This window comes from Ixodes scapularis, unplaced genomic scaffold, assembly GCF_016920785.2.
Source record: "Ixodes scapularis isolate PalLabHiFi unplaced genomic scaffold, ASM1692078v2 PGA_scaffold3__209_contigs__length_174095766, whole genome shotgun sequence".
NCBI classification, from domain to species: domain Eukaryota; kingdom Metazoa; phylum Arthropoda; class Arachnida; order Ixodida; family Ixodidae; genus Ixodes; species Ixodes scapularis.
The window spans coordinates 107,830,171-108,046,136 of NW_024609868.1; the positions used below are offsets into that span (position 1 = coordinate 107,830,171).

A 215,966-nucleotide genomic window follows, 5' to 3' on the forward strand; every position below is an offset into this window, starting at 1 on the left:
AGAGACGGAGAGACGGACGGACGGAGAGACGGACGGACGGAGAGACGGACGGACGGAGAGACGGACGGACGGAGAGACGGACGGACGGAGAGACGGAGAGACGGACGGACGGAGAGACGGACGGACGGAGAGACGGACGGACGGAGAGACGGACGGACGGAGAGACGGAGAGACGGACGGACGGAGAGACGGACGGACGGAGAGACGGACGGACGGAGAGACGGACGGACGGAGAGACGGACGGACGGAGAGACGGACGGACGGAGAGACGGACGGACGGAGAGACGGACGGACGGAGAGACGGACGGACGGAGAGACGGACGGACGGAGAGACGGACGGACGGAGAGACGGACGGACGGAGAGACGGACGGACGGACGGACGGAGAGACGGACGGACGGAGAGACGGAGAGACGGACGGACGGAGAGACGGACGGACGGAGAGACGGACGGACGGAGAGACGGAGAGACGGACGGACGGAGAGACGGACGGACGGAGAGACGGACGGACGGAGAGACGGACGGACGGAGAGACGGAGAGACGGAGAGACGGACGGACGGAGAGACGGACGGACGGAGAGACGGACGGACGGAGAGACGGACGGACGGAGAGACGGACGGACGGAGAGACGGAGAGACGGAGAGACGGACGGACGGAGAGACGGACGGACGGAGAGACGGACGGACGGAGAGACGGACGGACGGAGAGACGGAGAGACGGAGAGACGGACGGACGGAGAGACGGACGGACGGAGAGACGGACGGACGGAGAGACGGACGGACGGAGAGACGGAGAGACGGACGGACGGAGAGACGGAGAGACGGAGAGACGGACGGACGGAGAGACGGACGGACGGAGAGACGGAGAGACGGAGAGACGGACGGACGGAGAGACGGACGGACGGAGAGACGGACGGACGGAGAGACGGACGGACGGAGAGACGGAGAGACGGACGGACGGAGAGACGGACGGACGGAGAGACGGACGGACGGAGAGACGGACGGACGGAGAGACGGACGGACGGAGAGACGGAGAGACGGAGAGACGGACGGACGGAGAGACGGACGGACGGAGAGACGGACGGACGGAGAGACGGACGGACGGAGAGACGGAGAGACGGACGGACGGAGAGACGGACGGACGGAGAGACGGACGGACGGAGAGACGGACGGACGGAGAGACGGACGGACGGAGAGACGGACGGACGGAGAGACGGACGGACGGAGAGACGGACGGACGGAGAGACGGACGGACGGAGAGACGGACGGACGGAGAGACGGACGGACGGAGAGACGGACGGACGGAGAGACGGACGGACGGAGAGACGGAGAGACGGACGGACGGAGAGACGGACGGACGGAGAGACGGACGGACGGAGAGACGGACGGACGGAGAGACGGACGGACGGAGAGACGGACGGACGGAGAGACGGAGAGACGGACGGACGGAGAGACGGACGGACGGAGAGACGGACGGACGGAGAGACGGACGGACGGAGAGACGGACGGACGGAGAGACGGACGGACGGAGAGACGGACGGACGGAGAGACGGAGAGACGGACGGACGGAGAGACGGACGGACGGAGAGACGGACGGACGGACGGAGAGACGGACGGACGGAGAGACGGACGGACGGAGAGACGGACGGACGGAGAGACGGACGGACGGAGAGACGGACGGACGGAGAGACGGACGGACGGAGAGACGGACGGACGGAGAGACGGACGGACGGAGAGACGGAGAAACGGAGATACGGACGGACGGACGGACGGAGAGACGGACGGACGGAGAGACGGAGAGACGGACGGACGGAGAGACGGACGGACGGAGAGACGGACGGACGGAGAGACGGACGGACGGAGAGACGGAGAGACGGAGAGACGGACGGACGGAGAGACGGACGGACGGAGAGACGGACGGACGGAGAGACGGACGGACGGAGAGACGGAGAGACGGACGGACGGAGAGACGGACGGACGGAGAGACGGACGGACGGAGAGACGGACGGACGGAGAGACGGAGAGACGGAGAGACGGACGGACGGAGAGACGGACGGACGGAGAGACGGACGGACGGAGAGACGGACGGACGGAGAGACGGAGAGACGGACGGACGGAGAGACGGAGAGACGGAGAGACGGACGGACGGAGAGACGGACGGACGGAGAGACGGAGAGACGGAGAGACGGACGGACGGAGAGACGGACGGACGGAGAGACGGACGGACGGAGAGACGGACGGACGGAGAGACGGAGAGACGGAGAGACGGACGGACGGAGAGACGGACGGACGGAGAGACGGACGGACGGAGAGACGGACGGACGGAGAGACGGACGGACGGAGAGACGGAGAGACGGAGAGACGGACGGACGGAGAGACGGACGGACGGAGAGACGGACGGACGGAGAGACGGACGGACGGAGAGACGGAGAGACGGACGGACGGAGAGACGGACGGACGGAGAGACGGACGGACGGAGAGACGGACGGACGGAGAGACGGACGGACGGAGAGACGGACGGACGGAGAGACGGACGGACGGAGAGACGGACGGACGGAGAGACGGACGGACGGAGAGACGGACGGACGGAGAGACGGACGGACGGAGAGACGGACGGACGGAGAGACGGACGGACGGACGGACGGAGAGACGGACGGACGGAGAGACGGAGAGACGGACGGACGGAGAGACGGACGGACGGAGAGACGGACGGACGGAGAGACGGAGAGACGGACGGACGGAGAGACGGACGGACGGAGAGACGGACGGACGGAGAGACGGACGGACGGAGAGACGGACGGACGGAGAGACGGAGAGACGGAGAGACGGACGGACGGAGAGACGGACGGACGGAGAGACGGACGGACGGAGAGACGGACGGACGGAGAGACGGACGGACGGAGAGACGGAGAGACGGAGAGACGGACGGACGGAGAGACGGACGGACGGAGAGACGGACGGACGGAGAGACGGACGGACGGAGAGACGGAGAGACGGAGAGACGGACGGACGGAGAGACGGACGGACGGAGAGACGGACGGACGGAGAGACGGACGGACGGAGAGACGGAGAGACGGACGGACGGAGAGACGGAGAGACGGAGAGACGGACGGACGGAGAGACGGACGGACGGAGAGACGGAGAGACGGAGAGACGGACGGACGGAGAGACGGACGGACGGAGAGACGGACGGACGGAGAGACGGACGGACGGAGAGACGGAGAGACGGACGGACGGAGAGACGGACGGACGGAGAGACGGACGGACGGAGAGACGGACGGACGGAGAGACGGACGGACGGAGAGACGGAGAGACGGAGAGACGGACGGACGGAGAGACGGACGGACGGAGAGACGGACGGACGGAGAGACGGACGGACGGAGAGACGGAGAGACGGACGGACGGAGAGACGGACGGACGGAGAGACGGACGGACGGAGAGACGGACGGACGGAGAGACGGACGGACGGAGAGACGGACGGACGGAGAGACGGACGGACGGAGAGACGGACGGACGGAGAGACGGACGGACGGAGAGACGGACGGACGGAGAGACGGACGGACGGAGAGACGGACGGACGGAGAGACGGACGGACGGAGAGACGGAGAGACGGACGGACGGAGAGACGGACGGACGGAGAGACGGACGGACGGAGAGACGGACGGACGGAGAGACGGACGGACGGAGAGACGGACGGACGGAGAGACGGAGAGACGGACGGACGGAGAGACGGACGGACGGAGAGACGGACGGACGGAGAGACGGACGGACGGAGAGACGGACGGACGGAGAGACGGACGGACGGAGAGACGGACGGACGGAGAGACGGAGAGACGGACGGACGGAGAGACGGACGGACGGAGAGACGGACGGACGGACGGAGAGACGGACGGACGGAGAGACGGACGGACGGAGAGACGGACGGACGGAGAGACGGACGGACGGAGAGACGGACGGACGGAGAGACGGACGGACGGAGAGACGGACGGACGGAGAGACGGACGGACGGAGAGACGGAGAAACGGAGATACGGACGGACGGACGGACGGAGAGACGGACGGACGGAGAGACGGAGAGACGGACGGACGGAGAGACGGACGGACGGAGAGACGGACGGACGGAGAGACGGAGAGACGGAGAGACGGACGGACGGAGAGACGGACGGACGGAGAGACGGACGGACGGAGAGACGGACGGACGGAGAGACGGACGGACGGAGAGACGGAGAAACGGAGATACGGACGGACGGACGGACGGAGAGACGGACGGACGGAGAGACGGAGAGACGGACGGACGGAGAGACGGACGGACGGAGAGACGGACGGACGGAGAGACGGAGAGACGGAGAGACGGACGGACGGAGAGACGGACGGACGGAGAGACGGAGAGACGGACGGACGGAGAGACGGACGGACGGAGAGACGGACGGACGGAGAGACGGACGGACGGAGAGACGGAGAGACGGAGAGACGGACGGACGGAGAGACGGACGGACGGAGAGACGGACGGACGGAGAGACGGACGGACGGAGAGACGGACGGACGGAGAGACGGAGAGACGGACGGACGGAGAGACGGACGGACGGAGAGACGGACGGACGGAGAGACGGACGGACGGAGAGACGGACGGACGGAGAGACGGACGGACGGAGAGACGGACGGACGGAGAGACGGACGGACGGAGAGACGGACGGACGGAGAGACGGACGGACGGAGAGACGGAGAGACGGACGGACGGAGAGACGGACGGACGGAGAGAGGGACGGACGGAGAGACGGAGAGACGGAGAGACGGAGAGACGGACGGACGGAGAGACGGACGGACGGAGAGACGGACGGACGGAGAGACGGACGGACGGAGAGACGGAGAGACGGACGGACGGAGAGACGGACGGACGGAGAGACGGACGGACGGAGAGACGGACGGACGGAGAGACGGACGGACGGAGAGACGGACGGACGGAGAGACGGAGAAACGGAGATACGGACGGACGGACGGACGGAGAGACGGACGGACGGAGAGACGGACGGACGGAGAGACGGAGAGACGGACGGACGGAGAGACGGACGGACGGAGAGACGGACGGACGGAGAGACGGAGAGACGGAGAGACGGAGAGACGGACGGACGGAGAGACGGACGGACGGAGAGACGGACGGACGGAGAGACGGACGGACGGAGAGACGGAGAGACGGACGGACGGAGAGACGGACGGACGGAGAGACGGACGGACGGAGAGACGGACGGACGGAGAGACGGAGAGACGGAGAGACGGACGGACGGATAGACGGACGGACGGAGAGACGGACGGACGGAGAGACGGACGGACGGAGAGACGGAGAGACGGAGAGACGGACGGACGGAGAGACGGACGGACGGAGAGACGGACGGACGGAGAGACGGACGGACGGAGAGACGGACGGACGGAGAGACGGACGGACGGAGAGACGAACGGACGGAGAGACGGACGGACGGAGAGACGGACGGACAGAGAGACGGAGAGACGGACGGACGGAGAGACGGACGGACGGAGAGACGGACGGACGGATAGACGGAGAGACGGATAGACGGACGGACGGATAGACGGAGAGACTTAAGGCTAGCCCACATGGCGCGTTTTTCAGTGCGTCTAGACGCGCGTCTCGGCTTGGCGCGCGCGCTAAGCAGGACGCGTGCGCCAAGTCAAACCACACGCAGCGCTACCGTGCAGCGCTTCGCGTCTGCGTTTCCGAAGCGTCTGCCCAACGTAGCCAGACGCGCTAAAGAAACAAAAGCAAACATTAAATAGAAATCGCGCGGTAAATGATGGCTACATGCCGTAATATTTAATTTTAGTAATAGTAAGCACTCATTTTTATTACAGCAATCGCAATAAAGCTCAATTTCACTAATTTTCATCCTTTTTAGTGCGTACGCCTCATCCACGTTTCGCTACGCCATTGGCATCACCATCGCCCGCGCCAAAACTGCCAAAACATTTACAGGTGGCCGCTGGCCGCTACAGTGGTTACGTTGTTGCGGTTGTTGCCGGTAGTATTAATTTTGTACCTTTGTCTCTCGGTGTCCTTGTATTCTTTACATTTGGTCTGCCAGAGTGCAGGACGCTCTTGTACTTCGCTAGGTCCTCTCTGTTCCGCTGAAGCAGCGTCAGCCTCTCCCGCGGAGCAGAGAGGATTCCCTGGACTTGTGTAAAAGGTATGATTAACTAATATCCGCGGGGGGAAGGACGTAACTACCCATGTTCGCCCTGCTGCTAGCGTTGGCGGGGCCTAAAAGCCGTTTTTATTTAAGGCCGCGAGCGTGCAAATTTTGTAAACTCCGCGCGCGCGGGTGTGTGCGTGTGCGTGCGCGCGTGCGCTTTGCCTTGGAATGGCACAGAGCTGCTACCCGGTTTTGTGTGTATCTTTCTGTTTTGAGTGTTTTTATTTATTTTCCTTTCCCGTATCCCTTTCCCTACTTGGCGGCGGGCTAGCAGGCCCACTTGCGTAAGGTCTCGACCTTTTTGCCTAGCCTCGCACGCTGCCGAGTGGGTATCGCAATATGTGCAAATAAAAAGCATTATTATTATTATTATTATCGCCTATCTCGCGAGGTCTGTGGCGAAAACTACAGTCCTACAGTGGAGAAAATTCAAACGCTCCTTGCAACTAGTGAACACGGCGGTTCATTGGTTGTTGCCTTCTGGACGCAGCGCGAGACGCGACGCGTGGACGCAAAATATCTGGCTCCTCCAGATACGCCGGGATGCGCCAAAAAACGCTGCGTTTCGTCCCGGCGCCGGAAGTGACGTCAAAGCGCAGGCGCAGACGCGACGCAGACGCGGAGAAAAGCGCACCATGTGGGCTAGCCTTTAGAGACGGAGAGACGGATAGACGGAGAGACGGAGAGACGGAGAGACGGAGAGACGGAGAGACGGAGAGACGGATAGACGGAGAGACGGAGAGACGGAGAGACGGAGAGACGGATAGACGGATAGATAGATAGAGGGATAGATAGATAGACGGAGAGACGGAGAGACGGATAGACGGAGAGACGGAAGAGACGGAGAGACGGAAGAGACGGAGAGACGGATAGACGGATAGACGGAGAGACGGAGAGACGGATAGACGGATAGATAGATAGACGGATAGATAGATAGACGGAGAGACGGAGAGACGGAGAGACGGATAGACGGAGAGACGGAGAGACGGAAGAGACGGAGAGACGGAGAGACGGATAGACGGAGAGAGGGATAGACGGAGAGACGGAGAGACGGATAGACGGAGAGACGGATAGACGGAGAGACGGAGAGACGGATAGACGGATAGACGGAGAGACGGATAGACGGAGAGAGGGATAGACGGAGAGACGGAGAGACGGAGAGACGGATAGACGGAGAGACGGATAGACGGAGAGACGGAGAGACGGATAGACGGAGAGACGGATAGACGGATAGACGGAGAGACGGATAGACGGAGAGAGGGATAGACGGAGAGACGGAGAGACGGAGAGACGGATAGACGGAGAGACGGATAGACGGAGAGACGGATAGACGGATAGACGGAGAGACGGAGAGACGGATAGACGGAGAGAGGGATAGACGGAGAGACGGAGAGACGGAGAGACGGATAGACGGAGAGACGGAGAGACGGATAGACGGAGAGACGGATAGACGGATAGACGGATAGACGGATAGATAGATAGACGGATAGATAGATAGACGGATAGATAGATAGACGGAGAGACGGAGAGACGGATAGACGGATAGACGGAGAGACGGAGAGACGGATAGACGGAGAGACGGAGAGACGGAGAGACGGAGAGACGGATTGACGGATAGATAGATAGACGGATAGATAGATAGACGGAGAGACGGAGAGACGGAGAGACGGATAGACGGATAGACGGAGAGACGGAGAGACGGAGAGACGGATAGACGGATAGACGGAGAGACGGAGAGACGGATAGACGGAGAGACGGAGAGACGGAGAGACAGAGAGACGGATAGACGGAGAGACGGATAGATAGATAGATAGACGGATAGATAGATAGACGGAGAGACGGAGAGACGGAGAGACGGAGAGACGGAGACGGAGAGACGAAGAGACGGAGAGACGGGTAGACGGAGAGACGGATAGACGGATAGACGGAGAGACGGATAGACGGATAGACGGAGAGACGGAGAGACGGATAGACGGAGAGACGGACAGACGGAGAGACGGATAGACGGATAGACGGATAGACGGAGAAACGGATAGACGGAGAGACGGAGAGACGGATAGACGGAGAGACGGAGAGACGGATAGACGGATAGACGGACAGACGGAGAGACGGATAGACGGAGAGACGGAGAGACGGATAGACGGATAGACGGAGAGACGGAGAGACGGAGAGACGGTTAGACGGAGAGACGGAGAGACGGAGAGACGGATACACGGAGAGACGGAGAGACGGAGAGACGGAGAGACGGAGAGACGGATAGACGGAGAGACGGAGAGACGGAGAGACGGATAGACGGAGAGACGGATAGACGGAGAGACGGAGAGACGGAGAGACGGAGAGACGGAGAGACGGAGAGACGGAGAGACGGAGAGACGGAGAGACGGATAGACGGAGAGACGGAGAGACGGAGAGACGGAGAGACGGATAGACGGAGAGACGGAGAGACGGAGAGACGGATAGACGGATAGACGGAGAGACGGAGAGACGGAGACACGGAGAGACGGATAGACGGATAGACGGAGAGACGGAGAGACGGATAGACGGAGAGACGGAGAGACGGATAGACGGAGAGACGGAGAGACGGATAGACGGATAGACGGAGAGACGGAGAGACGGATAGACGGATAGACGGAGAGACGGAGAGACGGATAGACGGAGAGACGGATAGACGGAGAGACGGAGAGACGGATAGACGGATAGACGGAGAGACGAAGAGACGGAGAGACGGAGAGACGGATAGACGGATAGACGGAGAGACGGAGAGACGGAGAGACGGAGAGACGGAGACACGGAGAGACGGATAGACGGATAGACGGAGAGACGGAGAGACGGATAGACGGAGAGACGGAGAGACGGAGAGACGGATAGACGGAGAGACGGATAGACGGAGAGACGGAGAGACGGATAGACGGAGAGACGGATAGACGGAGAGACGGAGAGACGGATAGACGGAGAGACGGAGAGACGGATAGACGGAGAGACGGATAGACGGATAGACGGATAGACGGATAGACGGAGAGTCGGATAGACGGAGAGACGGAGAGACGGAGAGACGGAGAGACGGATAGACGGAGAGACGGAGAGACGGATAGACGGAGAGACGGATAGACGGAGAGACGGAGAGACGGAGAGACGGAGAGACGGATAGACGGAGAGACGGATAGACGGAGAGACGGAGAGACGGATAGACGGATAGACGGAGATACGGAGAGACGGAGAGACGGAGAGACGGAGAGACGGAGAGACGGAGACACGGAGAGACGGATAGACGGAGAGACGGAGAGACGGATAGACGGAGAGACGGAGAGACGGAGAGACGGAGAGACGGATAGACGGAGAGACGGAGAGACGGATAGACGGATAGACGGATAGACGGAGAGACGGAGAGACGGATAGACGGATAGACGGAGAGACGGAGAGACGGAGAGACGGATAGACGGAGAGACGGATAGACGGATAGACGGAGAGACGGAGAGACGGATAGACGGATAGACGGAGAGACGGAGAGACGGATAGACGGAGAGACGGAGAGACGGAGAGACGGACGGACGGATAGACGGAGAGACGGAGAGACGGAGAGACGGATAGACGGAGAGACGGAGAGACGGAGAGACGGATAGACGGAGAGACGGAGAGACGGAGAGACGGATAGACGGATAGACGGAGAGACGAAGAGACGGAGAGACGGATAGACGGATAGACGGAGAGACGGAGAGACGGAGAGACGGATAGACGGATATACGGAGAGACGGAGAGACGGACGGACAGATAGACGGAGAGACGGATAGACGGACGGACGGAGAGACGGAGAGACGGAGAGACGGAGAGACGGAGAGACGGATAGACGGATAGACGGAGAGACGAAGAGACGGAGAGACGGAGAGACGGATAGACGGATAGACGGATAGACGGAGAGACGGAGAGACGGAGAGACGGATAGACGGATAGACGGAGAGACGGAGAGACGGATAGACGGAGAGACGGAGAGACGGACGGACGGAGAGACGCAGAGACGGACGGACGGAGAGACGGACGGACGGAGAGGCGGACGGACGGAGAGACGGAGAGACGGAGAGACGGAGAGACGGACGGACGGAGAGACGGACGGACGGAGAGACAGACGGACGGAGAGACGGACGGACGGAGAGACGGACGGACGGAGAGACGGACGGACGGAGAGACGGACGGACGGAGAGGCGGACGGACGGAGAGGCGGACGGACGGAGAGACGGACGGACGGAGAGACGGACGGACGGAGAGACGGACGGACGGAGAGACGGACGGACGGAGAGACGCAGGGACGGAGAGACGGACGGACGGAGAGACGGACGGACGGAGAGACGGAGGGACGGAGAGACGGAGGGACGGAGAGACGGAGGGACGGAGAAACGGACGGACGGAGAGACGGAGAGACGGAGAGACGGACGGACGGAGAGACGGACGGACGGAGAGACGGACGGACGGAGAGACGGAGAGACGGACGGACGGAGAGACGGACGGACGGAGAGACGGACGGACGGAGAGACGGAGGGACGGAGAAACGGACGGACGGAGAGACGGAGAGACGGAGAGACGGACGGACGGAGAGACGGACGGACGGAGAGACAACGGACGGAGAGACGGACGGACGGAGAGACGGAGAGACGGACGGACGGAGAGACGGAGGGACGGAGAGACGGAGGGACGGAGAGACGGAGGGACGGACGGACGGAGAGACGGACGGACGGAGAGACGGAGAAACGGACGGACGGAGAGACGGAGAGACGGAGAGACGGACGGACGGAGAGACGGACGGACGGAGAGACGGAGAGACGGACGGACGGAGAGACGGACGGACGGAGAGACGGACGGACGGAGAGACGGACGGACGGAGAGACGGAGGGACGGAAAGACGGACGGACGGAGAGACGGACGGACGGAGAGACGGACGGACGGAGAGGCGGACGGACGGAGACGAACGGACGGAGAGATGGACGGACGGAGAGACGGAGAGACGGAGAGACGGAGAGACGGACGGACGGAGAGACGGAGGGACGGAGAGACGGACGGACGGAGAGACGGACGGACGGAGAGACGGACGGACGGAGAGACGGAGAGACGGACGGACGGAGAGACGGACGGACGGAGAGACGGACGGACGGAGAGACGGACGGACGGAGAGACGGACGGACGGAGAGACGGACGGACGGAGAGACGCAGGGACGGAGAGACGGACGGACGGAGAGACGGACGGACGGAGAGACGGACGGACGGAGAGACAACGGACGGAGAGACGGACGGACGGAGAGACGGACGGACGGAGAGACGGACGGACGGAGAGACGGAGAGACGGAGAGACGGAGAGACGGACGGACGGAGAGACGGACGGACGGAGAGACGGACGGACGGAGCGACGGACGGACGGAGAGACGGACGGACGGAGAGACGGAGGGACGGAGAGACGGACGGACGGAGAGACGGACGGACGGAGAGACGGACGGACGGAGAGACGGACGGACGGAGAGACGGAGGGACGGAGAGACGGACGGACGGAGAGACGGACGGACGGAGAGACGGAGGGACGGAGAGACGGACGGACGGAGAGACGGAGGGACGGAGAGACGGACGGACGGAGAGACGGACGGACGGAGAGACGGAGAGACGGACGGACGGAGAGACGGACGGACGGAGAGACGGACGGACGGAGAGACGGAGGGACGGAGAGACGGACGGACGGAGCGACGGACGGACGGAGAGACGGACGGACGGAGAGACGGACGGACGGAGAGACGGACGGACGGAGAGACGGAGGGACGTAGAGACGGAGAGACGGACGGACGGAGAGACGGACGGACGGAGAGACGGACGGACGGAGAGACGGACGGACGGAGAGACGGACGGACGGAGAGACGGACGGACGGAGAGACGGAGAGACGGACGGACGGAGAGACGGACGGACGGAGAGACGGAGGGACGGAGAGACGGACGGACGGAGAGACGGACGGACGGAGAGACGGAGGGACGGAGAGACGGAGGGACGGAGAGACGGAGGGACGGAGAGACGGAGAGACGGACGGACGGAGAGACGGAGGGACGGAGCGACGGACGGACGGAGAGACGGACGGACGGAGAGACGGACGGACGGAGAGACGGACGGACGGAGAGACGGACGGACGGAGCGACGGACGGACGGAGAGACGGACGGACGGAGAGACGGACGGACGGAGAGACGGACGGACGGAGAGACGGACGGACGGAGAGACGGACGGACGGAGAGACGGACGGACGGAGAGACGGACGGACGGAGAGACGGACGGACGGAGAGACGGACGGACGGAGAGACGGACGGACGGAGAGACGGACGGACGGAGAGACGGACGGACGGAGAGACGGACGGACGGACGGACGGAGAGACGGAGGGACGGAGAGACGGAGGGACGGAGAGACGGACGGACGGAGAGACGGAGGGACGGAGAGACGGACGGACGGAGAGACGGAGGGACGGAGAGACGGACGGACGGAGCGACGGACGGACGGAGAGACGGACGGACGGAGAGACGGACGGACGGAGAGACGGACGGACGGAGAGACGGAGGGACGGAGAGACGGACGGACGGAGAGACGGACGGACGGAGAGACGGACGGACGGAGAGACGGACGGACGGAGAGACGGACGGACGGAGAGACGGACGGACGGAGAGACGGAGAGACGGACGGACGGAGAGACGGACGGACGGAGAGACGGACGGACGGAGAGACGGAGGGACGGAGAGACGGACGGACGGAGAGACAGACGGACGGAGAGACGGACGGACGGAGAGACGGACGGACGGAGAGACGGACGGACGGAGAGACGGACGGACGGAGAGACGGAGAGACGGACGGACGGAGAGACGGACGGACGGAGAGACGGAGAGACGGACGGACGGAGAGACGGAGAGACGGACGGACGGAGAGACGGACGGACGGAGAGACGGACGGACGGAGAGACGGACGGACGGAGAGACGGAGGGACGGAGAGACGGAGGGACGGAAAGACGGACGGATGGAGAGACGGAGGGACGGAGGGACGGAGAGACGGAGAGACGGACGGACGGAGAGACGGAGAGACGGAGAGACGGACGGACGGAGAGACGGACGGACGGAGAGACGGAGAGACGGACGGACGGAGAGACGGAGAGACGGACGGACGGAGAGACGGACGGACGGAGAGACGGACGGACGGAGAGACGGACGGACGGAGAGACGGACGGACGGAGAGACGGACGGACGGAGAGACGGACGGACGGAGAGACGGAGGGACGGAGAGACGGAGGGACGGAAAGACGGACGGATGGAGAGACGGAGGGACGGAGGGACGGAGAGACGGAGAGACGGACGGACGGAGAGACGGAGAGACGGAGAGACGGACGGACGGAGAGACGGAGGGACGGAGAGACGGACGGACGGAGAGACGGAGGGACGGAGGGACGGAGAGACGGAGAGACGGAGGGACGGAGAGACGGACGGACGGAGAGACGGAGAGACGGAGAGACGGACGGACGGAGAGACGGACGGACGGAGAGACGAAGAGACGGAGAGACGGACGGACTGAGAGACGGACGGACGGAGAGACGGACGGACGGAGAGACGGACGGACGGAGAGACGGAGGGACGGAGAGACGGACGGACGGAGAGACGGACGGACGGAGAGACGGAGGGACGGAGAGACGGACGGACGGAGAGACGGACGGACGGAGAGACGGACGGACGGAGAGACGGACGGACGGAGAGACAGAGAGACAGATAGACAGACGGGCGTGCGGACTGACGGACAGATAGATAGATAGATAGATAGAGAAAGAGAGGGAGAGAAAGAGAGATAGAAAGATAGAGAAAGAGAGACAGAGAAAGAGAGATAGAAAGATAGAAAAAGAGTAACTTAGGGGTCGGTAAGAATAAGATATTCAGGACTAAGGTGATTTGTGCGGAGCACTATTATCTCACGAGTTGACTAATCCAGCCCCCCCCCCCCCCTTCCCCGCTCCTTTATTTTAATGACGAAACACCATGTGGCTCTCGCCGCCTCAGTTGTAGACGCGTGGACATGCTTACAAAGTATCGACTGAAAAAAAAAAAGAAAGACTTACAATTTTTTGTCATGCCGAATTACAGCGCCGCTCTGGGGGAAAAGGAGGGGAGGCTACGTAGGGGGAAGGAATTCTTCTCCTCCCCTCCCCTTTATAGAAAAATTCTCGCTTATTTTTCGGCTACATTTAGCAAACATTTCCCCACTAAATTTGGCGGGGAAATTTTTACGCTTAATTTCGCGTGGAGGAGAGGAAGAGGGAGGAGGGGCATACAGGCCCTTCCTCCTCCTCAAGAGCTACGCTAATTCGGCATCACAGAGAATTGTAAACGTCTTTCATTTTTTAACTCAGTGATGCGACGAATTCGGATGAGCGTAGTATTTCCCTATGGTTGGTCGCAATAATTATTCGGTCGCGATGTATAATATTTTTTTAAATAAAAATAAAAAAAAAACATAAGAGCGTGTGTTAATACAAACTTTCACATCTTTCAAGGGTGTACAAGGGAAGTTCCAGAGACTTACACGATTGACTACACCCTTTCAGCACCCTTGTTTCGAGTAATACAAACACCTTAATCGCAAATTAGGGTGTTATTGCATGATGCTTGTGGAAAGGGTGCGAAAAAAGGTACTGCTGCGTGCGCAGTGTGGCGAAGGGACTTTACGCTTGCCTCAAGCAGGTTTAGCGACTGTACATCGAATAATTATTGCCTATATTTTGCTCTAGATATGATTAGAAGTCATCTTAGTTTTCGATACCAGTCTGTTGAAATAAATAGAAAAAAACAATCGGATCTTAGGAAACAGACTGCCGGCGTACCGCAAGGGAGCATTCTGGTACCACTTCTTTTTAATCTATGCATCAATGACATCGTGAATATTGAGAAAAATGTAAGTTTCATTATTTACGCTGATGATACCAGTACATTCTTTTCAGGTGATGATACTGATCAGATTATAAGTGCTGCAAATAATTTTTTGGGGAAAAGTTAAATGCCTGGACAAATTCAAATTTATTAAAAATAAATGGCAGTAAGACAAAAGCCGTATTATTTAGATCACGAAATACAAACTGTTTTTACACGTCCATTATTTCTCTTGGAACACACTGTATAGATATAGTTGAAAGCGTAAAAGTTCTCGGAATTATATTTAATCAATACACGTCATGGGACGAGACTGTGCAACAGACATGTCAAAAATTATCAAGAGTTGTAGGTATTATGTACAGTTATCGCCACATCATCCCGATTTCGGTTATGCTTCTTATATATAATTCCCTCTTATACTCAAAATAGAATTATTGCTTCTTGGTATGGGGGAATACGACCGCTACCAACATAAAGCTGATACAAACTCTACAAAAAAAAGAAAGCTGTTCGTATTATATGTCATACTGAGTATAATATCCATACTAGTTCATTATTTATTAAATTGAATATTGTACAGATTCTTAATCAGTATTATTATAAACTTTTTCTTGCATTGAAAAGATCTTCTTGCCAAAAAGAAAATATATTCATGTCTATTTCCAACCTTAGAATGAGAGAGCTTGCCTATGAAACTAGGTCTGTAGACGCATGGTTAGTGCCACACTCCCGAACGAACTACGGAAATCAGACGTTGAAATATATAGTACCTCGTTTTTTTTTAAAAATCGCCTGAGTGAGTTGAATTTAGAAGTTTTGAATGAAACATTAAAAAAATTACATTCCATGTTTGTGAGAGAGTGCCCCTGGAATTTGTAAACCCCGCTAAATCTATTACTTTCCCCCCTTTCCCCCCTCTAATGTTGTTTATTTTTTGCTATAAATGTGATGGTGAAAAAGAAACATAATCTGCGTGTGCATGCTGTCCTCTTTCGATGCTGTGGGGAGGCAGAGGCTCGTCAAGCAACAACTGAGCTGCTTTTTTCTCTGACTCCCCTCTCCAAACGGAGAGAAATAAAGAGTTTGAGTTTGAGTACATAAGGCGGTGAAGCAGTTATTCAAGGTCGTGATTCTAATTTGCACGCGTGCTTTGTTGCGTCTGTACATCCGGTGCCTGTGACTAATGTATGTGGCAGGGATGGGCAGTACTTCAAATACAAGTACTTGAAATACGTATTTCAGATACTTTGTGTATTTTGCATTTGTATTTAATTACAAATTGGGTAATGTATTTGACGTGTGTATTTAAATACTAAAACGTGGGTATTTCAAATACAATTGTAATTAAATAAATTTTGTGGGCGAAAATACATTCCTCAAATTTATTGTCACTGTCCAGAACAGGAAGAAAACTACGTTCTTCACCGAATGCAGTGTCTCTAAATCAAGCGCAAGCGTTTAGTGACTTTGTGATTACGCTGGTAGTCCAGGGCAAGAATAGTGACGAAATCGACGTTCACAGGCAGACTGGCTAAATAAGTGCCTGTGACAACTTGTGATGCTTCCCAGCCTGATTTCCATCCATATTTTTGCCTGAAACATTCTAAACGTGCGGGTTGTCCAGATTTTCGTAACTGGTGCGAGTTGCAACAATAAAAAATTCTCTAGCTAGTGCTGCGCGTCTTGGTCGTCTCGGTTCTTTGTTGGTCTATACCAAAATGTAATCGCCAAAAAAAAGCTGCTTGAAGCTCTGTACTTTTTTCCCCTATTACGTCCAAGCTGATTACATTTTTTTTTTGTGATTATATTTCTATTACGTTACTAGAGCCTGGCACACTAACTCCCGAGTGTGTGATGCAAAATAGAAATGAGATACTCAGAAACCCGTTGCAGGTGCCCTGAAGTTGCTGACGCGAATTTTGAGAAATGTATTAGGAAAAGTATTTGGAGGAGACCAAATACATTTGGTTGTATTTGTATCTTGTACTTAAATGCTTTTTTGGAAATGTAATTAGATTTGTAATCCCATACATTTTTCACGAAGTATTTTGTATTTGTATTTCGATACATATTTGCATGTATTTTGCCCATCCCTGGTATGTGGTAAGTGTAGATTGTATACAGGGATGGGAAAAGTACATGCAAATATGTATTGAAATTCAAATACAAAATACTTTGTCAAAATTATTTAATTACAAATCTAATTAGATTTCCAGAAAAGAATTTAAGTACAAGATACAAATACAACCAAATGTATTTGGTCTCCTCCAAATACTTTTCCTAATACATTTCTCAAAATTTGCAACAGCGACTTCAGGGCACCTGCAACGGGTTTCTGGGTATCTCATCTTAATTTTGCATCGCACACTCGGGAGTTAGTGTGCGAGGGTCTAGTAACGTAATAGAAATATAATTACAAAAAATGTAATCAGCTTGGACGTAATAGGTGAAAAAAGTACAGAGCTTCAAGCAGCTTTTTTTGTCGATTACATTTTGGTATAGACCAACAAAGAACCTAGACGACCAAGGCGCGCAGCACTAGCTAGAGAATTTTTTATTGTTGCAACTCGCACCAGTTACGAAAATCTGGGCGACCCGCGCATTTAGAATGCTCCAGGAAAAAATATGGATGGAAATCAGGCTGGAAAGCAGCACAAAATTTCACAGGCACTTATTTAGTCAGTTTGCCTGTGAACGTCGATTTCGTCACTATTCTTGCCCTGGACTAGCACCGTAATCACAAAGCCGCTAAACGCTTGTGCTTGATTGAGAAAGACTGCATTCGGTGCAGAACGTATTTTTCTTCCTGCTCTGGACAGTGACAATAAATTTGAAGGATGTATTTTCGCCCACAAAATTGTATTTAATTAAAATTGTATTTGAAATACCCTCGTTTTAGTGTTTAAATACACACGTCAAATACATTACCCAATTTGTAATTAAATACAAATGCAAAATACACAAATTACTTAAAATGCGTATTTCAAATACTTGTATTTGAAATACTGCTTATCCCTGATTGTATACTTGTTGCCCGTAAAACATATCTCTTGATGCTGAAATGTTGCTAAGATTACAAGTACTCTGTAATTTATGATGTTGCCCCCCAAAATTAGGGTTGAAATAGGGTGTCAGTTCCGGGGCGAGCAGGTTATAGCCTCAAGGATGTAAATATTTTTTTATTGCGTTAGTTTAATAATATTGATGTGAGTTTTCGAACGCAGTCCTCATCTTTTGTTTCACATCAAATTGCTGGAAAGCGAAGCCTCGTCCCTAGCTGGGCTTTTAGACGGCAGCGATCGCTTCTCCGCGTGCCCTGCAGCGAAGCAAACTGCTCGAATAGCGCAATGGACATTACGTCTCGGAGGGGCTTATCCAAGAGTGTCAATCCGGGGAGGGGTAACGCATTTCTGGGGGGGGGGGGGGGGGGGGGGGGGGGGGGGGCTCCGGGGACGTGCCATAGGTTACGAGCCACCGGAGTCAAATACATAGCTCTGGGCGTGTCACGTGACCCGTACATCGCAAGGTGAAACCAAGTGGACGCTTTTCCAGCACTTATCATCATGGCGAAAAAATGCTACGTCACTGGGCTGTGGACGCAACGTCTGATATACTTCAGAAAGCTACTGCGCATGCTCACACCAGCGGCCGGTAAAATAAATAAATATGGCAGTTCGTGGAAACGGTCTGCGGAGAGTGTGCCACTGACGTTTCCCCTTTCGCGCGCGCAGGCGAGAAGCCCCACAAGTGCGTGGTGTGCGGCAAGGCGTTCAGCCAGTCCTCGAACCTCATCACGCACACGCGCAAGCACAGCGGCTTCAAGCCGTTCGCCTGCTACCTGTGCGGCCGCTCCTTCCAGCGGAAGGTGGACCTGCGCCGCCACGCGGACTCCCAGCACTGCCTGCTGGCCGGGGCCACCGACGAGGCCAACAGGGCCGCGGGGGTCGCAGCCGCTCGAGGCCGAACCGCTCACGCCGCCGCTGGTCTCGACGGCGCCGCTCTTCGGACTCGCCCAGCTGTCCCGCTGAGGGTGCGGCTGCTGGCTTGGTCCGGAGGCCACAACTCCAAACATACGGGACATTACAAGGGAAACTAGGATCGTTTCACCTTCAGTCCGAGCGCAGCGGATGCTAGGAACCATCCCAGCCAATCCAGCGTGGAGAGAGTGTCATGTGACCTTGAGGTCCCTGTGTCCCTCTGCCCAACCGGCAGGTCACGCGATTTTCTCCCGGCGCTGGATCGGCTGGGATAGCTTATGGAGTCCACTGCGCTCGGACTGAAGGTGGAACGGAGTATAGTGTACTGGTTTAGAGCTACAAGCTAGCGCAAATATGAAAAAAAAAAAAAAAAAAGACACTGCGACTTTTGTCGACTTTTGTGTTTGTTCTGTTTACGTGACGTGGACTTCTCCTTAGCAACACAGTAAACAGTATTTTGTTTGTTGCAGAGAAGTGTTTATTTTTTTTCCCCCACTGAAATAAAATGTTTGACACGTTATAGACCCTTCGACGTCGTCTCAGAAAGTTTCTATTTCTTGTCTTATCTTTTCATGCAAATAACGTCGTGCTGTCAAACTTTCGCATTTTATCATCGCCGATGGCTCATAGTGGCACTTAGTTTCAGTTTCGTGGGTGCGTAGTTTATTTATGCGGGCCGAAAAACAAACAATCATAACTTATGTAGCCCGAATGGCCGCATGATGCTTCGAAACTAAATGTGTCTGTGAGAGATTGATTATAAAAGTCATTAATATTGAGACACCATTTATTGCAGCGAAGTGGGCTAGTTGGTTCATAGTTTAAGACAAATATATAAAAGCGCCTTAAACAACAAGGACCGAGGCGAATTAAGACAACAAATAAATGCTGCGCCTTACGTTTTCTTACACCGTCTTGGTCCTTTTTGTTTTCGGCGCTTTTGTACTTTTGACTCCATTTATGAATATGGTGTAGTAGAGATGCTGAACAATCTACACTTCATTTACCGACTTTTTAAAAATTTGTTTAGTTTGCATTCGAAAATGCGACTTCCTCAGCGTCGGGTACGGTGTCCTGAGGCCCAAGCAATGCTCATACTGTTTCGTTCTGTCGTGGACTAATCTAAGATGCCTAAAGGAGGGAAAATCATTTCCTGTGATTTCAGTTAAGGCTCCAGATAACTGGCAACGATGATTTTAATTACGATGATGGTTGAAGTGTTATTTCTCAGAAGCGCGGCTTTATTTCAGTGGCTTTATGGCGTCGCATGATCAGCAGATCGGCCCACATAGAGAATCCCGGTCGCTAAAGCCCCGTGTCATCTGACTCCAAGGTCCAACGCTCAATGTGCCCGTTTTATAATGCATACAAATCTGCCCGCCCGCACTCTCCCCGTTCCAAACCCCTGCCGCACTTTGAGCCTACAGTAGACGGATGAAATGAGGGGGACAATAAGGTTGCCTGAACTAAGAACAAGTTTCGCAATGATCTTACAACCGGCCAACTGCAGAAGTCTAGGACAGGGCTGATGGTATTTAAAGCTTGTTCACCAGCAGAGAGACACAGAAGGGCAAACACGCGATCCATCTGACAGGTGTAATTATTTCTCCCAATGCCTAGGTTTTGTAAATAAACGGGTCTAGTGGAAGGCTGATAACCACTTTTGATTATTGGCAATGACCCTGCATGTTTAGCGCGAAAAAACAAAACAAGTCGGAACTTTTAAAACAACCCCCCCCCCCCCCCAAAAAAAAAAAAAAAGGCGGGGTTTTTGTCGCGGGGTACTTCGGTGTACTCCCGGATCCATTGGTGGAAATATTATGATGGTAACAACAATAGACAGTTTTAGTGGACCGTACGCTATAGCTTTGCGTACGCAAGGAAATTGCGGGTCGTTAGTGCGCATGCTTAGAACGCAATAGAGTGTTTTAGTAGATCGTTCAGCCACTCCCGCTGTGCTATCCGCTAGCCGCTACGACCTCCACTATATGTAGCGTAGCGGAACTACCATTTTAAGTTTTAGTAGAACGTTCGCAACCCGCTACGGATTACAACGTTACGAGAGCTAACGCAACGCCACTAGCGGCTCTTTCGGACACTAGGGCTCGCGTAAAACAGATTTGTAAAGCAATCCTTCGCAATTGTTTTTATTAACGTCGTTATCTTAATAAAATATTGTTTTCTTTATTGAATAACGTGCTAATCGTTGCTTCTTTTGTAAGTAGGTGACTATTATGTTTAACTGTCGGCCAAGCTGTCCAAGCCAATCCGATATGAGTCAAGTGCCAAAGCCACCGAGAAAAATCTTCAAAAATAAAGGACAACCACTGTAGCTCATCTGTTGCGTCGTTGTTCACCGAAAATGAAGCGCCACAGAAATCCCTCATATCCGCCTGCTCGCTCCGCTTCCTTAGTCGGTTTTGTCTTCACGACAAAGCGGCCGAGCAGGGGGCTGCACCTTTCGCTCACAGCACCAAAAACTGCGAAGCTTTTTCTTTTTTGTTTTTGTTTTTTTTGTTCTCCTTTCCGTGGCCGCGTTTAGTATATCCGCCATGAATCGCTACCTGTTGCAGTCGTGGAACGGCTTTGTCGCGGGTACTTCTCGCAGCAGCAAGGTATAATCCACCCCTTAGAACCACGATCGCGAAACGCACAGACCGAGTAGACGCGGCGTGGCGGCCATCTTGAACAGCGTCCCTCGCTGGGTCTCCCTCATCTCGCCAAGACTCGTTCTCGCGAGAGCTACGCTAGCACGCCGCGCTACGCCCCTCGCTATTTTCGCCCGCTAGCGCGCCTCCGCTAGCCTCCGCAGCTCCGCAATGTTTCCGCTAGCAGCGCGCATGCGCAGTAGCGTCGTCACTCTAGCGTATAGCGTAGCGGGAGAGCCAAAACGATCTACTAAAACTCTCTAAAAGGGATAGCGTATTGCGTACGCACGCAACGCTGGGGATTTTGCGTTGCTGGCTAGCGGGCCTTGCGGGTCGCTCTCGAGAGATCTCGGACCCAACGAGAGTTCCAGTTTTAAGATGGCGGTTGCCTCGACTGGCGCATCAAGGGCGACGTGGTGTTTTCGAAGTTCTGTGTTACGTATACTCTCCAGACTGAAGATACCTGCCGTCTCTCAGAAATGCATGCAGTGTGATCTCTTCTTCAGTTGCTGAAATACCAGGACAGTCCCTCACACAGCACCTTCTAGGCACTGAAGTTGATCACGTCAATTCACTGACTCCTTTTCTTTTACCTTTACAGCAACATTAAGCGATGAAAAGCAAATAAAAGAAACCTTGTCTGCTTGAACCGCTCGTGGAGGTGCGGAGAATAACAAAATATTTAAAAAAATATTACACGCGCTCGCGGTAAGCACGGGGAGGGATACAACACACGTGACTTCCGGCGATGCCTCCCTTCTGACCGCCCCGACACCTTGCGGTACAGTTACGCCACAGTGCACTGACGGGAACTTCGAATTGGGCCTCGTATTTCTATTTTTTTATAAAAAAAAACTACGCACCTCTATAGTGAAACTTTTTTTTTTTTTTTTGTAATGCCCTGACATGGCATTTCAATGCCTAGCATGAAAAAAAAATTTTTTTTTTTGGCGTGTCAGAGGTTTTTTAATATTTCATTTCCGTCCCCGAAGAAATAGTACTTATTTCAGACCCCTCCTTTTTCCGCCAGACCTTACACCTCTGCTAACCCTGTCCTACCAGATTGTCACTATATGGACTTTTTATTACTTTTTTTGTGTTTCAAATTATTGTACTACGTTCGCTCACATCCCCTTCATGTAATACCTCATCGGGCCCTGAAGGACAAATAAATGAAATAAATGATATGAGAACAGACGTATAGCTAACACCGAAACTCAAGTAGACAAAAAAGAAAAAAAAAATTTCATAAAGTCTCTTTTTTGCAGTACCTATTTGGATCCAAAATGGCGTCTTTCAATGTTTGCATCTTAGTGTAAAATAGGGCATATTATTAAGTAGTAGCATAGCCTCCTCTATACTGACAAAGCCTGGCAGATCGCCACGAGACGCGGCCGCGGAAAGTGAAAAGGTAGAGCGGCACACAACGGATGGAGAGGAGAGGCTAGAGTGCCTTCATACACACGCGCTTTTGCTTGAGTGGTGACATCTCAGCCATTTTTCCGCTCAATCGTTTTTTTTATGCATTTTGAAGTGCGCGCAATCCGGTGTCACTCAGCTCGAGCGCGTAGCTTTGGCTTATGCATAGACGCCATCTTACCGCCCAAGTCACGCACCGAGTGCGCGAGAGCGTCACGCGCTGGCACATTCCGGACAACAATGGTTGTCTTCACCCTGAGACAGACAGACATCTAGGCACCCTAGGAGAGGCATGTAACGGGCGCCCCGCTGCGGCGAGACACCGAAACACAGTGTATTTTTTTTACTCCTATTGACGAGGGTAAATGGAACGCCGCCCCTTCCCCGTTGCGTCTGTTTCGTTTGCACTCAATATTATGCGGCAAACTGCAGTGGCTGATTGATTCCAGATATTGATACACGGGAACAGCGTCGAAAGGTCATGTCCCCTGCTTGGAGTTTTCCGCGGTCCATGCGCCATAGGGCACACGACTGTATACTTTGATGACAAACGGGAGCAATTCGCGCTTGCACTGCTGAAGACAAAATATCGACGACGAGGCTGAGCACGCTGACGACCTGGGAGGGCGAATGGGGCCGCGAGGGCACAGCTACAAGCAACAGAGCCCTCACAAGGCCTGGTTCCTCCGCTCAGTCCTCGGAAGGTGCCTGAAGAGACTGCCGACTTTGACCTTTCCGAGGTCAAATGCGAAGAACGAGCAGCACGCAAGGCGCGCCTCACTACTCTCCTGCCGCCCAACCCTCACCGCATTCCGAGCATCTTTCCGCGATGGCAGCGGGTGGCGCTCAACCGACTCCAAACGAAGACGGTGCTGACGCCAGACTGGCTGGCAAGAATTCACCATCCGACGGATCCAGACGACGTCGGCCCCGATCTGAACTGCGAACACTGCGGCGTTCCTGCCACTTGCTCCCATCTCCTGTGGGACTGCGCAGAATCCGCGCCGGAGCGCGAGGCCGCAATCCGCAACCTCCCCTACCATATACGACCTTGCTCCTACACAGAATGGACCAAACCAACAACCGCCATTCGGAATGAACAAAAACTCATCTACACATCTCTCATCAACTTCCTCCGATCCTCCGGGATCGGTAGGTTCAGCTAATCATCATCATTTTCACTTCCGTTCACCCTTTCCCCCCCGCCTAATCTGAGGCCTTCAGGCCAGAAGGCGGCATCACCCAATAAACGTTTTTACTACTACTACTACTGGGTTCGAGCCCCACCCCTGCCCGTTTCGAACTGAATGAGCATCGTACCGGCGTGCGGTCGTGTATCACTGCTGCGTGGTGCACGTTAAAGACCCCAGGCTAGCGGTTGTACCGCACTGGCTAAATTTCTCGTCTACAGCTGGGAGACTCGTCGCCCCTGTGAGGCAGACCAAGTTCTAGGCTGTATAAACACACACACAACCCAATTCTATCGCCGTAGCCTCGACATCAGCAGTCAGTCGCATCGGTTTCTCCCGAGAGAGCAAGTGTGTTTCGGGTCTACGCCGCCCAAAAGCTGTGCGCTCACCACCAGATTTCCCGAGAAATGCTCTGTGCTACCAGATCCTGGCGCTCTAAATGTGCGACCGGGAACTCTATGGCTCCGTCGTCGAACTGCCAGGCTTTGTGAGTATAGAGGAGGCTGTGGTATTAGGCGCCCACCTAAGTTTGTGTGGTACGCTACCATTTCTTCACAATGTGTCCTTTAACGACAGGAGTTTTATGCAAATTAAAAAAAAAAAAAATAGAGAAGAGTATTAGCAAAAATAAAATTTATCTTTTTACAAAAAATATATTTTTCTTGAAGTTCAGAGGCTTCCATATCCAAATTAATTGTTTAGTACATATCCCAGACATAAAAAAATTGTCGCGCCTCCTTTGGCATTGAATGACCCAGCTGTAGGTGAGAAATCTAGCCAGCGCAGTAGAACCGCTAGTAGTCATACACGACCGCATGCCGGCACGATGCTCATACGGATCGGAGCGGGACAGGGAGTGGGGTGGGGAGCGAAAGCTCGCTACAGCGCGAGCTTTCGCTACACGTGCTCAGAGCTAAGGTGCGCTAACTTAAAGCCCCTTGATAAAAGCGTTTTTTACAAGTACCGCCAACCATTGTTGTGGAAGCGCGCGAGACACGTGCCATGAGCGGGTGCTCCGCCGCCATTCGCTTCCAAGGCCAGCTGATTTCAGTGCTGCGCCGCCATTTGCTTCCAAGGGCCGCTCGAGACATGGGCCTCGTGCACTCGCGCATTTGACGCTACTTGCAAGCCAAGCGCAAACACATTAAGGGGCTTTACGCTAACCCATTTGGCCACCAATCCACCTCTGCACTATCAGCCTGCATTAATTTGAATCAAAATAGAAATAGGAGGAAAATAGTGAGAACCTGAAGCAAGGCAACAGAAATGCTTCCAGGCAAACAAGCACACTTGTAGTAAGCAATCCAATCTGCTGATGACAAACTAGATACAACAGGAACATTTTGATCGAAGCCTATTACAAAGGTGCTGATTGCAATAAAAAAAAAATGAAATACAGGTTGACTTGGAGTACCACTGTTTCGTTGTATTTCCTCTTAGGCCGATACCAATCTACATAGCATGTTGGGTTCATCATAGGGAAAGTTAGTTCCAACTAGAGGATGAGCACAGAGAAGTAAGTGCAAGGTGGGTATACCTAAATGTAAGTAACATTAACGCATTTTACCAGTCCTTTGTACCGAAAGCATGTCTGGAATGAAACCACCATCTGCCATCCATAGCCACCATCGCGAAAAATCGTGTGTTCACAAATGCTGTCAAGGGGACACTGGAACCCCCTATAAAATATTATTTTTTACCAGGCGACTTATTGTGGTGTCAGAAGACTCCGCAATCAATATTTTGCTACAGTGTCAAGTAGATTTTTAATAAAGTAAAAGAACGCAACTGCTCGAAACCGAAGCTGGACTCGGAAGGAAGAAAAAATAGAGAAAGCTATTAAAAATCACATGCCTGTGCAACATCTTTTTTTTTTTTTTTTCGTCGTTAACGTATTTACAGTTTTTGCAAACCATAAAAAGGGGTACTATATTTTATTTTTTTAGCATTGAGTGTAAGCCTTCGACGGCGCATGACTTTGATTATCTTTGGTGGTTGTGTACAGACCATAAAAAAACGGCACGTGACGACAGAGAAGAGAGTGAGCGCGATTCAAACCGGCCACTTCTCGATCGGAGGTTTTCGGGCGGAAAGAAAACGAATTTCGAGCCGCAAATTGTGCTCTGGGTAGTTTGGCTGTCATATGTCATGTACAAAGAAACAACCTTGGCGAGCATAAATACCCTGTCAGTGTCACTTTAAAACACATTAGTGTTTTCAGATAGCCATGCACAAAATGTATTACTCCTGTGGGGGGCCGCAAGGTCCTACCACGTTATTTAAAGTGAGGACATTGAACGAGACATCCGAACGACGTGTCTGTTTGTGATGGCGGATTCAGAATATTCTCTTGCACGAGCTCTCCGAGGCGCGTGCGCGTGCTGCGCCTCGAGCCATCTCTTTTCTTTTCATGAGAAGAATGGATCGGTGGGTGCGTTGCACCCTACACTCCCTTTTGTTTTCTTGTTTTCTTTTGTTATGCTCTATAATGCTAAGGGCCTTGAGGGTATTTAAACATATTAATATAAATCTCTAACACTTTTAGAGCACCAGAAAGGCTGCACTCAGAACCTGTAACACCAGCGCAATAAATAATCCAGGGACGGGATATGAGAATAATTGTGTGTACGTTTAGACAGCGGGAAGTTGGTCAGCCCCAATGGACGTCTGCTGTCTCCGCTGTGGATGAGAAATTTAGCTAGCGCAGTACTACTGCGAGCCTGGAGTCTTTAACATGCACCACGCAGTAGTGATACACGACTGCACGCCGGTACGATGCTCGCCCTGATCGAAACGGGCAGGGGTGAATGCCTGGGTTCTGCAGTGCGAGCTTTCGGTCCACGTGCTTCGAGCTGCGACGTCCCACGGGGAGCGACACCAAAATGAAAACACCAACCAACTTTATTCATGTTGGAAAAGCTGCCTCTTTCGTTTAGACGAAATTCCTAGCTGCATGCACCCACTGCCCCCACAGAAGGTCCTTCTTTCTCAAGTTTGGGTAGCGCCCCGACTAGATCGCGGAGGGGGTTCGGGGCATCGGGAGTCCGGCCCTCGGGCACGAAGCCCACTCGGAAGTCCTCCCAGGCCGCCTGCGGCTCGGAGGATTCCAGAAGCAGGGAGGAGGCCTCACCGAGGACCTCCGTGTCCACTGGCTGGACGTCGACCAGGGGATCGTCTCTCCAGGAACGGACCACGGTGCTCTCAGTGTCCGTCAGCAGGAACAGGACCTGCAAGACATGATTGCCCAAGAGTGAGCCTTGCGTTGGTAAGAGCTACAAGTCCCGTGGTCGAAGACTCGCAGAGCAGGCAACGCTGCAACGAATCATCGAGCACCCTGCCATGGCACAATAAAAAAAAAAGGAAGTCGGTTGGGTACGAGACGCCAAAGCTCGGCGTTCCTCTTCTTTCTACTACCGGTACAATTTGTTTGTTCGTTCGAATCGTCGCACACTTTGCCATTTGTTTATTTGCTTGTTCAGCTCGGCACAGGTTGAGAAGAAAATAAATAATAAAAATGTGAACAAGAATAATAAAAACATAGTTGCAGGAGAAACCGAAACCAATAAAGAATAACCTCCGTAAAAATATGGGTAATTGCAATGTGTATGTAATTGCTGCGAGAAAGTCTAAGAGGGAAACCAGAAGAGTAAGGCCACACCCTTCCAGGGAATTTGTCAATTCTGGCTTGGGGAAGGGCGGGGGTAATAAATGTAGGAAGAGCAAGCAAGAGGATAGCTAAAGATGCAAAGTGAAAGATATATATAGTCCCTGCACTGGCAGGGTAATCCCATCTAGCTGGTTTACTGCTTAGTAGTAGTAGTATTAACATATTTACTGATCATTGCTAATCGTCTCCTGATCCTTATGGGTGGTAGGAGTGGCCTGGGAGAAATGCTGTTGTTACCTAGAGGGTAGCTTACACAGCTCCCTAGAAATCACTTATCACTCCCAATAACCTTTCACACTGCTGCTCTGTCGTATTTCATAAAGACGAAAGGAAAAAAAAATATGGGGATAAAATCTTTTTCTGCTCATTAAATTTTCAAGCCATACACAGAACGAAAGGAGAATCAGATACCTTCGAGATTGAAATGCACTGCATCTATAGTGTACATTTTTTAGTGCTAGCACTAGTTCTAACCAAGGCCCCTTGTAAAATGATGAATATTAGACTAAATTAAAACCCTTAATCCACTTTGTAATGCTCGAGTAAGTGCAATTCACAAGGTCGCACAACTAAATTTGCTTGTGGCATTAGTATTATCTAAGTGGTTACTGACGAAGCCGTTGGCTAAGCAGAGAAGCACAATGCTTCACTGTCTGTTTTGTTTGGATCCATACAAGTGTTTTCTCGGTTGCACTGTCATTGTCAGTTCATACCTGCCCTAACTACAAAGCCTGGCGCAGCTTTCCCAAACATACGACTGACAACCGCATTTTCTGACACGACTCAAAGCCTGTCATTAAAACGTACAGTGTGGAAGACTAAGCTCGTGTGTGACACCAACTTGTTTGACGCTGAACTCTGTAAGTAAACTGTGACTAAGCACTTGCGTCACATTCGGCCTCGCATGCTGCGCAGTGTACATCGACAATAGGAAACAAGGATGATAAGCTCGTGAACGATCATCGTCTTCGTTTAATTTAAAGAAAGTATCACCATGCTCTCTCGCAATTTGGTAATTCTCTCGTTAAATTATCATGTGCACACATCTATATGATTCCCCACTGGTGGTAATACCGTGCGAGAAATTTTAGACCACCTTTTGAAACAGCGAAAATTCCATTTTGGAGCAGCAAAAACACTTGGAGCACAAGCATACCCCTAGTTTTTATTCCTTCCTCTGTGAACACTATGCTAAGATTCATCTGTTAGCCTGTCAAACTAAGGTACAGCGCTCCTTTGCCTTTCCACTTCTTAGCATCCATTGCACAGCACAATTAAATTTCAAAGGCAATTTAATTCCGCACAACAATAACATCTTACCTATGGAGATTTATATTTATGAAAAATTAACAGGTGGCAAGTAAATATTATTTAAAAAATCCATCTAAACTCAATAATGCTATTTTCTATCCTTCGTTTCACTGTAAAAGTTAATTATAATTTAAACTTCATTGACTGCGTCCACTGCACGAACATTTGGGAGCCTAACTTACGGTGTTAATAGTACAGTTGCTAAATTACCCAAGCATCAAGGAGAACGCTCGGGATGCAGGTCTACATGCTGAACGCATGTAGACCTGCATCTTGCCTGCGCCCGTCCCCCGACAACCCCCGAGGCGACTGGTTTGCCGTCCTTCTTCCCCTTTTCCCCATTTTTGTCCGTGCCTCGTCAGTTGGCCTCCTCCGCTCCCTTGTCGTCACACTCCACAGCGAGCGTCTGGATTTGCGCGCATCCGCACAGGCATTTCCCCCTCCTCCTCCTTCTCCTCCTCCTTTCTTTCCCTTCCTTTCACTCCCCTCCCTCCCTCCCCCACTTACCGCAGACAACGTCACAATACCACGAAAGCTCTGGGTACCGAGTCATGTTCAATACGAAGACCAGATGCAATCACACGTTATACTAAGCGATTACCAAAAGCTACGAAAATTCACGCAAGCTTACCGTAACAATCCGGAACTCTAGCTAAGCCTGAACTATTAGTTTATGCTTAATTGATAAAGTGAAATGCTTTTTTTTGCCGCAAATTTCTTATATCTTGGTGAAATAGAGCAAAATGTAGCAGGGTAAATATATTGGCGCAGTATAACGCAAATGGCGCAGTGTGGCGCAATCGCATCACACCTCTATCCTGAAGTTAAAGCAATCCCTTCTTAATACAAAAAAAAAAAAAGTGAAATATTGGATAACGAACTTGTCACTGTCTTTGAGCTAGGGAAGATAGTAAGAACAGAGACCCAAGTTCAGGGCTTTGAGTAAACAAGAGCAGCGTTTCACCAGATGGGAAACACTAGCGCCTTGAAGCAATACCAATTGCCAAACATTACAGAATCTTTGACAGAAATATTCGCAGCACCCTTTTATCCCAAATAATCGTAGGTTGAAACTTAGAGAAACCCAAGCCGTCAAGAGTGCCAAGTACAACTTGCAAATAGCTGACCTTAGTTACTCTGGTGAACCGGACATGGTGAGGTCCGGACGCAAGGTTCGTCGCTCGGAACATTTCCAGTCCTGTTTCCATGAGCCAGAGAAGCAACGATGTCTCCTCCTGTAAGAAGAGAACAACAATTTATGGCTAACTGCTAGGCAATTGAGTTGCATACCCGAAACGTTTTAGCATACCGAACGTTTAGCGATACTCTGAGTGTCCAGACGCCTACGCTCACAGCGCTCTTCATCAGATAATGCGTACCATGTGTACAATTGATGCTTGTTCCTAGCACGAAGCGATACTACCGCTAATCGGGCTGATAAATCTGGCGATCTTCCAGAGCCTTCCACACTCGGGAGCTCGTCTCCCTCAGTGCGCACAGGTAGCCGAGCTTTACCTTGCCTACCTCGCTCCTCCTCGCCTACCCCTCTAGTCAAACGAACCCCCCCCCCCTCGTTAACCAATCAGCGTCGAGCGCCTCACTCCTCCTTTTCCACCTTTCAACCAATCAATGTCAAACCTCGCGGCCACGCTTTTATCTGGGCTTCACAAAATGCTGAACACCTAGCCAAAGAACGTTTCAAGTTAACATCAGCGTCTTGGAGACAACATCTAGGCTAGTAGCGCGTTCCATCATCATCACAATAACTTCACATGCTTTGGGGCTCTCAAACAATGCCCACATATTAAGGCGCACTTATAATAGCTCTAGGGTTGAGAAAAGAAAGGGCCAGCTCACAACTCAGCTATAATACATGCAGGACAATCCATACCTCATTCAAACTGGTTTATGCAGTTTTTGTCCAAGCTATCGGCGAACACAGAACTGTGGCATCAGTGCCGCTTTGTTTCCTTGTTTGAATGTGATGAGCGAATCGTAAGCAGTCGACCCTCAACATATTACTATCCATTATCATGTCATTCGCTTGTTTATTGTGCAGAGATGGAGTTAAACTTGCAAAGAAGCTATCTAATTTGAAAAAAAAAGAAAAGAAAAACATTGCTTATGCACTTCAAGGTCTATTCCATTATATATACCTGTTTAGTACATTCCTACCTTTGTTATAAACAACCACTGCCTGTGAATGTGTACGTGACGAGTGCACACTAGAATTTTGAAAACATACATACAGCATGTATAATTAAGCTTCCGTAGAGAAAAAAAAAAACAATGACTTCCCGGAAAAATAAAAACTACAAGATTGTGATGTGTAAATACACACAACCTTAAGTTTTATATGGTATTCAGATTCCTATTCTGCTTAGGGGTATAAGAAAGATACCCCCTAACACGAGGCATGGGGGGGAGGGGGGGCACATAATAGTGCCACTTTTCTGACCCAAGTTGCTTTATCAATCAAATTTGTGGGTTTCACGTGCCAAACCAACGAAGGGCATCTGACAAACCCCAGCGGAAAGCTGAGGCCTCATTTCGACCCCACTGGGTTCTTTTGATGTGCAATCGAAATCTTGGTTACAAACTTTCCGACCTGCAGTCGACCGGCTGTATTACTACGAACAAGGAGTTCCCCCCTCGACTGCCTGAACATTACACAATGTTAAAACTATCGTACTTCGAGCTCCACGAGAGGAAGCTGCCTAAGCCCAAGGACATACACAAGTTTATGTTGTCAGGAAAAACGGTTATTACGTGTTGTAGAGTAGCTCAGGCAATAAAGAAAAAAAAAAAAAGTAGAGTATCTGAGTGGAAAAGTGTCCGCTTCACACGCAGCAGACCCAGGTTCGATCCCGAATGTGGGCATACAATTTTGTTTTTGTCCAACATTTTGCGATATTTAGACATTTCTTTTTTTACAATTATCACTGAACACAAAAAATGTTGTGGACGAAACGTCGTTATACTAAATGGTATGGGATTTCCTTTTTGACACCTGCGAACTCAATGTAGTCACTTTCCACAAAATGCAAGGGGCATATAAATCGGGTATACGCCCGCTTTCCGAGGTGCCCGTAACTGTTCTGCCGGAATTGCAGCCAGCCATTGGTCCCGACTCCGTCGATCTTTCGGGAACTTGTACAGACTCTGCCGCACGATGCCATTTTTGGATGCAGAACCTGTGAGGCAGCTCCCCGCGCAACATCTTGGGGGCATTCTTTTCGGAGCCAATCACGGGCATTCATCTTGAAGTGCAGAACAGCGAGCGGAACAAACATAACTGCAAAGCAATCGCACGGCAAACAGTTCCAGCGTCATCTGTTGCGCCCGGCAAAAAAAGAAAAAAAAAAAAAAAAAAAGAAAGCGCGGTCGGGTGTAGCTACGCGACTTTCGGTACTCTCTCCTTTATATTTCTCCGACCTCCGTGCGCAGGTTTCGATTTTGGTTTCGAGCAGTTGCTTTTCTTAGCTTTATTAAAAATATACGTGACTCTGTAGCAAAATATTAATTGGTAGGTAGTCTTCTGGACACCATTAAATCGCCTAGCAAAAAAAGAAAAAGAAGATATATATTTTTTTAAGGGGTGTCCATTTCATTTCACACTTTCCGATCTTGTCCTGGATCAAAGCATATGCTGCTATTTTTTTTCCTGGAAGTCTTCCTCTATTTCCACTGCCGAAGCACCCCCCCCCCCCCCTTTTTTTTGCTCGTCTAATCTCCCTGGATGCATCTTGTTTATAATTTATGGATGTTTTGGCTTCCTTATCCCACCAGCTTTTAAGCCTGTGTTTGCATTTGTTATTAAATCTGACTTTGTTTCGTTCCAACTCCCTTTTGAATACTTCTACCAATTCATTGTACGACGTCTCTTTCTCTGCTTGTGTGGTTACTATGTCCTCGATTCGTTTTTATATTTCCTTCAGCTGTGTGTCACTAAAACCTACCTTGATTTTTTTTTTTTTTTTTTGTGCTTCCGGTTCCTTGCTGTGTCCTACCAAAATTAACCTTAATTCGTTTATGGTCACTCCAAGCTTTTCATTCCTTCTTCGTCTATTTCCATGCAACGTAATCTGTTGTACAATTTTGTGGGACGTTATACAGTAGTCTACTGTCAATTGACCGTTGTTCCTCTCCCATGTTACTTTTCCCTCACATTTGATTTGTGCATCTACCAGCACCGGATCTAAGGCCTCGCATAACACCTGTAACATTCTTCCCGTCGCGTCTGTGAAACCACCCGAATCCCTCCAAGTGAGCATTCATATCTCCTATGATTAGTATTTGTGGTATTTTCCAATGGTCCCAGATTGACGGTTTAGCTCACACGAGCAAACTTAGAAGCTCGTTCTCGTTAGCGCGTGCATTCTTTGCCGGGGCCATCCTCCTCGAATGGGTCGGCGGGATCCACGCGTCCGGCTTCCCGTCGCCCGTCCCGTTTTCTGATTCGTCCCGACAGACCCAGTACGTCATCATGACGTTCGCGCTAGCTGTGCTGTCATTGGCTGGACGCATCCGACAATCCGTCCGCCGTGCCTGGCGCGTTGGACGCACGTCGGATCGCCGATCCGACGCCTGACGCGACCAAATTTTTCGGATCAGGCAGTCGTATTGCCGGATCGGACGTCGGATCGGACGGATTTTTCGCGCATGTGTCTCGCGCTTGACCGAGAGACCAGACCAGATTTTGTTGTGTTCGTCCGTTTTTTTATCGTTCCCCATCTCAGGGTTTACAAGATGTCGATTAATTACCAGCTCGCCTGCACCCTCTCACTGCTTACGGTTTTTAAGCCTTTTGCGAATTCTTAGGACCGGATGCGCTACAGCGGAATGGTCATAAGAGATTGCAAAAGGCTTAAAAACCGGTGTGGTCTCTCTCGGTCTTACTCGGTCGCAAGAGTGTGAACGGGCCTTAAAGGGGCCCTGCAAGCACGTTTTCACTAATTTTTAATTTGTACCAAACCTGAGCGCACTGAACGTAGTTACTTAGTGTAACTTTTATTTTCTTGAAATTCGCTTTATTTTAAAAGTTATAGGCAAAACAAAATTACAAAAACAAGCAAAAAATAACCTCCCTCATGACGTCCTTGGTTGCTTGAGCGGCCGTGAACTAGAGGAGCTCATCGCGAGCGCTCACGGCTACCGCACTCCGTGTCGACGGCGCGAGAGGGCGCCACTAAAGCATGTTCTGGACAGGCTGTATGCAGCGGGCAGCCAGAGCGGCTCTCATTGCATTTGCTGCGTGATTAAACACGAATTCGGCATGACACTTCATTGGCCGCAAACGACAGCAAACATGGGGTAAAGATCAGTTCAGAGTGGGAGCCACTTCGCGCTGCCATACCGCGAAACGGCCAAACCGCAAGACAAGAATCTCGCCGACGGCCTTCGGAAGGCTCGGAGCCGGTCGGATCCTTTTGCCCATACGACCGCAGCGCTGCCGCGTACATCCGGGATTTTTCCGTGTCGGCGCCTGATCCCACTACTTCTTTCTAGTATGCGCCGCCTTTTCCACCGCTTGGTGGCGGGTATAGGAACCGTGCGCATCTAATTCAAGCCCCGACCAGGGCGCCCCTAGCGGCAAACGGGTCCATCGCATCGGGGAGCTTCTGCCAGTCGCTGCGTTGGTTGTGCGTTGTAGTGGGTTAGCCGGTTAGCGTTGTAATTTCTGAGATGGCTATTCCGCACCAAGAAAGCCGCAACAATTGCTGCGTGGTCGGCTGCAACAGTACGTCGAAGATCGCACACGGCAGGAAGTACCACATCGTCCCTTCGAAGCCGTACGGCCGTACGAGGCGGAGTACTGCGCGACCTGCAGGTGCGACTTGTGCGTCCATACAGGTTAGTGGCGTTTCTTACCTTTCTGTTCGCGCTTTGTTTAAGCTGCTGACGAATAATACAATAACTTTTTTCTATTCTAGCGACGATGGAACCGCATCGACACCGACGGCAAACTCTAAAGTATGCGGCAAATACTTCACCGGAATCGAGAAGCGGAGTGCGGTCGCCCACCTAAGCCTACACTTGGATGTTTCCATCAGCCTACAGGAAGATAGTAGTGGGAATCGCGGAACGGCGCGAAAAAAATCACCCAGTTATTGTCAAGCTGATTCAGAAATAAACGTACATAATTACCACGGTCCACTCAACGCCAACTACATTTTTTTGCGGGCACGCTTAATTTTGTTAGCGGAGTACGGCGCTCCGTGACATCCACTTGTCTGTCGAAACGGACCTCTTCACGTCGTACACGCGGCCAGATTCACGAAGGAGTTTTCCCTTCTTCATACTGGTACCACGGAAGAAGCTTTCTAAATGCGTAACCGCCTTAAACCCCGTCGTAATCACCCCGGGAACACTGTCCACTGTGCTGCTCATCGCTATTGCTTCCCCCCGATGATTCTGCACCGGCTACCGAAGAAGTTTTCCGGTTTCGTAATCGCCCTCTGTCCTCTGTGGTGTTCGTTGCTATTACTTCCCGATGATTCTGCGCCGACGGCACCGGCTACCGAAGGAACTTTCCGACTTCGTAACTGCCTTAAATTCCTTCGTAATCACGACGGGGACACTGTCTGACGTGCTGTTCGTCGCCATTGCCCCCCGATGCTCCTGCGGCGGCTACCGCTAGGTCGCGGCGAACAATAGGCGACCGCCGCGACACGGCCGGCATGCTCGCTTCCTTCTTGTTTCCGTACTTTATAAACTGCATTTGTTTCTTTTCTGTTCTAAATAGTGAACAAAAACTACTTTTATAAGTAATTGAAACGGTTCGCGCCACTTATATATTGTATTTCGACTAAAAAGAAGCTTTTAGCGGCTCTGACCAGTAGTAAGCCAAGGACCAAAGACGTCATATTTTGCGCGCTTTCGGTACCGCGGGTCGCCCTCGTCGGTGGAGGAGGTTTCCGCGTCGTCCGCTTAAAATATGACGCACTGATAGTTAGTTACTCTCTCCGTGCCCGCTGCCTTCCCCGAACCCCCAGAGACGTGGAAACCGCAAAAAAGGTAGACGCTTAAATATGATTGCAGGGCCCCTTTAAGAAGGAAGTGTAAATAGCGAGTTTGAAAAATTGCAACCAGCTGTTGTATTTAGCAAGGGGGGGGGGGGGGGGGGGGGGGGGGGGGGGGGGGGCATTTTGCCAACAGCTAACAGAATGGCCGGAAAAAAAAAAATGGCGGCAGTTTCGGACGGCGCGTGTATCGTTAAAAAGCGTTACCCCCCCCCCCCCCCCCCCCACCCCAATCACTAAAGAAGTTAATAACTTAATTTTTTGTTCTATATTAATTGAAATAACTAGAGTAACTGTTTAGGCTCTGAGCATAAAAATAACCAATCAGTGCTGCCCAACGTTCGTTGGTGCTGCCCTTAATTCATCCCTTAGCCATTGGGCGCGTTAAGTTAATTCGCTCGAGCGCGCTCCAGCGGTCAGAGTGCACTCGAGCTAAACTAAACGACATCGTCTCACTTCCGGTGCACGGTGACGGAGCGCGCTCCGCGAGCTCCGTCGTCGGAGATGGTGCGCGAGAGCTCGGACAGGTTGGTTTCCGGTGTAATGACGACGTTTCCGCTCTCGCGGCCAGTCTCGCGGTTACTCGAGGTGGTTTTCACGCGGTGGTCTCGCTCGAGACGGAAGAAACATCAAAACCCCAAGCGTTTTGGGCTCCGGGCCGGGCCGCCGGGACACTCTGGACCAGAGGCGTAGGGTGTGCGCAATCCTTGGCGAGCGAGTTCGCTTCCGAACGCTCCGAGGATGCCACCGCGCTCGCCTCGCCGAACCTCGCCGACCGCGACCGCACCAACTGAACCCCGCGGCCCAAAGGTTCCGGCCTAGCCAGGAACGGCACCGAGGTAGGCTCGGTCGTGGGCAGGAGCTGCTCGTTCTGCGCTGCCATGCAGTGCTCGGAGCTCTCGGCGTCGTTCGTGCTTGCGCCGAAGCCTTTAGGGACTCCCTCGGACGCGGAAGCCGCGCCTGCTTGGATGCGTGGATACTTCGACGGCGATCGCTTGGCAGCTCGTGCAATCGTTCCGTCATCGTGGAAAATAAAAAAAAAAAAAAGCATGGTGCTGGTGTAGAAAGGTATGCATACATCCTTCAAATGCTTGTCGAAGTTCTTCATGTACCTTACCGCAATTTCACGATCAGGCGAGCCAATGAATTCGGCCATTCAGCCGTCGTTCTTTAAGGCTTTTGGGAATTCAGGGGGCGTTCGGCGTACCTTTAATCGCCGCACCAACAGCGTGCAGCACAAATACAAGCTCTTGCTGTTGCCGCCGTCTCCGCGCACTTATTTCATCGAACTCGTCGTCGAAGAAACACTTTTTCGACGTTTCGATATACTGCAGTTTCGACAATACGGGAGCCATGTTTACGCGCGCCAGAAAGCCGGAACCGGAAACGTTAAAAAAATAGGCGTCAGATGGCGCCTCGGTACTAAAGTGCGCCGTTAAGCTACGCTCCGAACCCGCGCGCTCGAGCGCAGATGTCCGGAGTCTGGAGCTCACTAACTTAACGCGCCCATTATATCTAATCCGAAGCCAACTGGCCAGTCTATCGCGCATGCGCATAGCAGTCGAACCTGAGTCAAACTTTTCCCAAGACGTTCGAAAAGGTCGCACTCGAACCTCTACCGGTTCGCGACCCAAAAGTACGAGGGTTCGTCGAACCCCGAAAGTTCGACCTAAAAATGCGGTTCGACGAAACTTCGCGACACCCCTAGCAGGGTTGCCACTGGTGGCCACTTTTCGCCAAATTGGCTACTTTTGAGGGCGCTTGGCTACCAAAAATTACGCTTGGCGATCTGGCGAATTTTCGGCTACTTTTGGCGGCTCGTTGCGGCTCTCAGCACTATCGCACAGACACGTTTCCAGGCCAAAGCAAGCTCGTCCTGCAAATTTTAAACGCTGGAAACGGGCAGGCTGACGGAAGTAATAAAGAAACATGGAGCATTTACCTGTATTCTGCACAAGCTGACCTTGGGGAAGCATTTTCAGAATTGTTGCTACTAGCGGACTGCCTGCCCAAGAGTAACTTCGCATTCGGAAACGATGCTTTGGTTTTAAATAAAATGGCTAGTCCCTCCTCCTCCTCCTCCTCCTCCTCCTCCTCCTCCTCCCCTCCCCTCCCCTCCCCTCCCCTCCCCCCCCCCCCCCCCCCCCCAAACTGCAAACGCGCATCTGCACTCTGCAGGCTTCAAGCAATCAGTCCGGAGGTTGAAATGGGGCCCAATGCTTGCTGGGAAATTTTCAGTTTGCCTTCTCACCTTTTCAGCACCTTTAGGAATGAGCTGGAAGCGGTGATCCGACTGTGGTCTGCTTTTGCCACGAACGAGACGAGTCCTGTGTTAAGCTTTTGGTACCAAGCAGTGGTTTCCAGGGATGCTGCCGCTATATGCCCTTTCCCAGGAGTAACCGCAGGCGCCGTAAAGATTCTGACGCTTCCAGTCTCAAATGCCGAAGCAGAAAGAGTATTCTCCCACGTAGCGCCGACTAAAACAGAACTTCGCAATGAGATGAAGCTTTAACTTCTGGAGTCCATCCTAAGAATTAAGTGTGGCCACCGACTGCAGCAGAAAACATCATCTACATACATGATCCCAGATAAAATGCTCCAGAAAATGACTGCAAATCATTCTGGGGCCAGCAGCATCTACTAGCACTTTGCTGCAGTGTTTGATATGAGTTTGAAGTGCTTCACCCTCACGCTTACGGCACGTGTGTGTAGTAAACTCAAGATTCCTAGTTATTAACCTTTAATATAGTGTTCGCTACTTCTTTTTTTTAATACAGTTTTATTGTACATATTTGGTGTGGTGACTTTTTTGGCGAAATCTCGAATAGAATGGCTACTTTTGGCTACTTTCTGCACGTGATTTGGCTACTTTGACTCCAAACCCAGTGGCAACCCCGAGTCCCTGACCCCTAGTGGTGATTGAGGGGGGTACAGGTACTGCTCGTGCATGCAGCGTCTATGAGCAGTTCCGTTACTTAGCTAATATCATACCTCGGCAAACCTCACTCATGAGGGCCCTCACTCACCCTCACGCACCCTCATCTTCACAGGTGAGGTGAGGGTGAGTGAGTTTTTGAACCAGGAAAATTCATGAGTGTGAGGGTGAGTGAGGGCCGTGAGGGCCGTGAGGGCGGTGAGGGCTGTGAGGGCGGGGAGGGCCGTGAGGGCGGTGAGGGCGGCGAGGGCGGTGAGGGCCGTGAGGGCGGTGAGGGCCATGAGGGCCCTGAGGGCGGTGAGGGCGGTAAGGGGTATGAGGGCCATGAGTGCGTGAGGGGCGTGAGGGCGGTGAGTGGCGTGAGGGCCATGAGTGCGTGAGTGGTGTGAGGGCAGTGAGTGCGTGAAAGGTGTGAGGGCCATGAGTGCGTGAGGGCAGTGAGTGGCATGAGAGGCGTGAGGGCCGTGAGGGCGGTGAGTGCATGAGGTGGTGTGAGGGCCGTGAGGGCGGTGAGTGCGTGAGGCCCCCTTCAGATCGAGCATCTTTCTCAGCAATTTTGGTGTTAATGGCGGGTTGTTCTCTAGCTTTCCCTAGATCGACACGAATGGCTGAGATCGAGTCCGGCTCGAAATAAGCAAGCAACTCGGAGCAATTCGAATACGTTTGAAGCGGTTGCATCTAATCAGGGACGCAAAATTTTCACGTGATACCTCGTGCCGGTGATGATGACACCGAAAGACTTGGTTCTCGTTTGAAATCAATCGTTTTTTGGAAATAAACTGTTTCAGGAAGGTGCATTAGTATTCTTAACGAGATTTAAATGCATAAAAATATGTTTATAACGCGTAATTGTGTCTAAATAGTGCAAGAAAAATAAAATTTTATGATGACGATGGCAAATTGCAGCAATTGGTTGTTGCGTGTGATCGCGGGCAGCGCGTGTTGCTGGTGTTGCGACGTAAAGTTTCTGGGCGAAATTGCCCCATTAGAAGCTGGCCTGAGTGGCGTGAGGGCCATGAGTGCGTGAGGGCAATGAGTGGCGTGAGGGCGGTGAGTAGCGTGAGGGCGGTGAGTGGCGCGAGGGCCGTGAGGGCGGTGAGGGCGGTGAGGGCGGTGAGGGCGGTGAGGGCCGTGAGGGTGGTGAGGGCCGTGAGGGCGGTGATTGGCGTGAGGACTATGAGTGTGTGAGGGCCGCGAGGGCCGTGAGGACGATGAGGGCTATGAGTGCGTGAGGGCGGTGAGGGCGGTGAGTGGCGTGAGGGCAGTGAGTGGCGTGAGGGCCACGAGTGAGTGAGGGGCGTGAGCGGTGAGGGGCGGTGAGGGGCGTGAGGGCCGTGAGGGGCATGAGGGCCGCGAGGGCGGTGAGTGCCTGAGGGCCGTGAGGTTCAGTGAGGGTGAGTGAAGTGCTGAAGGTGAGTGTGACTGTGAGGGTGAGTGAGGGGCTGAAGGTGAGTGTAGCTGTGAGGGTGAGGGTGAGTGAGGGGCTTAGGTGAGTGTGGCTGTGAGGGTGAGGGTGAGTGAGGGGCTCAGGTGAGTGTGGCTGTGAGGGTGAGGGAGGGCGACCTAAAATGCCGACCTCTGAATATAATAACATTGCCCATTGCACCCCCGGAAGGGAGTCGCATACCATTTAGATCAGCAACGTCTTGTCCAAATCATTTGTCCTTTTTCAGTGATAATTGTAAAAAAGAAACCGACTCTGGATCGAACCTGGGTCTGCTGCATGTGAAACAGACAACTTTCCACAGAGCAACACTACAGCTTTAGATAGTATTTGTTTTATACGAGACCCAATAGGAAACAGCTGCCGGCATCTTTTTTTTTCCCCACATGATCCTGCTGGCCTGCCGGCGAAATATCCACACCCATTCAACAAAGCCCGACCGTTCCTTCATAAGCGATCTTTTCCGCCGAGAAACTCATCCTCGTTAGTATAGTGGTCAGTATCCCCGCCTGTCACGCGGGAGACCGGGGTTCGATTCCCCGACGGGGAGATTTTTTTTTAAAATTTTGTTTTATGTATTTAGTAAATAAAAAAATGTAAATTTCGTTGATGTTTTCGATTTATTATTTTTTTGTCGTCGTCGTTTTTTATGGTGTTATCTTATAATGCTCGAGTACGTTCTGCCAGTGTAGTGTCGTCCGATAATACTCGAGTTCCTTCTGCCAGTGCAGCACCTAAGAACGACATGCCAAGGGACTACCTCCCTTGGCTTGTTCCTTTGTTCTTCGTACGTTCCCTTTGGTTCATTGGATGCCAAAGCTCACCGTCTCGAGGAGTATCCTGCAGGACATACTCAGCGCCATCTGCTCCTTCATCAATCCACGCATCAACGAAGCCGCATCCGTTCTCAGCACGAGTTTGGGTTCGTCTTCTTTCCACGAGACAATGTCCACCCGCATCTGCAGAACAGCCACGACACCTTCCTCTTCGCGCTTCGCCACCACACTGTCACACTTGCCGCAACGAATCCAGTCGCCTGCGTCTCCCCCGTCCACGACACCGCCGACCAACGATCCGTGAAGATGCAGGTACGACACCGACGTGAACATTTCGTCTGGCTTGGGCGCCAACTTCGTCGGCAACTCTTTCTCGGACTCGTGCTTGTGGCAAAACCACTCGGCTGCCATCTCTTTCCAGTCGGCGGAAGGAAGCGGTAATACCCTCCGAAACACGGTATCCTTAGGGACCAACTCGTTCTTGCACTTTCTGCACAGGATAGCGTAAGGACAGCCCGCTACGGGCTTCGCAATGTCAGTCGTCCTAACTGGCCCATCAGACGATTCAAGCGGTTCGAGAGAACAACTTCCAGCTTCGTCTTCTTTCACGTGGATGCTGAAAGTCACTTCGCGATACTCGCTTGTTCCTTGCACCGGATTGTCGCTACGAGGGATCCGTGTGTTTTTCAGCGGTGAGCGAGTGTCCGGCTTGAACTTGAGGTGAGTGGGCAGTATCAGTTCGGTGCTCTCTTGAACTTCGCGGTTCGGCTTCTCGAGTGTTGCGGTCAGGGACGAAGCGGTGCATTCTACTTGCAGGCGGGGGGCCTCTTCATCCTTGTTGACTCGCACCGTCAGTTTGATTTTGCAAACTTTGAGCAGCGGTCTCACTTCAAGCGCGATGTTCATCTCGAGGATAGCAGGGGAACGGCCGTTAAATGTGAAAACTCTAAAAGAACAACTTATCACAACACTGACAACACCACGAGCCGCTGCTAGAGCAGCGACATCTGCAGTGAGATGGTAAAACTTTATCAAGGTGGTCGCCGTAGTTGAACTTAATGCCGAGGGAGGACGCCAACACTCTGGGTGTCGCATACGTCGCATACGAGGTTCGCATGGTTCGCATCAGTTCGCGCGCTTTTGCTACACGAAGCAAAAGCGCGCCTGTGTATCGTGTGTATGAAGGCATTGATGAAGGCACTCCAGGGCAGGGTGTAAGATAGACAGGTGGGGAAACGGCCCATAGAACCCTACCGCAGCGCCGTGACCGGATTGTGTACTCGTCTGCTTGCGGGTGCCACCTTTTTGCGACAGATGGCGCTGCGGCGAGAAGAAAAAAAATCAGAATCGGATTTGCATGGAACTTTATGGGAAAGTGCGGAAAATAGACCGAGAACACGACTTTCCTTCATTGAAAATCCACGAGAAATTATCTCCGTCAGTTTAGCCGGTCGCCACCGGTCGCCCACCCGGGCCACCCGGAGTGAGAGTTCGCGGTGCTCCACATAGATGGCGCCACAAAAAAAGAGAACACCGAGGGGGACACAATCCGGTCGCTCATTTGGCTCTCGTTTCCCCACCTGTCTATCTTACACCCTGCTCCAGGGTCGCATGTGTTGCATGGTGGGTGGCATGCAAGGATGTTAGAAGTAGGGGTGTCGCGAACCGGTCGTGGTTCGAGTTCGACCAGGTTCGACTTTTTCGACCTTTTAGTGGAAAGTTCGACGAACCTTGTATTGAGGTTCGACTCGTGTGCGCATGCGCGACAGGCTGGCCAGTTGGCTTCGGATTGGATGGTAATGGCTAACAGATGATTTAAGTGCAGCGCTGATTGGCTATTTCAGTCAATACAGTACTAAAAATTAAGTTATTAACTTCTTCAGTGATCAGAATTAGTTTCTTTTAATTGCAGCTGTTCACAAAATAAAATAACCCCATGCATAAAAAAAAAATTCTCCAAACCGTGACATGCTTGTATTAAGGTCTGGCCACACTGTCCATAAAGTCGAACCGGTCGAATCTGGTGAAAAGTTCGAAGGTTCGTCGAACCGGTTCGACTCAGTCGAACCCCGGAAGTTCGACCAAAAAATCTGGTTCGACAAAAGTTCGCGACACCCCTAGTTAGAAGTACTAGGAGGGGGCACGTTGCAATATTGGTGAAGCCTAGTCATAAAAAGTTTAAACGATGTTGTGGCCAATGTGACCGTGGATCTCTCTGGCAATTGGTGCGCGTGACATGTCACGTGTGAGATGGATGGTTGATTGTAGAAGGACTCCTTGCAGGTTTGCGCGGTAGTTTTTATCAGATCGAAGTCTAGACCGTGGTGTATTCTATGAAAAAACTGTGAGTGCGCAGGCGAGCTGGTGGAATGTAGAAAACCCGAGACTGTGGTAAAAGTAAGGAAACAGAGTCGAAGTATAAAGACAGGGGAAAAGAACGTCTCAAAGTTTTACCAAGAGATGTTCTTTTCCCCTGTCTTTATTCTTCGACTCCGTTTCCTTACTTTTACCACAGTCTCGGGTTTTCTACATTATGGTGTATTCTAGCACCCCATAGCTCATGGAGAATAGAAGGGTGGGAGAGGACATGATGTCAGCCGCGTAGTCTCCACAAGCCATACTCCCTTGACGCCTCACCTCTTTCTCATTTTCCTCCTTACTCTCCCCACTTATTACGCCAACGTGACCACATCACGTGACCGTAGCTAGCCTTCGTCTAGCTATGGTGTACTAGAATACACCACAATCTAGCCTTCTATCTGATAAAACCTACCGGACGGAGTGCGCGCAAGCCTGCAAGGAATCCTCTTACAATCAACCGTCCATCTCGCACGTGACATGTCACGCGCACCAATCACCAGAGAGATCTGTGGTCACGCTGGGCACAAAATCGTTTAAACTTTTTATGACTAGGCTTCACCAATATTGCAACGTAACCTCCTTGCCATAGCTAGACGAAGGCTAGCTACGGTCACGTGATGTGGTCACGTTGGCCTGGTAAGCGAGGGGAGTGAGGAGGAAAATGAGAAAGAGTCGAGGGAGCGTGGCTTGTGGATTGGTCATGCCCTCTCCTATTATTATTATGATTATTATTATTATTATTATTATTATTATTAAAAACAAAGGTGTCCCACGACAACGTGACAACGTAGAAACGGCTCTAGCTTTCACAGCCGCACTCACGGTGTACAACGATATCCAGAAATTCTGTGACAAATGAAACATGCGACAGGGGGGCTGTTTTCCTTGGTCGCATGTTGCACAGGTCGCGTGTAAAGCCCCTCTGTCGCATGTTTCACTTGTCACAGAATCTCTGGATATCGTTGTATACCGTGAGTGCGGCTGTGAAAGCTAGAGCCGTTTCTACGTTGTCGTGGGACACCTTGGTTTTAAATAATAATAATAATAGTAACAATAATAATAATAATCATCTTTATTCACTCAGGAGCGCCGCGGCACCGCAGAAAGGCCCGTACCATGGAGGCCCGCGGCGCCGCATCTAGTGATAGTTATTAAAGCGTTCTTTCAGACGCCCCGAAGCTAAAATTACCTAAAAGTCGCAAATGTGTGGTTATAGTGACACAGTGGCACGGAAACACATGCGAGCTGGGGATTTCCCACGTTACTAAAAGCTCGCTCGCCAGCTTGCCTGTCTTTTTGTTTTGTACGCGTTGTAGGGATATAATAGTTAAAATTGTATGCCTAAGAAGAAACATTAGCAAGTCTTCCGAGAAAACTGCGGTCATGCCATATAAAATCTAATTCTAAAAAGCAGGAAAAAAAAAAAAAAAAAATATCGCCCAACGTGGGGCTCGAACCCACGACCCTGAGATTAAGAGTCTCATGCTCTACCGACTGAGCTAGCCGGGCTTGAATTTGTAGTGACATTTTGTCACTTATATTTCTAATCACTTTGTTTTGTTTTTCTCAGTTGGCTGTCGGCCTAAAGCTAGCCAAGTCAACACGAAGCGAAGCGGGGAGGCGTGAAGTCGGCGAAGCTAGAACTTTCTGCGTATGGAACGACCACAAGTTACGGTGCTTTCAGAGTGCCTCTCTCCCAAAGTGTTTCTGGGCTCGATTCCCGACAGACTGGAGGAGATGGTCTTCGACGAAAACGAGGTAGTCACGTACAAGTGGGTGTCCCGTCGCTGGAGCCTTCACGCGAACACCGCCAAGGTACTGCTCAGAGACTTCTACCTTCAACAGAAGGCGCTGGGACGTCCGCTGTTTTGCTGGTACGCTATCACGTGCAAACAGGCCGTCAGACTGGTGCCCGAAACCAAGCTGGAGGAATGGACTAACGACGCCACGGGCGCCCACATTTACGCGGTGCTCCGTAGTCACGTTGAGGACTCCAGTGTCGTTTACATGGGAGACATGCCCAGCGCTCGCAAGAGCGGCAGCGATGCAAGGTTTTCGGCCATCCGCGGTCCCACTGGCTCGTGAGGAAGCTGCGACTGCCCCGAGCTTGTGGTGAGTGTGCAAAGTTATGTGGGAAGTTCTGGGGCGGACCTCTGGCAGCGGCGTAGCCAGGGCGGCCAGGGTAAAGGTTTATGGGGCTTTCCCTCCCCCCCGTCCCTGCATTTTGACGCCGCCTCCCCCCGTCCGCACCCCATGTCATGAACCTTGATGAACATCTCGACCACCTCAGCCTCAATCCCTACCCCTCGAAAAAAATTCTTGGCTTTTACGGCTACGCCACCGATTTGTACCACAGCCGATACAGCTGCACTCATGCACCCCTTTCCAGACTGCTGGCAGAATGCACACTTCGTTGCAGTTCGCACGCATATGCAATGTGATGAACGTGTCAGTTTTCTTTTCTTTACTATCCCATCGTCTTGAAAGCAGGCGAAGGAAGCTGTTTGAAGGACAAGATAAATTTCCCAAAATGTAATGACCCACCCATTTTGTTTTCTATTAAAAAAAAATAATGAAATTATTAGAGCTTGGTATTTCAGAGCTCTTCGTAAACAAACGCAACTGTTTTTTTATGCATTTATATTTGATCTTAAACCTACTGAGGCATATTCCAGATTACAGAAGTTTGCAAAAAGACATGCTATAGCGCGAGCTCAAAAGCTGACCGAGGAAATGAACTAAGCAAAGCAGACAGGCATCATCCAATAAAGATGCAATCAAGAGTTACTGCCCTTAGGTCTTCTTGATATCTCGGGGGTTTCATTATTTCTAGCTACAAGTGTCCAGTGGAAGATTTAATGACGAGTTGGAGGAACCAAGATTACAACTAATGAATTAGTGAAATCATGTCATGCATGTTTAGCCTAGCAGTTATTTGTAAGCAATATTTACCATTTGTTTATCACTATAAATTAACTGCACCGCAGAAGCAGGGAAGTATATATGCGACCAGGGGCGGACGCAGGTATTTCCAGAGGAGGAGGTGGGGAGGGATAAGCGTATCATGTTTGAGACCCCTCCCGTTTTCCCGTCCTGAACTTTTACACATGCAGAATTCAAGAGGGGAATCAGAACATCCGGACTCCTTTTTCCAGTCCGCCACTGTATGCAACTCAAAGCAGCATCTTCCAAAAGGTGAAAGCAATTTGCTGAAAAAAGTTTTAGCGAGGTTTGTGTCTTCCTTTGGCAGAGGACCGTGACCTTATCTTGAACAATGTGGAGCGCAAGTTCGTCTGCAAGGGTTGGACTGACATCAGAATGCCGAGCTCCGATTGGCTCCGATAAAGGGATAGTGGGTAGACCCATCGAGGGACTTCAGGTACACCTCGATCCAGCTGCCTCGAGTTCTACCCACTATCCTTCCAATCGAAGTTCGGCGTTCCAACGTCATCGCAACCCCTGCTCAAGAAGCAGACGAACTAGAGCTCCGCATACTGTATCTCACCTTTTAGTGGAGTTTCGCCAGCAGGGTAAACATTCCTCGTGCGCAACTAGTGCAATGACTGGCCCAGATGTCGAATAGCAACATCTTTTTTTATTCAATTGTGCTCTCTTCATACACACTTCACCCCGCATCCAGTCCGAAAAAGCTTGCCCAGCCTCACAGTGCACCGTCTATACAGCAACTTGACCCCCACTGGTTGTGAAAGACAAGCACAAAGCACTTGCAGGCTCGACGACTGTTTGCAGACGCCGCAATTATGACTCGCCGAACCTAACGGTAAACCGGTCGCAGAAATTGGAATACTCCTAAAGTGTGTACATCTGCCTTCTCTCGCAGAAATATACAGAACAAGGAGAAAGCCCCACCTAGGAAGAAAAAGGGAGCCCTACACCCTAAACATGCTTCACCTTGACACCTCTATTTGAGCTTGCAACTCTAGAGCAAAATGAAAGACGCAGTCCTAAATCGCTTTTCCTGTGCAAGATGTCCTCAGTCCACCTTAATCCAGTGCTGCAATCTTTGATGAAAAAAAACAACAAAAAAACAAAGCCATAACGACACAGCTCACCTGAATTGCCAGGATAATTTCGTTTTTTTTTTCATTCTGCACCCTATTCTTTTTGACGCCACTAAAACAGTCGTCACAATACCAAAAATAAAATTTGTTTCTCTATAAACCTTCGCGGAGAAGTTTACGTAAACGCAATCAACATGCTATAAAAGGGAAAAAAAAAGGAACAAAAAATTGCACACATAGACAAAAATTACGAAACTTCATGCAACTTCATATAACAGAAGTTTTCGAGGGAGTAAAAAAATAAAAGAAAGAACTATCGAGTGGTTGAAAATGAAGGCGAAAGGCTACGCTGGATAGGCTTTTCTCCGTCCCAGGCCTCCGACATGGTGGCCTGTGCCGCTGTCCGACGACCGAGAGGCAAACTCAGCCGGGTCGAACATCATCGGGGTCGATACGGGCTGCTTCGCTGATCCCTGGAAGTCGCAAAAACAAAAGAATTCCAAAATGAGATTTCTGCAGTTCACAACACACTCTCAAACCAATGAAGGCCGTGCAAGACATCCCAGAGGAGGACTGACGATTAGCTTGGACCACCAAGGACCTTTACCGTGCTCTCAAAATAGGTGCCCATGATGCCGTAGACGTTCGTTAATTATTTTGCATCTCTCGAGATTTCTGGAATTGTTTTGCGTATACAAGCACTGCAACATTTGCAGTGCTTGGATGTCTACCTTTGTTAAAAACCCTAGAGTATAGGTTACTGATCTAGGTGAAGTCTCCGAGCTATCTGCCAGCATATCAAGAATTGCGAAGGAAACTGAAAGAGAAAACCACCCCTAGCCAGTGCCGAATCGTAAATGGCTCTCGGACGATAGATTTACCTTGCTACCTACATCTCCGTTATTACCTCCTGTGGAATTTTAGTAGAAGTAAGAGCTACTACCAAAATCACAGATATTCCTTGTTTGAGCTTACGACACACTGCGGCAGACCCTACGAGCCATCCCCGCCCATCCAGTGCTGTGAACGTATCGCGTGACAATGCGCACCCCGCACATTGCCGAGCCGCACCCGAAGGTCAAGCGACGCTTGCACGGCATTGGATTGGCTCCGACGGTGCGTAGAACCTGCTGCGGTCCGTTGTAGGGTGGAACTTGTCCAAAGGCTGGTGGGACAAATTTACAAAAGCCAAAACTGGGTGAAAATCAAGTTGGTTTAGTTGGTTCCTCTTACCTACGGGTTCTTGCGAAAATCATTCTTACGGGGTTTGAGTATATGCAACGGGTCTTTTCCAGGGTTGCCTAGCGATAGCAGACGTGGCTGTTTGCCATTTTCGGTGGCGCTTGTGTATTGGTATTGGCACACTTAGCATAACAACGAGGTACCGATGGTAGCCCAGCAATTCAACTGCAACGCGCCTTATTCGTGTTTCGCTTTTGGCTGCAACAAACGCTACAGGCATAATTGCCGGTTAGGAGTCATGCTACAGAGTATGTTTATCGGTTGATTTTCGAGTCCTGTAACGTTTGGCCGTAACGAAAAACTGACATCGAAAAGCGTTGCACTCATGGGGAATCTTATAAAAATACTTCAGTCCCCGGCAGGACTCGAACTCGGCACCTTGAGATTGCCAGCCAAGCGCTTGGCCGACCAAGCTATCCGGGGCCAATAGTCGGATCAAGTGCGGCGCGCGAGAGAGCGGTTGCGCGTTTCGCGGCCTATTCTGTCGTGCTGCACCATCTCACGGCGCGTGTCAGAAATGGGAGCTAACCTTCGGTAGGTGGTGCGATTCCGACGCCCTTTTCTTCCCTGCAAGGCCTATTGCACATTCTGTGCTTACCAGTCTTCGTCGGCACGATTAGGCTTGCGTAATTTTCGGAAGGCCATCGAAAACAGTTTTTGGTCAGCCGAGAGATGGCGCGGAACAAGCGCAGAAAAGGCCTATTGATTCATTGTTGCAACGTCGCCACACGGCGTGGAGTACTGCCGGATGAGGAGGTCAAGGAGACATGAGAGGGAGAAAGGAAGGACACTCACGTAGGGTGCGTTGCTCTCGGGAGGGGGGGCCGGGGGCCCCAGGCTATTGTCCGACAAGCTGGGCGCTGCCGGCGAAACGAAATCAAAGCCCTGCGAAGTGGTGCCGTCTCCGTCGGCTGCAGACAGGGAGGAGTGGGATTCAGACACTGTGCACGAGGTTCGTATAACTCCGCTTCACATGGAGTGCGAGCGTGACGGAAGCCAAAAAAGCAAGCTCCGGGCTTTCGGTGTCTCAGCCGAGCGGCGGGCCCATGAGGCGCGAGCGTCGATGGGAGTAACGTGCTCGTGCTCGTAGCTTCGGCTCTGCTCGCACATAAAGTGAAACTGACTACTTGCACTAAGCAAACTAAGTCAAAAGAATCTGTAGAACCTCGGCCAGGCTGCATCAATTTGTTCCTCGAGGTACAAATCCGCAAACGAAAAACCAAAAGTTTGGTTTAGTTTGTGCACAAACTATACGTCTACTCGACTTCATTTTGGGCTTTCCGAGTCGCCCTTCCGATGTAGAGGTGTGGCCCAGTTTGACGGCGAGTTGTTAAAGGAAATGAAATATGGCACCTCAAATAATATGTACTAGGTGCAAAATGCCCCGACACATACTTTCATTATTCAATATATTTTGTCAGGAACCTCTACTACGCTAAAATTTTATTTAGCGAACGTGTATGAAAGAAAAAGGTAAAAAAAAAGGGGCAAAGTGACAGAGAAAAAGAGCACAAACAAAAAATAACGTAAACTAGACAGCTGTTGACAGCTTTTGAGTTCAGAGTAATACCGTTCGGGAGGAGCATGGCTTGTCTGCTTTTCCCAGTTCCCGCACTAGACCGTTTTGGACGAACCAGGCTCGCTCGTGGCTTAGCTTGAAGCTCTCCCAACAAATGGCAATGTTGAATTTTTTACAACTTTGCTCCCATTTTGAAGGCAACAAATGTAATTTTGGAGACAACAATTAAGCAGTTTAGGGTCAGAAACTCCCCAAAACTAAAAACGGTTAATTCACACTTTAGCACGTAAAACTTTTGTACGAGTACGTTACGCCACTTCATGCTGCAATGCTCACAGGGTGGTTGAGGTATGAAGAACTGCGGGGGAGGGCCCTGGCCCACCGCCGATTCAGGCAACGCAGGGGCCACGGGAGCCGGGAACGTCGCCTCCTTGGTCGTCTTCGCTCCTCCCCCAGGGTTCAGGATGTCCACATAATTGTTCCTGAAAACTGCAGTCCACCAAATGAGGGCTATGAGCGAGCCACCGCTGTGCTACAAACATGCCATCTTGCTCCGTACAAACTCAACAGGACGGAAGAGATAACTTTGCTTGGAAACAACAAAACACGGGGAGAACTGCAAAGGGAGAAACCTCTTGTCCCCTATGTTTTATTCTTTCTAACGAAATTCATTGGACTTACGGCTCGCTTTATTCAGCAGACTGAAAATACAAAGAACAAACATTCTGCAGTGCAGAGTGATTTGAGGTTAAAACGCCACTTTGCCTAGGCTTCTTAAATAAGTATGGGCGATGCGAGATGCGGATGGTTCAAATATGTATAAACAGTCCTCCCTGAAATCCACTACTATAATAAAAAAAATTTTGATGAGTTGGTTTGTGAGTGAATAAAGATTAAAACACCACCAAAAATAACAGCAAAAATTTAAACAAGTGGATGAAACAGCACCTGTTCTGTCCACTTCAACTTTGTCGCCGTCATTTTAGGCACTGGTTTAGTTTTCATTCATCAAAGTCTACTAGCATTTGGATGGAGATGAGAACAAATACAGTAGAAGACATTCAGCTGCCCTACCCCCATAAAATCCAACCTTAAAAGCACCAATAGTATCCTCGGTTATATAGCTGGAGTGGCAAGGCACACATATTTGACATTAAACATTTGGTCTCCTTGAAAAAAGTAAGACGTAAGTATTTTCAGAAATCTTGAGAAGATTATAGAAGACCATTTTACAAAACCTTGCAAACCACTGAGACAGCAAACAGGCCAGAGGTTGGCAATGGTGCCACGTCCGCACGAAAAGTATCGGCGAAATCAATCTATCACCACGGACAACCACAGAAACCTTGCCAAGACTCCCAAACAGTTTTGCTGGCTATTACACAAAGACAACCAAGCGATGCAACACAAAACCCATGACCAATGCCACGAGCGCGTCTAAACGGCACAGAGCCAAGTGGAGAAACTCACCGCGCTGCTTGTTCATCTGGAACCGGTTCTGGCCAGGCTTGCCGACCATCGGGGCTGCTTTCCCTGTTCACCCGGAGAGAACGTCTTTCAACTTCAAGCAACGAGAAACAGCAACAATCGCGTGCCTCACAAAAAAAGAACACGGAAAAGAATCGCCGGATTTAGACATTTTATCAAATGCAATGAGGTGGTATCGCAGGGTGCGAGAACACTTTAATTAATTCCTTCCATTTATTAATACTGCGAGCCCATGAGGGCTATTACAGGAGTGGAAATCACAGCATTAAAACCAAAACACACACTTTAACAGAAATGATACACAAACTGAACCAGTCACCCAATAAGAAAAGCCAGCATCTTGCCATGAATAATCAAAGCATGGACCAAAAAGAATACCAAAGAAGAAAAAAAAAAAATTAAGGCATATTTATTTTCATGGACACAAAAAGAAAATGTCACAGCCAAATCGCGATATGTGGTGGGCATCTCAAACAATACTTTCCAATGCATTTGGAAAATTCACTTGGAGATGTTCATGACACAGCTTTATTGGGTAAAGCTTTCCACTCTTTGACTGCTCTGGGCAGGAAATTGAATTCAAAACAGTCATTAGGGGGGATGGCACTTACCCCCCAAGGCATCGTCGGACGGTGGCGCCATCATCTTGTTCTCCGCTTCGCCCGGACCAGCGTTTTTGTCCACCCAGCACTTCTTCTGGTCGTCCCACACAATCTGGAGAAAGCGAAACAGAAACAGGGACATGTTGCTTCACCGACGCTGGTTTGTGCTGCAAAGTGTTAATCAATGCCACCAAAAAGGGGCACCCAATAGTGTTCTCTACACTTCTACTATCTCAAGTTGTGTGCAATAGGAAGATGACTGTATAACCTCAGAAAATAGTTAACACTGCAGGAGCTTTTGAGAAAACAGTGCACTTTAAAAAGATGCGTGCTTGCACCCGTGGCCCTCCTGACACTGCGTGCAACTTGAGAGATGAACTGAAATGTTATAGTTTTCGTAGATCGGTCGGATAGCGATGCGATGCATGCGCAAAGGCAGTGGCGGAGTATATAGCATGTCGTTGTCAGAGTCATCAGAACGGAGTACCGAAACTCTTCCTTTATTTATGGTCATTTTATCACTAAATTGCTTTAATGAATCCTGTGCAAACCATTTCCTTGTTTTGCTTTCATCCTTATTATCTTTTTGATTATAACTACCATAACTTTTTCCTCCTCTCCCTTGTGATTGCATATAAATGTAAGCTATGAGCGTAACACTTGTCCAATCTTCTTCGTGTTCTTGTCTGTCCGTCGAGCTATCCTATTGTTTAATGTTCTTGACAATCAACAAGTAACTTGGGTATTCTTGGTTTTATTAGGATGCGGTATCCCAGCTAAAAATTCCCATTAGATCCAATTGGAATTCTAACCGGTTTTCATTGGAACCAATCGGTTTTAGCAGGTTCCAATTAAAAGCACACTGGCCAATGGGTCTCACCAAGTCAAATAGTCTTTCCAGTTGGAACCTGAATGGGTTCCAAATGGTTCTTGTTGGTTCCCATTGGCGCTCATTGTCGGTGACCAATTGGTTGTCCGAAAACCTAACTGGCACCAATGGGAAATTCTAGATGAAGTCTAATGGAAATTTTCAACTGGGATAGTATGCTAGAAGCCTGAGGTCGGCTGCATGCAAGCTGCACTAGGTTGACAAACTCTCATGCATTCCAAGCCACACAAACTAGAAGTCCTAACCGTACAGCTTAAACTTAATTCTTCCTGGATAAGTACAAGTGATTCGCACCTGACTTTAAAATCGTACGTGATTACCCAGTCCTAATGTTTAGCGATTTATTTACTACACCTTTCCCCACATCTCCCTCATCAAATATTTTCCCTGTATGGCCCTAAAAAGGAGGGTCACTGCTCCATAAGAACGTTCAACTGTACCACAGCTGCAAAAAAAACCACAAAAAAACAACAGGACTTCGACACATTGTCTTAGAAGCACAAGGCCTAGCTGCTTTAGACTGATTTCTGTACTACACTACTAAGCTCAAGTTAAATCCTGTTTCCCACCTCTTTCAAGACTGGCTTGCAGCCCTTTAGGTACGTAGGACTCGTGCTCGCCACAACTTTAAAGCACTCTATTGATATGCCAAAGTGAACATCGTGGCGAGAAGTTTTTTTCCCACTGATTGTATCGACCTGCTTTAACTTCCAAAAAATTATTGCCGATGATCGCATGTGGACCTCGTATTCACTAAACCGCAACAATAAACCTTTCTAGAGTTGTGGGAAAACATGTCCCACATACCTTCGAAGGGCTCAGGGAGCAGGCTTTCCTACCACCAAACCACTTTTCTAGACCCAAACACCAAAGTAACAAAAGAAAAAGAAAGAAAAAAAAAAAAGGAAGAAAAAGCCAGCCACCAGTGTGGACAGTGCATGCATGCCCCGAGGAGAAACGAGCCACGTACATCTGGGTCCTTATCATCTGGGAGAATCATCTGATTCGACGCTTTGGGAAGCAGCTTCCCAAAGATTCCCCCTAGCCAGCTTTTCCCAGCCACCTGTGGCAAAATGGCAAATGTGCACGGACACAGGTTTACACAGAGAAACCAAAGGAGTCCCCCTGGCCAAGCCTTGTTTCATTCTGGTAGGTCTTCACTCAAACACACAGCAGTCAATGCCCCTACAATGCAAGCATGCTCCAAAATCATTTTTGTCAAGCAACATAGCACTCTGTTTCATAGTTAGTGTACAATGCTGTTAAAGCCGCTGGCAGGAGTGATATAGGCTTCATGTAGGGCCTTGCTCCCCTGCAAATCAGGCGCTTGGACAGCGTTGTACACCAAGTACGAAGCAGAGTATACATTTTTGAGCAAAATGACCAAAGTAAATGTCCACACTAATCAATTGCCCCATTTATATATCAAGGGCCAGTTATGTGTCTCTATGAGATGTATTGACTTAAACAGCGCAAATAAGGTAAGCAAGGATTTGTTCCTTACCTTATTTGCACTGTTTAAGTCAATACGACTAACCAACTCGCCCAGCAACTCATTTTGGTCTATGAGACGTCGCTTCGATCACAAGCTGTAATTTGCGAATGACATGAAGTGATTACTCTTGTGGCAATAAGTTTATAAAGCAGCAAGGAAAGATTCGTGGCTGCGATGGTTTAAAATGCATTAGCTATAGACCAGTGTCCGAAATCTTAGCACCCAGTGATGAAAATGAAAAATAATCTCGAACGCAGGCTCTTGTAAAGAGAGGGGCTGCGCATAAAAAAAGATTTTTGTTTTTTACAGCACTCTTGACATCGGTGTTGATCTTGGACCTTCGTGAATATGCATTTCTGACGTTCTTGCACTACGATATGTCAAACATTTCTAAAACGAACATGTCTTGTAAAGAGCACAGCTCCCCTACTGTGCCATGGCGTCAGCATAAACAAACACGGCGGCGCCCACCAAACGGGAGACACTGGTCTATAGAGTTAATACTGTTCAGTAATAACAATAAAGAGAAGCCCACAAGTTCTAGATGGTAGTAGCACAATAGAAACTGCCACATGCCCGAAACACTGAACCAGAAATGGCACGGAGGGCAGCATAGAGGCATCTGAGGGTGTACATTTTAAACCACAAGCAGCCACAGTTGAACACTTTTATACAGATGACATAGTAGTAAAATAAGCTGGTGAGAAACCCAGCGCCTTCCTGGGTTTCTGACTAGTTTTGCTCTTTTCACCCCTGGTACATAAGGGAAGTCTAAACTGTTTGTCATCTAATAAAGCCTCTTTTGCTGCTTGATCCATATTTTCAAACATGTCTATGAGGACGCCGTTTTTTCCCATTCAACTTGACTGATACAAAATGCACTTACCTACTCGTAAGCCATTTTATGATGACATACTCTTTCATTAAACATTAGTCTAGTCTCCAAAAAGGACTTCACTTCCCATGCCTCAAACTCTACTTTTGATCCAAAATGGCTTTTCAGAAACAAAAGCCGAATTACACACTATCAAAAACGTAAACAAAACAAGCTAAGCAATCTTATGCGAGGCACAAAAATGAATGAAGACAAAAAGGTAGACAAAACTAGCTTGAAAATGAAAGATGAAGAGTCGCTTCAACTCTTCATCATAGAGAAAGCCGGGTAAACTGAGCTTCAGTTTTGGTTAAACACGAAACATGCCCAACTCTTTTACTCTTGCCTCCCTTAGTTTTCATTATCCTAATATTTTGAAGACGATGGCACTCTGTTGCGGTACAGACTCGCACAATACGAACGACCCATTCGCCCATGCAGGCGACGCGGCGGCGTTAAGCGCACTTTGGCCAGAGGAACCTTCATTTTAGAGAGTCAACAGATTGAAGTTTAACTTATCTCCTTATCGCAATCCATGTGGGCCTGGCTAGAGCAAATCCAACACAGCCACTTGAAACTGCCTCGCCTAACGGGTCTCTCATACTGTTGTAGACTGTCCACCGTAAAGTGAAACAAGGTAGAGCGACACATTCGGACAGCATCAGCTCTTTGCAACACATCCCGGTTTGTTCACGTGTGGGGAAAAGGCCTGTTTGCTCTTCCCACGAACGTACGGGCAAACATGCATCGGGCCTTTCACCAGATCTCAATCAAAGGTAAGCTACCCCACAATGCTCGAGACATTTCGAGGTCATCCATAAGAGAGAGGCGGCCCTTTTCCCAAAAACGCTCTATGCACGTGATTCTGCCGGCGACGCCCGCCGCCTTGAGGCTTTCGCATGGCGGCGACGACCTACCGGGGGCTTAGGCTTGTTGCCAGCGCTCCGTGTTCTCTCGGAGTCTGAGCCCGAGGTCTCGGTCTGGAGGGAGCCCCTGGGCCCCGAGGGCACCCTGGGACGTCCCATGAACCCACTGCTGTCGACACTGTCGCGCCGGGAATCCCGGGGGTCGGCGGCACTGCTGATGCTGCTGAGCCGTTCTCGCGATGTCCGCCGTGCCTGCTGCTGGGCCTCCTGAACACGGGCGGGGACAGGAACCAAGGGATGACATTAGGAACAGTACATTACAGGGCTTTCTGTTATCAGCGTTTTTACGGCAAAAAGTCTGACTAGTAGTGTGTGGCAAATATTATTTAAAAGAACTGGTAAAAAGCTAATACAGAAATTTTTATTATTTGATGTTCAAAATTAGTTAGTAGTACTGTAATGAACTTTATTTTTTGTGAACTCAATATTTTGCAAACATGACCCAAGCTAACGGTTTGGAATATCTTTGGTGTACCAGATTTTATGAGACAAAAGATACAGAAGCGCACAAGCTCCTGTGTGGAATGGCAGGCTTTTAGACAACCGCCTATCGCCCTCTCAAAGGATAAAAAGTGAATTAGAGTCTACATTGCTTTTATTCTAAGTTGCATTGCTGTGATCAAGTTCACTTCTCGAGGAAGCAAAGAATGGTCTGCGGTGATACCCTCATGGGCTTTTGTAGCCGAGCAGCACCCCATTTTCCGATGTTGGGAGAGTGAGGCAAGTGAGGAAGCTCCATCTCAGTGAGAAGGGCCCACGACTGCCTGATCCGCACGACTTGAAAATCATGGGTGAGTGGCGTCCTTCAGGACTTAGTTTGGATAAACCTACAGCCAGTGATTGTTTCTAGAGTAGCACTGAAACTCCCATGCTTTCACTTCCAAACAGTGCTGCAGCACTGCAATCAACCATCTCAGTACTGCATCAACATGGCTGACATGAGTCAATCAGATAACTCAATTAGCTTGATTCTTCCAAGCAAGCGGATACCATGGATTGTGGTACTCCTGGAATATTCTTTGGTCTACCTCCGCAGGAACCATCAGTAAAAATGAAAAATAAAGTTGTATGAGCAGGTGTATGTTCCTCCTTTCAGGATGTCTAGGTTAGGATGTTATCGATTGGATTTAAACACCATTGCATGCGATCCCATGACTGCATATTATATTCTTAACACACATTCCTAGGTAAACTTACAGGAAACAGCTATGGGACAGATGACCTTACAGAATATTTAAACTTTAAGAAATGTTAAAATCATAATTTACTAGCTTCGCTTATTCTTATGGTACGAGTTGCATCTTTAGAAATATTGATTCTGAATTCGAGAAGTGGGAACAAAATGCGACGGAGGTTGTCCACTCTTCCCAACTGTCAAGAGTCACCGTCACTCATGCGTTTCGGTTTAACAGATTTTTGCTCTTTTTGTTGTGCTAGTCAGTTCTTTTCTTTTCTGGTGCAAAATAAACGTGTCCTGGCCAGAACTGAAGCTTTCTGTAACAAAAACACTGTTTCGATTTTAACGCATTTACTACCCAGAATGTCATTCCCTTTACATCAGGAAACAAAGTTTTAAAGAGGCCTTAGTTTCGAAAAACCAACAGTTTTCTAAAGAAAGAAAAAAAAAGGCCAATAGGCTGTTTGGGATTTGCGGTCAAATTTTAGTCGCAATGATTACTACTTACAATAGCTTTGTTTTCCGGTCCTCTATGACAACGCTGGCTCTCCATACTATACCCTGTGGGAGGTTAGAGGTAGGACATGCTCCTCTCCTCCCCCTTTAGAAGAGCTAAAGCTGGAAAGAAGGAGTCTCTCGCTTGCCTCCTCTCCAGCGTTTGCTCGCTAAAGTAGAGGGCTTTGCGTAAGAAGCACGTCCTGCTTTTCCTAACCTGCCAAAGGGTACAGGGTCCACTCGGAACAATGAGAGGCACTTGTGAAAGCATGTCATATAGGGTAACGCATCAAAATATCTCCCCCGCCATTCATTGACCAAGGCAATTAGGCGACGCCACAGGGCGGAGGACTGCGAACCATCGAGGAAGATTTCCCCGAGTTGGTTTTCATCGGATTACCATAATATCAGGACTGTTCCTCGCCCAGTGTATAGACCATTCCACTAAAACGGGCGGAAAGGGAGGTGCCCTATCTCCTCTCACCCTGGTGCGTCATCTGCTCCAAAGACTGGGCGGTACCAAACGTTTGGTTGACGTGCGAAGACGGTTGAAAATCGCGTCATTTCGGCAATACTAGGGCCAAATGCGTGAATTTAGAAGTGCAGGTTAATGTAAGTTATGAAGAAAAAAAAAATTGGGGTTTTACGTTGCAAAGCAACAACAACTATGAGCGACACCCCAAGTACTTCTTGAGGATGGGACCGCCAAGGGATTGAACCCTCAACTTTGCGCTCCGGAGTCCGAAACAGACCCTCAGTGCCACGGAGGCGGACTAGCCGGCAAAGAGACTAACCAGGCACAATCCTGCTGTGACCTGCTGCATTGCAACTGGGCTGTCGCCTCCGGCCAAAAGTTAATGCAGTTGCAGCAGCGTTTTGCAAGATATTGTTCCTAATGATTTAGGCCTTCCTTTAGCAATTGTGTTGGAAGTCTAGGATAAAACAAGAAAAAAGGAAAGAAAAGTGTGTTCAAGTACAAAACAACAACAGTGCAATTTTTTTTTTTTTTTAACAAACAACAAGTTTGCACATACTTCATTGCCTGTTAGCCTTGGATATGAGTACCTTATAGGGCTTCCATTATTGCAGATGTCTGTAGTGGTCTTTGTTACCAAAATAACTTTTTGTGATGTTTACACGTAGGTGCTACTTGGAAAGTGACTAATGAGTGCGCAATTGACTTAAATGCACCGTTGAAAACCAAGCAATGCAGGTAGGCCGACAGCGGGGTTGTGCAAGGTTATTTATTGTAATTTATAAAAAATAAAAGTAAAGCAGCTAAGATTGACGTCACGGTGCTTCATTGGCTAACGAAATTCCATTATACATATGGCTAGGAACGTGTAAGGAAAACCACTCAGGGGTTTAACAAAAACATTCCTTGGAGAAGGGGAACAACGGACAAACTCAAATCTCCAAAAAGAGATAGAGTTTGGAGATTTGTATGTCTTTTGTCCCCCTTGTTCCCCTTCTCCAGAGATTATTTTCGTCATTCTTGTCCAGCTCGCTAGCACCTTTGCATTAAATTGCATTATCATCTGGGTTTTAATGTTTCTGACTCGGGAGTAATAAAAATCTTATGTTTGCATAGTGTTTCAGAAAAACAAAGAAAGCTTTTTCAAACTCCGATTTATACAATTAGGATTCTATTTTCTGCCGATGCAATAGACACAATGGTTGAGGGTAGTACTACCGGCAAATGCCATTGTAATCGGAGTAACCGAAAAAAGGTACATTAGCCGATTGCTTATTGAAATAAGACATCACAGCACAATAGACAGCTCCTTGAGTAGCCATAAATGTTCTATTGTGATAAGACCATGTTTCTGTTCTCTCTGTACTTTTATATTCTTGGTGACTGGTCGGTGCAGACAAAACAAAATCGTAAATTTTCATGAGGCAGCACAAAGCGTGTGCTAGATGTGCGGTTCAGCCCATGGGTACTGCCCAAACATGGAGCTTGACTGCAATCAAGATCGGGCACGTGCCCTCTCCTCCTTTTACCCCGCCAAATTCGTTGAAATGCTCGGATGCAACAAAAATGGTGCCCCTCTGAAAGCATTTAGTGAAATGGTCTACAACCTGCAAAAGCAAATCGTGGCTGAAAAAAAAAAAAATTTCCTTTAGGTAATGTAAAAAGACATTGCACACAACACGCCTTGACAAATGCCTGCTTTATTAGTCGTGGTACATCACGTCTTGTCAGACTGAACAATCTAGAAAGACCAAGTCCTTATCAGTGCCTGTAGATTGTTCGCACGGCGGAAAATTAAACATGTCCACGGACTACAGTCTGGGAAATACGGAAAGCCCAAACCTTCAGAATGCACCTTTGATGTCCCCTGGAAAGATGATATTATGGCTTTAACGTAGACAGCAATTTTGGCTAGAATGTCTGAGGGCACACAACAGCCATCCTGAATTTGGCACAACTTCTGGATTCTCGTTTTGAGTCATTTTAACTTGAATACATCCTACTTACAAACCTGTTGCTTGGTTGCTATTAGAAAAAAAGTCTCTACACCTTAAAAAAAAAAAAAAAAAAGAAAAAAAAGAAAAAAAAAAGGTTTAAATGTCATAGTTTTTATCAAACAAAATAAATAAAAATTTACGAAGTGAAACTCGCTTGTATGTTTTGACCTTTACTAATTCTGTTACTTCAAACATTTTCTTGCCCTGTAAATACTTGATGCAACTGCAGACAGCTTTAAAAACCCAATTTGTTTTTTCATATATTTTGAATTTCGTAATTTAAAAATATAAAAATGTTTCTGCACATACTGTTTAAAATTTAAATAAAATTTCACAAAAAAAACGTCCTCATATGCAAACTAAAATACAGTTTCCGAGTCTGCTTAAAGTTTTTTTTCACATCCGTCAACCAGTAACACTGGTGCAATTGTACTACAGAAACTGTTTGTACAAGTAGGTAGTACAAATGCACCAGTGTACATTTGCAGCAGAACACATAGATAGTAGTAGTAAAAGCAATTTTTTTGTGAAACAAATGCCTTCCAATTAAACTAAATCCCACACAAAACAAGCAGAAACCCAGAGGTTCAGGAAACAACGAGCAACCCATCAACATCAATATAGTACTTTTATTTGCTGATGTCGGCAATAAGGGGTCTAATGACAAGAAAAAGCCGGAGTCTCAGCTGAAAATTTGTGGCAGTACTCTGGCCCACACCTGACAAAATCGTCATACATAAAATATGTTTTTGGGATGGTTCATCTTGGTGCAATCCTTTCGTATGTACCGTGACTCGTACCACACCCCTGTCGAGAATGCCACAGTTGTAACTATTGTGACATGATTGATCACTTATGCCAGCCAATGGGCGTCGTGATCACTTATGCCAGCCAATGGGAGGGAGGCATCACCTGCGAGGCATATACCTGCTGTGGTGGTGACACTACTGCAATGGCCACCCAAGTTCGGGATGTACCAAGTGAATGGAATCGCTGCAAATTTGGTGGACGCAGTCAGGTAACCTCTGTGGCCACATCGCATGGTGACGTGACGTTGGTGACGTCACTTCCATATTTTTTTTTGTCAGTCTTTTCCTAAATAGCTTCCCCTAAATGTATTCTATGTCAAAAGCTTTCAGTACTTTAAAGAAAAAAAGTGCAAGGTGATGCAGTCTACCTAGCAATAGCCACAACACACTCTCAAAACTATTACTCAACATTAATAAACCTTTGACTAGCTCTACAATAAAACTGAAGCAAACATGAAGCAAGAACAAAGAATGACAGGCAACGACGTTCTGGGTCTCCCAGAAGCAGCGGGAGCCAAAGCAACCTGAATATAAAACAGTTTGACGCCGATAGCACCATAACAAGCGTCGAAGGCATCCAGGTCAGACAGATGTTTGTAATGCACAGACGAGTTGTGCCAGCAAAAAGGCTGTGCGAGCAGAAGAGCACCAAATACGAAGGCAATAAATAGTGCAAACATGGGCCGATTTTCTCTCTAGGTTGTCTGCGAACAGAGCATACCACGAGCGCACTACTTAGCCTATTCGTCTGGAGCACACCACACTTATGCAGTGCAGTAAACTCTTTCAACTTTAGTACACAGAAGGCTGGTGGGTAGGGAAGGAAGCTCCCCTCTCCCCTCTATCCTTGCCTGTACCACGAACCGCACCGCAGCGGTGCGACGTGGGCCCGGACAAATTGGGCATTAGAGCATTTCAGTGTAAAGGCTCAGCTAAAATTGTTCCATTAGTGGGCAACGTTTTGGCTAAAACTCTGGCTGTAGCTACTTTTCTGCTAGATGTGGCACATTGTTGCCTGGGGCTCCCAACTAACTTTTTATAATTGTATTTAACTCAAAATCGAAACACAGGTGTACTATTTTCTCTGGAGAAGTGCACAACATTGGCTTTCATACTCGATAAAATGCACTTTTGCACTGAAAGAGAGAAACAAGCAGTGGTGTTGACAAAGGGCATCACAATTCTCTTAAACAGCAAGGATGCTCAATAGCCTTGACCGACACTATTATGCGTGAAGCGGACCAAGAGTTGCAGCATACCCAAAACCCACTATAGGCCACAGCATCAAAGTTTTGTGGCTCTAGCAGTGTTAAAACAGTTTGTTGTTATCTGGGCATGCCAGCATTAACACACAATTCTAAGCACAGGCTCAAATACAAGAGTATACTAGAATAATATTTGAAGACTTCATGTAGGAAACAGTGTAAGTACGCTTATTCCTAACACCTCATGTCGAATGGGTTGTGCACTAAGAAATATTGGACACGGAAATAAAGGAAAGAAGTTAGTCGTGGTTTCAATTTCAAACCAAACAGTAGGTATGCAAACTAGCATGTGCAGAGTCACTCTTGCACATTGGACTAAGAAATGCTTCGTTACAATGCAGCATGGTACCGTGTAAATGCACAATATGGGGCAGATCCTATTGTTTGCTTGGTTTTTGTCTGTGTGTCCAAACACTTACAAAGTATTTTGGTGAGAAGCATGTCGGGACTTATTCACTGGCAAAATGGGAAAGAGTGCAAGAGAGCTATTGAAATTAAGGCAGGCTCATTTGTTGCGCCTAGGTTAGCACCTAGATTAGAAATGCCACGCTGTGGGACATGTCTCATACGGCAATATATTCAGGGCATTGAGCAGCATAGCGCGCGCTTATATGCAGATAAAAATGCGACGCGTGGAAAAGCCCAGACTGATTCCAACTACGACCGCATCCTCCAAGCTGCGGTACCAGTGCTGCAACACAGGGCCGTGAAGCCGTCCACTTTGACGGGATCCTGGATTCCGAGAAATTTAGAAACTGATAAATACAATCGACACAGTTCTAGTTGCGTCAGAATCATCGGTGCCCTTCCAAAACTCGCAAACTCGAGGGACCAGAGAGACAACCGCAGATAGTTCCCAAGGAAACGAGTTTGAAGCGAAAATGCAGAGGTTTCACCAAATGCTGCTGCCTTCGACTGCATTTGGGCCACACGTTTGCTTGCCTGAAGCTCGCGAGACATCGAGGCGTTATCAAAGGTAGGAAGCTCGTGCCCAAGGTGGGAAAATAACTGCCGCTGTCGTCCCGCCGGGGACTGCAATGAGCAACGATGCGACGCAAATGCGCGTGCCTCGGCAAACTCCTCTTTTTAACACTCGTGAACCTTCGTGTCGTTGCCGAACAGCCGCAGCCACGCCGGGCCTTTCCGCCTCCGAGTCCCGGCGGCATCCTTGGGTGCCGGCGCCTCCCCCCCGCCCGCAGAGGCGGGCCTGGCGACACTTGCGACGTACCCCCTCCCTTCCGGATCCTCCGACTCGCTGGCCGATGCCCCCACTGTGGCCCGGCGCTCCAACGCGCGGCCCGCCGTCGCCCTCCGAGCGTGTCCCTCGCACAGGTTGGGCATTGCGCAGCAGAACGCGTCCACGGGAAACGTGGCGACGCTGAGGCTCTCGACTGCCGCTCTGCCGACGGCCGACCTCGGCGCCGTCGCCACGGGCTCGTCAATCGGAAAGGTGCCCCCGAACACGAGTGGTGGCTTCTTCACCCGCTTCCTCTTCCACGCGTCGCTCCGCCGGGCCCCTTCCTGGCGCCGCGACGGCGACTTCTCAGGCTCCTCGATGCTCACGGACTTGGGCACCCTCCTCTCTTCCTCCACATCCCCTTCCCCTTCCGTTGCGTCTTCACCGTCATGCCGGCGCGGACCGGCGGAGCCGAGCCGGAAGACCCGTCCGAGGGCCCGCTTGCAGAAGCGGCCGCCCCGCCTCCGCTCGGGCGAGCCTTCCTCCGTACTGCTCTCCGTGCCGAACGAGGCGGCGGGCTCGCGCTTGGAGCAGTGCACTTTGCGCCGCCTCAGGATGCCCTTCGACGGCCTCGGCGGGGTGGCGCCGCTGCTGGTAGTGGCCACACCGCTCGCCGCCTTCTCGGGGGAGGAGCCCTCCGTCGAGCCGCCCGAGAAGGAGAGCCTGCCCAGGCGTCGGAGGCGCGTCGCGAAGCTCTTGCGCCGCGGGGAGGCGGAGGGCGAGGCAACCAGGAGCGGCGCCCGGAGGTCTTCGAACGGGGAGACGATGCTCGAGCCGGCGGAAGATGGCGCGGCTGTCGCGTTCTCTTCGTCGGCCGCAGAGTTTGGGTTGGGGTCGTTGGCGGTGGCTGAGGTGGCGGCGCCTTCCGTCGAAGAGGCTGGCGACGAACGGTTGCTTTTGGAAACGCTGCCGGCCTGTTGAGAGGGGAGGCAAAGAAGATGAGACCGATTTGGCACGTCCAGTCTTCACGGTGACAAGCGACTGCGCTACAATATTTTTCTTCGGTGCGGAAAAAGGATATCTTCCCCTGGCCTTCGCTGCAATCATTTTTCTCTTTAGATTTCAAATGTGCATTGAAATTTCAAAGAAGCTGTCCCAAAGATGGGTCGGGCACGAAGACATTGCTTTGATTACTCTGAATCTCGTTAACTGACACACAAGCGAAGCTTCAATGCAAAGAAAGTTAACCATTCCCAAATAAACTAGTGTTGCAAAAGACCTAAAGCTCCATTCTGCTTTGAGCAAGGCTTTTGAAACAAGTAGCTGACACTTCTGTTACTTCCAAAGGGTAATGCATTCTACCAACAATTTCAGCTTAGAATGCCACATAGGCAGCAAGATTGGATGAGCAATTTGAAAGCTAAGCTGAGAAAAATCTAGGAATGGAGTTTGCAAAGAGACAAGCTTCATGCTTCTGTTTCAAGTTTCATACTCAATATGACGAGTACTGTATTTTCCGGGCTATAGTTTGCGGACTATAGATGTTTAAAAGTTGAAATTTTAGGCTGTGCGGACTACCCACGCATGTGCACTATACATGAATTTTAATGCGAAAGCATTAACTGTCTTAGGAGCGAGCAGACGCCATCAGTTTGAAGTGTGAAAACGGCACCTTAAATCCTTTCTCCAAGTGTAGCCAGCTCCCAGCTATGAAACCACGCGAAAAGCCAAGACACGGCATGTAGTTTCCCCGATCCCAAAGGAGCGAAGTAAAGCTGATGAATTTTCGGCTTTGGTTCCCATTGGCTGGCGCGCCTCAACGAGGCTCCCATTGGCCGCTGCGCGTCAGTTTCAGTGATCGCTCACCCAATGGTGCTGCTTGTCCGCAAGGCAGCGGCTCCACCGTTCCACGCCCAAGGTCAGCATGCCGCATGCCGCAGACGAAAGGGAGCGAAGAGCGGCGTGCGTGTTTTTGCATTCACAACTCATAAGAAGTGCTTAGGTGTATCTCAGGCTTTTTTGTTTTTCAAGATTGTTCACTATCACGAGATATGACGGATTTTGTGAATGGAAGAGTATGTTAATGATGATTTATGTATAATACAAGCTTCTTTATGAGCTAAGAAAGCAGACATTTGTCAAGGTGTGCCGTATGCGAGAAGATTTTCATGTTGACTAAGCACCGGGGGCAGACTATGCACGGTGTGCGGGCGATGTACAAACTATCTAAGCAAAAACTTATTTTTTCGGCCTAAACTGTTTGGACTATAGCCCGGAAAACATGGTACTTGGTACAAATTAAACAGCACTCAATTCGACTTGTCATTCGATTCTAGTACCTTAGACCTAAGTACTAGTACAGCATCCTTAACACTGTTGTGCAGTGCAATCCATTTATAACGATAATGAGAAAACCCGAAAATCCAATCGTTATCCGTTCATCGTTGTACCTGGAATAGAAAATGATTGTTTCTAGTCTAGAAACTCTACAAACTGATTGTTATAAGCAGTACATCGTTATATGTGGTATCGTTATAAGTAGATTGTACTGTATGTGGTATCGCTTTAAGTGGATTGCACTGTAGTCGTGCTAAACCAGTCTCTGCAATGCCGTTGAACATGAACAAGCCTGTCATTCGAGGGAAAAGCATCAAGCTGGTTTAATATTCATGCCAGTAATTCACGAAATGATTACGACCGCTCCTTCAACTTCGTTATAACGAGGTTTTGCTGTACAATACAAATCGAGCAGAAAAAACTACCGTAAAATCGTGAGCAAGCGCCCACTCGAAATTTGGAGATCGTCACGTAAAATTGGGGGATGGGCGCTCCTTAGGTCAACAATATGTAAAGGTATGGCATTCGTGTATTTTAACAATGTTTGAAAATTTAGAGTGGGAGCTTATTCTGGCATGGGCGGATGCTCGGTATTTTACGGTAGTTATGTGGATGAAACACATGAAACTTCTCTGCCTGCGCGGCGCAACTTTTTCGATGCAGTTGAAACCAGGAGACCTAATGTCTCGTAGAAACACTGCCGTCCCGAACAGGCGACAAGTCAACGCAGCCAAATAGTGGCTTTTCGTAACGACTCGTGCGATTGGCCAGGGGGCGGAAAGCGAGGAAAGACGGCACAAAACCAAAAGAGGAGGAAGAAGGCCGGGAGAAGCGTAAGCAACACAAACAACAAAGGTGCCACCTACCGACAGGTCGAGACGAGGAGGCGCCAGCGACTGCAGCAAAACAACGTCGCAGTTTGCGCTCGGCCGAATGCCCTTCATCGCGGAGACCAGTCTTGCGTCGCTTCACCCTCGCCGCAGGGAAAAGTGCTGGCCCGTGAAACGCAGGAGCCACAGCAAACGAGCCAAAAAAGAAAAAGTGCACGCACAAAAAAGAAAAAAGGAATCCAGACGAAACCAAAAGAAAAGAAAAAAAAAAAGGGCAACTCTTAACGAGCTTCTGCAATCGCGTTGTCGCAGGAGCACGTGCGCCTGAAACAAAGGGCTAGGACCCCCGCGCAGGTAAAAAAGAAACGACAGCGAAATAAAAACATACTTGGACTGGGAAAAATGCGACAAAAAAGTGCAAGGCAAGGGGAAGGGAGGTGTGTCGAACTTCCCCTAAAGAGCAGCATAGAGGCGAACCCCACAAACCCTTCGCACAACCCAGCCGCGGGTCGACCGCGACGACCCGAATGGCTTGCAAAGACGGCGTCAAAGGTTTTTAAGTTTAACGTCTCCGTCGCAGGCAATTGGGGATTACTGCAGGATCCCATCGCTAAAACAAACAAACGAAGCGCGGCACGTGTTTGGGGGAGCGGCGGCTAGGCCGACCGGCATCCCCCCCGCCCGGAGAGTGAGGAGGTTGCGGTTGCCATGCAAAAATCAATATGCACGGATATGGTCGGGAAGGGGGGGGGGGGGGAGCAAACGAGGAGGCTTCCCCACCTATTAGCCGGATTAATATTTCACGTCTACCTCTCGCCCTCGTGCTCCGGTTTCGTCCTTCGTCAAAGGGGCGTGGTGCGGCCGCCCCGCCCCGCATGACCTAGATTTCTCACCTTTCTGGATTGCCGGGGCGCGTCACTCTTCGAGATTCGTTTTGTGATTTTTGTGGACTGTCGTAGCAATCATACACGAGTTGACGACTAACTCTGCCAATGTGTACCCCTGCTTTGAAGGAGCCCTTAAAACTCGAAAGAAAATTTGAGTTCCTCGAAACCAAAGTGACCAAACTGTAGGCTACGCGAGACCCGTTCGCAAAATGGTCCACGACCCTTGAGACACCGTGTCTATAGCGGGGTGACCGCAAGTCCGCAGTCGCACGTCGTACAAAATACGAGGAGTTCGACGGTCGAAGCGTATTTGCTTCCGACATTGGCACGCTTCGAACGGGTCCGCCGACAGTTTTTGCACGACCGTCGTACAAGGAAAACACATGCCTCGAACAGCGTCTGCAGACCGTCTTTTGTACGACGTAGCAGCAGTGTGACTCCGACTCGAGGCTTTTAAAACGATTGTATGCACCAGAATTTCCCTCCATCGGGGAAGCTAAGCTATGCATTTCGTGCCTCGTCTTAAAGCAACATAAACTGTGCAAGCGGTGGAAACAGTGCGAGCAAAGCAAAAAATAAGTGCCGCTCCCTTTGTCAGGCCGTTCTTCCGCATACTTACAATGAGTCGTGGAGATGAGGGCAACAAGAGGTGTGAGCGCATAAAACGCGGTTATAATACCACTGGGGCAATGTACAAAAGAACTTCCGTATACCGTAAGAGCACTTTTAAAAAAAGTTTTTTTGCGAGGTCAGTGCTTTAAATGTTTAACACTGCGTACAACGAGCTCCATAAGACTCTTCCCTTAAAAATTGCTATTTTTACTATGCCAAACACTATGTACACATATAAAGGACCCACTTTACTTGTACCCAACGTTAAAAAATCCGTGTCCAGAATGGTGAAAATTCTATTTTGCCTATCACAATTGCAGTGACAACCACTACAACCAGGGCACTCCTCCTGCCAAACGTTTGCCAAGTATCGCACCTTTAGGATCCCCCTACAGACGCTTTTAACAATCACCTTCTGCAAGCAACTATCTTTGTCTAGTGGGCCGTGGAACATATTCTAAGTGTGCACAATTGCTCTCTTCTGCAGAATATCATACACTGCCCATGCCACCAAAGCCCAGTGACTCGGCGTTTTTCGCCCAGGTGGTAAGCACTGGAAAGGGGTACACGCTCCTTCCGAAACTCCTTCGCTTTTTTTGGAAGCACCGCAAACCTTAGACGACGACAAACACGAAACGCGCCGACAAAGCCGAGATCCCACGAATTCCGGCTAGTCGTCCCCCGTGAGCCTAGCCACGCACGTTCCAGCTCGTCGACTGCCTCACGTGCGTCCACCACATTCGGATCTATCGAAGATGGGCATGCCGTCCCTGAGCGAGGTCTACTTCAAGATTTTCGCCCACCCCCAAGAGAGGAGCCGTACTTCAATCGCCACTAGCCAAACGGGGTGGTGGAAGCTACGTGCCTGGATCAGGCGACCGAACTGCCCAGCGAGCACATAGCTTCCACCAACATTACTAGGTTGTCAATTGTCAAGCTCCTAGAATGCCTAGAGGCTTTTCGTGGCGCCCCTCTGTGGTGCACGTTACACCATTGGCCAACCCTATGGACGGAATCGACGGATTAGCGGGACTTTGGATGCACACTGCCCACGGTAGAAAGTGGTTCCATCGCATTTTTTTTTTTGGTGAACATAAAGATTAACGTATTTTACGGTGTATAAGACACACCCTTTTTCCAAAATTTTCAACACTGCATCTTCTATGCATATTTTTTTTTCCTTTTTGGCAAACTCTGAAGGAACTCCTGTCAATGCTAATTAGGGTAGTCTTTTTTTAACTATTATATTGCATGCAGGATGTTTCTTAAAGCGTGACTGCCATTTTTTCCCCCGCAAATTTGGAGCTTCCTAAGTTTTCTTAGAGACTAGCGCTTTGAGCCGTTAATTGGTAAGTACAGCATTTCACGATATCTGCACAACCACACGTCATTAAGTTTCTTTGCGGCAAGTCTGTGAATATAGGTGCGTCTTATACACAGTTGAGTCTTGTATAGTAATTTTTACTTACAAACTTGCGAAAAGGGGGGGGGTGTGTCTATACAACAATGTGTCTTATACACCGGAAAATACGGTATGCCAAAAGAGCATCATTCGAAAACAACTTTTGTGTGTTCCAGGTGGAGCATAGCCGATAGTGGTGCTAGGAATGCTATCCACCTAAGCTTGCTCAGGCAACAGAGAAGAATTATTTTTGAACACCGCTCTTCCGGGGAGCTTGCCAACCGACAGGTCTCTTAGTCTGACTTCCACTGTAATGTCAGCTTACTGGCAGACGGGGTATCGACCGTTCAAATAATCGCCTCCTGCGCGCTGCCGTCTCAGTTAACTGGGCTGTGGGGCGCGTCTTCTGATTGTGTGCAGTAGCTAATTTCTGAAGAATGCCGGGTGTTCACGGCGCTGTGACTCGGCATTTTTCGTTCGGGTGACTGGCGCCGGAACGGTGCCTGGAAAGTCCGCTCGAGCACGGTCCACTCACGGAGTGCATGCTGGCTTGGTAGTAGTCGAAGGAAGTGGTGCCCGTTGCAGACGCGGGCGAGCCGGGCGCTTCGGCAAACTGCGACGCCGTTCCGTTCATCAGGGGCTGCTGGTGCACGCCGGAGGCCGTGCCGCCACTCCCGTAGCCATAGTCTGTCCCAACCTGGGGCATGCCTCCCAAATTCCAGCTGGACGTGGGCGGTGCGCCCTGCGTGCTAAATGTCGTCTGCTGCTGCTGCTGACGCTGGGACAAGGCATCTGCAAGGCGACAGAGAGCATAGACTCAAGAGAGGGAACAACTCAAACCATGAAAAGCGTTCGCAATTTAATGGCAGACACCTCCTGCGCAGATTGATGGTGAGCGAGCATGCGTTGCGTAGTCGCGTGGCAAGGAGTAAAGCAAGCGGAGAGCTGGTAATGTTTACAGATGATCAATGCTTTCGTCATTTCCTCGTAGCTCTCACTGCAAATTCGGCCCACAAGCCGTGCGACACCGATCGAGCAGTTGGAAACCCTGTGTAATCTAGACACACCAAGAGGCAAGTCAGAGTCGTCGAGCTGTGGGAAAAAGCTTGCCGTGATATCCAAAGAAATGGCCCACCCCCAAAAGATGGCCCACCCTTAAAAATCCTAATATCTGGATTCAGGTCATTTGTGCAACGAGAAGAAATTATTAGTTTTGATACTAATAGAAAAAGTCCAAGCTAACTTTAGCAGCATGCACAACACTCCTCTTTTGTCTTTAAAATAATATACTTGCTGTCTGGTCCAAGGCAACTGATGCAGGAACAAGCTGAAGAGAAACCAGGTCCAGCATTTGTTTTTCAGCTTTTTCTTTTCTTTGTATTGTCACACGCAGAAGGCTGATTAGCCCCTCCCCCTTTCCCAACACATCTGGTGTCTGTGGGGGTAAGCTATCTTTTTGCGACATTACTATACCCTATTCGCTCAATTTCAGGAAACTTCAACAAACAAAGTCTGCCCGTCGACCTTTCCCCACAGAGTCTGCGAAGAAGAGAACAGCGGGAGGTAACAGCTCTACATTAGAATGCAATCCATACTTGGATTCTAAACTTATTGATGCACACAAAATCCACACGTAGACAATACTCTGGAATCCAAATACGATCTGTGGAGCGTAAAACACCGGTCTCCTTTCGCAAGCTGCACCCATGATTTCTCCGCAAAAGAGATATACGCAGACTGTAATAACAAAAATGCAGCGTCATGTTGTAAATGAGGCAAATCAAAAGGTGAAGAACCTTCCCTAAGGTAAAAATCGATAAACGTAGGAGACGGAAGTTTGCCCACGTTAGTTTTTTCTGACTGAACGAGGCCGTCAACTAGTGATATTTAGAGGTTGAAAATTGGACAGCAATAAACAAAGCGGCAAATAGACCTTTTTCACAGCCCCGTCCAGCTACCATCGGCGGCGGTCGCCATTTCTGGGATACGAGACGTGCGTCCCTGCCAATTGCCGACGTGGCCCACATGTCCGATGTGCGACTGGTAGCCATGCGCGAATGGTGAATTTTGAGTTTGAAGCGAATTCGAAGCGAATACTGGTTTTGGTCGATGACTTTTGAATCAAATATCTCCAAGTTTTTCACTACTGCATTACGCCTACACGAAAACCCACTTGAACTTGTCATGGGTGTTCCCAAGCTTCTACTTGTCCATATCAAAGTAAAGATAATTTTACTCTAGCTATATTTATGAACTGTGACCTCAGGAAGTCCATTTTCTATATGGGAATGGCAATTAAACTATGAATTTGTCTTAAAATTCAGGCCAGCGAAACCTAATCGAAGGGATTTATACAGTGGACTCCTCTTAAACGGAACTCGAAGGGACAGAAAAATTTGTTCCGTTTATCAGAAGTTTCATTAAAGCAAAGCACATAAAATGAGTGAAATATGACTTTATTTCACAAGCATGATGTCCAGCTAATGTAGCTGACTAGAAAAAAGAGGTAATGGTAGTTTGTTTTGCATTTTGTAATCGCTTTTTGACGAAGTAGGTGTGCATGCCTTGGAGGTACAAAGGTTTCTGTTGACTGCTGCACCTTCCCCAGAAATAGTCTTAAAGACTAGGCCGTGGCGCTTTTTAAAACGGCTGAGCCAACCGTCGCTCATTTTGAAGTTATCTATTCCCAACTGAGACGCAATCTCTCCAGCCTTTTCTTCGAGGATGGGGCCGCTGATCGGGAAATTAGCACTTCGCGCGCGCTTAAACCAGAGAAAAAGGACGTTCTCTATTTCCTCAAAAGGCGTCTTTCGCATCCTCCTTCGGTCGGTGGCAAAGCTTCCGCGCTTTACAGCGTCTTGAATCTTTTCTTTGTCCTTTGATATCCTTGAGAGTGTAGACTTCGGGATATCGAACTTCCTTGCGATCTCAGTCTTCGAGAGGTCACCACGATCCAGCTCTTGACGGATCTTCATTTTCGTAGCAAGCGAGATCGCTTGGTGCGGCCGCTTTTTTACCGCTTCCATCACAACACGGCAAGCGGACGCTGGTTTGTGTACTCGATGGTAAACGTGACGCGCAACAGACGAGGCGCTAACCCTAATGGCGGTAGAAAGACTGGATTGGATTGCCTTAATATAATGGCTTGGATGGATGGATGAATGAATGGCTGTACCGTACCCTTTGTAACGAGCGGCACCTCGCGTCACCTAGCCTAACAACTTCTTTTTTTTTTTATAATAATATTTGTATAAATTTTGTTCTAACACAACCCCTTTTCCTTTAAAGTGTCCTCAGTCTTGGCTATTGCGTACTCCATGGTTGTGAGACTGCTGTAGCTATTTCCGATGTCCGCGGTCGCCATGGGTAGTTTCGGTTTCGGTCCCGTTTAACCGAAGTAAGCAAAAAGGGGGGTTCCGATTACCCGAAGAATTTATCATTAAATACATAGGAAACCAACCGAAACAACCTTTAGAGTTCCGTTTATCCGAATTTTCCGTTTAAGCGAGTTTCGTTTAATGGGAGTCCACTGTAGGTCGTCTTGCTATATGCAAATATTCTTCGTTAAATATAGAATTTCAGAAAATAAATACAATCATGAATTATGAACATAGGTTGCCAGAACATCTATGCCTGGCATATGCTCTAGTATAATAGCCACAGAGTAATTTTAAAAATTTTGCTGTAGTGCAGATATCAGCATTCACAATCTTTCTGTTTCTTTTTACAAACACCAGGCGCGCACGTGCACCATCTCACTTTGAAGGTGGGCTTTCCTCTTAAGAATGTGACTGCAATAATTTGTAGTTCCCAAAGTGTTGATCGCGGTGGGCAAGCCCCAAAGGATGCGCTTCTTAGCGAGCATCGGTGCATTGTGGAGAAGCAACACCCGTGGAAGCGAGGTCTGTGGGTACCGCTTTTTTGCAGAGCAGCGGTGCTCGGTGAGAAGCACGCCTAACAAGCTGACCTGCCGCGGTCAACACTTTGAAAAATATGAATATCAGAGTTCATCTCGAAGCAAATATTGAATAGCGTATTATTAGAATATTCATACAACACTAGCGATCGGGGTACGTGCCCAGATGAGGGCAGACCCAGACAGTTGGCTCAGTGGTCACTAGATGGCATGCACTTTTGAAAAGAGTATATTAAGCGAACGGGTCTGGAGGTTTATTTACACTGGTCAGCGGTGGTGTCTGTCGCATTTGTGTTCTCGGCGTAGGCGGGCGGGTCCTGGTAGGAGCTGTAGTTTGCCTGTGCAGCCGAGGTGTCGTAACCCTGGTAGGCTGCCCCGTAGGCACCTGGAATTGCAGCATCTGATTTGTAGCATAAAACAAACATGATGGGGCCATGGCCTAGAAGTTAAAACTTCGTAAACTGTATTTTGAGATTCATAAACTCTAAAAGAAAGCCTCCTGAAGTTTCCCATAAAAGCTGGAATAATTTGCACCAAAATAAATTACTCCCTACGTTCTATTGCCAGGCCAAGAGAGGCACCAATCACCAGGACCGACAAACGGCAAAGACTGCACATTTTCGAACGACAACAGCACCACTTATAAGGCTTCCCATTGAAAAAATAACTAGACTTGAACTTCGGTTTCTTTTTCAACATTCTAGCTCCTCGGCTAATTTAAAGACAGCTAAGGTGTCTCCGCTTGATGCTTAAAATTGTCCCTGAACATTCCCGCTGTACAATATCGGACCAGTGCCCTCCCAACTACGACAGAATTCAGGGGTGGGCACTTGCTTACAACGATCCCGACGCCAACAATAGACAAGATGACAGGTGCATGAAAACAGGTGCGAGCGCTTGGATAATTTACAAAAATCGGAACACAAGTTTTTAAATATTTGCTTTGTGCTCAATGAAACAATTTTTAACAGAAATATCACTACTACGGATGTGCAAATCGTGGTAAGAACTGAATAGTGCAGTGTCATCCCAAGCACTAACACTGTTAACAGAATTGGTTGTCGTGGTTTTCCGTAGCACTGTGAAGGTTATGAATGATGCAGCGCCATTCAATTCGAACCACTATTGGCAGAATCCTAATCATTACGCAGTGAATCCACCAATTTATATTCAGGGTGTGCGAATGCATAAAATTTAAGACATGAATAGAATATTTTTATTATTTAAATTGAACAAATAAAATGCTCAATTCACATCCAAAACATTAAATATCTGCATGTCCCCTAATTTAAATTCAATTATTTTAATGACAGGTAAACCCAAGAAAATCCAAAAGTGTCAATATTCCAACTCCAACTGCCAAAAAAAAAACAAAAAAAAGTCTTCAAGAGTTCCTTGAGAAAAAAAAATGTCCCACACTTAGCAGCACTGCTCCAGATCTGTGAATGCAAATCCTACTTGCATCAAAGAAAGCCAGATCAAAGCAAGCATAGAAGAAAGGCAATAGCGCAAAACTTTGAAGACTGAAGCTGTCACCTGAGGCACTGGAGTTGTCCTCCTGGTAGTGAGCCGTCTCTGCGATCGGCTCTTCATGCAGCGGTGCCTCGTAGCCAACATACCCAGCCTGTCCAGGGAAGGCCTGTCCATCCTTCGGATAAGCACGAAAGGGAAGACACTGGTAAGATAGGACATCGCGGAACATGCAGCATCCCCATCTAGGGGCTTTCGTGTAATGTGGCAAAATCTATGACAAGACGGAACCTTACAACAGAGGTAAATTTTTCAACTCCTTGCTTACTGTAATTTAAACAAATTCTCCACTAGGGGTGGATACTAGACACTGCACAAATAGAAAGAATCAGGTGGCAACAGGTTTTTGTTCCCGATGCCAAGCCAAGAGATGGCACTAACTAAAGTGGCGATAAACTAGAGAGCCTAGATTAATGACAAATGCCACCTGCGGAGATGGTTTCAAGTTGACATGCGCTGCATTATCGAGTGGCAAGGAAAAAAGAAAATGAAAAGGGGGAGATGTTTACAGACGGTCGATGCTTCCTGTGTAGCCTCCTCGCAGCCTGCATGGCAAACGAGGCCCCTAAACGATGTGACCCCGACAGAGCAGATGGAAACTCTCTGTAATGCAGGCTCTCTAAAGCAACCTGGAGAGCTCGGAGCTTCTTTACGAGGACAGTATTGGGTATCCACCGTGTTTTATGTTCCCTCATGGCAAATACGACAGGTCAATAACAATACTGGGGACATCACTCAAAACAGGAGGTCTTCACATGCGGCAGGCTTTCATTGTGAAAGCCAGCGCCGCCCTGGTTGTTGCCTCTCTAACATCCTGCAGATCGGATAAGTGTCCAGCAGTCAACCTAGTATTTTAATTAAACCTTTAACATAGGTTACTACTAACATGTGCACCCCAGACCAGTATTACTAAAATATTATAACAGACACAGACTGGTGCCCCCCTTTGCTTTCCTCCTAATAAAAGGTAGACATTGTTGTGTGGGCAAAAGAACCCTCATTTTATTCCGCTCGCTGGTGTTATAGCCAGCATCGTACACACGTCAAAAACTCTATCTGCCATGTGGAGCATTAATGGTGTGGGCAATGCACTATTATCATGCTGACACAGTTGAGTCCATTTATATCACACCCAGGTATTTAGAATTAGTTTATATCAAACAGTCCAAACATCCCCTTGAAAACCCGAACATTGCTGTCTCTGCGCGACTCCTTAACCACAAAATAAAAAAAGCGAAAAAAAAGGCTTTGTCGAGTGTGTCGACAACAGTTGAGCAGACGCACTTTGAAGGCCTTATCTTGGTTTACCTTTCTCTTTCGCCGTTTTTACTTTGCCCATTTTTTTCTTTTCTGCCTTTCTTTTTTTTGCTGCCTGAATTTAGTGATGTTGCTTGCTTAACTTTATTCTATGCATCGTGACCTTTTTCTTTTATGCTGCTCACTTTTTCCCTTCTCCCATTTTTTTAAAATTGTTTTCTTGTTTTGCTGTTGGCGCTGTGTGGAGGTCGTACCCAAGCGTAAACGATCACAAACACCGTAGCGTAAAAGAGGGCTGTGTTTGTGATCTTCACCAACTAAGCTCTAGTGTATTTAGCGGCATTTTAGAGGCTCTATTTGGCAAGGTCCCATTTGTCGCAGCCTTCAGTATTAGCAGAGACACGCAAACATTTCAACTGGAGCTTAAGTTAACATATTTTTGTATATCCAATTATCGAGATATCAAACTATTTTATGGTCCCCTTTGAATTCAATATATCCAAATTTGACTGTATTACAGACATCACCTTGTGTTCCACAACACAAAAACAAAAAAACAAACAAAGAGAACTGACACTGGGCTCATTTTGATTTACCTGCACCTTCTGGTGGAGTGTAATACAGCAGGTGATGCGCACTTGGTGCACACCACCGTATTTGAGTTAAAAGCGTAGTCTAGGTGAAAGCACAACCAGAAGTGCATTGCTCTGCACTGCACTACACGTTTCTGCACCGGTGCAGGCAGGTGCGGGTAAATTGACCGAGCCTTGCAAAAGAATTCCCTTGTCTTAACGCTCGATAAGCACAGACACTGGATGTTAGCGGTAACGAAAACGAACGAGGGCACAGGCAAAGCACGAGGATGCCCGTAACATTCTAAAGAGGCTCAACCACTGCAAAGCACCATGCCACCAGGTGGCATCCGCCATCCTCTTTGACCTCGCCGCATTGCACGGCCTACGGCGGCGAAAGGGAAGGCAGAGAGAGAGACACCCACCCCGCAAGCCTGGAGCAGCAGGGCAAAGGCAGACAGCCACGGGGGGTCACCTAGCTCCTCGAGCTCCCCCTGCCCCTGGCTGAAGTGGGGGTCATGGTACTTGAGCCGCAGGGCCAGCTGGTAGGCCCGTGAGGCCACCCCTAGAGGCAGGCACGGGGGGTCCTTTGCCATCGCCGCCGCCACCACTTCACAGTAGTGCAGGGCCTGACGGGGAACAAAGGGGACGGGGTTGGCAAATGCGCCGGCAGACGTTCGGCGCAGCAGAGCGCAAAGCAGCAATGCATTAAAATGGCGTAGAAGCTTATGGACCTTGTAAGCCATAATACACATAGAAGGGAGGGTTTGTCTCGTAGTTATGCATCAGTAAGGGGTTCACATCTGCCGAAATAGTTCTTAAACCGGAAAAACACTTCTTATTGAGGGCAGGTACTCTACAAGGAGTTTCGAGGAGCCCCCGAGGGTAACTCTAGGGCATCAGTACTCTAGGGCATCGGTTCTCCAACTGGGTTCTTATCCTTCCCAGAGTACCCTCCAAGGGTTACCTTAACCATCCCCACCCCCAACTGGCACGTTCCTCCAGTTCGAGCATTATTTGAGCAGATTCGAGCCACCCACCGATGCCCAACTACAGTAGGCTCGCGATAAATCAAACTCGAAAATTTCATACTTCTGGTTACTTCAAACGAATTTTTAAATTTTGGTTGTTCCGCTATGATTTTAATGTATTCATAAGCCCCTTAATTAGAACGGCGTTTGTGTGGAATTCATACTTTTTGCTCTTCCGACCCTCTTGAGTGCACTTCTTTTCGAGCACCGGTGCACTGCAAAGAAGCAACACTTGCGGAGCTTCTTCAGCGGCGCACTGGTGCTCGGTGAAAAGCGCACTAGCGGGCACACACGAGCTATGAAAACGGGCACCACGCGAAAATTTAGATAGCAACTTGTGCGGACACTGTGACGTGCCAGCATGGCACAGGTCCACGTCACAGCATCCGGGCAAGTTTCTATGAAAACTTCCACGCGGATCCCGTTTTCATCGCTCGTGTCGCCTGCAGGTTCACATTAGGCAACTTGTTGGACCGATGAACAAATATAATCTTGCTTCGAGTTGTCACTTGCTGTCGAAACAGTCCACGATAAACAACGTTTTTGAGGGATAACTGAACTAAACCTAGGTCACACATTTCACAAATAGTACATCATGTGTGGCATACCCGCTTATAATCAGTAGGCCTATGTAGAGGAAACCCTCAAATATCTGCTTGGTATGCGTAGCCATTCATAGGGCAAATCTTAATTTTATCTTGCATCATATTTACATCATATCTAAATAATAATAATAGTTTATTTCCATGAAGCATGGTGGAGCAAAGGGTAAAAGCCTCAAAGGAGGCTTGACCAGCCCTCGGCCCCCTACATTGGCATTGCGGCAAAAAAAAAAAAAAAAAAATGTATATTATGTGCTCCAGATTACAAAACAGCCATTAGTCACCTAAAGAGATAGCAAGCACAGTTGTTGCAAACAGAAATCCAAAAAAACACAAAACAGTGCATTCTGTATAGCACAAACAAATTAATGAATCATTTGAGTGGGGGAGGTAAATCACTGCTACATATAAAGAGAACGCAAAGCCTTGAAGGAGATAGAGTCAACGCAAATTTCTTTTTCTAGAAGGAAATTTAACAGTTTTGGTACGGTATATCGTAACATTTGCCTACCATAGTTTGTAGAACAGTAAACAACCTTCCAATACTCCATGTGTCTAGTTAAGTGAACGTGTACATTTGGTGTCAATGCCGCTAGAGTTGACAACAATTTATAATGTTTCCTTTTTTCTGACTTTAAACTCAGAATCAATCTATATTCATAAAGGCTATGAATTTTTAATAGGCTAAACTTACTAAACAAACTGCCGGTATGGAAATCATAAGGCACGTTGCATATTATTCGAACCATTTTTTTCTGCAGTAAAAATAATTTTTGCAGGTTTGTGAATGTGGTGTTACCCCAGACGAGGTTGCAGTAGCTGAGATGAGAATAGAATAAAGAATTGTAAATTAGAAGCTTCACACTAACTGGGAGTGTTTTGCCGTTATGGAATGTCAGACCTATGATGGTTGATAATTTTGCAAGTAAGTGGTTAATGTGACTGTCCCACAACATATGTTCTGAAAATATGACTCCTAGACTTTTAAAATTACTGACAATTTCAATTGGCGTAGAGTCAAGCACAATGCTTCTCGTTAGATGTACGCACTTATTTTTGGGTCGAAAAATGATAGCTTTAGTTTTATCAGTATTAATTTTTAAGCAGTTATCTTTTGCCCATACCCCAAGTTTGGACAAACTGTCATTGGCGATTGTGACAAGATCATCGCTATTATCTGAAGAAAAGAATAAGCTACTGTCGTCGGCATATATGACAAATTTTGCCTGACTTATGTTTACAATGTCATTTATGTACATATTAAAAAGAAACGGTCCAAGAATGCTCCCCTGTGGGACGCCAGAGTGAATAGGTTTAACGTCAGAAGAAAATTGGCCAATAGAAACATATTGGCAACGGTGTTGCAAGTAGGAACGTAGAAGTTCTAAAGGCAACCCGCGGACACCATAAAGCTCAATTTTTTTAAGTAAGATGTTATGGTTGATAAAATCAAAGGCTTTCGTGAAGTCAACGAATATACCTAGAACCTGCTTTTTTTCCTCGAATTTCTTTAAAATATATTCTTTTTGCTCTAGTAATGCTAATTCGGTCGATCGACCTTTCCTAAAACCAAATTGGGCGGGAGTCAGCAGGTTATGCTTATCAGAAAATTGAACTAGACGACTATGTATTATTTTTTCTAGGCCTTTGGAGAATAACGGGAGGATAGAAAGGGGTCGATAGTTGCCGAGTATATTTTTATCACCCTTTTTATGCAACACTGCCACTTTCGCCATCTGCATCTTTTCAGGAAATAACCCCGTTGTTAAAGACAGATTAAAAATGTGACACAGACAGGGTGCTACTAAGTCAAGTATGTATTTAATAGGTCGAATTTGCAAATTATCACAGTCACAGCTACTGCTATTTTTCAGTTGCATAAAAACGGAGCAAACCTCAGAATTTGTGACGGGTTCAAGAAAAATAGAATGGTTATTTCTATACTCTAAGTAACCGCGGAACGCATCTGTGGTAGTATTGTCACTAACTAAGCCTGCAAAGTAGTCATTAAAAGTATTAGCTAAAGAATTACCATTCAAGTACACCCCTTCATGGACAATGCTATCTATAGGCTGCCGATTTGGAACGCGATTTAAAACGGTGTTCAATTTTCTCCAGACAACATCCGCACGTGTAGATTGCGCCTGAAAAGAGTTGGTGTGATACACCGTCTTAGCTTTCCGTAGTATTTTTGTTAATTGATTTCGATACACCTTAAAACTTAAAAGCTGAGACGGCTCTCTAGTTTTAAGGAATTTCTGGTATAGCATATTTTTTTTCTCAATTTTCTTCAACAATTCAGGCGTTATCCATGGCTTGCGAATCTTTTTAAACACTTTCAAGGTTTTCCAAGGAAAATGACGATTGTAAATAGTTGTAACTTTCTCCAAAAATGTATTATACGCAAGATTAACATCCTCACAGTTGTATATTGGGCTCCAATTAATTTGAGAGATATCTGCTTTAAAAGCATTTAATCTGTCGTTTGTTATGTCTTGAAACACAAATGTTCCTGTGTCTCTAACTTCTTTATATGGTTTGGTATTTAAGCATAGGAATATTGGAAGGTGGTCACTAATATCATAACCTAGCGTTCCGGATGTAATCTTATCAGGCTGTGCGTTTGTAATAAAAAGATCGATCATTGTTTCACTACGCACTGTGACTCTAGTGGGAGATTCAATAACGTTGACACATCCGTTTGTTTCGATTAAAATATTAAATTCACGCTTACAAGCGCTATCTTTCAACATATCGATATTGAAGTCTCCCCCCAAAATTAAATCGTAATGGTTATCATTTGCGACCTGCAAAAACCGCTCGCAGAATTGAAAGAAGAAAATACTGCGGCCATCTGGTGGTCGATAAAGTACACTTATAACAGTATTCCCTGTTCTCACAGAAAGCACTTCATAGTCTGGAGTGATACAGCAATAATCAGCCCAAAGTTCACACTTTATTGATTTATTTACAAGCAAACACACACCTCCCCCGCGACGAGATTTGCGATTCAAGAAGTAAGTGGAATATAATGGCATTTGAAGTGCTTCGGTTTCTGTTGCATACCACGTTTCGGTTAACATTATTATATCAAATGAAAATTGAAACTGTGCAAAAAGAACTTCTAAACTAAGCTCTTTATTTTTAGCAGATTGTGCATTAACGTGAAAACATTTTAAAAAACGCTCGTCCTCGCCACCAAGAAGCTGTTTCAGCTCCCGAGGAAGCACATTTTCATGATAAAGCATTACGGAAGATGGATCCTTCTTTTAACCTTTCACGTGACATCTAAGGCAGTTTAAGCAGAGAATCTGCAGACTCTCTGCTTAACTGCAGTTTGTTTGAATTATCAGAAATGAATTTCTGATAATTCAAACAAACTCCATGGCTTCCTGGAGTTTAAATTAATGACAGTCTACTACACACTGTCATTAACGCATCACTGTTTACGAGGTCCGTAGGGTTTTGCACTGCCTTATTGTGCCGATGCCGAGACCGGCAGGAGTGGCACCCTGACCGATGTCCGAGGCCAGAGGGGTTCCTCGAGATCAAAAAAGTTTCGAGATTCCAGGGTTCATGGGAAACCCCGGGTTCTTAGGAACTCGGTTTGAGAAACCATGCAGTAGCTACCCATACGTGCACTCTCCAGCCACGAGCTGTTTGAGGGCCAACAAAACATAGAGTCACTGACAGGGTGAGAGCAGCAGCGCATGCCTCGCCTCGAGCGCACGCTTCTGTCCTGCTGTGGCTGCACTAGACACCCAAGAGTTATTGAAGGTAGAAACCTCACGCCGGAAGTGGGACAACCCTATCTCCTCCCTGCGTTCTCACCTTGTCAGCGACTACAGTAAACTCTCAGTTCAGCGAACATCGGTTTAACAAATATTTCGGAAAAACAAACTTTAAAGAAATCCCTGGCAGTTTTCCTATAAACGAATTAACAAATTTCGGAATAGCAAATATTTCAGTTCAATGAACTTGATCGGTGGACCCAGAATTTTTTTTGGAATTAGTTCAACGAAGTTTTGTGCTCTGCAGTGCTGGCGTAGCCGACGCCCGCCACCCTGCCGCCGCTGCCTCTGCAGTGGCGGCGTATCATTGCAGGCATTTATGGCACCGCCAAGGCAAAGCGGCGTTGCGGTAAACAAAAAGAAACCACGTGGTGTGTCTGTTTTTTCTTTGTGATCGGTTCCGTTCGGCCATCTTAGTTTTGGGTAACAACGGTAGGACAAGTTTGTGCGCCCACTTTCGTAATGAGTACGACGAAACGGAAGCAGTTGCCTCTATCAGACAAGCTCAAAATCATTCAGTGCCTGGACAACGGTCAAAGGCAAGTGGTCAAAAGCAAGCGAAGGACTATGGAATTCCACCGCTGACATTGGCAACAATGGTGAAGCAAATGTCTTGAAGGAGAAACTGTGTTTAATTCTAACAGGAAACAACTCTGCACGGGATCTAATTCAAGACAGTGGACAATACCGTCGCGATATGGCTTCGTCATAGCAACAAGCTCTGCCAGAGGAAGTGCAAAAAAACATAGACTCCCTGACAGCTTTGTTACTTTATGCGCTTTAAGAGCGTCGGTGCAAATGAAAATTAGATTTTTTTCCAAAACAAGAAAAGCGGCAACATAACTGTCATGCACTTTGTATATATCGGCGTATATGACTCCACAAATTGCATTTCACACTTTGCACCAGCGCTCTTAAAGCGCATAAAGTAACAAAATGCATTCACAAGTGAATGCATTTTCACAAGTGTCACTACTGACAACAGCGACGGGTCTCGAATGTCCGCCCAATTTATGACTGGCCAAGATGTGTCTGCAGATGTGTGGCAAAACGGACTGCTTGAAGAAGACAATTCTACGCTTACCTCCTGGACGAAGCCATATTCTGCCAATCTGGTTGCATGATGGAATTTGTACACCTGAAAAGAGAAAGAGAGATCCTCTATCACCGTCGCAGAACCATTGGGCAAATGAGCTGGTTTTGCGAAAAAAGGGCTTCACTAGGTGCCCGGGCCCAAGACAAAAACGCTTTAACTACAAGCTCTTTATGATTTGAGAAGTTGAGTGTGTTGGTGACAAAAAAATACAAACAAAAGAGTGACATAGGGGACAAAACAAATGATGCGACTTTCCTTCCATCTGTTTTGACTTTCGTCCTTTGTTTTCGAGTTCCTTACCTCTGCAATTCCCAATGTTTCAATTTCGTAAACGGAAGTCCACCATCAATGTCTTTCCAGTACATACACAGAGACCAAGCAAAAAAATGTATGTGGTCCCCAAAATTCGCTAGCAGAAAAAACATCACCCCGAACGAAGACTTGACACTAAAAGTAGCCATAGTGTCCCGCAGGGCATAAAAATGTGGCATCCTCCCCACACCCAAAGGACACATTCGTGGAGTGTGCATTTCTTCCACACCCAATAAACCTAAACATTGCATATGGTTGAACTTGCTCATAACTAAGGTTTGCTGTTTTTGATGGTAACCGATAAACCCCAAAAAAGTAACCCTCAAGCCGAATTAATCAAAATTAGGGAAAACTGAGAAAACAAAACAAAAAAACTACTTGGTGAAGTTATAAATGAATAGGAAAAATCAAAGCTACAGAAGAAGGAGCCTCCATCGACAGCTGTTTTATGTTGACGCAGAACACAGCCCACACTGAACTTCTCACTTTGGAAACAACACCCCTCTTTTCCATCTCTCATCGGTACCGGTATGTTTTCCCAAGCATTTGGGTCGTGCCCATGTTTCCTGGAGGTTGGGGTGTGTTTGTCCCGTTTTCTTCAAGAACCGTAGACAGACTTTCGGATCAACACGAAAAATTGACACTAAAAAAGGCTGAATCTGTTGAAAAATCTGAATCCCGAAAGAACACCCCCAAATTCGAAGACAAATTAACCCCCCAAAACCCGGAATCCCAACTTAAAGACTGCACGTGAAAGTTGGGTCCACACGTAACAGTTGCTTTTTGAAGCATCATACTGTAACTCAAACAGCTGACCATGTTTTTGCAACAGACAAGTGGCCCAGCTTGCCACCAGAGGAGTAGGTATGAGCCACTGAATGATCTTGCAACTAGTACTATTTCGTAATATTTAAAAGGTAACTTGTTTTCATTACAGGACTTTACAATGGACAACAGACAACCTTAAAAAAAAATACACCACTTGAGGCTACACTAGTAGCTATTCAGAGGTTCAGATATAACTAGGCTGGGCACTTTCCGGTTTTAACCGAACAACACCGATAAACGTCTGCCGGGGACAGAAATACAAGATCGGTTAAAACCAAAAAAACATTGGTGATTGAATATTTTCGGCCTGATTAAAACCAAAAAACACTGGTCGTTAAATGTTTCCGCCCTAGCAAGCACTTCTTTTCTAAACTCCTCCCCCGTAGAGGTTTGTCAAATGTGTTATCTCGTGGATCCTGCACCCTTCAAGTGTCTATTCAGAGGTCGCTGTAGTTCTTGGAAAACACTGCAAACATCAGTGTGGTCCAGGGCCAGTGACTTTGAAGAATGTGTCTCTTCGCCTGAGGAACAGAGATGCCTTCATTGTTATCTGTTTAGTTTTCAAGGGGTTCCAGGCTAAGGGTTTGGTTTAATATCACCCTGTCTTAATTTCACTGGAACTGTTCCACTTTTTTGAGTAGGTGGACTGGCGGGTGTAGGGTTTGCCCACCTTGTAGTCGCAGAAGGTGCTCTGAAAATCTTGCCACTTCCTTGGTAAAACGCAGATTCTGAGCACCTTTTCTCAAGTTTCAATGACAAAAACTGAACTAAAAAACCAGATGTAGAAGCGCGTCTTTTTGTAAATTCTGGGAATTTGGAAAAACACATATGCAGACAGACTGCAATTAGTGCTGCAACTATAACAAAAAAAAAACGCCTCCAACGTTTGACGTGCACATCGGGTGCCCTCAAAATAATGAACATCATTTATTCTCGCTGTGGCAGCATTTATTCACGTTAACTAAGGCTGTACAGAGCCCAATTTTTGTCACTGATAATCACCGATTTTAGCCTCGTCACGAGTCATCCAATGGAAATACGCCGGTGCTTAAAAAAATAAATAAACCTAAAAACATCCGATTTTTCTCATTAATAAACACCAGAAAATACACATTCTATATATAACAAACACGTCTAGTCGAATGACTGAGCTTGTTATAGCTATCCCGCTGCCACTGAATCAGGAATTGCCTTTTACCTGTAGGTGAGGCAACATGTAGCCAGCGTTGGCCAGCGACTGGGAATACTCGTAGATCTCAGTACACTGAATGGCTTCGTTGGATGCAAACTCTTCGAAAGGCAACCTGGAAAAGACGCGGACGACGCACATATGACAAATGCAGAACGGCACTCTGGAGGACCGGGACACGTACCAAACGCTGGCCTAGCTCTCCATGTGATGTTTAGTAGTGCAACGTTTTATGAAAGTACTTCTACGACGCCAAAATGTAAGCTAAAACTCAAGCATGGTCTTTGCAATAAACTTGTCGAGCCCACACTGGAAGGAGTGATGGTACCGTTCCACTCCTTATCCTTTTATTGACAAATTTTATAATAACCATGACAGTAACAAAATATGCAGACTGCAATTAGTACAAGCATTAACATAAAGAAAACTCACGGTAATTTGAAACCACTTTGTTAAAACCTTTTGGCGTGACAACGTCTCACCTGAAGGGGTGTATGCACAGAAACTTGTGCAACGGAAATAGATAATCCGCTCGACACATTTCCGGCTCGGAATTTCGAACCCCCTCTGAATGAGCGACCTGAAGATTGCGTTGATGCGCTGTCACACTGACGGCGCTTCTCGCTAATGTAAGTGCCTTTGGTTATATGCACTCTCAATAGTCTTTACCTGCAACAATCTCCAAAATGCTGCAAGAGCGCAGCTCTCAAGCGGCCGTTTCCGGCTTGAACGGCGTCGCCGTCGGCGTAACCGCGGCGACGTTTCGGCACCGTACTGAAACGTCTGCGCGGGGTCACGTGACGTCACGGGGGTCGCGTGACCTCAGGGGTTGTCACCATGGTCACGACACCTCAGGGGGGTCACGTGACCCCGGTGACGTCATATGACCCCCGTGAGGTCATGTGACCCCGGTGAGGTCACGTGACCCCCGTGAAGTCATGTGACCCCCGTGAGATCATGTGACCCCGGTGACGTAACGTGAGCCCCGTGAGGTAATGTGACTCCTGTGAGGTCATGAGAGTCACGTGACCTCACGGTTATGCCGACGCTGCTCGGAGGGAGGAGTAGCAGGCGGGATGAGGAGGTGAGGAGAAGGGAGGAAGGATATACCTTCCCTTCAGTACCCTTCCCTCGTCCTCCTCAAAAGCTGCACTCCAATTCGGCGTTACAGAGAGTGGTAAACGGCTTTCATTTTTTATCCTTTTTCTTCTGTCGAGAGATGTCGCAGAGTCGCGACTGTAGAGCCAATCCAAGAGCGATGGAATAGCCGCCGGTTGGCGCCCAGGGAGGAGCGAGGCCTCTGTGAGAGGCCACATCAGCGCTGAAATGCTACGACAGATTTTGTCTGCTTTGAAAAGTTTTGTTTCCGAAGATCAAATTTGACTCACGTTTTGATCTGCGCTTGTTTCCATTACATCAAAATAAATCTGTTACATTCGATATGTGCATTTTACTTCACTAGACTTGATATGTAGAGGTTGGCATGGCTAAAACTTGCGGCCGTGTCGTATACGCAGCCTATCCATTTTGTTTCAAGTATGAACGTGATTTTGGCACTTGCACAAACAACGATGTTGAAAAGAACCTTTTCATATTATTTCAAAGGCTACACTTCCAAACTTGGTTACACAGAGTTGTGCCTTTTGATTGTCCACGTTTATGCCGAAATGTTAAAGGGAAGATGGGGCGCGGTTCTGCATTTGAGAAAAAGCAATTGAATTGTGTTCACTTGGCCGTTAGAATAACAGATATCACAATTATATTTCAATGCAACGTGCCGGAGAGCCATAAGAGCAATCTCAAAATAGGGCTAAAGCCCCGCCTACCTAGCCTTGGGCAGCCAAAAGATCCATCGATGACGTCACGTACAGCAAATGTCTTTTGCGTTTTCTCACATTTAACAATACTTGCGCAGCAAATGGTTTGGATATTCGGGTCCACAAGGTAAAAATACACACAAGGTAAAAATACACCAGAATTCACTTCTAACTCATTTTTTTTCAAGAACCTCCGTAGCTTCCCTTTAAATTGCAGAAAGTATGGAGTCGTCAATCTCTCACAGAAAGCGCCATGGATAGAAAAAGTTGCATCGGCAGTTGTTTAAATTAATTTTGGCAACGAGGGCGACAATGTTAAAAGCGTTCTTAGCGTGCTGCACCCGATGCAACGAGACTGGCTAACCACAACTTTTCCCCATAAGAAAATACTAATAAAAAGAGGTTTTTGTTTTCTTTTATGAAGTTTCAAGTAAGCTTTATTCAAAACGTTTCGGTGTCTCTGTAAACTTAATTATCGAGAGTCAGCTGTGTAGGAATGTCATATACTTGCAATTTTGTACCACAAAGCACAAGAATCCGGAAAAAAAACAACTACAGAGGTTAACCTGGTTCATGAAGCAGCTTTGTTGGCATGTAAGTCCAGGACAAAAAAGAAAAAAAATATACAAGCTTGATTATGCTAACAGACTAAAGAGCACATCCCATACTCCATTTATTGCTTAAACTAGACTTTTCATTCTTTTATTATAATCCTTTTTTTTAATTTTGATTAATTATTGTTTTATTATTTTTAATCAAAACGTGCCATTTTTGCCAGCTTGTTTTCATGCAAATAAAATCACATACTCTTCCAGAGCAGCTGTGCTTTGCAGGCTCAGTGGTTATAGCATCGAAACATATTCTGCGTTAAAAAAAATGAAAGCCGTTTACAAATCCCTGTAACGCCGAATTGGAGCGCAGCTCTTGAGGAGGAGGAGTGAAGGGTACTGAGGGGAGGGTAGACCCCTCCTCCTCCCCTCATTCTTTAATATGCTCCGGGGGGCGGTCACGTGACCTCGGGGGGGGGGGGGGGGGTGTCACGTGACTTCGGGGAGGGGGGTCACGTGACCTCGGGGGGTCACGTGACCTCAGAGGGGTCACGTGGGGGTCACCTTGGGGTCACGTGACCTTGAGATGACCTTGGGAGGGGTCACGTGACCTTGGGGGCCACGTGACCTTGGGGAGGAGACCACGTGACCTCGGGGGTCACGTGACCTCAGAGGGGTCACGTGACTTGGGGGTCACGTGACCTTCAAAGGGTCACGTGGGGTCTTGGGGTCACGTGACCTTGAGATGACCTTGGGAGGGGTCACGTGACCTCGAGGGGTCACGTGACCTTGAGATGACCTTGGTTACGCCGACGGCGACGCCGCTCAAGCCGGGAACGGGCCCCTAAGAGCTGCGCTCTAACAAACTACCGTCATATTCCGACAGATGGCCCCCCCCCCTAAAAGATAACCCACCACTACATAATCATAGTGTTCAGACCAATGATAAACTTGGCACAAATGCAGGTAGTAACTATGGCGGGATATACACCAACTCATGTTTACAAACAAACCGGAGCGCCCGGAGTGCCCCTAGCGGACGCCACCGGCGCCGCGTATGCGCGATGGGGGTGTGGGCAAGAAGCTCGCCGTCGCCCATAATCAAACCATTGAAATGCGATGTTGTCGGCGTCGGTGTGAGTCCCCGCTATCTTTTTCGCATTGCAATTGTTGATTCTACGTCCTCCTAACGATGTCTGACTACTTGAGCGGCGTCAGCGAAATTAACGAGGCTCGTTACACCGCAAAACTTCGCGTGAATAATCTGACATGCAGCGATTCATTCCGCGTGGACGCCGCAGAACGTACGCTAAGATTCACATGATGAAATTTCCTTCGCAATTTTCAGTAGCGACGTCGCTTGGACTGCAAAAGCGTGAACCGTAGCTGAGATGGTCGACGTCGATACTGAAAATCGCAAGCAGAATCTAACCAAGTGGATCCGGCATAACAAGTCGGTGATGGCCACTGGTAACAATGATTAACATCTCCTTGTATCTACTGTTTACATCGAGCCTGCTTACCAACCTTCAAACTTAAGTCTTTTGAGGCCTGCACTTACTTCTTATCGCAAGTACCGGGCCCACGTTTGGTCTATGGGCCGGTGTCCTCTAAAAGAGCAGACGACAAGCAGAAACGTTTGAAAGAGCAGACGACAGTTCGAACGATCAGGCGACCGTTCGAACTTGAAGACGCACTGAACGTAGTCTGCAGGTGGTCCGTACAACTTGACGGTTTTCCGGCGTTCATTTTGGAACAAAACAAATAAATCTGATGGCCATAAGTATCCGTGAATTCAACCCAAAATGCTTCCCGCCCAAGCAATCGTGGTCCGACGGCGTCTGGTTTTCCCTTTTCACGGCACATATCCATGTTCTCGGACGAACCGAGCGCATGAAAACTGACCTTCAAACCTTTCTCGACCCTTTTGCTACAGCCCAGTCGCAGCATTTTGACAAGAAGGCAGGTTTTTGTCTGGTTCCTTTCAAAACAACGCAGGTATGCACGTCTCAAATGGGCACTTCCGCCCACAGCCTCGGACCGGAAGTGCGTTTGACGCGCCACCATCGCGCCGTGATGTAATAGAGACGAGTTCGTGTATACTGTAGAATACCGTGCATCCGCCAATTCCACACTAAGTGCCCACCCCCAAAATTTGAAACATCTGAAAAAAATATGCACGGTACATATATATGTGAAAGTGATGACCTCACATGCACCCATCCACTATTTTTTTGCAATTATCTTCAAATTTTGAGTGGGCGCTTTGCTCGGTATTTTACGGTAAGCGAACAATGCTGACTGGGAAGTATCATTAGCATTGTTTCGCCGCTGCTCGCCGCAATAGGAACATATGGTATAAAAATAAGATTTTTAAACATTTCTTGGTTGCACTCAATTTTGTTCCCGATTTTAGGTGGGCTATCTCTCAGGATATTAGGGTACTTTTAGATCATGTCTTCCTGCCAAAGTTGTTATTGCGGCGAGAGACAATGAAGCAAAGATGACTAACTCCCAGTCAGCAAAGCTCGCTTCTGTACTGCCATAGCTAACTAGCCGCACTTATGCCGAGGTCATCATTGATCCAAACACTACGATTACTGGGAGTGGGCTATCTTTCGGCATTCAAAATAAATAGCAAATCAAGCCAAAATAGGGGTGGGCTATGTTTTGGGGCAGGGGCATCTCTCAGGATATTAGGTAGGAAGGATCATCGTCAGCAGGGCTGTGGAAGGAGTGAGGGGTGCCCTCACATGTGACTGGATCCAAGAAGCACCATCTTGCTCGACTTGCAGGCAAAGGAGCCAAACTCCACTTGGGCCATGAGGTAGCAGAAGTGGGAGGCAGACAGACACCCCTTGCTTGCTGCACAGACAACACAAGCCACACATTGGAGTCCATCCAGCTTGAACGTCGAGCGGTTCCTCCGGCCGTCCTCGAGGCAAACAGAGTCAAACAAGCTCGGAGAGATGCCATACAACCGACGTGAAGAAACTAGAGACAAGTTCAGACAGTAACTAAAATGACAGCTAGTCACCGGGATAACCGCATGCTATGCACCATGTGACAAATGATGTAAGGACTTGTTCCTATATGCATAAGCGATCCAAAGTAAAAGCCCGCATTCCCCTACATCTGCAATTGCAACCAAAAGCAACATGGTCAATTCTTAATTTAAACTCGGAGACACAGAAAAATAAAATGATGAACAAGATGATTTGATTGTATTTTATTCATTTCATTTCTCAGTGCGTCAATGTTTAGATTATGATCTTTCCTAACCATAACCAGCTAGCTTGCATACTTTCACTTTATGCAATGGTCAATTAATTTATTTTTAAGATTGACTGTCACATGGCTGACTTTAGGTTTACAGTAAATCATACATGCTGGCAATACAACCAATGCAGGTGACGCAAGTGTCTGGGCTGACCACATCACCACGCTATCAAACAATGGCTTGGCACATGCTTCAGTTTAATATACTTAAAGATGATGCAAAATATACAAAGCTTATCCAACCAAAGCCCATATCAGAACAGCCATGTTATGTTTTAGAAGTCAAATGTAAGGTTGCTTCCAGTTATTTCTGTCGGCTGGATCAGCTACAAAACACAGTCAGCATACGAGCGAGTTTGTGCCAAAGTACTACAGAGTAGCTTTATTTAGATACTGGCTAAATGCTTGCACCACCCGACGTAGGCACATCAAAACACAGATGTTTAGGCACACTGCGGATATATTTCCACTTCAAGCGATAGCTTTTCGGGTGACACATTGCGCGGATTTCAGAGTCGGTGTTTGTGGCTGTCCGTCGTCAGACCGGAGATGGAAAAACCCTTTTAATCTCGCCCCATGGCGCGCGGAGGGAAATCGGGTGTTCACATTGGTTGCGTGCACCACGGCTGCGCCGTGCGAAGAGGAAAGGTTATGCATCCTCCTCTTCACTTATTGCTGAACGTCAACACTACACCCTCCCTTCATTGCTCAAGAACAACAAGGAAACCTGCGCCTTTGCTGTCACTGCCGCAGGCTCTTCCTAACGGCGCTGCCGCGCCGAGGGTGTACTTCATTTTAGGAGGGAGCACGGAGGGAACAGCTGGCTTTAGCGGGCCCTGTGGCAAATACCTTCGACGTGGCCAACCCTCAACACCCGTTTCACTGATCTCATGCTTCGCTGATTCCGAGCTCTGTGCCGCAACAACGTCCCACTCATCGTAACCGGCGACTTCAACGTCGACCCTGGCGGCCGCAAGAGCGAGTGGTTCCACCGCCTTGTTGTGGCGGAACTGGGTCTTTGCGCGGTGTTCGATGTCCGCGCATAGACAATGCGCGCCGGCACCACCGATGACCTCATGCTTACAAAGAACGTTGACACGTGCATCCAGCGTCTCGCCTCGTCCACCTACTTCATCTATCACCCAGAGCTCGTGGCACTTGTCTGTGGCATCCACGACGCCAACCACGACGGCAATGTGCATTAACCACTTTGCACCTCCGTCTTTGGGTTGGCACACGACAAGACCACTTTGCACCATTGTGTTACAGCTATCGCTATTACTTTTTCACTTATTGTGGGTGAGAAAGGGTGCCTTTTATCGATTGGTCTATTTTTACATGCAAGGGACAAGCTTCAGAGAACTTGCAATGGCGCACACTTCACATTCAACTACGAATGTTTTAACAAAAGCCTAAACAAGCGAAACTTAGAGTCAGAGACATCACAGCGGGACTTGATGCAATAGGGTTAAGCAGCAAGATTTTGCTGAGTTATGTACAAAACTTAAATATATAAAGCAACGACACAAAGTCATCGCAACCAAATAAATATAAGAGTGCATTTACGTAAACGCGTAACATCCATTGCAGCAACAGTAGCTCAGCATTTGTATCATTCGCCATCGTTGTGGTGCCACTGTCGTTTCTGCACCGCCTCTCAAGCATGGTTGTAAGGATTTTTGTGCCATTTCGCTTTTGCTCTCATGCTTCATCTGTCCCTCGTCTGCAACGAGCCTCCGCAGCACACCGTAACTGTATCGTCTGCTCGGATGCTCGCGCGCACGTGCAGGCACAACGGAGTGATGACAAGCTTCCTAGAACGTCCGGAGCCTTTGCAGGCGCGTCCTTTTGGCGGCGCTCGCGGCGCTATTGGCCCAGCCCACAGGGAAAGAAGCGACGCCGCCAGTGGAACCTCGGGTGCACATTGCCCACGACTAAAAGCGATTCCACAGCAGTTTTTACGATGAACGTAATGTTTATGCACAAAGAGCGCCATCCAAAAACGGCCGTTCCTCGTTGCCTGCGGGAGCGGCGCAGTGGCACTGGGAATGCTATTTACCCCTAACTGCTCGCGTGCAGCAAATAGAGAAGGACCGCTCTTGCGTGGACCTTGTAAAAATGTTGCCCCCTATAGCAACGTGCCCTAGTCACCGACAAAGTGACAATGTAGGGGCGTCTCTTTCGGACGCCTCCAGCATGTGCTCAATGTCTTTTGCCCTCCTCTTGCATCGCGTGCATGCTCGCAGCTCACGAGACGCCCAAGCGCTGCGCTGCAAGGTGGAAAGAAACGGAATGTGTACAGCCCTATCTACCGAAATTTGTCCTGTCGGTAGCTCAGTCGGTAGAGCGATTGTTTATAGAAGGAACGGTTGTTGCCATCCGTAGGTTGCTGGTTTGAGTCGTAGCCAATTTTGATTTTGTATAAACTCGGCAGCGGTGGCTGGGAGCTATCGTGCGATTGACGACGTCACCGCGAGTTTTCGCGAAGAATGATTGTGCGATTTCTCCTGGGAGGCTTTCACTAGCAGCTGTCGCTCCAAAACAATAAATTTGCTTGCTGTAACGATAATCCGAGTGACAGCCTACCTTTATTCAGTGTCCAATTTTGTTTTCTTGAAAAGAAAATCGTGCCACTTGGGATCGGCGAATATTGCAATGGGGTGGGAAGCACAGGCTCCCACACTAATAGCATCCATTCCTTTGATAGCTTGGGAAACGACTGAGTAAACGGTTCTTCCCTTGTCACCCGAATACTAATATAATACTTGTACCAGGGTTGGGGCGGCTAGTGTAGGCATGAGCGGAAGAGCATTTTCCTTAACTCCTTTTATAGCGTGAGTTACACTGGCCGAGGTTGAGCAGTTTCGCGCGGCTCGCATAATGAGCCGTGCTCCGTGCTGCGCGAGGAGCAGTGACGTCACACGGCGCACAGCTGGCACGTCGAAGCCGCCGCCGCCGCACGCTCCGCTGCCGCCGTGTTTGCCTCGTTGGTCTGCGCATTCCAGAGGAGTGACGTCATAGCAGCGGCAGACGCACCGGCGCCGCCGCGTGCCCAGCTGTGCGCCTCGGTTGTGCAGTAGTTAAGTCTGACGCTGCACCGGAGCCGCTTGGTAGTGCCTCTCATTTTGTGCGCATAAGCTCATGCTACGTGTATCCTGGCACAGCCGAGCTAAGCCACCACAACTTTTTGTGTGGGGTGCGTTGCATACCAAACAGTAGGTTTTTCCACCACACCTGCCCTCAGTGCGGGTGGGCTGTTTTTCGAGGTATTAGGCTATCCAAAAATCCCTAGACCGTTTGTGAACCAAAGTGAGAGAGTTCGTCCTTTGGTCGACAAAACAAAAATCGAGGGCACGGATACGAAGGTTCCGAGCTCGCCGACCACCAGAATTGTGCTTACCCAGGACGTCTCCCAGAGTGGTGATGCTGCGGGCATCCACCTCCGGCCGCGAGGACGGGTTCGACAGGATCATGGCCAGGTGTGGCCGCCAGTCGCCCCACTTCTCGTCGGCGATGCACTGTACACGGGACCACGAGGGCGAGACACGTTAGCAGATGCAAACAGCCGTTCATAACTAACAGTGACACGCTAGCGTCGCCCGCTTCCAGAGTTCGGCCTACGTTAGATTCCTTGATCGTTTAGAAAACATTTATGTAAAGGATCGATTAATGGAACTGGAAATTTACAAACAGATAGATTTAGGGGTTAACCAGAGGGGGGTGGGGTACGTACGGCCTCTGGTTACCTGGAACCTCGGCTGTTTCACTTGAAAGCGAGCACAAAGCTCCATATCAGAAATAAAGACACAAGCCCGATTTTGTAGGCAAATTCTGCAGTCTATATAGGCTATTTCAATGTCTACGAGGTCACCGCTCGGCATTCAATGCAAACAGCCCGGCACGCGCGTGTTGGTCACTTTAGAAAGAATGCTCGCACATGCATACACCCAAACACCGCAAGTGGCATCGGCTAGAGGCCCTTCATTGAAGCGGTCTATGGCGATTCGTCAGACCTCCATTTACAAATGAAAACCCGGCACCGGTGACCCACAGCAACCATCGCGCATCAAAATAGAACAGCATCAATAATATCCTGAGTAGCTGGCTTTAACTGCCCATAAAAATATAAAAGAAAATCAAACAGTTCACAAACAATGTACAAAAGGAAATCGGACAATATGTGTTCGAACAGCGTGTCCTCAGTATGCCACAGTATGACGCCGCCGCTAGACATGGTAAATAAGAAATTTGTCCAGTGCAGTAAGACCACTAGCCTGTGGTCTTCCACATGCATCACACAGTAGCGACACACGGCTGCACACCAGTGCGACGCTCATCCAGATCGAAACGGGCAGGGGTGGGGATTGATCCCGAGATTCCTGGATCCCGTTGCACAAGCAACGGGATCCAGGAATCTCGGGATCCTTTACCGCTTTACCGCTCCGCGCTGCGACACACTAACAATCTCGACCACCAAACACGAATGATAAAATGACAATTTGGTTCACCGTATTTATTCGAAAATAGGTCGACCTCTTTATGATCGATACCTGCGCGTGTATATACCTGCAACGCTCAAGAAGAGCCAATCATTGCAATTTACAAAAGAGGCTCGGCGAACGACGAGGCACCAATAATTTTGAAACGCAGAAATAAGATCTGTGTGGAATGCGATTTTTTTTTTTTTTTTTATTCGAAAAGTGATTTCTGTTTCGCCGTTCGCCGGCTCCTTTCGTAAGTCTTAATGATTGGTTTCTGCGGGTCCTGCGGGAAAGAACGCACACGGATCTGTTCATAAAAAGGTCAACCTGTTTTCAAATAAATATGATCAGTTGTGCAGCGAGTTTCGAGTGCCCAAACAGGGAGACGTCAATATTTTATATTGGTCTCGTCGTGCCACTCTCTTGTTCGTGGAACCTGAGAAATGGTGCTCGAAGAGAAAACGGAGCGCCGAGCGTTGCGAACTCACAGTGACTGCAGCCGGCTGCCTGCCCGACATGTGCTGGTAGAGGGTCTGGAGGGGGTCGTTGACCGCCAGGGAGTTGGTGAAGCGGGTCATGATGCTGGCGTAAGTACGGGCGTCCATCTTCGACGCCAGGGACAGGGCATGGCCCCACAGAGACTGCTTCACCGCCCAGTCCAGGGCATCCTGAAAATGCCAGAGAAGTCACGTCCATCCCCTTCTGGAAGCGCACAGTTTGCAATCGTCTCAACCATTTAATTGGTTCGAAGGAACCAAGAAAGACTTTTCACTTTGTCTAACTAGTGCTCTCAGAATCAACGCTTAATTCGTTCGTCGTAGAGCGATGCTGGACGCCAGTAGGTTTACGAACGCCAAGGTATGAAACCTTCACTCTGGCGAGAGATTGAGCAGATCTAAGAACACGGCCTGGGAGCTGTTGGTGCAGATCCCCACAGTTCCTTTAAGGGGGGACGCGGGCTTTGAAAACCAGAAAATCGCGAAAAAGTCGATTTTTAGAAAACCTTATTTTTCGGTTGTATATCTCATAAACTACCTTCTCTGTAATTATCAGCACCAAATACAACGGGGAAATATTTAAAAACAATTATTTACGAGGCCTGAATAGCATCCAAGTGACGGTCAAACGTCAAAATCAACCCCAACTTTGCGCGCTCACCATTTTCGACGCGTTGGGCCGACGGCCGCCATCTTAGTCTTGTTTTGAACGTGAATTCTTTCTCTTTTTTTTTTTTGCCAGCTCCCAAAATGGCGTCGGCCGCGTGGTTACGGCGTGGTCGCCGTTCTTCCATGTCGCAATCGCAAGAACGCGATTGGACAGAGCGCGCGCTCGAGGAGCGTGCGGGGGAGCGCGCGACTGCTATTGGCTGGGACGCGATTTCTCCGCGCGCGGAGCGCTTTCCTCCTCCGTTTCTCCTGCTGTTGCCGCTTGCGTCGTCTGCTTTTGGTAGTGGTCTGCTTGCACGCGCTCTTGCTTTGTCAGCTCCACTTCGTTTTTCGCCATCTTTACGATCGTTTTCCGAACTTTCTTTGAGTAGTTTCGTGTAGCGTGCCCGTCTGTTTCGTGGTCGCACACGATGCGGGGTTCGAAGTACAAGACGGTGCACGCGTTTGGCGCGCGGAAGGCGAAGTTAGAAGTTTCTGCACGGCGTGCCGTCAATGATGATCGCGTCAACACTTCCAGTGATGGATTCTCTGTGCCATCGGCTGTCGTCGAGGAAGAACGCATCGCCCCGCTCACGCCTGGAGTACCGAGCATGCCGACCGTTGTGGTTTCTCCCGAGATCGCGGGTCCCAGCGCCCGTCTTCCGCCTGCCGCGACAAGTAGGAGCGCGTCTTCTAGCTCCCATCTGCGGACGCATTTCCTGACACGTGAGGAGATCGAAGCAGAAGCTAGACATTGTGATATTGCTCAAGCCGAACTTGGAGCTATGCCAGCAAACTGCACTGCATGAAGCGGTGTTGAGGTTCAATGCCGGCTGCTACAAGGCAACTGCAGAAATATCGGTTGCAGTGGGACTTCAGCCGACCCATCTAGCCCTCCAACGAGCTGCCGAGAAAGATGCCCTACGTCTGCATAAGGCCAGCAAACGACATCAAGAGAATTTGGAAAGGCGGAACAAGAAGAAAGTGCGCAAGAACACTTCTGACTATTCCGCAGGGTCATTCTAAAGCTGAAAATCTGCGTGCAACTTTCAAGTGCTGTTTTCTCAGAATGAATTTTTTCACTGTCGTGGCTGCTCGTCCCAGCGATATCTCAGGAACTGATGAATGGATTTTTGTGCTGTCTTTTTTATTCTGTTCTCTAATAACTTTGTGAGGGCATAACAGAGCCCTTTTCTTTAGAAAGCTGTACTAAAAATTTATAATAAAAAAATGAAATTTGGTGAATGTGGGTTTCATTGACTACACAAAATTCAAAGTTGCGTTAAAAATTTTCAACAAGGAAATTTAAGAAAAAGGGCTCTGTTATGCCCTGGGGAACCTATCCAGGGGTCATCATAACAAATTTTACGCCGCTACTACCTTTTTAAAATTCTCCAGACCTGGGATAAGGAATGCATATGGACGATTTTGATAAATATTTGTAACTTGAGAAATAATATGCACAGCTCCATGAAACTTTGCAGTTACTCTTATGTCTGTGCTATAAACATATTCTGTAAATTTCGTTCAGATATCTCTAGAAATAAGAAATTTCATATTTATTCCCCACCTCCTCCCTTAAAACGCTCGTGGGCCCTAGCGTCACACAATGGTACAACAACCGCTGTGCCGAACGAGTGCTCACCTTTTTGTGGCCAAAGAGGAGGAACTCCCTGAACTTGGCGAGCACTTGGGTGCCCCCGGTGCCGAGGACCGTCCGGTCTTGCGCCACCACGATGCCTTCGTCCGGCGACGGACTGCTCTCTTCCGCCTCCTCTGTTGGGGGACTGCCGGCGACTTTGGGTGCTCCGTCCCCGCCGACCCCGGGGCGATGGGCCCCAAGGGAAGACTGCTCCAGGATCTCGTGTCCACGGAGCAGGAGCTCCGAGATGTCCGACCCAGAGACAAACTGGGTCGAGGGAAGAAGCGGTCTGGCATCACAAAGTGTGTCTCGTACGAGAGCTTTAAGCCGCATTCACATAGCTCATACACCATAAGGCATGTTCACACATTTGCATTCAGGGCGACTGATATGCTAACAAACGAATGCAAGCGGTTGGAATGACAAGTTCTGTAATCTTAGAAAAAGCGTGTGGAAAAATTTATACCATTGGTAAAGTCGCATGCTGAAGTTGCAATCAACCAAAACGTGTACAGCGCGCGTTCCTTTTTCTTTTTTTTTTTTCCGTCCACTTGGTTTGCGAGCTCCATCCACTAAAAATGAAAATAAATAAAGCTCGAGGCTACTCAAGACCCTCTGTCCGTTTTCTGCTAGACCAGCGAGTGCATACTTCTAGAAACTAAAATGGCTGTGCACCGATGACGCAACCAATGCGCCCGCCACACTTCGACCGAGCGAGGGAGGAACTCGCGCTGCTCGGCAAGTTCGCCTTCCCAGCTGCTGCACGCAAGACATGCACAGCTGCACGCGTCACGTTTCGGGTTTTCAGCGTTTCCGTTCCGAGTCTTCCCATCTCGTTGCCCACATTCTTGTGATGGGGGCGATGTGGGCGCATATTCGCATTCCTCTGCTGCTTCTTGCCGACTATGCATTCCTCTTAAATCGCTCGTCACACCATCCGGACTCGACCACATCGCTTGTTTCTCTCTCGGACTATGGAACTACACCAGAGTACCTCTCAGCAAAGATGCGGACTGCTTGCCACGCCCTAGGACTATGTACTCTACCCGACCGAATCTACCGCTGCCGACCGTGACTGTCCCCGGATTTTGTGGATGATGCCATTCTCCGGTTCACCTGGACCATCAACAGCGAAAAGAGGAGTCCCGTCATTGAAAGTGAAAGAATCCTGGAAGACGTCCGAAGTGGTTTGAAGAAATAGGACATCGCCAAAAAGTAGGGGTGTGCGAATAGTCGAATTCAAATTGAATAGAAAGTGCCCGAATAATTCGATCTACAAATCAAATTCTTGGTATTCGGTCACTCGAGTATTCAATATATTCGGCCAAAGACGCGCGGTCGGCGCGGAGCTGACAAAAAAGTTGTTTTTTCTCCCTCTGCTTGTTGCCAACCGATAATACTCGGCAATTAAGGTGTTTAGATAGTGAACAAGAATTCATTGCACTGACAGAATAAAACAAAATGGAGAACTACAGACAGAATAAGAAGGCAGAGACTACGTGCTCCAAAGCGCACCTCGCGTTATATTCGAAACCCAGTTCAGTCACGAGGCGCGCGAGTCTGGAGAAAGCCAGAGGAGAAAGCCATCCTTCCTGCTCAATGCAGGAGATCCGGTGGGAAAAGAAGTGGGGACGTAGAAGGGAATTTATTAGCCACAGAAACTCAGCGCACGCGCCATGCCCTGTGGGGACCTCTATGGCCGGAATGCGGGCACCAACGTTATCAGATTAGCTCAGTTACTGAACTGCTCATAGACGCTGCATGCACGAACAGTACCCCCCCTCACTCACCACAACTCGTCCAGCGTCGCTCAACGTGCCGCCAGACGGCTGCTTTGGTAACTGAATCAGGATATGTACCTTTCAATGTTACTAGAAACGTAAAAACCAATGGAAAAAGCTCTTTTAGTAGTAACTTTTATTGGAGTTTAGTACAAAAGGAGGGGCACGTGATGTTTTCTAAAATCTTTAGTTTGCAAGGTTTTGTGGCACAATTAATATTGTTTTCATACAACCATGCCTCAGCGGTGAATTCAGGTAGCGCGTCCCGACCTAGGCTCATCTTAACTTCGGGGTTAATTCGCAGCGCGTCTGCTGGGGAGGCGGGGGTAACATCCCTGTAACCCTTTCCACTGTATCTGTTTCGGCTCCTAAATGGCCGATTGAAGCCAAAATAGATGTTACGTGCAGTTCCTCGAGTGACCGCTGCAGGATAAATGGCGGCGTTGTGATCGCCATTTAGCGCTTCAGTTGGGCTCTTTGGAACGCATAGTTACGAAACGAAAATATAGATGGCGCTTCAAACAACGGCTGGCGGATTGAAGTGAGTGAGGGAGGGCACCCCCTCCGCAAGAGTTCCACAACTGAGGTAATCTAATAACGTTGGCGGGCACTGGCCAGTCCGAGCCAAGCCAAGCCAAGCCAAGCCAAGCCAAGTCAAGTCAAGACAAGACCACAAACTCTGTTTCCGCAATTGTGCAACACGAAGTGTTTGTTTATGCAGCGGGACCAGAACAAGAAGTGTGGTCGTGTATCGGGTTCAGCAGTATTTTTCTGCCTGCGCATTTTTTAGTTAATGCTCCAGAGTGGTCTGGTGTTTGTGTGTTGGTGCTTCTGCTTCGTGCCTTGCTTGGATTGTGGGCTGCCGAGGAGCTCACGCGGAAGAAAAAGGAACTACCAGACAAGCGGTGCCATGGTGCTGTTTATCTGCGTAGTCGCCAAGTGGATTGTAAACGGAAGGACCTGAACAGTCAGGATGAGTGCAGTCAAAACATAAACTGATTTCTTCCATTTCCATTGACTTTTCATTTCTGCTATGCCCCCGAGTGCGAGAAATTGGCTTGCGTTATAAAAGATTTTTTTTTTCTTTTTCAAGGGCATCAAAATTTGCCCTCACGTTATATTCATGGTCGCGTTATATTCGTGCTAATACAATATATATATACACATTAGTGCGAAGGGTGCGGTTGCTTTTTCCGCAACGCCAACTCAATCTCAGTCCATGGAAGGTTAAACTAAGGGCGGAGGGGGGGAAGAAGGGAACTGCAATTTGGGTGCTTGCGAAACACCATGAGGCCAGCTTGCGGAACCCCTGTGTTCCGGAAAACCCAGTTTGAGAACCCCTGCACTAGAGGACACTAAACACACCCCTCGAGGACCAGGCGCCGTAGCCTTGCCACGTGCAGAGATGTTGCATCGGGCTCACCCCGTTCTGACGAAGCATGAGGATGAGGAGCTCCCAGAGCAAGATGTGCGACGACCTGTCCGGGAGACTGGGGTTGTCCGCAAATGACTGGATCTTCTGTGTGCAGAACTGGATCACGTCGTTCTTGTGAGTCTCGGTCCTGCAGCATAAAACCCGCGCGAGGCAACAGGTAAAAAAATAACATCCTATGGAACGAGACTTCTACGCACAAAACAAGGAAAGAGTTACGACGTTAGAAGGCATCCTCACTGTCCTGATTTGTGCCCCTTAGTTGGAGTGGATGCCCAGAGAAAACAAATAGTGCTGGTACCCATGAAATCTTCTGGAGTATTCAACTGCTCCTATTGGCTTTGTCTGCAACATCTGCAGTCTATTAAAAAAAAATACTGAAAATAAATTTCTTTTTTTTAAATAACCTAGAACAATTACAAATATTTCAAGATAAATTTTGCACAAAAAAAGTTTTTGTAAAATTATTTACAGCGCTAGACTTGTTTTAGTTTACAGCTTTCAAATGCATGTGCCGAAAAATGCTACATAACATCACATGTAAATGCCAAAGGCAGCATTCTCGTTGGCTACCTTTCCTCTCCTTACCTATTTTTAGCGTGCCTCAGTGCTCTTTAAAACTTTTCTGTCTCGCGCAAGATTTTGCAATGTGGAGGACAGGGAAGGAGAGGATGAGAATACTACCCTTGGCATGTACACGTGGTGACATTATGTACCCATTTTTGGTGCTTGCATTTGAAAGCTGTAAACTAAAACAAGTCTAGTGCTGTAAATAAATTTACAAAAAAAAATCTCTTTTTGCAAAAAAATTATTTTGTAATATTTTAGAGGTGTGTGAATTTTCGAGATTTTGAATAAGAATCAAACATTTTTCTTGTTCGATTCGTATTCGATTTCAGCATCATGTATTCCGAAATTTCGAAATATTCGATTATGGCCGAATATTCGGGCAAATAGAGAAATAATCAACGCATGGGACACGCCCTGAACATTCAGAGCATTCTGAAAAGCCGTCTTTAGTCGCCTGAAATCGCAGGTATTGTAACCATTTTTCTATAAACCTTTGTTATTTACGTTATACATAAAACTACCATGTTTGCACAATTCTAAGACACACCCAAATCCATCACGCAGCCAGATTTAGCTCCCAGATATTCCGAAAGTAAAAAGCTGCAGATTCTACTACGCAGGTAATAAAGGTTGAACACATACCTCACCTCATAGAAGAGATTTTATAAAACACACACCAACACAAAAATAAATAGCATGCACTAGTCGTCGTTGTCGGAGTTCAACGATGGTTCTTCGTTCTCCACAGAGGCAATCATTGCTTCGTCTAGAACATTTCAAGTGCAGCGCTTTTTGCACTAGTATGAGTGTGTGACCATTGCCCCTGGGAGGGTCGTCTTCCACTTTGTCAGCTCGTCAAGTCGCCGAGATTGGAGGGCCATGCAGCGCTAGTCCGTTATCTTTTCCCACCAGTGTGGTGGCCATTCGTTTAAATAAAACCTCCTAGTGGAATTTTTTTTGTTTTTCCATCTTAATGGCAGACAGGAGTTCGTAGACGCGAGAAAATTGGCGCGATACGGATACCAAAATGGCACATGTAAACAAACAGTCACGATAGCGTTGGGGCTAGTCACCTTATTGCGTTTTTCTTTTGAGTTTTGGTTTTTGGTTTCGATTATAACGCGCATGTATTTTGGAACACCGATTTTGGAAAAAAAAAATACCATTAGAATCGTCCAAGGAGGTATGTATTAACTCAAAACAAAAAAGCAGTTTTGGTTTTCATTTTGCCAAGCTTGCACGGTGAGCCACTTTTCTAGCGACCTAATAATTTCTGCTGTAGGAACTAGGGTATTTCCTGCTGCAGGAGCAGTTGCCACTGCGAAAAGGGAGAAAGGGAGCGCTTATATACTGAACAAATGGAGCAATTAATTTTCTTGCATGACAATTTCCAAGAATGCATGCAGCTGATATCTAACTTGCAGGCTAGTCAAGAGCAACTTCAATTATATGTATTCTTAAAAGAGGTCACTACCAGTTGTTTGTGTATGAAAACTATACAGGTTGCATTTTTATGCTATCTAGTCACGTGCACTTTTGTACTTTTCATTTTGTCAATATGTAGAACTTGCACCTTTTGCCTGCTTTCATGTACAGTTGACATGCAATTACTACCTAGCTAAGGTATAATAGCTGCGTTACCAGCTGCATTGTTTATACGCTGCCTAGTCAGGTAGTTTCATTTACTTGAATCTGAAGGTAATAAAAGGAAGTATCACTTACTTAAAGGTAATAAAAAGGAATTTGCATTTCCTTTGTTTTCTTAGTGGTACATTTATATTCGAAACATAGGTATTCAATGTTCAAAGCTATTTTTTTTATATTCATATTCAATTTCTATTAGAAAATTTTCATATTCACACTCCCCTAAATATTTGTAATCTTTTCAAACTTAAAAAAAAAAAAAAAGATTTTTCTTCTTTTTAGTGTTTTCTTTATTGCATTTTTGCTGGCATACCTGTTTCCTTTTTGTCTTAATAAACAGGCAATATGTTCCTAGAGGTGAAACATATGGGACTTGTTCATAGTTGCTCGCAGGAGCAAGCCAAGAGTCTCCTCTAGTCTTCTGCTAAGACATACACAACATCATAGCTCAGTAGATGGGGCCAACAACTTGCAAGTCACTTGTCATTCCTTGGACTTCAGTGGAAACACCAGGAGCACGGGGGTTGCCAACAAAGAGCCCAGGTAGGATAGCCCTAGTACAAATATGCACGGTGTTGTCAATGCAGAGAGTAGTTTTACCTTATGAGGGGTCCAGGAAATGCTTGAAGTTCCTTGAACTGAGGATCCTTCTGAAGAATGTGCTGCAGGCAACAAAGACCAAACAAGTTTCATCAGCTCTAGGAAACCATGATCATCAGATGCCAAGTTTACATTTAAGGGGGCACACCCCCTAGCGGGGTCAACTTTTGAACCCTTGTCTTAAAATTAATGAAATTTACAGGGTAGGCTGGTGGTCATGCTAGAGGGTGTATAACAAAATTTCAGGTCTCTCAGGTAGGTGAGAAGGAAATTAGAGTAGCTTTTACCAGCAACACGCCTACATTGTTTAGTTAATCTATCGTCAGAAAACTATTGCGATATTAAAGATTTTTATTTGCTAGATATGTAGCAGAATGCCTAGAGGGTGCGGCTATGGAAAATGTTTTCTAAAAAGTAATTCATTTCTATAAATTTTCTCTTCTGCAAAATTGGTCAACTTTTTGGTCTTCTGTGCCTTCGACAAAATGTCAACATTTTTTACAAAAGACATCCGTAAAGTGACAAAAAAGTTCCATAGCCGCACTCGTTATTAAATTTCAGTCAGGAAAAGGGAAGAATGAGCTTTCCGTGCTTTGCCATTATCAAATGATAGATTGACTAAAATGGAATTTATACCAAAAAGTGGAACGGAGAAAAATGTGTTCAAAGTGCTCCAAACCCTACCTTTTCTATAGCTTTGGTGGACAGAAAATAATTTATAAACAATTAACTATACAGTGAAAATTAATGAAACTTTTTTGGAATACTCTCTAGATGTTGGTGGATGTAAAGATGTAATTTTTCAAAATCAGCTTTTTTTGCAGAAATGTTTTTTTCTGGGCAGTGTCTCCCCTTAACTGAAAAGAGGCTACCGCAAAATCCCGCTAGAACGCTCACCAAACATGAGGAGATCAATGGTGAAAAATATGGGATGGGCTATCTTTAGGTGTACCACGGGAAAACTTTATCAAAAATTAGTGATAAACACCTGGGCACCTGCTACACCACAGGACACGAAAACCGATACCGCAGATCTCAAACACGGCAAATTCGCATTTCACGAAGCGATAAACATACAAGAATTTGCAACGAAGTCCTGTGTTGTGGGTAAAGATACCTCACGTTCCGGACACAGCAAAATCGTGTTTCATGGTGTGAAGGACCCACAAAATTAGCCGCCAACTCGCACCCCACTGGAATGAATACTGCAGATCGCTAACGCAGCAGATTCAAGTTTCACGGCGCAAAGAAACATGCAGGAACCCAATACAAATTTGCTTTCACGGGAACCGATATCGCGCGCGCAGATCGAGGACAAAAACGCGGTAATACGCTACAAACTTGCGTGTCATGGTAACGGACACTGCAGATCGCGGACGCAGCAGATTCGCATCACACAATGTAATATACATGTGGGAAGAACTCAAGTGTTACGGAAACCAATATTGTGCACATAGATCATGGACAAAAATCCGGGAACCTGCTACAAACTCGCTTGTCAGATATACCAGTACCACAGGTCACGCGGTTGATGTGATTCCCATCGAACATCGCGTAACGTCCGATAGGGGGGGCGGGGGCGATGCTTTAGAAATTTTATGTTATGGAAAATTAGACAGAACAACGGGGTAGGCGATCTCTCAGGGGGCGGCATACTTCTGGGATCTTACAGTACATCGTTCAGATACTCCCGCCAAGGGTGGTGACAGTCTCGGCCAAATTCTGCGGCAATCTCCCACTGGTAACCATGTGGAAACTAGTTCCACTTCTTTACTAAACAACTTTCTTATCTCATTCAAATTGAGCAATAACTGGATGTCAACTTCAAAACGTAAACAAAACCGGTCTGAATCTCCTCTTGATCGAGAACGAACACACTACACTTCAACTTCAGTGCCCGCAGCAACAGAGCAGAATAAAGAGAGCTTGTTACATTTCATTTTTGCTGCCAAACTAAGAAGAAAGCAGTTTTTTTGGCGTTTGGGCAAGGTCCCAAACAAGGCCCGTAGAGCGAAGGTTTTGCAAAAAGGTGGGTCCTCACCCTGAGATCGTGCAGCTCCAAGGGGGGTGGCAAGGAGGTGCTGGTGGATGGAATGAGCTTGAGGAGGCCGTTGGCCCCGGAGAAGCGGGCCAGGGGGTGTGGCCGCGAGAACTTCTTCATCTCCTGCGCACGGGCCACCCTTTCGCCAGACACTGCGGGGAGGAAGCAAATCACACAAGGCTTAAAAACAAACTAAAAGACACTCCAGACTCTTTCCAATTAAAAACTTGCTGAGCACCATTAAAAACCGCAACAGTAGTCTCCATTTAAGACGAACCCGAAGGGACCCTGAAAATTTGTTCGACTTATCAGATGTTTGTCTTAACAGAAGTGCCCTAATTATAATGCCGAGCATGTCTAAATTGCTGCTAACCAATAAACACAGAATGAAAAGGTCTACAATGAAGAAATACTTAAAAAGGGACATTTATTTGGCTTACCATGCCAAAAGAAGAAAAAAAAAATGTTTCACAGACCACTGATGGGGGAACTGATCTATTCGGTGATTTTTGACCCCCTCCTCCTCTGTGCAAATCGGTGTATAGAAATGAAAGATGACATGTGGCCAATGTTCCTGAGAAAACCTTCACAACTTTCCTGTTCCTGGAAGAACTGCCAGTAGCACACTTACAGCAGCATCTGCTGCATCAAATGTCACTGGTGGTGCTTCTGGGGCAACATCTTCACTGTCGTCTTTGTCATCATCGGCGTTTGTTAGCGGCTCAAACACTCGTTCAATCAAAGTTTCGATACTATCTGCTCTGCAAGTAGCCACAGAGTCATCAAAAGCAATGTATGCCGCTATGTACAACGAAACAACGCTACAGTTCAATGAGGAAGTTAGGCAGGCGTCCTCTGGGTCAGTGTTCTCCGACAAGTCCTCACCTTCACATGGGGCTTCTAGTGAGTAGCTCTGCTTTAGAACTTCCGCATGGTGGAAGCAGTTTGCAATTGTAGCTTCAGCGACCTGATCCCAGGCATGAGACAGAAGATGGAGGGCACTCAAGAGATTCACCGAGTACCCTTTGACATTTTCCAAGCACAGAAGCATTCGTTGAAGCAGCGATCGTCGATAGTGCCTCTTCAGAGAACTGATTAACCCTTGGTCCATGGGCTGCAGTTTTGCCTTAGTGTTTGAGGGCAAGAACTCGAGCCGGATAGCTGAAAGTCCGCCGACCTTCCCGTGCCCGGGACAGTTATCGACAAGGAAAAGGGCCTTCCTCTTTTCTTTTACAAAGCGGCGATTCACCTCAGGCAGCCACTGCTCAAAGAGTGCTTGGGTAATCCACGACTTGGAGTTGGCCGTATAGCTCATCGGCAAAGTTTTCCCGTTCTTGAAGCAGCATGGAGACTTGGCCTTGCCCATTACTAGAAGTCGGAGCTTGTCAGTCCTGCTCATATTAGCACAAACAAGCACGGTAATTCGCAGCTTGCTGTGCTTGCCTCCGGTGCCCACGTCGCCAGCAAACGACAGCGTTTTCTCGGGAAGAGGCTGGTAGTACAGTACAGTTTCATCAGATGCAGATACATCTGACATACACCTCGGCCGGCGCAATGCGCGGCGTCGCCGTCGGTGCAGTGCCATTGCGAAGGGGACCTATGAAAGTTAAAGTTAACCAAAATGTGCACGCAAAGCGGTTTGTGTTAAACAATTTTTTTTTTGCATTGCGTCTATGGGAAACCAGTTACATGTTCTTACTATGTTCAGCATATCCGAGAATTCCACTTAAGCGAGTTCGCCTTAACGGGAGTCGACTGTATATCAGTAATTTTTAGGAATATTTTGAGCAAATGAGAAGCACAGGTGTGCACAAAAGTTAACACCTATGCAACAAGCACAAAGCTGACGGTGAGAAAATGTGGATGATGATCATATTCATAATAATAATAATAATAATAATGACAATCACAATCACTTTATTAGCTTAAAGACCCAGGGGGGTATTACATAAGGGGTGGTTACAAGAAGAGAGGAATCATTAAAGGGGCACTAAAGACGTTTTTGAGATTGTCTGTTCTTGGTGATAACTCATTCTATGGGATCCTAGCATCCCAGAAATGAAAAAGTTATGCTTGTGCGACGTTCTTTTTCCTATTAAAAATGTGACTGAAGTTTGTGCCACGCCCCTTTCTAAGCGGAAAGACCTGGAGCACAGAATTTAGTGAAGACGCCGGCGGTAAGACAACGGGCATGTTAGCCAATGGCAAGCTGCCTTTCCAAGAGGCGGCTTGCAACTGGCTGACGTGTGCCCGTCGTCATGCCGCCGGCGCCTCCGCTGGATTCTGCACTCCAGATTTTTCCGCTCAGAAAGGGGCGTGGCACAAACTTCAATTATACTTTTACTAGGGAAATGGACGTCACACAAGCATAATTTTTGGATTTCTAGAATGCTTGGAGCCCGTCAGATAAGTTATCACCAAGAACAGACAATCTCAAAAATGTCTTTAGTGCACCTTTAGTGCCACAGATCATTGTAATAGATGATGGGTTACGTTTTCCATGAAGATTGATAGGCAGATGATGGTAGTGATCTGGTGGGAAAGGCCCATCCAATTCAAAGCTGTACGGGAAAACTGAGGTGAGGAAGGTAGTTGTGCGGGTGCATGAACAAGACTTGAAGTGCATGGCCAGAGCGCTGCGACATGCATGTAGGAGGTACAATGTACGGTGCATGGGGGAGAGGAGAATAGCAAGACTTGCAGAATAAACAGAGGCTAGTGATTCTGCCAGGACACTAAAGATTTGATAGGCCTGATTCACGTTTCAGTGATGACATGTGCTGATCTCGTACGATTCTATGAAGAAATCTTGAACCTGACGGTGCAATTTTGTACAACTTTGATTGCATTACCAAATAAGACCAGACGTGGGCTCCAGATAGAAGATGCATATTCTAGCTTTGATTTCACGAGTGATTTGTAGGCCAATAGTTTTATGTGTTGGGGCGGAACATATGACACTCCAGGAATCCGAGTGCTCCGTTTGCAGATGCGGTGATGTTTATGATATGCATGTGCCACGATAAATCGCCGCAAGGGGAGACACCAAGCTCTTTATAGGATTCCATTAGTTCAACAAGGATGACGGCGACAGCAAAAGCGAAGACATGGGGGTTGCGGAGGCGATGTAGAGGGGAGAGTTAACATTTGTTAGAGTTCAGTGTCGTCAGCCAGTGGCTGCACCACTGTTATACGTTGTCAAGATATCCAGATCTTGCTGCATGAGTTGTAACTTCGGCGTCCCGTGCTTTCCACATGCTTGAAGTCCCTCCAAAACTGACTGATTTAGTGATTCTCGATGATGTTCAGCAAGTATCTAATTGTACTTTACATGAGTATAGGTCGACCACAGATATAGGTCAATGTCATTACATTATAAACTAGTCAAGATTAAAAAAAAAAAAAAAAAAAAATTGAAGTTTTTTTTTTATTGTTTTTTTTTAAAAAAGAGAAGAAAGTTTTGGAAAAAGAAACAAATCTTTATTTACAGCACTCAGCTAAATCGCAGCGCTATGGCAAAACATTATGCGAGTACACTTAAGCGACAATGTCAAAGAGGACGTCTAGGATGACCTCTAGAACGACCTTAAGGACGACGTTAAGAATGACGCCTAGAGGACGTCGAGAACGATGACTAGAGGTGGAGGACACTTAAGGTGGCTGTGGCGTATTTACGTGGGCACCCACGTTTGCCTGCGGAAGCCGCTGTAGATGTACACGCCGCTGCCAATGCTGAGCCTGTAGATGTAGATGCGGTCGCCTCACAGTCCATTGCATGAAGCACGCAATGAGCAGAGATGAAGTCTGAAACGCACCTTTTGCGCTCCGGCAATGACATCACGCTGATGACGTATGATGATGCTTGATGACGTCAAACTGACGACATATTTTTATAACCATCTTTCGGGCACAATGCAGCTGCTGCTTGTTTTTTTATGTAATGCGACAAGTGAGGCCGTCCTAGAGGTCTAAGACGACTTCTAGGATGACCGCAAGGACAACGCCAAGGTAATGGGACAAATAGGGTCGCCCATTGAGTGACGCACACCGCGCAATCGCCTTTTTATCGGCTTTTTCTACACTTTTCCGCTCAATGGGACAAGTAAGGCTTTAGCCTTAAAACCTAGTCATTGTCAGAACTTCTGGACATGTCGTTGTCATGTCAGCTTCGTCAAAATCCTCACAAATTCGCAACAAAACCTCACAGACACCTTCCCATGTTTCATATAAAGCTGCCCCTCAAACTAGTTGCTACGTTTCGTACAAAGCACACGTGTACCAATGACTCTCAATGTAAGCAGAAGCAAGGGTCCGTAACGTAACACAACGCGAGCAGACAGCACTGTACAAACGGGCCTGTACGCGTTTCTCGTTTGCAACAATCCCCATAGCGACCGGAGCAAATAAGAGCCAGAGCAAACCTTCGTGGAGCCGTGTGGACTCCGTGTATCCGTCCAGGATGGAGGGGTCGCAGTCGTCCTCCGTGTTGCTGCAGAAGCTCTCGTCCCTGCGTGAGTCTTCGTTGGCCGAGCTCCGGCCAGAGTGCACACTCAGCCGGTCCAGGTAAGCCGGGTCGTAGCCCAGCCGGGCGTAGTACTCCCGGTAGCGCTCGTCCACCTGCTGCTTGTAGCTGGTGAGTAGAGTATGATACGGTGTAACACCTTTACTCGCATAAAGATACAGTGAAGCAGATACGAAGTACGCTCGTAAAACTGGTAGTAGGCACACAAGCAATTCGTATGGCGAGGATTTCTCCCCCAAAATATTTAAGCGTGTCTCGATCATATCTGATAAACTTGGGATATGCACGAAATGTGTTGCAAACGAGCTGTGCACACGCTGTGTGTGTCGTGTGACTCTAATGTCACGTCACCTCATGAGCTGCCCTTTCACGACCAGCATTTTGAGAGAACGCCCCATGACACGAGAATGAATTTGTTTACAATGTGTGCGAAAAAGAATAACGAGAAGCAGCAGTGCTAACATATACTTTAAATTAGAAATAAATAAAGAAGAAAGCATGCTGCTCACATCCTCTGCATGACAATGCCCAGTCCAAAATGAGAAGGTAAATGTGAGCCAGGTTAAGTACACAGATAAAAACCAAAACATTCTCAGGTGATGCATTTCTCAATTGTTACGTCCCAACCTCGAGTCCCATAAAACTATTTTATTGATTAAAATGCACGTTCCAATGAATTTTTTGGGGCTTCTCAGGTGCTACATTCAGAGTATGGCAAGCTATGTAATATTGAAATGTGAACCTCGACAATAACAGAACCTGCCTCGCCTGGATAGATAAATTTGTCTTTTTAAAATATTTGCAGCAGCTTGCGCCACCCTGCGGTGACACTGTGAAACACAAGATTTTATTTTTTTCCCGTTGACTTGTCGGGTGTGTGCACCCAGTTGTGAGGACATGCTTCCGTCACACGGATTGTAATTTTTTGCAGAACAGTACAATCCACTTATAACGATGTCACATATGAGGATGTACCGCTTATGACAACCAGTTTTTAGAGTTTCTAGTCAAGATGCATCGATAATCGTTTATAACGATCGAAATTTCGAGTTTTCTCATTATCGTTATAAATAGATTGCACTGTATTCCTAATAAAGTGTTTAAGCTTAACGTTTTGTATACTATGTACAGGCTAGCTGTCCATTATAAACACTGGCTAGGTGGTGCAAACTGCCACCCAATTTAAGTTTCAGTTGCATGCACACATCCATTCATCCATCCCAGCATGACTGGGGACTTTCATTGCAGTTCTGCCAGCTTTTCATTCCTGCCAGCTTTCATTTATATCTTAGAGTATGGTGAGAGAAGCCACATTCCTCTCAAGAATGCATTTGCTGCACAGCAGTGCATAGCTCTAAAAAAACGAGGAAGAGTAGAGATCTTGCTGTGAACTTTGGACTTGCTCCAACCAAGATTTGTAAAGATGTGCCCAAAAACATATCAATGAGGCCTAGTGCATGTCACACAAAACATACATACAATGTAACATATGGCAGTGAATCCTGGTTTTTGAAATAGAGGATTGGGAAGTTCAATGTTTGAAAGTGAGCGAGCAACGTTGCTGCACTAAAAATGAAAAGCATTAAAGGAATCATATTTATAAGCATTCCAACAGCTGACCAAAGGGCAAGTTTGCAATAAACCATGGAGCAACGTATCCCCAAAAAGCAGTCAACAATCGGGCACACAAAAAAAGGTACAACAAAAGCGTATTGATTAAGGGCACTTACGCAGGATTTGTCCTATACAGCTCGTCGTAATAGCCATAGCCATAGCCCGAACGAGGCGCATAGCCATACTGGTAGTAGTTGTAGTAGTCTCGTCGATATGCGCTGTAGTCGTATGGATCTGCAAAAAGAGAAAAGGAACTTATTATCAGACGGCATAATCGGGCTACACAGGCTACACACTATCTTTGGGGGGAAAAAGGCACACTCCAAGAGCAAGCATCTTGTGCAAGCTCTCAAAACTATTCTAAACATGACATATTCCGATCAGACCTCTAAAAAAAACTTACGCATAGAGGGAAATTTCGGAGTAAGGCAAACCAGTTGCAAGGACACAGTAAAAGGACAGGCCAAAAGAACAACTTGTAAAGTGAAAATTGCCATAATGTTTACTTATACCATAAAATCCCGTATGAACGCCCTCCCAAGAGAGACCGCCCGTCCCATTCTTCTGGCTAAATATGAATAGGCAAAAAATCCTCCCGCATCAACCGCACAATCTACGTTATCGGTATGCGCAACCAACGGGTCCATAGCAGGTTCTCGCGTGGTTCTTGCACTGCAGAATCGAAGTTTGCCGTGCTCGCAATCTGCATGCGGGACATCGGCTCTTGCGACATGCGAGCTTGTAGCGGGTTCCTGCGCGTTCGTGGCACCGCAGAACGCAAACCTACTGAGCCCTTGATCTGCGGTATCGGTTACCACGACACACGAGCTCGTAGCGGGTTTCCGCGCGCTTCTTTCGCACCACGGAACCAGAGTTTGCCATGCCCGCGATCCGCGTGTGTGCGACGTCAGTTCCCGTAACGTACCAGTTTGTTTCTCGCACAATTATCGCACCGCGAAACCCGAGTTTTCTGCATCTGCAATTCTCAGTATGAGTCCCCGCATCGTGCGGCTCGTGGCAGGAGCACATAGTAGTCGCTTTTAATCACTAGCGGCGCCGGCAATCTTGCCAGTCTAACCCTATAAAGAGAGGCCGAGGCACTCACCGGTCCCGTAACCCTTCTGCTGAGCGGCGTAGTATGCCGCCCCAAACTCGTTCTCGCGGTCCCGGTGGCGCCGGAGCCTGCCCTTCCTCGATTCTGGGGAAGAACCGTCCGACTCGCTGTGGCGCGACGGCACCCGCTCTGCGCCACCGTCCTTCAGGTGGCGCCTACGGTCGCCCCGGCGCAAGTCCGACGTTTCAGCATAGCCGTCGACCGATGACCGGCTCGAGGGACGGCCGCGGTCGCCGTGCCGGTCTCCGTAGCGATCTTCATACCGGTCTTCGTACCGGTAGTCGCCCCGCTGCCTACTGGAAGAAAACGAAAGCGCCAGAATTGAGACCGAGAAAAAAATGAGGATCTTTCAAACCCGATACAAAAACCGAGGTTGAATAGCTTAAAATCATCTAGCAACACTGACACCAAATACGAATAAAACAGTCAAAACAAATTTAATACCCATGTTCGAAAAAAAAAAAGTATTTTTAGTCAGTACATTTGTAATGTGTACTGGGTAAACCGACCTGCTGGGAAAAGATAGTGAAAACAATAGAGCTTTGTGGTTCTCCTATACCCTAGTTACATGGGCCACTTTAACCGTGGTTAGGCAAACGGCAGTTAGTAACCGTGGTTTGGCCGAGCTAAACCGAGATGGTGTTACATGGCCATTTTGCTTGCAGTTGAAGGATTGAAGCCAAAACAAAACCAACTGCAATATCCCATGTTCAGATCAAGGACACACTTTTTATATCCATGAACTGTTTAAAGGGACACTGTCACCCCCCATATTTTTTTTTTTTTCATTTTTTGCCAGGCAATGTTTTATGGTGTGGGAATACTACCCAATTAATATTTTGCCAGAGTCACGTATCTTTTTAATAAAGCCAAGAAACGCAACTGCTCGAAACTGAAACCGAAACTCCCACAACGAACGGAGAAGTGGAGAGGAGAGAGTGAGTGGCGGAAGTCACGTGGCTACCCTCAACCGTGCGATTTTTTTTCTTCTTTTTTCGGGTGCAGCAGACGAAATGCGTTGCGGGATTCGTTTGCCGTATGATTCCTTTGCAGTTACATTTGTTCCGCTCGCTGTTCTGTACTTCAAGATGAGTTGTTTTGTACATTTAAGTGTTGGCAATTAGTAGTGAGTGCTTGTGGTGAATTCCCATGATCGGCTCCAAAAAGAATACTCCCAAGATGTTGCATGAAGTGCTGCCTCACATGTCCTGCATCTGAAAGTGGCGTTGTGCGGCAAAGGTGTCAAAAATGGAATCCTATACCACTTAGTTCAGTGACGTATCATCCACAACAATTGCTTTTTTCACTGACAATTGCAAAAAAAAAAGAAATGTAAACATCAAAAAATGATTGGAAAAAAAAAAATGGTACGCCCCCACTAGGGATTGAACCCGTGCCCGCTGCTGGTGAAGCGGACGTCTTTGCACTGAGCCACAGGAGGAACTCTTTCGTTTGTAGTAATGCCGGTAATGCAGCCAGTTGACTGTGTGTCGGAAAGTTTGCTGCCGATTTCCCTCCTGTACATGCACTCCCGGCTTGAAGTCGGGCAGCGACACGCATTGGTCACATTCGCACCTAGTAAAGAAACCATACGTGTGCGTATTCAACTCGATGTACGCACTTCGTGCTCAACATTTGAGCGAGCGACGTCTTCAGCCATGAGAAGGGACGACAGCTCGACGACGTCTTCATGCAATCGGCTTGCTAGTCGGGTATGTCGCACGGGATGAATATCACTTCTTTTGACCGGTCCAAAATTTCTCTTTCGAAGAAAGACAGAATTCGCTGGTACCGTGAACGACAGTTCTGAAGTAGAGGTCCCACGCCCGTCGTCCGCTGCCACCCGCGAGTCCCACGAAACGCGAAACGACGCCATGTTGAGAATTATGCAGTGAATGGATAGAATGCTTCTGGTTGTCTGAGCAACCTTTTTTACAGTGGAGCTGTTAAGGGCTAGGTTCCCCAGGATCGTGTCCGGTATCAAATGCATGTCGACCTACCTGGACAGCTACCACTGTCGCTGGTAGATGGCGGCAACCTTTGCAGCTATCATAGAAGACTGGATAGTTGGGCGAGTTGGTGGGAATTTATTGTAGGAAACAGGGCAAAAAACCGACGACGACAAAGAAGAAGCACACGTAACGAGCACAGCGCTCGTCACGTGTTTTTTCGCCCTCGTCCGTTTTGCGCGCTGTTTCCTACGCTCTTATCAGTTTCGGTTTGGACTCAGGACGGGTCGGCCGTGCGCACTTTCGGGGAAAGGAGACAGGCTGCGGAAGGAGCGGCGACGTACGCAGCAGCGCGAATGGGTCCACAACCGCCGCAAAGCTGCTGTTCACCTCGACTTCAACTGCGTCCACCGCTTCAGATTCCCTTGCCAAAGAAGACCACATTGCTCGCCTTCAAAGCCGCTGCCGAGAATAGAACCAACGATGTAAAGGGCGCCGGCGGGCCAATGCCACGGACGACGATTGTGCCACGAAGGCCAAGTGCAAGCACGACGGCGAGGTTTCGGAGGGAGTTCGTGGAGAACCCGTTCGGCGTCACGTGCGACCGTCTCTGGTTCACCGGAGACGTATCCACGATCGGCGGCGTGTCGGACAAAAGAATCGGAAATCGGGCGCGGGCGCACTGCAGCAGCGCATCGAGTACAGCTCCGCTGGTTTTCTTTCATCACGAGAGGGGAAAGGCTGAACGTTTTTTCAATCAACGTATTTGCAGCTTTTAGGAAGCCACAAAACATGGGTGTCAGTTTCTTATTTTTGGTATTGACTGTGTGCCTTCAATGACCCACGACTAATTAAATTTGGTGGTCGCTACGTGCCTGCTTCATTCCGTGAGACAGTTAATGCTTTTGCATTAATAGATTCCCTCCCCGCCCCTCTTCTTCTCCCATCCATCAACTGCATTGATCCGAAGGGATAGATTTCCAGAACCGCGCGCCTCGTGGCTGAACTAGATTTTGAATTAATGCAAGGTGCGTTTTGAAGCATGTAATTTTTACATGCTTCAAATGCAAATAAAAATTAGTTGAAGTTTGAGATATTTGCCCACCCCAGGTATATACACATACAAAGGCTGGAAGGAGTACCTTTACAGAGACAACTCCACAGTCTCCACGAATCTTAATCCAGCCTCTGAAGCCCGGTGCTCGAGATAGCAAACTTCCTAAAGGTCAAAGTCCTCCTCACCTGCTAGAGTCCCAATGACGGTCAGATTTGCGGTCCGACCCCTCACTTTTCCACATGTCGTTCCGAGGGTCCCGTCGACCGTCTCGGCTGTCGTAGCGTCTCTCGTCGCCTCTTCTGTCGTCCCTCCGGTTGTCTCTTCTGTCATCCCTCCTGTCAAGGCCTGTTCTTTCGTCTCTCCTGTCGTCCCTACGATCGTCCCTGTGGTCATCTCGACGATCGTCCCTACGATCGCTCCTACGGTCGTCCCTCCGATCGTCCCAACGATCGTCTCTACGTGCACCCTTCCTGTCCCATCCGCCTCTCCTTCGGTCATCGTCAGAATCATCCCTTTCACTCAGGCTGCGCTCATCCCTCGAATCCCTCCATTCTTTCTTCCTCTCTTCTCTCCTCCAGTTATCGGTGCGGTCTTCCTTCCCCTCGTCCCTCCCGGTATCTCGAGCATCCCTGCCGTCCCTACTTTCCCTAGCTTCCCTGCCACCTCTGACGTCCCTCGCTTCCCTCAGGTCTCTAACTTCTCTAATGTCCCTAACATCCCTGACGTCCCGGACTTCGCTGGCTTCCCTGCCGTCCAGAGCATCCCTAGGTTCCCTGCCATCCCGGCTTTCTCGAATGTCCATGACTTCTCGAATGTCCCTAACTTCCCTAACATCCCTGACTTCGCTGGCCTCCCTGCCGTCCAGAGCGTCCCTCGTCTCCATACCGTCCCGAGGTTCCCTAGCGCTGTCCATAGCCCTCCTCGGCTCCTCATGACGGGAGAGGTCGTCCGGATGACTGCGAGAAGGCATAGAGGTCGAGGGGTCCGCACGGATCGTGGGGGTCGAGGTTGCGTTCGGTCGGATGCCAGAGGTCAGGCTCTGAGATGATGCTGTGACCATGGGGATAACCTGAGAGAACAGACAAACGGAAGTTGCTGTTTGCGACCAAGCAGAATAATTTCAGTCTGCAGAATTATGCCACATTAATATAAAAAGTAGAAGTATGCCACACTAATAGAAAGAGTAGAAGTTAGACATAGAAGTTTAACTGAGATTACGGGGAAATAGGGTAGAATTTCATTAACCAGAACTTCTGAAGCTGAACTTCCTCGAAAAGTGGAACTCTGATCTCATTTCTTTAGTTTTCAAAATGATCCCTTCAACAGGAAAGCACATCTTTAAATGCACCACTACTTTGACCTTGAAGTGGGGAAGAGACACTTCGTTGCAACGTAATTTGACAAACACCGAAAACCAAGGTCCCAGCGAGCCAATCGGTGCAATGGAGCAAGACACGTGACAATGTGCCGTCATAGAGTATATAGCTGCCAGCACGGTTAGAATGGCACGGCGATCCTTCACTTGTCTCGCCTCCAGTGCAAGCTTCCTACTCTCAACAACGCTTTGCCGTCATAGCAGAAGGCAACAAGCATGTGCTAAAGGCCAGAAAAAAAAACTTAATTATTTTATAATAATATCTTGATATTTTTAACCTTGACGGCAGGTCACTTTACAAATGACATGATGGTATTAGGTAACACAACGACGTCACGCCAAAACCTCGTGAGACTTTGTCACGTGACTTCACGTCGTAAGATCCTGGTATTACATAATGTCACGTCAAGTCACACCGTGACGTGACATTATCTAGCACCACGCGACGTCACTGGTTGTGCTGAAATGCCCCGCCATGGCGTATGCAAAAGCGCACGAACGAAAAATGAAAGCCGTTTCAATTCCCTGTAACGCCGGTTAGAGCGCAGTTCTTGAGGAGGAAGATGGAAGCGTACTGAGGGATAATTGACTCCTTGAGGTCATGTGACCTCGGGAGTCACGTGACCTCAGGGGGTCACGTGACCTGGGGTGTCACGTGACCTCGGGGGGTCACGTGACCTCGTGGTTACGCCGACGGCGACGCCGCTCAAGCCGGAAACGGGCCCCTAAGAGCTGTGCTCTAAAATGCCCTGCTGTTCTCGTCCTGTGAACGACTACAGGTGCATGGCTACAGATAAAACCGAGCTGTCACCTGAGCGTCTCTGTCGGTGCTTCCAGAGGGCTCTGTCCTCTCGGGCAGGGCGGAGTCGACCAGCGGAGGGCTAGCGGCGAGTGCTGCATGGGCCTGCGGCTAATCGGGGAGGAGAAGAAAGAAGGCATGACAGGCTGCTTCTACTCTAATGACACGATTGTTCTTCATTGAAGACAAGCTCCCAATTAAAGAAAGGAAAGAACAGTTTTAGAATGTATTTGCTCTACTAACCGTTACTTCGGCAATAGGTAGAATACAGTCCTTGTTAACGTGGGCATGAAAAGAAACTGAGTGGAACGTTTAGCCGAATTCCAGAGTTCTTCATGGTTCGTCGGAAGTCCCAACAAATGTCACGTTTATGAAAGTGGCGATTATGACGCTCGACACTCTGATGAATCTGCTCCGAGCCCAAAACATCCCTACACAATGTCTTAAAAAGAATTAGAGAGCTGTCCCCTTTCTTTTCACACTTGCACTATTTTGTTATATTGACGAGACTGTTGCAGTATTTTAACAGAAACATAATTCTACCGCAGATTAAGTCAACATTACATTGACAACAAAAGCTCCATGAAAGCTAAAAAATTCAAACACTTTCTCCCTTACTAGGATGGATAGTTGGGCTAGCTGCAGGGTTGGGCAGCATCGTGATACAAATGTATTGCGATAGCATTTTAGAAATACATTTTGTATTTATATTTTTGTATTGCGATACCATTTTTCAACAGATTTTTGAGTGCACTCTAGGTATCGCGATACGGTTAAGACAGATATATTCCGTTACAATTTAAAAAAAATTGTTGACCTCCTCCACAAAGAAGGTCAAGACCAAGTGTCGTCCAGGACGCTTCGTGTCTCTGACCGCACATGACTCCCTTTGTTGTGCAAAAGTTAACAAACGTTTTCCCAGACTTTAGCAATCGACTATTCCAGCAGATTCCCAAGGCACTGTAAGCGCGCCCAATTAACAGATAAAGGGGTACGGGTTCCCTCAACTTCTTTCAATGGTGACGTTATAAGGTTACTGCTGAAAGAGGCATCCAGATTGGACATAATCATGGTCCAAACATAATTATGTCCTATCATAATCCAGATTAGACATAACATAGGTTATTCGGGAAGAAACAAAACTGATTTAGATGTCCCTGGGATTTTGTCTTGGAAACATAAGAGATGCCGAAATAAAACCGCGCTCAAGCCAAAGTGAAAAAAAAAAAAAAAAAAAAAAAATTTGTTGCTTCCATTACTACTTTCCAAAATACAAGATGATAATTCTGCGGTAAATTTGATTCGAGCTAAATTCAGGCTCCAACATACAGTGAGTACTCGCCTGCTGGTTAAGAACTAAATCTTGTATAATAGATCAGTGGTTCTCAAATTGGAGTCCGTGAAGGTGTTCTAGGGTTCCTTATCAGTAAAACCTGGCAATAAAAGTTGTATTTTTTTTTTTTTTTTTTCAGATTGAGAACAAAAGTGTAGGAATTTTCGGGTGAGTTTTCTTGTGTGCATGTCAATGAGAGAAGTATACTTCAAACTAGCCCTAAGTTATATTCATTTTTTACCTACCCCTCACCACAAACTGGGTCCTCCGTCGTCTCTGCCGATTCACAAAGGGTCCGCAAAACATTCATTGTCGAGAACCACTGTTCCAGATCATGCTTATTTTTTGTTCTTTGTAAGCCCTAAGGCGGTGGTTCTCAACCATTGATGTTTCGTGGACCCCTTGTGGATCGGCGGGGATGACAGAGGACCCCGTTCCTAGTAAAGTGAAGGGAAAGGTATAGGTTAATTATGATAACGATTTATTAAATGGATATAACTAAGGGCTAGTGTAAAGAAGAGTTCTCTCATTGACATACACACAAGAAGACTACCAGAAAATTGGAATGTTTCTTTTTAATAAAAAAAAAGACAACCGTTATGCCGGACTTGACTGATGAAGCAGGGCTTTGAGGACCTTTACAATGCCTTCGCAGACACCAAAGAGTCCGCAGACCCCCATTTAAAAACCACTGCACTAAGGAGTGCACCACAACATCCAAAATAATATTTATATAACAATGTATTTCCGTGTCTGTATTTCAGCTGCACCAAAATGTATTCATGTATTTGCATCTCTAAATACTTCTATATTTTTTCAAATGTATTTCTGATATGTATAGCAATTCATTTTTATAAATGTGTTTCAGTATCAGTATTTTCGCTGTCTTTACCATGTATCCCACTATTTTTATTTTCAAATACTTTTGAGAGTATTTCTCCCCACTCCTGGCTAGCTAATATACACGTTTGCAAGTCAGGTCTCAGGGAGCCGCCATCTTCCTCAGTGGGATGCGCTCTTGGGCGCGGCCATAATCCGATCACGACGCTTTAGCAAGGCTTCGTAATCTGGTTATGACTCGCCCAAGCGCACCCCAGCCAAGCAAGATGGCAGTGCCCTAAAGCCGGATTTGCAATCGTGTATACATTCATGATGATAAACAGCGCAAAAAACACAAAGATACAGAGGAGAGAATTACACACAGGACAAGGCACTGACTGTCAACTTTCAAAATAAGAAAGTTTATAGTCAGCACCTTGTTCTGTTTGTAATTCTCTCCTCTGTGTCCTTGTGTTCTTCGCGCTGTTTTTCATCATGAAATATCTCCCTGTAGAAAAATAAACCCTTAAAACGGGGCCATGTCAATGAAAATTGACAATCGAGCGAGTGGCAACATATCCCCCTTGGCTTTACAGCCAGAGAATGTGCCCAGAGTTCCGCAAGAAATATCATCATCATCATCAATGTTTATTCACGTAAAGATGTACAAAGAAATGTCTGATTAGTCATCTGGATCCATAGCCTACATGGCTAGTAATGGATCCATTAAAAAAAAAAACATTCACATTTAAAACAATCCTATAGGCATTCACACAATCTATACATAGCTGCACAAATAATATAACTACTAGTACGGAGTTAACAGGGTGAGTTGTACACTTCAGATGAAATAAATCGTTTTAATGAGAGTACAAAATTTGTTGCTAGTTTTATATTACATGAAAATATATTACATATAATGGGTGCTCGAATCGGGCTGGAGAAACAAGCCAATCGAGCTTTTCTGGGTAGCTGATATACGCCATCTTGGAATCTCTTGAGCCAAAGAGAAGAGCACAGCCTAAAACAGAAATATCTAAAGTGCTCAAACGAGACCGTCGGAGCAGCTCGACGAACGACGGCCAGTTGAAGAGCGACGAGCGTGTCAGTTTCCGTCGGGCCCATCTATGCCAAATAGCCCGTGGCGGAGCGTAACCATTTCTCCGAGAGGAAAATGCCGGCCCGTCCACTTGCCAGCAGGCGGGCTAATGCAAGCTCGGCCCACCCCAACTCCGCCCGACCACAAACGGCTGCCGTTTTGAAACTGCTCGTCACGGTGACATGGCGCAATTACGGAACGAAGCTCGGAAAACGTTCACCGACTTTGCGGCAGACCAGAGCCACTAAATTCAGCTACGCATCAAGGTAATGGCACTTTGCTGTTTTGGTGCGTAGAATTGCGGTTGCCAGTCGTCTGAAGCCTCGTCCGAAATTGCAGGAAACTGTTTCCCGTCCTCCAGGATGTCAGAACAGTTTGTGACAGGTAAAACTGATGTTGCGGGAGCTCCTTGACATCGCATCCGAAGCTCGGAAAATTGCATTTTCGAATAACGGCGATCGCCCACTGCGCCTATTCCACACCAGGCACCGAATTGGCGGTGTCCGCAATAAAATCGTAGAATTAAGTGCCCGCCTCTAAGCATAGCCCATCTAGAGGCTTTAGGACGGCAGTCTCGACAAAAACCCGACCGAGGGCAGACAGAACGGGAATAGAGTGACCCCAGATTGTCCGAAAGACTAAACAGAGTTGCTCACCCTGTCCTGAGGTGGCGGTGGGGCTGGCTGCCGCCCGTCCCCCTCCTCTCCTCCGAGGGGGCTCTGACGGGTCATGGGCACCGAGGCCTCCCTCTGCCCCTGGGGACGGACCCTCTCCGCTGGTGGGGCCGGGGAGCCCTCCCCCTCCAGTGGGGCCCTCAAGCTTTCCGCGGGCTCTGGACACGTCTGAACACTGCGGCAGTGAAGAACACTGGTCACACACTGCATCTCTCTAGGCTTGGCCCAAACAAACTGGTGTGATGAGAGATTTTGGTTATTGGCACCGTCATAATTTGATATAACTTCCCACATGAATAAAACAAAAAGACTGACAATGAAACAAAAAAAAAAGCAAGAAAGCCCAAAGGGGAGAAGGAAAGACAGTGAAACAAACTTATAACAATAAAGAGAAAATATTAATTGTTATAACCGATTAATGTTGTATCTGAACTAAAAAAACTGATCGTTTCTACTGTAGAAACTCTAGAAACGGATCATTATAAGCGGTACATTGTTATATGTGGTATTGTTAATAAGCGAATTGCGCAGTATCGCAAAAGGAAGTATCTTGGAACTTATAGCAACTCAAAGTTTTAAAAATTGTGTTTTTTATGATAATTTTTCGCTAAGGAAGAACAATGGTATTCAAATCTTTAGTTATCAACCTTCGAAAATATCAATGAGCGTGTCAGAGGGACAGCGTTTCGAAGTCACGAGTGCTGCGCTTACTTCTCCGCCTCCTTTAGAACAGCATACTCTTCACAAACAAGAGAGTGTACAGCCCAAGCCTTTGCTTTGTATTTGCTTTGCTGTTTTTAAAACCGATCACCACATGTCCTCACCTTAGAGCCTAGAATTAGAGATAATTCGACTCATACCCCGTTCAGTGCTTGCTCTTACATAAAAAGAAGCAGCAGAGATTGGAGCAACTTAGAGCCAAGAACATGACTAAAGGAAAGTGCCTACCTACTTGCAATGCAAACTGCAAAATAGCACAAAAAAGCTATCTTATTGGAACGAAGATGGTGGCTAAATGAAGGGTGTTTTTTCATTTCTTTTTAAAACATCTAAGCACCTCCGGGGATTCTTATAATCCATGTTGCGTTCAAAGTGAATTACACTATAGCTTGATTATGCTGACAAGAGATCGAGAAACACAGAATGTGCTCTGAATTAACTGGGCACGTGCTACGAGTGTTTAACGTCACACAATGTTATGAGGGCACATGACTGCGGCATCACACGGTGTCACAATGTCACATGACATAACCTCACATTAATTCAGTCAAGTGACGTCAAGTAGCATTAAAATGATGTCACGTGACACCACGACGTCCTCATGACATGACATCATCATCATCATGTGACGTCAAGACATCCGCATGCCATCATGTGACATCATGACGTGATGACAACATCAACTTAACGTCACGATGTCACATGAACGTCATGAATAACAAGGACATCACTTTGACATCATGATTACGTTACCGTGATGTTGTATGGACGTCATTATGACGCGAGTTGTCACGTCACGATGTCATTACGTCGTGTGGTATCATGACGTCATGCAGCTCGTTGACATTCTTCTCATAGAAATCAACTAATAAAACACGTTCTGCATTAAAACTGCGAGTGGTGCCGCAAACTACCGTCAAAAAGTAGCCACCTAACGACGCCAACAGGCTGCAAGACCCTAATCGAACCGTTGGACGCTCTCTTAGTCTAGGCTTTCAAGCCATCTTAGATGACAAGGTCATTGGCTTTTTATGTCACCCACACGAGGCCAGCACAGGATTGGACACGACTGCCACGTCCAGCTGGGACTCGTGTCCTTGCCAACCGAACACACAGCAGACGTGTAAAATCTGTGCCTCGCACTGGTCTACGGCAAGTGACATCGAACGTGGATTTCTCAACCTGGGTTCCTAGGAACACTTCCTCGAGCTCTCAAATGTTTTCACTTTCCCTGCCTCCAAGTGAAGAGTACTCCCAGTTTAAGCACTAATTTAGCAGACCTAAGCATCCGTCGATGTGTAATTATAAGCCAAGGAATCCTCAGAGGCTCCCAACAGCTTTACTGCATCGACGTCGAGTTCGGGAAGGGTTCCTCCCTCATCAGCGACGGCAGGTGAGGGTTCCCCCAAGAACGAGAGGATTGAGCGTCCCCCACACGGCTAATCCTGCACTATGATCTCGCCATGTGGACGTCGTTCTAGCGCACATTTATCCCGCTTGTTCATAAACGGCTCTCCCGTCTGCACAGTGGATCCGGGGCAGAGGCCTCTGGCCATGGAGGTAGGAAGCCTCTGGATGCTATTGGACAGCTGTTTTGGTCGCCCTTGGGCATCCCAAAACATCTGTTGGTGCCAAGTCAGCTTTCGTCTCATGGCTTTGGTCATCGTGAGGGCGTGTCCCTCCAGACTTCTGGCTTCAACTCTGGTGGCATCGTGTCGCCTCCCGAAGTTTCCTACCTCCATGCCTCCGGCAAAGGTATGCTGTTTGGAACGCGTCTCCAGCTTAAGTTTTTAAAGTCCCATTCTGCCCATGCGTCGAAAGCGATCCCGAAGTGGCAACAAACGTCGTTGGAAAAGCCGGGGTGTCGCGCCGTCGGACGTCACGATCTCGGCGGACTATCGTAGAAGTTCCAGCAGAAAGCATGAGCGAATGCGATCGTCATCACGGCCTTCCGACTCCCGGCTGCCGAGGCTTCCATGGACTGTTGAACCGGAGGGCAACCTGCGGCAGAACTCTGAGTCTGCCACGTCCGCTGCCGCAATGCCGCCAGAATCGCGGTCGGAGATGGCGTCGTGACTGCGGTTGTAAGAAGGCTCGGGTGGAGTGATACCGTCTCCGGAGGTGTCCCACTCTCGTCCGCATTTCCACAACGGGACTTCGCCACAACAAAGTCCCGTTGCGGCAACGGTATCCTATTTGCCCAGCTAGGCACACTCCAGTTCCGCAGCAGGCAAAATGCTTCCCTCGTTTGCACAAATGTGACTACTCTAGTATAAATAAAAATTATAAATGATGAGTTATTGGCATATTTTTCACAGCATAAATAGTATACATTCATGGACCACGCATACACACAAATGCTTGAAAGGTGGTTTTGGGTTTCGTGCTACTTTTTCTTATATCGCATCACTAAGCCCAAATGTCCACTAAAACTCTCTATATGAGGTTGACCTCCTGACAAGACTCATTGAATGTTAGTTCCAGTGCACAAACGTAAGAGGCAAAGACACTACAGAAATATGCTTCGATCTATGCATTATGTTTATTGAACAGAGAACTGATTTGTTAATATATCGTAAAATACTGGGCAAGCGCCCACTCAAACTTCGAAGATAATCGCAAAAAAATGGGGAATGAGAGCATGTCCGGTCATCAATTTTACATATAAATGTACTGTGCGTATTTTCTCACATCTTACAAATTTGGTAATGGACGCTTAATGTGGAATGGGCGGATGCGCGGTATTCTACGGTAATTCAGAAAGTAAACACCCTTTACTTTAGAGGCGAGCTACATTTGACGAAGAAAAAGTAATGGCCCAGTAGTCTCGCACTTCCAGGTGAAGTAAAACTAAATGCATTTAATATAGTGCCGTTCGCTGCAAGGAGGGCACCAACGGTTTGCGGGTCCTTTTCTTTTTCTCTCGTTCATCGGGTAGACGGGGCAGCCCGAAAACTTTGTTGGCACTACGTCTTTCACCAGATTAGCTTTCCGTGGGGCACTTACGAGGACGTGGCCCTTGTAGGCGGCTTTCTATGGTTTGCTCACAAAACTTGTTTTAAAACGTCTCTCGTTGACAAACTCTGTCGAGCGCATTCGGCGGTCTTTTCTGCAGAAAATCGTGTCTCGCCATACGTTTTGGCGGTCCTCTTCTTTGGGAGTAGCAAAAAAAAGACAGTTTCGGTGCGCGTGTAGCACCGCAGCACTTCTTCCCCGCTGCCGGCAACTTCTGGAAGCTGAAACTGGCCGGAAACCAAACGAAAACAGCAGAAAACTGCACAGCATTGCGACCCGGCGCACGCAACCGCCCGCTATTGCTCACAAAAAAAACGGCATCAGTGGTGCGCTGTGGCGGCGGAAGAAAGAATCGCGTGCCGATCTTCGCCATGACGGCTCTTTGGAAATGGCCGTAACACTGCCCGGAATATTCCTACCACCGTGAGCATGACACCTCCGCGACATTGTCGGGCAGAAATCGAGGGACCACTTTTCTGAGTGCAGTAAATGCGCTGGTCGGGACGTGCATTGCAAGTGCCGTGGCGAAGGAAGTTTACTCACCCCGAGTTGGACGCGCCGGAAGGCGGCCGTTCGGCGGGCGGGGCTGCGGGGGCCAGCGTCACCAGGCGGGGCATCTCGGGGGCGTCCAGCAGGGTGAGGGCCGGTCCCAGGGCCGCCCCCGGGGCCCCGTCCAGGGGCGGAAGGGGCGCCGTCCTGTGCTTGGGGTGCCGCAGCGACGCGTGCTTCTCTTCGGCGTCCGGCGGGAGCTCCAGGTTCTCGGGCGCTGACTCCGCGTCCTCGGTCAGTCGCGCCGGAGGGGGCAGATGGAGCTGTGCCGCGTTCTGCTGCAGCAGCGCTGCGTGCACGCGGAGGCCGGGCCGTCACGCTCGCCGTGTCAGGCGCGGCAATGCGAGCAGAAGCATCTCTTTTCCCAAGGTCGCCGAAAAATTGAGGACAGCAGGGCGCGTGTTTCCGACGCTTGGCCTCCAGCACACGCTCTCGACATGCACGAGACACCCAAGTGTCTCATGCACCTCGAGAGGTAGGAAGCTCGCGCAGAGGAGGCAAAATGACCGAAGCTCCTCCCTACCGTCCTCACCTTGTCAGCGACTAAAATTTTCATAGCGCGGCATCTAAGGGGCCAGCTCTCGGCACTTTCTCGTCCGCGCCTGGAACATAGTCTCAATAGAGCGTGCAGCACAAAGCAAACTTTCCTCGGCGTGGCTCGGTGGTGGCAAAGTACACTGCACATACTTCGAAGGCTCCTTTTTCGTGGCCTCTGCGCATCGCCAAATGAAGTGTGGGAGCAATGATGACGACGCGTGCAGCAGGGCATAGAGGAAGAAAGGAGGGACGTGACTGCAAAACGAGGGTGCCGGCGGCAATGGCGAAGCTAAGCCCGTCGCTATTATGCGGCTGCCGACCAGCAGTTCAAGCGCCAGTTTGCGGACAAGCCAAGCCGTATGTAATGTGTGCGAGAGACCGTGGTTTCGAGCGAACTCGAGCAAAAGCGCTCTAAATGCTACGCGTTTAGATTGCCTTTGGGAAATTCCCAAGAGAGCCAATTCTTACGAGGATGTGACCTTTTAGTGCGAAATTGCGTTCTGACGGAAGGTAACTAGAATGTCGCGATCATCCGAGGAACGGGTAGCATGAGCGTAGAGGGTAGTAGAATCGGTTAACTGGCTAACACCTGCGCGCATTGATGGTGTTGCGTGTCAAAACGTCACGAGCCACCCCAGACGATGCCACCGTGTCCCAATCTGCATTTTCCGTGTTGTTGACAGAAAAGAGTGATAGGGAAGGGCGACGAGGAGACCCCTTGGAAGGATGCGGCAATGCGTGCCAGAAAGGCAGATGCTGAAAGCGAGTGTCGACTGAATTACGCATTAAGTGCAATGCTGTATACTAGGACGGTTTGATCAATAGATAGAAATAAAGCTGCAAATATTTTTACGCTAACGAAACCTATATGTTTATTTTAACACGCACTGCGTAGAGGCCAGAAAATGACGAGGTGCCAAACGTCTACGGTGGCATTACGTCTTCACCTTCCTTTGCGTCAGATATCCGTACATTGGCTTTTGTTGTGTCCCGCTTCATTAATCGTGTGAGCATTAAAAAAAAAAAAAAGACGTTGTGCGGCTTGTTTTGAAAGTTTTTGAGAGAAACAAATATTGAGCGCAGAGTGGAAAAGAAGAATAAACGAATACTTCAACCATAACAGTAACTCAGCCTGTGCCAACGGCATTAAAACAATCCACTGGCTTTTCATGAATTCTAAACGTTTGCAAAGAGGTTGATATTGGGCACAAAAAATGTGACATTGTAAGGACTAACAGGGAAGCCAAGTACTCAAGTTACGTCCACAATCAGAGAAGTTAATCCCTTTGAGTTTAATGTTACCGTAACATAACCATATGATGACCACCATGTTGCAATGCCAGGCAGTTTTTTTGTTTTTTTTTTTACAATTTTTGTTGGTTGTTTGCCAGTACTCTACTTGACAATCCAAAGAGGCTGAATTACGACCCACATTCTTCCCATCTTTACGGAAGAATATGGGCCAATTTATCCTCGCCTCACGAAATATAAAATTGAAAACTGTCCAGCCCTAATTATGTCTTACCCAGCTCTCTTCTTTTAAAGCAGATAAACATATACAGATTAAAGAAGTAACTGATCAACTGATTTAGTAATGGGTGCCAAATCAGGGGTGACTATATCTAATAATTTTACAAACACGGTGGGCGCCAAATCTCTGGTTTTGTCACGCCATAACCAGTGTACTTGGCTCCCTTGAAAATAGATTTAAAAAAAAACAACTCCAAAACAGGTTATGGCCAGGCACGAGCAAAAGAGCTGCAGCGCCCCAAAAAGGACAGCATTATATCCAAAATCATTCATCCACAGGTGAACACACAAACCACAAAACACTAGTACGGAAGAAAACCAGAAAGTAAAAAAAAAAGAAGGTACACTCTGTAGAAAGGAAACCAAAAAGAGACTTGTCTTATGAAGCCAACAGTGTCCAGAAAACACAACAAGAGAAGAATAGATGTAACCAAGCTACTACACAAAGAATAATGCAGTGCAGATGAGCAAAGCATTAGTGTTGGGAGACTGCTAAAGCAGAAGATGAGACAGATCGGGAAATTTACTCCCCGTTTGTGTATCTTAGCGCACTCTACTAAAAGCTACGAAACTCGACGAATTGTGGCTACCAAATCATGTAAGGTCCAGAAAGGCAAATAGTGCCACAACCTCAAAAGGAGAATGGTGACACCTGCCCCAGGAGACAATTGTGTTTCCTTTCGCCATACACGAGAGTGAAGAAGCTACAGAAGCGAAGCAAAGCTTTAAGCAGACCAGCTATGTAAGTGCGCTCGTGAAGCGAGAGCATTTGTTAAGACAATATGTTTGTGCCCATAGCATCGGCTTTGCTCAGACTCACGCTGAAATAGAGTATGCACGGCTCGTATGTGATGTCAGTCCTCTTTTCTTTTTGGTGGCCACAGGTGTCTTATTAATGCAGTGAAAGCTATGCTCTCACGCACCCTTTCCCCTGTTATGTCTGACCAAGACATACCAGTGCAAGTTTTTGTGGGCACTACCTGTGAACAACACTGAGATCCTGCTTATTCAATTATTGCAAAGACAGGGTTTATACTGTGAAATCCCATATGAACGCCCTAACCTCAAAACACCAACCCCTCAATTCTTGTGGGTTGCCAAACTGGGTCCCTAGGAATCCCCAGGTTCCCCAGACCACGCTCATAGTTTCCTCGATCCCTCGAATTTTCTCAATCATCCTTGTCCCCTAAGTAGCGTTCTTCCAGTTTCAGCACTCCTTAGTATGTGCATTTTGTTCACAAGGCCTATAACCTCCTGTACTGCTCTAGTGCCCCAATGCCAAAGCCAGGAGGGACTCCTCTGTTGATTCGGGGTGGGATTCCTCAAGATCAAAGAGTTTGAGAACCCCTGTATCAGACAAATGATGTTGTCGGATGTTTTAAACTAGAATGAGACGGGAAGAAGGGGCAGCGATGTCACAAAATGTGCGGGGATTTAAAGCTCAATTTCATTAACCTGTAATGAGCGTAATAATGGCACAATGATAAGGATTCGTCGGACTCGGGCAGGTTTTTTAGATCCCCTTTTTATTTTTTTGAATGTTGGATCAATGTTTCCAAATGCAAGAGTTTGAAAAATCAGAAAAAACGGAAACCAGCACATGCACAAGAGTGACGATATTAGCGTGCTATTTCAACAGTGCTAAAAAAAATCGACGAGCAAGAATTGCAATTCCTTAAATAACGGTCAAGGTTTGGTGGCACTTGAACTGGGAGAGAAGTTGAACGGATGAAGTGATCTGTTAGTCGGAGCCAAGCCAAAGATTGAAAAGAAGAAGGAACTGCACCAGGCTGTGTCGAGGATCAAGCATGCTGTTTTACCAAACCACTGCTGAAGAATTTTTGGGTGGCAGTTTCGGTGTGCTCTCAAGCTCTCTTCTCAATGCACGCAAGATCAGGTGGTAGCGAGAGTGCGCCGATGTGACTTGGCCGTTTTTTTCCTAGGGCTCATCTCCCTTGTACAACAATTCTTAGAGGAGTGCTATATTTGCAAGAATTATTACAAAGGCGGAAATTAAATTTGCTTTTAAAAGGCGCCTGCAAGGATTACAATGGGTGTAAGTAGCGCAAAGATTACAACAGTCCACAAGAACTCCGCCTCCAGCACCAGCTTTGTGTCCTCGATGACACCTTGCTGTCTCCCGAGCATGCACAGTCAAAGAATGACAAAAGGCGACCAGTGCGTGCTGCAAATGGTGCTTGGACTGCGACCTCAAAGGCCGACCTACAGGATCGCCTAATGCCATGCAGAAAACCCTTTCCCAGTGTCATTCTTCCCATTCCTCCTTGTACTCTTCTCTCCTCTCCTGAAAGAATGTGGCCTCTCAAATACTCCCCCGCAGAACAGTGGAGGGTCTACTCCTTTCTCAGATAAAAAAGAGGAATCGGGGGGTGGCTGTCCCGTTTCTGGCAGCTCGTCGGGCTTTAGCCTATCCCAGACCATAGGTAAGTAGTTCTTACAAGACCACCGCTGTAGGGTGATAAAATGTAGCCCAGCGAATGTTTCTTCCTATTTATCTTCTTGTTGGCTGGACGTTCGGACCTCCCATAAACCAACAGGCTTTTGCCCGAGACATTCCCAATTGTTTCTTCGGTGGTGTGATGTGGGGAACTCTATTCCATTGACCTTCCTGATCATACTGAAGCAAAAGCTGTAAGCGCAAGCTCCAAAGCCACCAATTCATGCCTGAAGCTCGCACTCCAGTCTGGTAAAAGAGAGGAGTTGTAGAAAGAGTCTAGATATTGAACTGACACGCCACATCGGCTGAAACCAGAATGCCGAATTTTTGTTTGAGCAAGCACTCAACACCTTGTCAATGAGCTAAACATTTTAAATGTTCAAGTTCTTAAACAGTTATTAGGAACCCAGAATTTCCTTGAGTACCATAGGCAGTTCCATAAGCACTCGATCATACCTAAGCCCAAGTCGAGCGCTCCTCCCATCCAAGCGCAATTTACCTTATAATACCAAACAAGCGCCCACCCAAAAATAAGAAATATAATTGAAAATCTGAGGGATAGCCATTTGTTAGGTCCAAAAGAAAACCTGGGCACAAGGCAGGGTGGGCTTTACCAATGACGGGTTATCTGTGTCAAGTTTTATTACATTGCAACGACGTGCCTGGAGAAGCGGCTAACGCACGGGACCATCTCCCCAAGCCAAGTGTGCTCAGAAGTCTGAGTATGGCACTTGATATGCCCTTTGCTTATTCTTCAAAATTTTCAAAAGTAGCGGGTGGGCGCTTGTCGTGACAGGGGTACACACTTGGTATCTTACGGTAAGCAAGGCTGTGTTCTGTTCTCGCACAAGACTATGAGCTGGGCACCCCCTCTTTCTCCCTAGCAAGAATAAATACCAAGTCAAAAAATTTTGTGAGCCTCCAAACACTTCCATCACAGTCCCTGAATGTAGCTAGGGTCCCCTTCGAAGTTAAGAAGTTTGAGATCCCCAGTGTTAGTACACGATGCACAGATGCCCGAACAGGGAGCTTGCCAAAACATTGCCTGTGTCGCATCGTCAAAGTCAATGTTTGCATACAAATGCTATTCGCATGTTTTAAGGCATGGGCTGTAGTACCACGTGCTGCGATTCACGAGTCTGAACATGCAGTGGTTGCCTGTGTCAAGCTTAGACTGGTTCAAAGTTAGGGGGGAAAAGAGGACAGGTGGGAAGGGACAAGTGCAATTGGAACCATAGATAACAATCGTAAGAGATTGAATTGCATATATCGTAATATTTTTATAGAAGATACAAAAAAAGCAATGACAATTTAGAGTCTGCATGCTAAGGAGGCTGCAAATTCGTGCGGAGCAGTACGGAACAAGAAAGAAGAAAAATTGGGGACAGCAAGACAATTCAATGGGCACACCATCCTTCACTGGAAAAGAAATAAACGTACCATGCCAAAAATACCATAACAATTGGTAGATAACCCGTAGGTAATCTGCAGGAGAAACACAGCAAGTCACTAAAGCTCCGAAAAAAAAGTTTTTTTTTTTTTCAATCAGCCACAACACACGCTTGTAAATTGGGGGATATGCGCTCATGCCTTGGGAAGTGTTTCCAGAGGGTAAAAAAAGGGACTAACTGTTTTTTTAACACTTGTCTCAACAACACTTCGCTTTATTTGACAATATGTTTCATATCATAAAATGTGGTTAGGGTTTAAGTTTTAAGTTACTAACCAAAAGGCCTAAAACTAAATGTCTGGCAGGTACTACATTTATTCCTCTCGTTTTAACTCACAATTAAATCTCACTCAGAGCTAGGCAAACGTGATAGCTCCTGCATTCGTGGTGCATATAACAGGGTTCGTAGGATGCGAGGCAAATGTCACAACAGCCCATACCAAAAAACACTAAGTGAGTGCCTGTTTATAAAGCATGCTCCTAAACTAACGAATATGCTACATCCCGTCAGGTAAACGAGCAACACTAATGCATGACACAGTATTGACCAAACTGCCTCGTGAAGCAATCCGGTCAACAAAGGGTAAATGTGCAGTGGTGCCAAGTCGTAAAACATTATAGCACTGGTACTACATACTATACTGCCAAACTTTGCAGAAACAACTCTCGCAACACGGGTGTCAGGAAGAAGATAAATGCAGAACACAAACACCTTGGCCATAATTTGCGCAGAATAGAAGGCGAGACCATGCCTTGTTCGGATCAAACAAGAACAAATGCGCAGACAAAAATAACTGTGAGGCAACATGGACTATAAACTTGTCAAATCCTGAATCCCAGGGGCAGATTCTTTTGGGGGTAACCGTCTAGTAAATTAAGAACAAGTTCAGCTCCCCCGCAACAATGCACAGTAAGAGAAACAAGGCTTGGGTGCATGCTTGCAGCATCGGCAGTATCTCTTACAGCCGCGGTTGAGACTGTCCATGATAAGGTAAAACGAAGTACAGGAGGCTACGACCCTGCGCACACTGCTATCCCAGAACTGCTGGTAAAATGTACTTGGCTAGAAGTGACAGGCCAGTCTTGGGCATTAAAAGAGTTAATATCCAAAAATGATCTCCCTTTTATATCTTGGTGTATAAAATAGGGGGAAATCTTTTTTTCACTCTAACTGTGCTTTAAAAATGAGTATCCATACTACATAGATGCACTTGTAAGCGTGTTTCCTATTTACCCAAACCTAAAGAGCCATCAAATCCAAAATAAGGCCCCTTCCCCCGGTGTAGGAAAAAACGTCCCCAGGAAAAACGTCCCCAGGAAAAACGTCCCCAGGAAAAAAGTCTCGGGACAAAATGTCCCCAGACAAAAAGGTACCAAGTGGGAAGTAGGAAAAAATGTCCCCAAAGGATTCACCATCTCTGGGTTTCCCTGATCCTCATGGCCTTTGGGCGGTCCGGTCATATGTCCTAGAGAAAAAAGGCACCTTGTGGCAAGTAGGAAAAAACGGCTACAAAAAATAAAGAAATATTCAATTCGCCGAGATACACATTGAGTCCCTAATATCGTGAACACGACATCGGCGCACTTTCACATTTTGCTTACAGTATTAGTGGGAACGAAATTTTACCGTCTGCATGCATTATATCCCTGAATGAGCATTTTCAGTACCTATGATAACTTTAATGACAACCTTTCGTTTCTACGAACAAACAAAACAAAAAAAACTAGCGATCGCCTGTTCGTGCTAACAGTATCGCACTTTTTACCTTTTTGGAAATGGTACGCAAGTACCTCTCAAATTTCCCCAAACACAATAATTTGGCTTTAGCTAGAATTGTTATAATTGTTTATTTCACATAAAAAAAACAAAAAAACAAAAAAAAAACAATAATTTGGTTTTGGCAAACCATAATTTGGCTTCCAAAATACCCCACAATAGATTACTTCGGTTGCTTTGTGTGACTTCCAGTCTCCCTTTCTGCCTCTAGGTGGGTCAGGTCATTTGTGACCTGATAATGACACGACCGCTTGAAGGCCAAGAGAATTGGGAAAAAACCCAGTGATAAAGAACCCTTTGGGGACATTTTTGCCTACTTTCCACTTGGGGCCTTTTTTCCCGGGGACGTTTTTTCCGGGGACGTTTCTTCCAGAACCCCCCTTCCCCTTCTCCCCCAAGTAAAAGCAACCAAAACCGAAAGGAGAAGATTATGCTTTTGTTTACAATTGCACAGAAGATCAAGCTTTCCTTAGACCAAGGCATGCAATGATCAAGTTACCAAAATCTTGCCTTTTTCTCCCATCCCATAGGTAGGCTCAGCATGAAGGTTGAGGGGGTTCACTCTTTTTTCAAAAGCCCTTCTCATTTTTATCTACTCCTAAGACCAGGAAGGGGAGGGAGACGCAAAAGGTTGCAGTCCGCACTGCAACAGTCTTGCCGACAAACAAAAACAACAACAAAAAAACGAGAGGAAGCAAAGAGAGACGTGGCTGGTGTGCCTAACCAGGAAGGAGCTGGCAAACAAAGGGGTGCATTTCCTTGGTTTAGTTTTGTTTTGAAAACACATTTTTAGTTTTATATTAACACCAGTCACAAGCAAATAGCATATTTTGAGTTTGAAGTGAATAGTGGATTTGGCCGAATATTTTCGAATCGAAGATTGAATAGTTTTTCTAAGCCTTGGATCGTTGCACAATGCTTAAAGCACATATGCAGAGGAACAAAATTTTTATTCTTAAACAGCCTGGATGGGAAAAGGATGTCAAAAAATAAATTTACAACGAAAAAAAAAAGATTTTTTTTTTAAGAATTAGTTTTATGGCATGAAACACATTTGTAGTTCATGCCCGCGGGAGCCTGTGGAAAGGTGGCAGACAACTAGCAGTTACGTTACTAGCCACCAGTCACATGGTGCTCACACTCTTTTGGGAGCTCCCTAATGGGCTCTAAGAGTTACTTAAAAGGGCACTGAAGTCGGTTCTGAGATCGTAATTTGTGGTGACAAGTCAATCTAGACGCTCTAAGCATCCAAACAAAGCCGAAATCACAATCGTGCGAAGCTTATTTGCTCGTTAAAAGCATGTTCAAAGATGCAACACACCCTTATTGGAAGGAATATCCTTTCGAGTGAAGTGGTCGACGAAGGGCGCTTGAAAGGCGCTTGTCGGTGAGTTGCAAGCGATGGCTTCGCCCGCGGAAAAAAAAAAGGAGTCTAATCTGAATGTGTACCTATCGACTCTCTTTGAAACGAGTTATCGTAAAATACCGGGCAAGTGCCCACTCAAAATTTTAGAGATAATCGCGAAAAAATGGGGGATGGGCGCTTGTCCGGTCATCAATTTTACATATAAATGTACTGTGCATATTTTTTCATATCTTAAAAATTTGGATATGGGCGCGGTATTTTACGGTATAATAAAATCATTCAGAATCTGAGTATTGTAGGGCTTTGATTGGTCCACACATTGCAGTCTGCGAGAAAAAAAGAGTCCACATGTTTTTCTCTTGCCCCGAGATGAATAGGCAGTTTTGTTATATAGGACTTGGTATATGCGGGAGTTAACACCTTTTAAACAATATAAGATCAAAAACGACCTTTTTTAAAAATGACTTCAGTTTAATCTTTGTTATTTTGTTGCACTTCCTTTTTTAACCAAATATTTTGATGTTGGAGAAGTAACAAGTACAGTCAAACCCACTTATAACCATCCCACGTATAACGACCTACTGGTTATAACGACCAGCTTTCGGAAAATATAGGAATTAAAAATATTGGTCCAGATAAAAGAACTGTTTTTCAAAGCATCATACTGTAACAACAAACACTCAAAGTCCAAAACTCTCGCGCGCTACAAGAAAAAGAAAAAAGATAAAGAGCTACATCTCTGACGCAGTGCTCCGGGAGACGCCCAAGGTCATTTCCACGGCTGCACGGCATACTTTCCCGGGGAGGAAACAAGACTAAAAAAGCAAAAACGCTGATTGTACGTGCGCGGGAAGGAGAAGGGAAACGTGGACACTCGCACCGTGCTGCGTTCGTTCCTTCTATGTTTGCATACTCAAAACGCCGTGTGTTTACGTTCGCCATTTGCGTCCGTATCCTGCACATTCCCTCTCTCGTCTACGTGTCTGTCGTTCTAAAATGGGGGGAAAAAAAGAAAATCTAGTACGCTTTATTTAAACGAAAGAGCATCACACTGGCAAAAAAGGATAACGGAGCAGCACTGCGTGGCCTCGCAATCCCAGCCACCCGACGAGCTCGCAAAGTATTTGAAAGACGACTTTGCCAGAGGCGACGGCCGTGCACTCGTACAAGCACAGGAAGCGCGGCACTTGGAACGCTTTAGACCAAAGTAAGCATTAATTACCTCTGTGGACACTAAAGAACCATCGTCGGATTTGTGCACGGCATTTATTTTTGTGTTGGCGTGCGGTTCATAAAATCTGCTTTATAAGGCTTGCGGTCGATTTTGATTATTTCACCTGTCCGGTAGAATTGGTAGAAATTTACTTTTTGATTATTATCGGAAAGCTAAACCTGCCTGCGCGTTAGAATTGGGCGCGTTAGAATCGTGCAAACAGTTTCCTTAAATAAAGAGCTGGAAGAGTGAAACTACCAACACCAGCTTCATTATCCTTATTTATAATGTGTTTTAAAAGTAAGTCCAGAAAAACTAACTACTGATAAAAAAACACTCTTCGTAAAACTATAGCGTTCGTTATAAGTGGGTTTGACTATACTATAACAAAATCATCACTTCCGCTTTGACTCGTACAGTAACAAACAAAAGCTTTGTCATTTTCTGATCAAAGGGCACGGTGTCACAGGCTTTAGTTTGTAACACGTCGGTACCCCAAAAGCGACGCCGCTGCTCGACGAAGGGCTGCAGTCCTCGTGATCGTGGAGCAGGGGAATCGCCGCTCGACAAAAACAGAAAATGGCAAAGCTCTTGTTTGTTATCGTACGAGCCAAAACGGAACTGACGATTTCCTTACACTTGTTGTCTCTCAAACATCAAAATATTTTGTTAAAAAAAGAAGTGCTAAAAAAAAACAGAAGATTAATAACTAACTTTTAGAGCCCAGAGGAAACTCCCGAAAGAGCACAAGCACCACGTGACTAGGGGCCAGTCATGTGACTGCTAGTTGCCACTTTTCCTTGGGATTCCACAGGCGCCAACTACAAATTCGTTTCGTACCAGAAATATACCATAAAAATGTTTTTTTTTCGTTGAGATATCTTTTTTTACAACATCCTTTTTTCATCGAGGCTGTTTTAAATTTTTTTTCTTTTTTTGAACCCTCGTTTTGTGCAAAAAATTGTAAAGCTACAGCTCTACTGTCGAGACTGGTTATAACGAAATAGCGGCTATGGCGAAGCGATCACGATTTCCCATTCCATTTTGCACTTCGTTAACCGAAGTCGGTTATAACGAAATAGCGGATATAGCGAAGTAATTTCCGATTCCCGTTGACTTCGTTATAACCTGTTTCGACAGTATTTTGTGTTGACCCAAAACACACCCGCACTGAGCTGTTCGCAAGGATGTAGACTTTAAACGAACCACACCTCCGATCTTGCTTCCTTCTGTTGCCGGTAACGAGACAATTTCCAAGCATTTAATTCACATGCACGTTCATTGGAAGATGGGCAATCTTACATCCCTATCTGGATTTCTTTTGGCATAAGCTTTGACAAATTGCAACTTTTTGGTCCAACACCGAAAATTGACAGTGAAAAACACTGAATTTGTGGGAAAAATTAAACATTGAAAACACAAAGCCTTAGTTACGTTACATTCCGTAGTCTTCACACTTCCCCGGTACCTCCGCCTCGACTCGTCCCCATCCCCCTGATTTTGTATGCAGAGCACCCTCTTGTCCCGATTTCAAGACAACCGCTTCAAATAGAGCTTCTAGTTGTCTGCAAAACGGGTCATCTTAGATTTGGGTAAACAAAACAACCGCACTCCAAAGCCAGCCACGTCCCGGCTCGAGTTACCGCAGCTCGACTACTTTCCGGGAGTAAATTCCGACGGCGCCGTTAGCTCAAAGAGGCGCATTTTTGACGACGCGTGGCACGAGTCCTAGCCGGTCGCCGACTTACCTTTCTCCGAGCCCTGCCTGGCAACGGGGGGCCTGAAGGGGCTGCCCTGCCTGGCCTTGATCACCGCCTTCTTGGCCGCAGAGGGGCTCTGGGCAAGCTCTGCCCCTTCCCGGTGGGCCACCTCAAACCCCACCTCCTGGGAAGCCTGCGCCGAGGCAAGGCCATGCTGTGTTGGGAAGGAGAAGAGTTTCTGGGAGCGTAACTATGGCACGTCGAATCCGCCTTCGACTGGTGCGTTTACCGCGCTGCCTGCACGTCGAAAGCTATCTCGAAAGTGGCAGCAGACGACGTTACGAGAGCTGGCGTAGGAACGCCGGCGAAATATGCGAGTGGACGCAAGGTGTCGCTGACGTTGCGGCGTCTGCCGCGTCTGCTTCCCCTACTGCACAATTTCCGGGATCATACACGGCGTGATGCGGGCGAAGGTGCAATCAATGCGCCGGTTGGAGATGCATTCCTGGCGTCACGATGCAATCGTGCTCCGCGTGTTGCTAGACGGTCAACAGACCATGTTTGGTTGTGTTAAAAAGTTGCGACTGAGAACAAAGTGCGCTCAAACCGAATAACTTTCCACTTTATTCTAATGCTCTTGGTCGGACGTGAATCATGCTCAAAACGCTCCAAGTCTGACTGACCAAATAGTTTGCCGAAACGAAGTAGACTGGTTGTGCAAGCGTTTCGATAAATCGCCTAATACGGTTAATTGCTGCTTCCTGATGTAGAAGTCCGGGTAAGTGCTAGTTCATGCGCTTTTGGGTTACAGTATCAAATGCACCGTTGTATTAGGCAATCATTAGCCGAAAAAAAAAAAAAAGGCATTGCTTCAAATGGCTTGCACCACTGAGGCTAAACGGCAACATGGTACCTGCCAACGTATAAAAACAGCCCAAAAGCAAAACTAGGTATTACTGTAAATATGAGTTGTATTTGGCTAGTTACGTATGAAACAAGGTAGAAGTGGATAATTTCGTATGCCATCCAAGACTGCCAGCTCTCCAGTTTTTACAGAATGGTTCTAACTGAAAGCAGGTCCTATTGGCGGTCGTTAAAAGTGAGCATCATCCTGATGGTAGATTGTAACTGTACGACTTTGCAGTATTTGTCAGCCGAGTAAACAAATGCAAAGCTTTAAACATGGATGAGGTCGTCTTTTGACATTCCTCTTCTAAATTAGAAGAGCGGTGCTTCTCTAATGAAATTTACAAATGTCACACCTGAATCCTACCTATTCAATTTGCCTGCCCTGTACTGTTAAAGTGTTAAAATAACAATGAAAAATATATACACATCACCCACCTCCTGCTGACTAAGCACAGGCACAGGTTCAGGCACTTCTTGATTCACCGGTTCTGCACAAAGAAATAAAAAAATTGTTGGCATTAATTTACGAGGGTTTGACTATGATGACAGCACATATGCAATGTTAATACAAAGCTTACAACACTGGTCCCTTTTTAGAACAGGACCGAGGATGAATTCGCTTTTAGTTTCCTTCATTCCCACCATTAATTGCGAACTTTACACTGGCACTTTCCAACCGTTTTACAATTACAGCAGACACCTTAACTCACTTATGCATCAGATGCAAATGATTTGTTAACAGTAACAATGGCGGTTCACAAAAAAAGAACTAGGTAGTCTGGCTACGTCTTGTCATATACGAAGAGAAACAGTCGCACAGTTTCGAGGAACCACTTCGTTGGAAAAGGCATTGGGGGAAATAGGCATAGCAGACGAAACAAAACAATGCTACGCTCCTTTGCAACATGAAAGACGCGCGGGGAAGTGGCTCGCGCGTTGCCATGGCATTGCAACGTCACTCTCTACGCCACCTCACACTGGCCCCTCCCTCCTGCGGTTAGAAACGGCGAGCCCTCAACCGCACAAGGGCAGGTTGCCTTGACGGCGCCGAGAGGCAAGCAGCTGAGGGTGAAAACTGGTTTTGGCCGTCAGCCCACGACGGCCAGCGGCGCGCAGCAAGCCTCCGTGACGCTAGTGTGGTCAGGCCTTTAGCGACAAGTGCAGACGAGCGGCGTGATGTCACGGTGTCGAGTCATAGCAGCGCGACGACACTTCCCGCGACGCAGTGCAAGGCGACGCAATGTGACCAGACATCATGAGACGCGATCCCGTAATGTGCATCCCGTTATACCACGACTCGATGCCCGTCGTCGTTTAAATCTAATGATGTCATTGACACGGTGACACCGTGACTTTGCACCGTGAATCGTGCAACATCCACGAACCGTGGTGGCCCCAGCCAAACGAACACTCGACCCGTAGCGGCATCCCATTAAACCTAACGGGACGCCAGCCCGCTAAATTTAACCGACGACGGTGGAGTACGGCCATGGCAAACCGACACAAATCTCTACTTCGACTGCGTTAAAATGTGTCCTGCATCGATAAATAAGACGAATGGGGACCATCTGTGACGGCAGATGTGCCCTGCACACTCACCTTCGACGGAAAGGGATGCCTGCGAGCCAGCCGACGCTTCGCAGTGGCCTTCCATTTGCAGGCGGTCGTAGTCGCCGTCTGCTTGCAGGTGCTCATGGTGCAGCTCCGACTGCGAGTGGTCCGCACAGTCCGAACCCGGAACCGCTCCGCTCTCGGGGCACGCGACCGCGTCGTCCGAGTCTCGGAAAAACACGGACACGGTGCCTCCGTCCGCCGCCCGCTCCTCCCGGGTCGAATCTGTCGCGCCATTTTCACCATTAGGCTACCGCACAAATTCGTGCGCTGCGGGGTTGTAGGTAGATGCGCGCAAATACTAGAAATTTCTAATGATTTGAGCGTAGTGTTTGCTAGTCAATTCAATTTGTAGTACCCCTTTACTGTTTGAAATACAGTCAACTCTCATGAATTCAAACTCTAGGAAGCCACAGATTTTAGTTCGAAACACCAGAAGTTTGAGTTATCAGAAATTCATCTAAATATAATGTGAGGCAAAGTAGCTATTTGCTACAGGAATACCAACACGTACCAAGCAGGTTTTTTACACTTTCCTCTACACACGCCCATTTATAAGGAGGCACACGTAAAACATTGGTGAAGTTTGAAGCAAATAGTGGTTTTGGCCGAGCATTTTCTAATCAAATAGTTGATCCAAGCCTTGTACTACCATTGTACCATGCTTCAACGAAAATTCAGCTGAACTCGTGAAAGTTGTTGCCAACCTTCCACTTGTCCACCTCTAAGCTCAGTTAGTTTTAATACCACTATATCTATGAAGCATAAAAGCCCAATGCCTCCATTGTGGTGGCATGTAAATTACAGATTTGACATAAAATTAAACCTAAATAGACACCCAGCTTTCCTAATCGAGGGAGTCCATAAACCTGCTTGCTACATACAAATACTCTTTCTTTAATCTCAAAATGAACCCCCTCAGAAAAATAAAGAAAATAAGCACGAATAATGAAAGCAGTTTGTCAGAACAGTTCTGCTTACACTATCACAGGGGGTTAGCCCCATCGAGTGCGCTTCTCACTGGGCACCCGTGTATCGCGGAAAAGCTATGATCGCGAGCTTCGTGGGTATTGCTTTCCCACAGTACACAGGTGTTCGGTAAAAAGCGCGCTCAATGGGGCTAACCTGCTGCGATGAACAAATAGTATGAATTAAGCGAAAATGCTTTTTGAATTAAGCAGCTTATAAATGCATTGAAAACAAAAGGGACAAGCAAAATTTTTTTTCTTCCTTCAAATTAACCAGAAGTACAAAATATCTAAATTGGAATTATCGAAAGTCCACTGTGTTTGAGCTTTTCAAATGGACGAGAAAAAACACAGACGGGGTGGCGCCCTGTCCGTGTTTTCTCGTCCTGGTCCTACTTCTTTTAGCGCTGTTCCGACCAAACAAGTATGCACCACTAACTAGCCCAACTACATGCCCTGTTGCAGTATCTGAGAGTTCGGAATTCTCAGATTTCCTGCATAAAGCTTCGCGGCTTCAAACCGGTGCACGCGTGCCAAGGTCCACTGCCTTGCACCGGCGTGCTAGGAGAACAGCCACCGTGTCGAACCACCCCAGATGGCTCTATCGCCTTGCAAATTCGGCTATCGTAGGTCTACCTTCTTTGGTTAAAATTGGAAATCGACCCCCGATCCTAAGGGACAGTGCTCGAAGAGGAAACCTCACGCTATATTCAAATAAGTGAGGTAGTCATGCCGTGTTGCATCAAGTCTTAATCACTCATCACATCAGTGCCTTTCCTTTCTCAAATATTCTTTTCCTAATGCAAATATGAGAAGTGTTTCTCACGTAAGACCGTTTCTTATAGGCATCCTTTCTAGAAAAGATTTCTAGCTGCAATTTCTCGAACATACCCACGCTCAATTCACATTAAATGTGGAATATGAATTTGTATTTGACTCGCAAACAATTTTTAACATTAATTTTCGTTTTGCAATCAAAAGTTTCATGTTCCCACACCTCTAGTTATAAGCAAGAGGGCCAACTACCCCCTTTTTGAAGCGTGACAATGAGCGACAAAAGGGGGTCGTAACCCTGCCTCTTCTCTCGATATTTCAGCTGCATTGATCAGATCTGACAAGCTCGGAGACATGCAGAATGTGTTAAGAATGAGCTGGGCACATGAAGTGTGTGTGTGGGACGTCACGAGGTTGTGAGACTCTGGCATCACGCTATGTCATGGTACGTCATAGCGCCGTGAGACATTACAGCACCGTGTGATGTTGTGACGTGCTGTGTCAATATAGCCGCATGGGGATGTACAACACAGCAATAACTCGAACTTGGCTGCCTTGAAATGACGGTCAAGTAGAAAGATTTCCTTGTCATAAACTCCTACAGGCACAATGCATTTGCTAATTGCTTATCTCGACGAGTTTTTAGGAGGGGCATCGAAAATCTGAAAATCTTGTTAATAAAAATTACAAAAGAAAAGAATGGGCGGGGCAGCCCACAGAACCATAAATGCAGTGGCCCAAACAATGACAAAGAAACAGCAATAAAAAATGAAACACAAAAAAATAAAAAATAAACGTTCAGCCTTTCCACTTTCGTGAGGAAGGAAGACCAGCGGAGCTGTACTCGATACACTGTGTGCTTCTTCGTCGCCGTCTGTTTTTCGCACTGCTTCCTACGATGAATTCCCACCAATGCGCCCAACTATCCATTCTTCTATTATAACTGGAGAGGTTGCCGCCCTATACGAGCGACGGCGAAAACCACAATGATTGTGTGCTTGCCGCCATCGCTTATAGATGGCGGTGGCGACATACACGGACACGATCCTGGGAACCTAGCCCTTAGCAGCTCCGCTGTAAAAAGGTTTTGCACCATTGTGCATGCAACAACGTGCAAAACACAAGAAAAAAAGATGGAACTGTTTCTGCGGTGCTTTGCTGAAGACGACATTAAAACGCAATAGCATTTTGAATTTTTTTCCATGAAGGCCATGTTCTGCAAATTTAATTGAGCAAATCTTGTCCCCTTCTACAGTGAACTCTCATTAATTCAAACTCCAGGAAGCCATAAGTTTGGTTCGAATTATTAGAAATTTATCTCAATATGATGCAAGATATAAAATTATGATTTGCTATATGAATCACTACAGATAAAAAAAAAAGCAGATATTTGATGATTTCTACATACTGTAAAATACCCGAGAAGCGCACACCCCACTTTCAGTGAAAACTGGGTTAACCTAGACGTGGGCGTTTGTCCGCTCAAATCATGCACTTATCGTATATTCTGGAGAATTTTCAAGTTTGGAAAATATTAATAGTGGACACTTGAACGAAGTATGCACTTCAGTGGTGTTTTACAGTAGGCCTACTGATCATTAGCAGGTATGCCACACATGAAACATTTGTGAAATGTGTGACATAAGCTTATTTATCCCTCAAAAATGTTGTTTATCGTGCACTGTTCAGGCAGCACATTACAACTCAAAACAAAATTAAGTTTGTTCATCGGGCCAAGATGTTGTCTGATGTGGATTATTAAGCAGAGGACGCATGAGCGATGAAAACGGGCACCGCACGGCAGTTTTCATAGCAACTTGTGCGGACGCTGCGACGTGGACCTATGCCATACTGCCGTGTCACATCACAACGTTCTACAAGTTGCCATGGAAATTTCCATGTGGTGCCCGTTTTCATGGCTTGCGCACCCTGCTTCAGCCCCGTTGAGTGTGCTTCTCACCCAGCCCCGGTGCACTGCGGAGAAGCAACACCTGCGGAAACCAGCTCCGCAAGTGTTGCCTCCCTGCAGTGCACCGGTGCTCGGAGAGAAGCGCACTCAATGGGGCCACGAGAACAAAAAAAAAGTGTGAATTACGCGAAAACGCTGTTTGAATTAAAGGGGTCATGAAGTGAATTTTGGGCTGGGATAAATGATTTCAGATTGGGAATTTACTAATCACATATTCTTTAGTGGGCTGAAACAAAGAGGGTAGAAAGTAAAAGGCCGGCTTTTTGGTAAAAACATCTGAAAATATAGCAGACTATTTTTGCTACCTCCTTTCCCTCGAAAGCTTTTCACTATGATACATCCGCGATACCCAAAACACGTCAGCCGACCCCAAAACATCTCAGCCGACCCTAGCTCACGCATTGGACATGAGAACGGCGTCACTTGGACGTGTGTGCTCGTCATCGGCACGGTGGAAGCTTCCAGTCATTTCACCGATGCCCAAGCATGTCACGAACATGTGATTTCTCAATTCGCTTTTGAGTTGAGGATTAAAGCTAAGAAGGAAGAAGTTGAAAACTTGTTTCATGGCCCCTCTAAGTGGCTTATGAACTCATTGAAAACATTGTGGGACAACCAAAATTTTGAAATTTGTTTGAATTAACCAGAAGTATGAAATTGCAAAGTTTCAATTATTTCAACCCTACTGTATAGCCCTTGGGTGTAGCAGAACGAGCAAACCTTGTACCTAGCCAAACACTGTTTTTCTTCAAGGTGTTGTGAAGACAACCTTTCTCTTCTGAGACACTGAAAACAATCAGAACACTTCCAGCAAGTGTATGTTTTCCATAATAGCATGGATGAATTGACGAATGGTATTGGCTGTATCCTTTGTATCAGGCGGTAGCTTGCGCCACTTTGCTTAGAAACATTAACAACCCCTCCTGAAAAAAAGAATGCCATCGCATTAAAAAAAAAAAGTTGTGTAATCATGTGCGCGGCTACGCGCGAAGCAGCATGCACCTTAAAGGGGCCCTGCAATCATATTTAAGCGTCTACCTTTTTTGCGGTTTCCACATCTCTTGGGGTTCGGGCAAGCCAGCGGGCACGGAGGGAGTAACTAAATAACAGTGCGTCATATTTTAACCGAACGACGCGGAAACCTCCTCCAACGACGGGGGCGACCCGCGGTACCGAAAGCGCGCGATATGTGACGTCTTTGGTCCTGGGCTTACTACTGGTCAAAGCCGCTAAAAGCTTTTTTTTAGTCGAAATACAAAATATAAGTGGCGCAAACCGTTTCAATTATGCATAAAAGTAGTTTTTGTTCAATATTTTAGGTCAAAAAAGAAACAAATGCAGTTTATAAAGTACGGAAACAAGAAATGACCCGTCGACATAACCGCCACCAAGTGGTGGAAAAGGCGGAGCATACTAGAAAGGAGTAGTGAGATCAGGCGCCGACACGGAAAGGTACCGGATGTACGCGGTGGCGCTGCGGTTGTAGGGACTGGAGGATCCGACCGGCTCCGAGCGTTCCGAAGGCCTTCTGTGAGCAGCTTTGTCTGGCGGTTTGGCCGTTTCGCGGTATGGCAGCGAGAAGTGGCTTCCATTCTGAACTGATCTTTACCCCACGTTTGCTGTCGTTTGTGGCCAATGAAGTGTCATGCCGAATTAGTGTTTAATCGCGCAGCAAATGCAATGTGAGCCGCCCCGGCTGCCCGCTGCATAGAGCCTATCCAGAATATGCTTTAGTGGCGCCCTCTCGCGCCGTCGACACGGAGTGCGGCAGCCGTGAGCGCTCGCGTAGCTCACTACCCCTCCTCTAGTTCTCGGCCACTCAAGCAACCAAGGACGTCATGAAGGAGGTTATTTTTCGCTTGTTTTTATAATTTTAATTTGTCTGTAACTTTTAAAATAAAGCAAAATTCAAGAAAAGAAAAGTTTCATTAAGTTACTACGTTCAGTGCGCTCAGGTTCGGTGAAAATTAAAAATTGGTAAAAAAGTAATTGCAGGGCCCTTTGAAAGGGGCGGTGCAACAATTTGTGGACTTTGGCTAATTAATTGCGGGAATTGATCCCGGCCCCATATAAAACGAAGGACCGAAAACTATTCTTTCCTGCTTGCCCTAGTTTTTATTAAAAAAATAAAAGAAATTGGTATCTCTGGCACCCCTCGACTCAAATGACGCCTGTGATGTCATTCGGAGTGGCGTTGGTTTCCGGTTGGGTGCTTCTGGCTTCCGTTTCTCCAGCGCTCGCCGGCTCGCCAGGCTCGCCGCTCTCCTGTCGATTTCCGACCAACATGGCGGCATGGGCGGACGGCCTGAGCGACGTCGAGCGCAAGATGCTTGCGTATAGTAAGTCGGTTGGACTTGTGCGGCAAGCAGTCGTAGTCGAGGTCGAGACACTAGGAACAATAACGATACCACGATACTACGGACCACGACCAACACACTCCGTCGAGCGAGGGAAAGACAAAACGTCCGGGTTGCTTGTGTAACCACCGTAGGCGCCTCGGGCATCGACGGATGACGGCGACGGCAAGTTTGGTTGACTTGCAATAGATGGCGCCACAAATCTTTTAGCGGCAATATTAGGCTTTTGAAGCGTTTCTGCGTGCCTAAACAACAAGATTTTTTAAACTTAACCTTAAATCAAGCTTACAATTGTTTAACACTGTCACTTACAAAAACCACTCCGAATGACGTCACACCACAGGTTCCATTTGCGGCCACCATGTGGCCGCAGGTTGTGAAAAAAAGTGTTTTTTATTTTGCGATTATGCAGCGAAATAGAGGTATTTCTGGGTATGATGGCACTTTTTCTCTTACTTATGCCGAAGTAAACAATATAAAAAATACAAGCTGCACATTCGTTCAGTGTTAAAATCATTGCACCGCCCCTTTAAAGACGTATGTCGTCTTACTTTTTTTTTCATCCTCAAATCTTGTTTTGACATTCAGTAGCACCGTTTTTCTTTCACTTGCACTCAATGTCACCTTCTGCACTGTCTTTTTCTTTGTTTTACTTTCAGGTTTTACTGTCTCATCGCATGAGTATTACTTGCTGAACATTTTGTTGTAGTCGTTCTCCCCATGGCACCGTGTGAGCAAGTGTCAAGTCCATTGGCGCGACTGTTAGAAGGGTTCCATTTGCACGACGCGTGACTGGTGCAATAAAATTTATGGTACTTGCCTCGAAACTCTGCTCATCTCTAACTTTTTTCCTAGTTTTTATGACTTCGAGTTAACGAGGGTTTACCGTATGACCTCTACCTGCGTGTGGGTCGAGCGTAGCACTTGACTGAAACATGTCGCTTTTCTCACGAAACCCAACCCTTAGAAACATTCTGCATTAAAAGAACCGCTCTCACCTTCTCCACCCCTCTCAGAAGCGTCCATTCCTGTGGGGAGACCCCGGTCTGCCGGCGTCCCTGCCTCGCCGGGTGAAGAGACTAGTGAGGGCAGTTCCACGGGTGCAAAGGTCCGCTGCTCAGGGGGCACTCCAACATCTCCGTGGCCAGCCTCTCCTTCCGGAATGACTTCTGCCGAGCTTGCGTAACTCGAAGGAGCGTGAGTGGCGTCGAACTGCTCCTGCGACGACTGCTGCATTGTGCCGTCCTGCCATTGTTCGTCCGGTGCTCTGGACCACTGTTGGTCTTGCTGCAGAGTTGTGGCATCCCACTGCTGTGTGACCTGGGAACCAGTACAAAAGAAAACGGGTTAGGAGGAGGAAATCCGAGGGTTTTGAACTTGCGAGGAACTGTTGTCTGCTTTCGACCGAGTGAGTCGTCTGCTCGCTTTGCACGTCGGGAGATAGGGGCCACGGGCCCTCAGTCAATTCAAGCGTCTGCATCGGCATTCACTGTTAATCATGTCAATGGTGGTTTCTTTTTTGTCTTATTTTCATTTCTCGCAGGAAGAGAGCTAAGTCTTAAAATTTTTACAAGATAAAGTACACCACTAAAATATGTCTTTGATAAAAAAAATTAGATTGCTACGCGCAGGCACCAAATTTTCTGAACCATTTAAGAGTCGGCCCCAGGGTTCATAACACCTTATCAATCAACTTAGAACTACAAGTCTTTATGAGGACATTTGTAAAAATTGGTAAGGTACCCGCAAAAAACTTCAACTATAGAATCTTTATTTTTGTAACGATGCGAGAAAGACAAGCCGCCCCTTGGTGCCTTAATGTAAAATGACACAGCTTTTTTTTTTTTTAAGTTGTCACATAGTTCGTAGGCAACTTTGTGCAAGCTTAAGCTCATCATCATCTTCATTTCTTACAGAACTGAAAGAGATACATTCCTTGTTTTCCGAAAATATTGATTGAGTCATCTTGACATTACACAAAAATACCTACAATTAGCAATGCAAAACTATCAATACTATCGAAAGAATTTCCCACTATCGATAGTGCCGAAAAACTATAAACAGTGAACTGTCCATAGTACTATGAATAGTCAACTGTCAGTGGGCAACCACCGATAGTTGACTATAAGATCGTTGGGTCTCGATTGACTATCGACATTTTCTATAGTCAACCCTCAGAAAACCCTTCGATGTCAAGAAAATGAATGTAGAACACATAAGAGGAGAGCGACGAACGTGTATGAGCATATCTGTGAGCGTTGACTATGACATTTATGCTTTTATTGATGGCATCGATACTACCGTATTTACTCGAAAATAGGTCGACCCCTATGTATTGAACCCACCGAGAATGAAAAAAAAATAATTAAAAAATAGGTCAATCTTTTTTTATTTTTAAGAACAGGTGAAAGTTTGGGCAAAAGAAAGAAACAAATCTTTATTTACAGCACTCTCAGCTAAATCGCAGGGCGATGCCAAAAACTTAATCATCGACAGAACTTTTGTACATGTCATCGTCGTTCGAAGCTTCGTCAGCTTGGTAAACATCTTCGCAAATTCGCAACAATACCTCACTGACACACCGTTGTAAAATGAAAACAAGAAACGAAAGAAGGTGGAGATGGGAGCCGCCTCAAGCAACAAACAAAAATAACCTCAGTCCTTTTTCTTTTTTTTGTGCGTGTTTGGAGGAATGGAGGGCAAAGTGCATGGCGCATCGCGTTCCTCCCCCTCCCCTTCCCCCAGGGGAATGCTACATGCACGATGGCGAAACCCGACGCCCGAGGGATAAGAGCGGCAGCGGCCGCCACTGCGGGCGGGCGGTCGGCTGCTGCTGTTTCGGTTGTGTTCGTGCACCAAAAGCTTTTTGAAACAAGAAGAGGCGCGGCTCTAAGGGGACGCAGGCTCGAGAACGCGGGATCGGTGACTCGATAGCTCCATGCTCCGGGTAGGGTTGCAAAATTTGGTCACGAGTGTAGGTTGAAATTCTTTGGTCACGATTATAGGTCGACCCTTAATTTTTAACAACATTTCTGAAAAAAAAAAAAAAAAAGGTTGACTTATATTCGAATAAATATGGTAGTATCAAATTATCGATAGTACGCTATTGATTGATTTTTATAATAGTCCACTATGGATAGTATACTGCAGATAAATTTACAATAGTCCTATCAAACTATCACTAGCAAGTGGGCTATCAATAGTTTTACAATAGTCGACTTGTGTTTGCATGATTCTAAAGCACACTTTTTTTTCAAAATCGGTGCCCAAAAATACATGTGCGTTGCAATCAAAACAAAAAACCGAAACTCAAAAGGGAAAACGCAATACTTGGTATAAGGTGGCCAGCCCTATCGCCATCATGACCGTTTGTTCACATCCGCCATTTTGGTATCTGTACCATGCGCATTCTCTCGCGATTATGAACTCGCGTCCAATGTCGCTCGTGTCTGCCGTTAAAATGTAAAAAAAAGAAAAGAAAATTCCCCTAGGAAGTTTTATTTAAGCGAAGGGCCAACATGCTGGCGGGAAACGATAACAATAGAGTAGCACTGCGTGGCCTCCCAATCCCAGCACCCCGATGAGCTCGCAAAGTTGTTTTGGAAGATGAGCCTCCCAGAGGCAACGGTACTGTCGAGACCAGTTATAACGAAATCGGTTATAACGAAATAGCGTCTACAGCGAAGCGATCACGATTTCCCATTCTCTTTTGCACTTCGTTCTAACCGAAGTCGGTTATAACGAAATAGCGGATATAGCGAAGTGATTTCAGTTTCTTGTTGACTTCGTTATAACCGGTCTCGACGGTCGTGCACTCGTACAAGTGCAAGAAGCGCGGCACCTAAAACGCTTTAGGCGAAAGCAAGGGTTGCCCCTGTGGCCAGTGAAGGAACATCGTCGAACTCCGAGAACGGTGACTAGTGCACGGTATTTATTTTTGTGTTGGAGTGCGTTTCACGAAATCTGTTCTTTGAGGTGGGTATGTGTTCAACTTTAATTGTTTTACCTGCACAAAACAATTGGCAGCAATTTACTTTTTGAATATCTCAAAGCTAAATCTGCCTGTGGATTTGAATCGTGCAAACACGGTACTATCAATAGTTTTATTACTATCAATAGTTAGATCCAGCTTTCATTATCGATAGTACTATTGATGGTATAACAACGTATATTTTCCCTAGACATTTCAGGACAAAAGCAACTTCAAGTAGAAGATCCTTCCAAGAAAATGTGCCGGAACAAAACAAGCGGTATGAAAAAAGCGCTTCGAGAAATGCTCGCCGCTTCTCAACGCTCACCCAAGGCTGTGCCTGCAGGCTCCCTTGCGCCGCGGGGTCCACAACACCAGCACCCCACTGAGGGTCATTCCACTGTGGTGCCATCCAGCCTTCTTGCGGGGCCTGATCCGGGGGTGCAAAGGACTGGGGGGCCACTGCGGCGGCGGCGGAAAACTGGGCAGCACTTGCTGGCGCCATCGAGGCGTAGTCTCCCGACTGGTAGTCCCCGGTGGTGTAGCTCTCGGGGTTGTAGCCGCCGGCAGAGTAGTTCCCAGAGGGGTAGCCCCCGGGAGGGCAGGTTTCGGGAGGGTACGTTCCGGAAGGGTAGCTCTCGAGGGTGTAGCCATCAGAAGGGTAGCCTTGAGGGGCGTAGTTTCCGGAGCTGTAGTCGCCGGAGGGATAGCCGTCGGTGGCCGGCTGCTGGGGCCACGAAGGGGTCGGGGCTGTCGCCTCTCCTCCGCCCCAGCTCCAGGGGTGTGCCGGCGCAGCCACGCTGGCGGGGTCCTGGAATAACGGATAGCACGCGAGAGTCGGGCGTTACGAACGGCAGACTCGAATTTTAGAATCCTACGTGCCGAGCCAACGAACCGCGTTCGACACGCCCTATAGTCCACTGCAACTCGAGAAGGTAGGGCGAGGGCAAGACGGGCCGGGGAGGAGGAAGCAGACGGAACGTTTGAGAAGAGAGGGGGAAGCTTCCTTCTCTCTTTAACATTCCGTCGGCTTCCTCCTCTCCGGCCCGTCTTACCCTCGCCCTACCTTCTTGAGTTGCAACGGACTATAGCGGATGACCGAGGATTAATTTTGACCGCTCAGGGATTTTTGGACGAGCAACCGAAATCTCGGTAACACGGTGCCTTCTCCGCGATAATCTTCTCTCAGAATGTGGGCACCTAGGCTGCAATTCGGCCCCGCCAAATGGGGATCCGTAAGCTGGCACTTTAACCTGGAGCCGCCGAAGCGGCTTTGTGTTCAAGCAATTGGAATGCGTGGGAAGTAATTAGTGGTGGCCTTAAAAGTGTGCTGTGTAGTTATGAGCGTGTTCACAGCAAGCGTTTGCGAGGCCATTTTCACATGGTCAAAATTGTTGACCTTGGCAAACAATAAAATGCTCTATCTACAGCTCGTGGTGACGAGCGCACATGCACATCTCAAATAGTGCAGCAATTAGTCCTCTGGTTCCCCAAAAAAGTTGAGTCGATTGCTTGTAGCCTATTTAACAAAGCCACCAGCTCAAGCTAGTAGCTCTGAAGGAAAATTTTAGTGAGCACACTCGCGTGGAGGGAGCGCATTTCCTCGTTGCATTTGAAGTAGTGTACTAGCAGTGGAACGAAGGCTATTGGTACATGCTTCCGGAGAGGTTCTCCCACTGTTTAGTTGAGACGTATTCCGAAGCAAGACTCATCTGCTCGTGCCCTTCCCAGATTTTTTATCAAAATGTGTGGGCAGAAACTGAGGGAGAGGAGGAGACAAGAGCGCGCAGGAACGTCAGAACGCAGAGCTCTGGTGGCAATGCATAGTGGGTAGACGTAAAGCTACCCAAGCAGTACGAATTTGGCCAAGCAATGGCCAATGTCTGGCGATGGTCTTTTGGCCAGTGGCCAGAGAGCGGTCATTCATTGGCTAATGCTTGGCCGAGGGCTGATGGCCAGATAAAGGCCAGTCATTGGCCAGTCTCTGGCCACTGTCTGGCCACTTGGCCAAGGACCATTGCCAGCAATTGGCCAACTCTGTGCTGTTTGGGTAGCTGCTTTTGTCTCCAAGGCACTCGTCAAACACGTTAGAACGTGGAACGCCGGCGTCCAGCTTTTGCAGTCCAACGCATTCGACGAGTGCAGCGGAGACAAGGGCAGCTCGCTTGACGTCTACCCACAAATCATTCCAACCAGAGCTTGCCGTTCCGACGTCTCAGTGCACCCTCATCTTTTCCTCTCATTCACTTTCAGCCCGCACACTCTGCAGGATGAGCCAGACTAATGAGGCACACGCAAGTCGACGCTCGTCGAGAAAACTTTGCCAATCAAAAGGTTGTCTTATTTTTTGGTCACTGCAGTAAGCACCTCGTCGAATTCACAACGCAGAACATACCGTAAAATACCGGGCAAGCGCTCACTCAAAATTTTGAGATAATCATGAGAAAATGGGGGATGGGCGCTTGTCCGGTCATCAATTCTACATATCAATGTACTGTGCAAATGTTCTCAGATTTGACTAATTTGGGAATGGGCGCTTAATCTGGTATGGGCGGATGCACGGTATTCTACGGTATATTTATGCTAGTGCGCTAACTAGTGGCATTAGTTCACTAAAAAATGGAACTACACCAGTCTGAGGGTAACAGCACCCTGTTCATTTGGTCATTGGTTTCCCCTTTTGAAACCTAAAGTCGCCTGTGCACCAGAGCGCGGGGACAAGAGCGAAGGGAAACGGAAAGACAGAAAATGGACGTCCTTTTCTCCAGGGTGCCACAACGAAGTGTGCAATCACCCTCACAATGTTTGATAAAGAACATCCTCCTTCTGAGACAATGTGCACTAACACTCTACAATCACCTGGACGTTGATGGGAGTTCCCCATGCCCAGTCTGTCTCAACCCCTCCAGCATTCGAGACTGCAGGCCTAGCGCCGTAGGCCGTGGCGTCCCAACCACTCTGCATCCAAACACATAAACCTTAACACACATTCTCCTATCTCGAATGGCGTAAATATTACAGCATTCGAATGACTCGCCTCAAATCAAAGTCTCCCCCGGTGATGCCTCCCTGAACTTAGTCATGTTGTTTCTAACACTGATATTAGCTAACAGTAGTAGTGCCATAAAATTTTTGGGACAAAAATACAACTGTGGCAATAGTGTTCCAAATGACTGTATATCTTGGATAAAGGTTAAGAGCAAAAAAAGAAACCAAAAAATAAAATGTGCACCAGCAGCCAATGATCAGACACAAGTCAATGATGGAAGGTGGAGAAAAGTGATGGCATAGCTTGCCACGGTCAGCTTCAGCCAGAATTTTGGGGGGAAAAAATTTATAAATAAAGGCCCTAGAAAGGAATCTGCCAATGATCTTCTGGATGGCCAGTGTGGAACAGGTCACCTTGATTTCCAAATGAAATAAAACTTTTGGGTGAAAATAAAAAAAAAACAAGGCAGAGTTTCTACCAAAATTGTGTTATCCAATTTCTGGACTTTTCCAGGTTTTCCCTCGAGTATTTTATTAAAGTCCCCTGAAACTCCCAAAGAAACAGAATGTGTCCAAGTTCTTTCCAGTTTGAACTTTGATATGTTCTCGCCTGAGTAGCAGAAATTAACTCTACCGTCAGCCTGCGACAGCACATAGAAACAGTCCACTTAGGAGCAAGTGGCGAAGCTCTAAAGACCAGCTCTCCATCGTCAAGCATTCGGCAAATAGGCTGACAAAAGAACAGTCCATTGATAGATTCAAAGATAGCAAGAACTTTGTTTTGGTGCACGCAATTTCAGACTAGGTGATTCAAGGTGAATCTTCTATTTCTCACAAGGCTCTAGTTTCCTGGCAGAGATTTCAATCAGCATGTCGGCCGAGTCGCCAGCATTGTGTGTCCCACAAGTCTTGCGTCTTTTGCTATCGCTCAAAGAAAGCAAATCTCAATTTCCCTGACTGATGCTGATTAGGGTAGAAATTCCCAGTTTTCCAGACCCACCAAATTCCTTGACGATTCCCGGTTTTTCAGTTTAGTAGACAGACCCTCTGCAAGGGGATGGCCGAATCTTTTCCGTCCAAAAGAGACAATCGAAAGCGATCCAACAAGTCCCACGATAGCGCCCTTTTGACGCTGCAGGATAACCTTAAGAAACAAATGTCATGAGGTACCTTACGAGATGGGATCTGTTGGTTTCAGTAAACCAAAGGTACCCCAGAGCACCCCAATCTTCCGAATTCCCCCACCGTCCCTGCCCGCCCCCGTCCCCGCCACCTCCCCCTCCTCAAAAGAAAGTGCTTTTCTAATTTAAGTTTTATTTTAACAGACCTCAGCCACCCACTGACAGATAACTATAGGCAAGAAGCTCCCTAGTATGTTATTATTCTTTACAAGGTCTGTGGTCTTCTAAACTCCTTTACTGAACCGGTGCCGACACCGGGAAGGGGTCGTCGGCTGTCAATAAAGAGTGATCGCCATTCCTGGATATCAAAAAGTCTGTTAGGTTAATGTCCGTCGAAGACAACCCTAACAGAATTTTTGGCTCAATACCCGTAACAACAATGTACTTTCAAAAGTAATTTCAGAGAGGCAGCAAGAAGGGGAGAGACCCTACCTGACTGTTCTCCTGTTGCTGCAGCTGAGGTTGAGTGTCGGGAAAAGCGCCGGGGCCGCCAGGGACTGCGGTTGCCTGAAAAGCCGCCGTGCTTCCCTGCCACTGCGGCATCCTACAGGGGGAGGGACAAAACCGCGGGTGAGTGCGACGACTGGGGTGAACAGTAATCACCGGCGATGGTTTCTTATGCAGGACACTAGAGGCAAGTGCTCATGAAGCCGTACGCAACAAAACGTCCCAGGCAGTGCTTAAAGTCTCCCGTGAGTTGAGGGAGGCCTCTACAAACTTTGAATTGGGGGAGAGTAATGCTAGCCTGATACAAGGCCTCCAAATACACTTTTTGTTAATTAAGAATAGTTTTCATTAAAAAATAAAATCTGAAGTTTTTTCTCTTTCTCGCTTAACATCACTATATGACATTAATCACCGAAACACTGATCCTATCCTACAACAAGATCTATGACTGCGATTTCACCAATGTTGAAGTTTTGGCTAGGGGAGGGTCCCACCACAAACTCCTCACTTTAAAGAACATATGCAAAATGAAAAAGGTATTTTTTAAACAGCCTAGATGTTTTCGGAAGAGGATGTCATAAAATGAATTTACAACGAAAAGAAAATTTTTTAGAGCCATATTTACGGCGCGAAACGAATTTGTAGTTGGCGCCTGCAGGAACCTACGGACAAGTGGCCAATATGGTCACGTGACTGGCCACTATGGTCACGTGGTGCTTGCGCTCTTTCGGAAGCTTCCTATGGTCTCTGAAAGTTACTTATTCATCTTTGTTTGAAGTGCAACAAAAACAAAGATTAATAAGTAACTTTTAAAGCCCAAAGGAAGCTCTAGAAAGAGCGCAAGCACCTCGTTATAGACTTGTGTGCTGGTCAGAAATTGACAATGGAGTCGCACCGGAGTGCTTCCTTTCGGTGGCAGCGACAGTGGCAGCGCGCCACACTCAGCGTACAGCGGCGGCGTGAGGGTTCCGAGGACTTCAGCGATAGCGCTGAACGGCTCCAGCATAACTTGCGGCGGCGGAGCACAGGTCTACCACGTGATTAGTGGCAGCTCCCACGGGTACCAACTACGAACTCGTTTCGCGCCGGAAATATAGCTCTACAAATTTCGTTCATTCGTCGTAAATTTATTTATGGCAACCTTTTCCCATCAAAATAGTTGAAAAAAAATTTTTTTTTTTCCTTCCCATGTTTTTTAGGCACTGCACCCTAGTTGGACATTTCCCCATACGTCACATTTAGTTTGTGTTTTGCTAATTTCTCCGCTGTGTTGGCAAGGAAGTCAAAGGAGTGCCTGAACCAGGTAGGCAACTGCAGGCCATGGCTTCTTTATTTTGTTATTAAGCACCTAAATCACCCTATTTCACCACTGCCAAGACAGAACCACACAATTTACAATGAAATTTATACTTCACTGATGAAATTTATACTTCACTGAACAAGCCCATCAAGATTTGATCCAACTTCAGCTACTTGCGCATGTTTTGTGACGTGGCAGACGATATTGCCTCGACGGACATTCAAACCGGGAGACGATAAAGGTGCCAAGGAAAGCCTGGCATGCGACAAGTTATCCAACCTACTAATCCCCAGTGGACACAAAAACTGAAATATTTTCCTTGGGAATATATGCTGTTTGAATTGGACAAACATTCGACTACAAAAGCTAGGACTCCATGACTTGAGACACACCTCTATTTCGGCACAATTTTAACAGCACATTTACTTTCTGTTTTGTTTCTTTCAACAAAAACCGTTAGCACATACTCAGAGATATCCTGAAGACAACACCGAGTGCCGCAAGAAAAAATATTGCTTGTCTGTTGGCAAAAGAGCATGCAACGTTTGGCCTGACAAATGACCCGAGTGATTCCAGATATTTGCTTTGGCCCCTGCCAGTTTTAGCTTTTGCAACCCTGACATCGGCACCAACACACAATCATGAAAAAAGAAAAAAGAAACATTTCTTACACTCCCTCAGGAGGTTGTGCTGGAGCCGGTTGGGCAACTGTTTTGCCTGCAGAAATCAGAAACAGAAAGAACAGACAAAGAATCAGCACCAGACTTGGTTGTCTCTGTAAAAAAACACAGGGCTGTTACAAAACAGTTATCTTCTTCACTCCGTGTTATAACTGTGCAGGAAATGGCTTCAACAATACTGCAACGTGAATGCAGATGCAATGAAAAAGGACGTTGAGACAGTAATAAATAAGGAACTTACTCACTTGTCCAAGGTTTGTCAATTTGACACGGAACATGTTACAAAGGCAACTGCCTCGTAACAGATTTGAATGAAGACAGGCATTCAAAGTTCCAAGACTTCCAGAAAATACTAAATGAAACTATAACATATTGTCCATTTCAGACATTTGCCCTACCCACTATTTGCTCGTCGCTCTTAAGATTTACCTTGATGCGACTGCACTAAATGGGTGGCCTCAAAGGAAAACAGGCTGGTTTTAAAAGGCATTGACTTGCAATATTGTTGGAGACCATGTAGTTTTTCTGACTTTTTGTCTGGTGAAAAGGGGTAGTTTGATCACACAAAAATATAATGAAACTTCACTCTTAGCAAACATTCAGCAGCCTCAAATGGCAATGTCAAACTATGTTAGTAAAAATGTGCTATGGTGAGGGATTATAAAAAAGTGTGCAAAGAACAGTTAATGCAAGCAATTATGCAGCTTATTTCAAAGCACAGACCACAACCTACAGCTTAAAACAGTCCCCATTTTTATCATTTAATCCTTTGATGGTTGTCCACGTACATGTACGGCGGTAATTACACATTTGAAAAAGCCCGCCTAATGTGAAACTGCACGCACCGCGGGAGATGTTGCATTGTGTTATGTTTTTGACAAACTATAAATGTATATTCGCTTGTTGTTTTGCTTTGCTGGGCAATTTATAGTTTTCAAATTAGAAGCTTTTCGCACGCTACGCCCACTTCGCGTGCCGGCCACTCTGGCGGTAGCAGGAGCACTGGCTCTTCTGATTCAGACTTCTTACGCTTTTAAAAATTAAATTCAAAAGAGTGCTCGTCATCCGACGAAGCTGCGCAAAGTACCCTCCGGTTAGGAATCTGAAGCCACTGGAATGCAGAAGTGGATGTGCCAAAATGAAACTGAATGGAAGGAAGGAGATAACTTTTTCGCCTTCAATATTTTCATTTAATGCTCCTAACCCTAAACAGCTTGAAAACGTTGTATGTGCTCCCACTATAAATAAAAAAAAGTGTGCATCAAAATTTTTTTTATACTACTCCTTTTAAAACAAAACCCGACCACTGGGAAACAACTTTTCGGGGAAAAAGCTTGACCGTTTAAGGGTTAATTTGTGTTATATGCTCTTGCAGTCTACAGCCCACGAGTGTTATTAATCAAACAGCAGGGTTTCACTCAGCCCCAACGTAGTTGAGAAAAAATAGATGAAACGTGCAAATGACATACTGAAGCCTGGAAAAGTAACATTGAAGCTCGTGGCTGATGAAAGACAGAAAAAAAGAACCGATAGAGTAGCAGTAGAAAGAGAAAGTGCAGCATCAGCATCACTGGGAACACTACAGCTCACGAAGGTGCTTTAAAAGGGTAGGGAAACGAAATTCCAGCGCTCATTTTCTAGCTTGAATGTGTTGCATGTTGCACCCTAACCTCAAAAACAACAGTCTTCCGTTGAACGGCACAAGACAACTAATTTTAAAGCTAAATAAACAATCTTTCAATGTACACCTGGTGGATGCATGCGGAGCCTATTTGGGAGGTAGTCTAGCAACATTGTGGAATCTGCTACGTAGTCGTGACGTAGCAGGTTTCTTCGAACAGTGCTGCTCTTTGGCATTTCAACATTTTCCCTCTTAGCTTTCCTCCTCAACTCACAAGTCACGTATTGTACCAAACGGTCCAAGATGGAAAGGAGAGACTCCCCTCTTTCTCGAACCCTCAATCGTGCAACCGGACACAGCCACTCTCCCATTAGAAGATTAGCCCGTCGCTCAAAACTCGAACAAAAGTTGCTTTCCCCACCCCATTCAGCCCTAAGCTGACAGTGTTGCGGAAGCTATGTGCTCCTTGGGCCAGCCCATGGACTCATCAACCCATGGGTACTTCGAACGGCTTGGTTGTAACGCGCTGACGCTGTTGACACCATCACAACACTGACAACGCCACCAAGAGCAAAGCTCATAACCACGCCAGCCTTGGTACGTCACGAATGCGGGGAATCTTTTCTTTCTGTTTTTCTTTGCTCCGAATATCCCATGACGCATCGCGCTCTCCCTTCGCTTCTCTTCGAGCGCTTGCTCGAGTGCACTGTTTGGAACGAAAAATATATCAAGTCGTTCAAAATACAAACGTGTGATTATCATTTACGGTTATTATCCATCATGCTTGACTCATTTCCGAACGAAATTTGAATATTTAAATTTTTGTTTCCGTACCCCTTTAAGTGCTACTGGGTCAAACTTTGGCTTCAGCCACTGTATTCATTATTCGACAACAGAGCTTAACAGCAAAAACATGACAGGGGCAAACAAAGGTCTCGTTGCCTGTGTGCCTTACTGTGTACTTGTCTTGTTCCCACCGTTCAACTATACTGCTAACAAGTCATTCTAACCATTCAAGGTTCATGTTTTTTTTTTAATTAAGTGCAGCACAAGGAAGCCCGTTTACGCAGCTCAGGTTGCTGCTTTAAAAACAGAGACAAGCTTTCCTTCTAAGGAAATACCAAACAAAAGGAAAATTATCAAAAACAGAAAACGAAAAAAAAAAGTTGTTTGTATTTGTTGCTTCTCAGGAATCAATATTATTAGGTTATGTTGCCTCAGTACATACGGGCTTCTATCAAGCTTCGTCACACGAGCTTCTTTTCTGAGGTCTTCAGAAGCAGGCGCTTTCCCAAACGGGACAGGTCAGAAACTTGGCCACGACAGCAAAGCACCGCCGTGGCCGCCAAGTCGACGCGACAGTAGAGCACGATTTCAAGGTTAACCGCGACCGCTGAATCCTGCCGAAAACGAATCCTTTTACGCATACCGCCACAACTCCACATACATTTCTTTTATTCTAGAAAATAACGACGACCGCATCCGCCAGCTCCAACTTTTTACAGCGAGGTCCACACTCGAGTTGCAACAAAAAAACTTGAGGGCCTTACCTTTGGGGTACCGCTGCTGTAACATGCGTTTGCTCATCTCGAAACTTGTCAGGTGCTCTAGAAAAGAAATGTAGGTCGGGCAGCGTTTCGGCAATCCGCACCGTGGTAGCGAAGTCGCGAACGGATTGCGACAAAAGTCGAGATACAATCTATCCACGCGAACGACGACGAGCAAGCAGGCAAAGCAGTCGATGAACCGATACGGCACAACACACTCGCTGACGTACCCGAAAGCAATGCCTTTTGTGCACCGCCTATGGAACATCCTACTAAGAAAGCACTGCAGAGTTATTACACTCCGACGAAAGCGAGATTTTCATTGCGAGCAGGAAATATTTGCCGGAAAATAAGAGTTTCCGAGATGAGTAGCAGTAGTAAGTAGTAGGGGGCAGGTTCCGCAGGCAGACTTACCATTTCGCAAGATCTACAGGGTGTCTTTGGGCTGCTGCGCTGCTCCGTTCGCTGCCCGCAACATACGGTGTCATTCATTTGCCTCGAAGTGATCGATACACACTTTTACATTTGGCCAGTTGATCGAATTTGTCTTAGGCTTAGCGGGAAGCTGTGGTGTAAACATATGTCACTTCCGTTGACGTGGACTTGAGTCTGCGGTGCTTGGCGTTGCGGTTTTGATTAGAACGGGTCGCTGGGTTTCTCACTACACACAGACAAGGCTGTCAGGCACTCGGTGTTACAAGAACATAAGGTGGCTGGAGGAGTAAAATATTGACGAAAACGCGACGAAAGTGACCTACATGCCCCAGAAGCACCAACCGGCTAGTCCGAGAGGTTAGTACGCGAGAGAAGTAGTAGATGGCGCCTAGGTCTCATGCCAGACGAAATTCGTTTGCTGCCAAATTCGGCGATGCAAAGGCGAATAATTACCGGTTATATTTTAGTCAGCTCGTTATTGCTTGAGTTCAGAAAGAGATTGATTAAAATATAGAAATAAAATGGAGCTTTTAAAGGGATACTACAACGAAATTTCGGCGCTCATTTTTTGGTCTATATGTGTTCAAAGGAGCAGTATCACAACAAACATACCAATATCTTGTCAAAAAAAGTCTTGAAAAAGAATTTTAAAACAAATTAAACGATTAGCAAAGAGCACGTGGTGGATGTCGCCAACGCCTCGTTTGTAATGCTTGTCTAGGAACCTTGACAGCTAGTGACGGAGGTTGTCTCACCTCCGGCCACGACGAAAGAAGAGGGAAAGGAGGAACTCCCCTCTTCCCGAGAATGCCTTTTGTGTGTTGCAGAAGTCGCTATTGTCCCCCTACAAGATTATAGAAGATTAACCGGTCACCCAAAATTCGTTGAAAAGCAGCCGCTTCAGTGGCTGGAACGACTAGGCCATCCTCTCAACGTCAGCCTCACCATAGCTTTGCTCGTCCCGAGACGACCTACGTCACGATTGCGTTGGATGTCACTTGGTCTCCGCTGGGCCACCTCTGAGCGCTTGCCAGAGTGGCCATTTATAACGAAAACTATAGCCACCAGGCTCAAAATACAAACGTGTGATTGTCTTTTACGGGTATCGTGGATCATATTCAACCTATTTTTGAACACGACGGAAATATTTCAAATTTCGTTGAAGTATCCCTTTAATGGGTTAGGGGTGGTGCTTCACCTTCCTCTCCTCCAGTTTTGTTTGTCTTGTCTAGCAGAAAATGCATTCTTCAGCAACATGGCACCATAGATTTTGTTCAGTGCATTCGGCACTCTTCACTGATCAAGGAGGATAGAAGCGTAGGAGAGGGCATGACGACAGCCATGTAGCCTCCACAAGCCATGCTCCCTTGACGCCTCGCCTCTTTCTTATTTTCCTCCTTACTCTCCTCACTTACCACGCCAACGTGACCACATCACGTGACCGTAGCTAGCCTTCGTCTAGCTATGGGGTACTAGAATACACCACAGGCTAGCCTTCGATCTGATAAAACCTACCGGACGAAGCGCGCGCAAGCCTGCAAGGAGTCCTTCTACAATCAACCATCCATCTCACACGTGACATGTCACGCGCACCAATAGCCAGAGAGCTCTACGGTCACGTTGGCCACATCGTTTAAACTTTATATGACTAGGCTTCACCAATATTGCAACGTGCCCTCTCCTAGCACTTCTAACCTCCTTGTCACGGATACTAGAGACACGGAGTCACTAAAAGCTGGCGATGACAACCCGAATAAAACCAGCAATGGTACCAGAAAAACAAAGGGTCCCCTTTACCCCAATCCCCCCCCCCCAAAAAAAAAAAAAAACAACTTTACACACAGTGCCATAGAACTAAAACAAACACATGGTTTGCATTGACGTCACGTCCCGTCAGCCACCATGCTCCTGTGCCCATACCTTTAGCAGCATACATTTGGCATCATCGAACCTGTTCTTCTCCACAAGGCTTGCCAAAAACAAATTCAATATTGCGAAATGTACACTGCAGAAGGTACGGGCTCAGGAGCATGATAAATGGTGGCTGCTATGGTGCCATATGACGTCACATGCAGGGCATGTATTTATATGAACCACTTTTTTTAATCAAGTTTACTTGCAACTATATCTTGCATTATTGCTTAGACTGCGGTAAGCACTCACAAACTGGTGCAAGCAAACCAGCCTACTTTGGGCCAACTATTTACCTTCTTTTATGCAGTAGGATGCTGAGTGGTGACTATCCACCACCATTGCATTACACACAGATTATTGTTTTATGTCTCATTCTTTCTCAATTTTAATAAAACAAGCGCAGCTAAAGCCACACAATATTCGCATCCTCATCTTCTGTAACAACCTCTTCCAGACTGAACAGTTCTGTGGGCACCCCTTCCTTAACCCCACTGTCCAAGCAGTACTTCTTCAAGGCCAACTCCGGCGGCAGTGGGTAGTGACTGTCCAACAACTTCTTGTACACTGGCGGCGAGCACGAGTACACCTCGAGCGCAAATGCCAGCGTCTTTTGTGTCCACTTCACTTTCTCCCCTGGGAGCCTTTGAACACACTCCACCTGGTCCATGTTGAGGAACTTGCCCAGCTGTTCCGTCTGCTTGGCCAGGGACGCCTTGACCTTGATGAGCTTCTTGTTGCACTCCCCCATCTCCTGGCAGTTGGAGGCCGCCTGGCTCTGGAGCTTGGAGAGCTCTGCCTGGAGCTCCTCGTAGGTGGGGGGCCTCTTGAGGATGGGCGTGTGGCCCGTGTTTCGCCGGAGAGATTCCACCGACATGATGATGGGCACCTGGTTCCCCTGGATGGGCGTTGAGCCGGGAGGCCGCTGGGACAGGCTGTTCACGGGGACTAGTATGATGGGGCCTCCACCGGGGAGGCAGTTGAAGGGAGGCAGTACTGGCGAAGAGGAGGGGGGCACCCAATTAAGAGCAATTTACGGATCCCAAGGGCCCCAAAGAAATCAGTTATGGGAGACACTATAAGCAAAGGCAAAACACATCCAAATAAAAAAAACAAACAGAGTAAATGAACAGAAAAAAGGTGCAAAGCACTGTGCTTAGAAGGTTGTATATTATTTGCCATAATTTGGTTATATACTAAATACAATGTCTGCAGTAGAACTTAGTACTGCATATAACAGACCGGAAAAGTAGGCATCTGCACATTAGAAAGTGAAAACCTTCACCGGAAGTGTGCTTCACTTGTGCATTTTACCTGATGAAACTTCAAGACATAGTCCCCTTCCTGCGAGAAATGACACCGATATACTTGACAGGGTCTCCCAATAGCGGACATGCTCGCAGAAGACTGAGTTAGAAATGGCTGTAACTTGTGCTGCCATCTCCTGATAGGCACTGCAAGCAAGCGACGCACTCTGGGTCCGCTCACCGTGCCTACTGGGGGATGATGCAACAAGTTACAACCATTGCTAACTTTGCAAGTTTTCTGCTAAATTGAACAGAATAAAGGTCAAAGGTTGAGTATATAGCGCGTCGTTCCATAACACGTTATGCAAACTAGCAACGTCCAGGCCATAAACATGCTCTTTAATAAAAGAATGGTATCGGAGGCATTACTACCTACTTCGTTATTACAATATGCCAGAACTCTGCTACATAAAAAGACTAAAAACCCAAGAACTATAAATACATGCAACCCAAATACCAAAGCATACAAACCTATGTTTTGCGGAGTAATAGGTGCTGTGGTCGTAAAAGTGCCTGAAAAGCAAGATATCAAGCGAAGCTGAAAACATCAAAGCACCTGAAATGCACACAACAAAATTATTACATCCTAGATAACCTAAGTTGGTGTAGTTATATGTGTTACTGTTAAAAATGTTTGTGAAAAATGAGTTAACTGAGAAAACAAACCTGAAAGTCGCATACAGTAGGCACATTAATTCAAACTTTAAGGAACCAGTCAATTCTGTGCAAGTTATTGCTAAATTTTATTTGTTTTTATTTTTGATGTACTGCCAGCCATAAGGCCAAAACAGGTTGGCAGACCTTATAAAAATACAGGCAAGTACTAAAATGTTACCAGTGAAACCACACACACGCAGTTAACATAAGTTTTAATTATTGAGAAAAGAGAAATATTCCTAAGTAAAGCGCGAAACACATGTACGACGAAACCGTCCGATCCGACGTGCGGACTGCCGGAATGACCTTGAGGGGAGAGGGTTTTCGTAGCATCGGAGAGCGTTGAAAACCCTCGCCTCCGACCGTCGTATTGCGCGGTCGGACGTCGGATCGGACGGTTTCGTCGTACATGTGTTTCGCGCTTAATTACAAAAAGGAACTTGTCCCCCCCAAAAAAAAACAAAAAAAAAAAAGTGTATGCAAAAAACTAAATTATGCTTATGTATACATCCCAATCCTGACACAGAGGTGGCAATTCCTTTATATTGGAATGGCTAAGTAAATTCTCCGATTTCTTTGAGAACAGCACGCTTGCTAATTAGGTATTGCTCATTTGTAGTACCACCAACCTGGTTTGATTGGTTCAACAGCAAGACCAGCATCTGCGAGAACCCACCCAGTAGTCAGCCACCCACATATTTAGAATTTGATTGAATTAGCCAAAAGTATAAATTTTCCAAGTTTGAATTAACAAGTCAACTGTAAATTATGAAGTAACGTAAGGCCTATTTCCAATGTAATTTTTGACCATGGCACGGAGACTTACTTCGAGAGACTACAGTGAGTTATCGAGACATCTATGGAACAATCTGGGTAAATACGCACATTTTTGAGTCGTTATTATGGACAACTCACATTATGAACGCTTCCCTGAGGGAACGGAGGTGTCCATATTAACGAGACATCACTGTACTGTGCTATTTACTTGCAGTGAAAGAGGCTCAAACAAATTAAAGACTTTTGTGCCGATCTCTGACTTCCTTTATGCTGATATTAATCTGATCTCAAATTTGGAGCACCAGTCAATACTGTGTGCTGCCTACCTGATTTAGAGCAGTTGCTGTAAGGCCAAAAATCAATGGCAACCACATATTTCAGAGCCAGCATGTGGCTCTGGAGCAGAGTATCATACTGGGGAAAATAGACATTTCTCGTAAAGTTAGTAGATGAAGTGCCGTGGAGGCACACAATCATGATGGTGCGCTTTTGAGGCTGTCTGATTGGTTCCCTCGAGCCATAACGTCAGCTGCGTCTGGACTTAAAGGGGTACGGAAACGAAAATTGAACTATACTAATTTCGTTCAGCAATGAGTAAAGCATGATGGATAATAAACGTAAATTATAATTGCACATTTGTGTTTTGAACGACTGGCTATATTTTTTGTTCCAAACAGTGCACTCAAGCAAGCGCTCGAAGAGAAGCGAACAGGGAGTGCAAAATGTCATGGAATATCCGACAAAAAAAAAAACAAATTCACAGCATTTGTGACGTAGCAAGGCTGGCGTGGTTATGAGCTTTGCTGATGGTGGCGTTGTGGTGGTGTTATGCGTTACAACCGAGCCGTTAAAAGTACCCGTGGGGTGACGAGTGTCGTGTTTGTGTGGCCCATTCTCCCCCTAGAAGATTAGCCCATCGCCCAAAACTCACACAAAAATTGCTTCCCTTACCCTGTTCACCTCTAAGCTGACAGTGTGGTGGAAGCTATACGCTTGCCGGACCAATCAGCCACCTTCTGTTGGAAAATGACTAGTGGAGGGCGACCCTGTCTCGTGGCTGGGGCATTTTTTTGGTGAACGAGATTGTGTCTGGGACTGAGGACGAAGGAGAAGTGTTGGCGGCGCGAGAAGAGACATTTTGGTTTTTGAACGACGAGGAAGCAGGGAAATTGTCAGGATGAATTTTACCGCGGTCATGTAAGTATTAAACCAAGTCCTTTTTATAAGTCAGTTCGTGGCCACTCATTACACAAAACTTTCCTCTCATCACCTGACCGCATTCTTTGTGCGTGGGTATGCGCTAGGGAGTGTGATCACGTGGCAAAAGTGTAGCTGGCCCAACGAGCACATAGCTTCCACAGCACTGTCAGCTTTGGGGTGAATGGGATGGGGAAAGCAATTTTTGTCCGAGTTTTGAGCGACGGGCTAATCACTTAGGGGGATAATGGCTGTGTCCGAATGCACAAACGAGAGTCCGAGCAAGAGGGAAGTCCCTCCTTTCCGTCTTCTTGAACTGTTTGGTACAATGCGTGATTTGTGAGTTGAGGAGGAAAGCTAAGAAGGAAAAAGTTTAAAAATTGTTTCATGACTGCTTTAAACAGTTGAGCATACTTCCAAAGAGCGGCGCTGCTCCGATGGTTAGTGCGGCTATGTAACGGTTCTTGCTATGTCGTGACTACGTAGCAAGATTCCCAACGTTGCTAGATTACCTCCCAAGTAGGCGTCACGGGCATTTGCCAGGTGCATATTGAAAAATTGTTTAATTAGCTTTAAATTTAGTTTTCTTGTGCCTTTCAATGAAAGACTGGTGTTTCTTAAGGTTATGCTGCAACATGCAACACATTAAAGCTAAAAAATGAGCGCTAGAATTTCGTTTCCGTACGTACTGCTTTAAGGTGAAGCAAAGTAGGTATAGGCAACCTTATATATGTCGTTATACAATGGGCGATGCCAATGTTTTCATACAAAACATTGCTAGAAAGACACTAAATACAGACCTGGCAGGTGATGCTTTCCTGCTTCTTTGTGTATATGAAAGCATTGCCAGCAACATGGGACCACAGATGTCCGCGTCTATGCCTCACCATCCCAAAGCGGCCGAAATGCACGGGTTCTTTCTCTCCAGGCTATGTGAACTCTGGGGAAAAGTGATTCGGAGGACAAACTTACTCGTGCCGGTAGAGGACGCCGCTTGAACCGTGACGCTGCTGGGAGCAGAGACCCGGACTGCACTCCCAGCTGGGGCAATGGACACCAGCGGCCTCGTGCCGTGCGAGTCTGGCACACGCAGCATAGAAAATGTTGTCTCAGATGAGAGGCTCCCTTCTCTAAAGATCTACTTTGCTTTTATGATAGTACCACAACTGTCCACCTGTTCTGCGTGCAGGAAGGTAAGGGTAGGTCTGGCCCTCTTTCAGCCTCCGTATATACAGGGTATCCCAAGAGGACCTTCACTGTACAACGAGTCAAAGAGATCGGCGTCTGCACATAGAAAGCTCCAATTTTTACCGAATGTGCACCAAGCAGGTCAATCTTATCCTGTGAAATTTCATGGTGTAGTTCTATTTCTGTAAAAAAAAAAAAATGAAAGCAAAAAAATTTGCCAAAGTCAAGGTTGAATGCATTCGCAGACAACAGAGTTAGCGACGCCAATTTACTTGTGGCGCCATCTCCCGATAGGCGCAGCGAACAGACGACGCACTCAGCTGTCTCCTTGCTGTGCCTATCGGGAGATGGCACCACAAGTGAATAGCGTCGCTAACTCAGCCGTCTGCAAACGCATCTAACATTGACTTCGCAAGTATTTTGCTCTCATTTTTCAAAGATAGAGAACTTGGCCTCGAAATTTCACATGGTAAAACTGACATGCAAGATGCACATTTGGTAGAAGTTTGAGCTTTCTATGTCTGGACGCCGATTTTATGGCTTGTTTTACAATGGAAGGTCCACTTGGGACACTCCATGTATACAAAGTACCCAATTTTTTACACAATATTTTTTCATCATGAGCATGAAATACGTCTGCCAATGCTATAAGTGAGTTCGGAGTTTTCGGTTTAAACCGATAAAAGTACACTGAATCCATTTTCGGAAATTCGGTTGTAACCGAAATAGGCCAGTTTTTAGGTTCGGCACTTTCGATTTATACCGATAAAAACCGATAAAAGTATGTCGAATCCATTTCCTAAAGTTCAGTATTAACCAGAAAAGGTCACGTTGACCTTCCAGTCATACCGCAGAGCCGTGGCGAAAAAGTGGAATGACAGTGTCTATCGAAACGTGTCCGAATGTACGGGATACACGGGTGCCATCACGACGTTTTGGTTAAATGTGTGCACCATCGATCGGAACGCGAAGTCCGAAATGCCCCATGACTTCGCCATGTACGAGCACGTTTTCAAACTCTTTGTAAGAAAGACTGACTTGATGCAAGCTCCGCATGTTGCGTTGTGCTTCAAAACGTCGCACCGTATCTCTTTTGACGGTCACAATTAATTGATTGGCCGATTTTGGCTCAGGCAGCGCTTCATCTCCTCAGCCTGCCTCTGTCCAGTGTTGGGGTTGAGAAGGCATTCTCAAAGCTCAGGGCCATATTAACAGGAAAGAAATAGTGCGGATCAACGAGGAGAACCTGGGAAAGTACATCTGTGTGTGTACTATAATAAGATCACGTAATCCTGATGTACAGAAGGTGAAGTTCCATGTTTTTTGGCCATAGGCTTCATATTTGACTTGTTTGTACTTCTGTGCTTTTTTTTCTTGTTTCTTTTACAGTTGCACACATTTGCCAAATAAAGTGTACATTTCTTTTTCAACGTATCTGTGCCGTTATTCTTTGAGTGACCACAAATATCAGAGCTACAAGGATCATCTGATCCGGTGTCCGTTGGTGTTTATTTTATATTCACTGAAAAAAGCCGATAAACTTTTGTGGGCGTAAATATACATGAAAAAAAAATTTAATTTTAATATAAACAACAAAAAAAGTATGCTGAATTTTGAAAAAATAGTAACCGAAAACGCAGAACCCTAGCTATAAGCGATCAGTTCTCATAAATAGTGTGCAGATTTAATCTCGCAAACACTGCAGAAACATTAGTTCTGGACCGGAAACGGTCCAGGGCTATTTCCATGCTGGCGCCACTCCATTTCAACTCCGAGCAGCGGGATGCAAGCGGTCCTAATGCAATCGATCACACTCAAGTGTAACTGCGCAAACCAGCCATCAGCGCACAACGTCGATGAACTGCAATGTACTTACTCACGATTGAAATGTGGCACTGTAGCCCCTTGGCAATAACATAAGGTTTTTAAGAATCCAAAGGGCCATCCGACGCATTAGTGCCATATTTCCCCCTTTTCTAGACATTGCACACACACACACAAAAGCTCGAAGACCAGACAAAAAGACGAGTGAAGATGACACTAAAACACTGCCCCTCTCAAACAGTCTCTTCTTTACAAAACTTAAACTTTATTTTGACGAAACAGGCTTCATCCTGTGCAAGGATACCCAAAGCTTCCCCTCGAGTATGTCCATGACATCCTTCGAGGACCTGAATTCTTATTGCCGTAAGCGATGAGCTTAAATTTAAGCATAGCCGAGCGAGACACTAATGCATAGCCACGAGCAAACAGTTTCATCTATCTTTCTTGTATATTTAGATTTGTTAAGAAGGCTCGCATGCTACTGAGCGTTTTCATTGCAAGACTCGAGAGGTGGGAGCAATTCCTCAGACGCCCCTCAAGATAGCTAAGTTTCTAGTTGCTACTTTCTTCACAAACTCACGTTGTTTCCTAAAATGATGCAATCGTATCAAATTGTGGACAAATCACATTTGCCAGGTCTACGACTCAGTCGCAGCTAAGCTCCAAGCTGTCGCACATCATCTCCAGGAAAATCAGCCAAAGAGTCGCTCTACACAGAAAAATTTGCACCTTTCCCGCATTGCCGCGGTGAAGATGGCGGAAACACTGAAAATATTGTGCGCTGCCTCGTGGCGATGTCACACAGATCAATTTCTGCCTTGACTTTCGTGCATCAACGACGCAAACTTCGTTGTGCGTAGCTAGAGGCTCCGAGTGAAAGCCTTGCCAAAGCTAGCGCTCGAGCGAGAGTGGAACGCAAAGTTCGAATCTCACTCTCATGAATAGAACGGGAGCTCTCAGTCTTTCTAAACTCAAGAAGCACCCACCTGTCTTCACTGATAGCCAAGCTCCCGGTCTAGGGATCAATATAAGGCAGTGCAGATCTCCTACAGACTTTGTAAACAATGGTCCTGACACTAGGGTATGTGTGGCACCAAATTATGCATCAATGAATGACTTGCAGCTTTTAAGACACTAGTGCTTAAACTGAAAGAAGACTTTACTCGGAGGAAGGTACGGCTGACGAAATTTGAGAGCTCGGGGAACACCGGGGTTTCCAGGAGCCCATGGAACAAAGTGCATTCAGATACAAACAATAACCGATACAAATGATGCTAGCCTATGAAAGCAGATCTTGCTTGCGTGTAGTGCAGGGAAGCCGGCAGAAATGCGCATACTGTACACCAGGGGTGACCAAACTGCGGCCCTTCGCAGGTCCAAGTGTGGCTTGCGGCTCTCTAAGCGTAGCTTCCAACCCCAACCCTTCCTCCCACACACATACACAAGATCAGGAGGAAAGAAATATAAAATAAAACACAGCTCGTGCTTTGGCAGCCTTGTTCCTCTGCTCGTGCGTCAGGCCAAATGGGCAAATGGTATCGAAATCAATGACTGCCTAACAAAGGCCTGCATTTTCACTTCGCCCTTAGGGAAACGTTTCACTTCTCGATCTTTGTCATAGCTTGAAAACGCATGTTTATTTCCATTAATCAAAAAGTGTATTAGCGAGTCTTGGTTAATTATTCGACTTGCGGCGACGACCAGCCCCCTACACTACGCCTCCCTGCATTACAGCTCCCCGACACAGGCAGCGTTAATGTAGCTTTTGTGGCTTTTTAAAACAAATCTGTAAAGCAAAAAAGCAAAAAAATACTTTGTATAACAGATTTTGCGTTAAAACAGACAACAAATATGTACTTACTTGTTGCGGCAGCGGGGACGCCTTGGATTACGACGTTGTTAGAAACCGAGGTGGGGGCACCGCTCGTTGTCACGGGCAGCGCCGACGACGTGGTGCCCCCAGTCTGGAGCAGCAGCATGGGAGAAGTGGCGTCGGTGGGCGCGCTGCTGACGCCGCCGGTGCACACCGAGGTCGCGGGAACCAGGGAACAGAATGGGGAGGTGCCCGACGCCGTGAACATCATGGGGGACGACGACAGTGAGTTGGGCATCGCGAAGGTGACCGTCACGCTAGGGGGCTGCGGCTTCGGTGGGCCCTGGTTTCGTACAGTCTTGCAGACACAAACGGAAAGAATGAGAAGAAAATTACAATTACCTCTTTACAAAAAAAACAAAAAAAAAACAGCTCTGCCATTACGCTGTTTCCCGAAGAAATGCGTTAGCATTTTGCGCAGGTTATATATAAGAAAGCATGGTGAATGCAGCCTCTCAGCACTTTTCCGCAGGGTGGACATTCTCGAAACCCCCCTCCTCCCTGGTGCAAGTGGATCGGGTCACCTGGCGTGTGCACGAAGGACAGCAGTCACACAGAACTGGCTGGTTGCAGAGAGCGATGGTGTGACGTAACACCTAACAACCAAGGTGCAGTGGGGGACAGCGGGGCTAGGGCGTGCACTGGTGGGCCAAGGTTGATTAATATTCTGTAATGAGTCACCCGTAGACTGTCGCCACCAAGTGGCGTGAATGGGGGAGGGAGGGGCCGGAGTGGGGTAACACATGTCCCAGTGACAAACCTGCCGTCCCCCACTGTGAGGCACCGAAATTGGCGAAGGGGGACATTGCTGGCGATCTTCGATTGCTAGCTGTTTTGTCACGGCATCAATCCAGTGTAGCCTCCGTTGCTCTGCGTCCTATCGCCGGTGGGGACGCCATCCCGTGGCGATGTTGCAAACTTTATATGCTACTGCTCCAAACCCGTCCAAGGTCAGTGCATGTGCCGGGGCACTAATGCTAATGCATTAAAAGTATTTAACTAACTACCCTGTTTACTCGAGTAATTCGCAACTCCAGCCCACTGCTCGCCCTCTCTTGGACGAAGGAAGAACCAGAGGAGCGGGGACGACGGTGGAGACGGCGGCACGGACTGACGGGCTGGCAGCCTTGGTGCTGCTGTTACCGCATGATTTTGGTCAGCCTGTTCGTACATCATGCAAATTTAACGAAAAAAAACAGAGTGCATTAAAATAGGAATTGTTGTGTTCCGCTTCCCTACAGTGTAGGATGAACGGATAAACATCTCTCATTTAATAGGAGACTTTTCGTAGATCGCATATGCCGTGGGTTTGGGGTCCTGCGGTCGCCAGCTCAATCTGTGCTCACCATGATGGCCAAAGCTACCGTTAATAGTGCAAATGTCTTGTGTTTGATCTATGAAAACACTCCCAAAAGTAAAAGACAGCTCTTCGCTCAGCAGTGTGTCGAGCAATTGACATCGGGAACGGGTTAGTATTTTACGTGCTGAACGGCCGTGACAAAGAACGTGACCATTTGCTCCAAATGCTTCCAAAAGACAGACTATGCATACTTGCAGATTAGGTAATTATAAAGGCAAAAAAAAAAATGCTTTTAGCATTCTTAAGAATGTTTGTGGAAGCAAGCAATTCACGATGAGTGCTTAGAACGGGCAGTTTTGGTGAGGCGGGTCGTGGCGCTGCAAATAATACAGTACAGGGATATATTATACTTAGGGTTCGAAGTTTTCGGTTTAAACCGATAAAAACCGATAAAAGTATGCTAAATCCATTTTCGGAAATTCGGTTTTAACCAAAAAAAGGTCAGTTTTTAGGTTCGGCGTTTTCGGTTTAAACCGATAAAATACCCTGAATTCATTTTCTAAAATTCTGTTTTAACCGCAAATGGCCAGTCTTTTAGGGTCGCGCCGGGATAGGCGGGAAGAGGGTGGGGGAGGGGGAGAGAGGGCATTGTTAGGTTCGACATTGTGTGACACCTTCGTAATTGCCCCCTTCCAAGGTTCAACATGCAACAAAAGAAGTCTTGGGTTGCCCTTCGCGGGACATCTGTGTCCTTTCTGTGATCGGGCTTAGTGTGTCAAGTTCCCGGTCCTAAACAAAAAAGTTTGAATGTCGGCTAGTAGTAATAAAGTCTTTCGCTTGATGCAAGATGTGCAGCCAGAGCCTAGTGAGAACACGAAATATGTTGTGCTTCAAAACGTCGCACCGTGTCTCTTTTGGTAGTCACATTTGGTTGATTGGACGATTTCGGATCAGGCAGCGCTTCACCTCCTCAGCCTGCCAGTGTACAGTGTTAACGTTGAGGGGGCATTCTCGAAGCCCAGGGTCATTAAAGGGCCTCTGAACCGCCAAAGAAAATTTTTTTTTTCCATGCTAGGCGTTGAAATGGCATCTCAGGACATTACAAAAAAAGTGTTTCACTATAGAGGTGCGTTGTTTTTTTTATGAAAATAGAAATACGAGGCCCAATTCAAAGTTCTTGCCGTGCACTGTGACGTAACAGTGTACCGCAAGGTGTCAAGGAGGTCAGAAGGGAGGCATCGGCGGAAGTCACGTGAGTTGCATCCCTCCTCATGCTTACTGCGAACGCGTGTAATATTTTTTAAATATTTTTGTTGTTCTCCGCACCTCCACAAGCGATCCAAGCAGACAAGGTTTGTTTTATTTGCTTTTCATCGCTTAATGTTGCTGTAAAGGTTGAAGAGAGGAGTCAGTGAATTGACGTGATCAACTACAATGCCTAGAAGGTGCTGTGTGAGGGACTGTCCCAGTATTTCAGCAACTGAAGACGAGATCACACTGCATGCATTTCCGAGGGACGGCAGGCATCTTCAGCCTGGAGAGTATACAATGATTCGACGACCTCGGTGTTCGAACCTTCAGCAATGCAATTGGGCATGTCGTACGCAAGCACTCCTAATTTCTGCGAGCATTCTAAAATTTTTTTTTCAAGACTTGATAGCTTCCTTTGCGCCCAGTATACCTCTGTATCATCGGACTGATCGCATGCACTCGTACACTGGCTTGTACTCGCAACGCTTTCATCATTGACCTCCATCACTCCGATGCACTGACTCTTCGTCCTCAACTTTTACAGCACGCAAACTAATCAACGGTGCAGCGATAAAGAGCTTGTCGAACTGAAACTTTGTTTTCTACAATCGCTCGTACAAAGAGCAGAAAAAAAAAGTCTTAGGCACGGTCGCAGAGAGCACGAGGAGTGAAATTTCACGTGACTTCCTGCGAACCCACTTTTAGTAACGTAGGTCGACGCCTCCCTTCTGACCACCCCGACACCTTGCAGTACACCGTTACGTCACAGTGCACTGGCGGGAACTTTGAATTCGGCCTCCTATTTCTATTTTTATAAAAAAAACTATGCAACTCTTTAGGGAAACAATTTTTTTGTAATGTCCTGACATGCCATTTCAACGCCTAGCATGAAAAAAAATAAATTTTTTTTTTGCCGTGTCAGTGTGTCAGAGGTTTTTTAACAGGAAAGAATGAGCGTGGATCAATGTGGAGATCCTGGGAAAGTACATGTTTGTTTACTATAATAAGATCACGTAATCCTGATATACAGAAGGTGAAGTTCCATGTTTTTTGGGCACAGACTTTTTCTTTTTTTCACGGTTGCACACATTTGTTAAATAAAGTGTCCATGTTTTTTTCTCAATGTATCTGTGCCATTATTCTTTGAGTGATCAGAAATATCAGAGCTAGAAGGATCATCTGATCCGGTGTTCGATGGTGTTTCCTTCATATTCACAGGAAGAAACCGGTAAACTTTTGTGGGCACAAATATACACCGAAAAAAAACACGAAAATTGAATGTTAAAATAAACACCGAAAAATGTACGCTGAATTTGAAAAAAAAAATAAAAGCTGAAAACGTGGAAGCCTAAATATAATGTATAACTGTTATACTGTACTGTTATACTGTTAATATAATAAAATATACTGTTATGCTGTAATACCCTTTTAATGAGCAATAAATAAAACTTTTACTTATGCCGATGGCAGTAACATGCAGTTTTAGCATATTGTTATCGCAGATTACCATGGGCACGGCAACAACCTCAGCACGAGCTGAAAATAATGCTTCAGAGGTGCAGCGCGACCTGCCGGTTGCAATGTGCCACACTGGACAGTACCCTGCACTCACGCTATGCTAAAACAAACCATTAGTAACCGTGGCGAAGGTTGAAAACGTGTTGCAGTGCACCAAAACCGCAACGGTGTGCACTGACTTCTGAGCCTCCAACACCGAGACATCAATGTGAGCACTACCCTACAGAAGCTTGGCCCTGCACTGCTCACTCTTTCCAGCACAGGTGGCCAGGCACAAAGCAAACACCACAATACCCTCACCACCCTCAAGAATATTTTGCCACGCACATGTATGTGGCTGGCGCCCAAAACACACTCAGCAACTTTTAACAATGAACATGACACTGAGGTTTCTGCACCTTATAAAAATTAATATGCTCGTTTTCCTAAAGCACGTCAACATCTCTGTCACCTTTGATACGCCCCTGCCCTAACCGCTTTGCGTTTGTATCTAAATAAATTAATTTAAGCACACTGACCAGCGTCAGCAAGCGGGCGCACAAAAAATCCTGGCAAATCTATTCCCGTCTCTTCCGTCATCTTGGAACTACCGCCCTGCCACCTATAGGGCGTTAGACTTGCGAATACACGCACCACTTGTGGTTCAGGTCCTTGTGCCTACCTTCCCGCAGAGTAGACGTACAGCCGATTGTTGCATTCTGGACCCGAAAAAGTAGCGAAAGACAAGTCTAGAATGCTATTTATGCAAGAATTTTAACTGTGTAGATGGCATTTCTGCGCAAGGACGTCATCTCCGTCCCATAAATTGCTGGCATCTTTCCGTCGACTGCGGTGATTCGCTATCCAACATGCTCACGGGCAGAATGAGCCTACGGGATTTATTCATAAACAGTGCGCCTACTACTCAAGTTAATATGGTATATCTCTGCTGTAAACAAACCTTACCTTCCCCCCCCCCCAACAAAAAAGAAAGTTATCCACATAGTTCGCACGCTGCGGTGAAGTAACGGTGAAGTAGCGCATGCTGCGGTGAAGTAGGTGAAATAGCGAGAAGGCAACAGAACTGTTCTTCCTTCGACTAAAAGCTGCTTCACAAATTTGGACTGTGCTTGTGTGCACTTACGACTAAAGAGCACACAGGCACAATCTATCAGATGAGCCTCAAATAGTTCTAATCTGTGTTTATATTGCTAGGATGATGCTTTCATTATTTTTTGCGCATCATTCTTTCACGTGAGGCTCGGAATAATTCTGTGAATGTTATAAGCAGGGTTCCAAGTTTACCGAGTTCATTTTTCGTGAAATTCGGTGGGTGTTTTTCGGAGTTCAGTTTTCGCCGGAAATTCTGTGTTTGTCGGAGTTCATTTTTGTTAGATCCCAAATTCCCCGAAATTTGGAGCTTAATTTTACCATGTTCCAGTTTCTCAAAATTCGAAATAAAAATGAATGTTCGGCCAAAACTAAATCTATAAATACTGCCTGGTAGTGAAACTTATTTCCGCAGCTGCATTTGATGTTGGTGCCCTTGCTTGCGATTGGCAGTACTAACTGCCCCATGACAAATCTTGCAAACAAGTGTTGCTTCAATAAACGTCGGTACTTTGAGAGTCAAACACCTAGACGTAGTCGCTGAGAAGCATGAACACTCCAGCTGCCCTCGCCCCTCCCATGAAACCTACAGGTTCATATATTTCACTGTTATAAGAACACAGACCCTCCTTTACCTAAGAAGCACAACAGGTCTAAACTGAACACCGTGTGCTTTTGTCGTTGCCCAGAAGTAGATCGACCCCCTGTGCTGAACAAACCCTGACAATATAAACAGGAAGCTCCCTCTTGCCAATAATCTTAAACTAAAAAAAAAAGAAAGTGGTCTTTTTTTAAGACTACTAACCCCATGCTCTGACGGACCCTACTTGTAAAATACCGTCTATTTTGCTTTTCCTTCTGACATCGTGACAATGAGATTCAGTTTTTCAAAGTTTCTTGGATTTATTCAAAAACACGGAATTATAGTTATAAGCAACTATTTCTCACAGGTAGTGTGCAGATTTGATCTCGCAAACACTGTAAAACCTTACGTATACCATATTTTTTTGCATATAGTCCGCAGAAACAAAACTGGGGTCAAAAATAAAAGTTTTTGCTTAGATAGTCCGCACACGGTGCATAGTCCGCACGCTTTGCATAGTCCGCATTTGGTGCTTTGTTGACACGAAAATCTTCTCATACACGGCACACTTTGACAAATGTCTGCTTTTTTAGCTCAAAAAGAAGCTTGTATTATACATATATCATCATTAACACACTCTTCCATTCGCAAAATTCGTCACGTCTGGTCATAATGAACGACCTTGAAGAACAAAATTCCTGTATAGTCCCCAAGCGTAGATGGTCTGCACACCCTAAAATTTCAACTTTTAACATGTGTAGTTCGCCGCGGACTACAGCCCGGAAAATACGGTAGTTATATGCGATCGGAGGTGTTCCGGCGTTACCCAACAGATGGTGCCAGATGCCGGTGTGCTCTCTCGTCATAAGCGGCTAGAAGCGAGCACGGCACACTCCAGCACACCACTCAGACGTGTAAATCTATGAAACAGCCTCGATATGGCGTGCGTGGTGTGGTCTAATGCAATTAATGAAGGCACGAGTGGAAAAGGAACTGTTCGCCAACTCCAGCTCGTCGCTCCCAATTTAGCAGAGGAATGAAGAACTGCGGTGGAAACGGTGAGCAGGGACTGTCAGTTTTGGTACTGCTATTACAGCACGGTTCTCGTCGGCGTGTTTGCGCATCATGCAGTTCTAAGGGAAAAAGCGAGAACATTAAAATAGGAATCGTGGCATTCCACTCAGCAACAGCGTTGCACGAAGGGACTGGGATGTCTCATTTCATTCGGGGCATTTCGTAGCTCGCATGCGCTGCAGATTTCGAGTCCTGCGGTTACCAGCTCGATCTGTGCTCGACGTGACGGCAAAAGCTCCCTCTAGTAGTGCTAATCTCTCATGTACAATCCACAAATGTTCCATACTTTTCCAAAAGTAGGAGAGAACTGTTCGTGCAACGATGTGTCGAGCGGTAGACATCGGGAAGGGGTCAGCATTTTATGAGTTGAAAGGCCATGAAAAGGAAGATGACCATTTAATCCACGCACCTCCAAAAGGTTGATTATGCATGCTTGCTTTTAGGTAAATCGAGAAGGAAAAAAAAGTGCATTAGCTAGCCATTTCTGACGAGTGCTTGGAATGCGGTACTTTCGTGAGGCGGGTTGCGATGCTGCAAATGGGCAGGTGTAGCATAGCATAATAATCAAACGTTTGTTTTTGATAGAGCAATAAATAAAACATCCCAATACACCGATGGCATTAACAGGCAGTTTTAACATAGCGTTACCGCAGGCTGCCGTGGGCACGGCAACGCTCCTGGCACACATTGAAGATCATGCTTTAAAGGTACAGCGTGTGCTTCTGGTTGCGATGCCACACAGCATGTTTGCCTGCTGTCACGCCATGCTAAACCTGCTCATTAGTAACCAAGCGGCAGGTTGATCACGCGTTGCAATGCAGCAAAAACCACCACAGTATGCAGCGAGTTGTGAGCCTCAGAGACATTGATACTGCGAACGGTGCTCTTCCGGAGCTTAACGGTCACCCTGCGCAGCTCACTTTTTGGAGCACTGATGGTTAAGCGCACTGGAAACACCACCATATCTTCGTCACCCTCAAAAATCTTTTGGCACGCACAGAGACGTGGACAGTGCCCAAAACTAGCTCACCCTCCAGAAAACTTCGTAAGTTCTGCAAAGGTTTCCGCAACTTTAAAAAATCCACATGCTCTTTTTACTGATGCACATCAACATCTCCGCCACCTGCGATATTCTCCTATGGCGACTGCTTTGCATTTGTATCCAAACAAATTAATCTAACCTCACCGGCCAGAGTCAGCGAACAGGCGCTCGAAAAATCCTGGGAAATCTAACCCGGTCTCTTCCACCTCCTTGGAACTACCACCCCACCATCTATAAGACGTTGGAGTTGAAAATAGCCTGTTGCAGGATAAGAAAAGCGGAACGAGTTCCACCCACAAAGCCTTCCAGTCTTTCCACATCAACAGAGTGAAGGCTGGAGAGGAAGCAAAGAGACCAGCCTCCTCCAACGTTCATTGAGTGGAAAGCTCTGTGGAAGAAGCTTGTTGTGCACTCTTACCCTGTCACCGACCACCATTTTTGTACCTTTTTGGAGCTCCGTGATCGGCGGGTTATCCCTCGGGACGTTACGGTAGATTAGCGTAAATACGACAATTTTCTCAGTCTCAATGCCTACCAAAGGGGGCTGGTCTCGGGGTGCGAGGTACGTGTGGTCGTTGGATGCTGCGATGGAGGCCGCAGTGAGCCGTGCATCTTTCTTGGGTTCGGGTTCCTTGACGGGGGCCGGTGGCGGCGTGGAGCGCCTCAGCTGGCGGCGCCTCCTGGGAGGCCGCCTGTGCTCGAACAATGTGGGCACCGCAAAGGCCTTCAGCTTGCGGTCCGTCCTCCTGGGCTCGTATTGGTCCTCCTCAAAGTGGGCCTGCAGGCGTGATGATGGCAGAGCAAGGCGTTTGTAATCGGACGACGGTATGACATCGAAGACAGTAGAAAGTTTTAGTATTGCGTATAAGAGCAAATGTAAGCACCGTGCATTTGCATTAGTGCTACATGCTCCACACTGCGTATACGTCATACGCATGCGACACAGCGAATTATGCGTATGTATGTGTGCTATTAATTTAAGCGTGCACACACAGCAGCCCTCTGCGTGCCCTTTTTCTAGCTGCCATCACTGGCAAGACACTGTGACACTTCCGCAGATAGAAAAAAGCAAACTGCTGGCCGCATGTTTATAAAAGTAAAAGTATGTTTACAGCCGGCACCCGGAAAATGATTTTCGACCTTTGGGTAGCAATGGGATTAGCGGTATCGGATTGGCTTGACTGAATACTGGCCTTGGACTGTTTGGAGCGGTTTGCATGGGCATATATAGATGATGCTGCAACTGCTTGTGCATGCGTTTGCGTTGCGCTGTACTAAAAGTGCTAGTCTGGCACACTTCGCAGCACACCGCCGAGAGCTTGCATGCGTTGTACACAAGGGTCTTTACACTATTTAAAAACTCTTTTGCCTCTCTTTGGATATGTAACAATATTGGCCAGTGCAGTGCAACACTAGAATGGAACCTTCAATAGGATGCCTACCATAGTTGTGCTCCTGAATTCCTTCAACTACTGGATGTTTGGGAAAAACGTTAGCCAGTTCTTTCAGTGGAAAAGTACACTATGCATCCCCAATGCTCAGTCTCCATCCAGATGCCAAAGATTCAGACATTTCCGTTATCCGATTACAGTCACGTCTCTTTAATATGAACCCTGTTAATATATGGGTACCCCACCATACAGAAAACATTTCCGGGTTTGAACTGCATGTATTTTTGTTTCACTATTTTGGATGACTTACATTACACATAACACAAATGTAAAAAGTTAGAAGTGTTTTTCTGAAATTTTTAATAAGATAATTGCAATCCACCCAGCCCACAAATATATGGACCCCGGACCCCATTTTCTTAATTAAAATTTCTGAAAATCGCTTATATCATTTTTTATCCGATAATGGCAAGTTCTACAACTTTGGCACCTGGTTCAGGCCGCAATTGCTACCTTTTGGTGGCGACTGAGTGTTTGGCCATGCACAGCCTGTTTTTGCGATGAAAAAAGAGCACTGCTACTTTTTCCCCAGACACCCAGTTCAAGAAAATTCTCCGACTAACCCAAAAAAAGAAAGGCCTAAAGCAGGGGCCTCCAAACTTTATGGCTAAGGGGCCAGATGGTCGTTGCCTCGAGGGCAAAAAAATAAACAATTGATTATGTATAAAAAAAGAAAAAGACATATAATTTAAATACAGAAATTTAAAGTGAAGTAAAATTAAAAAAGAATCAAAGGTGCATTCATAAAAAGCCTAGGTTCAAATAACAACACTTCCGAGTGATATAGGTGAATAAATATATATATATATATATATATATATATATATACAACACAATAATTGTGGCCTAGACAAATTTACCAGGCATGAGTCAAAGTGAATATGAACGTTGGCATATTTGCACAGGGCAGAAGACTGATGAAAATGGTAGGACTGGTGATGACAATACACATCAGTGTTGCGGAGTTGCCACTCCGGAGTTGAAATGATTCCGGAATCATTCCACATTTTCGTGACCCCGGAATGGAATGGGGGAATGGAATGGCGGCAACATTGAGGGGAATGGAATGGGAATGGAATTAGATGACTTTTGCCCTGAATGGAATGGGAATGGAATGGGCCCGGTTCTTAATATTTTTTTATTAATTTAATTTTTTTTTAAGGTTAGCTTTACCTAGTTAGTCAGCGAGTCAGTTGTTCAGAAATTAAATGAGCAGGAAGCTGCAAACCCGCATGGAGCCCTAACAGACTTATACGCAAAAAAAGAAAATATATATATATAATACAAAAACAAGCGTCAAAGCAAAGCCAAAGGGGGGAAAGAAGGGGGGTGGCGGTGGTGCCTTTCACCTATGAAGTTCAACACAAATCAGAATGCGTCTGCGCCTGCTGCACGGCTCAAGGGTACGTCATCAGTCGACGTCAACCTGACCCGCTGCTCTATTGATCCAATACCCAGGAAGGAGGCCAGACTTGGCCTCGCTGTGCCGACCCAGACTTCGTACTCCTGCGACTCGTCTCGAGCGCGCTGTTTCTCGAAGAGCTCACACCTGTGCCGGCCATCTCAGGTCGCAATCCACAGGTCTCTCTCTGTTTGAAAGATGCTAGCCGAAACTTGAGGACTGCCATTCATGTGTTGGAGGCGGGAGGTCGGCAGGTAGGACCGTCACAACAGGGATGCCACCGTATCGATTTTTCAGCCATAACAGAAGATAAGACATGTGCTCCAGGATGCTTCAAATTGTCCACCCTATTCTCGAAAATTCCAAATGCAACTCCCTGCATGTTCTTCAACGAGGTCACCTACAACGAAAGTATGTATTGTCCTTTCATACAGCAGTGTGGGTAAAGTTTCGTGTTCAAGGCAACACCTACAGATACAAGAATACTAGTTCATTCCGCCGTGACGTCATTTTATCAGTGTTGACAGGGGCGCCCTTATTGGACTTCGCATCACTGGTTAGACAGACAGGATGCCAGGAAAGGGACCGCGGTCAGTCCTTGATGGAACGTTTTTTGAACCCATTGAAGACTCCTCTTCGTCTGGAACCACTACCTTTAAGGCGAAGCGTCAAGCCTGCGGGAAAGTAATTTCGGTATAAAAAAAAACTTCCACTTCAAACTTAAAGCCTCATCTCAGTTGACGTTCCAAAGAAATTTGGAAAATGTATTGCATTATCAGTATTTATATTTCTGCCCTCCCTAAAATGTATTCCTGTATTTGATTTTCCAAAGACTTTTTGACTTTTTTGAAAATGTATCTCCGATACGTATCGCGATACATTTTTACAGATATATTTGAGTATCAGTATTTTAGCTACTATTTTTATCTATCCCAGCATTTGTATTTTCAAATACATTTTTGACTATTTCTGCCCAACCCTGCAAAGCAATGCAGCTGTAAAGTGCCAATTTTTGCGTTTAGGAATTAGAGGAATGGAAAGGAACGATTCAGCCATTCCAGGAGTGGGAATGGGCCTAGTGTCCCCATTCCTAGGAGTTGAAAGGAATTGAATTATCGAAGACTCTAATTCCCCGGAATGGAATTGGAATGGAATGGGGGTGCCCATTCCATAACACTGCTATGTATGACACAGGGCACTAAGCACAATATACATAAGAACGCAAAATACTTTTAACTCAGTTACGCAGACATGAAACAGAGGACCAAGAATGAGGATGCCGGCGGTGACAATGTGCAATAAATATGGCACACAACTTTCAGCGCGATAACAATAAGAACAGTAAGTAATGTTCGGTGAATGTTGAAGCACTATTTTTTTTACGCCAGCTTATTTTTGCGCTAGTGGCATTGGGCTGGGTGAAATGGGCTACGGGTCACTGCAAGGACTGCGGCCAGCTATGGGCCAGTGGGAAGGCCTCCACAAGTCAGATCTGGCCTGCGGGCCAGGGTTTGGAGACCTCTGGTCTAAAGTCATTAATAGTAACAGCATTAGTGATCTGCTGGAAATTAGAGGATGGGTGGCCGAGTGTGCCAGGAAACTGGAGTTTGTGCAGCGACCGTTCGCATCACAGAACGCAGGGGTTATTCCTGGGTTTGATCCACTCTGCCAATTTAGATCTATACGGGCATCGTACCAGCAGCTTAGATCTATACGGGCATCGTACCAGCAGCATGTGGTTTAGTGATCACAACTGTGTGATGCACGTTAAAGACCCCCATATTAGCAGTACTACTCTATAGGCTGAATTGTTCATCGACAGCACTGAACCAGTGTCGCCACATCATAAAGGCAGACCGACATCTCGCTGTCTAAACAATTAACGTCTAATTTGCTTTTCACACCATGGATTGGGAACAGCCATATCTTGGGGCTTTAATTAGTATCTGTACCATAACTCATTATTGATATAGATCCACCAATAAGACAGAAGCTCATGTTTGGGTCTCCACCAAAAGTGTGTCAACAAAAGCATGCACTACAGTAATGTTTATGGAGAAACCTCGCCCACTCTCACAATTCTTTGCCCAGATTTCTATATATCCTTGATGACTCCAAATTTTTTCCGTTGGAAGGCAGCCTATTTAAAGAGACAGATAGGTGGTAGGTGGTAGAGGTATCTCAGGCATCAATGACTCATGTTCAAATCATAACTGATCGTTTTTTGTCAAGTGCATTTTATTGAAAAACAAACTGACTGCATCAATGGTGCCACCATGTGCCACAGCGAGGTAAGAAGGCAATGCACTCAGTCACACCAGTTTACAGCATTGAGAGGCATGAAGATAGGTCATTTCCTACGTCTCAGATTCTCCTAACTTTTCATTTCGCAGGTTTCCGCTACTCTATGCTTGCTGCATTGGCGAACAACTGCCTTCAAGAAACACCGGTGTGTTCCTTTGAAAAGAGCAAAAGGGTCAGAAGTTCTGCATACCTTTCTTTGCAGGCCGACATATAAATAGGGTTCGGATTTTGCGGTTTAAACCGATAAAATCCGATAAAAGTACGCCGAATCCATTTTCTAAAATTTAGTTTTAACCGAAAAAGGTCACTTTGACCTTCCAGTCACACTGCAGAGCCGCAGCGAAAAAGTGGAACGGCAGTGTCTATCGAAATGTGTCCGAAAGTATGGGTTAGACGGGTCCCATCACGACGTTTTGGTTTAATGTGTGCATCATAGATCGGAACGTGGAGTCTGAAATGCCCCATGACTTTGCCATGTACGAGCGTGTTTTCAAACTCGTTGGAGGAAGACTGACTTGATGCAAGCTCTGCATGTTGTGTTGTGCTTCAAAACGTCGCACCATGGCTATTTTGGCGGTTACAATTGGTTGATCGGCCGATCTTCGCTCCGGCAGCGCTTCATCTCCTCAGCCTGTTAGTGTTCAGTGTAAGCGTTGAGAGGGCATTCTCGAAGCTCAGTGTCATATTAACGAAAAAGAAAGAGTGCGGATGAACAAGGAGAACCTGGGAAAGTACATCTGTGTATGTACTATAATAAGATCACGTAATCCTGATATACAGAAGGTGAAGTTCCATGATTTTGGGCATAGGCTTCATATCTGACTTGTTTGTACTTCTGTGTTTTTTTCTTATTTCTTTTAGAGTTGCGCACACTTGTCAAATAAAGTGTCTCTTCTTTTTCAATGTATCTGTGCAGTTATTCTTTGAGTGATCACAAATATCAGAGCTACAAGGATAATCTGACCGGTGTCCATTGGTGTTTATTTTACATGCACCAAAAAAAGCCAATAAACTTTTGTAAGCATAAATGTTTATCGAAAAAAAAAAACAAAAAAAACGAAAATTGAATTTTAAAATAAACACCGAAAAAAGTACGCCAAATTTTGAAAAAAATAGAAACCGAAAACGTGGAACATTTGTGATCTAGATCATCTCAAATTCCTCCTTTTCCGCTTTCGAGGGTATTGTTCTATCGTGCCCGGCTCCTATCATTTCCTCATTTTGTTAAATTAACCTATGCGCTCGTTTCCTCAGGCTATGGCGCCGAAAGCGCGTCTTTGACTGGCGTGTTTAGCGTCCTATGCCGCCCATACATCAAAAGTAGTCCCCAAGTGGCAACAAATGACGTCACACAAGCCGAAGTGTCATGCTGTTGCATGTCGCGATCCTGGTGGCTGGTCGTAGAAATGCTAACGAGAAGGCTGCGAGTAGCACAACTGAACACAAGTGTCAATGTCGTCATGGCGTCCCAACTTCTGGCTGCCAAAACTTCCGTAGACCGCCACAATTGAGAGCGACTTGGAGCAGATCAGGCATCTGCTACAAACACCACCGATATTGGGGCGCCGCCAGGATCGCGACCGGTGACAGCATGACACTTGAACGACGTCATCAGGCGGAAATCGCGGGACCATTTTTTTGGGCGCGCTAAACACACCAGTCGGAGACTCGTTCCAGGCACCATACTCGGGCCAAAGCACAAACAACAAACAGACATTTCCTATTTTTTGCTTAGAATGTTACAAACGGTGTGAGAAAACTCCTTTATTACATTGTGGATAGGACGCAAGTTGCAAATAGCACAACTTGCATAACGATAAGAAAATTGTGATAAGCTCCCTTGGCATATAAGCAAAAAAGGAAAATTTGGACGTTCCGAATCAAAGGGATAAGAAAGACGCCCCTGTGAGTTTGAAACCATGGTCAGACCCGACACAACATTCCAAATCGGGAAATATTCGCGCACTAGAGAACGATGGATGCATGATCACAAGCGACGGACGCCCTGTGACTCCGTGGCCGTTCTCCGTGATTGATCATACTACGCTTTTGCCAGCTACCAGAATCAAGTGTCCGAAGTTTCAAATTCGAAGACTCGATCCTTGCTAATCCCGCGTCTCGCGGTACAGAGCGATCACACGCAGCCCTGTAAACCGACGACACGGCGAAACGCGCGAAACAAGATGGCTTCCGCCGGAACCGAGCACCGCATTTAGCGTCGATCAAACGCAGCAGCCAAGCGCACGCAACATGCAATTCCAACACCAGGTAATGCACTCAAGTCCCGGCCCCTTTGCAGGACAAACGCTAGTGATGAAGTAATGCAAAAAGCGGTACCTCGCAGATTCCGTAGCAGCTACTTTCCTTGGGAGGTACCCAAAGTTTGCCGTTCTCTGCCAAGTTGACTTTCACGGCCCACTCCAGTCGTCGTTTGGGGTCTCTAGGGAACGAGTGAATGCGCAGCCCGCTCTTCCTGCCGGTCTTGCATCCTACAGCAATGCATCGCATGTCGCACGGAGAGAAATTCCTTTGGAGAAAAATATGTTTTCGGGGGCCTCACTGACGAGTTGGTACGCCAGATTGTTGATGCCGCCGGCGATCGCGCTGTTTCAATCGTGCGAAAACCGAAACCGCGAAACCGCCAAACGGCATATTTTAACGTCTTTCCCGTCCTGGTGCTCTCCGGGTTTCGACGTTTATTAGAGAAGAGAGGTTTACCAACTAAGATGTACTAAAAACAAATAAAATTGTACATTTACTGCATTGTTGCTTTCGTCAAAATGATGTCGCAGGATGTACTGTACAGTATACATATTATAAAATAATAAGGCTGTTCGTATCGACCTTCATGAGGACATTTTCTAAAGGACCACAAAACGAAGAGCTTTTCTTTGAGCTCAAGGCTGAGAACACCAATTAAATTTATTATACTTACTATGCATATTTTTATGTGCGCAACGACTAATATTTCAGTAGGTTTTTGTTTAGCTTTTTCTACCAAGCGCTGCGGGGTGTGGAAAAAAAAAAAAAGCTTGGGTGACTGAATTTCCCAGATTGGTATTCACGCGCCGACCAAATCGAAGTAGGCAGCGCAAAACAAAACTAAACAAAACAAAGAACAGTAATAATAATAATAATAATAATATTAATGTGTTCGTTTCTGCCAAGGGGTCCATTCAGAAAAATTAATAACTCAACTTTTCGAGCGCAGCTCTCAGGCGCCCGTTTCCGGCTTGAGCGGCGTCACCGTCTGTGTCGGCGTCGCCGTAGGCGAACCGCGCTTTGCATTATGGGACGTTTCCGATAATGACGTCATATGTGACGTCACGTGTGCTTTTACGAGGGTCACGATTGACGTTACGAGGGTCACAAGGGAAGAGGAGGAGGAAAGGAAGGAATTTTCCACACAATTTTGCGCATAAAATTCTCTGCTAGATTTAGCAGAAAAATTTCACGCTAACTTTAGGGGAAAAAATTTCTTAATAAATTCAGAGGAAAAAATGAAAGCCGTCTACAACTCCTTGTAAAGCCGGATTGGGGCGCAGCTCTTGGGGTGGAGGATGGGGTACTGAGGGGATAAGTGACTCCCTGAGGTCACGTGACCTCAGGGGGTCACGCGACCTTAGGGAGGGGTCATATGTTAGAAAACATGATTGCGGGGTCTGTCCTTTCTATGTCCCCGTCTTAAAAGCGCAATCATGTTTTCTAACGTACCATACCACTGATCTCAATGACAATTGCTGGATCGCGCTTGCCGCTCCCGCAAGTGAAGCCACCGGACTTCACTCGCTTGGGATACGATTTGCCGTTTTTGCTAGCCTTTGCTGCTGTTTTCCAGCGTGCTGTAGACACGTTTTCTACTCGCTCGTCGTCATTCGCCGAGGAAGTAGACACGGTTTTCTGGATCGTCCAGCTGTTCCGGTGAGTTGATATCAATAAAAGGGGGAGATCTGTACGTGTTCTTATGTACTATATTAACCATGGCTATGTCCCAAATCTACTCTAATAGATTCCGTGGGAGCACAAATAGGGCAACGTTGTGGAGCCAGGGGGGTTTTCGAAAGCAAAAGTACAAGACGGCGAGAATGAAAATCTTTGAAGCGCGGCCGATATGGTCGTGTGCAATCTGTTGACCAATTACAATTAGGCGAGCCGCGCTCAAACGTCAAGTGCAATTAAGTAGGTTGATAATAAGCCAGCACTGATCAGTGATGAGGAGCTGTTGTGCACGGTATTGTGTAAATCGTCTAAGGACGAAAAAAAGACGTACCTTCCCCCCATCTTCCGTCGCTAGTGGACGCTGGATTAAGCTCGTTCCTAAACCGCGAGGGGAAAAGACGCTGATCCAGAGGCACGAACAGCTTCACGCACATTGCACTCGCTAAACACATACACACGGCGTCGGCTCTTGGTCGGTATCCAAGCGTGCGAAGGCACAGAGACACGGCACTTCGGCGTGCCAAGGAAGCTTTGAACACGCCGCCAGCCTTTCCTTTCGACGCGTTGTGACTTTTTCCTGCGACACTGCACTTTCGTAAAATTTTCCACGTGTTCACAACGGCAAGTCTCAACAATACACAGAGTCTCAAAAAACTTCCTCGGCGAATGACGACGAGCGAGTAGAAAACGTGTCTACAGCACGCTGGAAAACCGCAGCAAAGGCTAGCAAAAACGGCAAATCGTATCCCAAGCGAGTGAAGTCCGGTGGCTTCATTTGCGCTGCAGCGAACAAGCGGGGAAGCGCGATCCAGCAATTGTCATAGAGATCAGTGTACCATACCAACTTGCCCAGCAATCAGCACGGGTCATATGACCTTAGGCCGGGGGGGGGGGGGGGGGTACGGAGGGTAACTCTCATAACCCTCGTGACCCTCTTGAGGGTAACCCTCGTGAAAGTTACCCCCTTGACCCTCATGAGGGTAATTCTTTTAAGGGTAACTAACCCTCGCAATCCTCGTGAGGGTAACCCTCGTGATCCTGGTGACGGTAACCCTCGTAAACCTCGTGAGACTAACCCTCGTAACCCTCGTGACGTCATTATTTGAAACTACCCATAATACAACGCGCGGTTACGCCGTTGCATGCAACGCGAGGTTACGCCGCTTGCATGCGCGTTGCATGGAACGCGCGGGTTGCATACAACGCGCATGCAGCGCGCGGATACACCGCTTGCGTGCAACGCGTTGCATGCAACCCTTGCTTGCCCGTTGCATGCAACGCGCGGTTACGCTGACGGCAACGGCGACGCCGCTCAAGCTACCCTCAGTGATGACACGCGAATAACCGAAACGTAGGTAGGATCAGACAGCCCCTTTAGCAAAAACGAGCTGTCGACAGCCCTCTACTCCATCAAACAAAACACCACCCCCGGACGAGATAGCATAACGTATATTAGGAACTTGCCTGAAACTACATCGGTTAATCAGATTAACCAAGCTTGGGAAAGCGGCAACATTCCTCATGAATGGATGACCGCTGAAGTCATCCCCATCTCCAAACCAGGCAGGGCACCCACCGAAATCACGAACCTAGAGCCCATCTCTCTCACATCTTGCGTCAGAAAACTCATGGAAAAGATGGTCCTCCGACGACTGGAGTGGCACCTGCACAATCAGGAAACCTTCCACCAGACCATGACCGGATTCCGTAGACACGCGTCTAGACAAGAAACGACGCTACGAATCAAACAAGACGTTTACGAATCAAACAAGACGTTTACGACTACCCAAGCACAGCTCAAACTCGCACGATAATTGACATAGACGTCCGCAAAGCATTTGACAACGTCAGTCACCAAGTCATTTTTGACAAAATCGCTAAAATCAGCCCAAGCAAACGATTAGAAGCCTACATCAGAAACTTTCTTTCCAACCGCACCATACGGATAAAAATTGGAGAATATAAAAGTGAAGAGAGAGAAATTACCACCGGGGTACCACAAGGCGCCATACTATCACCCACGCTTTTAAACATTGCCATGAAAGACCTACCTCACAAACTTCACGATACCACGGACCTTCAATCAACAGTATATGCGGATGGCATCGCACTATGGTGCTGCAGCGGCTCCCCAGCACAAGAACATACATTACAAGAGGGCCTAGTAGTGGTGCAAAACTATCGATAGTACTATCGATAGTATCGATAGTCGCCAGAAATCTGACTATCGATAGTGAAAAAAAACTATCGATAGTACTATCGATAGTCGACTGTCGAAAAACTATCAATAGTACTATCGATAGTCGACTATCGAAAAACTTTCGATAGTACTATCGATAGTCGACTATCGAAAAACTATCGATAGTACTGATAGTCGACTATCGAAAAACTATCGATAGTCTACTATCAGAAAACTATTGTTAATCGACTATCGGAAAACTATCGATAGTTGACTATCGTAAACCTATCAATAGTATTGTCGACAGTTTACTATGGATAGTTTTGCGACACTAGTAGTTTGCGTCGCTCCCTCTTGTCTATTTATCGCTTTAATTTTTTTTTTTTTTCAAACGGGGCACCAACTAGCCCAGGCACTTACCATCCCAACTTTGGTTCAGCTTTCAGTGATGACGAAGATGGGGGTTTGGGCGAAAAAAGAGGAAGGGGGAGGCGAGCGGTAGGGCGAGGGCAAGACGGGCCGGGGAGGAGGAAGCAGACGAACCGCTGGAGAAGAGAGGGGGAAACCTCCTCTCTTTAGCGTTCCGTCTGCTTCCTCCTCCCCGGCCCATCTTACCCTCGACTTCTTGAGTTGTAACGGACTATAGTGGTGCAAGACTATCGATAGCACTAGCGATAGTATCGTTAGTCACCAGTATAGTAAAAACCATCGATAGTCGACTATCGAAAAACTATCGATAGTACTATTGTAATGTACCGGCCGGTGGCCAGGACAGGGCGTGAGCGGACTCCCGCGCTTTCAAGAGCACGGGACTAGTGCTGCACGGGTTTTCTGGGCCTCGAGACGAGGATTCTAGGCGCCATTAAAGTAACGTCCGGACGCTTGTCTACGCCGAGCTTGAGTCCTTGCCTGGGATACATAACAATTGGCGACGAGGTAGGTCAACAGTCAAGAACTTCAGCGGGCAGGATGGCTTCTCAAGGCAAGCTGGAGGAGTTCGACGGAACAGCTTGGACATCTTGGGCCGAACGCCTAAGCTTTTACTGCGAGGCCAAGGCAGTTGAAGAGCCGTCAAAGAAACGAGCACTACTGCTTACACTTTGCGGACCCAAGACCTATGAGGTCGTACGAGCACTCGTGGCACCAAGAACTCCTGCAAACGTCAGTTTTGACGAGCTCATGGCACAACTCCAGAAACAGTTCGACCCGCGGCTGTCAGAGCTGTTCAGCCGAGCGAAGTTTCAAAGAAGAGACCAACAACCCGGGGAATCCATATCCAGCTACACTGTTAGCAAAAATAACACGCCCAGACGTGTAAACCGTTGTCCCATAGCGGACACGTCGAAACGTGTTCGTTTTACACGAGGCCATCTGTGTTTTTCGTCTACACATGAGGTGCTGTGTAAACTTAACACGCCACACCGTGTCTGCCTTCCGCAAAACCGTTTCGAGCGTGTTCCTTATGAAACATGGCGGCCAGCGGCCGAGAACAGGCGAGAGACGAGCCCAGCGAGCCGCGCGCCTTTCAGCCGAATTGAAAGCACACAGGGCGCGTTAGTTCTCGTTCGATGTCTTTTATACACAGTAAAGTCTCCAAGCGGCGGACGTAGCTACTTGCAAAGGTACGTAGTACGTGCGTTGTCGGCGGTCGGCGGCGTCAATAACTTCAACAAACCGCTAAAAAAAAAAAAAAAAGCCGAATTCACGTGGATAAATAACTTGAGCAAACTATTTAGAATCGGGCGGTAACTTGCGCTACCTATCGAGATTTCTAGCAGCCTGTATTTAAAAAAAAAAGAGGAGTCTGTTAACACTATTAACACTGCGAACGACCACGACAACACAGCAACCCTACATACAGCGCAGGCACACAGCACACAACTACACAGCACCGACATGTACACAAACACAACAACCGACACTACGCCCGACACTTCCTTCCAGTTTTCCCCGCCGCGCATATAAGCTTGACATTTGCGGGTGAGCTCTTTGGTCGCTGACCATTACAGATTTATACACTCTAAAAAAAGTTTGTGCGTCTAATTTCACGCACAACCCTCGGAGAGCCAATCACCGCAACTTGCGGAGGCAGCTCAGCGAATGACAATGCCGAAACATATGTTTAGACCAAAAAACGCAGTCTGAGTTGTGACATTAAGCAATGCAAAACGTCACGCTTGCATTGCTTAATGTCACAACTCAGACAGCGTTCTTTGGTCTAAACATATGTTTCGGCATTGTCATTCGATGAGCTGCCTCCGTAAGTTGCGGTGGTTGGCTCTCAGGGTGTTGTGCGGGAAAGCAGACGCACGGGCTTTTTTTAGAGTGTAGAAGAATACACAAAACACGGCGCAGTGGACAGCCGTGTGTTAGAACTGTTTGCATTTAAAAAGTATGGAGGCAAAATCTATAATGTTAGTCCGTTGCAATAAATAACGATATGTTAACAATAAATCTTAAACCGGTCATGAAAAAGTTCAAATTTTTGTTATTTTCTTGCTTGACCAGTGTTATGAGCAGTCCGACTAGCTTGAATCAGATAGGAAAACAAATTATGGGGTTTTGTCATTACGTATACAATAATAAATGAAAATGATCCTTGCGCAAAGCATTTTTTATATATTTTTGTGAGGGACATCCGGACATCCGCCCAACACTTCACTTCCGCTAGTTGCAGCAGTTGCAGTACGGGAGCAGACGCCTTCACTTTTGGGGCGTTTTGATGCAGTTTGTTGTCGTATGTCGTGTCGGTGTCGAGAAGAGCGGTGGGGCTTGGGAGTTTGTGTCCGGTGTTATTCGTGAACACTGGTATGGGGCGCTGATGCGTCTTTTTTTTATACTGCCACCACCCCGAACTTTGAAGATACACGGGCCCGTAGCAGTGTATAATGCTGAATCGCGAGCTCCTTCTCTGTTGACGTCGCTTTCCTGGTACCACTCGTGGATACTGCAAGCGTTTAAACAGTGTGCACCGTCTCGCCTACATCCCCGGTGACGTACTCGACCTGTTGAAACTTATTGCTTACGCAATTTTAGAGTACGCAAGGCAGTTATCTCGTTGGTCTGGTTTCGGTTATAAAAGCAAGGCAAAACGCTCGTAGTTCCCGCCCTCAGTACACGCTGGACATCTTCCACACTTTGACACCGGATAACTGAATGAACAAGGATTTACATTCACTTCAGAGGTTACTCTCGCCGCTTCCTCACCGTTGAGCAGCAGGATGAGCTGGCGACCAGCCGCGGATGAAAGGCTTGAGCATCAACAGCCCAAGCGCATTCGGTGCTGATGCGGGAGACGCGGGTTTCTGTCAACCGGGAGGCCAGCACAAACCGTGACCATTCCAGCTATTCGTCATGACACGGTGTTGCAGAGAGCAGGGTAAAATACAGCTACACGGATCACCGAAGCAAACGACTGCTATCTTAAATCTTGGCTTGTGATTGCGCCTTTGTAGTAGATCATCTTATTCGTTTTGCTGGAGAGACGCAAACGACGGGCATAACAAAATCGCTTGCATATTCCGCATATCTCACAAAAGCATTTACCCTGTCACCTTGCGAAAAGCGCGAAACACGGAGTCCGCACCGTCCTAAGCTTCCCGTTTTTTACCTGCTTTAGAGCAGTTTGTACCTGCTAGTAGATATGCCTACTGAAACTGAAACAGGGCAGTGCCAGAGAGAAAGAGACAAAGTTGAGAAAGCTTGCTCGCTCTCCAATTTCTCAACTTTCAAGCGATTGTACCATAACAAATGCACCAACGCGTCTTCCAAAATAAAGAAAGAGCACTACGTTCACAACATAAAAAATGGTCTCAGTACATGCATCTGTGGGCAGGTAGGAAACCTTGCCCTAATTTATTCACGCCGTATGATTGGCGCAACAAACTCGTTGCAGGACCGAATCATCTACTCGAGCGGTGTGCGTCGCTATGCAAACGCAGTCCAACACGAAGCATAAAAAACGGCAGGAGTCCATTATTCAATTAAAACAACGTAATTTTGTTGAAAACGCCCGCTGCTTCTTACTCACGGTATGTGTCGGGATACTTCCACAGTTTGAAACGGAACGAAGAAAGATTTACTTTTAAAAACGCTCGCTGCGTCCTCCCGGACCAGCTGGACCGGATCAGCTGACGACGACGGGACTGTACCCGTTGAACCTCCATCACGCAACAAACAATTTGCGCTCCGTGTTAAAAGCGTGGTTCAAACAGACCCGGAATACAAAGCACCGCACCACACACGACGAATGTTTCAGCTCTTTTTCGCATCGCCGGGTTGCACCAAACAGAACGAGATCGCCGAAGTCAACGCCGCGCTGTCGTGAACCTTGGTTTGTGGTTGCGCAATCGTGGACCCTGTGACTCCCTTCGCTTTCAAAGCACACACGACGATTACGAATGGTACTTTCCGCCTTCCGGGAACATCACGGGGGCACTCCTCCGGTCACGTCTTCACTATGTGCTCGCAAACTGCAAAGCTCTATGCGAAGCTTCTCGCGTCCCGTCAAACCAAAACAATAGCGGCGCCATACGTACTTGCCATACATGCCAGACTTTCTCCGGTCAAACAAAAACAACGAAAGCCAACTTCCTTGCTTCCAGCGTACATCGGCGTTGCGCTTGCGCCGTGGCCAGATCGCTTGCAGTTGAAGCAAAAACGAAACCAAGTGCAATGTCACGTGTTCACATCGAGGACACGCTTTTTATATCCATTTTAACTGTTTGGAACGAATAATTAGACCCATGACTTTATTTGTGGTGTGTAAGAAACTATTATCAAGACCCCTAAGCTAAATACAAACATAGGCGACATGAGGGAAGCCGCATTGCCATCGACCAGAAAATGGCGGCGAGCACGGTAAGCGTAAGTTACGCCAACGTCCTGCGACATGGCGCAATTGCTTTTGGTGCATATCTGTCTCCGAGACATGTTTCTTTCCGCGGCCTTTGTCTCGACGGTCCTTTCTAGGTGTGTCCCCAAGCATTCCGGTGCTTTGACAGCCGGCAATGCCGCGGTCGTCGCCGGGGTCGATGCGTGTTATCGAGGTCGTCTACACGGTTATGCGTGTATAACCGAACCAAAACACGTTTTTTACAACCTCGCATGATTTCTGAACGAATTATCCGTTACTGATTGTGTAAAATTATGGTAATTTGTGTAAATAGCGTGTTTTTCACCCCAAATACTCGCCAAATACACGGGACTTGCTAACAGTGTATAGTAGCGGAACCACGCGGAACTGTGTCGACGTTTTCGACTGTGGAAATCACAAAGACCGTGTCGAAGACAGCATGTTTTGCTGCCGGCTGCCTGGGTGCCTTCCGGGCTGAGTTCGGTTCTGTTTTCCGATGCCGAGTACCAACCGGCGTTCAACGTGGTTCTGTATTTCTGCGTGTCAGCAACATAGCAGCAACATCGTGATGGCAGTGTTGTGCGTTGTGAACAGAATAGTGGAATTATCGCCGATGTGACCGTGTGTTCGCGTATCAGTGGTGTAACAACAAGATGAGATCGTAAACCGTCGGGCATTGATGCCGCCTGTCGGGCCGTGATCGGAGGAGGCGGGGTGTCGCAGGTTGACATTCCGCTTAACATTAAAAAGTTTAAGACAACTTGAGGGATTAGGTGCAATCGATCGACGTTTGGATAGTCATTTTGGAACGCTGGTCTGAACAGTAAGCTCCTATCGTACAGTGGCCCATGTGACTGTCGGTTGCAAAAAGATCAACATGCTGGAAATATTATTGATTTCTTAGGTGGTCACCGATAAAATCCGTACTTACAAAACGACCGGTATAAAAGGCGGAAACGCAGAGCTCAGTGATCGGGTTAGCGTGCCGTTGTATTGATGTTTGTTTGTGCCGTGTATGTGTGTGCGCTCAACATACATATTAAGCTGATGCTAGTGGTATGCGCAATGTATCTACATGTGTGTATATTAAAGGTTCCCGAACACCCCGAACACTGATCTCTATGACAATTGCTGGATCGCGCTTCCCCACTCGGTCGCTGCAGCGCGAGTGAAGCCACCGGACGGCCATCTTGCTCGTATTGCAGAAGCTAGCGGACAGCGTGCTGAAGACACGTTTCCTACTCGCGCGTCTTCAGTCGCCGAAGAAGTTTTAAGACCCTGTGTAAGCTTAGAGACTTGCTGTTGAGAACACGTGGAAAATTTTACGTAAGCGCAGTGCCACAGGAAAAAGGCAGAACTCGTCCAAAACAAGTTTCGCCGGACTCGTGGCGTCATCAACGCTTTCTTGGCACGCAAAAATGCTGCGTCCCTGTGCCTTCGACCACTGGAGGCGATCGCCTCCAGTCGAAACGCCTTGAACGTCTGGGGCGCGGTCCGAGTCCAGAAGGATTCGGACCGCTCTTCAGGATTGGGGGCAGCTTGACGTCAGATGAATCTTGCACAGTAATCAACCCCGTCATGCTGCCTTACTTCCTGGATGACCAGTTTTCAGATGGAATTTCGTGTTCGGAAGCGACCTTTCCCCAGTTCACACGTCACGCAAGCTCTGGTCCCTCTTGGAGGAGCGCTGTGTCGCGACGCTGCCTTGGCCCCCAAAAGGAGCTGTCCCCAACATCATCGAGCACGTTTGGGGTGTGTATCAAAGCAACCATGGGACGGCGCCCCTTACAGCAAGTTACCTCCGACGAACCATGGGAAGAGGTCAGCCGTGAATGGTTACGACTTCGGGGCGAGCCGGACTTCGTGACCGTGCTCTATGGCTCCTTGCCTGAAAAGGAGCCATAGAGCACGTGGTCGCGGGTAGCGGGGAGATGACACGGTATTAGTTTTCTTATTCAGCAACATTAATGTTAATAAAACCCATCCAATAATGTCGAGCCGATTGGAAAAGCCTTACAGGTACAGTTGCGAAATTCTATTTGGCCGAGGATACCATTGCACCGAATATTTTTGAGACATATAATTAAACATCTTGTCACACGATTGCTCTGTTGTGCCATCCCACATGTTCGCCATGGTGCGGCTGATGCACACCCAATTCCAGGAATCGGAACCGCAGTGCACGTGCTAATCCGCAACAGTAACCGCGGTACAACAAGCGCTAACAAAGTGCTACGGAAGTGTTAGCAAGGTGCTACAGAAGCGCTAACAAGGCGCTACTGGAGCGCTAACAAGGCGTTACAAAAGCGCTAACAAGGCGCTACTGGAGCGCTCATCACGCGCTATATATATTGAACTAAGTCACGCGCTAGGAAGCGCCACATGAGCGCTCTGTCGAGCGCTCACGTAGCGCTGACTTAGCGCCCCGCTGAATGTGTGAACAGGCCTTTAAACCCCAGGCTAGAGGTTGTTCCGCACTGGCTAAATTGTTCATCCAAAGCTGATGGACAAGTCGCTCGTTGAAGGCCGACTAAGTTAAAGCTTGTGGGGGCGCTCGCGCACTCAAGCGGAGGGGGAGGGGGGGGGGGGGGGGGCGCGATGATAGCACCACCCCCCTCGCTATATGAGTGGGGCACTCTGCGCAGCGGCTAGCCACTGGGGAGCCGACAGGTAATAAACACTGTTGTTGTTGACCTGGGTTCCGGGTGTCGTACCTCTTTACGGGCAGCAGCAAGGCTAAACCGCTGCATCTGGCAGGGTTGGGCAGAAACACGAAAAAATGTATTTGGAAATACAAATATTGGATACATAAAAATAGTAGCCAAAATACTGATACTAAAATATATCTGTGAAAATGTATCGCGATACATATCGGAAATACAGTTTAAAAAGAGGCAAAAAGTCTTTAGAAATACAAATACAGGAATAGATTTTAGGGAGGGCGGAAATACAAATACTGAAATACTGATACTTCAATACATTTTTCAAATTTGTTTGAGACGGCAACTGAGATGAAGCTTGAAGTTTGAAGTGGAATTTTTTTATTCGGAAATTACTTTCTCGCAGCCTTGGCACTTCGCCTTGAAGGTAGTGGTTCCGGACGAAAAGGAGTATTATTCAATGGGCTAAAGAATATTCCATCAAGGATTGACCGCGGTCCCTTCCCTGACATCTTGTCTGTCTGACGAGTGATCCGAAAAGACTTCGATTTCTAAATAAATCCATGTCCCCTTAAATCCCATCAAAACGTCACCACGCTCATGTCCAATAAGGGCGCCTCTGTCAACAGTGATCACATGACGTCACGGTGGAATGAACTGGTATTCTTGTATCTGTAGGTGTTGCCTTGAACACAAAACTTTGCGCACGCTGCTGTTTAAAGGATAATAGTACTTTCCTTTAAGTGACCTCGTTGAAGTTCGTGCAGGCAGTTGTATTTGGAATTTTCGAGAATAAGGGGGGGGGGGGGGGGGGTGGACCAACTAAAGCATCTAAGAACACATGTCTTCTTTTCTGCGGTTGAAAAACGACACGGTGGCATCGCTGTTGTGACAATCCTTCCTGCCAACCCGCCGAAGGCAGGTCGGCAGAAGGATTGACACATCATGGCAGTCCTCAAATTTCGTCTGGCGTCATCCAAACTCAGACCTTCGTTGAATGCGACCTGTGATTGCCGGCACAAGTACAAGCTCTCAAAGAAACATGGCGCTCGGGACGAGTCGCGGGTGTACGAAGTCTGGGTCAGCACAGTGAGGCCACGTCTGGTCTCCTTCCTGGGTATCGGATCACCAGAGCAGCGGGTCACGTTGAGATCGGCTGATGACGTACCTTAATTGACCCATGCAATATTACGGGCAAAAGGCGTTCGGTCTTTTCCTTTTTTTCGGGGGGGGGGGGGGGGAGGGGGAGGGGGAGGGGGACCCGGGGGGGGGGGGTATTTTTGAATAAATGTAACAAAATCAATTTCACCCTGATTGTATCGCGATACAAAGAAATATTCCAAATGTATATTTCGATACAGGAATACAGACACTGGTGAAAAAGATTTCTTGCGCAGAAATACAGATACGAAATGTATTTCTGAAATACTAACGCGATACATTTGTATCGCGAAACTGCCCAACCCTGGCATCTGGACCTCAACGTGATTTTTCTGCCCGCTGGTTGGTGTGCCACTCGAACGCAGGGCTGTGTTTTTTCCCCCTTTCCCTGCCATTAACCGTCACGTGAGTGTTATCTACTATACTTTTTGTGCTCCTGTTTCCATTTCTTTGTTTGTTTGTTTTCTTTTCTTTCATATTTTATTGTCGCGTAGCCTCACTCCCTTGTAATCATTATGTCTGATACGGAAGGGGAGCGCATGACGCTGCGTTATGGGGCCACCCTTGAAAACCCAGCCCCTCCGCCGGCGCCTGATACCACTTTGGAACGCATAGCCACCCTCTGCGACGCCGTCGATGATCGCCTTGCGCTGACCCATGACCCTAACCCCCGACCGCAGTCGGCTGTCCCGACCTCCCGTGGCTACTACGACAGGCAATCTGTTCCGGACTACCTCGACCGACTTGAAGTATACAAAGCAGCAGTCGGGGCGTCCGAGGTCTATATGCTGAACCAAGTCCTGCCGCTGGCACTACAAGGATTGGCGGCCTGCTGGTGGAGGCTGCAGTCACCATTCCAGTCCTGGGACGCATTCCGACAACGAGTCGTGTATCCTACGGGAGCTAGATCTGCGGACACAGCATCCCGACGAAAGCCTGCTCGAATACGTTAGAGCAATGTAGGTATTGTAACAATGGGCGTGCCCTGAAACTCCAGAAGCTGGCAGAGCAGCGTGCGTGCTGCGACAATGTCACACCCGCTTCCGTCCCTACTTGCACGGATGTAGTTGCGACAGTCTCGACGAAATCGCACGTAACGCTCGTTCTATCCAGGAAAGCCTCTTGCACGAGCTTCAGTACCGGCCCCTACCACCACGACACACTGCCCTGGAGCCCAGCTGCGCCTGGGGCGGTCCCTCGGCGCACGAGTGGCACTCTGCAGACCGTCCGGTTGACGAGGGTTCTGGACCCGCACACCTTCGCACGAACAGCGGCATACGCGCAGCAACACCGCCCACCTGACTCCATTGGTCGCCTGCTCGTCAGCTGACAAAGAGGACGTGTTTTCCAGAGCTCCTGCGAAGCTAAGTGATTTTTGATATACTTCGTTTAGTTGAGGGTGTGTTTATGGGGTAGTAGAAAGCAGTTTTCAAAGTAGCGATAGAATAGGCCTGCTTGTTAGATTTTCTTCATTGGTGGTGTTGCGCGAAGGGGCAAGAGGCACACGGTTGATCCTCCAGGTTTAGCGCGTTGCCGTAAAGCATTTTTGCTCTTACACTGGTGGTTTTATGGGGTAGTAAAAAGAGTTTTTAAAGTAGCGATAGGATAATCAGGTTAAAGCAGGCTTTTTACGTAGAGTCACGAGACCGAACCACGCGCACGTTTGAAAGTTTTGGCGGCCTAGTTGGTGGTCCAGGCAGAGGCGAAAACAGGCTTGGTTTGAGCCTTGGTGGGATATTTGTTGTGGGGTCGCCCTGTGTGTCGGTAGGCAATGGTGAATACGCGACGGAAGAAGGATGTGCAGCCTAAAGTAAAAGAAGGACCCGATTTAGAATGTGAGGAGTGTGGCCGCTGGTGCTTCATGATGGAGACGGAGTTCAAAAGTGTAGCAGAAGCACAGGGGAGCAGCTTTACATGCGGGAGTTGCGAGGAGGTAGAACTTGGTTTTAGGAGAATACGAAGGGAATGGGCGGATACGGTTCAGGAGTTGAAGCGGGAGACACGGGTAGAGCGGGAGAGGCGGGTTCAGCTCGAGGCGCAGGTCGGAGATTTGATTAAGAGGGCCGAAGCGGATGTGGAGGAGGTGACCAGGGAATGGAAAAGTAAGGTAGAAAACGTGATGGGAGAGTTGACGCAAGAACGGGAACAGCGAGCCGAACTGGAGCGACAGGTGGAGGAGCTTAGACAGGGGGAAGACTAGAAGGCAGTGTTGGAGGAGCATAAGAAGTATGAGGAGATGGTGCAGCAACTGACAGGAGTAGTTATTAAGAAAAAGGGGGAGGTGGCAGAAAAGACGGCGGTGAGGACGGCAGACAAGGGGGACCAGTTAAATAGTGACGAGGTAGTTGACTGTGTAGGAAAGAAATCTACACAGCTGTACAGTGCTGCAGTACAACAGGGCCGGAGAAAGGCAGCAGAAGTGGAGGCAAAGAAAGCACAGGTAGCTGGAGGGAGTGAAGACAGGCAGTCGGGGGTTAAGAAAGTGTTGGTGGTAGGAGACTCAAAAATAACAAAGGTTAAGGAGGGGCTGCTAGATAGGGTGAAAGGGGATGGGAAGGTAAACGTAGTGGCCCAGTCAGGAAAGTGCATGGTAGACGCTACGGCCAAAGCGAAGGAGGAAGTGTGGGAAAACAGGGAGGGAGAAAACCTAGTGGGAGTACACACAGGATTAATTAATGTGTTAAAGGGACGGAGCCAGAACCTTGCCAGGCAGATAGAGTTGGGGTTACGTAAGCTGAGGGAGGTCTGCAAATATGCACCGTCCCAGAGGTCTGGGGACAGTCTTTGCAGATAGAGAAGCAGGTGGTGGAAGCTAACCGGGTGATAAGGGGGTTGAGCCGACGATTTGAGTACGTAGTAATGGAAGTAAACAGGGTGGTGTACGAGGCTCGCTCCGACATTTTTACATGGGGCATCCTTTACAGTGGAACCACTGGTAGCACGGTTGGCTATGGGATTGGACGTCACATCGTACATTTTTTGGTGGGTCCCGGAGCCCTGAGGGCGCCGGTGTAAATGGGGGCCAAAATGTACAGGGTGTCACAAAAGAAAATTTACAGGCTTTTTTTTACCGAAAAACTAAACTAGGCTTCGCTGAACGCTCATTCTTCGCCCAAAGGTAGCGCTAGAGGTCACAACCAGATGCTAAAGTTTCAGCCCGATCCGATAACTGAATCAAAAGTTATGTGATTTTCTGAAAATTTCAATGGGAAAATGGAGCCCATTTTTGCCCGTTTTCAGTTTCTGGTTCCCATAGAGCCCCATGTATTCAAAAACTCCGCCGGCCGCCATTTTCCCATTGAGCTTTTCAGAAAATCACTTATGACTTTTGAATAATGAATCGGATCGGGCTGAAACTTTGGCATCTGGTTGTGACCTCTAGCGCTACCTGTGGGCAGAGAATAAGCGTTCGGCGATGCCTAGTTTATTTTTGCAGTAAAAAAAAAACCTGTAAGTTTTATTTTGTGACACCCTGTAGATACAGATGGAGGGTTCGGGAGGGGGAGAGGTAGCCTGGCAGGACTAGGAAAAAGAAACAGCTTAACATAGGGTTCATAAACATGCAGGGATAGGAACAGAATAAAGTGGGAGGAGATTGAGGAGAAATTAGAAAGCGAACACTTTGCGGTGTATGGATTATCAGAAACACATCTGAGGGATATGGAAGAACCACCATACATACCGGGATATCATTGGATGGGATGCAACCGGGCCAATGGGGAACGCAAGAAAGGGGGATTAGGGGTGTTAGTGAAGGGTCAGGAATGGGAAAGGGAACGAGAGGGCTGCAGGGAACACATGTGGGTCAAAGGCAATATTGGGGGTTTAGACACAATCCTGGGTTTTGTGTATCTAAAAACAGGGAGTGATGCAGGGGAGGAAAATGCAGAACAATTGACATGCATATCAGGGTCCGTTAGGGAAATCGGCACTAACAAGGAACTAATTACCTTGAGGGACATAAATGCACATTTGGAAGACTTTGATGGACATACGGATACAACAGGGATGATGCTAGAGGAGTTCTGCGAAGCTTTTGATCTGGTATTGGTTAACGCTCAGGTGAAATATGATGGAAAAATAACATGGGAAAGAAAGATCTCGTACTCGGCTATTGACTACTGTTTAATGTCGCGTAAGATATACAACAGATTGGGAGGTATGGAAATAGATCAGGAAGGCACAAAAAGTCTGGGGAGCGACCATAAGAGAACCAAGATCAGATTTGGCACAGTAAAACCAGAAATGCAAAATCAAAAACAAGAGGGTAGGGATAACCTAAATGAGAAACAACTACAGGACGTATCTAAACAAATTGAGCACATAGTATCCAAGCAACCGGAAAGAGAATGGACATATGAAGACTTAATTAGTGTTTTCAAAAGAGTTAGAGATATATCGAATCAAACAAGGAGGAAGAAAACTAAAACGCAAGCTCAAAAGCTGGTGGGATAAAGAGGTTAAGGCAGCAATATCGAGACGCCAAGCGGCATCTAAAGAACGCAGATGGGCAAAGGGGGGCCACACTAGACGAAGTAGCATCAAAATGGGAGGTATTTCAGGAAAGAAAGCGGGAGGCATCAGCATTAATACAGGCCGTAATCGGGAGGGCATGGGTCGAGTGGATCATAGAGACAAACCAGAAGGATAGGAATGCGGCAAAAATGTTCTGGGAACGCATCAGTGCACAGGGAAAAAAACCGAGGGGTACCTGCAGACACTAACCACACAGGAAGGGACAAAGGTAGAGGGGGAAGAGGCGAGAGAATACATTAGACAAGCAATCGAAGCAGCATTTTCGGAGTTAGAATCAGATCAGGCCGTAGGGAATGGTAGCGTCTACATAACGCAAGAGAAGGATTATAGTGAAGAAGAGGAAATGACCACTTGGGAGTGGGAAAAGGCAGAACGAAAGATTCCAGCTAGAACTGCCACAGTTCCAGACGGCATATCAATGAGATTGATAAAAGTTTTAGGTAAAACAAGCAAATTGAAACTCAGGAAGGTGAACGACCAGATGCTTATGGGGGGGGGGGAGGGGGGGGGGGAGGTACCCAGTGACTGGAAATTGAGCAGGATGAGATTATTATATAAGGGCAAGGGAGACACAGGCAATATCAAATAATACCGACTAGTCACAGTAACTTTAGTAATATACAGACTAGCTATGCAAATTGCAAAAAGAATAATGGAAGAATGGGCAGAAAAAGCAGATGCTGAGGGAGCTTCAAAATTGTTTTAGGAAAGATAGACGACTAGATGATAATTTATTTGTAATCTCTCAGTGCATAGAGATCGCAATGACAAGTCAAAGGCTTTTATGGATAGTATTTTTAGACATCAAAGGGGCAAGGGAATCAGGAAAAACTCTGGAACCAACTGAAGAGATATGGACTAGAGGGAACCATGGTTAAGTTTTTAGAGCGGGTTTATACGGAGAATAGGGTGGTTATAACATGGGAAGCCTAGCAGCAATAAACAAAACAAGGCTAGCAGCAATAAAAATACGTCTTAGACAGGGTTGTCAATTGTCTCTCCTGTTGTTTATAATCACCTCGGTGAGATGGAAAAAAAGTTTAGAGCAGTGCTAGCTAGGTTTTGACCTGACTTACATGAAGGAAGCACATAAAGAAAATCGAGTATTACCAGGGTTAATGTATGTAAACAATATTGTACTTGCATCAAAAAGTCATGATACAATACAAGGACCCATTAGGATTTTCAGCAGGGAAGGGGACAATTTAGGACAAAAATTTAGTAGGGACATGTCGGGTATAATAGTTTTCAACGACGAGAAGGGGGAACCCCTGGAGATACAGGACACATTGATAGAACACGTAGAAAAGTAGACATATCTAGGAGTATGGTTAAGTGAAGGAAGACGTTAGCTAAAAGACCATGAAGATATTGTAATAAAGAAGGGGAACGAGATTCAGCTATAACAAAACACAGGGCACTATGGAACTATAATGAATACGAAGTCGTTTTGTATGGAAGGGAGTCATAATGCCAGGACTGTCATTTGGGAACGCGGTATTGTGTATGAGGTCAGAAATCGAGGCAGGTTTAAAGATGCAGCAAAGGAGTGTGGGTAGGTTGGCATTGGGGCACATGGGAGGACACCAAATGAGGGAGTACAGGGGGATATGAGTTAGGCATCTTTCGGGAGTAGAGAAGCGATCAGTAAAGTTTGAACAAAGACTATAGCTGAAATTGAGGATACACGGTGGGCAGCGAAAGTGTACAAGTATCTATGTATGAAAAGTCTAAACACTAAGCGGACAAACGGAACCCGCAAGCTGAGATCTAAATACATTCAACGAGATGGAGCCGATCAGAGCATATCAGTAGAAAAGGGAGTAAAGGATATTGAGAGGAAATCGTGGGAAGAGAGAATGCAGGAGAAATCAGCTTTAACAAAATACAGGGCACAAAAACAAGAAAGAAGGAACAGCTGTATGATAATTCATTGGGGAATTCTTTGCTGTTTGAAGCTAGGATGGGGGTGCGAAGAAAGAAAACGTATAGGGTAAATTCTAGGAAGTAGATACTCTGTGCGACGTATGCAACCGCGAAAGGGAAACTATAGAACATGTAATTTTAAAGTGCACGGGGCTTCGTCCCACCCTCTTGGAGGGGGGGGGGGGGGGGGGGGGGGGATGACTACGGATTTGGAGGGGGCACTGGGTTTTCCGGACATGGATGGACGAATGGACAGGGAATGAATTGCGGTAACTAAGAGGAGATTGGAAGATTGGTGAAAGAGATCTAGGGAAGGATAAAAAAAAATGTAGACAAAAATAAGCAAAGGAATCACTTTAAAAGAAGGGGGGAGGGGTCTGTTATAAAAAAAATTCATACAAATTAAAAAAAAAAGGATAAAGAAAGGTTAGGATAGGTGGCGCAAGCTGCCGCCAGTTACAAAAGGTATAGCCATTACCATCCATCCATCCATCGAACATTCTGTTATCCACTAGCGTAAGACCTCGGGATGCATAAGAATCCTTGAGGCAGCACAACTATCGTCAAAGACCTCGGGATACGCAAGAACCCTTGAGGCGGTCAAACTATCGTGAAAGACCTCGAAATGGACAAAAACCATTGAGGCGGTCAAACTATCGTGAAAGGACTCGGGATGCACAAGAACCCTTGAGGCACTTCGACTATCGCGTAAGTCCTCGGGATGCACAAGAACATTGGAGGCAGCCGAACTCCCAAGTCAGCCTGTCCCATTTTCGCCCTCTGAACCGGGGAAACGAGAACGGCCGGCGCCGCTGAAACCAGACAGCGACCGGCCTGCGGCCACGCCTCCTGGTAAAACCAACCTTGTTCCTTCAGTCTTCCGTGCCGAAAATTTGAGGACTGCCTAACCCCGAACAAGAGTTTGAGTGTTTGGGCAAACATTCGCTGCCTTGTTAGACACAGGATCCAGCGTTTCCCTCATCGACGACAAACTGCATGCCCGATGCAAGGAAAAGAAAGTTACATTAAGACAGACAAAGGTTCAGCTAAAAATGGCATCCAGCGCAACGGCGGAAAGCAGGGATGCAGTCCGCTCACGCCTTACTTTCAACCACCGCGCAAAAAGGCAACGGTTTCTTTACCTCGCGGGCTTATCGGTAGAAATGATCCTCGGTCGAGACTTTCTTGCAGGTACTGGTATGCTGCTCGACATCAGCGCTGGTGGCTACCGGCTTGGCGATACCCCGGGGCTCCTGCCGTTCGACGCACCAGACCGAACGGGAGCTACGCGGACAGCAGCTACCACCCAAGGCACCCTTCCAAAGCCAGTGCTCCAAGCCGTCCATGCATTCAAAGGGACACCAGCACAGCGCGCAAAACTCGAGATGGTGTTACAGCCTTTTTCTGACGTGTTCACAGAGAGGCCGGGCATGACCGACGTCCTCATGCATCGCATCGACATCGGTGACGTCCGCCCGTACCGCTGCAACCCTCGCCCACTCAGGGCTCCCAAGCGAGCCCTCCTCGACGTGGCCTTAGACGAGATGATTAACACTTGCGCGGTTCGACCATCCAGGAGCCCATGGGCCTTCCCGGTTGTCTTGGCACCGAAGAAGAACGGCTCAACCCACCTGTGTGTCGATTACCTAAAACTGAATTCCATCACGTTAAGAGATTCTTATCCTTTCCCATCCATCCAAGAAATCACGTACACATTGTCCGACGCCACGTTTTTCGCAACCCTCGACTGCTCTCGTGACTACCTGCAGATAAAGATGCACCCAAACGACGTGGAAAAGACCGCTTTCACCTGTCACAGAGGCTTGTTTGAATTCGTAAGAATGCCGTTCGGACTTTGTAACAGCTTCAGTTCCTGCCAAAGAAGCATGGGAATTGTCCTCAGGCGATGAAAAACACAGGTTCGCCCTCTGGTATCTCGATGACGTGACTGTCTTTCCTCGTTCATTTGACGAACATTTGGAGCACTCACAGATTGTGCCACAACGCATGCATGACGCTGGTCTGAGTGTGCACCCTGGCAGAATACAACTAGCTACTAACAAGATCGACCTCCTTGGCGCCGTGGTTGATAACGGTGCGCTCAAGCCGGACCCAGAAAAGCTCCTCGCCATTCTAGAATACTCCCCGCCCCGTGATAATAAGAGTTTACAACGTTTCCTCGGCATGATATCCTTTTATCGTCAGTTCGTCGCACAGTGCGCTAGCATATCAAGGCCTCTCTATCAGCTGCTGCGTAAAGGAAACAAGTGGGTATGGGGCGATAACAAACAGCGTGCCTTTGAAGTACTCCGGGAAGCGATAGCAGGAAACGCGTCTTCGCAGCTTGCCGATTTAGAGAAACCGTTCGCCTTACGAACGGACGCAAGTGATTACGGTTTGGGGACAGTCTTGCTTCAAGAATTTGATAGCGTGCTACGCCCAGTTGCTTTTGCCAGTCATACGCTTCTCCCAGTCGAGCGTATGAAGGAATACCTCGACATTGTGTTCAAGCTCAAGAAATTTGACATGTTTTTGGATGGAGCCCGCTTCGTAATCCAGACGGACCACCAAGACGCGTCTTGGCTACAAAGACCCCAGAATACCGCAGGACGTCTTGCTTGATGGGCACTGGCACTACAGCGTTACGACTACACCACCCAGTAGAACAAGGGCTCTAAAAACATCGCCGCTGTCGTGTGCACCGGTGCCTACCGCGACGCTGGCAGATCCCGAGGAAATGTAGCTAACCGCTGCAGTACCGGCAGCCTTCGGCGACCGCTGGGGCGCCCTTGTGAACAAAAATGATCTTCGTGCAGCACAGGAGTCTGACGGCTTCTGTCGGTGTGTGATGGTTACGCTTTTAGGACAAGCCCGAGCCGACACTGCCAGTGACCGGCATTTGGACTGCTACGTCCTCGGAGACGACGGCCTGTTACTCCGACACATTCCTTCGCCAGACGACGACACCCCCGATACCCCCTTTCGCATCGTGGTACCACGCAAACTGCGGAAGTCGTTTCTACGTTACTACCACGATTCTGCTCTCGCTGGTCATTCTTCCGGTGAAAAGACCTAACAAAAACTGCAGTACAGTTACAAGGCCAGGGATGATGCAGGACGTATTCCGATACGCACGATCTGGTGCTGCATGCCAAAAAGCGAAACCACGAGGTGGTCTTGCGTTAGGTATCATGCAGAGCGTCGAGAGCAGAGGCCATGGCAAATTGTTGCTTGCGACGTTATGGGGCAGTTGCCGCGAAGCCCTCGTGGAAACCAGTATTTGCTTGTGGTCACCGACCACTTTAAGAAGTGGGTCGCGCTCTTTCCCCTGCGCATGCTAACTTCGCAGAACGTGTGGGCCTGCCTCTTACAGGTATTCACTCGGTTCGGCTTCGCGGCTCAACTGATCACTGACGGTGCGACGTATTTCGCCAGCAAGATATTTGCAGATTGCTGTGACACCATGGAAATCCGTCACGTCCAAACGTCCGTGTACCACCCGCAGGCCAACATCACCGAACGCATAAATCGAAGCTTGAAGTCCATGCTTATAGCGCACACAGCGCGCCATAGTGACTGGGGCCTTAAGCTCTCGGAAATGGCGTTCGCCATTCAGATTACCACAAATCGGTCGACAGGTTTCACGCCCGCTTACTTAAAATTCGGACGCTAGTTACACTTCCCCCTTGATAATCGGATTCGCCCACTCCCAGGGAGCTTCGTTGCGTCCCACGCTCAGTTCCCAGGTGACTTGCGCAAGCGACTGCTGGACGGCACTCAAGAGGACCGCGAATACCTCGACGTCTCGCGACAGGAGTAAGCAGCGCAGTACAACAAGGGTTGACGAGACGTCCACTTCTCAATGGGGGACTTGGTGCTCAAGCGTACTAACCCGCTGAGCGACGCTGCTTGAGGCTATACAGCCTCCCTCGCAAACAGGTGGGACGGTCCATACAGAGTAACACGGAAATCACGTCTCTTCTACGAGCTAGAGCATTGGACGACAGGCGCACACTATGGCCCAGTGCACGTCTCAGAACTCAATTTTATCCCACAGACGACTGGCCTTCCGAGGTCTGCGAGCCCCCAGACCACGACAACATCCCCTTATTATTTACACCGCCCAGACGGGGGGAGAACCCTCACCTTCTTTCCTTTTCTCTTGGGCTTCCGGGTCCTTCAGAATCAATTGAGCCCTACCGTTCCCCTCACTACGTTCGAGTCCTGCTACCCAATGTTCTTTCACTTGCTAATTTACATGCGTATGATATGCCGCACGACCGCCAACCGGGTTCTGGATGTCGAGACGCTCGCTTGTTGCGAGTGGGACCCTACGTTCCGAGGGGCCGGTCTCCGTTTCGGGAACCGTCGTACCGGTTCCAGCCGGCGCCCACGCGGCACACAGAGCACATTGCCACCTGGACCACTCTGGCCCCGGACGGGTCTGCCTTCGGCTGGTGGGCGTGACTCGCATGGGATGACCAACCCCAGGTCCCGATGGGAGCACCGGCCGGTCAAGTCCCGGAACCCTTTCGACACCTGACCCTGATCTCCTCCGGAAGTCGGACGATGTCATGTACGAAGACGACGACGCTTAGCACGTGCGCTCCCAGAAAGGGGGGGGTGGGGGGGGGGGGGGCGGGGGAAGTGGAGTGAGTGTGGGGGCGCTCACACGCGGAGGGGGGGGGGCGCCCCCCCCCCCCCCCTATATGAGTGGGGCCAACTCTGCCCAGCGCCGCTGGGGAGCCGACAAGTAATAAACACTGTTGTTGTTGAACTGTATTCCGGGTGTCGTACCTCCCTATGGGCAGCAGCAAAGCCAAACCGCTGCAGGCTGTATAAACAAACCCACACAAATTTTGTACCTGATGAAGTCGCTTCCCTTCAGTCTTGCACACGTTACTCGAGAAAAGTAATGAATATAACAATTTCTATTACTCTCGGTTAAAAAGTATTTAATTAGATAACCTGGTGCCTTAAAAAAGTAATTGGCCGTTACTTGAAAAAGTAACCGCTACCTTTCCGATTAGTTAAAATTTTGAAAGCGACACATTTTTCGGAGAGCCTTTCGAGTCTTCATTACTGAATTATGATCACCTAAGTATAAACTACTAATTCACCGATTTTGTCAAACCATGCTTTCGTGGGAGACTTGGTTCGAGGATTTTCTGGCAGGAAACTTGTACAGACAACGGGCGCCATTAGAAAGGAGAGGAAAAATACTAACGGTTACAAGGAGTTTTAGTACTTACAGAAGTAATTAAATTACTCTTGTGATTACTTCATAATGAATGAAATCGAATAAGTACAAAATTACTCCGAAAAAGAATCAATTACAAGCAATTTCATTACTTGTAGCGCGTACTGTACAAGTCTGCTTTCCTGTCGTTTGCATCAGCGCGGTATAGGTAAGTCGACGAGAGAAATTGCGACTTTATGCATTCTTCCTTAAAAACAAACAATACTTCCTTTCACCTCAAAGGGGCGATGCAACAATTTTTCCACTTTCAATAAATACAGCTTAGAATTATTCCTCGACATTTATGACCCGTAAAACACATGGTTCTTCTTCTTTTTCTCTACGCAGTGGCAATCGCAGAAAAAAATCGAAAAAACCAAACACAGTTTATTCCTTTAACTTGCAGCCTGAAATACGGCCACGTGATCTGGAACCGATTATATGCCGAAAATGTTTTTAATGTAGTCACGTATTGGGGTCGGCAGAGCACAGGGTGCGTACTGAGTTCCACGCATTCTTAAGGTTCGCCTATTCCCGTCATCCCAGCGATTGGGCAAAAGCCGCTACCCGAATGCTTGTCGAGGCATGGATTGTCACGAGCCAAAATCAAATGCCTACGCACACCTCGTGTCCACTGCATGAACACAATTTAAATATCGTCCCAGCGGGGATCGCAAAGCTTGATGACCCTTTTCCGGCGATCGCATTGTTGGCGTTGTCTCTGCAGCTGCGTCATCAAGTTTTGCGAAGGAGAGACTGGAAAGAAAGGTCCGCTTTTATCCTTGGAATTTAACCGCAACAAAGACGCTTTTTGGTCAGTTGTGTTGCGTACGGGTATTCTTGGGTCCCACTTAGTGCCACTGAGCTGGTGTAAAGTGAGAAACGTTCTTGCCCGCTATCGGTCCAGGTCCAGACGCAGCCGACGCCACGAGCTGATAAGACCAACCAGACAGCGTCATAAAAGAACCATTATGGTGTTCGTCATGTTCCTGCACGTGTTCTATCGTCGCTGAACCAATCATAAGCAGAAAAGACCCAGCGCTTTTGACGCTGCTTGATTGGTTCCATTAGCTCGTCGCGTCGGCTAAGTCGGGACTTAAAGGCCGACAACCGGGCACTAGATTCTGCAAGGCAGAAGATCCTCCTCACCCTGGAGGAGTAAACAGAATACGGTGGACAGGGTAGAAGGGGGAGAGGAGGAATCGGGGGAAAAGTGAAAAGCGCGAACGGGTCGTCGGTCTTTAAGCTGAAATGAAGTATAACTTCTAAACTTTACACGTATACATGTAGATTGTACCTCGGGCGAAACAACCTTGGAGTAAGCTAAATCATCTGCGATGTACTACCTCAATTACAGCTAGCGGTAATGCGGAAGCGCATGTCATCGGACAGTATTAGAGCACTCTAATGGCCCGATGCGCAACTGCAATTAGCGATGCGGATGCGTACAGTTACACGCCAGGCTGTTAGGGTTCTCTGATAGTAACCGATGCTACACGCTGTCGTGTTCACTGTGATTAAGATAGTCCATTCCAAGTGTAGGACTCAACGCAGTTTTCTCTTGTAAACTCTTGCATAACCTCCAAAAATGTGTTGATAAAAATAACACCGTGGCTTTGAGAGAAACAGCCAAATCTTTCTGTTTAGTAGTTCAGAAAGTGAAGACGATGATCAGCCAAGTAGTTCCACATATTATTTTGGCGTTTGAGAAATTTACTTTAAATCATCTAGCCTGTTTGGCTGTGAAATGGCATCAGAGCGATGTACTCTCGTTGAAACAAACACATTCTCCCGGAATGGACTGAGAGGGTTGAAAAAAATTCAAGCACGTATTTCTGAAGTACACTACACTAGGATCACTTTCCAACAACCATATAATTCAACGTTCAACGCACTCTGGTGCTAATAAATCACACAGAAGTTGTTTATTGAACTTCTGCATTTAGCCCACGTGAGTATGTGTGTGTGTGTGTTTGTGTGTGTGTTGCGCGTATATGTTGGGAGAGGGGTGCAGGTGAGGGAGGTTGGATAAAAGGTAACATGATTTTATTCCTTGATTTAGCTTGACCAACCACCTGGTGGTCCCTATTTTTGAGTAAAATTCGCAGTATGTGAAAATAATTCCACCACAATTTAGTAGCACGATGTTTAGGACGTTGTTCATTAGGGAGCTCATTTTCCTTACCGTATGTGTCAATTGATGCAAAACAATTAACGAGTTACTTTCTATTTTACCACGAGTCCTTCCCAAGTGTGATTTGTCCAACACAACTTTCAGCTTTATCAAATACTACGCTGACAAGCGAAAGCGACTGCGCCGCTCTATATTAGAGCAATGCATGGACAAACGGCTCATTTGTTTATTTCATTATCGAACGAGTTCGTAAGTGCGACAAAGACGCGTTCGGACAACGCGTGTTAAAATAACAGAAACAAGACAAACAATGTGTACATATGTGGAAAGTTATCTAAATAGTTGTAAACGAATTTACTATTTCACACATTAAGGAATAAACTGCATGTGGACAAAAACCAAAACAATGAAAAACAGTTTTTTTTAGCGAAGTGAAAATGTTATGTTTGCTATATCGCTATGATTATTGCCGATGCAAACATCGGTGATTCACGTGACACTGGTTATAGTCAGCGACAGCTTAAGAAATCCCTATATAGCTCTACAGCAAGTGAGATTGTAGCATTAGCCAGTAAGAACACAGAATAACAATTCACGAAGCAAGAAGTTCTGCGTTTCTAAAGCCGTCAATAGCTATATTCAAACACACTGTTTAGAAACTGGCCTACTTT

General features: G+C 47.5%; 6 protein-coding genes and 1 non-coding gene across 19 annotated transcripts in view; 2 read left to right on the forward strand and 5 right to left on the reverse strand.

The window, feature by feature from the left end:
* Positions 1-19,213, forward strand: part of LOC115328908 (zinc finger protein Gfi-1b-like) — a 24,278-nt gene extending 5,065 nt beyond the window's left edge. The window contains exon 3 of the mRNA XM_029990350.3: positions 18,849-19,213. Coding sequence (XP_029846210.3) covers positions 18,849-19,213 — 365 coding nt within the window. The remainder of the gene's footprint in view (positions 1-18,848) is intronic.
* Positions 19,214-27,234: 8,021 nt separating this feature from the next.
* Positions 27,235-42,551, reverse strand: LOC8036455. Its single transcript, XM_029990361.3, has 3 exons — positions 41,555-42,551; positions 30,457-30,564; positions 27,235-27,578 (listed from the first exon to the last, which is right to left on the reverse strand). The coding sequence occupies exons 1-3, from the start codon at positions 42,410-42,412 to the stop codon at positions 27,297-27,299; spliced, it is 1,248 nt and encodes a 415-aa protein (XP_029846221.2). The 5' UTR covers positions 42,413-42,551; the 3' UTR covers positions 27,235-27,296.
* Positions 42,552-45,303: 2,752 nt separating this feature from the next.
* Trnak-cuu lies at positions 45,304-45,376 on the reverse strand. Its single transcript has one exon. It is a non-coding gene; the product is annotated as a tRNA-Lys (tRNA).
* A 68-nt stretch (positions 45,377-45,444) lies between these two features.
* LOC120840861 (DNA polymerase delta subunit 3) lies at positions 45,445-46,713 on the forward strand. Its single transcript, XM_040211625.3, has one exon. It carries the CDS (start codon positions 45,521-45,523, stop codon positions 45,950-45,952), a length of 432 nt encoding a protein of 143 aa, XP_040067559.1. The 5' UTR covers positions 45,445-45,520; the 3' UTR covers positions 45,953-46,713.
* Positions 46,714-47,442: 729 nt separating this feature from the next.
* On the reverse strand, positions 47,443-163,308 carry LOC8036454. 11 transcript variants are annotated; one of them, XM_029990356.4, is made up of 38 exons: positions 162,898-163,277; positions 162,487-162,543; positions 159,307-159,352; positions 157,321-157,432; positions 155,579-155,677; positions 153,048-153,530; positions 149,748-150,069; positions 142,670-142,906; positions 141,506-141,558; positions 140,210-140,354; positions 134,096-134,140; positions 128,125-128,419; positions 123,829-124,021; positions 119,934-120,032; positions 117,933-118,816; positions 114,733-115,037; positions 113,744-113,861; positions 111,913-112,121; positions 107,492-107,643; positions 105,451-105,512; positions 102,628-102,766; positions 99,427-99,690; positions 97,125-97,304; positions 95,556-95,673; positions 91,630-91,741; positions 86,521-86,626; positions 84,171-84,224; positions 78,088-78,291; positions 75,840-75,951; positions 74,566-74,688; positions 70,923-71,179; positions 56,916-57,131; positions 54,600-54,692; positions 52,750-52,852; positions 52,121-52,183; positions 50,987-51,139; positions 49,927-50,042; positions 47,443-48,362 (listed from the first exon to the last, which is right to left on the reverse strand). In XM_029990356.4, exons 2-38 carry the CDS (start codon positions 162,521-162,523, stop codon positions 48,234-48,236), a joined length of 6,438 nt encoding a protein of 2,145 aa, XP_029846216.2. In that variant the 5' UTR covers positions 162,524-162,543; positions 162,898-163,277; the 3' UTR covers positions 47,443-48,233. The 11 variants fall into 11 exon arrangements, with proteins under 11 accessions (XP_029846216.2, XP_029846215.2, XP_029846214.2 ...); XM_029990355.4 differs by having other exon boundaries at positions 114,733-115,034; positions 140,210-140,375; XM_029990354.4 differs by having other exon boundaries at positions 140,210-140,375.
* LOC115328912 lies at positions 61,678-70,907 on the reverse strand. The gene is made up of 2 exons (XM_029990360.4): positions 67,523-70,907; positions 61,678-65,293 (listed from the first exon to the last, which is right to left on the reverse strand). The coding sequence occupies exons 1-2, from the start codon at positions 67,598-67,600 to the stop codon at positions 64,229-64,231; spliced, it is 1,143 nt and encodes a 380-aa protein (XP_029846220.2). The 5' UTR covers positions 67,601-70,907; the 3' UTR covers positions 61,678-64,228.
* A 1,878-nt stretch (positions 163,309-165,186) lies between the features above and the next one.
* LOC115328910 (mucin-5AC) lies at positions 165,187-189,281 on the reverse strand. 3 transcript variants are annotated; one of them, XM_029990351.3, is made up of 6 exons: positions 189,004-189,281; positions 182,045-182,287; positions 173,641-173,950; positions 169,740-169,847; positions 166,608-166,649; positions 165,187-165,825 (listed from the first exon to the last, which is right to left on the reverse strand). In XM_029990351.3, the coding sequence occupies exons 1-6, from the start codon at positions 189,172-189,174 to the stop codon at positions 165,236-165,238; spliced, it is 1,464 nt and encodes a 487-aa protein (XP_029846211.2). In that variant the 5' UTR covers positions 189,175-189,281; the 3' UTR covers positions 165,187-165,235. The 3 variants fall into 3 exon arrangements, with proteins under 3 accessions (XP_029846211.2, XP_042148517.1, XP_029846212.2); XM_042292583.1 differs by lacking the exon at positions 189,004-189,281 and adding an exon at positions 183,821-183,951; XM_029990352.2 differs by lacking the exon at positions 166,608-166,649 and having other exon boundaries at positions 189,004-189,265.
* Positions 189,282-215,966: the final 26,685 nt, after the last annotated feature.

Coding starts and splice junctions, on each gene's coding strand:
- LOC8036455 (XM_029990361.3), bottom strand. CDS start 42,412: ATGAACATCGCGCTTGAAGTGAGACCGCTGCTCAAAGTTTGCAAAATC. Junction 30,565..41,554: donor GCAGGATACTCCTCGAGACG/GTGAGCTTTGGC, acceptor CTCTTCTTACAG/GAGGAGACATCGTTGCTTCT. Junction 27,579..30,456: donor GGTTCACCAGAGTAACTAAG/GTCAGCTATTTG, acceptor CATGTCTTGCAG/GTCCTGTTCCTGCTGACGGA.
- LOC120840861 (XM_040211625.3), top strand. CDS start 45,521: ATGGAACGACCACAAGTTACGGTGCTTTCAGAGTGCCTCTCTCCCAAA.
- LOC115328912 (XM_029990360.4), bottom strand. CDS start 67,600: ATGAAGGGCATTCGGCCGAGCGCAAACTGCGACGTTGTTTTGCTGCAG. Junction 65,294..67,522: donor CTCCTCGTCTCGACCTGTCG/GTAGGTGGCACC, acceptor CCCTCTCAACAG/GCCGGCAGCGTTTCCAAAAG.
- LOC8036454 (XM_029990354.4), bottom strand. CDS start 162,523: ATGAGCAAACGCATGTTACAGCAGCGGTACCCCAAAG. Junction 74,689..75,839: donor GGACAACTCCAGTGCCTCAG/GTGACAGCTTCA, acceptor CTGCAATTCCAG/GTGCCTACGGGGCAGCCTAC. Junction 57,132..70,922: donor ACCAAGCCAGCATGCACTCC/GTGAGTGGACCG, acceptor GCCCGTGTTCAG/GAGGCCCAGCAGCAGGCACG.
- LOC115328910 (XM_029990351.3), bottom strand. CDS start 189,174: ATGCGATGCATTGCTGTAGGATGCAAGACCGGCAGGAAGAGCGGGCTG. Junction 182,288..189,003: donor GCTGCTACGGAATCTGCGAG/GTACCGCTTTTT, acceptor TCACGCCTGCAG/GCCCACTTTGAGGAGGACCA. Junction 166,650..169,739: donor GGCGTCCTCTACCGGCACGA/GTAAGTTTGTCC, acceptor CTTGCTTTTCAG/GCACTTTTACGACCACAGCA.